General features: G+C 39.3%; 1 protein-coding gene across 6 annotated transcripts; it reads right to left on the bottom strand.

The window, feature by feature from the left end:
* Positions 1-163,359: 163,359 nt before the first annotated feature.
* Positions 163,360-282,242, bottom strand: LOC148029998 (uncharacterized). Of its 6 annotated transcripts, none has more exons than XR_015692121.1 (9): positions 281,455-282,242; positions 213,181-213,256; positions 188,545-188,624; positions 187,318-187,765; positions 186,961-187,150; positions 186,602-186,793; positions 186,332-186,422; positions 164,562-164,623; positions 164,129-164,147 (listed from the first exon to the last, which is right to left on the bottom strand). XR_015692121.1 is itself a non-coding variant. In XM_087686275.1 (7 exons), exons 1-7 carry the CDS (start codon positions 282,192-282,194, stop codon positions 163,606-163,608), a joined length of 1,155 nt encoding a protein of 384 aa, XP_087542401.1. In that variant the 5' UTR covers positions 282,195-282,242; the 3' UTR covers positions 163,360-163,605. The 6 variants fall into 6 exon arrangements, 2 of the variants coding, with proteins under 2 accessions (XP_087542401.1, XP_087542400.1); XR_015692119.1 differs by lacking the exon at positions 164,129-164,147 and adding an exon at positions 164,272-164,345; XR_015692120.1 differs by lacking the exon at positions 164,129-164,147 and adding an exon at positions 164,272-164,345 and having other exon boundaries at positions 186,961-187,141.
* Between the last annotated feature and the right edge of the window lie 6,116 nt (positions 282,243-288,358).

The following is a 288,358-nucleotide window of genomic DNA, read 5'->3' as shown; positions in this document are numbered from 1 at the left end:
GATGTGAAATAGTGGCCTCGCTAATTGCATTGCTACTACATGCATTGTAAATTTCAATTTGTGATGCATATAATGATGCCTATAGCGATACTTAGCGATGCTGATAGCGACACTTAGTGATGCTCATTACGATGCAAAAAACAATACTCTTTTGAGAAAAAAAAGTGCTGAAAACCCAAATGCGGCATTTGTCGGAAACATTTTCGACAGAGATTGAAAGAGAGAGTGAGAGAGATTGATGCTTTGAGAGGGAGAGGGAGAGGAAGAGGGAAAGAGAGAAAGGAGAGCTCCTCATTGCTGCCGTCACTGCTGCCAGTGTATATGAAGAAGAGGGAGAAGTGTGCAAGGGAGAAAGAAGGAAAGCTATGAAGAGGAGACACAAAGGAATTCATCTTCGGGCCTTTGACATAGATACATTGCCTCTTCTTGCCTTTGACATAGACACAAATTAAGGAAAACAATGAGAGAATTAGAGAGAATTAAAAGATAGAAAAATAAAGAGGGAGGGGAAAGATAAAGACAAAGAGAGGTGGGAAGAGAGGGTCTTTCAATATCCTCATTTTTTAGTTTTTTATTTACTATCTTTGATTTTGATTGTAAGAGATACATTGAGTGAGAGTGAGGAGGGAAGAAGAGAGAAATAGAGTGAAGAAGAGAGGGAAGAAGTGAGAGTGGGGGGGAAGATGGGGGAGAGAGAAAAAGAATAGGAGAGAGAGGGGCGAAGAGAGAAAAAAAGAGAGAGAAATAATAGAAAAGAGAAATACGCTTAACAATTTATAGGTTGTCAAATTTAGTGCAATGGATCTCACAAAATGAGATCAAGACATCCTCTATTGAATCCAAAAGGCAGGGAGTAGTGGAGATGGTCTCTCTCTTTGAGAAGTACCTGCCTACTAGCATGCTCACGATATAAACTCACCTCCTGGTACATCTCATAGATGAAGTGGAGATTGCAAGACTTGTCTATACGCAATGGATGTTCTGCTTTGAGCGCTTCATGAAAACCATAAAGGGCTTTGTGCAACAATGAGCTCGACTAGAAGATAGCATAGCTCAAGGTTTGGCTAGTGTCTGAGGCATGAGTGCATATTTTGAAGTGGCTATCGATGGTCCATTCAGATAATAGTATGTTATGGTCATCGAAGGATGATGATAAATTGATTGGAGATGTGATGGTTGGAAATGGGGTAGAAAAAAGGATGGATGGTGCCATGCAGGAGAAAGTGAATCATTTTTGTATGTTGCATCATGCATCCATGGAGAAGTGGTTTGCTGGGTATGAGTAGGCATAGAAGAGAGCGGAAGGAAGCGCAATCAAAATTTAAATGTAGTGCATGCCATCGATCGGTTCGATATCACGAGGGCATGGATGAGATGCCATAGTTTATGTCTATGTGGTGGTTGCATGAAGTTTGATCGTGGCTTCTCACAAAGGGGTAGAGATCTCTACCAAGAGGAGTTGGAATTCATGAGAGGATGTAGTCCGAAGGTGAACACATACTTTATTTGCTATCATATCTAGATTTTATACATACCAACTAATCTCGGGGAAGTTACCATATGCATATCCTCTACATCACATGCATTCAAGGCCTATTTATAAATGTCCTTATTTGTGAATTTTTCATGAATAAAACATAACCCTTTTCTATTCAAGCTGTAAATAACTCATTTATATTACACCCTTGTATATGTAAAACATGTATAAAAATGGTATTATAAAAATACCTTATTTCGAACCCACGTGATGCACACATCTATTTATGAGTAACTTACCCAAGCAACTAATCTAACAGTTTTGGTGTACATTAAAAAATCTACAGTGCGGCATGGTTACACCACGAGCAACATTTTTTAGTTCAAGTATGGGAGCCAATGGCGAGCCATGGATCCGAATACTGTAGTAGATGAGATGGAGTATTTCAGCAACTTGCAAAGTGATATCTCAATGGATTACTGTAGCTTCTCCAAAACCATATTTGATGTATAGTGGTTTAAAATGATATTGGAAGGAGCTGGGGCAACCATTCAGCAAGGTCCATTTGAATTTCTAAAGATATATTTCAAGAAAAGATGGATGGATCTGTGTAATATGTTTGCCATGCTATGTGAATAGGTGGATAACCTTGTTTATAAAATTTTCTACAACATGAAAAAGTCACAAAAAATGGCTCACTCAGACATGTGATATTGAACAAATAATCTTTTATCAAAATCCCCAACAATCTTGATGGTGGGATATTGTGCCATCACCACCTCAGAGTGCAGGAGTGTATGATGAAAGCAATGTCCCTAGTGTGGACGAGAAGAGTATGTAGTGAGAGGGGTCGATGTTGTGAAGATTAGAGGATGAAGAGAGCTTGGAGCATGCAAAGGAGACAGGCATGGGTAAGGTAGATGAAGAGATACGAGGCTAGGAATTTTTTCAAAATAAAGTGAACTCATCTTTCTGTGATGACCTATCTATAGACCTTCCAATGTACACTGAGCTATACCAAGAGCTTGACATGAAATAGGCCAGGTCACATTTGCATTCATTTTTTTAATTTGTTGATAATTCACTTTTAAGGGTACTTTACTATATGCATTTTAATTGGCATACTTTTTTGTAGAGTTATGTTATCGTGCTTTACTTGAATCCTTATATTGATTACTGTTAATATCATTTTCTATCTTTGTAAGTTATCTTTGACAATACCCAGAGAGTAGAATGAGTTGAGTGATGACAGATGAGGAGCTGCAAGACATATTCACATGTATGTCTCCGAATTAGATGGCCCGCTTTAGAGATATGGCAGACCACAAGTTTTCACAGACATCGTCAGGCCGTTTTGCGAGGTCTACTTCGACACACTCCAATGCTTTGATCTCTAGTAGGAGAGATCAACACTTTAGATTGGCCCTGGATGGAGGGAGTGATTCTAGAAGGTGTTGCAGAGATATAAATATTGTGAGCCCACTATCGATTCCAGAGAGGGTTGCTGCTCCTCCCTCTTGTCATGTAGGTATTATGGGGGGACCAATGTAGTGTCTCCCTCTCATTGGTTTGGTGGAAACTTGTCATTTCCAAGATTTGTCACACCTATAGGGACATCTTCTCCCATGACCTTGGGTTTCGCTCAACCATCCATAGGTGGTACCCCTATGGATGTTACTGTAAGAGATACTATCCCTGCAAGTATGCCAAATATACAATAGCCTCCTGATATGCTCAGGAGCATGGTGCTAGGTGGGAGAGTCCACACCTTAGACATATCCTGGTAGGATACAAATATCTTGTACATGATAAGATAGGTGATGTGATCATGAAAGATGAGGGGATAAGGGTGATGTCTTGTAGAAGAGAGTTTGTTAACAAGTGTTTAGGCACAATGTTCTAGACCATTGAAAGAATATATTGAAGGGGAGCAAGGGCTATGTAGCGGCATCTTTGCATGAGGAGTTTGCAATATCTATGGCAATAGAGAGGTTTTGTACTGGGTGGTTGATGGAGTGTATGTGTGCATACATGTCACATAGACGATCAGACCCTTACAAGGCAATCAAGAGTTGCACCTCAAAGACTGAGTAGCTGGACAAAGAGGATTGATAGAGACCCAAGGAGGAGGCCATAGACTCTTCAGGATGGTGGTGATAGCACAACAGGAGGCAGTGAGGGCACGATTGAAAGTAGGGGTCATACACCACACTCAAGAGTGATGGCCACATGATTTATTTGGAGGACTTTGTAAGTTTTCTTTTGTTTCTTCTTGCTTTCTTATTTGAAATATCTCTTCGTACTAACAACATTATTTCTAACAATGCTATTATGTTTTCTTTGTAGTACTCCATCACAAACCGTGATCCCACAGGTTTGGAGATTCGATATGCAGAGAGATATGATTTCATTGCACGTCAATAGATTGTATGTGCACTATGGCCTACTAGGTCAATCCTCTTTCTTGTCGATAGCTGTTAGTTTTTTTTGTGATGCGTTATGTATGGTAGACTAATGTCTAGTTGTTTATTTTGTAGAGTCTCTTCCACGCTTCTTTGTGTCGGGATGAGCTTTCAGGTGACAAGGATTCATAGCATGTACTTGGATTCATGGAGTGCACATCTTTTTTTTTTGGTCCTATGATGCATGCAAACCTCCTACACATAGCATTCCTTAGATATATTTATCATCCTTTGTATAAAATCACACTTTGCAATATTTATAAACATATTTCATCTTTATTTTGGACTCTCATCTCCATGGTTCCATGTAATTTTATGAGTTATTATCACTAGTCTTGTACTTATTTTATAAGTTATTAGTCTTGTGGATTTAAGTAGTTATTGTGCCTATCTTTATGATGATTATGTATTCAATATGTAATTGCTTTGTAGAATGTTATGCAACACATGGTGCTATGAGTGACATGGCACCAACTTTTATTTTCCTTTCTAACCATCACTATTTGTGTTGCTAGTTTACTACACATGTCACCATCTCAATCAGTATGTGCATATAGGGATGCAAATAGAGAGAAAAATAGAGAGAGAGAGAGAGAGAGAGAGATCAAGGGGGAAGAAAGAAAGAGAAGGAGAGAAACAAAGAAAGAGGGGTGATGAGAGAGAAAAATAAAGTGAGGGGGAGAGAGAGAGAGAGAGAGAGAGAGAGAGAGAGAGAGAGAGAGGCAAAGAGGGATGGAGGGAGAAATAGAGAGAGGGGGAACAAAAATAGAAATATATAAGAGAGAGAGAAATAGAGAAATAGAGGGAGGGAGGGAGGGAGGGAGGGAAGGAAAGAAAGAAACAAAAACAAAGAGATGGAGGGAGGGAGGGAGAGAAAAATAGAGAGATGGAGAGGTGGAGAAAACAAAGGGAGAGAGAGGGAAAAGAAAGAGAGTAGGAAATGAATATATATCCATCTAAGGAGGGAGAAGCTAAAAGATAACTAAACAAAAATATAGAGGGAGGGAGGAAGGGAGAAGGAGGAAGGGAGAAAGTGATGATTTGAGAGAGAGAAGTGTATTGTCCACTTGTGACATAAAGAAAATAGACAACGATGAGCCCCTTGATGTTCTAGATCAAGAAGCATATCTCAATTAGCATGTCCCATGTCCTTACACTCAATGCAAGCTTGCAAGTCAATAGAAACATTACTTGTCTATAGAGCACATGTGATGATTTATCAAGTTTCAATTAGAAATCATTGATCAAGCAGTCTTGCACTTTGAATTAACGGTGAGCAAAGTGTGTATTGATTATGCTTTACAATCAAACTCTAATTGAAATAAACTTCAATAATATAAAATATACCCTAGAAATATCCACATAGAGGTGTTAGTCTATCTCAAGCAATGCACCTTTTGTAGCCTATAAGAAGAGTTCGTAGCTATATAATGAAAGGAACACCCAAGCCCATAAACTTGCTAGAGAGCACTTTGGTAACTGCACTTTCAATACTAGAAGACATTGGGGACCTTCTAGACCTTCCTCAAATGTTGGAGCCTGAGATGGATACTACGATCAATGCATCACTACCCATGGATACTAGGTCGTCTAATGCATTAACAGAGAAGCCATTCATACCATTAGATATGGGTGTTAGATATTTCACTTAAAGATGTTTCTTATATGCCAAAGTATACAAGCAAAGTACAGTTGAAACGATGTAAGTGTAACCAAGTTGTTTAGATATATATTACACTCTTTTGTCTTTATGTATAACTAATAACATTTTTTTATTTCTTCAAATTTTTTTGGATTTTTTAAAGGCTACTAAAATGTCATATACTACCATGTGAAAACATGATGCTGTAACGTGTCCACTAGAATCCTCTAGGACACGTCTTGGCAATCCATCGGAAAGGCTGTCTAAAGAACTCCGCCCGGCACTCCCTTGGAATGTTACGGGTTTTGCAATCTAGGTCTTTCCGCGTCTGCCATGTAGCGGAAGTGTCCTGGCCGTTTCCCACTGAGGATCGACCGGAATTAAGGTTCCCTTGTTGGTCATTAGCTAGCAGCAACTAGCGTCAGACCCGAGCGAACTACTTTACGCAGAAGCGCCAGGTCCGAAGCGGATTCACGCTGCACTTGGTTCAAGGAGAATGGGAAACGAGAGGGATGCAGGGCTCAACCTCTCTGCCATAAGGCATAGTCCCATTCCGTTCCCCTAAAACAGTGTGAATCGGGTAACAGGTAAATCTAAGTCATCCTTCTCGTTATTTGCTCGGCGATGATGATCATCCCTCTGTTCGTTGAAGATTTTTGAGAAAAGTTCCCGGCTAACCGGGACCACCCATCCATAGGACGGACCCATGGTCCATCCTCCGCACTTTCCTCGGTTTGTATTAGTTATGTAATTACCTACCACATTAATTTAACATATAATAAATAGCTTCCTTGATTAACCCTGTTAAGCACTGGTTCCTTCATGTAATCTTATCACAGGACATAAAGAAAACAATGTCAAACAACTTCTTTATTATCATTTTATCCTTTTATCTTTGAAATACAAGGAGTTCTGCCCGTAGGCTTGTTCATAATCCGCCCGAAGGCTATCCAGTAATCCACCAGGGATCACTAATCCAAGCTTCTGCCTGTAGACTAGTATGCGGGCCTCGAGATCCAATCCCGAGTCACGTTAGCCTCTTGTGCAGGGCCCGGAAGGCGAGGGATTTACGGCCAGAGTCCCCTCTGGCACCCAAGCGTCCTCCTGCTCCAAGTAGAACTCAACGGAGAGACCTCTCACGGCGGGTTCGGTCCACGTCCCCGGCGCGGTTAACAACCCCCTTGGTTAGGGTCAGGCAGGCAGTCGGGGGTAACTGAAGCTGCCTCTCCCTTCAGGCCTTCAACCTGAAGTATTTAGATATCGTTTCATCCTTTAGTTCATTGAGCAAACAATGCAAACAGTGCTTTCTAAACTGTTACAAGCACAATCAATTCCAGTGGTCGTTTTAGCTGGCAAACTGTTAAGGAGTGACTCCTTTTCTCCGAATGCAACCCGCATTCGATCCGGAATCAATTGCAACTTGGCAAGATTCCTATCGTCCTTGGGCTAGGGTCATACCCTGTCAATACTTTAGGTTTGGTTTATGGTAAATTCCGGCGACCATGTCGCTTTAGTTTATTGATTAATCATTTTCGTCCAAGCAAATGCCTAGCTTCCCTTAACTTGACAAAGTTTCCCTAATGAGGATAGAGTAAAAGGACGACTACCCTTTTCCCCTTGCGAGTTTAAACTGGCGCAAGAACCTGCCAACCTTAATCCACGGAATGGCAAAACTTCTTACGATCAAACCGCAAAGCTAAGTGACGTTGCAATTTATTGCACAAGTGTCGCCTCCATTCTAAGAGATCATTTCCCCTAATGAATGGCGTATTCAGGTCACGGAATTAACTTCAGACGAGAAGGAGGGTTTAGGGTGTCTTTTTACCCACCCATCCTTAATTTCACTAAATCGACAGCGTTTAGTCCAACTCAAATCCAGTTTCATCATCTTGAACGCTTGGTCCTTAAGGTAGGAATCCTAGATTATTGTTTACATGAGCATCCAATTAGCTCAACATTTTGGGAATGTGGTTGGGATTATTGGCTTGAGGGTTTCGACTTAGCGACATTTGGAAAACTTGGCCGAATCCTTAACCTAGTTAGTGTTCGGGGTGTCTATCATACCATATGATTCCTTTGTGGCTAGGTGATTTGGGTAATTCATTATGCTTGTCTCGCGACAAGGATGAATCCTTCCTAGAGACAATAAACTAGATCTAAAAGAGGAAAAATAGTTGCAACTACCACAATACATGTAAACTTGTGATTCATCGCCTCTACGCATCACATGGTTCACAATGACTCTATCTTCCCTTGTATCGTAAAAAAATGCATGATAATCTGGGTACTAACTTTCCTAGGACCTACTAGGACTTACATCAAATAATCATGCCTACAACCTTGTTGTCTACACTTTAGAATCTCGTGCTTTGATAAACCATGCGACCTTTCCTAAATACGGCTCCTTATGAATGAAATTTCTGCATGATGACTATGCAACACGCAACTTTCCCCTAGCTACAATGTAGTTAATGAAGTTCATACCAACTAAAACTAGTGTTAACTTATTCCATGTTACATGCTACTTGCAAGTTCATAAGGTCATTTTCGTACTCTTATTTTTCTTTTCGGATAATATCTTATGGGTGTTAACTCCTCCTTATGAATCATTACAAGGAAGATGTTGCCTAAAATGCGGCACACACTTATTCCTACCATGTTTAGTAACCAAATGCACTTATCAATTTCACTTCTTTGCCCTATATGTTTAGACTCATTACTTTGATAATGTTCCAAAATATCAACATGCAGCTAGTCTTCTAAGGCGGACAACTCTGGACTTGCAACCGTTTCAATTTCATGATATGCATCAACCTTGTCTAATGTTTAAAGAGATAATTTATCAAATGTATTTTTAATGCTGCCACATGCATTAAAAATAAGCGTAAAATGCATTTTCCCTTATGGAATTAAGCATGCCTAAACATTTCTTTATGCGAGAATAAACTCGAAAAAACCTGGACTTGTGGGCTCGGGGAGATATCCACTTGTATGCTCGGGGAAGAGACCTCCACATGTGCGCCTTGTGACTTTGGCTTTGGAGCCATCGTAGATGTAGAGGATTTTTGGGCTCCGGGGTTTATCCTTACCCTTTATGGCTCTCTAAATTTCCTCCGAGTCTTGGCAAGTAGTCTCAAAATATGTTCACTTCTCCCTTATGTAGGAATACCCCTTTATAGGGTATGGATTTTAAGATCCCGAAAAGCTCGTGGAAACGGGGCTTATGGGACCTAGTGGGAAGGGGGGCTTAAGAAAGCCCCCTTAGAAGCTTCTTAAGAAGCTTCTAAGAAGCTTCTAAGCTTCTGCAGCAACGTCGGGGGGGGGGAAAAGGGGTCGTGATTCAAGCGGGCAGCGGACCGTGTCAGTCTGGCGGCCGTGGCGGCGGCTATGGCGGACTGGCGGACTGCAGCTGCAGCGCGGCGGCTTCCTCCAGCACGGCGACGGTGACCTCCTCCAGCACGGCAACCTCCTCCAGCACGTCCAGCACGTCCAGCACCTCCAGCACGTCCAGCACCTCCCTCTAGTTAGGGGGTGTTTATATAGGCATGGGGGGGAAGAAGGCCTCCACCACGTGGCCCCCTTGCATGGGTTCCTCCCCTCCCATGCAGGCCACGACTTCCATATCCCCATCCTCCCCACACTCCCTCTTCTCCAGCCATGCATCGGCTGGAGGAAAAGGGTTAAAAATAAAAAAATTTGCCTTGAATTATTTAAATTGCCCCTCCCAAGAGGGTGTTTTTGTGAGACTTGCGGTTTTGAACTCCCGGTTTTGATTTACCAATGCGGAGGACCCCATTTCACGCGTGCGGGTCACACATTACACTGCCAATAATTTCAATGCAAGAGATAACCTTTGCACAAGGTTTACATCGTGTGCGGGACGTCAATATTCACGGGTGGGGAATATTACATTCTCTCCCCCTTAGAAGAATCGAGATGTCCTCATCTCGTGATAAACTGGGGATATTGAAGATTGAGAGAGTTTTCATCCATCCAAGTAGCATCCTCTTCGGGATAATCTTTCCACTGGATGAGGCATTCTTTCAAGGTTCTAGATCTCAATTGTCTCTCCCTGACATCTAAAATCTTTTCCGATCTTAGTTCAAGGACTCCTTGACTAGGCATTACAACTTGTTGGTCATCAAGTACATGATTTGGGTTGGGTACATATTTTCTTAAGAGACTAATATGGAATACATTATGAACTTTTAGGTTATCCGGAAGTTGCAATTTATAAGCATTGAGTCCTAGACATTTGAGGATTTTATACGGACCACAATACCTTGGACTTAGCTTCTTGCATTCACCTAGAGATAAAGAGCTCCTCTTGGGGCGTACACGAATGAAAACCATGTCTCCTTCTCCGAAGACCCTCTCTTGGCATTTCAAATCCGCATATGCCTTTTGTCTATCTTTGGCTGCTTGTATGTCTTGTCTTATTGACTTTATTTGGTCATCCATATCCTCCAACATTTGTCTTGAAGCTTCCACCCTTAGGGTAGGATCAGAAAAGTTTAGGGGACTTCGACAATCATGACCATACAATGCCTGGAAAGGCGTCATTTGAATGCTCTGCTGGTAAGAAGCATTGTAAGCAAATTCTACTAACGGCAAGTATTGAATCCACCTCTTCGGCTCCCGACAGCAGTAAGCCCTAAGCATATCCTCAATGATTTGATTTACTCGCTCTGTTTGTCCATCCGTTTGGGGATGGTAGGCAGTGCTAAAACAGAATTGAGTCCCAATAGCTTCAAAGATAGCTCTCCAGAAGTGCGAAGTGAAAAGAGAGTCTCGATCGCTAATGATCCTTCTAGGTAACCCATGTAGCTTGAATATTTCTTTGATAAACACTCTAGCAATGTCGGAGGCTTTATAGTTTGTCTTTACTGGAATCAGGTGTGCAACCTTAGTAAGCATGTCAACTACAACCATAATGGAGTTGTATCCTCCTTGGACTTGGGGTAAGCCCACCACAAAATCCATACTGATGAATTCCCATTTCATTTGGGGAATGTCAAGTGGTTGCAATTTCCCTGGCATCATGACATGTTCAGCCTTGATACGTTGGCAAGACAAACATTCAGTGACATATTTGAGAACGTCACCCTTGAGCCTCTCCCAATGATAGCTCTTCCTAACTGCATTAAGAGTTTTTGCATAGCCAGGATGTCCTGCGAAAGGGAAATCATGAGCTTCCCATAATATCTTCTGCTTAAGTGACTGACTTGTTGGTATACATAGCCTTGTTCTATAGTAAATAAGTCCATTGTCAACAGAAAATTCATGATACTTGGCCTTATACTTCAGATTCTGATCCTTGGTAGATATTTCTTTTATCATTGCTTGGTAGGCTAAGTCATGGCTTGCTTCCTCTTTAGCTAGTTCGAGTATAGGGTTGCTTGGCATAGATACCTTTGTAGTTAGAGATCTGGCCGTTGATGGATTCTGCCAGATTAGGGAGTTTAGGAATGCCTTGCGACTAAGTGCATCGGCAACTACATTCTCTTTCCTTGGTCGATACTTGATTTCAAAATCATACTCCTCCAATACTTCGATCCATCGACGTTGCCTCATGTTGAGCTCGCTCTGGGTAAAAAATCCATTTGAGACTCTTATGATCTGTTACTAGAGTAAACTTGTTACCCAACAGGTAGTGTCTCCAAAGCTTTAGAGCATGGATGACAGCTAATAACTCCAGATCATGCATGGCATAATTCTTTTCATGACTCTTCAATTTCCTCGAAGAATATGCTACGGGATGACCTTCCTGCATGAGTACACACCCCAAGGCAAGAATGCTGGCATCAGTTACTACCTCAAACTCCTTATTGAGGTCAGGAAGTTTCAGAATGGGTGCTGATACCAAACATTGCTTCAATTGGTCGAAGCTATTTTGTTCGGGAGTTGACCATGTAATAGAAGCCTGCTTCTTTAGTAAGTCGGTAAGAGGTGCTGCAATCAAAGCATAGTTTTTGATAAAGACCCTATACCATCCTGTCAAGCCAAGAAAACTACGTATCTCTTTGACGGATACTGGTATTGGCCATTCAAGCACATCTCTGACTTTGGCTAGATCTACTGATATTTTTCTTCTGATGATACTATGAATCCTAGATATTCAATCTGACGTTTGAAGAATGCACACTTCTTCATTTTTGCATACAGCTTGTGAGACCTCATTGTCTCCAAAACAATCCGTAGTTGAGGTTCATGATCTTCTTCTTGTTTAGAATAGACTAAAGTGTCGTCAAAGAAGACAAGCACGAAATCATCAAGATATGGTCTAAAAATATCCTGCATTAATCTATTGAAGGTGGCAGGTGCATTTGTAAGCCCGAATGACATAACCAAGAATTCAAAGTGCCCATATCTTGTATTGAAGGCCGTTTTTGGAATATCTTCATCCTTGATCCTGATTTGATAATAACCTGACCTGAGATCAATTTTGGAGAAGATCTTTGCACCTTGAAGGCGGTCAAGAAGCTCATCTATTCTAGGTATAGGATACTTGTTCTTGACTGTTGATTGATTCAACCCACAATAATCAATACATAGTCGAAGTGTCCCATCTTTCTTCTTCTGGAATAGAACTGGAGCTCCCCATGGTGAGTTGCTAGGCCGGATGTAACCCTGATCTAACAGTTGCTTGAGTTGTTCCTTCAACTCAATAGCTTCCGGAATAGACATTCTATAAGGTCTCTTTGCAATTGGCACAGCTCCAGGTATTAGCCTTATTTCATGATCAACTTCTCTTGGAGGTGGAAGTTCAGTTAATTCCTCAGGGAATACGTCAGCGTATTCTTTTAGCCAAGAGGGTCCCTCATGAGACTCTTGCTTTTGATCTAACTTGTTGAGTTTGATCAAGTAAACAGGTAATCCTTTCCTAACCCCTTTTATGATCCGCGATACTTTGGCTAACTGGATCCTTGGCACTCCTGCCTCACCTTGAGTTGTAACAAACTCTCTTTCAGAGTTTCGAAAGGAAACTTGACCCTTTCCACAGTGGATGTGAGCGTCATTAGGCTTAAGCCAATCCATCCCGAGTAGGCACTCATGGATACCTAAGTTCATGACTCTGAATTTGACTGAGGTTTTCTTTCCTCCCAGATAGAACTCCTCCTTAGCAGTTTGCCTGGTACAAGTTACCTCACGACCGTTTGCCAATTCCACAAGTAGGGTAGGTGCTTCTACTGTGGCTATTCCTAATCTCTTAGCACACGCTGGTGAGATAAAGGAATGTGTACTGCCACAGTCAATCAAGGTTTTAAAACCTTTACCTCGATAGTCCGACGGTGTTTGAATCACCGAGAATTGGCAATTCGGTCCCTTCTTATGTAGAGCGGCATGGACTGTCGCTCTTTCGAATTCCGCTTCCATAGTCGGATCTTCCCCTTCTTCTGCTTCACATCTTTGCCTATTGGTAATGCAGGCAGCTCTTCCCCTTCCACGGGCGGCGGCTCCTTGACCACGGCCTGCACCTTGACGGAGTCCTTCGCTAAGCTTGGGACATTGCCTTTTGAAGTGACCGAGTTCATTACAGTGGAAACATCGGATGTTTTGGCCATTACCGTGAGTAGGAACAAAGTTGTTGACGTTATTTGTCCTTGGTTTCTTCCTTTGTCCCTGATTGTGGCCTTGAACTCTCTTAACCTGGGGTCTGAATGCCCCTCTGCTTGGGTCGCTATAAGACCAATTCTTAATACCCCTTGGTTTAGCTTGCACTTCCTGAATTATAGGTGCCGCTCGAATGAGTGCATCCTGAAGATCTGATGGACGCATAGATTCGAGACGGGTATTTACAGGTGGATTTAAGCCCACGCAAAATTTGGACACCTGCTGTGTCGTGTCCATTTGTGGCGCATACTTTAAGAGTGAGACAAATTTAGAGTAGTATGCGTCAAGAGTGAGTCCTAACTGTTTTAGCTCATAGAACTCATTCATTTTCTGTGTACGATATGCAGGCGGCAAATATCTCCCTTGCACGGCTTGCTTTAACTTCTCCCAGGTAACGGACCCCTCTGAAATCCCTTGATCCCTGCACCATTGTTTCCACCATAGTCTGGCTTCACCGGTGAGTTTTAATTTAGCGAGCATGGCCTGATTGGTAGGTGCAGTGCCAGCTGCTTCGAAGTAGTCCTCCATAGATTCAATCCAAATCTCAGCATCCGACTGGACGAATCTGCCTCTCCCATCAAACTCGGGTGGCTTTATCTGTTTGAGGAGGAACTTCTTCTCCTGGATCACAGTAGTACTTGATGTAGGGGGTGAATTTGGAACCTGTACCTGGGGTTGTGCCTGAGTAAAAGTTTTCTTAACATTATTGTATGATAATTGACATTAGCTTATCTTTAGTTCAGCTATCTCGTAAATCATGGAACTACTTAACTTTTTGCAACAACCCTGATGCAGAATCGGATAGTGATAAAAAGAAGTCCTTATTTATATTTATATGGCGTAGCCTTATACAACATCTCGTGTGATGATAATCCAATCATTACATTTAGTTTGGGGAGGACAACATTGTATTGGATTTGTCTACAGGAACTGTGTAATAGTAGGGTTTTGGGTCATGAATCTTTAGGAATCGATAATTCATCGGAAGCTCAGGATATCCTTTCCGCTGGAATCCATACTTCCCATGGCGGCCCAATACCTTAATCCTATCAGCTGGAATTACAGGGGTTACTTCCTCATATACATATGAGTTCAATTCAACTCTCCGACCTCGAATATGCAAAGTCGAATTTACGTGAGCTTCCACAAAAATGAACAGCTTCACGACTTTCAAATCTTCCAACCACTTGATCCTCTTCAGGTTGGTCTGTAGATAAGCGAACCGGTAGGCAGCTATATAGTAGATTCCTGAAGACCCCGTCCATCTTCGCTCTATATATAGCGGCGATGGATTATAAATCTGCTCCAGGATGTTCATCATTTCAATTCTCTGCCTATAATGCGGAGAATGCATTGCAGTCATAAACATGATCCGGAACACCAAAAACTTGTTCCACGCCTCGTAATTCTGCAAGACAGTATTGAAGATGAGGAAATGTTTGGACAGGAACAATTTCTTTACTTCATTTTTAATGAAATCTCATGAAAACAATTCCATTGTTGGTCGGCTCTGATACCAACTGTAACGTGTCCACTAGAATCCTCTAGGACACGTCTTGGCAGTCCATCGGAAAGGCTGTCTAAAGAACTCCGCCCGGCACTCCCTTGGAATGTTACGGGTTTTGCAATCTAGGTCTTTCCGCGTCTGCCACGTAGCGGAAGTGTCCTGGCCATTTCCCACTGAGGATCGACCGGAATTAAGGTTCCCTTGTTGGTCATTAGCTAGCAGCAACTAGCGTCAGACCCGAGTGAACTACTTTACGCAGAAGCGCCAGGTCCGAAGCGGATTCACGCTGCACTTGGTTCAAGGAGAATGGAAAACGAGAGGGATGCAGGGCTCAACCTCTCTGCCATAAGGCATAGTCCCATTCCGTTCCCCTAAAACAGTGTGAATCGGGTAACAGGTAAATCTAAGTCATCCTTCTCGTTATTTGCTCGGCGATGATGATCATCCCTCTGTTCGTTGAAGATTTTTGAGAAAAGTTCCCGGCTAACCGGGACCACCCATCCATAAGACGGACCCATGGTCCATCCTCCGCACTTTCCTCGGTTTGTATTAGTTATGTAATTACCTACCACATTAATTTGACATATAACAAACAGCTTCCTTGATTAACCCTGTTAAGCACTGGTTCCTTCACGTAATCTTATCACAGGACATAAAGAAAACAATGTCAAACAACTTCTTTATTATCATTTTATCCTTTTATCTTTGAAATACAAGGAGTTCTGCCCGTAGGCTTGTTCATAATCCGCCCGAAGGCTATCCAGTAATCCACCAGGGATCACTAATCCAAGCTTCTGCCCGTAGACTAGTATGCGGGCCTCGAGATCCAATCCCGAGTCACGTTAGTCTCTTGTGCAGGGCCCGGAAGGCGAGGGATTTACGGCCAGAGTCCCCTCTGGCACCCAAGCGTCCTCCTGCTCCAAGTAGAACTCAACGGAGAGACCTCTCACGGCGGGTTCGGTCCACGTCCCCGGCGCGGTTAACAACCCCCTTGGTTAGGGTCAGGCAGGCAGTCGGGGGTAACTGAAGCTGCCTCTCCCTTCAGGCCTTCAACCTGAAGTATTTAGATATCGTTTCATCCTTTAGTTCATTGAGCAAACAATGCAAACAGTGCTTTCTAAACTGTTACAAGCACAATCAATTCCAGTGGTCGTTTTAGCTGGCAAACTGTTAAGGAGTGACTCCTTTTCTCCGAATGCAACCCGCATTCGATCCGGAATCAATTGCAACTTGGCAAGATTCCTATCGTCCTTGGGCTAGGGTCATACCCTATCAATACTTTAGGTTTGGTTTATGGTAAATTCCGGCGACCATGTCGCTTTAGTTTATTGATTAATCATTTTCGTCCAAGCAAATGCCTAGCTTCCCTTAACTTGACAAAGTTTCCCTAATGAGGATAGAGTAAAAGGACGACTACCCTTTTCCCCTTGCGAGTTTAAACTGGCGCAAGAACCTGCCAACCTTAATCCACGGAATGGCAAAACTTCTTACGATCAAACCGCAAAGCTAAGTGACGTTGCAATTTATTGCACAAGTGTCACCTCCATTCTAATAGATCATTTCCCCTAATGAATGGTGTATTCAGGTCACGGAATTAACTTCAGACGAGAAGGAGGGTTTAGGGTGTCTTTTTATCCACCCATCCTTAATTTCACTAAATCGACAGCGTTTAGTCCAACTCAAATCGAGTTTCATCATCTTGAACGCTTGGTCCTTAAGGTAGGAATCCTAGATTATTGTTTACATGAGCATCCAATTAGCTCAACATTTTGGGAATGTGGTTGGGATTATTGGCTTGAGGGTTTCGACTTAGCGACATTTGGAAAACTTGGCCGAATCCTTAACCTAGTTAGTGTTCGGGGTGTCTATCGTACCATATGATTCCTTTGTGGCTAGGTGATTTGGGTAATTCATTATGCTTGTCTCGCGACAAGGATGAATCCTTCCTAGAGACAATAAACTAGATCTAAAAGAGGAAAAATAGTTGCAACTACCACAATACATGTAAACTTGTGATTCATCGCCTCTACGCATCACATGGTTCACAATGACTCTATCTTCCCTTGTATCGTAAAAAAATGCATGATAATCTGGGTACTAACTTTCCTAGGACCTACTAGGACTTACATCAAATAATCATGCCTACAACCTTGTTGTCTACACTTTAGAATCTCGTGCTTTGATAAACCATGCGACCTTTCCTAAATACGGCTCCTTATGAATGAAATTTCTGCATGATGACTATGCAACACGCAACTTTCCCCTAGCTACAATGTAGTTAATGAAGTTCATACCAACTAAAACTAGTGTTAACTTATTCCATGTTACATGCTACTTGCAAGTTCATAAGGTCATTTTCGTACTCTTATTTTTCTTTTCGGATAATATCTTATGGGTGTTAACTCCTCCTTATGAATCATTACAAGGAAGATGTTGCCTAAAATGCGGCACACGCTTATTCCTACCATGTTTAGTAACCAAATGCACTTATCAATTTCACTTCTTTGCCCTATATGTTTAGACTCATTACTTTGATAATGTTCCAAAATATCAACATGCAGCTAGTCTTCTAAGGCGGACAACTCTGGACTTGCAACCGTTTCAATTTCATGATATGCATCAACCTTGTCTAATGTTTAAAGAGATAATTTATCAAATGTATTTTTAATGCTGCCACATGCATTAAAAATAAGCGTAAAATGCATTTTCCCTTATGGAATTAAGCGTGCCTAAACATTTCTTTATCCGAGAATAAACTCAAAAAAAACTGGACTTGTGGGCTCGGGGAGATATCCACTTGTATGCTCGGGGAAGAGACCTCCACATGTGCGCCTTGTGACTTTGGCTTTGGAGCCATCGTAGATGTAGAGGATTTTTGGGCTCCGGGGTTTATCCTTACCCTTTATGGCTCTCTAAATTTCCTCCGAGTCTTGGCAAGTAGTCTCAAAATATGTTTACTTCTCCCTTATGTAGGAATACCCCTTTATAGGGTATGGATTTTAAGATCCCGAAAAGCTCGTGGAAACGGGGCTTATGGGACCTAGTGGGAAGGGGGGCTTAAGAAAGCCCCCTTCTGCAGCAACGTCGGGGGGGGGGGGGGAAAAGGGGTCGTGATCCAGGCGGGCGGCGGACCGTGTCAGTCTGGCGGCCGTGGCGGTGGCTATGGCGGACTGGCGGACTGCAGCTGCAGCGCGGCGGCTTCCTCCAGCACGGCGACGGCGACCTCCTTCAGCACGGCGACCTCCTCCAGCACGTCCAGCACCTCCAGCATGTCCAGCACCTCCCTCTAGTTAGGGGGTGTTTATATAGGCATGGGGGGGAAGAAGGCCTCCACCACGTGGCCCCCTTGCATGGGTTCCCCCCCTCCCATGCAGGCCACGACTTCCATATCCCCATCCTCCCCACACTCCCTCTTCTCCAGCCATGCATCGGCTGGAGGAAAAGGGTTAAAAATAAAAAAATTTGCCTTGAATTATTCAAATTGCCCCTCCTAAGAGGGTGTTTTTGTGAGACTTGCAGTTTTGAACTCCCGGTTTTTATTTACCAATGCGGAGGACCCCATTTCACGCGTGCGGGTCACACATTACACTGCCAATAATTTCAATGCAAGAGATAACCTTTGCACAAGGTTTACGTCGTGTGCGGGACGTCAATATTCACGGGTGGGAATATTACAGATGCCCAAGTCTCGTAATGATATACGACAAGTGTTACAAGGGATTGATAGATTATGATAGCATTTATGCACATATCAATGATTGTGTGCTCGTTTTAGGAGAAAATGAGTCCATGAAAACATGTCTAAAAGTGTTGTACTCGTAGGTATTGCCAAAACGATCTGTGGGAGTAAAATGTCTCTCATAAGATTCTCAAACACTTTTCACTTACACCATACATCCATAAGATAATTTGCACATTAGGCATGGCAAAATTTACAACATGGCATGCGCAAAACATGTCCATAGATGCAATCTAGTGAATACCAATAGACTTGTGAGCATCGGGTCATATTGACTCTACATTTCCAAGCTTTGTACAAGAGCTAAGGAATCTTTGTCTTGGTCTTGCTATGGATGCTATGGATAGAGTGAATTCATTTGGACTCTACTCGACTTCCTATAGTGTATGGCCAGTAGTCCTTGTGAACTACAATGTCCTACCATAGCTTCTATAAAGAAATCATGCATGATCCTTAGTTTACTCATTCTTGGGCACTACAAAGTCAAGAATATGGATGTCTATCTTTATCTACTAGTCAACGAGCTCAAGATTTTGTGGAAGGAGGGGATTACTATGGAAAACATGAGCAAGCATTTTAGGAGGCAATCTGTTAATATACATGCAATTCTTGTGTGGATTATGCATGACTTTTTGAGATTCAGAGAGTGATCAAGTAAATGAGATTTTGTACTCATTGTTGGTATTTAATATTACTCGTTTATATTTGTGTTGACTAGATATAGATATTGTGATAAGTTTTGGAAGAGCTCACACGTAACCACCAAGACCCATGGACTGCTTATTGTTCAAGCATATCAAGCTAAGCGCTAATGGCTACCTCTCACATAGTCGGCACGCTATCTCTCTCTACGAGTGCAGTGAACTTACCTCCATGCATGATCGAGTTTCCTTCTCTCTCGAGCACTCCGGTAGCTGCACAATCCAAGTGCAAGCTTCAAGAAAGCACAATCCTCAAGCTCCACACTCCAAGCTCCATTGCTGTGAGCAAGAGAAGAGAAGAGAAAAAGAGAGGAGAAGATGGAGATCTTCTCCACCACAGTCCTTCACCCTCACATACTCACTCCCTCACACTCTCACACTCCCTCTCTCAAGCACAAGCTCAAGCAAGCAAGAACAAGAAGAAAAAGAAGAAGAAGAGGAGAGCTAGTTTTGGCACACACAAGAATGAGCTTCTCATTCACATTTCAACTTTATATACAAAACCTTAAATCCCTTTTGGGCGGTCATTCCCTTATCTCCCTTTTTTATCTTCCTAGCTTCCTTTCTACTGCCCATCTACCTTTACAATTTGTACAGGAGGGAGCCTAGCACTCTTTTATAAAAAGTTTTAGGGGCGCCTTGCATTTAAAAATGCACCTTTTCCTTTGACTTAGCTTTTGAGGCCGCCCTTGCACTTTCGATAATTTCCCTTTTTACTTCTTCCCTTATGTTCGATTTCCTTGTGGGTCACCTCTTTTAGGTCTCGACTTGCGCTTTTCCACTTTTTTTTGCTTTTTTCTTTTGCTAATGTTAATAATAGGCTTGGTCACATCAAGTTATCATGCATGCCCATTATGTGGACTAAGGTTTAACTACTGAGAGTCATAGACCATGAAGAAGATGGTCTATCAGGGGCACACCGCATTCTTACCAAAGGGCCATTATTTGAGAGCATGATTCTTGAATGACCCCTTGTACAAATTAACATCTAAATCTTGTGTTAGTGAAAGATGGTCCATAAGGAGTCACTTCTAAAAGTAAAATATGATGATTTTTAGTTTTCTATGAGTTGCCATATTGGACCCATTTACAAATAAGTCATTTGTTGGATCCCATGCACATTTTTAAGAAGGTTGGTAACTTATTGTGGGACCATATCATAGGAAAGAGAGACATGTTAGGGGCATGAATGGATTTGAATGAGGTAGGAAAGATAAAGGTGCTTTGACCACAAACAACCTTTGATGGTTGTAGGCATGCTCTTGAAAACCATATTGAGGAATATGGGAATTTTCCATAAGTTTGGGACACATGGTCAAATCTTTAGATTTATCATAACTTGAATACTATATCCAAATCAAGTGCTCTATAGCTCAATAGATTCTATTTTTCAAGCGCTTTCCAATGATAGGTCAGATTATATCATTTTAAGAAACTTATGGGCATGTTATCCAGATGCCACCTTTTTAGTATTCAAAAAATGGGAACTGGGAGATTCCCAAACTCACTAATATTGTGTTTTTGGGTCCTATCCACTAAAGAGGAGCTTATGGTGAAGTAAATTATCAAATCTATCTAACATCAATGGACATGATATATTTTTGTAGGTCCGTATTTTCTAAAGATGGCCAACTCATATGACTAAAATCCCATGACTAGCACAAGATATGCTAAGTTAGTCCCAACCCCTTGATAGTAAGTACATCATCTTGTTTTTTCTTTTTTTGACCTATAGTTTATAATGCATTAAAATTCTTGCATTTTATGATACCAATCGCAATTGGTAATTAATGCTACCGATTGTGATTGCATGGTATCTCACTCAAGCGCAACGATGATTTACGAGTTATTGAATTTAGTGCAGTGAATCTCACAGAAGGAGATTAGGACATCCTCCATTGAATTTGCATAAACAAGAAGCAGTGAAAATAGTATGTCTCTTTGAGAAGTACTTTCCCATTAGCATGCTCATGATACATACTTACTTCCTAGTACATCTTGTCGAGGGTGGATTGAGATAACGGGATGTGCTAAATGTTAAAGGATGATGATAGACTAACTGAAGTTGTGGTGGTAAAAAATGGAATAGAAAATAGGAGAGATGGTGCCATAGAGGAGAAAGTGAATAGTTTTTATATATTGCACCATGCATTCATGGAGAAGTGGCTCAATAGATACGAGTAGGCGCTAGAGGAAAATTGAGGCAGCGTGATTAGAATTTTAGCATAGTACATGCCAACAACAAGTTCAATATCTCAAGGGCATGGAGAAGTCCTTGTTGTTCATATCTACGAGATGGTTGCTTGCATGATTCCTTGACTAGAGCTTCATGCCAAGGGGGATGGAAGTTTCTCATGATGAGGAGTGGGAATTCTTGAGGGGATGTAGTGCAAAGGTAACCACATGCTTTCTTTGTTGTCGTATTTAACAATTATATGCAATAACTAACCTAGGTGTTTAAATATGTAGTACAAAATCTATAGCATGGCATAGTCACATACATGACATTTTTGAGTTGAGCACATTGACAAAAATGTACTCCATGATGGACTATGGTGTCATGGTAAAGTTTGAGCAAGAGAGCCGACGATGGGTCACAGATCCAAACATTATAATGGATAAGATAAAGTATTCTGACAAATTGCAAAGTATTATTTTAGTACATTATTATAGCTTCTCCATGGCCATATTCGATGTACAATAGTTTAAAGTGGTATTGGAAGGAGTAGAAACAACCAATCGGCGAGGATCCTCTCGATTCTTAGAGGTAGACTTCGATAAAAGATGAAATGATTTGCATGATGTGCTTATCTTGCTGGATCACTATAAACATGTGCATGATCTTTTTTATTAACTTTTTCACAATATGAAATAGCCTCAATTTCTTTTTTTCTCTTTGTATAGACTCTTATTTGATATTATTAAATAGATAATATTCTGCCCAAGCTCATGAAAACCTCATTAGTGGTATGTTGTACCATTAACACCTTAGAGCACTCAAGTGTATGATGAAAGAAATGTCCCTATTGTACACAAGGAGAGTATGCACGTAAAGGAGTTGTTGTGCGGGCTAGAAGATTAAGAGGGCTTACAGTGTGTGGATGAGATAATTACTTGCAATCTAGGCAAAGAGACTAGAGTGCAAGAATAATTTGAGAATGAAATAAACTCCACTTTTTATGGGAACCTATGCAAAGATATTCTAATGTGTGCCAAGCTATACCAAGAGCTTAATTGTATTTACATCTTCTTGTCATATTCATCGACTATTTTCTTATATTGGTACTTTATTATATGTTTATAATCTAACATCATTCTTTGTAAATATATATTATAGTGCTTCATCTTTACCCTTACATTAAATGTGCTAACATTCTTCTTTAGATGCATAGGTTACTATAGACAATCCATAGAGCTAGATGAGCTGAGGGATGATAGATGAGGAGTTGTAGAATATCTTCACATGTATGTCTCCAAATCGGATGGCACACTTCAAAGATATGATAGATGAGGAGTTATCTCAACCTTCATCTTGGCATTGAATGCATTCTACCTGCACATGATTTGATGCATCAATCTCCAATAGGCAGATTCGATGCTCTAGGCTAGCAATGAAGGGAGGCTCAAGGATACCTTGCTCGACTAATGGAGGTTGTGGTTGTGGTGGATACCTCAGAGAGCCATACTTCTCTCCTCCTTATTCTAGCGGTGGTTCTAGGGATATTGTGGAGATACCAATGCTGTGATCCTACGGTTGATTGTTACTCCTTGGTTCTGAACAAGGTGGCTTGGGTGTATGTTGTGGAGACACATGTAGTGTTCCCATCCCTTGGTGTTTGGACACTTATCACCTTTAGGATTTTCCACACCTATAGGGACATCTACTCCCTTGACTCCAAGTTTCACACAATTGTCTGCCAAATGGCATCCCTATGGATGCTACTCTGAGATATACCATCCCTACTATAAATAGGCCAAAAAAATGGGGGTCTCCTTGTTATGTCCAGGAGCATGGTTCCATGTGGGAGAGGGCACATCTTAGATGCACGCCACCAAGGTATACTTAGTGGATGAGAAAACCAATTCTATGTTCATGAATGCTTAGGGGAGAATGGCGATGGTATGCATGAGGAAGTTATATCAAAAGGCATTTAGACACAACAGTCTAGACCACTAGAATAACATACCAGAATGAAGCAAGGACTATGTGATTGCATCCTTGCATGAAAAGTTATTGGTACCTATAGTGCTTGATCAATTTTCCATGGGATGGATGATAGATTGTATGCGTGCATGTATGTTACATAGATGGCCAAATGCATATAAGGCAACAAAAAGTGGCACTCCAAAGCTTGAGGGGCTCAACAAAGAGGATTTGTGGAGACTTGAGGAGGAGGCCGTAGACTCTCTAGGACGATGGCAACAACAATGAGAGATGGTGAGGGCATGGTTGGAGGCAAGGTCATGTACCATACTGGGAATAGGAAACATAGAGCTTATTTAGAGAATTTTGTAGGTTTTTTTTTTGTTATCTTAACTTTCTTATTTGGTATACTACTTGTATTAATAACCTTATTTCTAACAATGCTACTTTATTTTTCTTATAGCACTTGATCAAAAGTCATGACCATATTGTTGGAAGAGAGGGAGAGAGACAGAGTGGAGCGAAATATGAGTCTCATTTTATTGTTGTTCTTCTTCCATTATTCTTCCATCATACAAATTGAAAGAGACTTACACACATAGGAATGACTAACTGAGACTAACTATGGTTAAGTCACTAACTACACCAACTTATTGAATGCCACACACATGTACAACTATATCTAGGTCACACACATAAAGATAGACTGACTGAAGAGTAATAGGAGCTTGATATTCTAACACTCCCCCTCAAGCTCAAACCATCTAATAAACTCCAAGTAGTTGTCTGAAAGTATATGAACTTTTCTTTACCAAGAGACTTGATATATTTACCAAGAGACTTGGTAAATATATCTGCTACGTAGTCTTCAATCTTCACATGAATCAAGTCAATCTACCCTGTAAGAACCATTTCTCTGATAAAATGGTAGTGAACCTCAATATGTTTGAACCTAGTATGGTAGGCAGGACTGCTAGCCAACATAACACTACTGAGGTTATCACAATGCAATCTCACTCTGCCTTCCAACTGTATTCCCAAGTCTTTCAGCAAATTCATCAACCAAACTACTTTGCAAGCTACTAAGGTAGCTCCTCTGTACTCAACTTCTGTACAAGACAATGCAATAGTAAGCTATTTCTTACTCTTCCAACTAATCATACTATTGCCCAAGCGAAATGCATAACCACTGGTAGACCTCTTATCATAGGCACAACCAGCCCAATCAACATCAGTAAACCCTATCAAGTCAAGAGATTTTCCATATGCATAAAGCATCCCATAATCTGTAGTACCATTTACATATCTCATGATCCTCCTAACTACATCTAAATGTGGTTTGTGAGGCTTTTGCATGAACTAACTGATCAGCCCCACTGCATTACATAAGTCAGCATGGGTAATAGTCAAGTATATCAAGCTGTCTACCATCTGTTAATACATGGTCAAATTCTCTATATCATTCCCAACATCAATTTGCAGCTTAACATTGTGATCAAGAGGTGTCTCCATAGGCTTGCATTCAACCATACCATACTTTTGTAACATGTCATGAGCATACTACTTCTGTAGTAGCCATATATCTTGAGGCGTAGAGACTACCTCAATCCCAAGAAAATACTTTAGTTCACCAAGGTCTTTGAGTTTGAATTCAGCCTCTAATGATTTAATTTCAACAATGCCCTCTTCATCATCTCCAATGATGATAAGATCATCTACATAAACCACTAGAAACACATATCCATGATCTGTCTTCTTCATGAACAGACTGTGATTTGCGTCACCCAATCTAAATCCATGTTGCTGTAAATAACTGTTGATCTGAGCATTCCATGCTCCAGGTATCTGTTTCAGTCCATATAAAGCCTTTTCCAACTTACATACATGTGTAGGAAAGTCCGAGTAAACATAGCCTTCAGGCTGCTACATATATACTTCCTCAACCAAATCACCGTTCAAGAAAGCATTCTTGACATCCATTTATCATAATTTCTAGCCCTCGCATGCTGCGAAAGCAATGACAATTCTTACTATTTCCATTTTAGCCACCATATTGAAAATCTCCTCATAGTTAAGGCCATATTGCTGTGCATACCCTTTTTCAACTAGACTGGCCTTATAGCGTTCTAACAAACCATTTGACTTACACTTTACCTTGTGTACCCATTTGCACCCAATGGGGACTTTGCCTTTAAGAAACTCAACCAATTCCCATATCTCATTTTCAACCAGGGCTGCATACTCCTCATCCATGGCAGCACACCAGTTATCATGTGTAACTGCATCATCAAACTTTGTAGGTTCTTTGTAACCTATCACACTAGACATATATGCATAATGGCGGGCTGAATAACCAGTGTATGTAAACATGTCAACTGATTTTTTGACTCTCTCAGATCTCCATAATTGTGACTCACTCTAAACTCACTATCCAAGCTATCACTACTGGATGACTCATAACCTACTATAAGTAGACCCCTCACATCCTCTAGCATCTTTTCTTTTCCCTTATCCAATCTCCCCCTCACTGACATATTCGTGTCAGTGGACGTAGGAGTACGACTTCGCAAGCGTCCTGATGAAGGGTTTACTGTAAGTGAGCCATCACCTATAGGACCACTCACTATAGGTTTATTTTCAGCATTACTAGTCCCGGGGCTGATCCATCAGTAGCCACTGCAATAGGATTACCATACCACGATGCAAGCTCATAAAAAACAATATCTCTACTAATGAATGTCTCATGTGTAGATGGTACATAACACTTGTAAGCTTTCTGATCTTGTGCATAAACAAGGAATGCACTCTTGACAGCTCTAGGATCCAATTTCTTCCTCTTTTCATTAGGAACATGCACATATGCAATATTGCCAAATACCTTCAAGTGTGAAATGTCAGGCTTATGACCATACAATCTCTCATATGGAGTTACATCATGAATCCCTACGGTAGAGGTTCTATTCATCACATAGATAGCAGTAACTACTGCTGAAGCCCAATAAGCATTTGGCAAACCCTCTCATTCACCATAGCTCTTGCTGATTCCATCAGTACCCTGCTTTTCCTTTCTGCTACACCATTTTGTTGCGGTATATAGCTGTAAGTTAATTGTCTTCTAATCCCATGTTTAGCAAGGTACCTGTCAAAGTAATTAGAGACATATTCCTCACCTCCATCTAATCTAAGACATGAAATTTTACAGCTCAACTCATTTTCAGCATGCTTCTTGAAGTCCTTGAATGCATCAAACACATCATTGTACCATCTCATCAAACCATTCTCTATGGGGTGTTATATGATTTGAAGCCCCTGAATCAATGCACCATCTCTCATCTATGTTATGTCTACATTCATTCTTAGACACATGCTGCATGGCAAACAATCTATCAACCTACTCATCATGAGTACCGCTAGAAGATACATAGTGTCCATGATGTTTGCCCTTTGCCTTCATATCTCCCTACTTCTTGTAACAATCCTTTCCAATGTGTCTATATCTGCCGCAGTAATGACAATTATTATCTCTATTTGACTGATCATTTGACTGCCATAAACCAAATCCACCACCTCTACCATGGGGTGATCTCCCCCTACCTCAAAAGCCACCAAATCCACGCTGGCCCTATGTATTTGTGCCATGCCAGGCATTCTGCTAATGCTGTCCATAAGCATTTTGAGTGTCTCCTCGACCTCGAAAAGAGCCACGGCCTTTGCCACCTCTACCACACTGGCTAGAGTAAATAACAATGTCTATGCTTTGAGACCCACTAGAACCTGTATTCAACCCAAGCTTAACTTCCTCATATAGCAGCAAAGTAATCAGCTCATCCCAATCAGGGGATTCAGTTCTCAAAGAAATAGATGTATCAAATGCTTTATACTCTTTTTGCCAAGTCCATTCAATGTCACTGCAATCATATCATCCTCAAACACTAAAGATCCAATGGTGGCAAGCTAATCCACTATGTTCTTGATCTTTGTAGTGTAGGTATGAATGCTTTTATCATTCCTAGACATGTTATTGAACTATTGATTTAGGTGAATCTTTCTTGCATGTGTTACATTTCCATAATTCTTCATGAGTATGTCCCATGCATCCTTTGGGGAACTGCATCCAATAATCTATATAACCATAGCATTTGATATACATAAGGAAAACGAATGTAACACCTTGCATGCTCTCTCAGTCCATAGCTTATGACCCCTTTTCTAATCATTTTTCGGATTCCTTTCATGTATTTCAGGTTGAGCTTCATCACCTGTACATAAGTCCCAATAACGTCTGCCAACAAAAAAATTCTTCATACAGAGCTTCCATAAAGCAAAAATTTTGTTGTTCAGCTTTTCTCCCACAATTTGAATGATACTTTCAGTGCCTTGAGCATTTGCCATAGTTGTAGCTTAGGTATTCAGTGATGTATACAACCTTGAAGTATCTAACTCATTTTTCTACAATTCAAGACCAGTTTCTTGCAATTCATGACAATTTTCTTGACAACCTCCTTGCTGTAAATTGTATTCGGATAATGAAAAAAACACACTCACTGAGCATAAACCAAGCCCAAATTAGCTCAAAACATTCTAGGGTAGTGGCAAAAAATCCCAACAACAAACTGTGTCCATATAAGTATCAATGTTTTTATTGTATACAAATAGCAGTACCAAATACAGCCAGTCCACTACTATAACCAGCAATATTTTCTCTATTAAAACAAGAGTATTCAGACCTCAAAATAGCCCCAAAACATCTCATTCTATTGCCACTCTATATAAGAGTTGATACATGTCCAACCAGTCAAAATATATTGCATGTATGTCAAGTGAATATGATATTTATCCTTCCTGCAAATAATAACCAAAGACCACGTCGAAACGGTTAAGTAGCGCAGGCCGTTTCTCCAAAAACCATTTCTCTAGAAAGATATAGCTTCTGCAAAAAACGGACTGCAGGCACAGTCTCCTTTGATGACATTTTCTTTAGATCTGATATCTTGATGTCAAATGGCCATTGCCAAGCCTTCAGGCTTCAGGCGTTCAAGCTCTGATACCATGTTGGAAGAGAGGGAGAGAGATAGAGTGGAGTGAAAGATGAGCCTGATCTCATTGTTGTTCCTTTTCGATTATTCTTCCATCATACAAACTGAAAGAGACTTACACACATAGGTATGACTAACCAAGACTAACTGTGGTTAAGTCACTGACTACACCGACTTATTGAATGTCACACACATGTACAGATGTATCCATGTCAATCACACACATAAAGATAGGCTGAATGAAGAGTAATAGGAGCTTGATATTCTAACACATATAAGTTTGGAGACTCGATATGTAGAGAGGCATGGTCTCACTTCTCTCATAAATAGATTATATGCACATGATAATTTGGCAAGTCATGCTTCATTTCCTATCTTCAATTGTACGTTTTTTGTAATGTATTATATAATGTGGATTAGTCTTTGGTTGTTTTTTATTGTAGATTCTATTCAATGCTCCATTGCGTCGAGAGAAGCTCTCAAATGGTAAGGAGCTCTAGTAGTTGCTTGGATTCGTGGAGCATATATATCTTCTTTTTTTGGCCCTATGGTCCATGCAAACTCTTTCTATATGTAGGCTTCCTTATATATTTTTCATATCCTTTATATGGACTCACATACTATAATATTTATTAATATATTTATCTATTTTGGATTCCCTTCCCTATCAAAGATTAACAAAACCCTATCTTTTTAGCATCTCACAATGCATGTTTTGACAAAAATTGTATGCTCAATTTATAAATTATTTATAGAATATTGTTCATCAGATCTGGTCGGAAAGGTAGCAAGGTTATATGTTTACCATCCCTAAAAAAGTTTTCCTATGTAATACTTGCTATTAGCATCACAAATAACTCTACACATGACATATATAGCAACATAAATAGTGATATATATGGCAATGGTTTTTTAGATATGTGTATATCAATGGTTTAAGCAATGATGAGGATAATTTTTTAGATAAATAATTCGATCACTTTAAACATCAATGTATGGCCCATATCTTGTAGTGTTATTTCGAATACTCAAATAATTCATTCCCTGAATTATATTCAACTTTGGGTATCCAATCTAGTTGGCTAGATATGTTCAAGTGTACATGTGGTTATCCTTGTGGTTTGGTAGGAAATCTAAGGATTAGCAACTTGCCTCAATTAAGTCACTCTACGGTGGGTGCTAGTTCTATGTTCTCTTGCAAATGAGCCAAGTAGAGTGCTCAATCTCTAATCGTTGAGCTTGGAACTAGGAGGGTTTATAATATTCAAAAACATTCAAATGTAAGATTGAAATTTGAGATGGAGGACCTATATGCAAAGAAGAGGGATGTTCTTGAAAACTACTTTGTGTTTGAATAGGATCACCAGCCATATTGGGCCAACGAGATAAAATGGCTCAAAGATGATGAGCCTCCATATTAGAAGGATCTCCAAGAGCTTGATGAGGGATTTCTACAATCAAGGAGCACCAAGAACATGTGAAGGATCTATTGCAAGGTGTTAATGCTAAATCAAGTCGTGGGTTGAAAGGACTGCCCCAAAGTAGTCCATTTCAAGGAGATATACAAGTTTTTTTTACCACCCTGATGGAATTCCACTCTAATGAGATGCGAGTTCTTCAAGTGAAGATGAAGTATTGGGCCCATAAACCCCACAAGCCCTTGTAATCATGAACTAGTAGAGGTGCAGATTAGTCTAATCCAAGTCATGGCCAACCTTGACCTTGGTACCCCATTGTGCTACTATGTTTATGATATCTTGATAGAATACTATAGTGACAATGAGGCATGCTTGATTACTTGAAAGTGCAAGTGAATGGTCAGCTAGGATATTACAGGTGAATGGATGGAAAATATAGTCTACCATGGATAAGAGACTAGAGTATTTTTATTACTTTCAAGTAATCAACTCAAGCTCATCAAATAGCTAATCATTCAAGCTTTAAAGTGTATGAAAGCTTCGTTATCTCATGGAAGCTCAAATGTAGAGGAACTTATTGAGATGTAGGTAAGCTCAAATGGATTAGGTAGTCCTCGATAAAAGTTAGAGTTGCTTCTTGAAGTTTGTTATCACTTTGGACTCAAATATCCAAGGATCATAATTTGAAAATGATTCCTCACTTAAAGAAAAACCATTCATTAGTCTCTTACACCTACAACAAAAAAGTCTTTAAATTTCTTCCCTTAGTTTGAGGGATGCAATGTTTCAACTATAAGCTACATACAAGTTCACATAACCTTGAGCAAGGAACATCAAACTATGTTGACAAATGGATTTGAGTACTCTAGGAAGAGTAACAACTAAGTAGTAATCACTACATGTACCACTACAAATCCAAGATATGGCAAGCTTGAACAATTCAAGTTCTATCTAGCTCCTAAGATTTTGAGTGACTTGAATAATCCCAATGTTTGATCAAAGAACAAACCTTTATTTAGCTATTGGATCTACCCTAGTCCTCTTAGGATGGACAATAAGATTTCCTATAGCACAGAGCCTTGCTTGAGATTTCTAGTATATCCTGAAAGGAATGCTGCTAGTTTTTATTATAAAGCAATGACCCAAGTCTATGGGCCTTGGAAATTTGAGATTAAAGATGTCGTAATCATTGTAGGCATTCGTTTATAATTGTGGTTCCATTATTGCTAAAGATAAAGTATTTCAAACAATCTACTACTACTGTAGTGTAATTCTTGATGTTGGCACGTAGAACTAAAATTTTTTTTTAATTGAAAGTACTTTTTGTTATCCCAAATCTGTTGCTATCAAAAAATAACTTAGACGAATCACTATTGCATCTACAGTTAGTATGTAGTTATTAAATCCTCAAATACTAAAATCCTTATCTCTCTTGCTCATCCTAAATTGAAAGAAGTGCAATCTTAGGTAGGGAAGAGGGAGAGAGTCTTAGGCTGTCAAGCACATGATAGATAAGATTGGTTGACAATGTAGGATGGATGGCTTAGGATAGATAAGATTGAGTGACAAGGTAGCCTAACAAGGTATAATGAATAGCTTAGGGCAGTTTACTTGTCAATGTAGAGTAGACAACACATGTAGATTGTCAAGTCACATACAAGTCAACTCAATGATCCTTCATTGCAATGCCATGTGTTGATCAATGAATGGACAAAAGAAAATGGATTGGAAGAGTGAGAGGGGGAGTATGAGGGAAGAGGGAGAGAAAGAATAGTAAATAGACTAATTTTTTTGTTTACATAGGTTGCTACTACACTCATCAATATAAGCCCCTCATAATCCCTTACATGATAGATGAGGAGATACAATGTTTCACGGATCCCAAGAGCACACAATAATTCATCAACATAGCATAGGAGTCTTTGTTGCAATCAATATCACATGTAAAGTCAGAGAATGCACTCATAGTATATAGAGTTTGTGCACACACACTCATTGCTCCTCATATTCTCATATATAGTCATTGATGCTATCAATATTGCTTGTAAAGTTAGAGAATAAGCTCATAATATACAGTGTTTGTGCACACATCCTCATCACTCCTCACATTCTCACATATATGGTGACTACAATCCTCGTGAGGCAAAAAAACTATTTCACTGTCGTGGTAGCAATGATATTTCACCATTGTGAAGGCAAGGATGCTATATCACCATTTTGGTAGCAATGCTTAGCTCTAGGGAGTCCCTTCCTCTCATTAGCATTTGTAGTTAGGGAGGCCACTAGCATCCCATTCAAGCCCTCCATTCACTAGGTGATCAAAGCCATTTCACCCACTCTTGCACAATGAGAGTGATAGTAAACTTGCCTCCAAGGTTTTTCACCTACTAGTCCCCTAGATCAACTTGTTACTCCTCTCCCCCCTCCCTCCATTCAAACCTTAGCTCTCACACCCATCCACACCCAAGCTAGCCTAGATATGGCTAGTCTTGGTACTTGCAGTCACCGCTTATTGCAGGATGTTCTATGCTAGAAAGTCTCAAGATACTTCTAACTCGTCTACACTTCTCATACTTGATTGATGGCTATATAGATTAGCTCATCATCAATGACAACAAAGGAGAATTATCACTAGAGTGCATTAACCTATTTCGCAAGTGTACAAGCAAAGTATAATAGAGAGGTGGGGAGATCAAGACTCCAAAACAAATAATTATATCATGAGCACTTTGATGAGGATTTTTCATGGGCATCTATCACCACATAGGAAATTTTATTATTATATGCAATCACGTATCATGAGAAACCTCTCCCACCTTCATTCGGATGCATTTGATGCAAGTTTAACAATGAGCTAGGAATATCCTTGCTAGCTTGATTGAGGTAGTGGAGGAAGGGAAGGAAATAACAAAAAATCCTTGACAAGTGGAAGTAATAGAAAGAGGTAACATATGTGCAAGTTGCATCTGGCTCAATATTGCCTCTTGGGAGTGGTGGTTGTGCCACGCTCAAGACATGATTTATAAATATGTTATTATTCAATCTCTAATCTCTTTTAGCTAGAGTTTGGAGCTTATGTCAACTCTCTCCTTGAGATATCTTTGAGGTAGGACCATGTGCTCAAATTTATATTAACCATACCTTTGAGATCTTTTCTAGGTAGATCTTGGACATTTGCTCCAAGCTTATATCAATATTCACTTTCAAATCTATTTGAGGCACAACTTGGCCATGTTGTCAAGCTGATAGCAACTTTCTCTTTGAGTTAACTTTGAGGAGGCAAAGCTTGGTCATGTGCCCAAGCTTATATGAAGTCTCTCCCTAGTATCTCTTCAAGGAGGTAGAGCTTAGCAATGTGCTCGAGCTTATGGTAACCCTCCTATGAAGATCTTTTTGAGGTAAAGTTAAAGAATGTGCTTAATGCTCCGCTCAAGATCTTTTTGAGGGATAGCTTGGCCATGTGCTCAATGTCAAGCTCAACATGAGCTAACAATCATGTACTTGAATAACCATTTTTTGCATTCTATCATTGTTGTAATCCATATGTGCATTGATATATACTTCCAATGATACTTTATTAGTTGGAGTCCACCTACCCAAGTTATAGGAAATTTATTAGTTGGAGTCCACCTACCCAAGTTACAGGATATTTATGTAGTCCTCAAAGACATTATACATAGAATTTCAACAATACCACAAAGTATAACACTTTAGATGTTTTTTTGTTACCACTATGATTGTACACTATATCCTATGTCTTGAGAATAAAGAGATGATGGCACTCAAATAAAGAGATGATGATGCTTATTTCAATAGATTTCCAAGAGTTCATATAGCACCAAACCTATTGTGCAATCATCTTTTGATTTCCCATCCTAGACTTATTCAACCCTACCAATTCTCATCCTCAGGCCCTATCATCTACAAAGACGGCCTCATGTTGAAGAGATTGCAATTTTGTTCTTATGCATTTGTGTGCTAGTACTATCTTCAGCTCACATCATGTTGCCTAGCCCCTAGACTAATTCCATGAATAATTTCAATAAACTTCTTATACACACAATTTGCTTTGTTCACATGCTCACTACACAAAATTATGCAAAGCCCAACATTCATGAAAAACTAAGGGTTTAGTGTTGGATGAATTGCAAATATCAAAAAGGCGATAAGTTTTGAGGAAACATGTTTTAAAATTGACAAGTTTGATCCATTTTCATTGAACTTTGCTAAAATAACCTTCAAAATTTCAAGTTGGAGGAGCTTACAAAAATATTTTCTCAAAATACAAGTAGAATCTCTAAGATTGGCCTTGTCACTATATGGCATGAGCAAGCATTGCCCAACTGATGGGATCAATGGAAAGACATGTGAATATCAAAGCATGTTTCCATTGTTAAGGTGCTAAATACATTAACTCGTGTAAAAGCAATAACATGTGTAAAAGCATTAACCCAAAGGTTTTGATAAATATTTTTTGCTTTAAAAGGAGCTGAAACTTTACATTAAAAAATATAGCTTAGTAGATAGACACTGGGGATGTGAATGAGGTGGTTGAGGGTTCAAAGCATATGTGTGAGAGGGTCAACTGAGCTCCCACTCTTGCATAGGGCAATATGACAACACTTGTTATCGCTATTGCATAGGTTACTACATTGCCTTAAGACGCGCACATCACTCTAAGAGTTGTGTCACTCCAAGGGAGTAGGGTGAAGAAAAGTGAAGCTAAGGCTAACGACAATAGGTGAGAGGACTCGTGCATGGTTATAGTTGATAGGATGCTTAATGCGTGGTTGATATTTGATTCCATTCGCTAGGTGATCATAAGGTTACATAAAACCCCATCCCCTACCCATCACAAAGAACGACACGATGGTAGCAGCACTATCTCATCCGTCCGCCCCCGGCCCCCCACTGTGACGAAGTGCAACCCAGCTCTCAGCAGGCCAGGCAGCCTAGCAGGCGAAGGCCACGAGGACCCTACCTAATGAGAGTGAAAAGTTAAGTATTCTGTAAGCTGGCGGGACTTGTAGGGGTTCTAGTGGCTGAAGCCATGTGACGTTTTGTCCGTGAGCTGTCCGAAAGCCACGCACGTCAGAAGACCCCTATTTGCCAGTTTGCATTATTGATCGATTTGGTTTTTCGATACAAGTATTCGTGGCGCACACATCAAAGCAAGGAGCCGGTACGGGGCAGTTGCGAGCTTGCGATCGGACCCCACGGAAAAGCAGTTTCCTCTTTCAAGTTTCACTGTATCGCCGTAGTTATCTGCTCGGACTATTACTTCTGGTATGTAACCATAAGGGGAAACACCAACACCAATAATCAGAAGGTCTTGGAAGTTGGCCCCAGTGCAAAACAGCGTACACTGTACAGTCTTGGATAAATGACTTTTAGCTCGAGGCGTAATTCCTGGCAGAAATCTGAGAGGGGACTTTTCCCAATAAAAACACCTTTTAGATAGTAGACAAACCTTTAACTCAAAATTTTGGGAGGATTTTTCAATCAAATTATAAGTGTTTGTCATTTTTATAAATAATATTGTTTGAAATTCAAAGACTTGAACCTTGTTTTCAAAATCTGTGAGTTTTTTCTAAATAATTCATTTTATAGTAGACCTTGTATTTTGTTGAGCACGGATGGCTGGATTTTCATAGTCCCGGTAAGGTGAGCACCACTAGCACAACATGCCTAGTATGGGCATCTTCAAATGTTGTTCTTTTGGTAATGCATTTATATTAGAAAATTTCGATAAAGCATTTGCATGACCAATGGGAGGGCATGGCTTTTAATTATGAAGCTTATAATTTTCCATCCTTTATTTCACCTATGCATGCAAGCTAGATCCTCATGATCCTCATAAAGCTCATAATCTTCCATCCTTCATTGCACCTATGCATGCAAGTCTAGATTCTCATGAAGCTCATAATCTTTCATTGTTTATTGCAACTCTGCATACATGTCTAACGGAAGAAGTGCAGCGTGTTGCCTTCTACATTTCCCAAATACCAATTTATATGCAAGATGTGGTAGAACCAAATTTTGATCCTAGTAATGGAGGAGCTTATTCCTTTCTCCATGAGATACCTCAAATAGTAGACCATATTGTGATGTGTGTGCTATGTTATCATGACCCTAGATTGCATAGTCTTGTAAATATGAATAGGCTATGCTCTCATTGTAGTGCAAAGATTTGGTGTTCTGAGTTTAGAAGTCTTTGTGGTTCGACTATGAGGAAGCACTCTTGTAGGAATGGAAAGGTTTCATTGTCTCCCCACCTTCAAGAATTACCTAAACCCTTACTAGGTTTGTTGGTTAAGAATAAATATGAGAGTAGAGAGTTTAAGAAACAAATTCGTGCCTACAATGTTGCTCTTGGTTTTGTCATTGGGTACTGAGATCTAGCTCTAAGCACTAGTCGGGCCTATCTATACTCAAGAAACCACACCCCCTCGGCCTCGCGGCCAGGAGCCTATAAGGGACACACTGCCCTAACTACTACCATGAATCTTACAATTGTTTTGAGTTGTAGTCCAACAATTCAGCTCCACACTCCATAGAGGGAGCCTCTACACCTAGATTGGTGTAAAATACCTTGTAATCACAAACAAAAGGAGGCACCCCTCTGGCTGAATGTTGTGGCCCCAGTGCAACTCTCCTACATCAGAGGGATTGGTGCCTCGATGCGCCGCTAACAGAAATAACACAGATGTAAAACAAGCTCCACTATTATTTCAGAGTGATCCAAGAGATAACATATCTCTTACTTGACAATCTCCCAAGGAACCCAAATTCCTAAACCTATAGCTTAGGTATCTCACAACTCAACATGCGTCTTATGTATAAGAAACCAATTGCAATGCATCCAGGAGCTACCATGTGATATATGCAATGCAACTGTGAATGCCATTGTGCTCAAACAATTTATGATTTATAAATCAGTGTTGTGTAGTGCAACAAACATTTCTTTTAATGATTTCAGCCTAGACATCATGCTTTGTTATTTGCGAAGGGTCAGCCCCGCGAGCCTTCTCATGCAACTTAACCCCTTTTAACTTAATATATAAACATCTTATATGGTATGCACAAATAAATAGATCAGAATTTTATACATTATCAGTAACTAATCAGCATCAAAACTCCTCTTCCCCTCTACCATTTAGGTTGTGCATCATTGATTGGTATAAAGAGCGGGGTTTTCATGTATTTTTCTCATAAAAAAAGGTAAAAATAGACTTTAACATGAAGACATAGATGAACTGAGGCTTATCCCTCATGCTACAACCATGTCGTACTTTCATGGACATAAAACATATTTTTCCTTAATTATTTAGCGCAAAAAACTAAAATTTTCATTTTTCACTATTTTTTTTCAATTATTTAGATAAAATTTTTGATATTTTTTATTTATGGGTTGGGATTGATCAAAATTATTTAATATTGATTTTATATTAATTTTAATCAATATAAACCCCAAAATCAAAACAAAATTTTCAAAATTATCATATTCATAAAAATCACATAATTGTGAGTTTGGATGTAAATTATTAAACAACCAAATTTTATGGTTTTCTTCAAGTTTCTTGATAAAGTTTAGAATTTTCAATCAAGAGAACCCATTTACAAACAATTTCATCAAGCATCTTTCATAAAATGAATAAAATGAGTGCTTATGCATAGAAACCCTGCTTTGGAGGCATGTATTTAATGGTTGGGAGGCCGTTGACACTTCCTTGACGCTCTCTCCAACTCCAATCGAGGATCTCCTTGGATCCGATATCATTATTTCATCAACATCTCGCATCCACCTCCTTCCCTTTCTTGCATAGATCCATATGTGTGAACATCCCTCAAGAGGAGAGAGGAGGGAGGAGAGACAAAGAGTCGAATTCTAGCTTTCTATCAGGTAGTCATTTCTCTGTTGCTAATTGGCGTCGGAGAGTGAAGAATTGTTGAAGAACATTGTCAAGATCTGATCTATGGCTTACATCTTGTGACCTCCATTGTCATCTCTTGCCAAAATCATTGCTCTCCCCCACAAATCATGATTTTTTAATTCGGGGTCCATTGGCCCCCTAAAAGGCATGCCCAAAATTTTTAAATCTTGGCCATTCTTCCCTTTGGCACTTCCCAACTTTGCACCTCGACCGTCCGACGTCCAAATTGAGTGATTTCCGAAAAATCTTGCATGATCGACTTGACATCCCGAACGGTCAAGAAGCTGCATCTATTCAATCCCGTGATCAAAAGAATTATAAAAAATCCACAACATTGCAACGGTCAAAGCTTTATTTCCGTCTTCCTTTATCTCTAAAATTTTCAGATCTTTAGGTTTCACTTTTTTGGGCTTTGAATTCCCGTCTAAAATTTGCACATCTCCGCTCCTAATCCACACTTTATAGGGCTTTAAAAACTGCTCTCATTAGTGACCACGGGATAGGGTGACTCAGCCCATCGAATCCCACGTGCCGATCTGCATAAACAACAACCAAGGAAAGTATGAAGCTGCAACAAAAAATATACTCAACAAAGCATAACAACAGCTCTCATCATACCCCCTGACAAAATCAAGGCATGAAAATCCACAAGGGATATGCCCAACATAATCTGACAAAAATCTAAAGTGAGTAGCTAACCAAGTGCTCTAACACGGATGGGCTAAAAAACCCATCAAAGAGGCCATCCTAATGGTGGTATGAACTACCTGCCTAACTTAGGACGACTAGACCAGGACCTCCTACTAGGCGAGGACTCCTATAGCTTGGTCATCATATTATTTTTGTACCACATTTCCTTCCAAGGTTTCATTCTCAGGCATGTAAAAAGGAGGGAGCTGAGTGTAGAGTGACCCAAGGAGAATAGGGCATCGGCCTCAAGTCCTGACTTGGTACCCAAGAACCTACCAAGTTCTCACGAGGCGAAACTTAATCATTTTCTGTTTTGCTCACTTTTATTTTTGCTCCAACCTTCCTTAGTTCTTTATTTTGGCTAGCTACTACCCCTAGGAAGATAAGGCATCGGCCCTGGGTTGACTTGTCCCCAGGAACCTACCAGGCCTTTGCAAGGCGATAATCAACTTCTTGTAGGAATTTTCTTCCTTTCTCTTTTCCTTTTCTTATGGCGGGGTTAGAATCCCTTTTTACACATCTCTGTACTTTTTTATCTTTGGATATATTCAAAACTTACTTTTTCATTTCTTTAATATTTTGGCAAGCTTCTCTCACTGACTCACACTAACAGGGACTCCTAAGACAACTATCTAGCAAGCAGGAAGGACAGGGTCACAAGGATCACCCTCTAACACAGGTCTTTATTGTCTAACAATGTCATAACAAGAGGTAGACAACTACTCAAATCTTCCCAAATATATGTTGGCTATATTGCGTATGTTCATGTTTAAGATAAGTTGTAAACCATATGGAGCCTAATGTGTAAGATAAGCTATAAACCATGTAAGATAGGATCCACATGGTTTTTAAGGTTATCAACTCACCATTAGGCTTGTATGGTAAAGGCAGTTGAGGATGTTAAGGCCACTTGTTTTGACAATGTTATTGATCATGCTCATTGGGATGCAGTAATGGATGAGCAAATGGTTGCACTAGAGGCCAATAAGACTTTAGATATGGTATCATTACCTAATAAAGCTATTGGCTATAAGTGGGTCTACAAAATTAAGCATAATATAGAAGGTTCTATTAGTAGGTATAAGGCTAGGCTAGTTGCAAAAGGCTATGCTCAAACATATGGCACAGATTATGAAGAGGCATTCAGTCCACTTGCTAGGATGGCAACTATTAGATGTGTGATTGCTTTGGTAGTAGCCCAATGTTACACTTTGCAGAAAATGGAAATAAACAATGCCTTCTTACATGGTCAATTGCAAGAAGAGGTGTATATAGAGCAACTATTAAATTTTGAGTATTTAGAGCATCTAAAAAAAGAGAGGTTAAAGAAGGTGCTCTATGAGCTAAAGAAAGCACCTACAATATGATCTAACAAGATTGGAGAGCCAACTTTAGGAAGACCATATACCATTTGCATATCTGATCACCTCAACACTAAGAAAGTATCTTAGCTCACCCAAATCCTTTATCTTAGACTTTTGCTTCAAAAACCCTTGATATTAGCAATCCCACTGTCACTATCACTTGTAATAATCTAGTCATCCACATAGATAACTATGGTGGCCAAACATGCATCATCGTTCCTCACATAAAGTGAGTGATTAGCATTAGAATCATAAATGCCAATGTTGATAAGACACTCTTCAAACTTGTTAGACCATGCTCTAGGTTCTTGTTTCAACCCGTAGAGCACATTCTTTAAATTCCATGCACATGTGGGATGCTCTACATCCTCATCACTTGTTGGTTGCTCCATATACATCTCTTCTTGCAAATCACCATGCAAGAAGGCATTCTTCGCATCCATTTGCTGTAAGTTGCAATGCTATTGCTAAAGCAATCACACATTTGATAGTTGCCATCCTAGTAACTATACTGAATCTCTCTTTATGATTTATGAGCTTTGGCACACATCTGATAGTTGCCATCCTAGCAACTAGATTTGGTTATTATAGTCATCTATGTGGATGATTTGGTTATTATAGGTGAGTGTGATAGTAGGATTGTTGAAGTAAAGGACCTTTTGAAGAAGTTTGAGATGAAGGATTTGGGTGAGCTAAGGTAATTTCTTGGTATTAAGGTGATCAAATGTGATAATGGTATATGGCTATCCCAAAGGTGATATGTCTTGGATATGTTGTCCAAGTATGGCATGACAAGCCTGTTTCAGTGCCATTGGAGCAAAATGTGAAGTTGAGTGCTAATGTTAAGACCAAGAGTCGATATGCTCTAATTCTAATGAAAACCCTCTATGAGCCTCTATTCTTTTCTTCAATCCTATATTTTCTATTGATTACAATAGCCAAAACTCACTTTAAATATTCTTCAAAGTATTTAAGGAATGACCAAAGCATAGACCATGCATCTACTCCCTGTAGGCAAGAAAATATCCCAAAAGATTGACCATGTACAAGAGGTGGATTGAGGATAGCAGTGTACCTCTATTGTATAGAGCATGCAAACCCTTTTATTTCCTATTTATGAGATAGCACAAGAATACATTAAAACCCTCTTTAGATTACTAAGATTAATATCCTATAATAGACTATTGCTTACTCTATTTTTTTAAGTTAACCAAGCCAATCCACATTGATATTATTGCATGAAATCCCTTCCCTTTGTTGCTCCACTTTTTTTTTTTCAAAAGGTATCTCTTTTCCCCAACTTGCTCTTGGCCTTAGTCTCTATTTTGGACACCTTTTGAGTTTGTCCCACGAACACTAGACACTCCTCGTTTTCATGATCGTGGATAGCCCACAAACTCCTCTCCTCTCCTACTATAACTTGTCTTCAAGCACATTCTTCTTCTATTGATCCTACTAGATAGTTTTTGGATACTACCATTTATACCATCTTGAGTTATAATTGCACACATTGAGTCTTTTGGCATAATCTCTCAATAATAAGCACTACAAGAATGGAAGAATGGAAAAACAAAAGATTAATAGGACATTGAGTAAGAATATTGAGGTCCTACATAATAGTAACCCTCTCAAGGTTTGCACAAGTGGATACATAGCATCACAACAACCACCTTCTCTAAACTTGCACATCCACTACATGGGCCATAGCTACACATCATCATCCCCAAGCTTAAATATTTGCTCAAAGTCATCATCTTGTGCTTCAAGTTCTTCTTCTTCTTTTGCAATACCTTCTTTATCTACCTCGTCATCCTTCAGAACTTATGCTTCTATATCTCTCTCCTTGACTATCTTGGCCCTCTTCTATATCCTGGGTATCCATAAGTAATTCCTATCCACTTTATTAAATAATTTGTCACATATAGTACTTTAAATGCATTGAATTTAGTCTCTCTGTGCTCGAACAACTATCCTACATGACCATCCTTCAAAAAACTACCCATATCTTTTAATGCATAACTCGGATCAACGAGATTTCTTCTACAAAGTTGTAGCCCTAGTTCAATTTATAATTCCTATGAAGAACTCAATACCAAATTCTAAAGATTTTGGCCCCTAAAAATTAATGTGAAGCCTACAATTGTCTTTTACTATGCGTAGTCCTAGCCACACATCGACATTCTCGTCCCTATAACTTTCACATATCAACTCAAATGACAATCAAAATTGGTAGGATTTTTTTGAGGTATAAAATCCCATCTTGGAAGTTTCAACCCCCACAAATCCTTGTTAAAGTAGAAAAATTTTCAAGATCTTTAATTTTGTCCCAACCTACCTACTATAGTCATATTAAGCATACACAAGTTTGAAGCTCTTATCATCCATCTCCATGTCATTCTCTTCATTATCTTTTGCACTATCATGAGTATTATCTATCTTTAGCTCCTCTATCTTGAATGTATCAAACTCCCATCTCTTAATTAAAGATCTTGATCAATTTTCTTACTATAGAAACTCTCAACACTATCCCATCCAACTCACTAATGAGAGAATAGGTAGCATTATCATATACACATCCCGCCATATATAGAACAAACCAACATTTAGAGACCTTTGTAATAGAACTATGATAATTTTCTAAACTTGTATCATATATCAACACCCAATCGCCCTCCTATATTACCCTTGGTCTTAGTTTGTTCTTCTTGTCAAACCTTGTCTTGTTGTGAAGCCTTAGTGTATGCAAGCTTGAAACTAATACTTGAATATCCTCCACTCTTCTCTCCAACTATCTAATACATAGAGCAAGTAGTTCCTCTCTACTCAATTCGTTTTGCCAAGGAAACACACTACATGTAAGAGTCACCTTCTTAATTGGCATAAAAGAATTTTAACCATACACTTACTCGCCGGGCATAAAACTTGTCACTGCACTATATGTCATCCTATTAGCCCATAATGTATACATTAACATCCATGAAAATTCCTTAATTCTACCCCTACATGACTTTGCTAATGCCTTGATCATGGGTGCATATCCCGTCTCACTCTTCCCATTACATTTTTAATTATACGATGAAGTCAATGCCAATTTTATTCCCAACCATGAGAAGAACTCATGAGCCTCACTATATCTAGTTTCCCTTTGTTAGTAGTAATCTTACCAACACATACATATTGGAAAAAAACCCTCTTCCAAGAGAAATTTGCATATAGTCTAGTGCTTAGAGTTCTACCCTCCACTTGAGTTATCAAAGCCTCAAGAACAACGTAACTCATCTGCTAGAGTATTATAGGAATATGACCAAATCTACCACCCAAATGAAGAGACAAATGATAGGTTACTTGCAAACCATATCAATCCTTTACAAATGAGTGCATTTGGCATTTACTACATGTCTCCCCAAAGTGTGTAATATCCTTGTACATCCCCTACCATTGGTATATTTTCTTGATCTTTGCAAATGTACCCCAAGCATCTCTATGACGAGCCTGTAGACTCTAATGCAACTCCTGTAATCTACACACCTGAGTAGCTCTATCACCAATGACTCACAGTGGAGCCCCGTTCCTCTTCTTTTCATGCTTCTATATATATCCATCTTTCATGAAGAATCCATATGCCTTTCTTTTAATTCTTTTATACTCCTCTTTTGACCACTCATCAAACACCTCCATGGCTAAAACATAACACCTATAATGTTTTCTTTGTGCTATCCCAACTTAGTCAATTGCTTAATACACTTTATTTGTTGTTATATAGCATTACTCCAAGTTTCAGTCTACCTGTTGTACTTCTTATATTTAATGTTGTCGTTGCATTTTTTATAGTAAAACATGCATTTTCAATGTCAAAAAAACCCTTCTCTTAGTCTTCCATCATCCTCTCTTCATCCTCAAAGTTTACCCTTGAAAACATGTCAGCAACTAGATTACTACTCCGTATAATATGTTGCTACTCAAGATTATGTGCCTTTATGTTATAAATCCACCAAAGCATAGTAGTATCTGGAGTTTTACAATTAGAAATCATCCCTAAAAATGGTAAGCAATCTATTTAGGGCACCAATAAAATACTCTTGATCATAGCCAAGGGTTATTATAACCCCTCAAAACTCTATTTTCACTTCCGAGTACCTTCATTGCCTTTTATTCGGTATCTTTACATCAAACTTGATGGCATATCTATTATCCTCTTTATCATCTTATCTAATTGCCAACCCAATTCGGTCGTGATTATCTCAACTACAATGATAATAGGTTTCCTTTTGAATAGTCTACCTTCCTTAAAGTCATTACAAACTTCAACAATCTCTTCAACTTATTCATAACCTTAATTTATTTTTCTTCCCATTGAAACTCTTTTCCTTTCCTTAATAAATAATAAATATCATCAGTCATCACAAGTTAAAAGTGAGTAATCCATATGAGATAAGAAATGCCCCTCAAAATATCCTCACCTTTGATACATTGGAGCAAGTATTTTGCAGCCTATCAAATCCATCAATTTTTGCTGATGAAGGTTTCTTGCCATAGAGTCCACACATATGGCCTACAATCAACACCTCCTCAACACCAAATAGAAAATTTTGACCCGATCAAGTTAAATGCACTTTCTCTAACCAAGCCAAAATCTTTTCATAGTCTAGCAACAAAAAACCTATAGACATTTTCATCCAACTCGATATTTGTTTCCTCCATTACACAGCCCCTAGTTAACACATCATGAAGAAATGGAATGGTAATCTAGGATATGTATTCTCTCGAAACCTTATTCATCACATTCTTCATGTGGGCCACAAAGTTTGTAGCTTCTTGTGGAAGGGTATATATCCAAAATAATCCAAATGGCATCTTTATGATAGTGATAGCTCTACTTTTCACTACCAATTGAACTGATCAGAGCTTGACTAAAAATCCCCCAATGAATAAATAGTTCTTCCAACAAATGTCTCTACAAACTCATCTACTAAAGGCCCTACACCAACTCTCTGTATTGTCACTTTGTTGACTAGTTGCATAATATCCTAAATGAACCATGATGAGCCAATTTTGTTGGGTATGTTCAATCAAAGATTTGAATATGAAGCTGAGGATGGCTCAAAGATTTTCATCTTTATTTTATTATTAAATAACTCCATTAGCTTAGGCAAGTAAGCATGTGGCATATGAATCAACCTCAAACTCCATGGAGTTTGCAACATTATTAAAATCACAGTTGGGGTCGTGATACTTGGGTCAACAAAATGAATTTCAGCAAGCTAAAATGCAAAATCCTTCCCATGCTTTACTAACATCTACATAAAACAATCCCTTTCTACTAGAAAGAGAATTCCATCTTACCCAACCTTCAATTCTTTCAATGTCTTTGTACTAATATTATGCCCAACACCCCTTGGATCTCTCAAACTTTGTTGTTTTGACATTGTCTCATACATCCCATTACTACCAAAGTGCTAAACACATAGCAACTAGCTTGACCTTTTTATTCATTATTTTGTAAATTTTCTCCACAAGTGCTTTCACCCATTCTTATTGAAATTTACATTCTTGCTTAGCAAATCCTTTTATGACATAAAATATATCCATGGTGCATACTTGTAGGACATAATTTTCACCTTTTTTTTACATTAATTACACTTATGATTTTAGCCATAGTATCTGCAAATATAAGCCCATCAAATAGCCTAGCGATAAATTTATCTTCATCCAGAATAATATATTTTTAAGCTCTTTTTTAGCTTTCACTAGATACATTGTGTCAATGCTGCACATGGCTCAACCCTCTTATATCTTTGCAAACTATGTATTGACCATACATGAACTTCAATAAAAAAACACATTTTTTCCTTCATCAGGAGGGCAAAAGCATCCACTAGTAGGCAACACTACCATAGCCTCCCACTATAATAGTACCTTCTAAAGACCCTTAGATCCTTCTGCATTTGTCTACATTGGATAATCTATGGGAGTATCTCTATTTTGTACATGATTGAAACACATGGTCTAGAACTATAATGTTATTCTACCATCTCTACTCTTAACACATGCATATGTAACATCAAGCACCTTAGTCTCAACTCTCACTTATGTAATTCATGGATGTCCCAATATAACTTGATAACTACATATATCCTACACAAGAAAATGTTGGTAATCTTGTACATCCCTAATAGACACTTGAACATTTGGACATGCAACATAAAGCTCTCTAGTGCAGTTATTTGTGGCCCACATTCTCCACCCATGATCTACATCCACTAGCCAACCACCATTCTCAGTTTGATTCCTAACTTGAGGTGGAATTCCTAATCTAGCTGAAATAGAGACTACTAGAGTGGTGCAACTTCATTCATTTGTGGATTTATCCAACATTCATTTCATGAGAAGTTTAAAAGGACCAAGATGTGCTTCAAGGGCTCTTCCTCTCTATTAGTGTGCATTCTCTCTCAATATTTTCACCTAGTCATGTTCATCTTGCCAGTTCTAAGAGCATTGGATTGGATTTACTTTAGCCCCACTTCTTGGCATACCTATTGACTTCTTCATCCTACTAGTTCTAAAATCCATTGGACTAGATGTAGTCCATTAGCCTCACTTCTTGGCCTACCTATGCACTGCTCCTAGAAGATTCTAGCAACTTGTATTAGTAGAGATTTCCATAGTATCTTCTCCTCTTCCAAGTTTGCTAGCATTTATGTGCTCCATGCATATACTATCATTGTTTGTTGGTTGTATTGAGTGAGTACTTGCTCAATGTCTAATGGGAATTAAGTTAATTAAGTTTCCCAAGCTATGTCACTACAACATATACATGCTATAACGACGTTTTCTTTATATATGAAAAATATCCCCATCATCGCTATTAGCATCGCTACAAAACCATTGCTATTTGCCTCGCTATTTTCGTCACTAATTTTGTCAGTATTAGCGTCGCTATTTAGTGACGATTATAGAGGAATTTCCAACGCTAATACCGACGATTGCAGAATTATTTTGCGACGCTCACACCGACGGTTGCAGAAAAAAAAATTTATGGCAGAGTTGCAGATGCAGCCCTGCCACAATTAGAGCCACATAGGGCTAAGAGACGATTCCTTCTGTCAAAGAAGTTAGACAATCAATCCCAAATAATGACAAGACTTTGCAAACAAGTACTTTCATGACATTAATTAACACAAATGTGCACTCCATTGATAAAGAAAATAACACAACTTAAATTGAGAAGTGCTACTGCGACAAAGCAAATATGTATACACCTGTACATCAATATGTGGTGAATAACATGGAGATGTGTATATAGAGTCATGCTACAACATAGAAGTTCAAATCATATACACTTAGCTATTACACATGGAGGATAGAGGCCATAAGGCCTTACATAATACAAGATGGGGAGTAATCCTATGTAGTCTAATCTGCTCTCTACGACTCATCCACATTAGAACACTCCTCTCGCTGTAGTGGCATACCGAAGGGAGCCTGCAACAGCAAATACATATATAATTGTGAGTACCAAATACAAACTGACATATAATGACAGATTTCTCAAATTAGGGATGATATTTATTACTACTTACTGGTCCTCTGCGAGCATAGAGCTTCTCGATTAGGGCACTCAAGCCATGCTTCTCCCCATGTGTCACCTCTAGTGCAGTCGGGTCACGATTCGTAAAACCTTGCTGTGGCACACAAACATTGAAAAACAACGTACTTGAGATTCATGTTCGAAATACATACATCAATATGGATGTCATTAAATTAGAGTACTCTACCCTATTAATACTTACGAAATCTGCCAGGAATGTTGCGTGGCCGCCGCTACCAAGGTGATGCACCGATCCTGGTCCAAGCACGCCTTTGCTGCGTCCTTTTGCTGCTTCCACTTGTCTAGAGTGGATGTCGCCTCATCCTGGAGATTACTCCAGTCCTCTGTATCCAACCACTCCGGCTTCGATTTGCCCTGCTTGACTGCTTCGCGTGCATCAGACCACTTATGCGACTGATAGTCACGCATATGCGCCATCATCCACCCTCTCGAGAATCTATCGATGCTAGAGGGCTGAGGGAACTCTCGATACAAGGTATCAATTATGTACTCCTTGCTAGCATCTGGGATCTCCTTCCACTTGTCTGTAATGTTGTGCCGAAATACTTGTTGGCACAACTCATGCATCCTAGAGATGACAGCTTTTCCCTCATCATTCATGTATAAATGGCCAGTGGCCTTATCTATGAGATACGAGTAACCTACAAGATTTTGCAAATGGGTACTTTCATGACATTAATACAAATTTGTCAAACACAACTTGAATTGATAAGTGCTAGTGCGAAAAAGGATGCAAAAATACATACCTGAAGGAGTGGGTTTCGTGTACTTCTTGTCGGCCCTAGGAGTGATCGGTGGGGTGCGTGAAGGAGTGGGAGCAGTATAGACGTCTGCCCGCCACTGCCAGTGAAAGACGGTGTCGACTCCCTGGTGGCAGTGCGAGTGGGAGAGACTGCATCTGTACCCCCACAACAGGAGCTGCCTCCTCCTCAACTACGTGACTCTAAAGCAAAGCGAGACCTGCGACTGCATCTACTGGAGACCGAAGCATCGGACCGTCTAGAGTCTGCCAATTGTGCTGAGATGGAACGGGAAAGCTGTGCATTGGCTCTATCTCTGGCCCGTGCTAGCTGCTCCGGTGAGAAACGCGCTAGCATTGCGTCAATGTCCTCATCTGTAAAATCGCGACTCATCCTGCCGTCTGTGCCCAAATCCTAAACCTGTACATACAAGGAAAAATAATAATATTAGATAATGAATTGCAAGACATAATAAAACTAAGACTTAATTTGCAAGACTTTATTTTAAAATAATAATAATAATTAGATAATACAAAATACCATACTTCAAAAACATACAAACTGTCCTAACCGATTTGCAAAAAGTGGCATTGCTGTAGTGGGAGGAATGTTTTGATTGAGTCACTTTTGTTTAGGATTCCACAATCTCATCTTGACATAGCTTAGTATACACCGAGAGATCTATACAAAATTCTCCACAAAATAAGGACTCTACTTCATTTTCAAAAAACCCATCCTCTATCTCCTCTATCTCCATAGGTGAGATGTCTTGGTCCTCCAGGCGGTTCATCCTAGTTTCTTGTATGCCTTTCTGTCATTGCTGCTATTAAAGGTGTCTCTTCTACGATCGGTACGGGGGTTTTGGCAAACACGGGGATACTCCTAGATGTCATGGGAATGACATACCACCATTGAGGTTGTTGCGGATTAGGAAAAAAGACGACCTGATCCATATTACGATTAGTATAAAAGTCCACTTTGAGATTGCTAAAGCGCGTCAAGTATTAGGGACTCTTACCTACTCACAGTGATTTGGCAAAAAAAATATATCACTCAAATCGGTCCACTTCTTCATTGAGTCAATCTCAACAAAGCCACTTGGCCCTCGCCGAATAGTTGCACCTGCTCCTTCGAGAGTAACCTTGAACCATTGCACATCAAATATGGTCACGGAGAAACTTCGATAGTCCACTGCAAGGATACTCTGTAAACATCCAAAATACTCCATCTCTGCAACTACACGGTTTGGATCTGTGGCACGTCGTCGGCTTTCCTGCTCAAACATTGCCATGACTTCACAGTCCATTGTCGAGCGTAACTTGTCAATGTGCTCTACTCTGAAATGTTGTCCACGTGACCATGCTTCATATGGACCTTATACTGGGAGAAGAACAAGTATATTAGTTGTGATTTACAGTATAGATTGTAATTTATTGGGATTGCATACCTTGGGATTGCATCCACATGAGAAGTCCCACTCTTCTTCAGGTAATTGTTTCTCCATCTTGAGATGCTTTGGTTAGGGCTTCATGTAGCCATCTAGTGGACATGAGTAGAGGCATCTCCTCTAAGCCCTTTGGATATCGAATGGGCCATTGCTGCATACTCCGTCGAAAGTCAGATCTTGCAGACTCTCGCTCAGCTCGAGCATCCTCATACCGTTGCAGCCACTTCTCCATCGTAGCGCTATGTAGCATACAAAATCGGTTCACCTTGGACTCCATGGATGCATCCATCTTCTTCTCTATTCTGTTTCCCACTAGGACATCTCCATTCAGACGATCATCCTCCTTAAGTGACCATATCATGCCTTTGTCCCGGTCCACAGTGGATAACCACTCAGAAATGTACACCAAGGCCTCCGACACTAACCAACCTTCAGCCATGCTACCCTCAGGATGAGCCCGTTGTTGCACAAATCCCTTTAAGGTCTTCATGAACCGTTCAAGGAAAAACATCCATCGACTATGGACTGGACCTACAACCTGCAATTCATCTACAATATGCACTAGAAGATGGGTTTGTATCGTGAGCATGCTAGTGGAAAAATACTTCTCCAAAAGACAAGCAGTCTCTACTGCCATGCATTTCGCAGATTCAATCGATGATGTGTGAATCTCTTTTTGGGAGACAAACTGAACCAACTCCGACAATTTGTAAATGGCTGTCCGTACCTCCGATGCCAGAGACCCCGCGATTGCAATCAGCAATAGGAACTGTGAAAACCATGTAATTAATATTGTGTATAAACAAACGGAGATTCTGAAATCTAATATGCAGAATCATGCCATACGCAGCCTCATACCATACATACCTGACACATCTTATGCCAATCATGGGATTTGAGTCATGTTAGTTGGTGATCCTTTGTGAATGCTGTCTTGAGAGAACGCATTAAGCCAGTCGTGCAAAAGGACTTGATGTTTTCCTTTACTCGTCGCACTTCATTGCCAGACAAAACCAAGGAGCGCGCGGCAATTGCACTTGACCGTTGATGCCACTTACAGGCCAATATGGTTCCATCTTTCCCACTGCTTTCAAATCCATCCTCGCTCCTAGTGTGTCTCGCTGCCCAGTGAGATGGTCCCATAGCAAGATACCCACATTCTTAAAAATGTGCATGGGATCTAAAAGGTGGTTAATTTTCAGTTTTTTCCAATAAGTCAGCTCATAGAAAATTGAGAAGCGTCGCATTCCACTGGGAAGCGAGTCTTGGTCCACCATCCTGCGATCAAACGAGCTCAATGCGTTCATTCTTGCAGGAGGGCGACCAAGAAATCCTTCTCTCATGACATGACCCTCTGGCAAAAAAGCCCGATGTCCCTCAAATACCATCTTCTTCATAAATTTTGACATACGAGAATCCAACCTTGGTCCACACAGAGGACATGCATGGTAACATGACGTGACTAGCCCTACAGAACACACATGTACAATGAGGCATGTCCACATAGAGGACTTGCATGGTAACCTGACGTGACTAGCCCTACAGAACACACATGTACAATGAGGCATATCATAACACCAACATCGCTCAAAGAAAACTAGCAAAATAAGAAAACACGCTTTACCAGAGCATTCTCCATAACCTGGAAAGTCATGCATGGTCCACATAAGAATTGCCCTTATAGTTGCGGATCACCTACCAATATGTTTGCTCATGTCCTCCACTACAATTCCCTCCCACAACTCCTTTAGCTCATCAATCAGTGGAGAGAGGTAGACATCCATATTCTTGACTTTGTATCATCCAGGCACAAGCAAGCTGAGCAAAATGGGTCCTTTCTTGGTGGAAAGCCATGGCGGTATATTGTAGTTAACAAGGACCACGAGCCATACACTATAGGAGGTGGAACGTAAACCAAAAGGATTTACCCCATCCATGGAAAGACCGAATCGTAGATTCCTTGCCTCCTTTGCAAAGTCAGGGAAAGTCTCGTCAATGTGATGCCATGCTTCTGAGTCAGTTGGTGTACGCTGTACACCATCAGTGGATCGATTTTCCACATGCCATGTAGTTAACTTTGCAAAACTCTTGGTCTGAAAAATGTGACGAACACGCGGTATCAGCGAAAAGTGCCTCAAAACCTTCTGCGGAATAGTCTGTCCTTGCAAGTCATTTCGATACCTGTCCGCACCGCACTTGGGACATGTGGCCAACAATTCAAACTCTCCTCGGAAGAGAACACAATCATTGGGGCAAGCATGAATGCAATTATAATCCATGCCTAGCTTTCGCAGCACTTGTCTTGCATCATCATGAGACTCATGCATCATATTTTGGGTAGGAAAAATGTAAGATTTCAACATTGTATAAATTGCAATGAAGCACGTTATTAGAGTACTACATAGCACATTTTAATGGCTTTCAATAAAGAATCATACACATCATAATATACCTGAATAGCTCTGTCACACTCGCATCGCTCCATCCATACTTTGTTTGTATGCTCAACAATGCAAGAAGTGTCTTCAAATGGGATACTCAACTCCCATCATACAATGGAATGGCAGCCTCCGCAATTAAAGGATCTTGGGATTCCGAGTCCGTCGGAAGGAATACCCAACTCCCATCATACAATGGAATGGCAGCCTCCGCAATTAAAGGATCTTGGGATTCCAAGTCCGTCGAAAGGAATTATTCGATCATGTCCTCTAACTCGGGCTCCAAAAAAGCAAGAGGATCGTCCATGTCTCCAGCATTCTCACCCATAGAAGGGGGTTGAGAGTTATCACCTTCTATAAGACAGTTAGTTATCTCGGCGTGGATGAACCCGTCTTACTAGACACAAGAGATCTGCAGACTGCAATGTATCGAGATGGCCCTGACCTTGTGAAGGACGTTAAGGAGCTAACTTCTAAGATAACCCCAAACTGTTATACTTAAATCAATTACATGTCATATAGTAATGAGAGAGAACTTACCGCAATCTCGTCATTCAAGACTGCTTGGTCAATTATCTCAACTCGAAACTCTCCATACCGTTGCACATGCTCTATGGACAAACGACGTTTCCAACGAATGGCCAATTTACATTGTGTACATGGACAGGGGACACGTTGATTGAGCCAAGCCTCACGATCCCCACCATGTTGGTTGTGAGTGCTAGACATCTTGACTGCAATGTAATGGAATGATAATTTAATAACGATTCTATATTGTATATTGGGACCACTCCACTATATATATTTCAAGTCTTTTTTTTTAAATTTTCGTACCTATCTCTTTGAGTTCGGCTCTAAACTTATCTATCTTTGAGGTCGACTCTAAACTATGCTCACGCACATACATTTTTATAACAATTAATAGATCTTCCACTATGACTTGAAAGGCACAACTCCTTTTGAAGCCTTTATTGGTCAAACACTAGTAGTGAGTTGTTTGAAAGTTTTTGGAAGCATTACTTATGCTCATAGAAAGAAATTAGACTCTAAATCTCTTAAACGTATTCTCATGAGTAATAGTAACATCACCAAAGCATTTTACGTTTATGATATTACAAAAAGAAGTATTTCTACATCTAGAAATATCATTGTGGATGAATATGTAGTTTAGAAAGATCTTGCAAAAGATACAATCCAAACAAAATAAGCATCTCATTTCTCTTTCTCTATATCTCTATCTCTCTCACTCTCACTCTAAAATTATAATCAAGCAAAACAAGCATCCCCATTCACACTCCTTTCCATTTCTCTTTCTTTCAACACTTCCTACCCTATATACATTGCAAAGATTGAAGAGAACCAACACAAGAAAAAATATAAAAACACTTTCTTCCATTTCTCTCTTTCAACACTTCCTAACCTACATTGCAAATTAAAGCAACACAAAGATTGAAGAAAAACCAACACTTTCTAACCTACATTGCAAAGAATAAAAACCAACACAAGAAAATTTTTGAAAACACTCACTTCCATTTCTCTCTCTTTCAACACTTCCTAACCTACATTGCAAAGCAACACAAAGCAACACAAAGATTGAAGAGAAACCAACACTTTCTAACCTACATTGCAAAGCAAAACAAATATTGTAAAGAAACCAAAACAGGGCATACCGTCGTGCTCTCTTCTTCTTCCACGACCTCTTCGTGCGGGCGACGCTCCTCTCCTCGCGTGCGGCTCGTAGCTTGCTTCCTTGCTCACCTCCCTCTCTTGCTCACCTCCCTTTCTCTTTCTCTCCGCCTTTGCCTTGCTTCTGTAGTTCACACGTGCGTTTGAAAGAAACATTCGGGTTTTCGCGAAATGTTACCAGAGTAAGTCATCGCTATTAGCGTCGCTATTTACATTGCTAATAGTGACGTTTTTAGCGACGCTAATAGTGACGCTTTTAGCAACGCTGATAGCGACACTAATACGACATATTTTTTGACCTAAAATATTTCAAGGATTAGCGACGTAAATAGCGACACAAAAAAAAAACGTCGCTACTTAGCGTCCCTATATGTGTGTACCCTTGTAGTGTGTGCTCGTTGACTTTATATGCAATATGAAAAGCCCATAAAAAAGAATTCAATTTATGATCCCAATTCATCCTATTTTCTTCCACAAATTTCTTAAAGATCCTCATCAAAATTTTGTTTGAACTTTCAATCTCCCCATTTGCTTGTGGATGGTATGGAATAGACTTCTTATGTAACATCATATGCTTTTAGGTCAACTATGTAATGCACTTATTCAAGAAATGCTTATGCTAATCACCAAGAAGTCGATCAGGTATCCAAAGTGTGTCATTATAGTAGAATACAAATAACTAGCAACACTTGTGGCAGTACTATCTCTCAGGGCTTGGCCTCCACCCATTGGTTTTTGGTGCGCAGATCGGACGCAGGTAGCTCACGTAGTGAATTCCCAAAGGTCCCCAAGAACAAAGCACTCTACTTTTTAGCACAAAAATCAATGTAAAAACAAGCACGACATGAGACAAGAGACAAATTGGGTTGAATCTCCCCCATGCCTTGTGTGAGCGCTTCACAAAGCATGTATTTAATATATATTTCCAATCTTTTTGCTCAAAAATAGCCCAATTACAAAAATATGACAAGCTTTTAGCTTTTGAGTTTGCTTTCTACCAAAAATAGGAAAATAAAGCTAATGGACGGTGCCCAAAGAGTCTGGCACGCCCAATCTCAATGTCCAAATAAAAATAACATATCCAGGCGCATAAGCGCATACAAAATAATAATAAATAGTCGATGTCTCTATAGACATAATCAAAATATAGGCGTGGCGCCTATCAAAATATAGTCGAAAGATCGGAAACCCGCTAGACTCCAATGCTTTCCTCCGCCACTGCTGCTATCTCTACACATCAACTGAAGCATTCACAATCGTTAGTAAAATAACACAATTAAACCGACAAAAGTGAATACCTAGCAGTCTTCAGCTACATAAATAAATCAACTGGTTAGAAATAAATCCTAACCTTAATTTATTACGAGTGCGCACTCTAAACTCATAAACGTTTATTAATTTAATATGCATTTTGCGGAATCACCCGCTATGGAATCACCCATGTACACACTAAATTAATGAAACGCCCGAAAAGGACAGGCGTCCCCATCAACTTCTCGCACAAAGAATCCTCTTTGCGTATGAGCCCCGGTCATCTAAGTTTACGGAATCCACCGTAAAACCTCACGGAATCCACCGTGGAATATGCCTCCTGGCATCATACCCCCGGGGTGGGATAGCAATTGACCTCAATTGCTATTAGCTCAATGTGGAGCTAACAGAGTGGGGAAAGCATTTAGGTCTCTAGCGTGCATCCATTGTGCTCCACTTCTTGATCACGATGAGACGTTTTGAAGCTTATCAAGCTTCTCTTAAGTTCTTAAGCTTTGTACTTAAGCTTTGTTAATGAAGAAGATAAGAAATTTCTCACTGTTCTATCACGACTTGTTCATGGAGTTGAGGGAGTGGTCCTCCGCCGACAGAGAGTGGTCCTTCGCGATCTGAGAGTGGAAACAGGGGTTCTTGATCGCCAGAAGTCTGCCTGTATCGACGGTTCGCGACGAGATTGACTGTAGAGGCCGTTTGTTCCTGGAGCTCCGCCTTCGCCCGAGATTGGTAGCGATTGGAAGCCCTTGATCTCTGCTCCGCTCTGATACCACTGGTGCGCATATCGGACGCAGGTAGCTCACGTAGTGAATTCCCAAAGGTCCCCAAGAACAAAGCACTCTACTTTTTAGCACAAAAATCAATGTAAAAACAAGCACGACATGAGACAAGAGACAAATTGGGTTGAATCTCCCCCATGCCTTGTGTGAGCGCTTCACAAAGCATGTATTTAATATATATTTCCAATCTTTTTGCTCAAAAATAGCCCAATTATAAAAATATGACAAGCTTTTAGCTTTTGAGTTTGCTTTCTACCAAAAATAGGAAAATAAAGCTAATGGACGGTGCCCAAAGAGTCTGGCACGCCCAATCTCAATGTCCAAATAAAAATAACATATCCAGGCGCATAAGCGCATACAAAATAATAATAAATAGTCGATGTCTCTATAGACATAATCAAAATATAGGCGTGGCACCTATCAAAATATAGTCGAAAGATCGGAAACCCGCTAGACTCCAATGCTTTCCTCCGCCACTGCTGCTATCTCTACACATCAACTGAAGCATTCACAATCGTTAGTAAAATAACACAATTAAACCGACAAAAGTGAATACCTAGCAGTCTTCAGCTACATAAATAAATCAACTGGTTAGAAATAAATCCTAACCTTAATTTATTACGAGTGCGCACTCTAAACTCATAAACGTTTATTAATTTAATATGCATTTTGCGGAATCACCCGCTATGGAATCACCCATGTACACACTAAATTAATGAAACGCCCGAAAAGGACAGGCGTCCCCATCAACTTCTCGCACAAAGAATCCTCTTTGCGTATGAGCCCCGGTCATCTAAGTTTACGGAATCCACCGTAAAACCTCACGGAATCCACCGTGGAATATGCCTCCTGGCATCAGTTTTAGTAACCCATATGTACCAAAATATATTTTTTCATGGTATGCTTTGCTGGAAGTTTGATTGGGCCTACAAAATCTATCCCCCATTTTTGAGAGGGCTCTAATGGAAGCACCAGGTGATCCTTCATGTAATCCTAGGGTTGAGCAGACAAATAAGACAAGACTTAGAAAATTGATAAGCATCCTTGAAAATTGTAGGGCACCACAACCCAACCTAGAAAATATTTTGACTCATAAATTCACTAGAAAAATGACCTCTTGAAATCTTGGCATGAGTCTCTTCAAGAAGTGTCCAATATTATTCTTTTGGTATGCATCTTCTTAGAACATCATTACCTTCCATTCTATGCAATTGCTACTTGAAAAGATTTTCTTGACAATGTAATATTTTTCTACGGACCAAAGCTTAACAAATCATGCATGCTACATGAAAGTAGAAACTCCGCAAGATAATCATCATATGTATTAGGATTATACTCTTGTACTTCAAACAATTCAACATCAAGAAACTAGTCATCTATGCTAGTCTGTTGCTCATGGGCATCCAGCCTATTGAAAAAATCTACAATAGCATGCTTCTTACCAAGCGATGAACTACTATTGAATAATCAAACTCTTGCAAAAGTAACATATAGCAAGCTAAATGATAAACTAACTATGACTTGTTTAGCAAATAAAGTAAAGCATGATGATTTACATAAAAAACAACTTCATTAGCTAGCAAATAATACATATACTTTTGTAAAGAGAACATCATGAACAAAGCTTCTTACTCAATCACTAAATAGTTCTTCTCTACAACACTTAACCTTTGGGTTGCATGACTTATTGCTTGGAACCAACTTGGAACCTCATCCTACATTAAAACCACACCGAGTCCAACATTGGCTACATCCACAAAAACATGAAAGTGCAAGTCCACTTAGGAGACTATAAAATAGGTGCAACCACTAAAATATCCTTCAATGCCTCAAAAGACTTTTGCTAAGATTCTCTCCATACAAAATGCACCCCCTTCTAGTTCAACATGTTCAGAAAAGTACAAATATGAACTAGGTAGTGGAGGTACATGCTCTATCATTTAATCTAGTAGCTAACAAATCGCATGACTTTTGGAACTATTTTTGGAGGCTAAACTTTGCTTGCCACTTCAATATTCCATGGATCAATTGGCTTAATTTGGCCAAGATGAAACAAGGTCAAGGTTTAGAATTTGTGATTATTCCACATGGCAAAAAGGAAATTAAACTTTGTACTCAAGGCGTGATGCTAGTTGAATCTAGGTGTTGGCCCATTGTGGCCTAAAAGTTATTTTAGCTCCTAAAATCGAGGAAGATGAGGAAGATCTTGTTCTTTAAGCTAATCCTATAGTACTTTTTAAAAAAATCAATGTGAAAAAGATAATGCAAGAATATTCCGGTGTTAATGAAGTGCAAGACTTGTTTGTTGTAACAAATATTTCAAGAAATAATTTCTAAATTGCAAATTTTTGTACTACCATGATAGAATGCTTAGGATTAATAACCAAAATAGTCTCAAACTACTAAAGAATAGGAGAAAATGGCTCAGAAAGTGATCATTGAAGTAGAAAATTTGAGTATGGTGCAACATTTAGTGCACTTAACAAAAGATGAAGAAAAAGAAGTACATTTGGGTTTTATTAAAATTCCTAAACCTATTAAGGTTAGCATTTTTGTTGATCATGAATTTGATAAATAGCTTCTTGGATTGTGTAGGGACTCTTTATATATCTTCACCTAGGAGTATACCAACATGTATGGTTTTGACCCTTAGATTTGTTAGCATATGATCAGTTTGCAAAATGACGCTAAACGTATTGTTCAACATTGTTACAAAGTGAATCCTACTTATGAAAAAAAAGCTAAGGAGAAGCTTGATAAAATATTGTGGGTTGGATTGTCAATCATATTAGTTGTCTCTTACCCATTGTTGTAGTTCCCAAAAAGAATGCGAAGATTGAGGTATTTCTGGAGTACCAAAAGCTGAATGTAGCTACTATTGCAAATTTGTTCATGTTTTCCTTTATAGATTCCTTACATGATGATGTAGCTAGTCACTAGATGTATAGATTCATTGATGGATTTTTAGGCTATAATCAAATTGGCATGCATCTTGAGCATATCGATAAAACAATATTTACAAGTGAGTGGAGTGCTTTTGTAAGCGCTCTCATGAATTTTGGCCTAAAGAGTGGTCCTTCTAAGTTTAAGGGATTCAGATGGCACAAATTTTCACCCTTACTTGACTTCTTCTATGAGAGTCTTTTTAGATGATTTCTATGTATTTGGAAAGGAGGTCCATCTGCATAATCTTATGTTGTTTTTTGAAAGGCGTCATTTGTTCATGCTTTCCTTGTATCCCTTCAAATTAGTGTTTGTAGAGAAGTGTGGAGTTTTGCATGCATACATTAAAATGACATGAAAATATAGGATAATTGTTGGGAATCAATATTCACATTGACATTCATACAAAGCTTGAGAATGGCCTTTTGATCATTATGAGAATGCCTATGCATATATGCTAGGTACCAAGCAAAATGGGCTGTCAATCTCACTGAAGGATCAAGAGGTTGTGAATATTGTTAGAAAAATGGAGATATTTTTGGTACTCTTGACTAGCAATTGTCCAGTCCCCTAGAATTAATAGCCAATTAATATGTGGTCCCATGAGAGAATCAATTGAGATCCATCCTCTTCTTCTTGGAATCTGCTGATCAAATCCTTCATACCCACTAACCAACTAAGGGGGTTGAGAAATAGAAGTGGTAGGAGATGAAAGAGGAATAAGTAAAATAGGATGAAGAGATGGGTAGGAAAAATCATAAAATGAGGAATAAGCTAAAGAAGAATTAGCTGAAAATTTAGGTGAATCAGTTAGAAAAGGTGTTAATTGATAAGCATGAAAAGTAGAAGGTATATGGATAGATAGGGAAGGACAAGGCAGAGAAGGGAAAAAGACTCGATCTTCAATGAAAGAACAATAGGTAAAGATTGGAATTTGAGGAGAACTGTGAGGTTGGAAAAGGACAAGTAAGATGGCTACTGAGTTGGATTGATAAAGGGAAAAATAAGCATCATAGTGATGGGCCATTTGTTGATAATACAATAAGCTAGGAACAAAGGGACCTAAAATAGATCATCAATGGTAGGCATCAAAGAAGGATGAATCAAATGGATGGTTCTTGAAAAGATAAGCTAAAAGATCCACCCTCAGTTGGTTAGTGTTCTGAATATGAGTAGAGGCTGTATTCTGTGGTTGGTTCAAGACTATAGAATCAATCATTGAATGCCATAAAATGTCATAGCAAGTAGCTACTTTAGAAGAATAGCACTAGAACATTTCATCTATCCTCAACTCCAAATGGTTGACATTTAAGGCAGCTTGTAAGACCACATCCCCTACATACCAAGCCAGATCTACATCATCTGGAATTAACAAATCATCTCGTAGATACATATAAGACAGCAACATGGTATCCGTCGTCATAGAATCTTCAAAGGCCATACAGAAAACTTCTGTCAGCAAATCAGAAGACCAAGCTCCACTCCAACCATCCTCTGGAAGAGAGAGATCCATCGTTGAGAGCTTAATATAGAAGGCCAATTTTTGGAGTTGATAGTGGAAGAAAAAGGAATGGTTGAGAGGAACATACTCTTGAAAATTGCTCAAATGTAGACCATAATAAATCCATCATGGACTGCAATCTTTCCACTTTAGCTTGAAACAATGGACAGAATGTGACCTGTCTCCAGAGAATTGCCAAGTCTTGCTGAGATATAGAAGATCATAGGCACACTGGGACTTGGAGGGATGGACCGTGATAGCACCAGTTCGTCCTTCAACTGTTTAATCTCGGAAGCTTGGGATTCCACTATATTGTGAGCAATCTTCAAAGCTGAGAGTTTTGTATCCAGAATAGTCTTAAACTCTTAAGCTTCTTTGGACATTTTCTCTTTCTCTTCCGAAACTCTACTGACCTATGATTGAGCTTCTGCTAAAACTGAGTTTTCAAAGAAGACATTTCTTCTCTCTGGGTCGCAATCATTTGTGTATGTTGCTCCATCTGCTTAAACAGATCAAAAAGAGTGTCTTTAGCAGAGGCTAGCTCTATGGTTGTCTTATGCATCTGGTCTTTGGATTGCATCAATTCTTCATAGAAAGAAGCATATAACTGTTGAACATAAGCTGTCACTGAGAGTTCAATAGAACTCTGGATGTTGTTACAAAGGAAAGGAATGGCATCCCTTGTCACTAAGCTGTTCAGCGAAGGAACTGATATATCCAAAGAACCATCTCGATGTGCCCTGAATAGGTTGTTGCATGTGAGGTAGGTAGGGAGGTCACTTCTAGAGGTAGCAGGAATTGACACTGAAGGAATGACTGGTGGAATTGTCTCTGCTACACGCTTCAAGTGCTTCCGTTGAATGACCAACGGAGGAGGGGAGTCAGTATCCTCTATGTCAATGGGTTCTAAATCTTCTAAAGGTGGAGGGGGAGGGACTGGATCAGATGGAAGAGGTAAAATACCCTTCTTAAGGCCTGAATATGTCATGAAAGCATATAAATATGAACCATAGGTTACATTGGTAACATTCCCTGTAGTCACCTTGACAAAATGCTGGTCCATTTTTGTAAGAAGGCAAGTCCTCCAGTCAATGGAAACCCCTTTTAAAACCATATTGGAGGTTGTGAAGAGCTCCTTGGACAAATAGTGAGATGGTGTCTTGGCAGGCATGAATCTGTCCTATATAAATTGGCAGACTAGCTTTTAGAGAGGATCAGTGATGATCATTAAGAAAGACACTCTTGAAGTGTTAATCACCTTCTTGACATCGAGGACCTCTTTAGTCTATTTTTGTAGTAGCATGAGGATTTCTTCATTTGAGAATAGTTGTCTAGCAGTTACAAAGGGTTCTCCTTTGTAGGGAAGAGACAAAGACTTCCCTAACCATCTAGGTGTTAAGACCATGGAAGTACCATGAACCAAGCTCGATTTCTTACTGTATGACACGAGAAACTCATCACAAAGGGTTGGATCGTCTAGAATTAGAGGGAGTGGAGCATCCACAAAAGATGCAAGGGGAGCTTTTGCAATAGGCTCAAAAGTCAGTAGGGAAGAATAATCCCTACTGACTAATGGGACATACTGAACAGGAGGAGGAGCTTGAGGTGCCATTCAGATGGAATATACACACACATCACACACACAGACAATCACAATGAATGCCTGTTAAACAATGGAATATCTATCAAAAAGAAATTGACCAGAATAAACACACACAGACGTGACTAACTGACTGACCACCCCAAATAATCCACATCCTAGAAAAAATTCGACATTACTCCTACATATATGCGACCGAAAGCTTCATGCTATGTAACAAACATGCACTCAAAACCCCATATCAGGTAGAAAAAAAACTACAAACCGTACCCGCAATTCTATCATACAATCAAACCATAATACCTCAGTAACCCTCTCAGGACATAACTAGACCTTCTATAAGCAATGACAACTTGAAAGACTACACGTACCCATCCCACGAAACGTATTTATTGAAAAGGGAGAAAAAATGTAGTGACGGGAATGATTTTAATGAAGGGTTCATTTTAAAAAATTATTAACAATGGTTGAAATTTTATTAGGTTGTAAACCTTAATAAGAAAACGGTGGTTCATTTTTAAATTATTAGTTACAATTTATTAATGTAAAACGGTGCTTTTAACGAATCCCAAACTTCGACACCCAGACTCAAGTCTCTAAATGCATATTCATTGATTAAAAATTAAGTGTATGTTTAGCACTTTTTATGTAGTGTGTGCACTTGTGATGGCGGGTTTATTTCTATTAAACTTAGATGCGTCTGTAACGCACAAAGCACGTGCTAAGTGAACGGCGGGTTGATTTTAATTTATTAGAAAAATGTGTGTTTAGTGTGAGTGCGCGTGCAATGGTGGTGTTTAGGATTCATTTTAAGAATTTATCGTGAATTTCAAGGTAGCAAAAAATAAAAAATAGGAAGGAAAAAGGAAAAGAACTTGAAAGTGGGAATATATGTAATGAAATGGAATGTGCACGTCTCAATCCCAAGATGCAAATCAGTAATCCAAAAAGGAAAAAACCACGAACTGAAAATGATGTGACACATTAAGGCAAGGTTAGTGGAGGTATACTTGTTTGGTGTGTGCGATTTGTTTTGTTTTTTTTTTAATTGATTGTGTTATTAGGTTTTCTTTAAATTATGTATTTTAAAAGTGATATTTAATGTTTGTTTGTCTATTTGTTTTTTTTAAACAATATGATTAAAATGGGATAAATGGGACACATGAATATATTGTAAATTTTTATGGTGAGGTTTCAGTAGTCCACCATGACTGAAAACTGGACCATCAAGTTTCAACAATGTTTTTGGATTTATTTAGTATTTTTTGATTTATTATCAGGATTGAAAATGATTTTTTCATGAACTTAGGTATTGAATTTAACATTTTTGCCTTAAAATAATAGTTGGACCATTTGACAAAGCATTTTCAGTGTATGGAACATTCTAAAAATATTTAGACTAGTTTGTGGATTTTTTTAAAAGAAAAATTAAAATTATATTTTATTTTTATTGATTTTTGAAATGAAATTTGCTCAATTTTCAATGAATTTTGAAGGATTTTTAATATTTGTAATTTTTTTGCAATTGATTTTTTGAATTTCAAATATGAAAATAAACTTTAAAAATTTTTATTTGGTAAAGGAATTTTAACTATTTTTCTATTTTTTAATTGAATTTTTATGATGTTTAAAGAATTTTTTAGGATTTTAGGTGTTTTCTCGGGGTTTTAACCCGGTTTTGAAATTAAAAATGGGTACCCGTGGCTGCGTGTGAACAACTACGTGGAAATGGCTGAGCATGCACCACCGCATGTACAAGTGCGGGTGCGCATCCTCGTGCATGAACGCTCACTAGCAGCTCCGGGACGCACGATCACACCTCTACACGCGAATAACTGCCAACGCGAGAAACATGAGGTAGACACGTGCGGGCACAGGAGCACACACAAACAGAGGCGGAGGGGCCCGTGAATGGAGTGGGGTGGGAATGGAGGCGTGAGAGGGGAAGAGTGGGTGTGTGTTGTGTGTGTGCTTGTTTTTTTTTTCTGCGGGTTTTTTTTTTTGTTGGGGGGATGGGAATGGGGGCTATGGGGCGATTGGGGGAGAATGAAGGTTTGGGGGGCGGGGGGGGGCTTAGGAGGGGCATATGAAGGGGGGGTTGCAGAGGAGGAGAGAGGTGGAGGAGGCAGGTGGTGGAGACAAGGGTGAAAGGTGGAGACGGGGGGTGGAGAAGGGGATGAAGAGGGAGATGAAGAGGGAGGTGGAGAAGGAGGTGAAGAGGGAGGTGGCAGCGGAAGGAGGTGGTGGGGGAAGGCGACAGAGGACAAAGGAAGAGGAGGGCGAGTCGGGAGGAGGAGGGGGTGGTAGGGTAGGGAGGAGGTGAGGCGAAAGAAGGGTAGGCGCAGGGGCGGGGCGGCAGGGCAGGGAGGAGGCGAGGTGGAAGGAGAGAAGGTCGAGGTGCGGGAGGAGGTTGAGGCAGGGAGGGGAGAGGAAGGTGGAGGAAGTGTAGGAGGAGGGAGGTGGGGGAGGAGAAAGAAGAAGAAGAAGAAGAAGAAGAGGAGGCAGCTGGGCCGTGGGGGAAGGGCCAACCGTTTTTTTTTTTTTTTTAATGGGGGTTTGGTTGGTTCTTTTTTTTGTTGGTTGTACATGTGTGTTTTTTTGTGCTTTTTTAAATTGTTTTTTGTTTTTTTTTGTATATATTTTTTATGTGTATTCTTTATTATGTGCGGGTGGTTTTGTGTGTGTGGATTATTGTTATTATTATTATTAAATTTTTTATATTTTATTTTTTTATGAATTAAGTGTGGTTGGTTGTGATTTTGTTTTATTAGTATTATGTTGATTTGTTGTGTTTTTTTGTTTTTTGTTTGTGTGTTTTCTTTTTTTTGAAAATGAAAGAAAACATGTGATTTTGTTGCATTATTATTATTATGATTTGTGTTGTTTTTTTTTTTGAAAATGAAAGAAAAGAAAGGCCCGAAAAAAAAGAAATGCGCCCCCGTCCCATGCATATGCACGGGCGATTGGGGAGGGGGGAGGGGGATTCTTTTTTGCAGTGAGACGGGATTGAATACGACCGAGGCATCGAGACAAAAGGGCGTGAAGACAACGGGGCATCTCAAGGCACATGAATTCAAAAACGCGTGCGTTCACATACAAGGCAAATCACTCGAGAACACGGCAAAACAAAGAAAAATTAGTAACGCACAAACCATTCATCGAAACACAATTCCGTAAAAGGAAAACTGGGCCAGACGGCGAGGGGGGGACTCGGAAAAAGTACAACGGGGTGTGTTCGGGATCAAATCAGGGTGTTCCATAGGAAAAAGAAAAAAAATAGGCATGAAAACCGATACGACAATTAATATCAAAGAATCAATTCACTGAAATGAAACATGGGAAAAAGGAAAATTGTGAAAAAAGTTATATCAGACATTTCTATCATATCAAAACATAGTTTTGATGGAGATAAGACCCATTCACATGGAAAAAAACCAAAAAATCAACCCCGATATGGGATACATAAATGAATAGAAAGAGATCTGGTCACTGAAACGAAGGGCAATAAAAAGGAAAAATGTCTACAGGAAGGGGATTCACCGGGCTAGCATAATAAAATGCATATCCAAGGGAATAAGGAGAAGTTTGCTTGTGAAAAATGTGAAAATCGACCCCGAAAATGCATGCAGGAATTAATAGCGAAAAATCCATTAGCCGAAACGAAGTGAAGGAAGAAGAGAAAATGTGCAAAAAATTATGCCCGACAAGCCTATCACATCAAAACATAGTGTTGAGTAAAAGAAACCCCGTTCGCATGGAAAAAACCCAAAAATCGTATTCGAAACAAGATTTAGAAATTAATAGCAAATGATCCGTGCACCGGAAGGGAGGGCGGGAAAAAGAAAAAATGTCAGAACATATAGAATATCTAGGGTTGTAACATCAAATTGCAGTTTGGATGTGGGTAGGAGGCATTCACATGGAAAAAACAATAAAATGGAGCTCCATAACACCAATAAAAATTAATAACACAAAATCGAGAGGTCAAAACAGGGTGGAGGAAAAATGAGAATTGTGCAAAAAGGGTGGCCGGACAAGGAAATCCAGTCAGAATATAACTCTGAGGAGAATAGGGCAGATTCACATGGAAAAATGTCAAAAACATACACGAAAAAGACACGAAACCACACAAAAATTAATTACGGACAAACTGTATGTCAAAATGATAGGTAATTAAAAGAAAAAATATCCAAGGGAAAGCATAGGATAGGGTTGGTATGTTAGATCATTGTTCCAAAGCGATAACAGCACGTTCACATGAAAATACATCCAATTATGTAAGAAAAACTTTAAAAATGAATAACGCAAAAATGGTAAACCCGAACAAGGGGATGTAAAAAGGAAAAGTGTGCCATTCAAGGGATGAACTAGGCTATAAGGTTGGATCAGGAGTTTGGTGAACGTAGGGGATGTTCACATATAGAACAGGAAAAATTTGCGCAATAAAAACAACCACAAGGAAAATGGCCTCGACGACAAGGGGTACGAGGGTGGGTGGGTGAGGAAGGGACCCCATTAGAATAGAAGTAGTACGGAGTAGACACACATGATTGGGTAATGACATATGCAGGGGATATGCACATCAGACGCGAGGGACATGTCCCCACACTTAAGACCTAACCGGTTAGAGTAGATTGATCGACACGGCCACGGACGTGTCAACCGACTAGATGTTTGTCCCCACACTTAAGACATAACATACACTTGTAAACAGAAAAGTAGGGTAGGAACACTTGGCCCATTTTGTAGATAGTTGAAGGGAACCGTTGTTGTTGATGCAGAAAGATTGAAACCGTCGTTGGGCGGCAAGAGGGACCAGAGCACACCACAAAACACGTCCAACACGACATGGACCATGCAACAACACCCATGGAGGTAGTTTTGTCCATAAAGTCCGTCGATTCAAGTGTCGATGACGAAAAATAGAACTTTCAACTCATGGGCACTCAAGAGGATGATAGAACAGTAGCTCACCCCATGATGCACATCACTCAATGAATAAGCATGAAATCCCATAACTCATGTCCGGTTTAGAATTGAACAAGGGGAAAGTGATTGGGAGGGAGTATGCCAGTGTGCACAATTGATAGTGCATCCGTGCATTCTACCCATTTGGCATAGGTGCAAGAAGGAAGGTCAAGGAGCCTTATAGTGTAGTGTATAGAACAGGGTCACCTGTCCTGTGCTGATGGAAGAGACCCGTCACGTGTGTGCATAGGGAAACGAAGACGTACCTAACTCCAATTGTCGTAACGTCCCTCAATTTCACCTCTCGAAATTGATTAAGGAGAAACACCAATCATACTCAGTCCACCCTCTGTCTCACACTCTGTTGAAAGATATAGAGGGCAGTCTATTCCTGAAACCCATTGATGTAATCCTCACATTCACTTGTGTAGAGGTTATATGCGTTGTGTACATTTGATGGTGCAACAATGCATCCCACTCTATGCCGGCATACAATGCAAGAAGGAAGGCTAGGAAGCCTTATGGTGTAGTGCACAGGAACAGATCGTGCATTGTGCATTGAGAGGCCCAACTCGTGCGTGCAACACTCCATTCACACATCTTGCCTCTCATTTGATTTGAAGGGAAAGACTTGTCACTCATCCCACCCTCTATCTCACACTCTTTTCGTATATACAGAGCGCAGCCCATACTCACGTCCCCATCATGTTAGGATGAAAGCTGGCATCATTCAAGGGGTTGGTGATGAAGATCGTGTCAGCTGTTATTATCACTGGAGTGTTGAAGATGATGTGTACCCCAGGAGGTAGCTGACACGTCTGGTACTTCAATGATTTGTATGAAAGGTCATATGTTAAGGAGGGCATACAGACTGATATTGCAGAGACAGTGCACCAAGGAAGGTGGCTTCGAATTGCGTGCGGAAAGGTTTTGCTAATGAATCAGCTATCCAGAACTGTGGGGTGTTACCACCTTTTCCACAATCAGCTTCCAATCCAAGGGTGTTTCCATCTTTTCTTGGAATGAGGCCTGCTATGGCAGGGAATTTCTTCCTTTTCTCCCACAACAGTTTGTTTTTGTTTTTTTTGTTTTTTTTGCTTTTTATAAGGGAATGGTAGAAATACCATGCAGCAGAACCATCCACATTACCACTACTGGATCGGACGAGAGGAGAACAAAGTAAGGATGGGAGCTGTTTGGGAGGGGTTAGCAGAACAAGACCACCTCATGAGGAAGATCATAAGGGCTACCAGAAGCACAAGGAGAAGGACAGTGCGGCGCCCACAAGGAAAAGGGTGTGTTGACTGTGATTGTTAGGATCCCCAAGGAGGGAAGTACTTCTTCAGACGATAGCCATTGATCAGAAAGGGATCATGAGAGGCATCAACGGGCTGCACCACCTGAACAGAGCCATTAGGATTGACAGCAAGTACCTTGTATGGGCCCATCCACTGTTGTTGAAGCTTGCCACGAAACTTGCCAAATCTCAAATCATAGGCCAAGACAAAATCACCTTCTTTGAACTCCTTGTGCTTGATGAAACTATCATGATAGGCCTTATGTCTCGCTTGAGTGGTTTCCACATACTGTAGGGCCATCCACTGAATCTCGTCTAAACATTCCAAGTGCTGGAGGCAGCATTGCAGTGTCATCATCTCCCAAGCATTGTTTAACTACCATTCGCAAAGAGGGCAATTCTAGTTCAACCGAAAAAATAGCTTCTGTACCATATACCAGTTGGAAAGGAGTTTGTCATGTAGTAGCCTTACGGGAGGTTCTTTATGTCCAGAGGGCCTCTATAAGTTGATCATCCCAATCAAGACGATGTGCGGCAATCGTTCTTATCAAGATCGAAGTAGAGGATGCGGCTAGTGACTTCAACTTGGCCATTGGCTCTGGGGTAGTAAGAACTGGACTTGCGATGGCGGATCTTATATGGCTCTGTCAGCTCTTCCATGATTTTGTTAAGGAAATGAGTACCTCTTTCACTTACCAACTTGAGGAGACTGCCAAAATGGGTGATAATATTCTCGTATATGAATAGGCTACACTGTTACCATCGTCCTGCTTAAGAGCTTTATCTTCACACCACTTTGTGAATAATCCGTACATACTAGGATGTATATATTCTGCTTTCGTCTGGTAGGCGGATCAATGGGACCCATGAAATCAATCCCCCACTTCTCGAACGGCTTTAGGGAAAGAATAGGTTGCACTGGCATGACACTTGTTTTTGTGGGTTTCCCCATTCGTTGGCAAGCATCACATCTCTTGCAGTAGTCATATACATCCTTGTGGAGGGTCCGCCACCAATATCCTGCTAACAGATCCTTCCTGGCTATTGCTTCTGTTGCGAAGTGTCCACCACATGGTTCTCCACGGCATGCTTTCAATACCACGCCAATTTTGTCTCCTGCAACACATCGTCGCAATACTTGATCTTTGCCTTTCTTGTACAGTGCATCACCAAGCAAGGTGTAAGGGACTGATTCTAACAGAAGCTTCTTCTTCTCATAGCTTCAGATGCCAGGAGGATATTATTGAGTTTCCAAGAGGTTAGCTATGTCTGCATACCATGGAGTAATTGTGTCAACTAGAAACAAGGAAGCATCAGGAAGGTCTAGATCATCATATTCCTCTTTTGCAGTTTGAGGGATCTATGATAGATGATCGCCTAGGATATGGGAACGGCCAGGCTTAGTGACCACTTCAAAATTGAACTCCTAGAACAAGAGCAACCATCTCATCAGTTGTCCTTTGACATCTGCTTTGTTCATTAGGAAGGATAGGGCTTCATGATCCACGTAGAACTTGAAATGCGTTGACAATAGATAGTGTCGAAACTTCTCTAGTGCAAACACCATTGCTAAGCATTCAAGCTCTGCCACTATGTAGTTTCGCTCTCGGTTAGTTACTTTTTGACTTGCATAATAGATTGGTTGATCTAATTTAGAGGGGCCCTTTTAACATAGGGCAGCACCTAGCCCTTCAACTGATGCATTTGTGTGCACATGGAACTCCTTCATCCACTGAGGAGGTTCCAAGATAGATGCTTGGATAAGGCACTATTTTAGGGTATTAAAGCCTTCTTCACAATCATCAATCCAACGAAAATCCGTATCTTTCCTTAGGAGCTTGTGTAGAGGAGCTGCCTTGGTTGCAAAATGTGCAATCAATCTTCTATAGTAGCCCACATGCCCAAGAAACCCTCTCAATTGCTTGAGGTTTGTTGGTGCTGTCAAGTGTCTTGTCAATCTTCACCGGGTCTATCGAAATCCCTTGTGTAGAGACAATATGGCCCAGAAGGACTCCTAATGAGACGCCAAAGACACATTTGTCTGGGTTGAGAGAGATCCCATACTCTCGGCATCTGTGAAAGCATTGCTCTAGGTGTCCCACGGATTAAGCTATAGACACAGAAGTCATTGAGATACACCTCAATAAAATCATGCAGATGATTTTGGAAGGCAGCCATCATTACTCGTTGGAAGGTGGCAGGAGCATTACAGAGCCCAAACAGCATCACTCTATAGGTATAGGTTCCCCATTCTGTTGTGAAGGTTGTTTTGGATTGGTCCTCTTCTGCAATTTAGACTTGGTTATATCCCCTGAATCCATCCAAGCTAGTTCTTCTTCCTGAATATTGAGACCCACTTTCAGGTGACGTTCAGTACCATTAGTATCTAAGAATGTCACTTGCCTTTCACCTTCCACTTCGTGAATAAATGTCCCACGGATTACTTCTAGATAGAGTTCTGACTCCTTCAAGGGAGTAGTGTCATCGTCTAATGTTCCACCTGAACCAGTGTCCTTCTGAACAAATGACTCATTTGTTTGTTGAAATTGCTGGAAGGGTATTAGAACTTTGTTTGTTTCTGTGTGAGTGGTGATTTCTTCTGGATTTAGGGATTCATCTTCAGAGGATGCATCTAGGAATGTCACATAGCAGTACCTTCTATAAGCCATGGCCCTGATGGCTCTGGCTTCTGTTGACAAGGGGCATCATCATCCTCTTTTCTCCAGAATGTGTGGTCAGGGCGACAAGAGCCACTGGTGAACTTAATTTTTATACCTTTGATCCATTGCTTATGTAGATTGTGCATACTTTGTGGTCCATTGGCCAACCCAAATGGAACCATGGTCATTCCATTCAACACCCTGAGATCTTTGGCCTCCGAGGTCCCTATAGGGACATCAACAAGATTGTCCGCTATCAGAGAAATGTCTTCATCTGCACTTTCATAACCTGATTCTTTTTCTTCCTCATCATTTTCATCCTCTTCCTCTGGAGGCTCTGTCTCTGCTTCTGTAGAGGCTCTGTAGGAGAAGAACAGAACTTTCGCCTCTACGTCTCCTTCTACTTATGCTTCTGTCTCTGACTCTGTCTCTGCGACAGCCATGTAATAGGGAGAGCAGTACATCCATGCTTCTATCTTGCTGTTAGAGGTGATTTCAGTAGTCACTTCGAGTTGGAGGTATTCTCCCATGGACAAAGACTTTACTTCCTTCAGTAGTTGGCTTACAGTGCCCACTGTTAGGGATATTGCCTCTATTTTCTTGGGAAAGATCTATTTAATAGCCTTTTCAACTCCTGATGTACCATCTGCTATGAATTCATTGTAGGAGTCTATTATGACTTTGATGGATGTGGATCCATTGCCTTTTTGCGATCCATACAATTTCAACACCACTTTATGGGGTCCTCTGCCTAGGGTTAGGGTTATTTGAACCAATCCGTCCTAGCTCTTGCTTCAAAAAGCCAAGGTCTTCCCAACAGCAAAATGTAGGAGGTCCCATAAGAATTTGGTTTGACCACCAAATATGTCAGCCAATAGTATCTTCCTACAAGGGTTGTTTTTACGTATGGGAAGATGCCCAACGATTTAATTTGGTTTGCTAATCTGATTAGCCATTATGTAGGTTAAATTCCTTGCAAACCTAGATCCTTCATTGTCACATCTGGCATAATGTTTACTAATGAGCCTCCATCAATCGATGCATCTGAAATAAAGAATCCTTCTATCCATACACTAATCTCTGGGGTTACAAGATTTAGGAAGGCGCTAGCTACATCTACTTCCTTCACAGGTTTTGAGGCTTTTTTGGACTTTGTTGTTGTTGGGGAAGCAATCCTTAGTCCGCGTCTTCGTGTCAAGATGCTTTTGAATATTTTTCGGCAATTAGGAGATAGCATCAGTAAACAACTATCGAAAGGTTAGGTTTGGTTTAAAGGTGTCTAGGTCTTTAACCAAGTCATAATCTTTGATAGGATCCACAAGCTTTTCCAATCGACTGGGAAATGGGGCCACACCCACTTTTATTTTCCCGTTTTCTTCGAGGAGCAGCAATATATGCACTTCATCCTCATGAGGAGAGACTTCTGAATTCTCTATTTCCTCGACCTCTGGTCCTACTTCTGCAATTGTCTGTGTAGCTCTCTATGGATCTGTGGTACTCTGTAATCCTTATTTTGGATTGCATTGTTCTATTTTTTCCGAGGGAGGTTGAATTTCATCGTCTTTGCACAAAGAACGTTCTCTTTTGGAACTATTGGTTTTCCTTTCTTTGATTGCGTTATTACGGCCACTTCCAATTCAACCAAATTGGAAGCAAGTTTTTGGGTCTTTTGTTGGGTATTAGAAGTAGATTTCAGAGGGATTAGACTTGAAAAATCTTTTGCAATATGGCCTTCTCCTTTGTATCGGCTGTATAAGGGCTTGTAATCCACAGATCTTCTAGGGTTTGGACAATTCGGGGAGATATGACCCTTTTTTCTACATCTATAACATTCCACCTCTGATCTCTGACCACCGTCGAACTGTTGTCCTCTGTAACTTTGAGAGGGAAACCTCCGTTGACCAAAATTAGGACCAAAATCTCTAGGCTTTGGTCCAATGTCCTGTGTTGTCATTTTGGATTCTAGCAAGTTGAATCTTGCATTTTCATCTTTTTATCTTCGTTCGTGCATCTCTTTCTAAGAGAAAATATCCTTTGTATGGTTCTTTATCACATCTCTCCCACCTCCCGCAGAAGTGGATATATTGGTAGTATTCACCTTCAGCATCTGTAGCTACTCTATAATCACATCCATAAGCCCTTTCTTGATACTTGCAACTGAGTTGGATAAGTAGTCCTTTAGATTTACACTTTCTGGAATGCTTATAGTAGGGTTTTGGGAAGCTTCTGTAATTATTGCATATATAAGTTTGGTTGGTCCAGAGGGTCCTCTGTTCTGGTTCTGATTCAGAGGGACTTGGGGTTGTTGATTCCAGTTGGTAGGCTTCCACTATTGTTGAGTCGCCATTGGAGGAACTGTTTGAGACCACCGTTGTTGTGGTTGAACCATCATTTGAGGCACTATCGTCTACGGCGACCACTGTGGATTAGGTGCACTATACTGTGGCGATGTTTGCATCTGGGAATAGGAGTAGGGAACTATCCCTGAGACTGCATTTGATGGGTATACCATTCCTAGCATGGGAGGGGGTAAGACTCCTCTTCGTGGAGTCATTGATAGCCTTGCTTCAACTTCGTCATACAATCTTGCACCTTCCACTACAGCTTCCAGATTGATTGGTCTTCTCAATTCCACGAACTTCCAAACTTTTGGTTGTCGGCCTCTGAGGAACACTCCTTTCTAGATACCTTCATCCAAATGATGGTTAGTCCATCTCTTCAGGATGGATTCCATTCGTGAGACATAAGCTTCTACTCTTTCTCTAGAGGACTGACTTAGGTTCATGAACTCCTATCGCATCCGCTCTTCAAAACCTTCACGCCTAAATTTAGTGAGGAAGGCCAACTTCAGGTCCTCCCATGTGTGAAAAGTTCATGCTGCTTGTCTCTCATACTATTGAAATGCCGCACCTTTGAAAGTAGTGGGAAAGATTTCTAACCAATTCTCAAGGGTTCTGGCATTGTTAGCCACACATGCTACCATAAAACTCTGCTACATGAAGATCAAGGTCTTCATTGTACTCTCCCTTATTTTTTGGCCTATCATCAATATTTCCAGGAAGAATCTAACTAGGAAGGGGACCTTGAGTCGCCATGGGGACTTCTGTAAAGAGTGCTTTTAGGGTGTCAAAGGAGGCTTCTACTGCAAGCTCCTTCTCAGCCTTGATTCTTGCCTTCTCTCTTCTCACGTACCTCTGGACTTGTTCTAACGCTTGCCTCTTGATTGTGTCATTCATTAGGGGGTTGGCTTCAATTAGTTGGTATGTACTCAACAGAATAGAATCAGAGAGGGGCTTTAGTCTTTGGAGGATTCTCTGGCCAACATCTCTTCCACTTCCTTCTTTTCAACATCTCTGAATTCAGCTTTCAAACCTCTGATGGTTTCAATAGTGTATGCTATAAAGAACACTCTATCTACCAACTTCCAGTGGGTTGCTACTTGGACAAATAGAAGATTGTCAGAACACTAAGCATCCCACATATCTTGCTATTGAGCATCCACGAACAAATTTCAACTATTTTCTTTCTTGTTTTTGTGAACCTCCATAGACTATGACTCCTGAAACTTCTTCACGATCTCCCACTTAATGATGTCTGGAAACTTCTCAATGAATGAAAAATCTTCCATGGATGGTCATTCTCTCTATTTTTTCTCTTCAGTTTGTTTCCAAATAATTTCCACCAAGATGCATGTCTTTGTTGTCTCAACATGAAGAGGAAATAGTCCACCACATAGAGATTAAATCATGATGGTAATATGTTTCCACCATTGTGGGATGAAATTCTTGTAGAAAGTGGATTTGGCAATAAAAATCTCCAACTCTTTAGTGGAAGAATGAACTTTGCAAACATCCATTGAAATCTTCTCTTCTTGGAAATGCCATTTCCTTCATTTTCAACCTCTTCTGATGCTTGTTGATGGCAAGTTTCCCCGGCTGTGCACCAAAAACATGGAGCCCCAAGAGAGACACTAAGAAAAAGGGATTTCTACTGTTAGAAAATCTATCTTGTAACATCCACAAGCTTTTGTTTCATTCTTTAGAGAACCACAACTAGGAAAACAACAAATCTTCATGCAGCATCATATTAGATATCTCCCACGAATTTGATAGAATCAATCATAATCTTCAACATCCTCATAGAATCCATCATAAAAAATAATAACACAAAGGAATACACAAATTTTGAATGAAAATAAATCACATACTATTCATCTTCATTGTCTTCATAGCTTTCTCTCTCAATCTCTCATAAAAGATACATTGTTTTGATAGACTTGGCTATCTCTCTCTCTCTCTCTCTATCAATAGTACATCATCTCCTCACTACAATGCTCAAGAATGACACTTAATCATCCTTCTTAGGTCGTGGATGCACCTCCCAAGAGGTATGGGAGGTATGAAAGGGCACCAGATCCACTGCAGTGACTCTTCATAGCTCACTACTGTCACTGTCACTCCAGTCTTCTCTTCAGACTTCAGCAGAAGCTGTTTCTTCCATTTGTTTTAGCTCGTTTGAACTTAGATTTATCCTTTCCAAAAGCTAGAAAACTTTTCCAGTGTCACACATACATTCTACAGAACACTTATAGAAAATCTACATAACAGAACAGAACAGGAAAAGAGCAAGAGACAGAGTAGAGACAGAGGCTCTACAGAGGGTTACAGAAGGTCATTAGAGAACAAGAGATCCTCATAACTCAAACTAAAACCATTCCAAACTATTAAAAACTATTCAATAAGCTTTCAAAAGACCTCAAACTTCATCAATAATCAATCCATGCTTCATACAGAAGAAAATTAGAACAAAACGGATGCTAAATAGAAGGTATCAGAACCTCAACAGAACCTACCAAAACATCATAGAGCTTCATGTTTCCACTAAGAATCATCATGAGCTTCCAAAACATAATCAATATCATCCAAAACACTCTCAAACACTTCCAAAAACAACCAAATATCACTTCAGTCTCTAAAACAACATCTAATAAGAATCCTCAAAAATTCAGTCTTTTTCCACTCTCTCAGCACTTCCAACCAACATCTAATAAGAATCCTCAAGATCATCCCTACATAAAACAAAAAAACTAACCTTAAAATTCATCTTAATAACCCCTATTAGCTAATTCTTTAGGATGTCTAATCATTGCAATCTTCATTGTTCTACCATCTTAACCTAAAATCGAGCTAGAGCCAATTCTGAAAATTTAGTAGATAGATAAATTGCTTGAAGAAAGAATATTGCCTGATTATCCACTATCCAAAGGAACTTCATTTAACATCTTTTCCATATACTCAACTTGAATTTTGAGAGTTTATATTCCACTATCCGTTGCTAATGAGTAGGTAGTATAACACAACATACGATAGCTGTGAATTCTAAACATGGCTCTTTGTTACCAATACTCTTGCAATGTTCTTTCAACTTTTGCAGTAGGATTTCTTTAAAACCAAGAATCTAATTTAAAACATGTTGAAGTGTCAACTACAAAGATGAAGTAACTAAGGCTTGAAACAATGCTTCATATACCCCTATTTCAAGTACTACTAGTTTTGAAATAGTAGGTTTCCTCAACTCTAATTGTTCACGATTTTTCAAGAAATCCTCCTCTTGAACCTCAATTTTTGTTTCTCTATTTCTCCTACCTCTGTAGTTGTTGTATTTGACAGGTTGCTTTATTTTTGACATCTTTTTGAACTTTTCAATCTAGGTTCTTTTTCTTCTAAGCTATTCTCATCACTACCATTGCCTCGGCATCCTCTTCACATTCTTCAACCTCCATACAAATAGAACAATCACACCAAATAGGAACTTGTGGGACACTATCCACATGCTAAACTAGCACCATCCTGAATTGCTGAACTTCAGGTGTCACAATTATGTATCCTCATGTCCTTTAAATCCTAACATCTTTGCTTCTTCCTTAGGTAGGTTTGTGATAACTACAGTGACTCGAGCTAGTAGCTATAGACGAGGTTCTCCTAAAGAGTATCCTTTACTATGGTTCTTCACTATTAGCATTTCTCTCTTAGCTCTATGACTAATCCACAATTCACATTGGGGCCCCATAAAATGTCCTTAGACTATGTCCTTAGACTTTGCACTAGTGCCAAGCTCTTTAGACCCCTTGATTTGCCTTCAAGGTCTAGTGTGTTTCAAAAAATTTAGGGTCCCCTACCCTTTAGGTGCTATTTTCTATAACAACTTGATGACCTATTGTTGATTGTTAAACTCTAGCAGGTGCGGCTATGTATTTCTTACTTAGGATCATATAAAAAAATATTAGATTCATGGCCAGTTTTATTACAAATTTAGCAAACTTTCTTCTACATCCATCTTATAGACTCGTAGGGATTTTAATTGTTTGGCTATCATTCGTCAAACCAATTTATTGGTAGTTTTTTTTTGGAAGAGGATTTTGAGTTAGAGGTTTTATTGAAGGACTTCTTACCTTTTGATTCCTTGGTATGCTTCTTTTTCTTATTCTTTTTGTATTTATCATTAAAATGTGAATGAGATTTTGAATCTAAAGGTTCAATTTCATCTTCAAACTTCTCATCATCTTTCAAAACACTATCCATATCACATTTAAAATCAAATTCTACATCTTTCTTTTTATGGGAACATCCAAAAACAAGTTGATTTTTCACATCTACTACTGTATCAATCAAAGCATCCAAATTTATTGCTGTCCTAACTCCACATTTATGATTGCCCTTGAGAGCTTAGTACTCAACCCCTTCATGAAATAACTCAAGGGGATCATGTATGAGTATATGTATGTATCATGTGAGTTCAAAATAAGGGATTCTAATAAAACCAAATTTTTACATTTTTTACATACAAAAGATGTTATATAAAAGGTTTCTACATATGAATAAAAAAGGATCATGTTTTATTCAAGAATAATTCAAAGATAAGGATATTTATAAATAGGCCTTGAACACATGTGATATATAGGATATGTATATAGTGAACCCTCAGAGAGAAATAACAAGTTTTCATATCTAGTGATAGTTTGTTATTAACATCTATCCTATTTACTAGATTTTAAAGTGTTGCACATAATTTTTCACCAACATTGTATTATGCTTAATTGATTTAATTCTAATACATCAATTGTGTTTTATTCTTATAGAATCAAAATGAAAAGGCATTCTTTAAATCATCATAAGTGTTAAATATGGCTGCACTACTAGCCACGAGGACACTAAGCGAGGGAGTAAAATAATCGCGCGTCCGTTAAGCAATAATGGCTTTCGTTCGCTGACGCGACGTAACCGTCTTTTAAGTGAGAGCATGAAAATTTTTAAATTTGCGCGTTGTTTAGGCAATGACATTTGTCGCTTAGGAACTACCATTATGGACGTCCCTTAAGCAACTACAAAAAGTGATGTCTTTTGCGACGTGTGTACACTGTTCTCCATCACTTAAGAAACGCCCCACTCTAAAACAAAAAGCTGAATGTTTCTCTCATTTTTTATGATCAAAGTAAGGAGACCGAGAGCAAGGGTAATCAATGAGATTCGAACCATTGCCTGCTTGCATAGGAATGTAAGTTCTCTCTCTCTCTCTCTCTCTCTCTCTCTCTCTTTCTCTCTCCCCCCCATTGTCCATCATGCTCACTTGCTCAAAGATGATATTTTCCATTATGCTTTCTATGTTGCTATGGCATACTATTCTCACATCCTTTGGCTTAGACTTCAAAACTTTTCTTTCTAATAGGAAGTGATTGCAAAATGGTGGATTGAATGCAACTTGTATTATGTGACCAGGTTGAAGAGTACCTAAATGGGATTGGGACTATTCCCTATTCCCTTTCCAAATTGCTAAAGGTGACGATCATGTGCATATTTTAATTTCTAGAAGACCATAATGTGAGCTTGCATGCTATTACCAAGACATTGGATGGGCAAGCTTTCATGTATCTCAAGATCTCCTTGAACCCTACAAGTATCAAGTTGTCTTCTTACTTGAGCACCTATAGCTTTGCTCCATATGACAACTTGCATGGGTAGGCAAGCATGTTCTCATGTGGATGGGAGTGCCATTCAAATGATCTTGACAACAGGTAGCTTGAAGTGACTGTGAAGTTGTATGTGGCAAGGTATGAGGAGAACCTAATAATCTCCAAGCATTAGAACCTCCACAACTCTACAAGTGTTGCAGATTACAAGCAACTATATCATTGGCTCCATTTCAAGCTCGGTTGGGCATCTTACATGATCAATACTATCTTTGGTGAATGGACATGGGTTACATTTCAAAGCTTAGGTCAACCCCAAACATCCTTCTTGGATTTTCAAATCCCATGACATGTATTTCAAGCACATAGAAAGACCAACCTTTTTGCCTTACTCTATTTGAGCAGGCAGAGCAATGTGATATAGCATGTACAAAATATAGATAGAGACACCATAGATCCAAAAGATGAGTATAAAGATACTCTCTCCAAACTCAATTCAACATAAGTAGCTTTCTTAGTTCTACTCCATCCTTTTAAGATTAACTAGAACATCATCTTCTAAGAGATCATAAAATTTAGCAATCAGACTCTAGAAGAGAAAAACTTAAAGATCCCTCTTATATCAAACTTCAAGGAAAGCCTAATGGATTGCTTTATGGGCTCACATATACAGAGAATTTAGTCAAACAAGGTAAGGATCTCACATTACATCTAGATGAGATTATGATACCATGTGAATTCAAGTATTTAACGCGAGTTTCTTGGAATTGGAGCATCTTCATCAATTTTTTTTTGTATCTTTACTAATTCATAGCCAATTTCTAAGCACATCCTCCTTTGGCTACATACCAATACTGATTTAGGAGTAGAATATGTCCACCACCTCACTGTTGTAGTAGCTTTTGTAGGGCAAGCTTCACCAGCAATTGATTTTATTTTAAAAATGCCTTCTTCATTAATCCACAGAGAGACTTCAAAAGTACAACCACCAAGATCAAATATGAGCACGTTCTTCTCCTAGCAGAGTTTGCCTTGTTGTCAATACTGTAGGCAATAGGAGCTACAGTTAGCTCATTAATAATTCTCATTACATGGCAATAGGTGCTATAGTCAGCTCATTAATAATTCTCATTACATCGCAATAGGTGCTACAGACAGCTCATTAATAATTCTCATTACATTCAAGCCAAGCATCCAATTTATCCATCATTTTGCAAAACTCTAAATTTTGAGAAGTTCTCTTAGAATCCACTTGGTCCTATCCTTAAAGCTCAATTCAATGCATACATGATAGTATAGAATTATCCTAGGAAGTATTTCCCTACATGCTATCCATAATGACCTATAGCCACAAATTCACCTCACAACTTGAGAAGTAATTATACAAATGAGGTGTTTGTTGGCTCAACTAAAATAATATGAAGTCTTCTTTAACTTAAATGGATTAGTTTTATGTTAGACTGCAAATATCCAATTCCATAATAGATTTACCAAAACTTAACATAGTAAAGCATCACCTTGTTTAGCCTTGTTATGAGCTTGTTTAGACCTGTAAATCCCATCCCTTACCAATGGGAACTTAGGAAACACTTAGAATAAGTGCAAAAACTACTCAAGCACTTGTAGAACCTACAAGAACTCCACATTTCATCCAAATCCTCTAATGTGATATTTGTAAATGAGTCAATTGACTATGGTACATTGAGTATATTCCATTTCAACCTATGGAAGTCCAAGAAACAATGTAGACTCCATGATGACATTGCATCCTTCAAGGCTTATTGATAAAGTGCCCATACTCCATGTAGAAACTTGAATCTTCATAAACTTCAAATATTTGACCATTCCCTACTATGTGGACAAAAGAAAAGAGCCCAAGTGCTTGCCCCTTTTGAATAAACCTTCTAGAGACCAATATTTCCTTTGAACGAAATAGGAGTCTTTATTCTTGTTGAATAATTATTTGTGCTAGTCCAAGAAGTTATCCCAAGATTTAAAAAAGCTACAATGATGATGAAGAATCCAAAACCTTGATAGGCTTTAAGCTCTACTACTCTCCATACATTCACAAGACAGATGCTTGGAATGTTGAAGAAGTGATTCAATCTTGGTAAATAGGTTGATGTTGAGGTTAATTCTCATTTTCAAGATTCCAATAATGCCAAAAGCCCCTTGAATAGAGCCAACATTGACCAAAATTTCAAGAAATTTTGAAAGTACCCTTCTATCCCCAAGAGTTCAAGAAAAAAGAATGCCATGAATCTTGGCAAGAAGGTTCAATCTTCAACCAATATTTTTTGTTGAGGCTTCATATAAAATCCTTTAGGTAAGATTAGCCAAAATCCCCCTTGATTAAGTCAAGATTTGGCCAAAATTTTAAGAAAATACATTGCATCCCTATTTAGTCCATATCTAGGTTGAAATGAAACTTCAAGTGTAAAGACTGGCTAAGTGTAAGTTAAAATACTTGAGGTTTGAGGAAGATTCCTAGAGCTTAGTGGAGTAAAAGCCCCATGAAATTCTTTAAGAAATTTGTAAATTCTTACTATTGTCCATGACTGTGATCATGGGCCTAGGGTTTTGAAAGCTTATAAGCCCTTCAAGGAAGAAGAAACCTTTGATGGCAGACTGAAATAAAGAAATATCTCATGCCAAGAAATATAAGAAATTATTGTTGAAGCCATAGCGTTAACATGTTTAATATTACTAAGTAAAAGACACCATGAATACAAGACAAGAAACCATAGCCAAAGCTTGAGAATTAGTGAATGAGGGGCTATAGCATCAAAACATCCTCATATTAAGGATGGCAAGGTATCCACCCCTTGGTCATGTTGGGGCATGTAGCTCACCACCCCTTGATCAATGAGAGCTCAAATGGGTTTCATAGGTTTCATACAACTTTCTTCAAGTATGGAAAGAGGGATATCCGCCTAACTCATGTGATGCTTGGGCAGTGTTTGGTGAATGATTGTTGGCCCATTGGGATTCTTGATTTTTTTGTTTATTAGTTTCATAAGTTTATTTTTGTAATGAGGCTTCATGTAGAGCTTTTTCAGCAACCAAAGACCTATTTTCTACTTGGTTGTTAATTTTAACAAAAGAAAGCAATGTATTTTATATTTAACTAATGGTTGTTTTAATATGCAGGCATGATGAATGACCGTGGCTGTAGAGCAAGGCTGGTCACCAGAAAGTCTATGCTGCAAGCTACTAGACTGTCATGTGATGACCTGTGAGTGACCATGGCAGAGTATGAGGAGTTGTCAAATGGAGCACTGGAGACTACCATGGAGATATTGGGTAGCTCATTGCAGCCTATGCAGCTTGGAGAGGGTACGTTGACTTAACTGCCTCTAGGAGCAGGCACTTCTTCAACTGGAGATACCACCAAGGCACATCGGTAAGCATCTCAAATGATAAAATAGAAAGTATCTCAAATAATAAAATAGTCATCTAAAAATCATAATGTCTCTTTGATGTCTTTGTGTACATTAGGACTCATATACCTTTACCGGGATCATTGAGCTAGCTCGTACCATAGGGTAGTGGTCGTTTGACCTAGAGGTATATCCTTTACGATGACAATGCATCAAGTGAAGTGTGTTTTTCAATAATTAAGAATTCATTGTGTCTTATTTTTCTATTGCATGCAGGCATCATCGAGAGAGCAGCACAGTGCTTGGGTGATGACAGAACTCAGCAGTCTCAGGTCGCCGCCATCCATTGTTGGAGTACCACTATGCCCTTGTACCAGTAGTCTAGGTGTTACCTGTTATATTATGCCCAATGGTGCCATTGACTACTCAAAAAGTGGGTATCGCCTTTCGACGTTGGATGGGAGAGCTATGCTTCTCCTATATGCCACACGTTCACATCCTATATGGAGCTTACAGGTACAGGTATAGCAAGAAGGACTGCAGTTAACTTCAGCTTTTTGGAGCAAGCAGGAGCTATGGTGGCTAGAGACTCAGACATATCTGGAGGTAAAATGGTTAAAATAGTAGGTCGTCACTTCTTTTCATGCAAATTTTAAGGGTTCCAGGCCAATTTTAGAGTCCCAAGAGTTGGAGGAGGGCAAAACCTCAGTCACTTTTTGCCTCGGCCCTCTTTCTCTCTCTTCTCCTGCAAGCTGCCATGGCTACCAACCCCAAAGAAGCCCTAAGAAACTTGACCTGAAGGTGCTCCCTGACATCAACCAACCCCGTGACCTCTTCCCTGACCCCCCAAGCTCCTGATCAAGAGGTGGACTGGGGGGATTTGCTGTCCAGGAGGCCTACAGGACAGCCCCACAATTTGCAGCACATTTTGTGCTGGCTGTCCTACTCCCCTCAGCCCTCTTGCCACTTCTCCCCTTGTTGCCCTCCCCTCCCTGCTACTCCAGAGCACTGTTCCAGCTCCTTGGTCTTCCCCCTTTGGCATCCTTGCTTCCGGGAATCAGCTCCCATGGTGGACAACAGCTAGGACTATTTGAAACAATTTGCGACAGCCATGGATTCCCCTAAATGAAGCTTCCACTGACCTTGAGAGCTCAACCCCACAACCCCTTCAGCCTGTGAAGGATTCCTCTTGCCCGGAGTAAGCCACTGAGCTCAGCATGCATGGGAGCTTTGCGGGCAGCCATGAAAGCTTCACTTTAAGCTTCCCGTCCTTGAAGCTCAAGCTCGGGGATAGGCTTGGGAACCTTCTTCATTAGCAAGAGCACTCGAAGGCTGAAGGACTCTTCCATGGATGCCCAACAAACAACCGGACTTCATCAATGGAGCAAGAGGCATCATGACAATTTGGGCTTCAACAGTCATCACAAGCATTAAAGAGGTATGCCACTCTGATCTTAATCTCTCAATTTAGCCACTTGCTGAGCTTAATCCATTGCTGGAGAGATTCAAGATTGCATACAAACATCATACCTCTTCCCGGGATTTTATTGTAATGGCTGACATTAACCCCTACTTTGTCTTATGATCTTGGAAGAATATTAGCCAGTGAGTCACTGGACTGCCAAGGTAACCCCTACCCCAACCCTCATCATTCCTTGCATCTCATGAAAAGGCCCAACGTCTTTTTTCCAATGCATCTCACGCTGATTGCTAATTAAAAATGTCTTACATGTATACTCCGGCTGAGGAAAAAGACCGATGCCAAGCGAGGTGGTAAGACAAAAGAGAGGTGACCCTCCCTTACCACTTAAGACCCTAAAGGGGTGCACAACCCAGCCCGAGGGAGACTTTTCCCACCTCCTCGTGATCCGGAGCCCAATGCTTGTTTGCAGGTGTAGGTACTTCCATAAGCCACACTTCCCTACCTCAATGATCCCACTTGAATACCCCGCAATGATAATGGCACCCATGTATGCCACTTGAGGTACATGCAGTCAATGGAGATGTATGGCAGTGAATGTACTTATGCATGAATGGAAGAGTTGATGGTTATGCTATAATGCTCAGGATTATGCTTAGTATGCTCCAGATGCTATTGAGGTGTCAGATCAGGCCTCTTGATCTATGCTCTATCCATGTCAGACATTGGCACTAAGGGATAGACAGTGTTTTTGGTCACAGTCCTGTAGGACTGTCACAAAGATCCAATTGCAAAAGATTTTGTCCTAAAATTGGGGGTAAGCCCTATAGCTCATCTTGAAGAGGGCTTTGTCCCGTCCAGTTTGAATAAAAAATCTCCCCAATCGGAGTTACAGTGTGAAAGTTATGCTCATTTTTGTGCACTAGGGTCATTGTGGACAAGTTGCAGACCGCTCCAAGACAGCCATTGTAAAACCCCTATAGAAAATTCTGATCATTATCTCTCATAAAGCTTAATATCTTATCTTGAAGAGGCCATTGTTCCCTCCGACTTGAGCCCAAAACCTTGGCAATCGGAGTTTCCTACTAAGAGTTACACCCTTTTTACTGACAGAAGGTCCTATGGACTGTATCCAAATGGCTGGCCAAAAAGGCAAAAGCAAGGCCCAAGAGGAACTCTAGAGGAAGATTAGAGACTCTCAGACCTCCATGAATGAGGAACCAAGCTCAGTGCAAGTTTACCATGGTGATATACAGGAGGACATGCCTGAGACGGACCCGTATACCCTTCTTAATCACACCCTCTGTCAACATGAGCTCCGTCATATGGAATGCCACAATGATATAGTCACCAACCACCGCAAGATGATCTCTAAGTTTGATGAAGCGATTGAGCACATGGCCATCTCAAACTCAAAGACCCAACACACCTTGGAACACCTCACTGCTCTTGTTGCTCAATTAGCAACTGCTTCATCCCAAGAGAAGACCAATGACTCTAGACATGAGTCTAGATGCCCTCCACATCAGGAACCATCGCATGGACCACAGGGTATACTTGGCGCTAAGGGAATTTCCCCTTCTACTTATGATATCGGGGAACCATCTCACATGCATGATGATCCCCTATTAAATTCCCCTATCCACCATGCCGGCAACATTTACTTGAGGCCTTCCCCTACCTTGGGTCAAATTTCACATGCTCTACCTAGGAGCCCCCATGCACCACATATGAATCAGCCCCATCAAGGACAATATGGTACAAAGGTCTAGCCTGGCAATCGTGGATAGCATGGCTATAATGGACAACATGGGCTAAATGCACCACAAGGGATGTATGGACAGCAGGGCATGTATGGCCACCACGGGATGCACGGACAACAAGGATTTCATGGGCAGCATGGCCCCTATGATTTGTGTGACAAGGTCATTCTCACAAAGTACAATGGGCAATCCCCCTCACCATCTGACTTGGAAGAGTGGACGTCCAAGTTGGAGTCCTACTTCAACATCTACCCCTGCACTGATGAACATAAAATACTTTTTGCTTCTCTCCACTTGGAAGGTTTTGCCCACAGTTGGTGGTGCTATATCAATCGGGAGAATCAACACTTCATTGATTGGGAAGATTTCAAAATGCATATGGTCCATGTTTTTGTGTCCTCTGTGGAAAAAGAACGCTTGGCAAGAAGATGGTACACTCTTGACCAACGTAACCTCACTATACGTGACTACACCAATCAATTCATGAACTTGACCATGTATGTGGAAAGCATCAGTGATGAGTTTGGAAAGATCATCGTAAATGACCAAAGTGCTAAATTGCACAAGTACATCTATGGGTTGGAACCGAGTTTATCAGCTGATGTCATGGCCCAAAAACCCACTACACTGTTTGATGCAATCGAACTGGCTGAGAGATATGCAAGAAAGTACCTTAAGAATGAGCATTTTCAGCAAGGTGTTGGACCTCCCCGCATTCCTTCACGATCAGCTCCATATGGAGGTGGTTTTCGAGGCTCTTCTATGCCTAATAACAGCCCCAAAGTACCCACTTACCCCACCTTCCATGCTGAAAGAAAAATGGGCACTTTTAGGACAGCATCGGGCTCTATGGCTGAAAATCGGTATGCTGAAAATAAACAATCCACCGCATAACCTTCCCATGGATCAAGTAGTCAACCGTTCATCTCCCCAAATGTTGACAAGGAAAGGAAAGAAAAGGGCCTATACTTTAAATGTGGAGATAAGTACACTGTTGATCATGCCTCCAAATGCCCCTACAAGTCAGCTAAGGTCAAAGTTCATAGCATGTATGTCATGGAAGATTGGCACAATGAGGAGGATGACCTGGCCATCCGACCTGACTGAGCCCACGGAGGATGTTGATCACGAGGAGTTCTATGACCAAGAGGATGGGTTTTCCTTTGACCTAGGCGGTGCGCCCTCACAAATACTTGATTTAACATCCTAGCCACCTCCCATTTCCCTTTGCTCGATCTCCTTGGATGCTTGGATAGGTTCGCATAGCCCCAATACCCTTTGCATTCAAGGCAGTATCAATGGGAAGCATATTTTAATCCTTGTGGATAGCGGAAGCACGCACAATTTTGTCAATAAATCAGCCATTGATCAGTTGAAATGTATTCCTATGGCATTACACCACCCCTTGAAGGTCCAAGTAGCAAAGAGAGAAGAAGAAATCAGCACACATGTATGTCCTGCAGTTCCCTTATGCTTGGCTGAAAATTATGTGGCACTGGTTGATCTGATTGCCCTAGATATGGGCCCCATTTATGTTGTCTTGGGCTGTGATTGGCTGAAACAATTGGGGGAAAATTGCTTTGGACTTCTCTCAGCTTTACATGGAGTTATGATGCATGGACAACCTATCCACCTAGAGGGAGTTCGAGACCATGCTGATTTTCAGCTCATTACAGCAAAGCAACTCAAACGGGAGTTTAAGAAATGCTCATAGATCTTTGTTTTGTAATTAAATAAGGACAATTCTGATCAGGCCTCCACATTATCATATGACTCTCCCTTGTAGGCCTTACTTGAGGAATACAATGACTTATTTCAGATGCCTACCTCCCTCCCTCCTAAGAGACAAGTGGACCACCCACTTGATCTAGAGCCCCATTCCAAGCCAGTGAACAAACCCCCCTATAGACTCTCCAAGTGTGAGCGTGAAGAGGTTGCAAAGAAAATCAAGATGGGTTTCATCAAACCGAGTTCTTCCCCCTTTGCATCCCCTGCCCTCTTAGTCAAAAAGAAAGATGGCTCCTTTCGCATGTGTATTGACTACAGAGATTTGAATAAGATTACAGTGAAGAACCGCTACCATCCCACGGACTGATGATTTGTTGGACGAGTTAAAATGGGCATGCTTTTTCACTAAGATTGACTTGCGCTTTGGCTACCATCAGATTCGTATGCAGGCAGGAGATGAGGTCAAAACGGCCTTTCAAACTGATCGTGGACTTTACCATTTTCTTCTGATGCCTTTTCGGTTGACTAACGCCCCTGCCACCTTTCAAAGCCTCATGAACAAAATCCTACAGCCCTTTTTGTTCAAATTCGTGCTTGTTTTCTTTGATGACATCCTTATTTACAGCAAGCCATCTATGGAGCATTTGACACAGGTTCAGAGGGTGTTTGACATATTGAGAGAGCATTGACTCTTTGCTAAGGAGAGAAAATGTATATTCATGTAGACATCTGTGGAGTACTTGGGACACATTGTGAGAAAAAATGGTATATAGGCTAACCCCAAAAAGGTGCAATGTGTTAAGGATTGGCCCACTCCTTCCACCACCACCTCCTTGCGTAGCTTCCTTGGTCTCTCTTCATTCTACAGACGCTTCGTTAAGCACTATGCCACCATTACAGCACCTTTGACTGATCGCTTGAAAAAAGAGTCATTCTTTTGGGATGCCACTGCAGATCAGAGCTTCAAACAGTTAAAGGACACGCTTACTTCAGTCCCCATCCTTGTTTGCCCTGACTTCTCTAAGCTCTTTACCATTCATTGCGGTGCTAGTGGCCAAGGTATTGGTGCAGTATTCTTGCAAGAGCATGGTGTGATTGCATTTGAAAGCCGCAAGCTTGATGAGAAGGAGATGCAAATGAATGTATATGACCAAGAGATGTTGGCCATCCTCCATGCCATCAAGAAATGGCACCACTATTTGTATGGTAGCCACTTCCAAGTGAAAAGCAATCACCAAGTCCTCCAATACTTCTTGACTCAGTCTACTTTGACTCCTAAGCAAAGGCGATGGGTGGCAACCTTACAGAACTATGACTTTGACATTTCACACACGCGGGGCAAGGATAATATTGTGGGTGATTCTCTCTCTCGAATGTGGGCATGCAGAGTGTCATCCATCTCAAAATTGCACAGTGATTGGGTTGAAGAGCTCCAAGAGGCTTACTTAGATGACCATTTCAGCCACATATTTCAGAAATTACAGCATGGGGTTATGGCTGAAAACTCCCAATATCAGCTCAAGCATGGCCTTATTTGGTCCCATGGCAAGATTGTCATCCCACACACTTCCCCCTTCATGCAGAAGATCATGGAAGAAATGCATTCTTGCCCCACTGCAGGTCACTTGGGTGTTTTCAAAACATATGACAGGATTGCCAAGAGCTTTCATTGGAAAGGATTATGGAGGGACATCAAGGACTTTGTGACCAAATGTGTTCCATGCCAACAGAACAAGGATAGTACGCTCAGGCCCGCTGGCCTCTTGCAGCCTCTCCCCATCCCTGACAAGAAATGGACTCACATCACAATGGACTTTATCACTGGCCTTCCCATGACTAAGAAAGGATGGAACAGTATCTATGTGGTAGTTGATCACCTCACCAATGCTGCCCACTTTATCCCCACTAAGGTCCAATATACTGCCTCGTAGGCGGCCACTCAGTTCATGGAAAATGTCTTCAAGTTGCATGGTTTACCACAAGTCATAGTACATGATCGGGATGCAAAGTTTATGAGTAGCTTTTGGCAGTCAGTTTTCACCTCCATGGGGACCATCCACTACATACCACCCTCAAATTGATGGCCAAACTGAGAGAGTGAACAAATGGTTTGAGACATACTTGAGGCACTTTTTCCATGATGTGCAGCACAGTTGGGATACGTGGCTTTACTTAGCCGAGTTTGCATATAATAACTCCACACACTCTAGCATTGGAGTTTCATATAAGGTTCCCCTTCCTACAGTCTTGTTTATTGATAATATCAATCCTAAGAGTCAAGCTGAATTGGATCGCATGCAGACTTTACTTCAGCAATGCAAAATGAATCTTCAGAAGGCCCAAACACACATGAAACTCTATGCTAATGAAAGACACAAGCATTTGGAATTCCAAGAAGGGGAATTGGTCCTTTTGAAAGTGCCTAAGTCCCACTACTCCACTCTCAAAGAGGACAATAGTAACAAGCTAGCCCACCGCTTCTACGGCCCCTACCGCATCCTAAAGAGAGTTGGCGACTTGGCCTATCACTTAGAACTTCCCCCTACCACCAGAATCCACAATGTGTTTCATGTCAGTCAGCTGAAACCCTTTGTAGGCTCCTCAGTGGACTATGTGGAAGAACTTTCCCCCATCGATGAAGAGGGCATCGCTCAATATGTTCCTGAAGCAATCATTGGGCAACGAGATAAGCACTTATGATCCCGATCCATCAAAGAATACCTCATCAAATGGCAAGGCCTACCCTTGGAAGAAGCCTCTTGGTTCCCAGTAACCATCCTCAATGAATTTTCCTACCTCCGTGAACCCCAACGGCTGGAAGACTAGCCAGTCATGACCCAAATTGCCCAGTTCCCGCCCGCAGACTGCACACTATTTTAGAACAGTTTTGTACTTACTCAAATCCAATGCATGTGCACTCTACATTGGCTGAAAGTACTCGTCATAAGCTCCGTTTCGACATATAGTATGCCCCATTTGGAGCTACCTATTAAAAGTTATGACCAGTTTAATTTAGCCGACTGGTCCAGGACTGCATGTTGTCCCTAATTTCTCCACACCTATTCTTCATTGTCAAAGGGCTCTGAGTAGTACTCGGCAACCCTTCCTTAGCCCACCCATCACTCCCCTCTATTTCTCATTGTTTTTTAGGGCAAAAACCTTTCGAGTGGGGATGGATTGTTACAAGCGGGATACACACCGAATAGGGTTAGACTCCCCGTCACACTGACCGGGGTATTTAAGGTGTAAGAGCCCTAGATTAGGGCAACCAGTTATTATCAAGATCACACTCTTCACCTTCATCTCCAACTTCCATGGCTTCCTTCTCTTTTCTCTCCTCTTTTCTCTCTTTCTCTCTCCTCTTCTAGTCTTCTTCCTTCTTCTTCTTGTTCTCTTTCTCTCTCCTCAGCTCCCTTTCTCTCTCCCCTCAGCTTCTTTCATTACAAGAAGCTTTGATATGAATGTGTGTGTGTAATGGTAATTAACAATGGTTTCTTATTCCTTTCCTCGATTTCTTATTCATTTCCTAGAATTGTAGGCTAAATGTATGCTAGACAGGTTTAGATAATTCAAACAAGTTAGGAAATGGTTCTTGCAGCACCTACATCCATAGCCACTAGGGATGGAGGACGGGGGACCAAGATGGGGTTCTAAAAATCATATATTTTCTAGATATATTTAAGACATCTATAATGAAACTAAACAAACATGATACTTTAACTAAAATTCTTCTTAAAATGCCACACTAAAGAGTAAATTTTAAATTTCAAAGAAATTCATCAATCATGAAACTTCAAAGCTGAAACTTAAACAGTTCATTGAACAGTGAATTCTCAAATTGAAGAGTAGAAGTGTATTGCACTAAAGTTTGAAGACTCAAAACCTGAAACTCTCTATTACATTGGTGATAGGTCACTGAAGTCTGAAACAATGAACAATAACAATAGTCGATTGGCACAAAAACAGGTCAATTTAGCTTGCAAACAATAAACACGGATTGATGTAGCCAGAACACATATAAGTAAGGGTTAGAAACAAGTTCCTTGCCCTAAAATAGGCCCAAAAAACTGAAAAACGAAAATGGAAAACTGCAAAATACTGAAGAAAGATGTAGGAAACAGGCCGAAAGCTGTCAAAAGATTTTCGCCCAGGCTATAGATCAGTCGCAATAGTCATAATCAAGTCAGATCACCAATAGAAGATGAAAAATCAGACCTCAAACATGAGAAAAGAGTAGTAGAAAATCAGATCCTAAAATCTGAAACAATGTCAGAACTTGAAATCTAATACCATGTCAAAAGTGGATGTAACGATTGAAGCATGGGAAACTCTTAAAATGGACTACTGAACACAAGGAAGAGGGAAAAGAGAAGCATTGCAAGAGAGAGAAGAACACTGCACAAAGAACTCAGAAGAAATGAGATGCTTGGGAAATGGAATCCATATACCAAGACATGAGATAATACAGAAGCAAGATGAGTCATTGGCTATGGAGGCACTAGCACATCTGCTACCTCTCTCCAAGAACTCTCAGGTGACAAATGAATGACAGTGAGGTGGAAGCCTGAGAATATATAGGCCAAATAAATGCCATAAAATATGGTTGGTCGACTAGCATTAGATGTTGGCTGACTACTAGCTACATAAAATGCTAAATCACAATAAATGATGGCAAATAAAATACCTAAAATACCTATGGTTCCTAGCCTATTGTACCACATGCACAAACTCAGCCATGAACTAACTAATCTGCTAACATTGTCTGCCATCTACATATTCATAGATTGCATGGTATGACACACAGCCACCTAATTGCAGAGTTTACATGAAATATACAAGTCAAGAGACCTGAGGTTGAATGTTTATGATTACAGGCTCTATTCACATTTGAACTCAAAGGTGCTTAACTTATACCATCACGGTCCTTTTTTAGGCTAAATTGGCATTTTTAGAAAAGGGGTTTTGAATGAATATTGTAGCATGTACTTCCTTATCAATAAGGTAGTCTTTAAAATGCATTACAAGTGTGAAGAAGTTCTTGATAGGATGTATAGATGAAGTTTGGATGTACACGATGTGCGGTAATCGTTCTTATCAAGATCGAAGTAGAGGATGCGGCTAGTGACTTCAACTTGGCCGTTGGCTCTCGGGTAGTAAGAACTGGACTTGCGATGGCGGATCTTATATGGCTCTGTCAGCTCTTCCATGATTTTGTTAAGGAAATGAGTACCTCTTTCACTTACCAACTTGAGGAGACTTCCAAAACGGGTGATAATATTCTCGTACATGAACAGGCTACACTGTTACCATCGTCCTGCTTAAGAGCTTTATCTTCACACCACTTTGTGAATAATCCGTACATACTAGGATGTATCTATTCTGCTTTCGTCTGGTAGGCGGATCAATGGGACCTATGAAATCAATCCCCCACTTCTCGAATGGCTTTAGGGAAAGAATAGGTTGCACTGGGATGACACTTGTTTTTGTGGGTTTCCCCATTCGTTGGCAAGCATCACATCTCTTGCAGTAGTCATATACATCCTTGTGGAGGGTCCGCCACCAATATCCCGCTAACAGAGCCTTCTTGGCTGTTGCTTCTCCTGCAAAGTGTCCACCACATGGTTCTCCATGGCATGCTTTCAAAACTATGCCAATTTTGTCTCCTACCACACATCGTCGCAATACTTGATCTTTGCCTTTCTTGTACAGTGCATCACCAAGCAAGGTGTAAGGGACTGATTCTAACAGAAGCTTCTTCTTCTCATAGCTTCAGATGCCAGGAGGATATTATTGAGTTGCCAAGAGGTTAGCTATGTCTGCATACCATGGAGTAATTGTGTCAACTAGAAACAAGGAAGCATCAGGAAGGTCTAGATCATCCTATTCCTCTTTTGCAGTTTGAGGGATTTGTGATAGATGATCGCCTACGACATGGGAACGGACAGGCTTAGTGACCACTTCAAAATTGAACTCCTAGAACAAGAGCAACCATCTCATCAGTTGTCCTTTGACATCTGCTTTGTTCATTAGGAAGGATAGGGCTTCATGATCCACGTAGAACTTGAAATGCGTTGACAATAGATAGTGTCAAAACTTCTCCAATGCAAATACCATTGCTAAGCACTCAAGCTCTGCCACTATGTAGTTTCGCTCTCGGTTAGTTACTTTCTGACTTGCATAATAGATTGGTTGATCTAATTTAGAGGGGCCCTTTTGACATAGGGCAGCACCTAGCCCTTGAACTGATGTATTTGTGTGCACATGGAACTCCTTCATCCACTGAGGAGGTTTCAAGATAGATGCTTGGATAAGGAACTATTTTAGGGTATTAAAGCCTTCTTCACAATCATCAATCCAACGGAAATCCGTATCTTTCCTTAGGAGCTTGTGGAGAGGAGCTAGCTTGGTTGCAAAATGTGCAATCAATCTTCTATAGTAGCCCACATGCCCAAGAAACCCTCTCAATTGCTTGAGGTTTATTGGTGTTGTCAAGTGTCTTCTCAATCTTCACTGGGTCTATTGAAATCCCTTGTGTAGAGACAATATGGCCCAGAAGGACTCCTAATGAGACGCCAAAGACACATTTGTCTGGGTTGAGAGAGATCCCATACTCTTGGCATCTGTGAAAGCATTGCTCTAGGTGTCCCCAATGCTCATAGATTAAGCTATAGACACAGAAGTCATTGAGATACACCTCAATAAAATCATGCAGATGATTCTGGAAGGTAGCCATCATTACTCGTTGGAAGGTGGCAGGAGCATTACAGAGCCCAAACATCATCACTGTATAGGTATAGGTTCCCCATTCTGTTGTGAAGGTTGTTTTGGATTGGTCATCTTCTGCAATTTGGACTTGGTTATATCCCCTGAATCCATCCAAGAGGGAATAGAGCTCATGGCTTGTCACTGTGTCTAGGAGTTGGTCTGTGAAAGGGATAGGGAAATGATCATTCTTCATCTTCGAATTGAGCTTTCGAAAGTCCACACATATTCCAAGTTTCCCATTCTTCTTGGGTACAATCACAATGGGCAAAACCCATTCACTGTTAGCCATGGGATAAATGAACTCGACTTCAAGAAGCTTCAATAATTCAGAGCACAATAATTAGGATTCATACGCCATTATCTTTGCTTTATAAGTTTGGCATACTATGGGATCAAGCCCTTTAGATCTTTATATGACCAAGTAAACATGTCTAGGTTCTCCTTTAGTAAGTCTCGCAGGATCACTAGTTCTTCTTCCGGAATATTGAGACCCACTTTCAGGTGATGTTCAGTACCATTAGTATCTAAGAATGTCACTTGCCTTTCACCTTCCACTTCGTGAATAAATGTCTCACGAATTACTTCTAGATAGAGGTTTGACTCCTTCAAGGGAGTAGTGTCATCGTCTAATGTTCCACTTGAACCAGTGCCCTTCTGAACAAATGACTCATTTGTTTGTTGAAATTGCTGGAAAGGTATTAGAACTTTGTTTGTTTCTGTGTGAGTGGTGATTTCTTCTAGATTTAGGGATTCATCTTCAGAGAATGCATCTAGGAATGTCACATAGCACGTACCTTCTATAAGCCATGGCTCTAATGGCTCTGGCTTCTGTTGACAAGAGGCATCATCATCCTCTTTTCTCTAGAATGTCTGGTAAGGGCGACAAGAGCCACTGGTGAACCTAATTTTTATACCTTTGATGTATTGCTTATGCAGATTGTGCATACTTTGTGGTCCATTGGCCAACCCAAATGGAACCATGGTCATTCCATTCAACACCCTGAGATCTTTGGCCTCCGAGGTCCCTGTAGGGACATCAACAAGATTGTCCGCTATCAGAGAAACGTCTTCATCTGCACTTTCATAACCTGATTCATTTTGTTCCTCATCATTTTCATCCTCTTCCTCTTGAGGCTCTGTCTCTGCTTCTGTAGAGGCTCTGTAGGAGAAGAACAGAACTTTCGCCTCTACGTCTCCTTCTACTTATGCTTCTGTCTCTGGCTCTGTCTCTGCAACAGCCATGTAATAGGGAGAGCAGTACATCCATGCTTCTATCTTGCTGTCAGAGGTGATTTCAGTAGTCACTTCGAGTTGGAGGTATTCTCCCATGGACAAAGACTTTGCTTCCTTCGGTAGTTGGCTTACAGTGCCCACTATTAGGGATATTGCCTCTATTTTCTTGGGAAAGATCTATTTAACAGCCTTTTCGTCTCCTGATGTACCATCTGCTGTTACTTCATTGTAGGAGTCTGTTATGACTTTGATGGATGTGGATCCATTGCCTTTTTGTGATCCATACAATTTCAACACCACTTTATGGGGTCCTCTGCCTAGGGTTAGGGTTCTTTGAACCAATCCGTCCTAGCTCTTGCTTCAAAAAGCCAAGGTCTTCCCAACAGCAAAATGTAGAAGGTCCCATAAGAATTTGGTTTGACCACCAAATATGTCAGCCAATAGTATCTTCCTACAAGAGTTGTTTTTTCGTATGGGAAGATGCCCAACGATTTAATTTGGTTTGCTAATCTGATTAGCCATTATGTAGGTTAAATTCCTTGCAAACCTAGATCCTTCATTGTCACATCTGGCATAATGTTTACTAATGAGCCTCCATCAATTGATGCATCTGAAATAAAGAATCCTTCTATCCATACACTAATCTCTGGGGTTACAAGATCTAGGAAGGCGCTAGCTACATCTACTTCCTTCACAGGTTTTGAGGCTTTTTTGGACTTTGTTGTTGTTGGGGAAGCAATCCTTAGTCCGCGTCTTCGTGTCAAGATGCTTTTGAATATTTTTCGGCAATTAGGAGTTAGCATCAGCAAACAACTATCGAAAGGTTAGGTTTGGTTTAAAGGTGTCTAGGTCTTTAACCAAGTCATAATCTTTGATAGGATCCACAAGCTTTTCCAATCGACTGGGAAATGGGGCCACACCCACTTTTATTTTCCCGTTTTCTTCGAGGAGCAGCAATATATGCACTTCATCCTCATGAGGAGAGACTTTTGAATTCTCTATTTCCTCGACCTCTGGTCCTACTTCTGCAATTGTCTGTGTAGCTCTCTATGGCTCTGTGGTGCTCTGTAATCCTTATTTTGGATTGCATTGTTCTATTTTTTCCGAGGGAGGTTGAATTTCATCGTCTTTGCACAAAGAACGTTCTCTTTTGGAACTATTGGTTTTCCTTTCTTTGATTCCGTTATTACGGCCACTTCCAATTCAACCAAATTGGAAGCAAGTTTTTGGGTCTTCTGTTGGGTATTAGAAGTAGATTTCACAGGGATTAGACTTGGAAAATCTTTTGCAATATGGCCTTCTCCTTTGCATCGGCTGTATAAGGGCTTGTAATCCACAGATCTTCTAGGGTTTGGACAATTCAGGGAGATATGACCATTTTCTCTACATCTATAACATTTCACCTTTGATCTCTGACCACCGTCAAAGTGTTGTCCTCTGTAACTTTGAGAGGGAAACCTCCGTTGACCAAAATTAGGACCAAAATCCCTAGGCTTTGGTCCAATGTCCTGTGTTGTCATTTTGGATTCTAGCAAGTTGAATCTTGCATTTTCATCTTTTTATCTTCCTTCGTGCATCTCTTTCAGAGAGAAAATATCCTTTGTATGGTTCTTTATCACATCTCTCCCACCTCCTGCAGGAGTGGATATATTGGTGGTATTCACCTTCAGCATCTATAGCTACTCTATAATCACATCCATAAGCCCTTTCTTGATACTTGCAACTGAGTTGGATAAGTAGTCCTTTAGATTTACACTTTCTGGAATGCTTATAGTAGGGTTTTGGGAAGCTTCTGTAATTATTGCATATACAGGTTTGGTTGGTCCAGAGGGTCCTCTGTTCTAGTTCTGATTCAGAGGGACTTGGGGTTGTTGATTCCAGTTGGTAGGCTTCCACTATTGTTGAGTCGCCATTGGAGGAACTGTTTGAGACAATCGTTGTTGTGGTTGAACCATCATTTGAGGCACTATCGTCTACGACAACCACTGTGGATTAGGTGCACTATACTGTGGCGATGTTTGCATCTGGGAATAGGAGTAGGGAGCTATCCCTGAGATTGCATTTGATGGGTATACCATTCCTAGCATGGGAGGGGGTAAGACTCCTCTTCATGGAGTCATTGATAGCCTTGCTTCAACTTCGTCATACAATCTTGCACCTTCCACTACAACTTCTAGATTGATTAGTCTTCTCAATTCCACGAACTTCCAAACTTCTGGTTGTCGGCCTCTGAGGAACACTCCTTTCTAGATACCTTCATCCAAATGATGGTTAGTCCATCTCTTCAGGATGGATTCCATTCGTGAGACATAAGCTTCTACTCTTTCTCTAGAGGACTGACTTAGGTTCATGAACTCCTATCGCATCCGCTCTTCAAAACCTTCACGCCTGAATTTAGTGAGGAAGGCCAACTTCAGGTCCTCCCATGTGTGAAAAGTTCCTGCTGCTTGTCTCTCATACTATTGAAATGCCGCACCTTTGAAAGTAGTGGGGAAGATTTCTAATCAATTCTCAAGGGTTCAGGCATTGTTAGCCACACATGCTATCATAAAACTCTGCTACATCAAGATCAGGGTCTTCATTGTACTCTCCCTTTAAAATTGGCAATGGGACTATATTTTTTGGCCTATCATCAATATTTCCAGGATGAATCTGACTAGGAAGGGGACCTTGAGTGGCCATGGGGACTTCTATAAAGAGTGCTTTTAGGGTGTCAAAGGAGGCTTCTACTGCAAGCTCCTTCTCAGCCTTGATTCTTGCCTTCTCTCTTCTCACGTTGTCGTATTGCTGCGCATTCGAGGTGTGAAATCCACCCAAAAGTTGTGTGTGTGGGAGTTGATATTTTGTACATACTTAGTTGTTATGTTTGCATCTTTATTCTGCGTGGTGGGGTCTTTTACTACCTTTTCTTTCAGCTGGGGTTGCACCTGATAGGTCCTCCTTCAATAATGGTGGGCATGAAGGGATGCTTTCAGCCTATGTTGAGCACGGTCAAGGTGAGAAGGCATTATAATTATACAAACAAATGCAAGATGAGGGCATCTCACCAAATGCTATAACTTTGGCCTGGATTATTGAGAGCATGTGGAAACATTGGAAATACAACTAAGGGGTAAGAGATACATACTGAAGTTTTACGAAATGGGTTGTTAAAAAGAGATGTTTGTATAGGCCCTGAGCTGGTTGACATGTATGCAAAGTGTGACCTGCTCGATAAAGCACAAGAAGTCTCTGATGACCTTCAATCAAGAAAAGTAATGTCATGGACTGCACTTAACTTAAGGTATATGCAATATGGATACAGTCAAGAAGCAGTTAACTACTGCAACCAAGTGTGACTTGAGGGAATTTCTCCAAATACTGCGATGTACTTTTCTTGCTTGAAAGCTTGTGGTTCTTTAGGGGCCATAGGTAAAGGCCATGAATTACATAATGAGGTCGCTTTTAGAGGGCCTATTGAGGAAGGATTATTTTTGAAAGGGCCTTTTTGGGGGGAAAAAGGGGCTTAATGGAGAAGAGTGCAGAGAAAAAGCAGGGGATTTTTTTTTCCGTCAATCAGAGGAGAGGAGGGCAGCATCGTTTGGAAGGAAAATCCAATCTCAAGTTTGTGATTGCACTGCGGCAACTAGCTGCATTCATCGAGAGAACAGCTCCAATAAGTTTGTGATTAGCAAAGTTGTAGTTGAAGTAGGGGAGTAGCAGCAGAAGTTCAGGCTCTGTGCCCCTTGCCTCATACCTCCTTGCCTATGAGAATTGTCGGCATTCCCTCAGAATTATCATAGTACATATTGCTGTTTATGGATTGCAAGTTACCTCTCTCCTCCTCAGGGGCTTCACTTTCCTCTTCACAATCCCTATCACAGAGCATCGGATTAATCAGGATTGCCAATGTCAGGCTTCTGCATCGGCATGATGTGTGTACCTCACTGTGGGTATAAGCCACATTGCACGAAGAAGAAAGCAAAGGGGCAGAAGAAATTCAGAGAGGAAGAAGCGCGGGAGAACAGGAACACGAGAAGAGGAGGGAGAACAAACATTGATGCGATACAAGGAGACCAGAAGGCTGCAATCAAGCATCGAATGTGATGCTATTAGCCTGAAATGAACCTGAATTCCTTCTGACTGTGGCAGGAGCTAAGGGCACAGAGAAACCACTGTCGATTGTGGCAGAAGCTAAGGACTTGGAAGCACAGGTGTTAATTACTACACAGCAATCATGAATCAAAAGGATGCCAATCACACTTGAAGGAAGCCTGAATCTGGCTGCAATCTGGTAGCAAAGGTGGTGCTAATAGCTTGGAAGGAGCCTGATACTGTATGCACAAGATACTGGTCCTGCGGAGGAGTATGGGGTACACATACATGATGGGTGTGTTACATGATACATCACAGTAGTCAGTAAGGCATGTATAACCTTTAGCAAGGTCTCTCTGAAGAATTCTGCCTTCAACGTAGAAGTGCATGGATCCCTAGGCTTTGCAGTCGAGATCTAGATGTTAAATCCCCACAGCAGTTAGCTTGGATGGTTATATGAACATTGCCATGGAACAAATAGAGGAATATGTTAACGGACAACTAAAGAACAAATATGGTGATGCTTTCACAAGAGGCAATAATGTTCTTTATATCAGTACCTAAAAAAGAACAATGAGTGAAGGAGCTTGAGTTCAGAAGTGTTGTACAGTGGAGAAAAACTAACCAAAAGAAATCGTGTATGGATGACATATTTGTCTGTTCCTTGTGCCCTCAATGAACAAGGCTCTACTTGTATTATGCTACCTGCTGAATGTCAGTACTTGTGTCGTGTTAGATGTAACCTATAATCCATTTTGCCACTAAATATCAGTTTGTTGAAGAACTTATAGTTTTTTTGGTGTACTGAATTTTTTTTAAAAAATACAAGGTTTCTATGGCATGGCCAAGTTTTGTGAAGAAAAAGATCGTAGTATGTCACTCAGAATCGTGGTGAGTGTTGGTTATTCTGCTGACACTGGCAGTGATATGTCAGATTGGTTTTTCTCTGAACTTTTGTGGCAGTGAATTCATGTGAGGGCATTTCAGTCTTGAGCTAGTTTGATCTGATTAGTGAGTTTGGATCTGCTTATCTCCGGACAAGCACATCACGTATTCTTTACCGATTTCTCTTCTTGCAATATGTTTCTGTTGGGGTTGATTCTAACACATCTCTGAATCTGGACATGGCTTGGACGGTCTTCTCCAAATGGAAGGGATTGAAGCTACTGTGCTGGGAACAGATAATCTGCAGTGAACCCCAATATATATAGCCACTTACATGCAGCCATCTTGGTTGGCACAGGATCTGACTCAAGTGTAGCTATTTCCGTCTGTGCTGCATCTTTAAAGTTAAGGTATTGTGACTTCTTGGTAGAGAATAGTTATATTTACTTGAGCTGCAACTGGCACTTTTTGATATCGTCTTGAGTGGCAGCCATTGTGTTAGTCTCGTTGGAAGCTTGGCAGATCTATTATTGCTCACAAATCCACTCATCTTGTTTATTTGTATGATTGATCTTCTATCCTGAAATTAGTCAAGTTCCTCTATGGTCTGACTTTACATTCGACAACCCTTCGACAACGTACCTCTAGAGTTGTTCTAATGCTTGCCTCTTGATTGTGTCATTCATTAGGGGGTTGGCTTCAATTAGTTGGTCTGTACTCAACAGAATAGAATCAGAGAGGGGCTTTAGTCTCTGGAGGATTCTCTGGCCAACATCTCTTCCACTTCCTTCTTTTCAACATCTCTGAATTCAGCTTTCAAACCACTACAGAGGGGGATATATTTGGGAACTGAAAGTATCAAAACTCATTTTTCTTAGGATTGTTGTTGTGCCATCATTATAAAAATGCCAACTTTTGATGGTTTCAATAGTGTATGCTGTAAAGAACACTCTATCTACCAACTTCCAGTGGGTTGCTAATTGGACAAATAGAAGATTGTCAGAACACTAAGCATCCCACATATCTTACTGTTGAGCATCCACAAACAAATTCGAACTATTTTCTTTCTTGTTTTTGTGAACCTCCATAGACCACGACTCCTGAAACTTCTTCACGATCTCCCACTTAATGATGTCTGGAAACTTCTCAATGAATGAAAAATCTTCCATGGATGGTCATTCTCTCTATTTTTTCTCTTCAGTTTGTTTCCAAATAATTTCCACCAAGATGCATGTCTTTGTTGTCTCAACATGAAGAGGAAATAGTCCACCACATAGAGATTAAATCATGATGGTAATATGTTTCCACCATTGTGGGATGAAATTCTTGTAGAAAGTGGATTTGGCAATAAGAATCTCCAACTCTTTAGTGGAAGAAGGAACTTTGCAAACATCCATTGAAATCTTCTCTTCTTGGAAATGCCATTTCCTTCATTTTAACCTCTTCTGATGCTTGTTGATGGCAAGTTTCCCCGGCTGTGCACAAAAAACATGGAGCCCCAAGAGAGACACCAAGGAAAAGGGATTTCTACTGTTAGAAAATCTATCTTGTAACATCCACAAGCTTTTGTTTCATTCTTTAGAGAACCACAACTAGGAAAACAACAAATCTTCATGCAGCATCATATTAGATATCTCCCACGGATTTGATAGAATCAATAATAATCTTCAACATCCTCATAGAATCCATCATAAAAAATAATAACACAAAGGAATACACAAATTTTGAATGAAAATAAATCACATACTATTCATCTTCATTGTCTTCATAGCTGTCTCTCTCAATCTCTCATAAAAGATACATTGTTTTGATAGAATTGGCTATCTCTCTCTCTCTATCAATAGTACATCATCTCCTCACTACAATGCTCAAGAATGACACTTAATCATCCTTCTTAGGTCGTGGATGCACCTCCCAAGAGGTATGGGAGGTATGAAAGGGCACCAGATCCACTACAGTGACTCTTCATAGCTCACTACTGTCACTGTCACTCCAGTCTTCTCTTCAGACTTCAGCAAGCTGCTTCTTCCATTTGTTTTAGCTCGTTTGAACTTAGATTTATCCTTTCCAAAAGCTAGAAAACTTTTCCAGTGTCACACATACATTCTACATAACACTTATAGAAAATCTACATAACAGAACAGAACATGAAAAGAGCAGAGACAGAGTAGAGACAGAGACTCTACAGAGGGTTAGACAAGGTCATTAGAGAACAAGAGATCCTCATAACTCAAACTAAAACCATTCCAAACTATTAAAAATTATTCAATAAGCTTTCAAAAGACCTCAAACTTCATCAATAATAAATCCATGCTTCATACAGAAGAAAATTAGAACAAAACGCATGCTAAATAGAAGGTATCAGAACCAATCAGAACCTCAACAGAACCTACCAAAACATCATAGAGCTTCATGTTTCCACTAAGAATCATCATGAGCTTCCAAAACATAATCAATATCATCCAAAACACTCTCAAACACTTCCAAAAACAACCAAACAGTCTCTAAAACAACATCTAATAAGAATCCTCAAAAATTCAGTCTTTTTCCACTCTCTTAGCACTTCCAACCAACATCTAATAAGAATCCTCAAGATCATCCCTACATAAAACAAAAAAACTCACCTTAAAATTCATCTTAGTAACCCCCTATTAGCTAATTCTTTAGGATGTCTAATCATTGCAATCTTCATTGTTTTACCATCTTAACCTAAAATAGAGCTAGAGTCAATTCTGAAAATTTAGTAGATAGATAAATTGCTTGAAGAAAGAATATTGCCTGATTATCCACTATCCAAAGGAACTTCATTTAACATCTTTTCCATATACTCAACTTGAATTTTGAGATTTTATATTCCAATATCTGTTGCTAATGAGTAGGTAGTATAACACAACATACGATAGCTGTGAATTCTAAACATGGCTCTTTGTTACCAATACTCTTGCAATGTTCTTTCAGCTTTTGCAGTAGGATTTCTTTAAAACCAAGAATCTAATTTAAAACATGTTGAAGTGTCAACTACAAAGATGAAGTAACTAAGGCTTGAAACAATGCTTCATATACCCCTATTTCAAGTACTACTAGTTTTGAAATAGTAGGTTTCCTCAACTCTAATTGTTCACGATTTTTCAAGAAATCCTCCTCTTGAACCTCAATTTTTGTTTCTCTATTTCTCCTACCTCTGTAGTTGTTGTATTTGACACGTTGCTTGATTTTTGACATCTTTTTGAACTTTTCAATCTAAGTTCTTTTTCTTCTAAGCTATTCTCATCACTACCATTGCCTCGACATCCTCTTCACATTCTTCAACCTCCATACAAATAGAACAATCACACCAAATAGGAAGTTGTGGGACACTATCCACATGCTAAACTGGCACCATCCTGAATTGCTGAACTTCAGGTGTCACAATTATGTATCCTCATGTCCTTTAAATCCTAACATCTTTGCTTCTTCCTTAGGTAGGTTTGTGATAACTACAGTGACTCGAGCTAGTAGCTATAGATGAGGTTCTCCTAAAGAGTATCCTTTACTATGGTTCTTCACTATTAGCATTTCTCTCTTAGCTCTATGACTAATCCACAATTCACATTGGGGCCCCATAAAATGTCCTTAGACTATGTCCTTAGACTTTGCACTAGTGCCAAGCTCTTTAGACCCCTTGATTTGCCTTCAAGGTCTAGTGTGTTTCAAAAAATTTAGGGTCCCCTACCCTTTAGGTGCTATTTTCTATAACAACTTGATGACCTATTGTTGATTGTTAAACTCTAGCAGGCGCGGCTATGTATTTCTTACTTAGGATCATATAAACAAATATTAGATTCATGGCCAGTTTTATTACAAATTTAGCAAACTTTCTTCTACGTCCATCTTATAGACTCATAGGGATTTTAATTGTTTGGCTATCATTCATCAAACCAATTTATTGGTAGTTTTTTTTTTGGAAGAGGATTTTGAGTTAGAGGTTTTATTGAAGGAATTCTTACCTTTTGATTCCTTGGTATGCTTCTTTTTCTTATTATTTTTGTATTTATCATTAAAATGTGAATGAGATTTTGAATCTAAAGGTTCAATTTCATCTTCAAACTTCTCATCATCTTTCAAAACACTATCCATATCACATTTAAAATCAAATTCTACATCTTTCTTTTTATGGGAACATCCAAAAACAAGTTGATTTTTCACATGTACTACTGTATCAATCAAAGCATCCAATTTTATTGTTGTCCTAACTCCACATTTATGATTGCCCTTGAGAGCTTAGTACTCAACCCCTTCATGAAATAACTCAAGGGGATCATGTATGAGTATATGTATGTATCATGTGAGTTCAAAATAAGGGATTCTAAGAAAACCAAATTTTTACATTTTTTACATACAAAAGATGTTATATAAAAGGTTTCTACATATGAATAAAAAAGGATAATGTTTTATTCAAGAAAAATTCAAAGATAAGGATATTTATAAATAGGCCTTGAACACATGTGATATATAGGATATGTATATAGTGAACCCTCAGAGAGAAATAACAAGTTTTCATATCTAGTGATAGTTTGTTATTAACATCTATCCTATTTAATAGATTTTAAAGTGTTGCACATAATTTTTCACCAACATTCTATTATGCTTAATTGATTTAATTCTAATACATCAATTGTGTTTTATTCTTATAGAATCAAAATGAAAAGGCATTCTTTAAATCATCATAAGTGTTAAATATGGCTGCACCACTAGCCACGGGGACACTAAGCGAGGGAGTAAAATAATCGCACGTCCCTTAAGCAATAACGGATTTTGTTCGCTGACGCGACGTAACCGTCTTTTAAGTGGTAGCATGAAAATTTTTAAATTTGCGCGTTGTTTAGGCAATGACATTTGTCGCTTAGGAACTACCATTATGGACGTCCCTTAAGCAGCTACAAAAAGTGATGTCTTTTGCGACGTGTGTACACTGTTCTCCATCACTTAAGAAATGCCCCACTCTAAAACAAAAAGCTGAATGTTTCTCTCATTTTTTATGATCAAAGTAAGGAGATCGAGAGCAAGGGTAATCAATGAGATTGAAACCATTGCCTGCTTGCATAGGAATGTAAGTTCTATCTCTCTCTCTCTCTCTCTCTCTCTCTCTCTCTCTCTCTCTCGCTCTCTCTCTCTCTCTTTCTCTTTCTCTCTCTCTCTCTCTCTCTCTCTCTCTCTCCCCCCCCCCATTGTCCATCATGCTCACTTTCTCAAAGATGATATTTTCCATTACACTTTCTATGTTGCTATGGCATACTATTCTCACATCCTTTGGCCTAGACTTCAAAACTTTTCTTTCTAATAGGAAGTGATTGCAAAATGGTGGATTGAATGCAACTTGTATTATGTGACCAGGTTGAAGAGTACCTAAATGGGATTGGGACTATTCCCTATTCCCTTTCCAAATTGCTAAAGGTGACGATCATGTGCATATTTTAATTTCTAGAAGACCATAATGTGAGCTTGCATGCTATTACCAAGACATTGGATGGGCAAGCTTTCATGTATCTCAAGATCTCCTTGAACCCTACAAGTATCAAGTTGTCTTCTTGTTTGAGCACCTATAGCTTTGCTCCATATGACAACTTGCATGGGTAGGCAAGCATGTTCTCATGTGGATGGGAGTGCCATTCAAATGATCTTGACAACAGATAGCTTGAAGTGAGTGTGAAGTTGTCTGTGGCAAGGTATGAGGAGAACCTAATAATCTCCAAGCATTAGAACCTCCACAACTCTACAAGTGTTGCAGATTACAAGCAACTATATCATTGGCTCCATTTCAAGCTTGGTTGGGCATCTTACATGATCAATGCTATCTTTGGTGAATGGACATGGGTTACATTTAAAAGCTTAGGTCAACCCCAAACATCCTTCTTGGATTTTCAAATCCCATGACATGTATTTCAAGCACATAGAAAGACCAACCTTTTTGCCTTACTCTATTTGAGCAGGCAGAGCAATGTGATATAGCATGTACAAAATATAGATAGAGACACCATAGATCCAAAAGATGAGTATAAAGATACTCTCTCCAAACTCAATTCAACATAAGTAGCTTTCTTAGTTCTACTCCATCCTTTTAAGATTAACTAGAACATCATCTTCTAAGAGATCATAAAATCTAGCAATCAGACTCTAGAAGAGAAAAACTTAAAGATCCCTCTTATATCAAACTTCAAGGAAAGCCTAATGGATTGCTTTATGGGCTCACATATATAGAGAATTTAGTCAAACAAGGTAAGGATCTCACGTTACATCTGGATGAGATTATGATACCATGTGAATTCAAGTATTTGACGCGAGTTTCTTGGAATTGGAGCATCTTCATCAACTTTTTTTTGTATCTTTACTAATTCATAGCCAATTTCTAAGCACATCTTCCTTTGGCTACATACCAATGCTGATTTAGGAGTAGAATATGTCCACCACCTCACTGTTGTAGTAGCTTTTGTAGGGCAAGCTTCACCAGCAATTGATTTTATTTTAAAAATGCCTTCTTCATTAATCCACAGAGAGACTTCAAAAGTACAACCACCAAGATCAAAGATGAGCACGTTGTCGTATTGCTGCGCATTCGAGGTGTGAAAACCACCCAAAAGTTGTGCATGAGATTTGTTACTTTGTACATACTTTGACGTAGACGTTGTGCTTTGCTTTGCTTGAACATTTTTCTTTCAGTTGGTTCATGTTCAATTTTACAGAAGAAACAAGCATAAGTTCGTTAAGAGGTGAACTGTTCTTCCTCACAACTGAGAATGGAACGGTGGATATCTTGTTTATCCATCTCTTTTTACATTACACACACTTGATGCTCACACAGCAGGTTGTTATTGATTTGCCATTGATCCGACTGGGAGGTACTTTGCAATGGGGAGTGCAGATGCTCTTGTGAGTCTTTGGGGACTTTCTGAGATGCTTTGTGTTCATACTTTTACCAAGCTTGAAGCAAAGCAAGAGACCTAGAGTTGAAGGGACATGCAATGTGAAGAGGAAAAGATACTGCTTTTCTGTGTGTGTAAGAGAGGAAAGTGTGGCTAAATAAGTGGGCTTTTTCTGGTTCATAAAAAGAAAACAAAAGGGGAAAAGAAAACACTAATGAAGAAAGCTAAAGAGGGATTTTCAAAAGAGCTAAAGAGGGAGGGAAAAAAGAGGCGTATGTGACAGAAAAAGAAGAGGAATTACGCTAATCTGGGAAGGGAGGAGGAACAGAGCATGGAAGAGGAGAGGAAAAAGTTGTCCACTGGGTGTTCTTCGGAAGGTTTTTGAGTCTTGATCGAATGCCTGAAGAAGAAGGAATGCAATGCTAGAACAAAATGGCGGATTTTTCCATGATTATGGATCTTGCATACGATTTTTGAAGGGGAATCAGAAGGCGAAAGAAGGGGAATCAGAAAGCGGAAGGAGAGGCAGGAGGGCTCAGTATGAAGAAGAAGACGAGAACATTCCTATGAAATCTAACAAAGGGTGGAGGAATCGGCAGTTTCATCGGACTGTGGTGGCTGCTGACAGAGAATCCAAGGTCCTGAAGAATGCAAAGCCATTTGTCGATTGGATGCGGAGTGCTGAGGCTGAGATTTGCAAAAGCTATTCAAAATTGAAAATTCCCAAAAGCTTTTACTTAGAGCTGTAGCAGAATTTTGTGCTTCTGGTACTCCGAATGTTTGCAAGGAAATTGCACTTGTTCTGAAAGTTTTGTATGATTGGGATTCCTGGTGGAAGGGACCGATCAATCAGGAGATGTTTTTGGAGCTTGAATGGGGGAAAAAGGGCGCATGTTTGCTTTGATCGCCGAATCGTTGCCAGTTTCAAATTTCACGATTGCTGTCCTCCACCAAATCCATTCAGGATAGTTAAACCGGCTACCCAGCATTGATTCCGAACCAACAATCGCAATGAGGATTTTATGCTTTGTCTTTCGCACACACGCATATGTCTATATATCAGAGTCGAGACTGCTCTGGAAGACACCGATACATTCTTCTTCAACCTGTACTCCTCTTCATAATCAAGGTCGACTGATACCTTCAAAAAGATGCGAATAGGAACATCAAGATGAGGTCGCATTAAAGAGAACGGCATATCCTGACTGGAAAAGAAGGAAACAGGGCACCTTTATTCTCTTACAGAATAGGCATTTACTTCATTTCAGAGGAACTCTACGCAGATTTTTTATGGTCATCCGAGCATCCTTATGAACATTTGGGCACTGCTGTGTTCTTGGGCTTCAGTCTCAATTGAGCTTTGGAATTCCTATCTTCCATACAGGCCGTCACTTAGATCTTCTTTTGTGCCTGCAATAAGGCATCTGGGCACACCAGAAAAAAAAAACTCTGCCTATGGGAATTGTGAGCTTGGGGATGAAAGATCACATGCACTCCTGGTGTTTTAGCAACTGTGGCAGGGATGCCTAAAGTTACGCATGTTGAAGAGAATTGCTGAATCATCAAGTGTCCAATGACAAGTCGTGGTTGAGCATATATTACATTCACAGGTTATGGATGTATGAAGGATTATTGACTGCAGTCTGCCACCAGGGAATAGTTACATTCTCACACTTAGACCTGCTTCAGGAAACCAATTATTTCTGAAAGCTGCTAGTTCTTGAGATGAGAACTTGTGCTTTTACAAGTCCTGCTTTTCAGTTTATAGAGGTGTAAATAATGGGTCCATCCTGAGGTTTCTCAGATGTAATAATCCTCTAATTTTCTGGTAAAAAGGATCGATCGTGATGTTGGCCATTCAGATAGTTATGATGTGTATGAGTTATTTTTATATGTTTAACAGCTAAACCTACCATGGAATCCAACATGAAATAGAGGAAAACCTAGCCTTCAGCAGAGACATGGAACCCAGCAATAAAGAAATACCATAGAGCATGTTAAACTCGTGCAGAGTTTAATAGCTTATGATCAGAAACTGGCCTTTGATTACTGGAACTAGTGATGCTTGGATTCAATAGCTCTTCAAGCTGTAAACAGCAAGTTTATTGAACAGATGCATGTTAAAACAACAATCTTTACATTCAATATGAAGAGTCTGGAGTTTAGTGTTGCATAGCCTGATCTCACTTGTTTAATCTTCTGTCTTGGAATTTCTCAAGGACCTCTGTGGTTGCGACTTTGCTTTCGAAAACCCTTCGACATCTTTGGTGAACCCGACGTGAAAGCGTCGCAGAAATTTCAGGATGGGAGATACTTCAGCCTCTATTTCAGCTTCTTCTACAACTCCAGCTGCATCTACTTCAGCTCCATCAATGACTACTGTGTCAAGTACTTCAACGGAGGATCTAAAACAGATTTTGCAGAATATGTCCATGTATATGCAGCTCCAAAATCAGCAAACACAATTGTATATGCAGCAGCAACAACAATTGCATCAACAGCAGTTGTCTCAGCAAAGGCAACTCTATTCGGAGTAGGAGAATGCAAACAGCGCGACTAAGGCTATTGAAGCAGTTGAGAGTGAGAAGAAGCTATTTGATGGGCGTAATGTTTCAGCATATTTGAAGACATATGAGATCAAGATGGGGTTTTTTGGAGTTCCTGCTGGACTTATGAGTAAGTACTTCCTTCGTCTTGTCACACCTGCTTTGAGGACGAAAGTGACTGATCTTTTTATTCAAAATACACATTGGCAAGATTTTAAGAAGGCCTTGAAAGAAGAATACTTCCTTGAGGACTTTGGTATGGCTACTCGGCGGTCATTCCAAGAGTGGGTCTACATGCCAAACAAAGGTCTTGCTGCTTCGGAGTTGATTCGAGAATTCGAAGAGAGGTATAGTCAGCTTGATGCTATTGAACAAAGAGCATTGGATGTTGAAAAAGTTGAGCTTTTCTTGCAAGCTGCAGATCCTGCTCTTCAAGAAGAATTGGGTGAGCTTCTTGAAGATCGCACGAAGCCTATGGGTCTTAAAACTGATTGGCAGGATGCTCAGGATGCAGTCTCAACTTTGACCAAGAGGAGGATATGGAAGACTCGCCTACAGAATGGTTCCATGATACCTACACCATCATCTGCTCCTATGCCTACTTCTATCCCTGTTATTTCTTCTCCTCCTCAGCCAGTTTCTTGGCCTATGCCAGTGCCTACTGTTTCCACTCCACCTATTCCTCCTGTTACACGACCGATGCCTACACCTTCTGCTCCAAAACCATCCGCTCCATCGATACCTACTTCTCTTGATGACATAATCAAAGGCATCACAGATTTGACACTTGAGTCAGTCAAAGCGGAGTTAGTGGGAAAGTTGAAGGAGCAGTTTGCTTCAACTGTGCCTACTACTTCTTCTAGTGCTCCTACTGCACCTAGGAGTGCTCCTAGTGCACCTAAGAGAGATCGGAGATGTATTTGGTGTGATAGTACGGAGCATCAGCATTGCAGGGATTATGACTCTTTCCAGGATGCAAGGAGGCAAAATTTGGTATATTGGGGGCAAGATGGTAAGATTTGGTTGACTGAGACAGGAGCTCCACTTGCTACCAACTTTGGTAAAGGTGGAATGAAGAAGTTAGTGGAGGACATGGCTGCACGTACTTCTTATGTGATAGCTAGAGGTGATGCTTCTGCATATGGAGTACAGATTGAGAAGGGATCGGAGACTCAGTCCACACTATGGACTTATGCTATGGAGATTGCAAACAAGGGGAAAATTCAGCAAACTGTTTTGACTAGTGCAGGCTCTAGCATCAGATCAGAGACAGGTTGAGACTCGCCTATTGACAAGTACTCTATTTATGCTTATTTGGCTAAATCTCATGGTGCACATGTATTTGTTGAGGAGAAGCATAAGAGGGATGAAGAAAATCCAAGTGCAGCTAAGAAGACTAGAGGGGGTGAGTTTGTTACTCCACCTACTGCAAGACCATCTTCAAGACCAGGGCCAGATCGACAGATGGAGGATGCTCAAAAGAGAGAAAAGAGGCAAGAGCCTAGAGAGAGAAAGCAGCCAGGATTCAGATTGATGTCCGATATTGAGACATCTACAGACATGAAGAAAATCTTTAATGATAAGATACTTGGCAGTGAGGTGACTTTCACTATTTCTGAGATTTTGGGCATCTCAAAAAGAGAGTTTCAGGATCAGTTTCAGGAGGTCATGAAGAGGAAAAGACATGCATTGGCTACCACTGATACACAGGGAGTTTTGATTGGAGAATTGGATGAGGATGATGATGAGGTTATGGTTGATAATGCTTCTGTTTTGCCGCAGGTAGAGAAGAGGGTTCAGCCTATGCATTATGCTGAAATTGATGAGCCTGTTTTGATACCGCGTAGTCACTTTTCACGGAGCCATTGGGCTAGGGCAACTACAGAGACGATGGTAAAGGTTGGAGAGAAACAGGTGCCTTATGTTGCATTGGTTGATCATGGTTCAGAGATTAATCTCATAGTTTGTGGAGTTTATGAGAGTAACAGATGGCCTATGGATGTAGAGCATGGGTGGCGTATGAGAGCCGCCAATAACACTGCAGGTGATTCATATGCTGCTTGTCCTAGTGTCAGGGTTTCTATTGGTGATGTAGAGAAGGATTTTCATTTCTTTGTGCAGGATTCATGCTCTTATCCCATAATTCTTGGACAACCATTCATTACAGAGATGCGCATGGAAACAAAGGTTATGGATGATGGATCTGCTTATGCACGGATTCGCAGTAAAGACGGTATGAGAGCAGTTCAGTTTATGACTGTATGTGTGAACCATGTTAGAAATAGGGATACTCTCAGAGATGCACCCTTACCCACTGTGAGGGATTCGGGTTTTCATTAGGTACCGCTGTTTCGCGAGACGACGGTGGTACAGAGCAGAGGAGATTGGAGTTCTCGCCTCTGGTAGCAAACAGTTCGATGAGCTATCAGCAAACAGTTCGATGAGCTATCAGAAGACTTCTAGGTTGCCTAGAGCTGCTAGGCAGTATATATGCAGGAAGGAGAAAATTTTGAAAAATGCAGGAATTTTGGAGGATGATGAGCACATAGATGGTATGTATGATAGTGTGATTTGTGCAGATACGATGGCAGAGATGGGAGATATGCTGAAAACTGATATGCTGAATTGTCATGGTAATGTATTAGTGCAATCCCTGGACATGTTTCATGAAATTGCAGATTTTGTGTCACAGATTGAGTCAGAGGCTGAGGAAACTCAGCAAAGAGTGTTGAGTGCTGAAGAAATTCAGCAAACAGAGTTTCCAGCTGGTTATGATCAGCTTTCAGAGAGACAGAGGGCTGAAAAATTTCAGCCAACAGAGTTTACTGCTGAAATATTTCAGCATCCAGAGTTTGGGGCTGTTCCTATGCAGTCCATAGAGCAGATGGCTGAGAATATTCAGCCATTGGAGTGCAGAATTGCTGATTTACAACAAGGTTTATGTAATGCAGAAGAGCATAATGAAGCCAGGGTTGACACGAAATACAAAACTGTGGATAAGAAGGTGAAGCCGGTTGCTGTACCGCTTCCATCTGACAGTGATCAACAAATAGAGAGGGCTGCTAAACAGCAAATTTTGAGGAATCCGGAGCATATTGGGCATAAATTTTCAGCAGAGACACTTGCTGAATTAAAAATTGGAAATTGTGATTTCTTGTTACCCATAGAGAAGCAATGCTTTTAGGATATGCTTGAGCATCATGGAAGGGGATTTGCTTTTGTCCCACATGAGATTGGATGTATGAATCCTGATATTGTTGCTCCTATGGTCATTTTTACTATTCCTCATGTCCCATGGAATCTTCGACCTATTCCAGTGCCTAAAGCACACTTGCCAAAGCTGATTGATTTATTGAATGAGAAAATCAGGATGGAAATCCTTGAGCCTTCATCTGCACCATACTCAAATAGGTGGTTTACAGTTCCAAAGAAGAATGGTACTCTTCGATTTAATCAGGATATGCAGCCAGTGAACAGAGTTACTATCAGGAATGTTGGTATAGGTCCAGTTGTGGATGAGTTTGCAGAGGCATTTGCTGGACGTGCCATCTATTCTTTGGGTGATTTGTATTCAGGATATGATCAGTTTCAGCTGGCTTTGGAAAGCAAGGATATAACCACCATGAGAACTCCTATTGGGCTTGTCAGAATGTGTACCTTGCCTCAAGGTGCCACTAATTCTGTTGCGCATATGATGAATGCCATGCATAAGGTCCTTCGTGATTACATACCTCAGCTTACTATGCCTTTCTTGGATGATGTGCCCATTAAGGGGTGTGCAGAAGAAGAGAAGAATGAGAGCCTAAATGAGCAGGGATGCAGATACTTTGTGGCTGATCATATTTCAGCATGTGAGAAGATTTTGGCCAGGTTAGAAGAAGTGAACTTGACACTTTCAGGGAAAAAATTTGTTTTTGGAGTGAATGAGGTTGTTATTGTTGGGCATATATGTGGATATTATGGCAGGAAACCCTCACCTGATAAGGTGAATGCTATAGGCAAGATTGCAGAGTATTGTTCTACTACTTGAGAGGTACGGAGATTCATTGGTGCTTGTGTGTTTTATATGATTTGGATACCTCATTTTGCACACATAGCAGATTGTTTGTATCAGCTGCTTCGAAAGGGGCAGAAATTCTATTGGGATGAGAGCCACACTAGAGCCATGCGGAAATTGAAGAAGTTATTGCAGAATGCTCCTACTCTCAGGAAAGCGGATTATAATTGTGGTAGGCCTATTGTATTGACAGTTGACACTAGTCCAATTGGCATAGGTTGGGCTGTGGGTCAAGATGATGCAGATGGAAATAGGTATGCTATTCGGTTTGGGGCGAAAGTCCTAAACGAGAGACAGAGGAGATATTCGCAAATCAAGAGGGAGTTATTGGGGATTGTCACGGCTCTCAAATGTGACAAGGAGTACTTTATTGGAGCTTCAGTTGTGGTTGAGACAGATTGCTTGCCATTGATTGGTATGATCAGGAGTTGCTCTACTCCGGATATAGCCATGTTGAGATGGATTGCATACATCAAGTCATTAAATCCGGAATTTAAACACATAGCAGGGAAGGATAATCCAGTGGCAGATATGTTGTCTAGAGCCAGATATAATGATGAGGAGACTCTACTTGCAGAAGAGGATGATGCAGGAATTTCAACCACTATGGTTGATCATGTTTGTCATGTCTATGATATTGTGGCTTTCACAGAAGAACTCTATGTTGGAGATTGGTTGCAGATTGGCAGGTACCTTAGTACACTAAGCAAAAGAGATGAATGGACAGATGAAGAGTTCAAGAAGATCAGAAGGAAAGCCTATGGTTATTTTCTCAAGGACGGATTTCTTTGGAAGCATCCGAAGAAAAGAGGCGGATTACCTTTGCGGGTTGTTTGCGATAGAGAGACACAGTTACAGGTGATGAGGGAGTTTCATGAGAGTCCTTGGGCTGGTCATAGAGGAGTATGGGCTACTTATGAGAAAATCAAGGAGAAATATTGGTGGAAAGGCATGTACAGAGATGTTTCTCACTTTGTTGAGACTTGCAGAGACTGCCAGATGTATTCAGTAGTGCGTCATAGAGATGAGCTTCATCCGACCTATCCGCTATGCATTCATTATAAGTGGGTAGTTGATTTGGTTACCATGCCTATGGGACTATGGCAGATGAGATACATTGTTTTGGCTAGAGAGGATCTTACCAATCATGTTGAGGGCAGATCTTTGAGAACGAAGACCACTAGTGCAGTGTGTAAGTTCTTATTGGAGGAAATTTTCTACAAGTATGGTTGTGTGGGTAAGATCACTGTGGATCGTAGTGAATTGGATGCAGATGAAGCTAGGGAGTTTTTCTCTCAGCTGGGAATCAAATTGGCTCAAACCACAGCATACAATCCAGAGGGAAATGGAAAGAGTGAAAGAGGGCATCCGCCGATAGTGAAAGCATTAGCCAAAGCATGCAGAGGATGGATTGGAGAATGGCCAAGACTTCTACCATTTGCTTTATGGGCTGATCGTACGACTCATAGTGTTACCACAGGATATATGCCTGCAGAGTTGATGTATGGTCAGAAACCTGTTATGCCGATTGAGACTTGTGCTTTGACTTGGTCAGTTTTACCTTGGCAGGAGGATTTGACGAGAGAGGAGCTCTTAGCTCTTCGGATTCGACAGTTGGAGAGGAGACCTGAGGATATTCAGCTAGCTATTGACAGGTTGAAGGTTGCTAGACTAAGGAATAAGGACAGGTTTGACAGTAGGCATCGCTTACGGCCAAGAGCAATAGAAGAGGGAGATTGGGTATTGGTGTTTGATAGCAGTCTTGAAAATCAGCATACTGCACTTCGGAAGATGGTGAAAAGATGGTTTGGGCCGTACATAGTCAGACATGTCTTTGATAATGCAACATATGAGTTGACAGAATTGGATGGGACAGTGCTTAGAGTACCTATTGCTGGAAAAAGAATCAAGATTTTCAAGAAAAGAGATGATGAGGATTATGCATTGGAAAAATTTTCAAGAGAAGAGCAACGACAAGAAACTTCAATGGAAGAGACAGATGATATGACAGATAATCTTGTTGATCTACCAGAAATGCATAACGAAGAGATTGATCTGTTTGTGGATCTTGATGATAATGATCATGGGTAGTTGGCCCATCCGGAGGATGCGCAGGATTAGAGGGGGTGCATGTCGTATTGCTGCGCATTCGAGGTGTGAAAACCACCCAAAAGTTGTGCATGAGATTTGTTACTTTGTACATACTTTGACGTAGACGTTGTGCTTTGCTTTGCTTGAACATTTTTCTTTCAGTTGGTTCATGTTCAATTTTACAGAAGAAACAAGCGTAAGTTCGTTAAGAGGTGAACTGTTCTTCCTCACAACTGAGAATGGAACGGTGGATATCTTGTTTATCCATCTCTTTTTACATTACACACACTTGATGCTCACACAGCAGGTTGTTATTGATTTGCCATTGATCCGACTGGGAGGTACTTTGCAATGGGGAGTGCAGATGCTCTTGTGAGTCTTTGGGGACTTTCTGAGATGCTTTGTGTTCGTACTTTTACCAAGCTTGAAGCAAAGCAAGAGACCTAGAGTTGAAGGGACATGCAATGTGAAGAGGAAAAGATGCTGCTTTTCTGTGTGTGTAAGAGAGGAAAGTGTGGCTAAATAAGTAGGCTTTTTCTGGTTCATAAAAAGAAAACGAAAGGGGAAAAGAAAACACTAATGAAGAAAGCTAAAGAGGGATTTTCAAAAGAGCTAAAGAGGGAGGGAAAAAAGAGGCGTATGTGACAGAAAAAGAAGAGGAATTACACTAATCTGGGAAGGGAGGAGGAACAGAGCATGGAAGAGGAGAGGAAAAAGTTGTCCACTAGGTGTTCTTCGGAAGGTTTTTGAGTCTCGATCGAATGCCTGAAGAAGAAGGAATGCAATGCTGGAACAAAATGGCGGATTTTTACATGATTATGGATCTTGCATACGATTTTTGAAGGGGAATCAGAAGGCGAAAGAAGGGGAATCAGAAAGCGGAAGGAGAGGCAGGAGGGCTCAGTATGAAGAAGAAGACGAGAATGTTCCTATGAAATCTAACAAAGGGTGGAGGAATCGGCAGTTTCATCGGACTGTGGTGGCTGCTGACAGAGAATCCAAGGTCCTGAAGAATGCAAAGCCATTTGTCGATTGGATGCGGAGTGCTGAGGCTGAGATTTGCAAAAGCTGTTCAAAATTGAAAATTCCCAGAAGCTTTTACTTAGAGCTGTAGCAGAATTTTGTGCTTCTGGTACTCCGAATGTTTGCAAGGAAATTGCACTTGTTCTGAAAGTTTTGTATGATTGGGATTCCTGGTGGAAGGGACCGATCAATCAGGAGATGTTTTTGGATCTTGAATGGGGGAAAAAGGGCGCATGTTTGCTTTGATCGCCGAATCGTTGCCAGTTTCGAATTTCGCGATTGCTGTCCTCCACCAAATCCATTCAGGATAGTTAAACTGGCTACCCAGCATTGATTCCGAACCAACAATCGCAATGAGGATTTTATGCTTTGTCTTTCGCACACACGCATATGTCTATATATCAGAGTCGAGACTGCTCTGGAAGACACCGATACATTCCTCTTCAACCTGTACTCCTCTTCATAATCAAGGTCGACTGATACCTTCAAAAAGATGCGAATAGGAACATCAAGATGAGTTCGCATTAAAGAGAACGGCATATCCTGACTGGAAAAGAAGGAAACAGGGCACCTTTATTCTCTTACAGAATAGGCATTTACTTCATTTCGGAGGAACTCTACGCAGATTTTTTATGGTCATCCGAGCATCCTTATGAACATTTGGGCACTGCTGTGTTCTTGGGCTTCAGTCTCAATTGAGCTTTGGAATTCCTATCTTCCATACAGGCCGTCACTTAGATCTTCTTTTGTGCCTGCAATAAGGCATCTGGGCAGACCAGAAAAAAAAAACTCTGCCTATGGGAATTGTGAGCTTGGGGATGAAAGATCACCTGCATAATGTGCTTTACAATTTGCTCATACTACTCCTGGTGTTTTAGCAACTGTGGCAGGGATGCCTAAAGTTACGCATGTGGAAGAGAATTGCTGAATCATCAAGTGTCCAACGACAAGTCGTGGTTGATCATATATTACATTCACAGGTTATGGATGTATGAAGGATTATTGACTGCAGTCTGCCACCAGGGAATAGTTACATTCTCACACTTAGACCTGCTTCAGGAAACCAATTATTTCTGAAAGCTGCTAGTTCTTGAGATGAGAACTTGTGCTTTTACAAGTCCTACTTTTCAGTTTATAGAGGTGTAAATAATGGGTCCATCCTGAGGTTTCTCAGATGTAATAATCCTCTAATTTTCTAGTAAAAAGGATCGATCGTGATGTTGGCCATTCAGATAGTTATGATGTGTATGAGTTATTTTTATATGTTTAACAGCTAAACCTACCATGGAATCCAACATGAAATAGAGGCAAACCTAGCCTTCAGCAGAGACATGGAACCCAGCAATAAAGCAATACCATAGAGCATGTTAAACTCGTGCAGAGTTTAATAGCTTATGATCAGAAACTGGCCTTTGATTACTGGAACTAGTGATGCTTGGATTCAATAGCTCTTCAAGCTGTAAACAGCAAGTTTATTGAACAGATGCATGTTAAAACAACAATCTTTACATTCAATATGAAGAGTCTGGAGTTTAGTGTTGCATAGCCTGATCTCACTTGTTTAATCTTTTGTCTTGGAATTTCTCAAGGACCTCTGTGGTTGCGACTTTGCTTTCGAAAACCCTTCGACAACGTTCTTCTCCTAGCAGAGTTTGCCTTGTTGTCAAGATTGTAGGCAATAGGAGCTGCAGTTAGCTCTTTAATAATTCTCATTACATGGCAATAGGTGCTATAGTCAGCTCATTAATAATTCTCATTACATCGCAATAGGTGCTACAGTCAGCTCATTAATAATTCTCATTACATTCAAGCCAAGCATCCAATTTATCCATCATTTTGCAAAACTCTAAATTTTGAGAAGTTCTCCTAGAATCCACTTGGTCCTATCCTTAAAGCTCAATTCAATGCATACATGATAGTATAGAATTATCCTAGGAAGTATTTCCCTACGTGCTATCCATAATGACCTATAGCCACAAATTCACCTCACAACTTGAGAAGTAATTATACAAATGAGGTGTTTGTTGGCTCAACTGAAATAATATGAAGTCTTCTTTAACTTAAATGCATTAGTTTTATGTTAGACTGCAAATATCCAATTCCATAATAGATTTACCAAAACTTAACACAGTAAAACATCACCTTGTTTTGCCTTGTTATGAGCTTGTTTAGACCTGTAAATCCCATCCCTTACCAATGGGAACTTAGGAAACACTTAGAATAAGTGAAAAAACTACTCAAGCACTTGTAGAACCTACAAGAACTCCACATTTCATCCAAATCCTCTAATGTGATATTTGTAAATGAGTCAATTGACTGTGATACATCGAGTATATTCCATCTCAACCTATGGAAGTCCAAGAAACAATGTAGACTCCATGATGACATTGCATCCTTCAAGGCTTATTGATAAAGTGCCCATACTCCATGTAGAAACTTGAATCTTCATAAACTTCAAATATTTGACCATTCCCTACTATGTGGACAAAAAAAAAGAGCCCAAGTGCTTGCCCCTTTTGAATAAACCTTCTAGAGACCAATATTTCCTTTGAATGAAATAGGAGTCTTTATTCTTGTTGAATAATTATTTATGCTAGTCTAAGAAGTTATCCCAAGATTTAAAAAAGCTACAATGATGATGAAGAATTCAAAACCTTGATAGGCTTTAAGCTCTACTACTCTCCATACATTCACAAGACGGATGCTTGGAATGTTGAAGAAGTGATTCAATCTTGGTAAATAGGTTGATGTTGAGGTTAATTCTCATTTTCAAGATTCCAATAATGCCAAAAGCCCCTTGAATAGAGCCAACATTGATCAAAATTTCAAGAAAATTTGAAAGTACCCTTCTATCCCCAAGAGTTCAAGAAAAAAGAATGCCATGAATCTTGGCAAGAAGGTTCAATCTTCAACCAATATTTTTTGTTGAGGCTTCATATAAAATCCTTTAGGTAAGATTAGCCAAAATCCCCCTTGATTAAGTCAAGATTTGGCCAAAATTTTAAGAAAATAAATTGCATCCCTATTTAGTCCATATCTAGGTTGAAATGAAACTTCAAGTGTAAAGACTGGCTAAGTGTAAGTTAAAATACTTGAGGTTTGAGGAAGATTCCTAGAGCTTAGTGGAGTAAAAGCCCCATGAAATTCTTTAAGAAATTTGTAAATTCTTACTATTGTCCATGACTATGATCATGGGCCTAGGGTTTTGAAAGCTTATAAGCCCTTCAAGGAAGAAGAAACCTTTGATGGCAGACTGAAATAAAGAAATATCTCATGCCAAGAAATATAAGAAATTATTGTTGAAGCCATAGCGTTAACATGTTTAATATTACTAAGTAAAAGACACCATGAATACAAGACAAGAAACCATAGCCAAAGCTTGAGAATTAGTGAATGAGGGGCTATAGCATCAAAACATCCTCATATTAAGGATGGCAAGGTATCCACCCCTTGGTCATGTTGGGGCCTGTAGCTCACCACCCCTTGATCAATGAGAGCTCAAATGGGTTTCATAGGTTTCATACAACTTTCTTCAAGTATGGAAAGAGGGATATCCGCCTAACTCATGTGATGCTTGGGCAGTGTTTGGTGAATGATTGTTGGCCCATTGGGATTCTCTATTTTTTTGTTTATTAGTTTCATAAGTTTATTTTTGTAATGAGGCTTCATGTAGAGCTTTTTCAGCAACCAAAGACCTATTTTCTACTTGGTTGTTAATTTTAACAAAAGAAAGCAATGTATTTTATATTTAACTAATGGTTGTTTTAATATGCAGGCATGATGAATGACCGTGGCTGTAGAGCAAGGCTGGTCACCAGAAAGTCTATGCTACAAGCTACTAGACTGTCATGTGATGACCTGTGAGTGACCATGGTAGAGTATGAGGAGTTGTCAAATGGAGCACTGGAGACTACCATGGAGATATTGGGTAGGTCATTGCAGCCTATGCAGCTTGGAGAGGGTACGTTGACTTAGCTGCCTCTAGGAGCAGGCACTTCTTCAACTGGAGATACCACCAGAGCACATCGGTAAGCATCTCAAATGATAAAATAGAAAGTATCTCAAATAATAAAATAGTAATCTAAAAATCATAATGTCTCTTTGATGTCTTTGTATACATTAGGACTCATATACCTTTACCGGGATCATTGAGCTAGCTCGTACCATAGGGTAGTGGTCGTTTGACCTAGAGGTATATCCTTTACGATGACAATGCATCAAGTGAAGTGTGTTTTTCAATAATTAAGAATTCATTGTGTCTTATTTTTCTATTGCATGCAGGCATCGTCGAGAGAGCAGCACAGTGCTTGGGTGATGACAGAACTCAGCAGTCTCAGGTCGCCGCCATCCATTGTTGGAGTACCACTATGCCCTTGTACCAGTAGTCTAGGTGTTACCTGTTATATTATGCCCAATGGTGCCATTGACTACTCAGAAAGCGGGTATCTCCTTTCGACGTTGGATGGGAGAGCTATGCTTCTCCTATATGCCACACGTTCACATTCTATGGGGGTGAGTATTAATTAACATAAAAATGACAAAGTGTGTTTGTTTTCAACTTCTAATGGGCCTTAGTTTTCAATGAAGAGATTAGCACAAGGATGACACGAAATATGTCATCAAGGTGCTGGAGATGAAGTATGGGACATGATGGAGCCATAAGTGGCTCACTGGGGTGATGTTCGAGCTTATGAGCCATCAACACGACTGTGCACGATAAGAAGTGTAACAAGCGGGATACACACCGACTAGGGTTAGACACCCCGTGACACTGACCGGGTTATTTGAGGTGTAAGAGCCCCTGATTAGGGCAACCAGTTATTATCAATATCATACTCTTCACCTTTATCTCTAGCTTCCATAGCTTCCCTCTCCTTTCTCTCCTGTTTTCTCTCTTTCTCTCTCCTCTTCTAGTCTTCTTCCTTCTTCTTCTTGTTCTCTTTCTCTCTCCTGAGCTCCCTTTCTCTCTCCCCTCAACTTCTTTCATTACAGGTGGTATCAGAGCTTCAGGATTTGGTCCTTTTCCCCTTTCCCTTTTCTTCCTTTTCAAATCCCAAAAACCCTAGTTACCCAGCTTACAGGTATAGGTACAGCAAGAAGGACTGCAGTTAACTTCAGCTTTTTGGAGCAAGCAGGAGCTATGGCTGGAGACTCAGACATATCTAGAGGTAAAATGGTTAAAATAGCAGGTCGTCACTTCTTTTTATGAAAATTTTAAGGGTTTCAGGCCAAGTTTAGAGTCCCAAGAGTTGGAGGGGGGCAAAACCTCAGTCACTTTTTGCCTCGGCCCTCTTTCTCTCTCTTCTCCTGCAAGCTGCCATGGCTGCCAGCCCCAAAAAAGCCCCAAGAAACTTGACCTGAAGGTGCTCCCCGACATCAACTAGTCCTGTGACCTCTTTCCTGACCCCCCAAGCTCCTGATCAAGAGATAGACTGGGGGGATTTGCTGTCCAGGAGGCCTATAGGACAGCCCCGCAATTTGCAGCACATTTTGTGCTGGCTGTCCTGCTTCCCCCAGCCCTCTTACCACTTCCCCCCTTGTTGCCCTCCCCTCCCTGCTACTCCAGAGCACTGTTCCAGCTCCTTGGTCTTCCCCCTTTGGCATCCTTGCTTCCGGGAATCAGCTCCCATGGTGGACAACAGCTAGGATTGTTTGAAACAATTTGGGACAGCCATGGATTCCCCTAAATGAAGCTTCCTCTGACCTTGAGAGCTCAACCCCACAACCCCTTCAGCCCGTGAAGGATTCCTCTTGCCCGGAGTAAGCCACTGAGCTCAGCATGCATGGGAGCTTTGCGGGCAGCCATGAAAGCTTCACTTGAAGCTTCCCGTCCTTGAAGCTCAAGCTCGGGGATAAGCTTGGGAACCTTCTTCATCAGCAAGAGCACTCGAAGGCTGAAGCACTCTTCCACGGATGCCGAACAAACAACCGGACTTCATCAATGGAGCAAGAGGCATCATGACGATTTGGGCTTCAACAGTCATCACAAGCGTTAAAGAGGTATGCCACTCTGATCTTAATCTCTCAATTTAGCCACTTGCTGAGCTTAATCCATTGTTGGAGAGATTCAAGATTGCATACAAGCATCATACCTCTTCCCGGGATTTTATTGTAATGGCTGACATTAACCCCTACTTTGTCTTATGATCTTGGAAGAATATTAGCAATTGTAAATTAGCCAGTGAGTCACTGGACTGCCAAGGTAACCCCTACCCCAACCCTCATCATTCCTTGCATCTCATGAAAAGGCCCAACGTCTTTTTTCCAATGCATCTCATGCTGATTGCTAATTAAAAATGTCTTACATGTATACTCCGGCTGAGGAAAAAGACCGATGCCAAGCGAGGTGGTAAGACAAAAGAGAGGTGACCCTCCCTTACCACTTAAGACCCTAAAGGGGTGCACAACCCAGCCCGGGGGAGACTTTTCCCACCTCCTCATGATCGGGAGCCCAATGCTTGTTTGCAGGTGTAGGTACTTCCATAAGCCACACTTCCCTACCTCAATGATCCCTCTTGAATACCCCACAATGATAATGGCACCCATGTATGCCACTTGAGGTACATGCAGTCAATGGAGATGTATGGCAGTGAATGTACTTATGCATGAATGGAAGAGCTGATGGTTATGCTATAATGCTCAGGATTATGCTTAGTATGCTTAAGATGCTATTGAGGTGTCAGATCAGACCTCTTGATCTATGCTCTATCCATGTCAGACATTGGCACTAAGGGATAGATAGTGTTTTTGGTCACAGTCCTATAGGACTATCATAAAGATCCAATTGCAAAAGATTTTGTCCTAAAACTGGGGGTAAGCCCTATAGCTCATCTTGAAGAGGGCTTTGTCCCCTCCAATTTGAATAAAAAATCTCCCCAATCGGAGTTATAGTGTGAAAGTTATGCCCATTTTTGTGCACTAGGGTCACTGTGGACAAGTTGCAGACCGCTCCAAGACAGCCACTGTAAAACCCCTATAGAAAATTCTGATCATTTTCTCTCATAAAGGGTAATATATTATCTTGAAGAGGCCATTGTTCCCTCCGACTTGAGCCCAAAACCTTGGCAATCGGAGTTTCCTACTAAGAGTTATGCCCTTTTTAGTGACAGAAGGTCCTATGGACTGCATCCAGATGGCTGGCCAAAAAGGCAAAAGCAAGGCCCAAGAGGAACTCCAGAGGAAGATTAGAGACTCTCGGACCTCCATGAATGAGGAACCAAGCTCATGCAAGATTACCATGGTGATATATAGGAGGACATGCCTGAGACGGACCTGTATACCCTTCTTAATCACACCCTCTGTCAACATGAGCTCCGTCATATGGAACGCCACAATGATATAGTCACCAACCACCGCAAGATGATCTCTAAGTTTGATGAAACGATTGAGCACATGGCCATCTCAAACTCAAAGACCCAACAGACCTTGGAACACTTCACTGCTCTTGTTGCTCAATTAGCGACCGCTTCATCCCAAGAGAAGACCAATGACTCTAGACATGAGTCTAGACGCCCTCCACATCAGGAACCATCGCATGGACCACAGGGTATACTTGGCGCTAAGGGAATTTCCCCTTCTACTTATGAGATCGGGGAACCCTCTCACATGCATGATGATCCCCTATTGAATTCCCCTATCCACCATGCTGGCAACATTTACTTGAGGCCTTCCCCTACCTTGGGTCAAATTTCACCTGCTTTACCTAGGAGCCCCCATGCACCACATATGAATCAGCCCCATCAAGGACAATATGGTACAAAGGGCTAGCCTGGCAATCGTGGATAGCATGGCTATAATGGACAACATGGGCTAAATGCACCACAAGGGATGTATGGAAAGCAGGGCATGTATGGCCACCACGGGATGCACAGACAACAAGGATTTCATGGGCAGCATGGCCCCTATGATTTGTGTGACAAGGTCATTCTCACAAAGTACAATGGGCAATCCCCCTCACCATCTGACTTGGAAGAATGGATGTCCAAGTTGGAGTCCTACTTCAACATCTACCCCCGCACTGATGAACAGAAAATACTTTTTGCTTCTCTCCACTTGGAAGGTTTTGCCCATAGTTGTTGGTGGCGCTATATCAATCGGGAGAATCAACACTTCATTGATTGGGAAGATTTCAAAATGCATATGGTCCATGTTTTTGTGTCCTCTGTGGAAAAAGAACGGTTGGCAAGAAGATGGTACACTCTTGACCAGTGTAACCTCGTTATACGTGACTACACCAATCAATTCATGAACTTGACCATGTATGTGAAAGCATCAGTGATGAGTTTGGAAAGATCGTCGTAAATTACCAAAGTGCTAAATTGCACAAGTACATCTATGGGTTGGAACCGAGTGTATCAGCTGATGTCATGGCCCAAAAACCCACTACACTGTTTGATGCAATCGAACTGGCTGAGAAGTATGCAAGGAAGTACCATAAGAATGAGCATTTTCAGCAAGGTGTTGGACCTCCCCGCATTCCTTCACGATGAGCTCCATATGGAGGTGGTTTTCGAGGCTCTTCTATGCCTAATAACAGCCCCAATGTACCCACTTACCCCACCTTCCATGCTGAAAGAAAAATGGGCACTTTTGGGACAACATCGAGCTCTATGGCTGAAAATCGGTATGTTGAAAATAAACAATCCACCGCCTCACCTTCCCATGGTAGTCAACCATTCATCTCCCCAGATGTTGACAAGGAAAGGAAAGAAAAGGGCCTATGCTTTAAATGTGGAGATAAGTACACTGTTGATCATGCCTCCAAATGCCCCTACAAGTCAGCTAAGGTCAAAGTTCATAGCATGTATGTCATGGAAGATTGGCACAATGAGGAGGATGACCTGGCCATCGACCAGACTGAGCCCACAGAGGATGTTGATCACAAGGAGTTCTATGACCAGGAGGATGGGTTTTCCTTTGACCCAGGCGGTGCGCCCTCACAGATACTTGATTTAACATCCGACCCACCTCCCACTTCCCTTTGCTCAATCTCCTTGGATGCTTGGATAGGTTTGCGTAGCCCCAATACCCTTTGCATTCAAGGCAGTATCATTGGGAAGCATGTTTTAATCCTTGTGGATAGCGGAAGCACGCACAGTTTTGTCAATAAATCAGCCATTGATCTGTTGAAATGTATTTCTATGGCATTACACCACCCCTTGAAGGTCCAAGTAGCAAAGAGAGAAGAAGAAATCAGCACACATGTATGTCTTGCAGTTCCCTTATGCTTGGCTGAAAATTATGTGGCACTGGTTGATCTGATTGCCCTAGATATGGGCCCCATTGATGTTGACTTGGACTGTGATTGGCTGAAACAATTGGGGGAAAATTGCTTTGGACTTCTCTCAGCTTTACATGGAGTTATGATGCATGGACAACCTATCCACCTAGAGGGAGTTCGAGACCATGCTGATTTTCAGCTCATTACAGCAAAGCAACTCAAACGGGAGTTTAAGAAATGCTCATAGATCTTTGTTTTGTAATTAAATAAGGACAATTCTGATCAGCCCTCCACAGTATCATATGACTCTACCTTGTAGGCCTTACTTGAGGAATACAATGACTTATTTTAGATGCCTACCTCCCTCCCTCCCAAGAGACAAGTGGACCACCAACTTGACCTAGAGCCCCATTCCAAGCCAGTGAACAAACCCCCCTATAGACTCTCCAAGTGTGAGCGTGAAGAGGTTACAAAGAAAATCAAGATGGGTTTCATCGAACCGAGTTCTTCCCCCTATGCATCCCCTGTCCTCTTAGTCAAAAAGAAAGATGGCTCCTTTCGCATGTGTATTGACTACAGAGATTTGAATAAGATTACAGTGAAGAACCGCTACCATCCCACGGACTGATGATTTGTTGGACGAGTTAAAAAGGGCATGCTTTTTCACTAAGATTGACTTGCGCTTTGGCTACCATCAGATTCATATGCAGGCAGGAGATGAGGTCAAAACGGCCTTTCGAACTGATCGTGGACTTTACCATTTTCTTCTGATGCCTTTTCGGTTGACTAACGCCCCTGCCACCTTTCAAAGCCTCATGAACAAAATCCTACAGCCCTTTTTGTTCAAGTTCATGCTTGTTTTCTTTGATGACATCCTCATTTACAGCAAGTCATCTATGGAGCACTTGACACACGTTCGGAGGGTGTTTGACATATTGAGAGAGCATTGACTCTTTGCTAAGGAGAGCAAATGTATATTCATGTAGACATCTGTGGAGTACTTGGGACACATTGTGAGCAAAAATGGTATATAGGCTAACCCCAAAAAGGTGCAATGTGTTAAGGATTGGCCCACTCCTTCCACCACCACCTCCTTGCGTAGCTTCCCTGGTCTCTCTTCATTCTACAGAATCTTCGTTAAGCACTATGCCACCATTACAGCACCTTTGACTGATCGCTTGAAAAAAGAGTCATTCTTTTGGGATGCCACTGCATATCATAGCTTCAAACAGTTAAAGGACATGCTTACTTCAGCCCCCATCCTTGTTTGCCCTGACTTTTCTAAGCTCTTTACCATTCATTGCGGTGCTAGTGGCCAAGGTATTGGTGCAGTATTGTTGCAAGAGCATGGTGTGATTGCATTTGAAAGCCGCAAGCTTGATGAGAAGGAGATGCAAATGAATGTATATGACCAAGAGATGTTGGCCATCCTCCATGCCATCAAGAAATGGCACCACTATTTGTATGGCAGCCGCTTCCAAGTGAAAAGCAATCACCGAGTCCTCCAATACTTCTTGACTCAGTCTACTTTGACTCCTAAGCAAAGGCGATGGGTGGCAACCTTACAGAACTATGACTTTGACATTTCACACATGCGGGGCAAGGATAATATTGTGGGTGATTCTCTCTCTCGAATGTGGGCATGCAGAGTGTCATCCATCTCAGAATTGCACAGTGATTGGGTTGAAGAGCTCCAAGAGGCTTACTTAGATGACCATTTCAGCCACATATTTCAGAAATTACAGCATGGGGTTATGGCTGAAAACTCCCAATATCAGCTCAAGCATGGGCTTATTTGGTCCCATGGCAAGATTGTCATCCCACACACTTCCCCCTTCATGCAGAAGATCATGGAAGAAATGCATTCTTGCCCCACTGCAGGTCACTTGGGAGTTTTCAAAACATATGACAGGATTGCCAAGAGCTTTCATTGGAAAGGATTATGGAGGGACGTCAAGGGCTTTGTGACCAAATGTGTTCCATGCCAACAGAACAAGGATAGTACGCTCAGGCCCGCTGGCCTCTTGCAGCCTCTCCCCATCCCTGATAGGAAATGGACTCACATCACAATGGACTTTATCACCGGCCTTCCCATGAATAAGAAAGGGTGGAACAGTATCTATGTGGTAGTCGATCACCTCACCAAAGCTGCCCACTTTATCCCCACTAAGGACCAATATACTGCCTCGTAGGTGGCCATTCAGTTCATGGAAAATGTCTTCAAGTTGCATGGTTTACCACAAGTCATAGTACATGATCGGGATGCAAAGTTTATGAGCAGCTTTTGGAAGTTAGTTTTCACCTCCATGGGGACCAAGCTTGCTCCATCCACTACATACCACCCTCAAACTGATGGCCAAACTGAGAGAGTGAACAAATGGTTTGAGACATACTTGAGGCACTTTTGCCATGATGTGCAGCACAATTGGGATAAGTGGATTTACTTAGCTGAGTTTGCATATAAGAACTCCACACACTCTAGCATTGAAGTTTCGTATAAGGTTCCCCTTCCTACAGTCTTGTTTATTGATAAGATCAATCCTCAGAGTCAAGCTGAATTGGATCGCATGCAGGCTTTACTTCAGCAATGCAAAATGAATCTTCAGAAGGCCCAAACACACATGAAACTCTATGCTGATGAAAGACACAAGCATTTAGAATTCCAAGAAGGGGAATTGGTCCTTTTGAAAGTGCCTAAGTCCCACTACTCCACTCTCAAAGAGGACAACAGTAACAAGCTAGCCCACCGCTTCTATGGCCCATACCGCATCCTGAAGAGAGTTGGCGACTTGGCCTATCACTTAGAACTTTCCCCTACCACCAAAATCCACAATGTGTTTCATGTCAGTCAGCTGAAACCCTTTGTAGGCTCCTCAGTGGACTATGTGGAAGAAGTTCCCCCCATCGATGAAGAGGGCATCACTCAATATGTTCCTGAAGCAATCATTGGGCAGCGAGATAAGCACTTACGATCTCGATCCATCAAAGAATACCTCATCAAATGGCAAGGCCTACCCTTGGAAGAAGCCTCTTGGCACCCAGTAACCATCCTTGATGAATTTTCCTACCTCCGTGAACCCCAACGGCTGGAAGACTAGCCAGTCATGACCCAAATTGCCCAGTTCCCGCCCGCAGACTGCACACTATTTTAGAACAGTTTTGTACTTACTCAAATCCAATGCATGTGCATTCTACATTGGCTGAAAGTACTCGTCATAAGCTCCGTTTCGACATATAGTATGCCCCATTTGGAGCTACCTATTAAAAGTTATGACCAGTTTAATTCAGCCGACTGGTCCAGGACTGCATGTTGTCCCTAATTTCTCCACACCTATTCTTCATTGTCAAAGGGCTCTGAGTAGTACTCGGCAACCCTTCCTTAGCCCACCCATCACTCCCCTCTATTTCTCATTGTTTTTTAGGGCAAAAACCTTTCGAGTGGGGATGGATTGTTACAAGCGGGATACACACCGAATAGGGTTAGACTCCCCGTCACACTGACCGGGGTATTTAAGGTGTAAGAGCCCTAGATTAGGGCAACCAGTTATTATCAAGATCACACTCTTCACCTTCATCTCCAACTTCCATGGCTTCCTTCTCTTTTCTCTCCTCTTTTCTCTCTTTCTCTCTCCTCTTCTAGTCTTCTTCCTTCTTCTTCTTGTTCTCTTTCTCTCTCCTCAGCTCCCTTTCTCTCTCCCCTGAGCTTCTTTCATTACAAGAAGCTTTGATATGAATGTGTGTGTGTAATGGTAATTAGCAATGGTTTCTTATTCCTTTCTTTGATTTCTTATTCATTTCCTAGAATTGTAGGCTAAATGTATGCTAGACAGGTTCAGATAATTCAAAAAAGTTAGGAAATGGTTCTCGCAGCACCTACATCCATAGCCACTAGGGATGGAGGACGGGGGACCAAGATGGGGTTCTAAAAATCATATATTTTCTAGATATATTTAAGACATCTATAATGAACCTAAACAAACATGATACTTTAACTAAAATTCTTCTTAAAATGTCACACTAAAGAGTAAATTTTAAATTTCAAAGAAATTCATCAATCATGAAACTTCAAAGCTGAAACTTAAACAGATCATTGAACGGTGAATTCTCAAATTGAAGAGTAGAAGTGTATTGCACTAAAGTTTGAAGACTCAAAACCTGAAACACTCTATTACATTGGTGATAGGTCACTGAAGTCTGAAACAATGAACAATAACAATAGTCGATTGGCACAAAAACAGGTCAATTTAGCTTGCAAACAATAAACACAGATTGTTGTAGCCAAAACACATATAACTAAGGGTTAGAAACAAGTTCCTTGCCCTGAAATAGGCCCAAAAAACTGAAAAACGAAAATGGAAAACTGCAAAACACTGAAGAAAGATGTAGGAAACATGCCAAAAGCTGTCAAAAGATTTTCGCCCAGGCTATAGATCAGTCACAATAGTCATAATCAAGTCAGATCACCAATAGAAGATAAAAAATCAGACCTGAAACATGAGAAAAGAGTAGTAGAAAATCAGATCCTGAAATCTGAAACAATGTCAGAACTTGAAATTTGATACCATGTCAAAAGTGGATGTAACGATTGAAGCGTGGGAAACTCTTAAAATGGACTACTGAACACAAGGAAGAGAGAAAAGAGAAGCACTGCAAGAGAGAGAAGAACACTGCACAAAGAACTTAGAAGAAATGAGATGCTTGGGAAATGGAATCCATATACCAAGACATGAGATAATATAGAAGCAAGGTGAGTCACTAGCTATGGAGGCACTAGCACATTTGCTCCCTCTCTCCAAGAACTCTCAGGTGACAAATGAATGACGGTGAGGTGGAAGCCTGAGAATATATAGGCCAAATAAATGCCATAAAATATGGCTGGTCGACTAGCATTAGATGTTGGCTGACTACTAGCTACATAAAATGCTAAATCACAATAAATAATGGCAAATAAAATACCTAAAATACCTATGGTTCCTAGCCTATTGTACCACATGCACAAACTCAGCCATGAACTAACTAATCTGCTAACATTGTCTACCATCTACATATTCATAGATTGCATGGTATGACACGCAGCCACCTAATTGCAGAGTTTACATGAAATATACAAGTCAGGAGACCTGAGGTTGAATGTTTATGATTACAGGCTCTATTCACATTTAAACTCAAAGGTGCTTAACTTATACCATCACGGTCCTTTTTTAGGCTAAATTGGCATTTTTAGAAAAGGGGTTTTGAATGAATATTGTAGCATGTACTTCCTTATCAATAAGGTAGTCTTTAAAATGCATTACAAGTGTGAAGAAGTTCTTGATAGGATGTATAGATGAAGTTTGGATGTACCTTCATGTGGAAAGGCACATGTAAATAATTTTTTAAATGATACATATCTTCTTTTAGGTTTGTCACAAGAAACATGTGTGGACTTGATTATAGTAGCAATAGTTGGTCTAAACATATAAGTGAATATAGAGATTTCGGTACTTGAGTTTATGTTGAATGAAAGGATAATCACAATTTTCTTTGTTGCTTTAAGGGCACACAATTGTTTGGACTCTATGGCTCTTGAAAATATATATGATGTAATCGATCGAAGGGGTGTCTTTGGAGGGTAACCAAATGGTAGCCAAATGTCAAGTGATCGGTTTCCTCCTCTTTTGTGTCTATAATATTGTGGTGTGGATCTTTGTTGTTTTGAACGTCAACAAGGTCATCGTGATCGAAAGGAAGAACTCTATGACTGTGTGATGTTGATGCACCTACATAGGAAGGCAAGGCCATTTCACCTTGATCATCAGCCACTATGTTTGTGCCATCAAACAACCAGTGACCTCTAGGCTGGACATGCACAACTTGCCACCATGGATGATCATATGCATTCTTGTAGAGAAATGCTTATTTAACATGAGCTGGCAAAATATATGGCTCCTTTGAAGCCTCTATTAACTTGGAGAAATCGATGGTGGACCAAAATCCAGATGGCTCTTGTCTCATCGTGGCATTACTACCTTTGTACTCTGTTCGAAACCAATCCACCTTCAAAACCACCTATCCAAATGCATGAATTGAAACTTTAGAATTATGTATAAATTCAAGAAGTCTAGATGTCACATATATAAGCCATTATTTATTTAAAAAATAATGAAAGTAAGAAAGATTAGTCACATACCATAGGTTCATATCGCTCCTCAAGTGTTGGCGCTCAATCATAAATACCATACTACATTTGATGTGAATGGCATCTAATTAGCCATCACTGGTCAAATGTGGTGGTGTACGCTCTAATCTGTCCAAATCTACTTATTAAGTACCACAAAAATGTGAGACATTTATTGAACGAAAAAATCAAACCCTAAAACCAAAAAATTAGTAAAATAAAAAAATGTAATAGATTATTTGATATCTTAAAATTTTTATTCCACGAGAAATAAAAAAATTATATATATTTATATATATATGCTCCTTTTATTTGTCTCCACCATAAAGTAGCACCTATTTTTTCCACACTAAGATAAGCATCAACAACTGATATGATGGAATCAATGCTTACTTAAGTGTGGAAAAAAGCAGGCGCTACTGTATGGTGGAGACAAACAAAAGGAAGACTGATATGTGCATAGAGATGTCACAAGACTTTCGTAGGGAGAGATGCCTACGGACCAACTTTCCTCAGCATAGGGTATGTGCAATAAATAACTTAAATTTAAATTATTGTGATCTTTGTTAGATGTATGATAACTACTCTCTAAACTATGCAATTCTAATTTGTGAAATTTATGTAGGAGGCTGCATGGAGATGAGTAGCAGTAGGTCACACATCCAGACTAGGCTGGAGACTAGGCCAGATGGGACGGATTAGATTTGTGGCAACATTTGTAAGTTAAGGCTAGTTAAATTTGGACTTTTATAGAAAATATTGACAAGTTAATAAATCAATGTGTCTTTGGTTTTGTTTAATGCATACCAAAAACTATAGTTGTGCGTCTACAAAGTAAGAGATAGAGTATGCGACATACCACAGATACCGAGCCTTGTGCACGACTCTTCAGGACACAGCAGACCCACTTGTGAGTATCAATATTATATTTTTTTATTTTTTTCAAGTTAGATGTAATATATTTTTAACACATTTCACTAACTACATGTTCATGTTTGATTTCACTAATTAATACAGGAGCAGCATGGAGAGAGTGATATGGCAGAGGTGGCGACACAAGAGGACAAGTGGCAATGTCAAGAGACAAAGAGGGGCAGCGGTGGTGATGGTGGTGGTGGTGGAGATGGCAGTAGTGGTGGCAGCAGTGAGACATAGAGGGCTCATGTGGGTCTATGTAGTGTAGCGGCTCCGGCTAGGGTTTTTTGGGTTAGTGATATTAGTCATTTTTCCATAGATTTATTCATACATTTTATAGATGCGATGGTTGGCATGACCTATATTTTTTGTATGCACACACTTGTACAAGTTTATTGATGATATACATTGACATTTGTTCGTCTATTTTGTATATAGGAGGGATGATGTTACTACACTTAGACATGCATGCTTTGCATGTACACATTTGGAGATACTTCTTGATGATATACATTGACCTTTGTTGGTTTCATATTTGGATTTGTTTATTATTGAGTACTTAATTTTTTATTGGCAGGCTAACAAGTATATATTTGAATTTGTTTATTGTTGAGTAGTATATATCCAAAAGTATCAAGTTCTGTTCCAAAGTACCAACCTAATAAAGTTAAACATTTAGCTAATAAAGTTTCAAAGTACGTGGTTCCCTAAGAGTATTTGGTCCGAAAGTATCAAGTTTCGAAGTACATTATCCCCAAGCGGAAAGCTTATAGAGTTATACATGTTAACAAGTTTGTGGGTTTCCATGTTAGGATCTAACATTAAAAAGTTTGTGGTGGTTTCCATGTTTTTCTATTTATCAGCTCCAAAGTATGTGATTCCATAAGAGTACCTAGTTTCAAAGTATCAAGTTTCGAAGCACCTCTTTTATTGGCACCAAGATAATGACATTAGATACTTGGGGTGAGACATCACAAAATCTCTCTCTTGAATTGAAGTTTCTACTTGTCCTATTTTCATGTTATGCTCTAATGTTAATAACTTTTTGGTAACAAGTTTATGGTTTCTATGTTTTTTACTGAGATACCAAATTCAACGCTATGCGTCAACTTGTCGTCAAGTACCAAGATCTATTGTACCGAGTATAAAAGTACATGGTTCCATAAGAGTACCTGCTTTTACGGTACCAATTTTGAAGTACCTATTTCGTTGGTACCAAGCGAATGAAGTTGGATATTTGGGTCAAGATCTCACATAATCCCTCTCTTGGGTTGAAGTTTCTACTCATCTTATTTCCATGTTGTTCTCTAACGTTAACAACTTTTTGGTTTTCCATGTTGACGTGAACAATTTCGTGGTTTTCATGTTTTCATTGAGCTACCAAATTCAACACTATATGTTAACTCGTCCCCAAGTACCAAGATCTATTCTATCGAGTATCAAAGTATGTGATTGATTCCATAAGAGTACCTGGTTTTACAGTTTCAAGTTTCGAAGTACCTCTTTCATTGGCACCAAGCTAATGAAGTTAGAAATATGGGTCGAGACCTCGCAAAATCCCTCTCTTGCATTTTTCTAGTCATCTTATTTCCATGTTATACTCTAACATTAATAACTTTCTGGTTTTCCATGTTAGGCTCTAACGTCAACAAGTTTGTGATTTCCATGTTTTTCACCTAGGTGCCAAATTCAACACTATGTGTCAACTCATTCATAAGTACAAAGATCTATTCTACCAAATATCAAAGTATGTGGTTTTATAAGAGTACATGGTTTTTAAGTATCAAGTTCTGAAGTACTTGTTTCTTTGGTTCCAAGCTAATGAAGTTAGACATTTGGGGTCGAGACCTGCCAAAATTTCTCTCCTGGGTTGAAGTCCCTATTTGTTTTGTTTCCATGTTAGGCTCTAGTATTGACAGGTTGGTAGTTTCCATGTTATTCACCGAGGTACTGAATTTAGTGCTACATGTCAACTCATTCCCAAGTATTAAGGTCAAATGCATGAAGTTCAAAAGTTCGTGGCTTTATAAGAGTACAAATATTTGTATCATTGGTAATATAACTAATTATACCCAGTTATAAGTAATGGCCCAGATCAAAAATACAGGATTGATTGGGACTTCAGCCTCGATGTACATGCTAGGTGTAGTTTTTAGATTGGTTGCTTATGTGTAACAAGAAAATAGCCTATCAACAACTTCACAATCCTAGTTGTTGGTGACTGACAGTCCTAGCCTAAAATTGACATGTTGCTCTCTTTGTATAATATCACACCTGAGTATTGGTACACATGATGTTGTTGGTGTTGGTTTTTCCAACATGACTTCTTTACTTATAAAAGACATTATATTCATAATTGTAGATGTGGATTTGGTAGTGGAAGAGATCCCTTCCTTCTATGAGAGGCATTCTATTTTTTATTTTGAAAATTGGGTTCTATGATTGCGCAAGTTTGGGCACATCATGATCATTGCAAGCTTGTCTAGGTGGGAGTTGGGCTAATCTTCCAATAGAAACACTTCCCTCTAGTCTTTAAGGGCTTGTGGTTGGATGTCATTTGGATTACTATGCCATAGCTTTAGTCCACAAAACCTTACTCTAGAGTCAATGCCTTTGCTTCTAGGCAAAGCATGACTTCGAACAGTCTCATTTAACAACAATTTGGGCATTTATCAAAGTAGTTCTTAGAAAAGTAAAATCCTTTCAAGCTAATTCAAGACTTCATGGTAAGTCTCCTTTCTCTCTCTATGTACATGTATGTGTATTAAGACTTATGATCATTAAAACAAGTACAAAAAATTATTTTTCATCTAATTCAATGATAGTATTCTTAAAATTATCAATACAATAAGTACAAAAACTCATTTAGCATCCCATTTAATGGTTCTATTTTAAAAATTATCAACAAGATAGAGATAGATGTTTACCATAATCTATCCCTAAAAAATTTGGAGCGAATCACCTATGCAAAAACTGGACCAAAGTACACAATGTCTAGAGTGACCGCAAGGAAAGGATTTATGTCCAAAAATAAAGAGAGAGAGAGAGAGAGAGAGAGAGAGAGAGAGAGAGAGAGAGAGAGAGAGAGAGAGAGAGAGAGAGAGAGAGAGGAAAGACAACCAAGAGTGCACATGACAGAGAGAGATGAGAGAGAGAGAGAGAGAGAGAGAGAGATTGTGTGTGCAAGGGGGAGAGATGCACCAGATCAGATCTAAAGAGAGAGAGAGTGTGTGTGTGTGTGTTTGAGAGGGCGCATAGCAAATGGCAAGAAACAAAGAGAAACATAGAGGAAAGGAGTGTTCGGGTTTGTTCACAGGATGGCTTCGTTTAAGCAAGGATAGGAACTTGTCGCTTAAGTGACGTTAAAAATTTTCCCAGAGTCTTACCGCTTATGCGATGCAAAAACGATGCACTTTTGTTTCTTATAGCCTCAAATTTCTCATCACATAAAAGATGTACATTTGCGAGGCTATTTGCAATGTGCTTGTGTATCGCCTATGTGATGATGATTCCTTGCTTTTTGCCATTGTAATAGTGCTAGCCCATATGTACTACACCAATCCATTAAGTTGCAAGATTGAGTCTTCGTAACCTGATCATTTACTAATACATCACAACATGGGTTTCAAATTGTGCCATATGCCAATCTAGATCCTCCTTATCACCATAAAACTTGGTCTACTTAACTACAGGGTTACACTGAGCCATGATGGAAGGGATTGGTTTCTTAGGTGGTTTTTGGTGCAATAGATTAAATTGTAACTACCTCCTTAAATTAACAATCTGATTAAGAATGAAACCCCCTAAAATAAGTTGTTGTAGGTACAATATATTAGGAGGTTTTCTCATGAAACTAATCACATATAGACCCAAACTTGAAGCCTATCTTGATGCACATGCATTCTAAGCTTGCACCTTAGATTGCTTATGACAATTTCTTCTTCTTATCAAATATCCTCAAATATGTTGCAACTATTCCCATCTACAACCCACCTAAGCATGGACTCGTCTTGCTTTGAAGCATGTAAGAATGATATTTGAGGTGAAAGAAAACCAGTTTATCTTGTAGACTAGGCATACACCTTTACATGTGCTACAACTGCCATAACTGCCACCACTACCCAACCACAACAAGGTGTTGCATGAAAATCCATCACTATATCATGATTGAATTGATATCTTCCATGATTGTTTAGTAAAAATAGAATGAGACAATATCACCAAGTGTTTTTGACCCTAATATACAACTAGAACTAGCACACACATCTCCTGAAAGATAATCCAACATAGGAAACATCGAAACATCACAACTGATAGAACCTACACAAAAAAAGAACAAAATCATTAGTTAAAATAGCAAAATAACAAGAACATTGTTCAAAATAGATCAATAACTTCCTTCATCAGATCGATACATAATGAGATATTTCCAAAATAGCAAGAACATTGTTCAAAATAGATCAATAACTTCCTTCATCATCAGATTGATATATAATGAGATATTTCCAAAATAACAAGACCATTGTTCAAAATAGATCAATAACTTCCTTCATCATTAGATTGATACATAATGAGATATTTCCAAAATAATTGCTATTATACAGATATTAACAAATGTCCACTTCACCTATCTAAAGTGCATTCACACTAGAAAGAACTAACTTACAGATCATAAGTGTCTAGCCTAACAAAACCAATAAAATCAATAGGAGGTCCTATGGTTGGACCATCTAGTGGCATACCTTGATAATACTATTACTACTACACTACATTTGGAATCTATAAGTGCTATTTAGGTTGCTAAGAATTGAATTTTCCATGATGCGAAGACAAAGCACTTTCAGATCTGGTACCATTTCATGAGGGAACTAGTAGAGGACAAGTCTATTGAGCATGTCAAGATCTTGACTAACAATAATCCTAGAGATTTTCTCATTAAAGTCTCTTAGTGGGATGTTTTATCTTCCTTAGGAAGATGATGGACATAGGATGTCATTGAGATGACTACTCTTCCTCATCCAGTTTTACTTTGCATAAATTTATACTTGGTTGCTTTTTTCTTGTTCTCTCCTCACTAGAGAAACATTCACATTTAGGTCAAAGGTTGTTGGGGTTAAAGGCACATGTGCCTATGCAAGTCTCTATTTACTTTACACACCATGACCGCACACTTGTAGACTACAAGTGGCAAGTGCCCATCACTATTACTTTATTCTTCATTCTTTCAATGACTACTAAATAAGGGAAGGTTGGTCACACATTGTGACTGTTAGAGTTCTCACATCATGTGCCTCTCTCTCTCTTGCTCTGTTACTCCATAGCTCAATCTATATTTCTTCTACTTCTTTGTACTTCTACTCGAGCTTGTCCCTTTAGTTTAAGGAACTTGGGGAAGATACTTAAATATGAAGTCTAGTGAAGCATAGCCACGTTGACCAAAATAGAGCTATTCCATTCTAAAAAGCAATAAGAGGGCTTGAAAATCCTTCATCTGGCCGCTACTTTCAAGACGATGGACCACTTTGGCCTCACCGCCTTGCGCTGCTATCTCCAACGTCCTGGAGAATCTATAGCCTCCTCCCTAAGTTGACACTAGTCATCTGCGTCTAGCTACTTGGGCTTTGAAGCCCCACTCTTGAGTGCCTTGCGTGTGTTCGATCATCTGTGTGACATGTATGCATGCATGCACTCCATCATCCAGCCCCTAGAAAACCTATCTGCTGCGGCTGGTACCAGAAACTACTCATGCAAGGATGCTACTATGTAGTTCTTGCTCCCCTTTGGTATGTTCTTCTAATGATCCAAGACATTGTGCTGAAAAACTTGGCGGCACAACTCTCTCATGCGAGCCATCACCCTTCTCCCCTCATCATTCATCATGATGGCTCTTGACCTATCATCCACAAGGTAGGAATACCCCTCTGGGGTATGCCTAAGATGGGTCCTCTCCCACCTGCGACCATGCTCCTAGGCATATTCAGGAGACCCATGTACATCTGATGTACCTGCCAGGGTAGTATCTGTCAAAGTAGCACCCATAAGGGTGCCACCTGCGGACGGCTGAGCAAAATCCGCAGTGAGTGGAGTAGATGTCCCCATGGGTGTGACAAATCCCGAAGGTGACGCAACTGTAGTAGAACAACAAGATAGAGATACCACGTCTGTACCTCCACAGCAACCACCGGAGCCACGCTCTCTCGAAATGTCACGAGAGTGAGGAGTAGCACCTGTATCCGGAGCCGACCGTAGGCTCACTGCATCTGGATCTTTGCAGCATCCCCCTGCACCACTCCCTCCATCTGGCCCAAGTCTGGAGCGTCGACCTCGTCTGCTAGAAACTGAAGCCTCAAAGCGCGCCGAAGTATATTTAATAGAGCGGCCTGATGTTGTCTGAGATAGCTCCTGGTCTACCATATCTTTGAATCTCCATCTGATTTGGAGAGATGCGTGAAGTTCAAAAGTTCGTGGCTTTATAAGAGTACGAATCTTTGTATCGTTGATAATATAACTAATTATACTTAGTTATAGGTCATGTCCCAGATTAGAAAGCTGGGATTGATTGGGACTTCAGCCTCAATGTATATGCTAGGTGTAGTTTTTAGATTGGTTGCTTATATATAATAAGAAAATAGCCTATCAACAACTTCACAATCCTAGTTGTTGGCGAGCCAATAGCCCTAGCCTAAAATGGACATGTTGCTCTCTTTGTATAATATCACACTTGAGTATTGTTACACATTATGTTGTTGGTGTTGGATTTTTCTAACATGACTTCTTTACTTAGAAAAGTCATTATATTCATAATTCTAGATGTGGATTTGGTAGTGGAAGAGATCCCTTCCTTCTATGAGAGGCATTCTATTTTTTATTTTGAAAATTGGGTTCTATGATTGCACAAGTACGGGCACATCATGATCATTGGCAAGCTTGTCCAGGTGGGAGTTGGGCTAATCTTCCAATAGAAACACTTCCCTCCAATCTTTAAGGGCTTGTGGTTGGATGTCATTTGGATTACTATGCCATAGCTCTAGTCCACAAAACCTTACTCTGAAGTCAATAGCTTTGCTTCTAGGCAAAGCATGACTTCGAATAGTCTCATTTAACAATGGTTCGGGCATTTATCAAAGTAGTTCTTAGAAAAGTAAAATCCTTTCAAGCTAATTCAAGACTTCATGGTAAGTCTCCTTTCTCTCTCTATATACATATATATGTATTAAGACTTATGATCATTAAAACAAGTACAAAAAATTATTTTTCATCTAATTCAATGATAGTATTCTTAAAATTATCAATAAAATAAGTATAAAAACTCATTTATCATCCCATTTAATGATTCTATTTTAAAAATTATCAACAAGATAGAGATAGATGTTAACCATAATCCATCCATAAAAATTTTGGAGCGAATCACCTATGCATAAACTGGACGAAAGTATGTCTTCACGTGTATGTCTCCAGATCAAATGGAGAAATTCAGAGATATGGCAGACTAGGACACCGTCAGGCCGCTCTATTAGATCTACTTCGGCGCACTCTATTGCTTCAGTTTCTAGCAGATGAGGTTGATGCTCCAGACTTGGGCCAGATGAAGGGAGTGGTTTACGGGGATGTTGAAGAGATTCAGATGCAGTTAGCCTGCGGTGGGCTCAGGATGCAGGTGCTACTCCTCGCTCTCGTGGCAGTTCGAGAGAGCATGGCTCAAGTGTGGTTGCTGTGGAGATACAGATGCGGTGTCTCCATCTCGTCCTTTTGTTGGAGTTGTGTCACCTCTGGGATTTGTCACACCTATGGTGGAGATGTCTACTCCACTCACTCCAGCTTTTGCTCAGTCATCCGTAGGTGGCGCCCCTATGGGTGCTACTCCGATAGATACTATCCCGGTAGGTACATCAGATGTACAAGGGTCTCCTAGATATGCCCAAGAGCATGGTTGCAGGTGGGAGATGACCCATCTTAGGCATACCCCATAGGGCTATGCCTACCTTCTTGTAGATGATAGGTCAGGAGCCATCATCATGAATGATGAGGGGAGGAGGGTGATGACTCGCATGAGAGAGTTGTGCCAATAAGTTTCTCTGCACAACATCTTGGATCATTGGAAGAACATACTAGAGGGGAGCAAGGACTACATAGTAGCATCCTTGCATGAGGAGTTTCTGGTACGAGCCGCAGCAGATAGGTTTTCTACGGGCTGGATGATGGAGTGCTTGGGTGCATATATGTCACACAGACAATCGGACGCACGCAAGGCACTCAAGAGTGGGGGCTTCAAAGCCTGAGTGGCTAGACGAGGACGACTGGCACCGACTCAGGGAGGAGGCTACAGATTCTCTGGGACGTTGGAGACAGCAGCGCGAGGCAGTGAGGGAACAACTAGAGGCCGGAGTGGTCCATCATCTTGGGAGTGGCAGCCATAGGACATATCTGGAGGACTTTGTATGTTTTTCTTTTGTTTTGCTTACTTATTTTTTTGCAATATTCTTTGTACTGACAATCGTGTTTCTAATAGTTGTATTTTGTTTTCTTTGCAGTACTCCATTACAAATCGCGATCCCACTGGCCTTGAGACTCGATATGCAGAGAGGCATGGTCTCACTGCATTGATCGACCAATTCTATGAACATGATGGCCCTATAAGTCACTCATCTTTCTTGTCCGTAGTTACCATGTTTAATTAGAATGCATTATTGTATGGTGGACTGATGTGTAGTTGTTTCTTTTTTTGCAAAGTCTGTTCAATGCTCCTTTGTGGCAGGACGAGGTTTCGGATGGCGATGATCTATAGCTAGCCCTTGGATCCCTAGAGCTCACATACCCTTCTTTTTTGGTCACGTGATTTGTGTAGACATTTTCTATGTAGTAGTAGTATCTTGCCATGATTGTATCGATCACTTTCATTATGCGATCATGTATTTATTTAATGTATCAGTGTTAATGATTTAAGTATACTTTGCCTTTATTTACACGAGCATTGTACACATTACTGAAACTATTTTGTATGGCCCAAATAAAGCACATAGTGCTATATGTGGCAGGGCAGCTTGCTGCCTTGCTACAAAAATTTTTCCCTGTTACCGTCGCTATTAGCATCGCAAATTTATTACACGCATCACTATTAGCATCGCAAAGTGTCGTTATCATCGTCCCTATTTGCGTCGGTATTAGCATCGCATTTGCAACATCGATACCGATGCAAATAGTGACACTGATAATATCAGCGCCGCTATTATTATCAGCGTCGCTATTTGCGTCGGTATCAGTGTCGCAAATAGCGACGCAAATAATGACGCTGATACGGACTGTTCTATGGCATTGCCAATAACGACGCTTTTTGTGATGACAAGGGCAAATTTCTTTATGCACATTTTCGTCGCTTTTAATGTCGGTATAAGGCTTATATCTTGTAGTGCTTGATATGTCCATGTGCATAAATTGATTTGCTTTTGTATTTATCTCTTTAATCCCATTTTGTATTCTTTTGTATATCTTTTTTTGATGAAAATTTCATTTTTTTAAAGACAAAATAAATAATTATTTAAGAAAAAAACATATTAAATTTTAAATTTCTTTAGTAATGAATACCCCCAAAAATTTAAAGCTTTAATATGAATCCTTCATTTGGATAATTTATTTTTTAAAACCTTAATTTTTAAAATTTTTATCTTGACAACAAGAAACCCATCTCTATATTACTTTCATTACATTTAAAAGGAAAAAATTAAAAATAGAGAGCAAAGAGAAAAGCATTGATCAAATGTCATTTATCGTCTAAATTTTTCACAAGGTTAGATAAGAAATGTATATATACTTACAAGCATATACACATACATACTCATATACTTATGTAATGTTAAATAGCATATACAATGTACATTTTATGAGAAATTTATATACAAAAGTTAATATGTTTTTGATTTAGTATACCTCTTTACATTGCTATCTAGGCAACTTAATTTGTCAAAAATCTTAGTTTATAACAATATTTGATAACAAGGGGTCAATTTTTGTGTGTATTATAGCTAAAAATTTACGTTTTGAACCTCTTTTATAACCAAATTTACTAAATTTCACCCGAAAAAATCCCTCCCAAAGTCCAAAACCCCTCTTTCTAAACCCCCATTCCATATAACCAATTCATCTCCTTCGGAACAAAAAAATAACTATAATTGGATAAGGGCATATATTTTTGAAGATCTTTTGATAACATATATTTAATCAAATAGATTCAACATTTTAAAAAAATCAAAAAAACTTCTTCTAAGTCCCCCATTTTCATACTTTTCTTTAACTTTGCTTTCTTACCAACTAATTTGACAAATATTACCTCTCTATTCACATGTACTATAATGTACATTTAATTCCTAATAACATTAAGTTATCATTGCACCACTAACCTTAATTAAAAACACTGAATCTTTGACAAAATAAACTCATAGTTTATATAAATAAGATGAGCCAAGAAGTTATATGTGCACATTGTACCATTTAACCCACATTAAAATTTTAATAAATCCAATGCCCTTATTACTCTTAAAGCCTCACGAACAATCTTAAGAGGACTTATCTTCCAGTTTTTCTTTGCATTGTTTAATGATATTCTCACATATTGTAACCTTCCCAATTCTAGAACACGGATTCTTTATATGAATCTCTTCTTAGGAGGCCAAAAGGATAAAATTTAGGAATAAATGGCAAATTTTTAAATTATTCCCCTTTTTCCCCCAGCCGACTATCGGGCTGGAGGAGAGGGGAATAGCAAGAGTGAATAAGCTCCTTGCTGGAGCTTGCAGGAGGGTTAATCCCATGCAAAATGGCGTGTGGAGGGAGGGAGGTACCTCTCCCTCTCCCATATAAACCCGCTGTGGGGAAGGGAAATATTGATGGTGGCCGTGTGAAGAGGAGAAAGGAGGGGGTAATTATCATCACGCTGTTGATTGGAAAGCATAACGCTAGCCGTAGAGTAAGCTAGGGAGAACGGCGGGACACTCCCAGGCCGTGAGGGAGCCGTCACATTGCTGACGCTGCGGTCGAGAGGAGGGGCGACGTTGGGAGGAAGAGGAGAGGAAGTGGGAGACGAGCAGAGGGGAAGGGTCGAGGGAGGAGTTTCCCAACTGTTGGTGCTGTTGGTGATAGTGAGTGAAGTGTCGGCGACGTCCCGCGGTCGAGAGAAGGAGCAAGCCGCCAGGTGCCGCAACAATGCCATCGCCACAGGGGAACATGCTGCTGTTATCTGCCGCCTTTCCCTTCCTCCACGTGGGCCTCCATTTACCCTAGAAGCTTTAGAAGCTTCTTGGGGAAGCTTCTAAAGCCTCCTAGGAAGCCCCCCTTCATGTGGCTTTCTTAAAGCCTTCCTTTAGAAGGTCTTGTACACCCCTTGCTTCCCCCTTTTTCCAATCCATTAAAGACCATTTAGTATCCCCTTTTTCTTTCCCTCCCTGTGGTGTCCCACCTGATCTTGTAAAAGGAAAATTAAGCTTTTTTTTTCCCCCCTTTTTCATACCACAAAGCTATTTTCTTTTCCCCCTTTTCACGAAGACAATTTAAAACGAACAAAAATAAAGTGAGCATAAGATTTCTATGCATTTCTAGCAAGTCATTTTTATGCATTGCAAAGTAATGAAATTAGATTAATTAATTTTTATAAAACGGAATTATGATAGTACACTTCGATTAAGCATGGAAGGAATAAACCGCATATCGCATTATTGAACATCTTTTTCGAAATGATTCTTAAAGAAAGTTATTAGCAACTGTGGGAAATTGCTAGGGCTGCATGAAGAAGATTTAACTCTAGGCAAGTGGCCTAAAAACTTAAATCAACGAAAGGGTGTGTAAGTTCAGCATACGACAAATTCATTCGAAAAGAAAGTAGAAAAAGGCTGCATGTTAGAACATAAAATCCTAAAGCTTAGTAGCATGAATCTTGTTTGCATGTTATAGGATGATCAATTGGAATTATGCTATAACTTAACCTATGCTTTGATCTTAACCCGAAAAGTTAGGGTTTGTAAATCAAATTATACGTAGACAATGAATCATGTGGTTACGGAAATGGTAGTGTAATTATCTTCAAGAATAGACAAGTTAAATTGGTTTAAACCGAAACACCTAAAATCGCAAGGTACTCGTTTAGGAAAGGTTAATTCAATGCAACATATCCCAAAGAGCTAACTAGGGTTAGCACGCTGAGGACATTACCTAATCGCTCTTATTGCTAAAGCTGAAACTCTTAAACCTAAAGACTTGGCCACCTTCACAGAATGTAGGGACAATAGGATGTACTTGTGAGAGACGATCTAGGGCTTCTACCCTAAGAATCTCTCGCTAAAAAGATGAAACTCGGTTTGAACTTGGAACCCTAGGACCGTCAATGTCGGCCTAATGTTATCAAGAACGGATCGTTATATCTAATCATGATTTTTTTCCCCCCATCAACATCAAATTGTATGCTTAAGAAAAACAGAGAAAGATTATTTCGAAGATTTTTGTACTGAAAACAAAACAATGTATGTAGAACACGAAATTTCATATATATAGATGAAACATTTTTACATGATGAGTTCTAGTGCTTGTGACCTCAAGCATGGTCATGGTCATAAGCACTAGTAGGTGAAAGTAATACATATCAAAAATGAAAACTACAAGCCAAGGGGAGGCATGCATGCATGGGACTCCTCTACATCTCCTCAGAATAGGCATCATCATGGCTACCACCACCGCTGCCTGTGCTGCTGCCGTTGCCGCCACCGCTACTGCTAGTCCCCCCTTCGCTATCCTCAACTGCATCAGGGTTCGCCTACACAAAGGATTAAGGTATATAAATACCATTACAAACAATAAATTAGAGTTACCTATACTTTTCATGTAAAAAATAAAACATACCTCTTCTGGTTGTGGAATCCTCATGGCACGATTATATTGCTCCTTCGTGATAAGTCCCTCCTCTTACAAATGCTGCCAAGTGGATGCCCGGTTATGACCTCGATGGTAGCCTACCTCTCTAGGAGTAGGAATCCTACCAATGATATGATACTACAAAACAATTTGAATATACATTGCATTAGAACACACTACATAATGAAGTGAAATAAATTACAAAAGTTAATGTAAAAAAAGAAATCAAATAATACTTACAAACTCAGCCTCCCATGACTCCCTGCCACCCTATCCATAATGTGACGATCCCATGGTTGCCATCTGGACACGTTGCGCCTCTGCATGCTGGCGACTTGTCATTTTCTCTGCCGCTCTCTTCTTGGCCTTTTTCCACTCCCTGCAGTGGCAATTGGGTGGTTGGCCATATCCAGGGCGCCCTTGCTCTTGTCTCCGTAGTGACTCCTTGGCACGCATCATAAGGTGAGACCTCTTGTTATGAAGCACGTATCTCACCTTTGACTGTCCCCAATCATCTGAGAATCGTGAATTCTTGGGATTAGGGTACCTTCTATGTACTGCCCGCAGCACCTCTTGCCACAAACCATTTTTTTGGTGCTTGAAGGGAATCATGCAATCTTTGTATGTGGCATGCACGACACTCCTTAAGTAGGCTATCACTTCCCTCCTCTCAGAGTCATGTAAGATACCACTAACATCAGTGAGTAGAGTAGTACATTTGTGGAGACTCACCTCTCTCATTTTCGGATGAGGGTGATCGAGAGCCATCTCCTAGGCAACCCCCACAAAGCCCTCGACCTCCTTGTCCTCCCGCACGACTCTCCCTCCTCCCTCGATGGCCACTACCCTCTACCTCACTCGATGTACGTACTTCTGCAGATGCACGTGCTTCGGCCGATCCATGTACTTCAGCTGATCCTTGTGCATTAGTTGATCTATGTGTATGCATATGCGTGGAGTACCTATTAGTAGAGGTGTGCCAAGGTTTTGGTGTTTGTGCGGCAGTGCTAGGCAAAGATGTGATAGGTGTTCCAAACATCACACTGAAAACCTCCTCTGCAGTGGGAGGGCGACCAAGATAATTGGTCATCTCCCCCATAAATTTCTCCTGGTTTGGAAAACCTCCAAAAAAGCTACTAACACCTCTAGAAAACTCCTCTAAGGTGTTGTTCATGCGTTCCAACTCAAGATCAGTGCTGGAAGATCCAGGATTCCACATCTACATAAGAAAAATCATATTACCCTGTTCAGATAAAACATAATACATGCTGCATCTATATCTGCGTCTCTGTGTGTGTCTGTCAGCGCGTCTATTTTCGCGTCTATACCTGCGTCTACACTGTCATCTCGACACGCTGACAGATGCGTATAGTCGGACCATTTTTTTCAAACTTGGTTAAAAAACACACAAAAAAACCTCCATAGATCATAGTCTATAGCATGTAAAGAGAGAGAGAGAGAGAGAGAAACAGACAGAGAAAGCAAACAAGATTGAGAGAGAGAAGAAGAACTCACATTCTTTGCTTGTTCCGACGGGTGGCTGCTAGGTTGCAAGCTCCTTGTCCTCCTTCTTCCTTCCCTTAGTAAGTTGCTTGAATCTTCTTCTCTTCCTTGCTGTTTGGCTCTTGTTCTTTACTCTTTGGCTCTTCCTTCCTCAGTCCTCTTTTTACTCTTATTTCCTTCCCTCGTTGTCTTCATGAAGTGATAGATAGACATGATTAGTGATGTCGAGCTCGAACTGCAAAAAATGCGCAAAAAACGCAGGAAAGCATTGGTTTGAAAAGAAAGGCATAACTTTTTAAAAAAAATTTAATATTTGCATAGCGCGTCTGTAAGCGCGTGTATATGTGTAGATAATACTTATTACACACGCTGACAGACGCGCAGTAACAATTAAACTGATTAGATGCTAGCTTTTGGTTGTTTTTGGATCAACATGACATGACTTTCCTAGTCTTTCAATATCAAAATTTTTGCCTCCATATTGTTAGTATCAATGCATGCATTTAGGGAATATGACATATATACCAAATGAAATCACATTTGTCCTTATGATCCAAGTGTAATTATGTCGTCATCTTCTACTAGTATGGGACTAATTAACAATGTATGAAATTCAACTAAGAATTTTCATAGCCATAAATATATCAATTAGTGGAGTAACTATGTAGACTAATTAACAATATATGAATATTTACATACAGTTCTTCCTTCCTACTAGCATATCCCATTGTGTTTCGAAAGATGTGCATGATATCATTTACAAGATGGGTGAGCTCGCAAGGTATGTATACTTTATACTTATTTTTTAGTTTACATATTACGTACATCACATAGTAAACCCGCTTGAATTTATGGACAAAACTAATCATCGTTCTCAATTGCATATTGGTAGATTTGTAAGTTTGAAGGAAATCGATCCAAATACATTGCAAGAGCCTCGAGTATTGTCCATTGAGGTGGTTTGTTTGGTGGAGGAAACTTTTCCTCACTCCATTTTGACTACTCAAGTACACTTACTCGTACATCTGATTGATGAGATCACAAATTGTGGGGTAGTTCATGCAAGGTCGATGTTTTTTCTAGAGCACTTTATGAAAACCCTAAAAGATTTTGTAAGACCAAGTTATCCATGACTATGGAAAGATGATGAAGATTTGAGGATGACCTCTATAATACCTCAAGGAAAAAGATCCTCAAGGAAAAGGAATGAGAAAAGTGCTAATGAAAGAGGAACTTCGTAAGTTAAACGTATTTTGTGTGCTTAACAGCGAAGTAATGAGCAAATGGGTGACACTATATAAAGAAGCAAGGGCAAGAAGAGTAAGCAAAAGGCAAGCATTTTGTGCTAGACATGGATGTAATGTCCCATATCCAAAACATTTAAGTGCGCTTCCATGTCATATTGATATAGATTGGCTACATGAAGAAATGGAGAATATGGAAAAAGAGAAGGTGATGGATATATCGCAAGAGGAGTGCGAATATGCACGAGGTTGCTTATCAAAGATGAGACATACTTATAATTAGATTATCTTTAGTTATATATGATATAATAATTTCACATGTTTCATCTTTAACTAAATCATTAATATGATCTCAACAATGTACTACTAGTACACATTGTTCAATGCTATTTGGTATGAAGGCAAACATTTTCGAACTCAACATATAGATGATAAGAGAAATACCCAAGATTGTGGTATCCTTGCAAACTTCCAGGATATTAATGGCACCATGAAAGGTTATTGTGGCTTGATCCAAGATATTTTGAAGCTTGAATTTAGGCGATTTTTTATATATGTGCTAGATGTGAAGTGGTTTAAAGAAGTAACAACATGTGAGCATTGCACAATTAGACGTCATCCAAGTGGTTTTGTAGTGATTGACTCTACAAAATTTCACCAAGGCAAGAATGACACATTCGTACTACCTCAATAATGCGAGCAGGTATATTAGAAGCTATTTATTTTTATATATATTACTTCTTGATACATTCTCAAAATACAATAAATATCTAAGCTGCTTACTTTTTGTTTTTTAAATGCAGGTTGTGTATCACCCAACGGTAAACAATAACCGATTGTGGCACGTCATCCCCATATCTAATCGTTCAAAACCAATATATGGAAATGCTACCATAATAGAGATAGTTGATGACAATCCAACAATCAATGATGATACAATGAATGATGATGCACATGATGATGCCATGATCGATTATATACATGATGCAGTGCAAGATGATCCCCACGAGGATGTTCAAGGAAGCACATAAGAGGATAACAATATGGTTGCAGATGATAATGAAGAAATTGAGCATAACAATACTTCTGATAGTGGGATAGACTTATTTGTTTCATCGCCTATTGGTAACATAGACCTAGAGGTAGATAGTCTAGCAAGGGCCGATCTCATTGAAGATGAGATTGATCATTCATTGTAGCATATATAATTAGCTTTGAATGATTGGATGTATATTTGTAATACTCAGAAAGAAGTAAAGTTGGTAATGTATTCAAACAAATACTAGCTGTTAAGAGGTTTGGTCATATTTCGAGACTTTATGAGAAATGAAAAATATGTGCGTTTATTTTCGCATCTATAGGCACGTTTATAAACGCGGATATATAGACGCGTTCTGTATACTAGCGTAAATAGACGTGCTGATACACACGCTTATAAACGTGCCCGCTTTTTCGTCTGTAGGGCCTTTCTCTTGTAGTGCGGCCCTAACCCAGGATATAGGGTCAACAAGTAAACCCTTGGGGATCTTGCCAAGTCGCAATTGATCCCGGATCGAGTGCTGGATGCATTCGGAAAGAAGGATTCACTCCTTAGTAGTTGGCAAAAAATTAACGACCAATGGAAATGATTGTGCTTGTAATAGTTTTAGAGCACTATTTTGCTTTGTTTGCTCAAAGAATTAAAGGATGGAAATATATCTAATGCTTCAGGTTGAAGGCCTAAAGGGAGAGGCAGCTTCAGTTACCCCCGACTGCCTGCCCGACCCTAACCAAGGGGGTTGTTAACCGTGCCGGAAAGGTGGACCGAACCCGCTGTGAGAGGTCTCTCCGTTGAGCGCTACTTGGAGGAGGAGGACGCTTGGGTGCCCGAGGGGGCTCTGGCCGTAAATGCCTCGCCTTTCAGGCCCTACACATGAGGCCAACGTGACTCGGGATTGGATCTCGAGGCCCGCATACTAGTCTACGGGCGGAATCTTGGATTAGTAATCCCTGTGGATTGCTCAATAGCCTTCGGGCGGATTATGGATAAGCCTACGGGTTGGACTTTATGTATTTCAAAGATAAATATGATAACCTATTGAAAATGAACTTGTTTGACATTGCTTTTCTATGTCAAGTGCTATGATTACGTGAAGAAATCGATGCCTAATGGACTAATTAAGGAAGCTGTTTGATGCTTGTCCAAATAAATGTGGTAGGTAATTAGACAACTAAAACAACCTGAGGAAAGTGCGGTGGATGTGGCCATGGGTCCGTCCTACGGATGGGTGGTCCCGGTTGGCCGGGAACTTTTCTCAATCATGATGGACAGCAAGAAGATCATTCAAAGGACACGAACAACAAGGGCGCTAACCTAGAAGTCTAAGTTATAATAATCCCGATTTACGTTGTTTTAGGAAAATGGAATGGGACTATGCCTTATGGCAGAGAGGTCCAGCTTTGCATCCCTCTCGTTTCCCATTCTCCTTGAACCAAGTGCAGCGTGAATCCGCTTCGGACCTGGCATTTTTGCATAAAGTAGTTCGCTTGGGGTTCGATGCTAGCTGCCGTTTAGGAAATGACCAATAGGGAAAACCCTGATTCAGGTCGGTCCTAAGTGGGAACGGCCAGAATACTTCCGCTAAGTGGCAGACGTGGAAAGTCCTAGATCGCAAACCCCGTGACATTCCATGGGAGTGGCGGGCGGAGCTTTCTAGACATATTTTCCGATGGACTGCTAAGACGTGACTTGATGATAACAGCTGGACACATTACAGTTGGTATCAGAGCAAACCAACGAAGGATTTGTTTTTAAGAAATCTTAATAAGATGAAGTAAAGCAAATGTTGATGTTCTGAACATTTCCTTACTTTCGATGCTGTCTTACAGAATTACGAAGCATGGAACAAGTTCTTAGTCTTTCGAGTCATGTTTATGATTGCGATGCATTCTAGGATTATTGACAAAGGGTTGAGATGATGAACATCCTAGAGCATATCTATAATCCATCGCCTTTGTACATGGAACGAAGATGGATGGGCGCCTCAGGAATTCATTTTTGTGGAGGCTCACGTAAACTCAACTTTACATATTCGAGGTCGGAGGGTTGAGTTGAGCTCATATGTATATGAGGAAGTGACCCACGTAATCCCCGCCGACAGGATCAAAGTGTTGGGGCGCTATGAAAAGAATGGGTTCCAAAGGAAAGGATACCTTGATATTCTAATGACTTACCCATTCCTGAAGATCCATGACCCAAAACCATACTATTATCCAGTTCCTCTAGATAAATGTAATACAAAATTATTCTCCCCAAACTAAATGTAAACAGTTGCCCTATCATCCTAAGAAATGTTGTATTCCGAAAGGGCTATGCCCATATAAATACAATAAGACTTCTTTTTATTAATGTCTCTTTGTGCATGAGAATTGATAAGAAGTTAAGTGGTTGGATTGCTTGGTCGATAGCTGAAATAGAGATGAAATATAAATCGTAACGATTAACGAGTAATAACGTTAAGAAACCTTTATCTAGGCACAATCCCAGGTACAGAATTCTAGTTCGCCTCCTACATCAAGTACTACTGTAATCCAGGAGAAGAAGTTTCTTCTCAAGCAGATTAAAACGCCCGAATTTGACGGGAGAGGCAGGTCCGTCCAAGCAGATGCTGAAATTTGGATTGAATCCATGGAGGGTTACTTTGAAGCCGCCGGTACTACACCCACCAACCAGGCTATGCTCGCCAAGCTAAAGCTCACTGGCGAAGCCAGGGTTTGGTGGAAGCAATGGTGCAGAGATCAAGGGATCGCGGAAGGATCCATTACCTGGGAGAAGCTGAAGAAAGCCGTGCAGGGAAGATACTTACCACCTGCGTATCGCACGCAGAAAATGAATGAGTTCTACGAGCTAAAAAAGCTGGGACTCACTCTTGATGCATACTATTCTAAATTCGTCTCACTTCTTAAGTATGCGCCACCATAGATGGACATGACACAACAAGTGTCAAAATTTTGTGATGGTTTAAACCCACCAGTGAATACCTGTATCGAATCTATGCGCCCATCAGATCTACAAGACACACTCATTCAAGCTGCGCCTATAATTCAGGAGCTGCAGGTTAGGCCAAGGGGTAATAAGACTTGGCCTTATAATGACACGAACAGAGGAGCATTTAGGCCTCAAATGAAGAGAGTTCAAGGTCAGAATCAGGGACCAAAAAAGAAAGCAATGACTAATAATGTCAACAAGTTTGTTCCTACTCAAAGCAATGGCCAAAATCTCCATTGTTTCCACTACAACGAGCCCGTCCATTTCAAAAGGCAATGTCCCAAGCTTGGAGGAGGACATCGCCAAGCATCTTTCCAAGGAACTGGTCGTGGTCAGGGAGCCGCTACCCGAGGCAGAGGAAGAACCGCCTGTGTTGCTAACAGGGAAATGTGTGAAGAAGAAGAAGATCCGGCCATGGAAGCAGAGTTTGAAAGGGTGACAGTCCATGCCGCTCTTCACAAGAAAGGCCCGAATTACTAATTCTCGGTGATTGAGACACCGTCGGACTATCAAGGTAAAGATTTCAAGACCTTGATTGATTGTGGCAGTACACATTCCTTTATCTCACCAGTTTGCGCAAAAAGACTAGGAATAGCCATAGTAGAAGCACCTATCTTGCTTGTGGAATTGGCAAATGGTCGTGAGGTTACTTGTACCAGGCAAATTGCTAAGGTGGAATTATTTCTAGGAGGAAAGACGACTTCGGTCAAATTCAGAGTCATGAGTCTAGGTATCCATGAGTGTCTACTCGGAATGGATTGGCTCAAACCTAATGATGCCCACATTCATTGTGGAAAGGGCCAAATTTCCTTTCGAAACTCTGAAGGGGATTTAGTCTCAACTCAAGGTGAGGCTGAAGTGCCAAAAATTCAATTGGCGACCAAGGCATCTCGGATTATAAAGGGAGTCAGAAAGGGACTACCTATCTACTTGATTAAGCTCAACAAGTTAGATTAGAAGCAGGAGTCTAGTGAAGGACCTTCATGGCTAAAGGAATACGCGGATGTATTTCCTAAAGAGTTAACAAAACTCTCGCCTCAAAGAGAAGTGGATCATGAGATCAAGCTAGTACTAGGAGCTGTGCCAATTGCAAAGAGACCTTATAGAATGTCCATACCGGAAGTGATTGAGCTGAAGGAACAGATCAAGTAGCTGCTAGATCAGGGCTACATCCGTCCTAGCAGTTCACCATGGGGAGCTCCAGTACTGTTCCAGAAAAAGAAAGATGGAATACTTCCATTGTGTATTGATTACAGAGGGTTGAATCAATCAACTATTAAGAACAAGTACCATATTCCTAGAATAGATGAGCTTCTTGATCATCTTCAGGGTGTGAAGATCTTCTCCAAGATCGATCTCAGGTCTGGTTACTATTAGATAAGAATCAAGGACGAAGATATCCCAAAGATGGCCTTCAACACCAGATATGGGCACTTTGAGTTCCTAGTTATGTCATTCGGTCTTATGAATGCGCCTGCTACCTTTAACAGGTTAATGCAGGATATCTTTAGGCCATATCTTGATGCTCGTCTTCTTCGACGACACTTTAGTCTATTCCAAATAGGAGGAAGGTCATGAGACTCAACTTCGGATTACCCTTGAGACAATGAGGTCACATAAGTTGTACGCTAAGATGACGAAATGTGCATTCTTCAAGCGTCAGATTGAATATCTGGGATTCATCGTATCAACGGAAGGAATCTCAATGGACCCAACCAGAGATGTGCTAGAATGGCCAATACCAACAACTGTCAAAGAAATATGTAGTTTTCTTAGATTGACAGGATGGTATAGGGTCTTCATAAAAAACTAAGCTTTGATTGCAGCACCTCTGATGGACTTACTGAAGAAGCAAACATCCATTGCATGATCAACTCCCGAACAAACCAGCTTTGATAGATTGAAGCAAAGTTTGGTATCAGCACCTATCCTAAAACTTCCTGACCTCAATAAGGAGTTCTAGTAACTGAAGAGTCATGAGAAGAATTATACTACCCATGATCTGGAATTGTTAGCTGCCATCCATGCTCTAAAGCTTTGGAGACACTACCTGTTGGATAACAAGTTTACTCTAGTAACTGATCATAAGAGTCTCAAGTGGATCTTTACCCAGAACGAACTCAACATGAGGCAACGTCAGTGGATTAAAGTGCTAGAGGAGTATGACTTTGAAATCAAGTACCGACCGAGGAAGGAGAATGTAGTTGCTGATGCACTCAGTCACAAGGCATTCCTTAATTCTCTAATCTTGCAAAATCCATCAACAGCTAGATCTCTAGCCACAAAGGTGTCCATGCCAAACAACCCAATACTTGAGTTAGCTAGAGAGGAAGCATGCCATGATCCAGCCTATCAAAAGATGCTAAGGGAGATCTCTATCAAGGATCAGGACCAAAAGCTACAGGCTAAGTATCATGGATTCTCTATCAATAGTGGACTTATCTACTATAGAACGAGGCTATGTATACCGGCAAGCCAGTCATTTAAGCAGAAGATATTGTGGGAAGCTCATGATTCCCCTTTCTCAGGACATCCTGGATATGCCAAGTCCCTCAATGCAGTTAGGAAGAGCTACTATTGGGAGAGGCTTAAAGGTGACGTTCTTAAATATGTCACTGAATGTTTGTCTTGTCAACGTATCAAAGCCGAACATGTCAAGATGCCATGGAAGTTACAACCACTTGACATTCCCCAAATGAAATGGGAATTCATCAGTATGGACTTTGTTGTTGGCCTACCCCAAGTTCAGGGAGGATACAACTCCATCATGGTTGTGGTTGACATGCTTACTAAGGTTGCACACCTTATTCGAGTAAAGACAAACTATAAAGCCTCAGACATTGCAAGGCTGTTTATCAAGGAGATATTCAAGCTACATGGACTACCCAGAAGAATCATTAGTGATCGTGATTCTCTCTTCACATCACATTTCTAGATATCTATCTTTGAAGCCATTGGGACTCAACTCTGTTTTAGCACAGCTTACCACCCCCAAAATGATGGCCAAACAGAGCGAGTCAATCAAGTTATCGAGGATATACTTAGGGCACACTGCTGTCGTGAACCAAAAAGGTGGATTCAATACTTGCCTTTGGTTGAATTTGCCTACAATGCTTCTTACCAACAAAGCATTCAAATGACCCCTTTTCAAGCATTGTATGGTCATGACTGTCGAAGTCCCCTAAACTTCTCAGATCCAAACTTGAGGGTTGAAGCTTCAAGGCAGATGTTGGAAGAGATGGATGACCAAATAAAGTCAATAAGGCAGGACACCCAAGCCACCAAGGATAGACAGAAGGCATACGCGGATTTGAAGCGTCAAGATAGAATCTTTGAGGAAGGAGATATGGTCTTCATTTGCGTACGTCCAAAGAAGAGTTCTCTATCCTTAGGGAATTGCAAAAAGCTAAGTCCAAGGTATTGTGGACCATAAAAGATCCTTAAGTACCTAGGACCTAATGCTTATAGACTGCAACTCCCTGAGAACCTAAAGGTTCATAATGTATTCCATATCAGTCTATTGAAGAAGTATGTACCTAATCCTAACCATGTACTTGATGACCAACAAGTTGTAATGCCTAGTCAAGGAGTCCTTGAACTATGGCCTGACAGGATCTTAGATGTTAGGGAGAGACAACTGAGGTCCAAAACATTGAGAGAATGCCTCATCCAGTGGAAAGATTATCCCGAGGGGGATGCCACTTGGATAGATGAAAGCACTCTCAACCATCAATATCCCCAGTTTATCTTGAGATGAGGACATCTCGATTCCTCCAAGGGGGAGAGAATGTAACCTTCCCGATTTCTAGAACACACATTCTTTATATGAACCTCCTCTTAAGAGGCCAAAAGGATAAAATTTAGGAATAAATGGGAAAAAAAATTATTATTCCCCTTTTTTCCCCAGCCGACTATCGGGCTGGAGGAGAGGGGAATAGCAAGAGTGAATAAGCTCCTTGCTGGAGCTTGTAGGAGGGTTAATGCCATGCAAAATGACGCGTGGAGGGAGAGAGGTACCTCTCCCTCTCCCATACAAACCCCCTGTGGGGAAGGGAAGTATTGATGGTGGTCGTGTGAAGAGGAGAAAGGAGGCTGTATTTATCATCACACTACTGATTGGAAAGCTAGCCGTGGAATAAGCTGGGGAGAACGGGACGCTGCCAGGCCGTGAGGGAGCCCTCACACTGCTGACGCTATGGTCGAGAGGAGGGGGGACGTCGAGAGGAAGAGGAGAGAAAGTGGGAGAGGAGCAAAGGGGAAGGGTTGAGGGAGGAGTGGCCCGACTGTTGGTGCTGTTGGTGATAGTGAGTGAAGTGTCGACGACGTCCCGCGATCGAGAGAAGGAGCAAGCCACCAGCTGCCGCAACAGTGCCACCGCCATAGGGGAACATGCTGCTGTTGATCTACCACCTTTCCCTTCCTCCACGTGGGCCTCCATTTACCCCAGAAGCTTTAGAAGCTTCTTGGGGAAGCTTCTAAAGCCTCCTAGGAAGCCCTCCTTCATGTGGCTTCCTTAAGGCCTTCCTTTAGAAGGTCTTGTATACCCCTTACTTTCCCCTTTTTCCAATCCATTAAAGACCGGGAACTTTTCTCAAATCACGATGGAGAGCAAGAAGATCGTTCAAAGGACACGAACAGCAAGGGCGCTGACCTAGAGTTTAGATTATAAATGATCCCGATTTACACTATTTTAGGGGAACGGAATGGGACTATGCCTTATGGCAGAGAGGTTGAGCTTTGCATCCCTCTCATTTTCCATTCTCCTTGAACCAAGTGCAGTGTGAATCTGCTTCGGACCTGCTGTTTCTGCGTAAAGTAGTTCGCTTGGGTTCGACGCTAGTTGCCGTTTGGAAATGACCAATAGGAAAAACCCTAATTCAGGTCGGTCCTAAGTGGGAATGGCCGGAATACTTCTGCTACGTGGCAGACGCGGAGAGTCCTAGATCGCAAACCCCGTAACATTCCATGGGAGTGCTAGGCGGAGCTTTCTAGACATCCTTTCCGATGGACTACTAAGACATGTCTTGAAGATAACAGGTGGACATGTTACAGAAGGGATTTATTCTCTTGTAACTCAACAAAATTAATGTATGTAAAGTCTCCATCCAGGCCTACAGTATGTAAAGTCTAATATGCTATGCATGGGGATGAGGGAGTAGCTACCCTATGCTGGAGTGTTTCCCATCCCGTGATATTGCACCAGACCTCACCACCTTTTTTCCTTTGTGTGCACCTTTAACAAAACCTCTCTCTCTCTCTCTCTACTACTACTACTACTACTCACCTTCTCGAGGCGTTGAACACACCCAAGATGCACCCTAAAGAAAAAATCTCTCTCTCTCTCTCTCTCTCTCTCTCTCTCTCTCTCTCTGTGCACCACCACTGCTATTACCACCACTACTACTACCACCACCATTACTACTAGTACCACTACTACCACCACCACCATTACTACTAGTACCACTACAAACAAGAAAATAAGAAATTAAAGAACTACTACTACTACAACTACTATTATTACTACTACAAACAAGAAAAGAAGAAATTAAAGAACAAGATCTTACTCTCTCTTTGTTTTTTATCCATTCATTCTCCTCTCTCTCTCCCTCCCTCTCTCTTTCTCTCTTTCTTTATTATGTTTCATATTTTTCCCCTCTCTGTCTCTTGTTCCTTATTTCTTTTTCTCTCTTCCTCTCCCTCTCTCATTTCCTCTTTTTCTCTCTCGGTACACATCGTTTTTAACAAAAACAAGCAAAAGAAAAGGAAAAAAAACAAAAACAAACCAAGAAACACAATATTAGTGAGTCTGGGAATCTCCCAATTTTCATTTTTCGAATACTAAAAAGGTGGCACCCAGATAACATGCCCATAAGTTTCTCAAAACCATGTGGTGTGACCTATCATTGGAAAGCGCTTGAAAAATGGGATCTATTGAGCTATACACCACTCGATTTGGAGTTGTAGTGTTCAAGTTATGACAAATCCAAAGATTTGACCATGTATCCCAAACTCGTGGGAAATTCGGCGGCTCCTCTTCGTGATGGCGGCTCCTCTTCGCCCTCAATGCACTTCCTCCTCTTCTTCGCAAACAGCGGCGGTGGCGGTGAGAAGCTCTCCTTCTCCCTCTTTCTCTCTTTCTCTCCCTCTCCCTCTCAAACACAAGATGCAATTTACTCTCCCTTTCGCTCCCTCTTTCGTTGTTTTGCGCAAAATGCGGCGCTCGGGTTTTGGCCCGCTTTTTTTCACCTGAGTGCTATCGCTATTTGCATTGCAAATGCGAGGCAAATAGTGACACCGCTAATTTGCATTGGAAATGGCCATCCCTATAATCCTATATCCTTGTAGTGCGGGGCTTAAAGTTGGCCAATTATCAACACATGAATGGTTGGTTGTAAAGAACACATGAAGTAAATTGCCATGCCATAATTGGAGGGGCCATAACCCTTGAATTTCCAATTTAAAAAACATACCTACATGCAAAGAAGTTAGTACAAAGACCAATCAACATATCCCATTGCATGCTTAACCATCTCATCATGGAATGCAAGTATCAATGCAAGGCAATGATTTGGTTGTAAACCCATGTTAGATAGTTCTTAGAATGAAAAGAACTACCTAGGGAGCTTAAGGATTATAGGAGACACGTTTCTCATACCATATGTACTTAAATTTGACTTTTGTAAATTACCCATAATCAATATGGGTGGCCTAGCTATCCTTCCTCAAACCTGTATCTTCCAAGAAAACATTTATCCTTTTAATGGCACTAGACATATTGTATCCATCTCATTCTTTCCCCTATCAGGTTTTCATAACCCAAAATGCTTTTCATGGACCAAACGTATACATCATTTCCCCCTTTTTGGTGCTCCTTAATCTAAGCTATGATTTGTGAGCTATTAGTAGTAACCAAACGTTTTGTTCTTTTAGTTGCATGTAATCTTCGAGTCTACATAATTTGTGCTTACACATGGTTCTTGTTTGCCATTTTTCCTTGACACATTCATGTGCATGCATTGATTTTCTTTTGCATTCATCTCTTTAATCCCCTTTTGTATTCTTGTGAATTGTTGAAGCATGTAGGATTGAAGGTCTACCATAGGGGTAAGAGACAAAAGGGTGTAGGGAGATTGAGAGATGAAAGAAGATGAAAGAAAGAGAATTTAAAATTTGGAATATTTACTAGAAATAGATAGAGGTGAAACCAAGTGACTTCATTTTACATGGCCAAGTATAGAAATCAATCTACAATACATCTAATAGATGTGATAGATGTGATAGATGTGCCCAAGACAAAGGCACATGCACACACTTGGGATAATAGCCCAACATAAACTAAGACTATGGCTCAATATATGCACAAATACATAAATGATATTTCCTAAACATTATCTAAAAGCTATAGGTAACACCTCAAAATCTCATGCATACATCAATCTAACAATAAAAGATGGTAGTTGGCACCATTGTAGACTACATATGAATAGGAATGCATAAATCCCAAAAAATACCCTCTATGGGCCTTGAAAAGCACATCAACCCTATACTTACAGTTTTATGATAATACCAAAATATGGCATATATATAGCCCCAAATTCAAGAAAAAATCTTATCTTTGTTATCTATACTATATCTACCAAAGGTAGAGATTAAGAATCAAGTAGCAAAACTCAAGAGAAGCCCTATTTGAGTGTAAAATCTCTTTTTTCAGCTTACTACCTTATTCTTTAATGTGATTCACTACCGAAAATAGCCCATATGAAGAGCAATGCTAAGCCTCTAGCCCACTTACTGTCTTTGGCTCCTCCCTCCACCTTTACCTTGTCTCCTCTCCAAGTTATCATGCCATATTACAAGTCGAACTACTCCCACTCAGATCGTAAGATATCAAGAATGTAGACATCCCATTCTGAATGTATCCCTTAGTATCCATCCTTGGAAATGATAGCTCCTGTAACATTTCAATCCTTTTAAATCCACCGAGCATCTCGAGTTTAGATGTCAACTCATCTTTAGTTGCATCTTCCATATCTGCCACTAATTCCTCTTCCTCATTTATGTCAATCTACTCTTCTTTAACTAGGTTCACCAGTGGTGGATAGACCTCTTTTGCATTTCTCTTTTTGCATATCTTGATCATGTTTCCTTTTTCAGGTACCCACATATCAAGCTTATGTAGCTTTGGCAAAGCATATGTCACATATAGTAGATTACATCCATCATACTCAGTCTCTTTACAAGAAAATTGTTGTATAAGACCACCCTTTAAAAAATTACTTGTATATTCCAAACCATAACTCAAATTGCCAATCTTTAAAAAGAAAAAATGTATCTCCACTCACAATCTTCAACTTTGTTGAGGTCACTAGGACCAAATTTTGAAGATATTAGCCCTTAAGATTTTTTTCACAACTTGCATCTATTCTTTACATCATGTAGCCCCAGCTAGTAAACATCACCCTTTTTGGCCCTCTAGCCTTTGCATATGAGCCCAGATGTCAACAAAACTTTATAGGGGACTTCCTAGCAAAGCCCATTCTTGATGCATCGGTCACCATTAATTTGCTTCTTATTAAAATAGTTTTCAACATCTTTAAAATTTCCATGCTTATCCATTGCAGTCTTAGCATACAATAATATTTGATGACAAGGGGCCAATTTTTTAATGAGTTACAGCTAAATTTTTACGTTTTGAACCTATTTTATAATCAACTTAACGAAATTTTGTCCAAGAAAATCCTTTCGAAGGTGCAAAAACCCCTCTTTCCAACTACCCATTCAAGACAACTTATTCATCCTTTCCCCTCCTAGTAAGAAAATAGATAATTATAATTAATTGAGCTTTAAAATCAATTGATTTTTGAAAATCTTGATAGCATCCCTTTCAAATTACCTCCCATTTTTTGCTCCTATCAGCCTCAAACACAAAAATGAAAAATTCAATAGCTAATTTAAATCAATACAAGCACTAAATTCAAATGGGAAAAAAACCACAAGAAGAAAAACTAATCAAATAGATTCAAGGTTAATAGGAAATATAGGAATCCCTCAAAGCCCCAATTTCTATGCTCCTCTTTCACTTTGCTTTTCTACAAACTATAATGACAAATTTTAGCTCTCTATTCACATGTATAGTAACACATATTTAATTTCCAATAATATTAACCTGTCATTGGACCATTAAAATTAGTAAGAGACATTGAATCATTGGAAAAATAAATTATAGTTAATAGAAATAAAGTGATATGAAAGTTGCATGTGCACATCATACCATTTAACCCCATTGAAATTTGAATAAAACCAATGCCCTTGCCACATTTTAAAGCTTGATGAACAATGTCTTACAAGGGCTTCTCTTCAAGTTTTTCTTGGAAGTGTTTGATGATATCCTCACTAATTAGAAAGAAAGGAGGAGCATTTGACACATGTAAGAGGATTGTTTTTGAATCATTTGAAAGCACCAACTGTTTGCCAAGAAAAGCAAGGCGTTCTTTCATACAAAGTACAGTACTTTGGTACACCTTGTGAGTGAAAGAGAGATTAAGAATAACTTAATGAAGGTTAAATGATAGAAGAGTATGTATGTGGTGGTGAAAAGCCCCACAAAAGCAACCCACTTCATTCCAACAAAAACTCAATACATAGTGTCCTAAGTTGTAAGTGAAGTTATGGTTCATCTATTCAAGTGTGATTACTTACCTCAAGTCATCATTCAAGATAGGGACTCCAAGTTAGTGAGAAAATTTTCACAAGGATTACTTAACCCTATGGTGGATACCAAGATTCCCTCTTTAACCACATATCATAATCAAATTTATGGTTTATTTATTAGAGTCACGAAGTTGTTGTAAACATATTTGTAACACATTGTTCTGGTATTTAGAATTCATGGATTTATGGCTTCACTTGGTTAATTTTGTGTATCTTAGTACTAATTATGCTAGTATTGGAGTTTTCCCTTTTAGTTAAATTTATAGCTGTAAAGTTTCCCTTTCCATCACTATGTTTCATGAAAAAATCAACCCTTATGTTCTAATCACTATATTTCATGAGAAGATCAACCCTCGTGGAAAGGATGAGAAGATAAACCCTTGTGCAAAATCAACTTTAAGAATGATTAAGACCAAATGAAATTGTATGCGAATGAGAGGAAAAGACCTCTAGAATTCAAGGATGGAGATTTAATACTTATCTAACTACCAAAATCTAGGTATGCATGAATACCTTTAATGTGCCCTTTTATTTGAAGAGCACTCGAATTAGAAGGTTTGTTTTACTAGATTATACTATTTGTCAGTTCTCTAGTTTTAGTTGCTTTGAATTTTTAATTCATGATAGACTTGAGAAACTTACATGGGCCAAAAGTACATGAATATAGATTTATTTTGAGGTATTATCCTCCTCATTTGATTCACCTATTCAAACTTTATATCAACCATCCTCATTCAAGAGTTTCATCCTTTTAGTATGACCTCTCAAGTTAGAGGTTTTATTTTACTACATCTATTCTTTGTCGATTTTTTATTTTGAGTTTCTCTAAATTCTAAATTCATGAAAGAGTTTAGCAACTTACATGGGGTACAAAGTCATGAAAAGATGTTTATTTAAAGCTATCAAGCTTCTCATTAGATTCATCCAATCACAAAGAATACTAATTTTTTGCATAGCAAGGTCTATAGTGGGCTTCATGTACCCAATTTTACATGAGGTGATACTTGAACAAGATCTATCAAGATAGCACATTCATACTTCCACATAAAAGGATGTATGGTACTTGTTTTCACTTAGCACATGAATACATTGAGGCCTCTTCATCTATTTTTCCCATCTTTTACTTCTTTTTGAGTTTCTACAATTTTCACATCTAGTTCTCTATTCTCTTTTTCTATACAAGTCTATGCTAATAAAGTAACAATAATTTATTGGTACTAGGAAATACTTACAATAGAATTATAAAAAAAAGGTTTTTTGTCTCACATGATAAGTATGGGACTCTCATGCTAATCATATTGTGAAAATACTGGATGAAACTCTCATGCTAATCATATTATGAGAATCTAGAATGAGTTGGTCGTTACATAGTAGTTAATGATAATTAAAATCTTGTGAAATGACCCAAATGAAGGGTTGTTTCAGGTACGGTGGAGCTTGATTCATTTTGTGCTAGAGAGCTTGAATTTTACCCTGATGCAATCTTGTTGGGGCTTGAGCAATCTTGTATATTTGAATAGCTCAAGGCCATCACGCTGTGTGATTTCATGGAAAAATTTGCAAGCTATCAAAAGTCACAAATCACATTAAAGTATATTCCCCATGGCTATTACCATCACAAAATCAAATAATGATGGACTGAATTCACACAAAGGAAGGTTTTCCATTGTCTTACCATGCATCTAAGAAGCTCATTTTCTTGAGAAAGAACACGATCCTGCATGAGGAAAGATACTAAATAATCATCAAGTGTAGGTGACCCACCCCTTTTAATTTTTTTGTGGCCAATAATACACAAGAGTTATCATCAACCTACATTTTTCTTTCTTGCTTTCTAATTCTAATATAGATTAAAGATGCTCCAAGTAAGCATAATAATACCTCATTATTATAATTATTTACTCTCTCATTAAGTGACTAATAAGAAAAGATCAAAACTTACCTTTTCATAGAATTGATGAAAATGTTCAACAAGCATTTCTATCTGTTGCAATAATGATACAAAAATTATATCCAAATCTTAGGGGCACAATTGGCTTTGCAATTAAAAAACAATGGTCATAGAAGCAAGCTTTGACTCACCTTCCTTGATTTTATTCTATTAAGGCTACTTTCAAGCTGACCTTCGAGTGTTTGCAAATCCATGATTTGCATGCATCCCAAGTTTTCTCCAAGCATGTGTCTTTATATGTTTTAATAGAAGACAAGTTTTAAATAATTATCACACATACCCCTACTAGAAAACACTACTTCTAGGAAATATATTTGATAACATATTATACATGAGCACTAATTCCAAAAATATATTTCTATAATATATTATGCATGTTTATCATCATGAAATTATTTTCAATATTAAATTAGAATGTGGAAGTATCACAACCACCACAACTCTAACCTGTTCCTCTGTTCCAGTAATGTTGCTTCAACTTTTAGTCGAGAAACTTCACGCCTCCAATACTGCAGATTAGATCATACATTAAGAACTTGATTGAGAAATTTTAAGCATTAAGGGAGTCTTTTTAAGTGTGTATCAAAAGACTTCACTTCATCAGTAACTTAACTTGATAGTCATCTAAAGTTTTTTTGAAAATGCATCTTCTACATGATAGACACATATACATTTTAAATATTTCGGGAAACTTCTCATTTACAATTATCTTATAAAGGATAGTACCATGACGGTTTACCTTCAAAATTTTGCAACTCATTAATGTTCATTTTACAATGGAAAATAGGATAATATTCTTAATGTGAATGAAATTGTAACATGCAACAACCCTTGGAGCTATTTTAAAATATCTTAACTTTGTATTTGTACTAGAAGCTACAATTCAAGTAATCTATTCATTTTAGTTGTGAATTTTCATTGTATTTTTTTTCATCTTAAGCTTTTTTAAGATTTCTCTTTTTTCTTGCAGAAATCACGAATGATCATTAAGCCATCCCTATCTTTTATGAGGTTAGTATGCATCAATTTGGTTAAGGTCATGATTTATTATACCTCTATGCACTTTAGCCATGTACAATATAATGCATTTGGGTTTTTCGACCTCATGTAGTATTTTAGATCTAAAGGCATAGTTCTATCATTGAGCATCAAACCTAAGATCATGTAAATGCTATGTTGATAAACTCAGACCCCTTGTAGTAAGAGCGGTATTTCACTAAAGACTTCGATGTGTTTCTAGTGTCTCATACTAATCAAGCTAGCATTGATGCCCATTAAGTAAACAAGGTTGCTAGCACAAGACGTGTTAGGAAAATTTATCATAGAACATGAAAATTACTAAATCATGTTTTAAGTTGGTATTTCTATGTAATAAGTCTTTCATCCAATATGTTAGACATCAGTTGTTAGTTTCAAGGACCTTTTATGCCCTTATCATCAAAATAGTTTTGGTTCCATGCAAAATGATGGTGCATGAAACATTTTTGATCATGTGGCAATCTACCTCTTCTAGAGGTAAGTTGTAGTTAACCATTGCCTAATATCATGCTTAATGTAGTCTCAATTATTTATTCTTCCATGAACCCAACATATTGATAGAGCATATGTTAATGATATCAAGCTGGATCAAAAGTGAGAGCCATCAATCCCATGGGAACTCTTCTCATGAATCCATTGGAACCAATTTTCCAAATCTATAGAACACAAACAATCAACAAAAATAATGAATCCATTTTATCGAACCCATATGACATAAACAAAAGAAAGTAATTTGACCCAAAACAAGGATATTTTGACCAACAAGAATAAGTGGACGTGGCTTTAGTAGTAGTCTTGTAATTTGTGGCAAAAGTTTCTGCAAGCCACTTTAGTGGCTCGGATTATGGAAGCCACTTTAGTGGTTGAGGTAATGGTTTCATCAGCTTACTCTTCTATTTGTGCTTGTGTTTGTAGTGGCGGGACTTGGTTTACGTGACTTGTAATATTTCCGTTTGAAATATTACTAGACCAACCTCCCGCACATTGTAAATTCGTGAAAAGATTATCTCCATTTTTGGTAGTTGATTTATGATCGTACGCGAGAAAAGGAGTACTCCGCATTGGTAAATCGGGACCGAGGAATCATGACCTCTCCACTGGCAAAATGGGACCGAGGTTTAAATAACCCGCATAACCATAGGTAAACTCCCTCTTGGGAGGAGGTCAAGAGGATAATGTTGGGATAAAATTGTTGCATCTCTTTTTTTTTTTAGCCTCCCTCCTTACCCCCTGGGGAGGGGGTTTTATAGGCCAAGGGGGGGGGAGAGGAGAGCTCCACCACGTGGCCACTGCATGGCTTCCCCCCTCCTCATGCAGCCCACGACTCCACCAAGCCCATCCTCCCACACTCCCTCTCCTCCAGCCGTGCATCGGCTGGGGGAAAGGGAAAAATAAAAAAAAATTCTTTAATAATATCCATTTTGCCCCTCCCAAGAGGGTGTTTACGTGTGAATTGCGGATTTGAACCCTCGGGCTTGCTTTGCCAATAGAGAGGTCATGATTCCTCGGTCCCGATTTACCAATGCGGAGTACTCCTTTTCTCGCGTATGATCATAAATCAACTACCGGAAATGGAGATAATCTTTTCACGAATTTACGATGTGCGGGAGGTTGGTCTAGTAATATTTCAAACGGAAATATTACATGACTCTTCCTCCTCATCATAGTCTTGCTCAAAGTCCGGCCCCTCTTTATGTATTGGCTCTCTTGGCTCCTTAAGGGGAGGATTTTCTTACTGCTGTTGCTCCCCAAACCCTAGCAATTCAAGTTCCTACATGGATAATCCAACCATGATGAAATGAGCTCTTTGTTCCCCTACACCTAAGTTGGTGCTAGGTTTGGATGCCTTAGCATGGAGTCCATGTTTAAGTGCTCTCCTTGCCAACTCTAATTTCCTTTTGAGTTCATTAATCATCTCTTCGTCTCTTGTTTGGGTGACATTTAGTACTATGTTCAAGAAGGAATTTTGCTACAAAAGCATCCTTTTCCACAACTTCAGCTTTGCTTTCTGCCATAATGTGTTCATTCTCTAAATGTACCAGGTGGTAAGCTAAATCTTTAATCCTATCATCATGGTATTGTGCAAGGGTAGTGATTACTTACTCTTGCTCTTGCCATAATGTACTCATTTATTTGTTCTCTCAGTTTTGGCACACTTTCTATTGTTTCAGCCACTCTTGATTGGAGAGTGTCTCCTGCAACTTGTTTTGAAGCTTCACCATCTTTTTCCTTGCTTGTTGCTCACCTTGTGCCTTTGTCTCTTGTAGTTCTTTGGATAGCTGTTCTCTTTGTTTCTTTAAGCCATTGACCTCTTCCTCAAAGTGTCTCCTATCCTTGAGATGTGAGAGTGCATTGTTTCTCTAAAGCAATGCAACTCTCCCTTTATTCATCATACAAGTCTCATTGACTTTATTCACCATGCCTTGCCTTTAAGGCCTCTTTTAATGCAATTACTTCCTTGGTTATTATGGTCGTCTACCTTTTTTTTTCTAGTCGATAGTTTGTAAAGGTGAGGTAAAGGCATTTCTTTCTTTGTCTAGCTCGGCAAGTGTGGCCTTTCTTTCGTCATTCATCTTGTCATGTTGGCTGTGAAGTTCTTTCACTAGCTCATTATACTCTTCTATGTTGCGCATTCCTGAGGGTAACAAAGTAGTGGATACTTCAAGGTGGGGTATCTTTGACCCTTGGTGTGATTCCACATAAGCTATTCCTAGCCTTTTGATTCCTACAAGTGGAGCTCCTTCACTCGGTGTAGGTACAAGTTGTTGCACTTTGCTTATGAGATACCACACCCAAGCCATGATGTTACTTTCATTGACTGTCCTTTTGTGGTTCCTTGCATTGAAGTGACCGTGCTGACCATGACTATTGGAGGTGGGTGTAGGGGATCCTTTCCCTTGCCAATTACCACAAGCCTTTGTTCCGTCCCTTTTGGTGGTAGCACTTTTTCTAGGTAATGTCTCCATGATTTGGGATTTGCATGGCTAGCTCTTCAAATCAAGAAAATTGCTATATAGATCTTTTAATAGCAAGAGCCAGCTACTCATCCTCCTGTCTTCTCAACCTTTCTTGCTCTTTCTCTTGTTTCTTTTTACATTCTCCTTCAAATCTTTTTGACTCCTCTTCCAGTCTCCGCAAGCGCTCATCTTCTTCCTCCCGTTCTTTTTGTATTTTTCTTATAGTCTTCTTGATTCTTCTTGGGCAGCTTTTGGGTCTTTGCCCCCTTCTACTATGGCTTCGATCTTTTGCTTGGTATTCTCGACATGATTCTTCTTTCTCCATAGCTTGATGGTAGAGGGCCCCACTCCCCTCGTTCACTAACTATCCTCTCGCTTGAAGTTTCTTTTTGTTGAGTTTGGCAGTTGGCTTTTCTCTTCTTAACAACTTGTTCTGTCTTCTCCTAGTGAACTCTATTGAGTTTTTCTTCCTACAAATTTCCTATTTAGAATAAAGCAAGAGGGATCATTGGAGTGGGAGAGGGATGCTCTTCTTAGATTGGTGATTATTTAGGGATATCCTCCACTACTTCTCTTTCCACCTCCCCTATGGCTTCTTGTATAATGGTAGTCATCACCCCTCCAAACCATATGGTCGATTCCTTGGATGCAAGTTTTTTTCTCTCCGATTACATTGTTTATCTGCAGACTCTCCTCTTCTTGTCCTTGGAGTTGTCGCTAGCATCTTTACCGATGCTTGAATTGTTTTTTGGACATAAGCATTCTAGTTTACCTCATCCAATATATTTGCTGCAACCCTTTCAAGTAAGGGAACTCTTATTTTGTTCATAAGGATGTTATATCTTTGATTTGAGAAGAGAGTGTAGACCATCTTCACTTGTAGTCTGATAGTGGGCTTGGGAATATCAGACAAGTTGATTTTGTCATTTGTGTAAAATTTCTTCTTATCCATTCCTAACATCCCATAGACATCTCTCTTCGGCCTCTTTTTTGGCTTCTCCACTAACCAAAAGGCCTTCTCCATGGCCTCCAGGCTAAGTTTGACTTCCACCCTCCTAGTGGCATCTCTTTCTCTATTTGTCATTGTGCCACTATTCTTTTGGACATCAAAAGTTTTCAAAAATTTGGTGCATTTGCTATGATCTATGTCTTGGCCCAACTTCTCTAGGTACTTAGCAAGATTGCATTGTTCTATTATTTTTCTGACTGATTCTTCCAATGTCACCATCTCCTCCAAGTTATAGATACTGCGATATTTCTGTTGGTTGAAGATGCCTATTTGACTAGCTAAGCCATATTTTTTGTGTTCTTCCTTGAGAATGGGAGCTTGTTAGTCTTATCTTATTACCCTAGCTTTTGGGTTTTGTCATTACACAACATCATACAATGAGTTCACTTTGAAGTTCAACTCCTATTTCAATTTTGCATTCACCTTCCACTTTGCCCTTTCCCTCTTGGAAATGATGAAAATCCTTCCTATAGGATTGTGGAAGTAAGCATGTAAGGACCTTCAGTGTCCTTGGTGTGCCTCACTATTTCAAGAGCTAGTCGTAAAAGGTTGGGTTATACTCTAATGTTGCATGATAGTCCAAATCCTATGGAGGAATGCTCACATATGTGATATAAGTTAATATGTTAGTCAAGAGGTCACTTGAGTTGATTTGGCTTACAATGTTGATTTTCTCTATTGATATCCTATTCAAGTATGGATGTAGTATAATGTTGTCTTCTAATGGTCAATTTCTTATCACTCTTAAAACTCTAAATGAAGTTGGCACCGCATATATTTGGTCATACTTGGAAGTCTTGATGGCACACTATCGTGCCACTATATGGACAGAGTGTGAAAAAACATTGAATGCATCATCATTTGGCTTTCTTATTAATATAGAGAGTCAATGTCATCTTAGTCATTAGTGCTACTGTTCTTAGTATGGATGGTTCAAAAATACTAGGCCTCTGACAAAGCATCCGAAACAATTTTCACCTATAAAGAATTACATCTAATATCCTATAAAGGCATATCCTCAAGCTCATGAACTATCTTAGAAATGATAACTATATCCTACAAATCATGTGCATCCAACACTTCACTAATCTCCGTTTCAGTCCTTGCATTAGGTAAAATATAAGCTTCATAAACCTCTTAAGATGCATCAAGAAAATATACATGTGCAATGGTTGACTCTTCCACTATAGGATCTTCCAAGGTATCTGTAGCTGTCTCAATATCAGATTATAACTTATATCCTAGTTGTTTGTCCTCTTGCTTGCTATCTTGTTTTTGCTCTTGCCCAACCTCTTCCATAACATGCTGGGGAGGTGGTTGATTTGTAGCTTTAGGCTGATCCACACTTCTTCTTGTCACTCTCTTAGATATCATGGTATTCTCTTCATCTCTCTTTTGTTTCTCTTCCACAAGTACATCCATATTTTGTACTTTTGCTAAATATACATCCACTGAATAATATGCATTTACCGGTGATTCCGAGCTAGTTATGTCACAAATGTCTTGCCCTACATGAGATATTTTACTATTAATAACTTTTCTCTTTTCAACTGCATACAAAGCATGTGTCCATATTGTAGCCTTCGCACCAATCGTCACTTGGCCAAGCATTCTATCCAACTATAGACCAAAAGTAGAAGCATGCACAATCGCATAATAATTTTGGACAGTCATATCTTCTAACAACTTTTACATACCTGAAGCAAGAGGCAATCCTGTTTCTTGTGCATGGATATTGCCATCTTTCCAAAAGATGAGCTGTCGTACCAAGGCTGTTGATAACCAGCACAATCCTTCCTTTCATGCTGCAAACTATCACACCACATAAATCTTTTCCTTGGTTTAGGGGCTGCTACCCATTCACTTTCCTCTTGTCCTTTTTCATCCAATTTTGCAACCTTCAACTATAGATTCTTCATGCCTTTGACTAATTCATCTAATATATCTTCCTCCCTAACATTGGGAAGAGTAGATGCAGTCATAGGGTTAGCCACGATGTGGCTAGCTTAATAGATATATAAACTTTTTTGCTTGTAATAGTGGGCAAGCTAGATACATGCAATCCTTCTCTTCTTCTATGATTTTCACTAGTGCAGTAACAGCTTCCTTAACATGTCTTCACTCTATTTTAAGCCCTATCTCTGTAGTTTGATCCTCTAACAAATCATCAAGCTTCTCTCCAAACTCAGGATTTGCTACTTGTAGAAACAATTCAAATTTTTGACTTGCAAGAGCTTGCTATTCTGCAAGATCTAACTGCTCAAACCAACTTTTAAATTCTGTTAATAAATTTGTAGAGCCATAAAACCCTTATTAGCTTGTAGAACCCACTCTTTGAAAGTTTTTCAAGTAATCAAATTGGTGTCTTCAATGTAAAATTCTTCCCTAAGTGTCTTCCTAAAAGCTACCCAGTCAGCACAATCAGCATCCTGCATGTATAATTCAATAACTCTGGCTTTTAATTCATATACATTGACTCATACAAAATACTGGCTTTAGCAAGTTGAGCCACCCCAAAGAACTCCATCTTTCAAGCATAGGTATGAAAATATGCAAATACATTTCCACTACAAGGATATGGGGTAATTTGGTTTGAGAAAAAAAATATACTCTGAGAAAAAAAAGTGCACGAAACCTCAGTGTGGCATTTTTCCGCAAAGAGTTTGAGAGATAGCGAAAGAGAGAGCAAAAGAGATCGTGGCTTTGGGAGGTAGAGGGAGAGGAAGAGAGAAAGAGAGAGAAGGAGAGCTTCTCACCGCCATTGCCATCATTTGCGAAGAAGAGGAGGAAGTGCACAAAGGAAGAAGAGGGGCCGTCGGCGAAGAGGAGACAAAGAATCCATCCTTGGGCCTTTGTGGTGAGTACATTGCGCTTCCTCTTGGCTTGTTCTTGTTCTTTATTCTTTTCTTTTGTTTGTTTTTCTTGAGAATGAGGTGTATTGAGGGAGAAAGAGAGGAAATGAGAGAGAGAGAGAGAGAGAGAGAGAAGAAGAAGAAAGGAAAGGGAAGAGAGAGAGAGAGAGAGAGAGAGAGAGAGAGAGAGAGAGAGAAAGAAAGAGAGAATAAACATGAAAGATAACAAAGAAAGAGAGTGAGAGGGGGGAGGGTGAGAGGAGAATGAGAGAAAACACGAGGGGGTGGAGAGAAATAAAGAGAGGGGCAACAAAGAAAGAGAGAGAGACAAAGAAAGAGAAGAGGGAGACAACATAAAAGGAAGAGCACAAAGAGAGGTGGATAAATTGTATTAGGTTAGTTAGAAAACTAAAGCTACTCTTCGAGGGAAGGGAGTGTTTAAATTGCCCATGGATTTTTTATACAGCAAAGTGGTCTTGGCTAGCCAAGAGAATTCAATTAAAAATTTGAAATGCTAGATTAGATCAAGTTAGGAATGATCGAATGTCAACTATCCTAGTGTGTCATCCTAGATCCACCAATCAATGTTATTTTAGGGAGACCTAAGTTGAGACTACACCTTATTAAAGTGGTTGATGCATATTACTTCCCTCATTTCTCACTCTCTTTAAACCAATGCAATGTTCTAGTCAAGTTTGAGAGATGATAGCAAAGTCCATTAAAAATCTAAAATGCTAGATTAGGTCAAATTAGGAATGATCGAATGTCAACTTTCCTAGTGTGTCATCCTAGATCCACAAATAAATGTTATCTTAGGGGGACTTGAATTGAGATTATACCTTATTAATAAAGTGGTTGATGCATATTACTCCCCTCATTTCTCATCTCTTTAAACCAATGCAATGTTTTACTTAAGTTTGAGAGATGATAGCAAAGTAGCTATCTTAAGCTAATATTAGATAACCATGAAAGGAGACTATAGTAACGATTAAGGCTTGCTTTAGATTGATCCTTGTGGGTTTGAGGTGGAACTTTCCCTACAAGGTAGACTTAAGTAGTTTGAGATAATGTAGTTTGATTATTACAAGGGAGTTTTGAGCAGAACTTATATTGATTACCTCTCGATAAATTTGTGCCATTAGCATTTGGTGGATAGACATGTTACAAATATAGATATGCACCTAGATATGACTATAGTCTCTAGATTTGCAAGGCCATGCACTCTCTAGAATTTGGATGAAAAGGAATCAATTTGTGTACATCTTAGATTGACTTTATGATCTTTCTACATTATGAAAGGTGTTGGATATAGAATAGCATATATTGCTTTATCAATGCCGATCATCTTCCCTATATTAGAACCAACCTTAAGTAGATATAGTGGATAGAAAATTTAAAAGTTTTTTAATGTTTATTTTGAAGAAATCTATGGTTAACCATCTATTAATGTATCTAATTTCCATGTATCTAAAGTTGTTATGTGTTGTAAACTAAGACGTTTTAGTTTGACGTTAATTTTATTGAGTTATAATAGAAGAAATCCCTTCTCAAACTTATTAAAAAAGAAAAAGAGAATGAGAAAAAAAACAAGTTGGTTGTTGTAACATAAACAAAATGGAAAACGATGATAGTCGTGATGTTCAAGATCGCAAGGCGTATCTTAATCAGTGTGTCTAGTGTCGCTTGTCTATAGAACACGTATGATGCTTCAGTGAGTTCCAATTGGAGATAATTGATTAGGTGATCTCAGGCTTTGAGCAAATGCTAAGAAAAATGTGTATCAATCATGCCTTATATTCACAAACTAATTGAATATCATATACAAAAATATTAGACGTGGTCATAAAATTTATTCAGGGAGGTGACGTCTCATCCCAAGGAGGAATGCACCTATTGTGGCCTGTTAGAAGAGTTCGTGGGCATGGGATGGATGGAGTGCCTAAGCCAATCCACCACTTGGAAGGCATAACCCAGTCTATACTGTCAATACCAGAGGAGACAAGTAGCCTTTTGGATTTTTCTCCAATCTTTGAGTCTGAGATGGAGGCAATGATCAATGCATTGAGGCCCATGGATGCTGAGACATTTGTTCCACTAAGAGAAAAAGTATCCATACCATTATAGGATGGGTGCGTGCCGAGTATCTTACCTGTAGATGTGCTTGCACTCCTAAGTGTGCAAGCAACATACGGGTGGAGCAATGTGATAGTGACCGAGTTGTTCAGGTACATTCTAGGTACGCTTTATTGATTTCTTTTACATACCATTATTTTAAAAAAATGTGTTTTTTCAAGGAGTTTTATGATTTACTTTTAGGTTGCTAAAGTATCATATATTACCACTTCGAAATACCATGCCTGAGTCTCGTGATGATGCATGATATATTTTATGAAAGCTTGGCATGGACTACAACAACATCCATACATTTGTCAACAATTGCGTGCTATTTTGAGGAGAGTACAGGACCATGGAGACATGTTCAAAGTGTGGTGCTCATAGGTATCGACAAGACTTGCAAGGGAAAACCATACCTTAGAAAGTTCTTAGACACTTTCCATGTATCACCCATATACGCCACATGTTTTGTACGTCGGGCATGGCGAGCTTGACAACATGGCATGTGTAGAATAGATCCACAGATGGAGTCCAACGAATATCAATGGATTCATGAGCATAGAGCCACATTGACTCTACCTTTCTAGGCTTTGCACGAGAGCCAATGAATCTTTGGCTCAGTCTTGCTATGGAGGGCGTGAACCCATTCGGTCTCTGCTGAACTTCTTATGGTGTGTGGCATGTAGTCCTTGTTAACTACAATATCCCATCAAAGAAAGGACACCAAATCCTTAGCTTACTTATTCTTGGTCGCTACAAAGTCAAGAATATAAACGTCTATTTCCTCTATCCATTAGTCGATGAGCTTAATATTTTGTGGGAAGAGGGGGTTATCATGGAAGATATGAGCAATCACAATGGTCGACAGTTGCAAATATATGAGCCATTCTCATGTGAACCATGCATGAGAAGGGTTGTGTTCTCATTGGTTATATCTATCATACCTCATTCAAGTTTGTGTTCACTAAATAGGGGTGTTGGGACAGATTTGCTTACCTCAGGTTATCATGCATGTCCATTGTGTGAGCCACAGTTAGACTCTCGAAGGTCACGAACCATGAAGAAGATGGTATATCAAGGAAATGCCTCTTTCTTGCGCCAAAGGGTCATGAACTGAGGGAAGGTTTTCTTGGATAACCTCCAACACGAATGAACGCCCAAAGTTGGTATGAGTTAAAAATGGTCGACATGGAGTCACATCCAAATAGAATGATTGTTGTTGCAACAACAACTTGAAGCCTACTAGAGGTGGCTTTTGTCTAATTGGACTGGACAGGTTGGTACTAGGTGGTGTTTCTACTTTCAGATTCTCATCACGTTTGGTAAGCATGGTTTGAGAAGTTGATTGGCTTTGAATCTCAATTGATGCTTTGTCATCGGATTGTATAGTGGTGATCACATTAGAGTAATTAGGTGGGAGATCATGGATGATTGATTAAGCTTTGTTCAATAGACCATTGGACTACTCATGGACTAAGCACCCTTCCTCTTGACTTTTCTCTTACCCTATTTTAATTTATATGTTTAGGCATTATTTTTTAGAGCCTAGGACTTGTGAGTTTAGACAACCACACCAAGTTGTTACTTCATAATAATCTTGGTCATGCAAGGGCTTTTGGGATCTAATGTGGCCTAGTCATATGTGTATCATAGGGGTGCTAACTTCTCCGTTTAGGCCTATAGTGTAAGGCATGAAAACTATGAGTTCCTAATTGACTTTTGTGGGGTTGTAGTCTATGCTTATTGATCCTTTTGATTCTTTAATCCATAGCTCTCGGTGTGGTTTCTAGATGCTGGTGAGACTTCACAATAGGTGTATGTTGTGGTGTAGTCTCCCCCTCCTTAGGGTTGGCAGTAGGATTAACTACCTGTGGCACTATAGTCTTTTGGGTGGCTATGGTATCCTTGTTAAAAGTTGTTACTAATCTAAAATTGCCTATAATAAGGTGGATACACTATGAGTCATAGTCAACATTATGGTAGACTTTGTTTGTTAGTAGGTAGTATATAAAAGATTATGGGTAGGCTCTGAGTCTCTTGATAGAAACCATTATTTGCACTTCCCTAAGAAGGGATAGGTCTAACTCCCAAATGGGCTAAGTTTTGCATTGGTTGGTTGCAATTGCGGTTGACTAATAATGGTCTAGTGGTCATATGTTAAGATATTATAGTTAGCTCCCTCATCAATTAGTGTGTCAAAGGTGTATATCTTTTGAGTGGTCATTGTTATATGCAAGTAGGCTTGTGCTACTACTTTCTCATCCTCATCCTCTATTTTAGTGATAGTTACAACTCTCACATTCATTGGTGGTTCTATCATTGGAGTCTCATGGAGTAGATGTGATGGAGGTTAACACTTTTGATGCAACTTCCATTGAGAAATCCTATGCTCTCTCCCCTCTAAGGTTTCGAGTTCTACATTGTCTATTCTATTGATGTTATAAATCTTGAAATGTCTCAATCCACTGAATTTCATCTTCTGCTTGTGTCCCTTAATAGAGTACAGCAAGACTAGGTCTCCTTACTTGAAGTCCCATTATTTGATGTGCTTGTTAAACCAACTCTTGTGTCGCACCTTCTTAGAGATTAGGGTATGGGTTGTAATGAGATAAGTCTCGAATAGGCATTCTAACTCTACCAAATGATTTGTCCTTGCTTCTTTGCTCTCCCATCTCTCTTGGACTACTATTCTCAAGATTGGAATAATATACTCCACTGCTAGAATTGTTTTGTCCATAGGTCAATTTGAATGGGGTATATCCTATAGCCAGTTTATAGGCTGTCCTATATGCCCATAAAGCTACCATGAGCTTGTTGTCCCAATCATTGCATGAAGTAGAGACAACTTTTGTTAATAGAACATTGACTAAGATCTTGTTCGTGGATTTTGCTTGACCGTTAGCTTGAGGATAATACAGTGAGGATTTTCTATGGATTATGAAGAAGGTGGATAATAAGCAAGCAATCACTTCATTGATGAAGTGTGTGCCTTGGTCACTAACCAACTCTTTGGGGGAACAGCCAAACTGTAATATTATTTGCTCCCAAAGGAACGATCATGGTCCTAGTATCATTTTTGGGAGGTACTTAAGCTTTTGCCTACTTGATGAGATATTTGGTGGCAACAATGATGTACTTGGCTTGTGAGTACTATGCCAGAAAATTGATTGGACTAATGAAGTCAAATTTCCATTTCTCAAATGGTTGGTGTGCGATCATTGGGGTCCACTCCATTTTTCCCATATGAATAGGGACTTTGGTCTATTGGCTCTCATCATAGTGCTTCACAAACCTAACTCCATCTCATAGAATAGTGTAGTCCACCATAGTTGAGACTAGAGCACCTTGGATGTTATGGTGTCTCCACTGAAATGTTCTCTAGCAATTTTATATTTCATGTTCATAGACACATCTCCTTAAAAGTCCATCTTCTTCTAACCAATATAATTTATCGACAATCAATTGATAGGGTTGGAACTTCAAAATTACTCTCTTTAACCTAGCTCTTTCTATGGGTCATTTAGACAATCCATTCTCTAGGTTGTGGAATATATCATCCACCCATTATGGTGTGAGGTTTGCTCTAAACAAGTCACATTCACTGGACATTCTAAAAACATGTGCCTCTAATAGGTCATCAATGATGCCCTATGTAGCCATTTCACTTGTGGGTATGTGACATATATGATCTACCATAGAATGATGTTTGCCTTTGCGTACTACCACAATGAAGTCAAATTCCAAGAGCAGAAGAAACCATCAAGCAATGCGTCCTATTACGCAGGATTTGTTCACAAGATAAAGTAATGCTTGATGATCCACAAAGAAGATAAAGGGTGTTGCTAGAAGATAATGTCTAAACTTCTTTAGAGAAAATACCATGGCTTATCCTTTGCTCTCTGTTGTTTCCGTATTAGTGAGTTGTTTGCTAGTAAAGCTCATTGGATAATCAAGCCAGGTTTGCACAATACTACCCCCATGGAAAACATTGATGCATCAATGTGCACAAGGAAGGTAAGAGACCAACTTGGGACTCTTAAGATAGGAGATAAAGTTAGAGACTCTTTAAGCCTTTCATAGGCTTTCTCATATTCTTTGGTTCACTCGAATACTATCAATAGCTTGTAGAAAGATTTCGAAAATCAATGCATAGTTTAACACAAATCGTAGGTAGTACCTTGTGTGGACTAAGAAGCATCAAACTCCCTTAAACTTAGTTAGAGGAGGAAGGTCTATATTTACCTTGACTTTTGAGGAGTCTGTGGTGGGTATCTTATTCCTTGACATTTTTTGAGAATGTCCTTGAAGATGGCACAATGAGATGCTAGAAGGTAGCAGGGGTATTAGTCACCCCAAATGGCATGACTATATAGGCAAACATCCCCATTCGGTGGTGAATGCCATCTTGTGCCAATCATCTAGATGAACTTGCACTTGTTCATAGCCTGAGAAGACATCTAGGAAATTGTAGGATTCCTTTCTTAAAAGTCTCTCTAGCATGTGCTCAGTATATGGTAATGGGTAGTTGTCTCTCTTTGTAGTTGCGTTGACCTTTTTATAGTTTTCACACTCTTGAATCTTTCCATTATTTCTCATGGCTATCACTATGGGTGATACCCAATCCATGTGCTCTATCTCGCATAAGAATCTTGCATTTAGTAGCTTATCAATCTCTTTTTTCACTACATATGCATGCTTAGGATTCATTGTGTATATGGTCCCTGCTTAACTAGTACTGTATTGGGGGTCATGGGAATACTCTAAGTCATCATACTGGATCTATTCCTTTTAGCTTGTTGTCTAAGGGCCATGCAAACACATCAAAGAATTTCCTTAAGAGATTTATGAGATTAGTCTCTTTCTCCTTGGTTAGGTTGTGTGCTATGTACATGGGTTTATCCCCTTCTCTTAGCCAAGTTGACTTCCTTAACTTTGGCTAGGTCCTTCAATAGGCTTACTTGCCTGCCCTTTTTGTTTGGCTCCTAGTAACATCATTATTCGATCACCTTTCTTAAACTTTGTGAAGCACTTGGGAAAATCCTAGGGTTTCTTTTGTCGGTCAGCTTTTGAAGACTTCGATTGTCTTCTTCTCTCTCCCTTAGCCTCTTGTAGTAGTATACGTGGACTAGGAGATCCCCCTTGGTGCATCTGGTCCTACGTGGTCGAAGTATTTTGGGGTCGCAATCAGAGCTTACCTCTTACTTGGATTTGTACTCACAATTCTCATTGGAAGAGGCTATCTTCCCTGGTGATCATAGCTCCGAGGCTCACTCCCCTCCAAATAATGATGTTACAAATTGTTACTGTAATATTTCGGCCCGTGAACATTGACTTTCCACACACTGCGTAAACTTTGTAAAAAGGTTATCCCACATATTGGATTTACCGGCAGTATAATGTGTAGCCTGCACGTGAGAAATCGAGACCATTCGCATTGGCAAAAGCGAGCCGAGGGTTCAAAACCAAAATTCCCGCGTAAACACCCTCTTGGGAGGGGCAAAATAGTTATTATTAAAGCAAATTTTTTTACTTTAATCCCTTTTCCCCAGCCGATGCATGGCTGGAGAAGAGGGAGTGTGGGGGGATGGGCCATGGAGGAGTCGTGGCCTGCATGGGAGGGGGGGAACCCATGCAAGGGGCCACGTGTGTGGAGGCCTTCTCTTTCCCCCCCTAGGCCTATAAAAACCCCCTCCCTAGTAAGTCTGAGGGACGAGGAGTAGCGTGAGAGGAGGAAGCGACGGTGCTGTGAGAGGGAAGAAGGGACGCTGCTGTTCCGCCGTTTGGGGAACGGAGGGAGACCAGGGCTGCCATCGCCGCCGAGCAGGAAGCCGCCTGGCCGCCACAGTCCGCCAGCCGCCACAGTCCGCCGCCATCCTCGCCTTCTTCACGACCCCTTCCCAATCATTGGTACCCCCCCCCCCCTCGACGTTGCTGCAGGTCCCAGAAGCTTCTTAGAAGCTTCTTAAGAAGCTTCTAAGGATTAAGGCCATAGGCCTTGATCCTATGCGACTTCTCGGTTTTTGAGTCCGGTTAGGGAAATTCCTATTCCCAAGCGAGGAGAAGATATCGATCTCCTAGCCGTCTCGAAAAGCGAGAGTAAAGGAGTCCGTAACCACGACTACTATGGCTCCCAAGAAGTTGCAAGGCGCGGCTGCGGGAGGTTCATCTCCAAGCATTCAAGTGGATATCTCCCCGAGCCCACAGACCCAGGTTTTTATGATTTTTGATTCTACGCAAAAGTAATGCATTAGGAATGATAACTCTCACGGAATAGAAGGTACCTATGCATGTTTAAATTTACCAAGCCGAATTAAAAAGGAAATTGAGGAAAAATCTTTATTGTAATGGTTCATGGGGAAAAGCTATTAACACCCGTAGGAGGTTATCCGAAAAGTAATAATGGCATATCAAAAATTGAATCTAGGGATTGGCATGTGGCATGTGCTTGCAAGAAAGAATATACCAACACTACCTCTACAATAATCTCATTTAACTACGTTGTAGTTATGTAAGGGTTGCATGTTGCACTTCCATCGTGCATAAAAATTCATTCATCAAGTGTTGCCGTAGGAAAGGCTGCAGGATTTAAACAAAGCCTGAGATTCTAAGGTGTAGATAACAAGGTAGTAGACATGATTATTTGAAGTAAGGCCTAGTAGGTCTTAAGAAAGTTGGTATCCAACTTATCATGTGTTTTTTTTCTTATCAATAATAGAGTGAGTCGCATGTTTACATGTATTGTGGTAGTCGAGGCCATTTTTCTTCTTTAGATCTAGTTTATTATCTCTAGGAAGGATTCATCCTTGTCACGAGACAAGCATAGTGAATTACCCAAATCACCTAGCCACAAAGGATTTCGTATCCGCATGAATCAGTCAATACGATAGATACCCCAAACACTAGCTAGGGATTAGCAAGTTAAGGATTCGGCCAAGTTTTCCAATTGTCGCTAAGTCGAAACCTTCAAGCCCAATAGTCCTAATCACATTCCCAAAATGTTGAGTTAATTGGATGCTCATGTAAACAATAATCTAGGATTCCTACCTTAAGGACCAAGCGTTCAAAATGATGAAACTCGAATTGAGTTGGAACCCTAGGACTAATTGTTGTCGATTTAGTAAAATTAGGGATGGGTTGGGTAAAAAGACACCCTAAACCCTGCTTCTCGTCTGAAGTTAATTCCGTGACCTGAATACGCCATTCATTAGGCGAAATGATCTCTTGGAATGGAGGCAACACTTGTGCAATAAGTTGCAACGTCACTTAGCCTTGCGGGTTGATCGTAAGAAGTTTTGCCATTCCTTGGAATAAGGTTGGCAAGTTCTTGCGCAAGTTTAACTTGCAAGGGGAAAGGGTAGTCATCCTCTTGCTCTATCCTCATTAGGAAAAATTTGCCAAGTTAAGGGGAAGCTAGGTATTTGCTTGGACGCAAATGATTAGTCAATAAACTAAAGCGACATGGTCGCCGGAATCTACCATTAACAAAACCTAAAAGTATTGACAGGGTATGACCCTAACCCAAAGACGATAGGAATCTTGCCATGTTGCAATTGATTCCGGATCGAATGCGGGATGCATTCGGAGAGAAGGAGTCACTCCTTAACAGTTTGCCAACTAAACGTCCACTGGAATTGATTGTGCTTGTAACAGTTTAGAAAGCACTGTTTGCATTGTTTGTTCAAGGAATTAAAGGATGAAAGATATATAAATGCTTCAGGTTGAAGGCCTGAAGGGAGAGGCAGCTTTAGTTACCCCCGACTGCCTGCCTGACCCTAACCAAGGGGGTTGTTGACCGCGCCGGGAACGTGGACCGAACCCGCCGCGAGAGGTCTTTCCGTTGAGCTCTACTTGGAGCAGGAGGACGCTTGGGTGCCAGGGGGGGCTCCGGCCGTAAATCCCTCGCCTTCCGGGTCCTGCACAAGAGGCTAACGTGACTCGGGATTGGATCTCGGGGCCCGCATACTAGTCTACGGGCAGAAGCTTGGAATAGTGATCCCTGGTGGATTACTGGATAGCCTTCGGGCGGATTATAGACAAGCCTACGGGCGGAACTCCTTGTATTTCAAAGATAAAAGGATAAAATGATAATAAAGAAGTTGTTTGACATTGTTTTCTCTATGTCCTGTGATAAGATTACGTGAAGGAACCAGTGCTTAACAAGGTTAATCAAAGAAGCTGTTTGTTATATGTCAAATTAATGTGGTAGGTAATTACATAACTAAAACAAACCGAGGAAAGTGCGGAGGATGGACCATGGGTCTGTCCTATGGATGGGTGGTCCCGGTTAGCCGGGAACTTTTCTCAAAAATATTCAACGAACAGAGGGATGATCATCATCGCCGGAACAAATAACGAGAACGATGACTTAGAATTACCTATTACCCGATTCACGCTGTCTTAGGGGAACGGAATGGGACTATGCCTTATGGCAGAGAGGTCGAGCCTTGCATCCCTCTCGTTTCCCATTCTCCTTGAACCAAGTGCAGCGTGATTTTGCTTCGGACCTGGCGTTTCTGCGTAAAGTAGTTCGCTCGGGTCTGACGCTAGTTGCTGCTAGCTAATGACCAAACCCAAATTCAGGTCGATCCTAAGTGGGAACGGCCAGGATACTTCCGCTACGTGGCAGACGCGGGAAGACCTAGATCGCAAGTCCCGTAACATTCCATGGGAGTGCCGGGCGGAGCTTTCTAGACATCCTTTCCGATGGACTGCTAAGACGTGTCCGGGATGACTCTAGGGGACACGTTACAGTTACACATGTGAATTAGGTTTCAAGATTGAGACTTGGACTCATAAACACAATCTTGTGTATTGACAGTGACATGATACTTTACTGGAAAGAAAAGAGTACTATCATTGCATTAGAAAAAGAGTGCAAGTACAATGCTTCATAGGAATTGAGTGGTGGTACTTTCTCCTACTGTGCATATGGGACTCTGGTCCTAAGCCCTCACTGCTTCTCACAGAGGGACTAAAGTAGGTGTGATTGCAAATATCTCAACACCCCTCCTCAATCACAACTAGAAGTACAAAATGTATAGAGGCTTTAGTGAAGGTAACACCTGCAAAGTGTGGGCACACCATAAACATGGCAAAACACTAGAGGTTGTCGCAGAAAAAGGCTAAATGTGGGTACCATAAACATGATGGACATCCAGAGGCTGTAGCAAGGACCTCACAAAGTGTACAAAGGCTGTAGTACAAGGATAACTGAGGAGTTTACAAGTTTATGTTTGAGGCATTAGGGCTAGGAAATACAAAACTAAAAAAGTCTATTTGAATACAAGGACTGATGAGGTTTGTCCTTCTCCTGGTGGTCTTCTTCTTCCTTTGCTCCATTTTCTTTTTCTTCTTTGACTGCAAATAGATAGGCCTTTTGGGACCTCTTTCTGGCGTGGCAGAACTTCTCGATGTGTTTGGTCCTTTTGCAAAAGTCACAGAAGAGCTGATCCTTCTTGCCTTTGTACCTATTGCCAACATATAATGCATGCTCATCTCTAGAGTTACTTGGTTCTTCCTTAGTTTTTAGCTTCTTTTCCTCCTCTAACAAAGATGCCTGGATATCAACAAGTTCAGGATTTGGCATGTTGAGTAAAGTTGTTGATACATTATTATATTCAGGAGGCAAACTCTTAAGTAGAACACCAATGCAAGCATCTTCTTCCATTTTAATGTTGATTCCTGCAATTTGGGCTAGAAGTCCTTCCATGTAATTTAGATGTGTGGCAAGTGATGTGTTGGACTTCATTTCAAGCCTGAAAAACTCAATCAGGAGACCATACTTTGATGATTTAGACTGTGCACCGAACAAGGTGTCAAGTCTCTTCCATGTAACTTGTGAGGTCTCACAGTTATCCACATGGTGGATATAGCTGTCGTTTAGCTCCAGTTTGATAATGGCCTGAGCCTTATCATCGTTCTTTTGCCAAATGACAGCAAAATCCGCATCACGTGGCTTCTTTTCTTTTCTAGTGGTAATGGCCCAGAGGCCCTTCTTCATCAAGATGAGTTTGATGCATGTCTGCCAGGTGTGAAACCCAACTCCTTTAAAGGGAGCAGTTAGAGAGCCTTTGCCCATGTTAAATTTACAGGAACAGTAGCAAATCAACTTCAGAATTATTAGATTTGAGCAGAGAAGAGTTGGTTGAGAGACACAAGTGCTAAAAAGCACTAAATGAGTGTCAATGAACACTATGTTTGAGTCTTTCCAAATCTGCAAAATCCTTTACTCTTTTTAAATCCAAATCTAATCTTCCCCTTCTTTATTTGATGTTGATACCTTCAAATCTGAGTGACAGGACTTTCAGTGTGTTGGAATGAGTGAGTAGATGAAGTAGAAAAGAATATTACACTACAACATATAGACCCAATAGCGACGTTTAAAGCGACGAAATTAGTCACGGAAAAAATTATCCCCGTCATCGCTATTCGCGTCGCTATTAGCGACGCGATCGATTCGTCGCTATTTGCGTCGCTATTTGCGTCGCTAGATGCGTCGCTATTTGCGTCGCTATTAGCGTCGCTATTTGCGTCGCTAATTGCGTCACTAACCCAATTAGCGACGCAAATAGCGACGCATATAGCGACGCAAATAGCGACGCAAATAGCGACGCATATAGCGACGGTTGCAGAGTAAATTTGCGACGCAAATAGCGACGATTACAGAGGGGGAAAAAAATAGGTGGCAAGGCTGTATGCCCTGCCACCCTTCTAGCTATATGCACTAAATATTCTTGCATAATTCATTTGCCAATGTCAGCTACGTCTAATGTCTAAAAATTGTGTATCAGATTATTAAAAAAAAACTGAATCCTTTGATTGCAAAAGCAAGATATAATTAATTCGAAAAGGTATTTCGCAAGGAGCTTTTTCATCACTTGCTTAGGCCTGAGAAGAAAAAGAGATTGTGATTACAAAAGCTAGATATAATCAATTCAAAAAAGTATTAATTAAGGAGCTTTTTTATCACTCGTTAGGCCCAAGAAAAAGAGCTTCACTTCAAGCTTTCATTATAGTCAGAACCCTGAGGTATGAATAAGTCCCATTGATCTTCTGCTTACTCCAGCTTATTCTCCCCCTTCTCAAACTCCATTTCTTGAGCTCAGATTAGTTACTGTACTCCAAGTAGATCCATGAAACAAACAAATTTCTCTTTACCAAGTGATTTGGTGAAGATATCGGCTACCTGGTCTTGTGTCTTCACATGAAGTAGATCAATCTGTCCTACAAGTATCATTTCTCTGATGAAATCGTAATGAATCTCTATGTGTTTGGATCTAGCATGATAGACGGGGTTGCTAGTTAGTATCCATATACACCTCAGGTTGTGTACATAACCCTCATGCTACTCCATATATACCTCTTTAAGCAAGTCACCATTCATGAATGCATTTTTGACATCCACTTTTCATAATTTTCAGCCCTTAGAAGCCACTAATGCAATGACTATTCTCACCATTTCCATCTTAGCAACCGAGCTGAAAGTCTCCTCATAATCTAGGCTGTATTGATGTGCATATCCGTTTGTAACGAGCCGGGCTTTATACATTTCCAACGAACCATCTGACTTGCATTTCTCTTTATAAACCCATTTGCTTAAAGACATCGAGTACCTCATCCTTGTACTTCCGAATGTACAGCCATGTGTATCAGTTGAAATCATCTATCCAACCGACACTAGATTCTTGCAAATTTTGTTCTGCCATCTATCCAATCGACAATAGATTCTTGGTAATAGAAGGTACACGTAGTACATCATGTAGGCTCTTCTTTCTATCGTCATAGCTGTAGCAGTCTACCTTCCTACTGGTGGGCTGTCTCACACTTGTGCCTGCTTGGTTTCCATCTCCTCTTCTTCTCTAGTGGTCATTGTGCTCTATGGGGAGTACCTGTTGCTGCACTAGAGGAGGCTCCACCTTGTACTCCAGGTGGCGGGCTTTGGCATGAGGCCTCTCCATGGCCAAGAAACGGGGACATGCTTGCTTGGTGCCTGCCATGCAAGCTCGAGGAGGGCAAGATGGAGAAGAGACAGAGGTTGGCTTCTCCTTTGTAGTTGTCCCCTCTCTTTTAGTGGATGTGCTGGCAATGGTAGTGGCAATGGCAGCTTCTCTCTCTCTCTCCCTCTCTCTCAATCTCCCTTGTGTTGATTTGTCTCCCTTCTTCTCTCTATACATCTATTCAGCAACAAAAATAAAAAGAGAAGTAAATAAAAGAGAAAAACAAAGAGAGAATATATAATACATTTACCTCAAAGCTTGAAGAAGAATCCTTTCGCGCTTCTCTCCTTCTTCTTCTTCTCCTTCACGGGTTCCCTCATTCTTCTTTGCAGTTGTCCCCTCTATTTTTGTGGTGGATTGGCGGTGGCAGTACTTCTCTCTCTCTCTCTCTCTCTCTCTCAATCTCCCTTGCGTACGTTGATCTCTCTCACTTTTTCTCTCTATACACTCTTCATCAACAAAAAGAAAGAGAGAAGTAAAGAAAAGAGAAAAACTAAGAGAGAATAGATAATGCACTTACCTCAAAGCTTGAAGAAGAATCCCTTCGCGCTACTCTCCTTCTTCTTCTTCTCCTTCACGGGTTCCCTCCTTCTTCTTTGCAGTTGTCCCCTCTCTTTTTGTGGTGGATTGGTGGTGGCAGCAACCTCTCTCTCTCTCTCTCTCAATCTCCCTTGCGCATGTTGATCTCTCTCACTTCTTCTCTCTATACACTCTTCATCAACAAAAAGAAAGAGAGAAGTAAAGAAAAGAGAAAAACAAAGAGAGAAGAGATAATGCACTTATCTCAAAGCTTGAAGAACAAAGAGAAAAACAAGGAGAGAATAGATAATGCACTTATCTAAAAGAGAAAAACAAGGAGAGAATAGATAATGCACTTACCTCAAAGCTTGAAGAAGAATCCCTTCGCGCTACTCTCCTTCGTCTTCTTCTCCTTCACGGGTTCCCTCCTTCTTCTTTGCAGTTGTCCCCTCTCTTTTTGTGGTGGATTGGTGGTGGCAGCGACCTCTCTCTCTCTCTCTCAATCTCCCTTGCGCATGTTGATCTCTCTCACTTCTTCTCTCTATATACTCTTCATCAACAAAAAGAAAGAGAGACGTAAAGAAAAGAGAAAAACAAAGAGAGAAGAGATAATGCACTTACCTCAAAGCTTGAAGTACAAAGAGAAAAACAAAGAGAGAATAGATAATGCACTTATCTCAAAGAGAAAAACAAAGAGAGAATAGATAATGCACTTACCTCAAAGCTTGAAGAAGAATCCCTTCGCGCTTCTCTCCTTCTTCTTCTTCTCCTTCACGGGCTCCCTCCTTCTTCTTTGCAGTTGTCCCCTCTCTTTTTGTGGTGGATTGGCGGTGGCAGCGACCTCTCTCTCTCTCTCTCTCTCTCTCTCTCTCTCAATCTCCCTTGTACATGTTGATCTATCTCACTTCTTCTCTCAATACACTCATCAACAAAAAGAAAGAGACAAGTAAAGAAAAGAGAAAAACAAAGAGAGAATAGATAATGCACTTACCTCAAAGCTTGAAGAAGAATCCCTTCGTACTTCTCTCATTTTTTTCTTATTCGGGAGTTCCTTCCTTCTCCTTTACACTTGTCTCCTCCCTCTTCATGGATGGTGGCAGTGGGAACGGCCTCTCTCTCTCTCTCTCTCTCTCTCTCTCTCTCTCTCTCTTGCTTGTTTACAAACCTGTAAAATGCCATGCTCGGGTTTTGACAAATTTTTATGAAGGCCCTCTCTCTCCTGTTTTTTATTTCTCTCCATCTCTCTCTTCCTTCCCCTTCCTTCTTCTCTCTATTTCTCTCCCTCCTTCCCTCCCCACTCTCACTCAACTCATCTCATTGCAAAGACAATCAAAGATAGAAAATAAAAATCTTAAGAAACAAAGATATTGAAAGAAATGTCACCCCACCTCTCTTTATCTCTCTCTCCCCCCTCTCCCTTTACTTTTCTTTATTAACCTTCTCTCTCATTCTCTCATTGTTTTCCTATTTCTCTCTCCCTCTCTCTCGCTCTCTATTTTTTCTCTCTATCTCTCTTTCTCCCTCTCTCTCTTTCTTCTTTTCACTCTCCTTCCTCTCTTTACCTCACCCTTCTTTTCTACGTCCTCCTCCTCTCTTCCTTCCCTCTCCCTCTCTCTATTTCTCTCCCCCTCCCCTCTCCCTCTCCCTCTCTCTATTTATCTCCCCCTCTCTCTATTTCCCTTTCTTTGTTTCCTCTCTCTTTGTTTTTTCCCCCTCTCTCTCTCGTTGTTTCTCTCACTCATCCTCTATCCCTCCCTTCATCTCTCATTTATCTCTTCCTCTTTCTCTTTATTTCATTTCTCTACCTTTTTCTCTCTTTCTCTCCCTTCATTCTTCTCCCTTCTTTCCTCCCTCCCTCTCTTTCCATGTATCTCTTTGCAAAGAAAAACAAAAAAAGAAAACAAGATAATACAAAAATAAAACAAGAAGAGGCAATGTACCTACCTCAAAGGCTTGAAGATGAAACCCTTTGTACCTTCTCTTTGCACCTTCCCTCCCTTCTCCATTGCACACTTCTCTTTCTTCTTCATATATAGCGGCGGCGGCATGGTGATGAGCTCCCTTTCTCTCTCTCTCTCTCTCCCTCGCAAAGCTTTAAGCTCTCTCGCTCTCTCTTTCATTCTTTCTCGCAAATGTTCTCTCGACGAATGTTACGCTCGGGTTTTCGAAAATTTTTCCCCAGAACGGCGTCGCTATTTGCGTCGCTATTAGCGTCACTATTTGCGTCTCTATATGCGTCGCTATAGGCGTCGCTATTTGCGTCTCTATATGCGTCGCTATTTGCGTCGCTATTTGCGTCTCTATATGCGTCGCTATTTGCGTCGCTATTTGCGTCTCTATATAGCGACGCATATAGAGACGCAAATAGCGACGCAAATAGCGACGCATATAGAGACGCAAATAGCGACGCCTATAGCGACGCTTTTAGCGACTCCGCCTTTTTGCGTCGCAAATGGCCGTCGCTATTGCCCCATTCCCTTGTAGTGTTAGTGTCAAATGACACTTGATAGATATTGATCTGCTCTCTCTCACGAGTTTTGTGAATAACTTTTGAGTGTCCTCGGGCACTTCCAAAAATGTAATGAACTTCAGAGAGTATTGCTCAGTGATTAAAATAAATGTTGATAACTTCAGTGAGAGAAACACTGAAAAATGTCAAAATTTTGAAGCTTTGGCTATGGCTTTTGCATTAGGGTTTTTGGGGATAGCCTAATTTTTTGCTGATTGTGGGAGCTATAGTGGATCATTTTCAAAAGTTTTTTTATAAAAATGTAGCTCTATTCAAGACCTATTAAATCCCTATGCTAATCGATCAGATCACTGGCGAATTCAGGCGCACAGAGCGGACGATGGCAACAGACACAGTTTTTGACAGATTTTCACGATTTCGTCAATGCCGGAGCAGAGAGTGACCAATGTCGTGGTTTTTGGTGCTACGATGAAGCGCCTTGACCAAAGGAATGATCCTCTAGAAGAGAGCAAGAGGAGATATGCTTTGTATTGGGAGATCTAGGGACTCCAATCAAGGTATGTCTTGCAGGTCACAGAAATAGGCTATGGCAGTGACTAAGAGTTTGAGAAATGCTGGAGCTATTGCCTACCGATGTTAGGCACTAAGGTACCATAGAGAAGAGAAGCTTTATGAGTAGGGGAATAAGTTCATAGAAGGAATTGCAGTGAGATATGACATGTGGAGAGAGATCTAGGAGTTAAAAGTAGAGAGGGTGCAGTCTAGCTATGGCTGCCAAGGAAGGTCAAGTAGAGATGGAGGTGAGAAATGGAACCATGAGCTGACCTGAGGTTAAGAGAGACTGAGAGAGTAGAGAAGGGAGTTATGCCATGCCTGACTAGGCTCTGATACCATGTATAAATGTGTGGGATCTAGAGCATGGCAGATGCGGAAGCTATGGAGGTTGAAAGAGAAAAAAGGAACTCATGAAGACATTGAACTTGACAAGGACAAATTGTTACACAAGTAAATTAGGTTCCAAGATTGAGACTTGGACTCATAAACACAATCTTGTGTATTGACAGTGACATGACACTTTACTGGAAAGAAAAGAGTACTATCATTGCATTAGAAAAAGAGTGCAAGTACGATGCTTTATAGGAATTGAGCGCTGGCACTTTCTCCTACTGTGCATATGGGATTTTGATCCTGAACCCTCACTGCTTCTCACAAAGGGACTAAAGTAGGTGTGATTGCAAATATCTCAACAGTTTTGCTAGTTTAGTCTATAACTTGCCTATATTCATCCTCATTATTTGAGAATGGTGGATCAATGGTTGCCAACACATGCATTTAGTTGCGCTCATTCTCAGGATAAGGAATGTACTTAGTTAGAGGTTCATAATCGCTTATGGCCTTTGATTCACCCTTCAACATGGCTGAGTTGGTATCTAGGTCCACTGGTGATATTTTCCAAGTGTCCATATCTACTCAGATTTCTTTTGATCTATTGCCTAAGAATATCAAGCCATTATCCCAATCCTCTATCACTCAAATATTTCTCATCCAAGGTCTGTCTAGGAGGATATCATAATTCACTCCCTTCATGACTATGAAGTTCATGGAGAATTGAATTCTTGCTATCTTTAAAGGCCAATCCTTCAAGACTCCAAAGGGTCTAACCTTCATCCCATTCGCTAGAGTGACATTGAATTGTGCAGTTTCTATAGGTCGATTTTTCCAAGCTTGTAGGAGTGCATGGCTAAGCACTAACTCCTACTCTTGTCTCTACTACCCCCTTTCATGTTGTATCTCCTGGCGCAAGGACATGTAACATTATGTATGTCTCAATGCCTTTCTGAAAGGCATTCACTTTTGGGGACTTAAAAATTAGGCTTAGTATAAGGGTTGGTATTTGCATCATAGCATCATGGTCAGGGAAAAGTTTTGCAGTTCATGTCTATTGGTTCATTCTACCCATTGCTTCAACACTTGCCATAGTGTAGAGTTTTTCCTGAGAAATTCTTGTAGTGGCAATGTTACAAGAGTTGATATAAGTGTGGTGAGAGAATTTCCAATTGTCTTTCCCTCCTCTACTTTAGGGGCTCGCTACCAATGCTCTTGAGCAGTTCATCTATTCATGGCATTCATGTTCTACCTATATAGCTATGCATGTGGTGATATTTCCTCTCCTACTCTCAAGTAGGTAGGAGAGACTACTGGGCTCATGGTTGAGAGTTCATTGATCTTGTCTTCAATAGGATTAGCATCTTGTAAGTGAGCTTGTGTTTAGTTTATCCATTCATTGACCTTATCCACAGCCTTTAGTTGCTAGTTGGGGTCAGGGTACTCTCCAACCTTAGCACTTCCCTTCTCCCTCCTCTTAGGAGTAGATGTTTCTGCTTTTGCATTAGCAAACTGCTCTCCCTTTGTGATAGTGATCACGCTCTCTATTTTGAGTGCTATTTTTACATTAGTCATGTGTCTTCTCGTTTGCCAACTCTTCTTTCCTAAAGAGGCTACATCTAGGTCGCTAGGTCGAAGTAATAAAATATTGGCCTACTTTGGTTGGGCTCATGTTATGACACTTATGGAGATGGATATGGCATTATTATTAGGTGATTGGATACAAAATATTTTGAGCAGCTCTAATGGCATGATTGCCAAACTAATGAAGGGTTTTAGCCTAGGGCAATTAGTGAATAGGTGTGTGACTTTGCATTCAAGACACCTCAAGTTAGCATTCTCTCTATTTACTTGCTTCTTATGAGGGCAATGGGATGAGATATGGCCTAGATGGCCACACATCCAACATGCTATGGGCTCATGGTTGTGATCTCCTCCTAGGTCTCTACCTCTCCCTTTTCCTAAAGCCCTGACTAGAAAAAGCCGTAAGGCCATTAGTATGGGATTACCTTCCTCATAATAAGAGACATAAGGGTTTACACATGAGTCTTCCTCTAGTGGTTCCTCTACAAAGTGCATTGGAGCATCCCTTGGTGGATGGGTCACTATAGGTCATGGTGGTCTAAGGATTCCTGTTAGCTTGAGCTTGATCCTTGAAGCAGCTGGCTTTGAATCCCAAGTGTAGGTAAAGTCAAAGGGCTCCTCTTTCAAAGTTAGACTACCTAACTTTTGGAGAGTATGACTGAGCATAGGGTTGTTAGTATGTCAATCATCTTGGCAATAGGGAATGCATAGGGTTGTTAGTATGTCAATCATCTTGGCAAGGGAATGCATAGCATCATGCCCAAATCTTCATCAACAATCGTTGGCACAAGGAATGGGACCTAGAATTGGGACACTTAGATGGTAGGTGGTTTCCACCATAATGCACACACTGCATGTGAGGTTGCATTGACCTTCACAATGACTCTTATAGTCTAGTCATCTCTAACTTTAGATTAGCTATCGCTTGGGTCTACTCGACAATCTTTCCTGATTCTTACTTGCTAGGGATTGATCGTTCCCTAAGTATTACGATTCTCTTGGAATTTCTAAATGTTTTGTTCTCTTGCTACATAGTCCAAGAGCCTCTCTCTCTCTCTCTCTTTGAGTAAGCCATCCACTTGTATAGTCTCCTCAAAGACTCTTGCAAGCATATCCCTCTGTAGGTTTGAGTTGCTCGATAAGGCTTGATAGAGTTCTTTGTTGCAAATCCTGTTGATGAATATGGTGGAGACCACTTTCTCATTGGGTCACTTAGCTACAAGTATCCTCTTGTAGAGACTCCTCACATGAGTGATATAGTCTCATATGTCTTCTTTATCTTTTTTACTAGCATTTATTAGCTTAATGATGAGGTTGTCAGAGTATCTTGCCTCTGAGAATCTCTTGATGAAGAGATCCTTTAGATCATTGAAATTATTGCATTCAACATTATCTACTCTAGTAAACCAAGTCCGTCCCTTGTCTCCTATGCAAAGACCAAATTCTTGTGCCTGTTGAGCAAGGTCCATGAGATTGTTAGCCTTATACACCTACTAAAACTGCTTGACAAAGATATAGGAATCATTATCTGCTTCATATTTATCAAGTTGCTTGGCAACTATAGGTATCTTTGTTTGGCTCTTTGTATTTGGGGTGATTCTTAGTCTAGCTAGCAATGATGCTATCAAAGCTACTCCACTTTGCTCAATACTGATGTTGTCTAGAAATCGCTTAGTGAGCAACTTGCTCAATATAAGATCTACTTATAAGGCTTTCTCTCTATTGGTATTTCCTTCCACTCTATTTCTACCTGACATGGCTAGGATTTTGTGAATCTCATTGAGTTTTCTCTCCTAATATGACCTCTGAGCCTATTGCTCCTAGTTATAGCTCGCTATGCATTGCAATGTGATCCTTCCTAGCCTCGTCTCCTCCTCAACATTGGCTATGATATCGCTTGTGGGTCTTCAATGAAGTGTTATCCTTGTCTATTGGTTATACTCTCTGATAAGTCACTTGATGCATTCAGATATCCTACTACGTTAAGATCAAGGTTAAGGTCGAGGTCGTTCTTGCTCGAATCGGTACATGCCATGGTGATTGTCTCTTGATCCACTAGTATTTCTATGAGGTTTACTAGGTTGGCTAAAGATGCGTCTCTAATCTTGGTTAGTCCTTTGTTCCCTCAATGGTCTGATGGTTCTCTCTTCCCTAGATATTTGTCTCTAGTGTCTTGGGTCACTCATGTTTGATTTCCAGGATTACACTTCTATTGGTGGGTTTGTTTCTTAGCTTAATCCCCTTTAGTGTGTTTCAAGAGAGATGAATCTGGAAGTGTACACACAATTACAGCTTGAATGGTGCGACTCAATGTGAGCTATGTGAAATCATGCTTTCCACTTTTTACATGCACTTAAGTGTCTATGATGCCGGGTGCAACCTTCAATGAAATCAATCACATCCACACGTTCACCTATCAATTTCATGCAATTGCAGCTCTTTCACATGACTTAAGATTACTCCTAATAGTTGATTTGGAGTCCCTCATGGGTTTTGATAGGTGGTTTGATGGGTGATAAGCCAAGGCAATCAAATTAAGTCTCTACTATGGGGTAAGAAGTTGGTGGTTGGTAATTTCAGTCACTTATGGAATGTTAGGTTAAAGTTTTGATGACAATCAACTCTATGGTCTCATGTACATGTCTGAGTTCCAACCTCGATTCTTGGGCATCTAGATGTTGGCCTTAAGAGGTCCTAGAGTGGTCAAAATTTAAAAAAATTGTGTTTTGGACAACTCGTGTTTGAGTAATAGCTTTGTCTATCTGAGTCCTGGAGTCACAAATTCGAGTGGTTAGACTCAAAGTCAGATAAGGAGTGCCCATCCAAGTGTTTGAATCTACCATCCGAGGCATGTGGTCCACCATCCATGGCCCAAAAGTTGGTTCCAGTTCGAGTGAGACTGGTTTGAATGTCCTAGTGGGACACTCGAGTGGGTTGTTTGAGCCCCAGGACTTGAGACACCTGAGAGGACTAAAGTGACTCGGCCATACAAGTGACTGTTGGAGACTCCATCATCTGTGACCTGCGACACTGTTTGAGCAACAAAAAAACATATTGAATGACAAAAATTTCATTGAAACAATTCAACTCATTACTTATTACTTCACCTAGAGTTTTGACATCATTTAGTAAGTATTAGGGAAGACTCAAAGTATACCTAAAATACACAAATGCAATGACACCATGCATTGATGTTGCTGCTACCCTCTTAACTTGTGGCTCTCTCTCTCCTCTCAATAGCTTTATCTCTCTTTCTCTAGTGTCAAAATGAGCTCTCTCTTCCCCCTTTCTCACATTTTCTTTCTCTCTATTTCTTCTCTATCCCTATTTTTTCCTTCCTATATGGTAGCTTCTTTTCTCCCCTTTCCCTATTATCACAGAAATATTTGTTTTTCTTATTTTCTCCTTTATTCTCCAACCTCAATGTCTTAAACCTAACCAAAATACACTTCTCCTACTCTAACCAAAGCACACAGAACTTCCTATACCCAAACTAATCCACAAGAGAGATCAAATTTCTTCTTGCTCCCTTGCTTCCTACTTAAAGTGAGTACCATTTCAGAGACAAACCCCTCCTCTATTGCCCGATTTGGAGAAGCCTGAATCCATCGGTCCCAGCAAAATGGAACCAAAATGTTGGCACTCTTATGAGCGTACTACCAAGACCTAGGGACCATTTATTACTTCAAGCATTTCAAGACAAGAGCTAATGCTCCCTCTCACATAGAAGTGTGGACTCTCTCACACACAAGTGTAGTGAGCTTAACTTTGAATCTAATTGAGTTGCATCCTCCCATGAATCTCTTGGTAACTCCATGATCCAAGATGTGCTTTCAAGAAAGCTCCACCTCCAAGATCCAAGCTTCAAGCTCCATAGCCATGCACACGAGAAAAGAGAAGAGAAGAAAGAGAAGATGGAGAGAGGAGAAGAACTTCTTTACGATCCCTCACTCTCTCACACACACTCTCTCCCTCTCTTGTACAAGAATGAAGCAAGAAGCAAGAAACAACAAGAGAGCAAGTTTGGCCACAAACCAAGAATGAGCTTCTTCATTCACTTTTGGACTTTTATACATGTCATACCTCCTCCTTGGGTGGCCAACCCCTTTTTGGTTTGGCCTTTGTCCTGGCCTTTGTCCATTTCTCCACTTTTTTTCCTCCTTTCCTATTAGCATGGCCTTAACACGTGTCTCTTATTCTTTATAACTTGCATAAGAGAGAGCCCAATGCTCTTTTATAAAACAAACTACAATGTGCCTTGCGCTCTTTTTCCAAAAATATTAAGGTGTGATTATTCTTGTGCGCCTCCCTCTTATATTTAGAATTTTTTTCATGTGCTTTGTGTCTTCAAATTTTTCTTAGTGCGTCTTTGTCCTTCGTCTTTTTCTTGCCTTTGAATTGTCTTCCGCTTTTGATTTTCCCAATTTTCCATCTTGTTCTTCTGAGGGTTAACAATTGTTTTTAAGGTGAGAGAGAGATTGTCAACATAGGCCACAAAAGAAGCATAGTCTATACGCAATGAGGCCTGCTCTTGGTCCGGATCCCTGAAATCTAATAACGTCCTAAAGGCTCACTATGAAGCTAATAACTACTGCGCACAAAAGCTATTGTTAGTAAGTATGGTTAGAAGTTAGCATTTTTATGCACGTTGCCATTAATGTGTTTTATGGCATTTTCACGGCTACAATTTTCATCCTAGCACATAGCTCTACACATGAGTGTGAGTGCTAGATAGTTGCAACGGGATGAGAGAATGACAAGGGGTAGCTGATTATGAAGGATCAATGATGCATAATGAGCATGAGAGGCAATGCTATCTATATATTGGCAAAAAATGGAAAAACCCTAAAAATGACCAAATGTACCTTAAAAAAGAAATGCATAAATGTACCCTCCACATAATAAGGTATCCAAACCATATAAAATAACAAATAAACACAATGTAAAATCTCATAATGTACTTTTCTCACTTAGATTGAGGCTCACACACAGGAGATGACCACATAGGATACATATGAGTACTAATAACAATAATTCAAGCAACAATGTAATGATGCCACGAGGCATATTCCATGGTGGATTCTGTGAGACCACGGTGGATTCCGTAAATTATATTTATTTACTGAGGATCCTACACAAGGTGGATTTGTTGTGCGAGGAGTTAACGGGGATACCTATCCTTTTCGGATATCATGTTAATTTAATGTGCACGTGGGTGACTCCACAATGGGTGATTCCGCAAAATACATATTTAAATTAATGGATGTTTATGAGTTGAGAGTGCACTCGTATTAAATTAAGGTTAGGACGGAGTTTCAACCTATTTATTTATTTTGTAGCTAAAGACTGCTAGGTATTCACTTTTTTCGATTTAATTTTATTATTTTCTAACAATTGTGAATGCTTCAGTTGATGTGTAAAGTAGGCGACGATGGCATTGGGAAGCACTGGGTGATAGCGTGTATTCAAATTATCTAGAAGAAATTAACATTTTTTATGGGCACACATCTTATTATTAAAGATGAGGCGCTAATATTTATTTAGGTGCGCTTAGTTATTGAAGTGCTTGATAAATATTTATTATTTTTAATGCACATGGACGCACGGTTTAAATATTTTAATATTGGACATTGTATTCAGCCCGACTCTTGGGCCGCCCAACTGCTTTATTCATTATTTGGACAAAAAAAATACAAAAGCTAAAGAATGCTTATTGTAAAATTGGGCTATTTTTTAGCTTTGATATGAATAAATTTATAAATACATGCCTTGTGAAATGCTCACACAAGGCATGGGGGGAGATTGTATCCAATTTGTCTTTTTGCTTCATGTCAGGCAAGTCTATTCTCTTGATTTTTGAGCTTAAAGTAGAGTTCTTTTTTCTTGGAGACCTTTCGGCACTCGTTACGTATGCATCCAGTATCCAATTTGCACACTAGTGGTATCAGAGCGAAGCTGTGATCAAGGGCTTCCAATTGCTTACCATCTCGCGCGAAGGCAAAGCTCTTGGAACGAATGGGCTCTACAGTCAGTCTCGCGACAATCCGTCAATATCAATGTGTTCCTGGCAATGAAGAATCCCCTGCTGTGTTGTTGGATTGCAAGGACCACTCTCAGGAAGCGGAGGACCACCCAAGAAGTCTCTTTAAAAGTCATTTTTCTTCTCAGAGACAAAAACTTAAAATTTCATTAAAAATAAGCTTAAGAGCTTAACAAAAGCTTAAGCTTCACTTTTTCCTATCTAAATTTAATCGTTGATGGCGGGAGAATGAATTCATTGCAGTCGACGCCGACAAGAAGATGTCGCCGTCCTGCCATGTTGATTTCAGAGAAGTCAAGTTTTTTTTTATAAAGTTTAAACTTTTTAAGCTTACTAAAGCTTAAAGCTTAAAGACTACTACCTTTAAATTTCCCTCCTAGCGGGCATTCGCACTGAGCTCTTCTCCAAATCAATCCTGAACTTGTTTTCAACCTCCCTACAAGCCTTTGTTCACACCCATGCTGTAACAAAGATAATTTCCAGCAACAAGCACATTGCTATAAGCAGTCTACACGGGCAAAGTATTTGTTGAAGAAGGATTTCATCAATTTTCGTACTCACAAAAAGAAGAAAGATCACAAAAATCCATATATTTTTTTTAAAAAACCAAGCCTTGTAAACTTGACTTTGAGCTACACTCATCTGGTTAAGAAGATTTCGAGTGTGTGAGATTGTTTGAAATTTTGCAGGATGACTGATCATAATATGGAAGATTTTATGGCCGAAGGTGATTTACCAGAACCAATGGTGGAGCAAATATTGGACCTAATTATAATGCAACTTCAAGAGGAACGAAGAGCACATCAAACTTTGCAAGCTTAACTCGATACTCTTCAATGATCTATTGTCGATAAGAGGAACCGCAACCCGAAGATGTTATACGACGTACGATCGATGCAACACTCAAGCATAATCTGTCACGAAAGAAGCTAAGATAAGTAACAAAAATTTTGAATTCCGTATTTTTAATGGCCTATGTGATGGAAAGACTATTCTTGCTTTTATCAATCAGTTTGATTATTATTTCCATGAAGAACAGTATGCCGAAAAAGACAAACTCAAGTGTGTCACTAACCATTTAGTGGACAGAGCATTGTTATGGTGGACTGTTTTCCACAAAAGTATTGATTGTCCTACTACTTAGGAGGTTTTTCAAAATAATTTTTTGCGGAATTTTCTTCCACCTTAATTCACGAAAAAGCAATCAAACAATGGGATCTTGATGCCAGGAGGCATATTTCATGGTGGATTCTGTGCTAAGGTGGATTCCGTGAGGTTTTACGGTGGATTCCATAAACTTTGTTGACCGGGGCTCATACACAAAGTGGATTCTTTGTGTGAGAAGTTGATGGGGACGCCTATCCTTTTCGAGCGTTTCATTAATTTAGTGTGTACATGGGTGATTCCATAGCGGGTGATTCCGCAAAATACATATTAAATTACTAAACGTTTATGAGTTTAGAGTGTGCACTCGTGATAAATTAAGGTTAGGATTGATTTCTAACCAGTTGATTTATTTATGTAGCTGAAGACTGCTAGGTATTCACTTTTGTCGTTTCAATTGTATTATTTTACTAACGATTGTGAATGCTTCAGTTGATGTGTAGAGATAGCAGCAGTAGCAGAGGAAAGCATTGGAGGATAGCGTGTATTCGAGTTATCACTTATATTTTGACGGGCACATACCTTAGGCACGGCGCCTATATTTTGTCGCGCCTATTTATTGAGGCGTTGGATATTTATTTATTATTTTGTATGCACATGGGCGCACGATTATGATATTTGTATTTGGACATTGTATTGGGTATGCTTGACTCTTTGGGTGCCCGCTCATTAGCTTTAATTCTATCTTGTGGTAAAGCAAACTTAAAAGCCAAAAGCGTGCTATTTTGTAATTTGGGCTATTATTTAAGCTTGAAGATGATTAATATATAAAATACATGCTTTGTGGAGCGCTCATACAAGGCATGGGGGGAGATTGCACCCAATTGGTCTCTTGTTCATATCATGCATGCTTTCTACCTTGAGTTTTGTGCAAAAAGTAGAGTTATTTTGTTCTTGGGGACTTTTTGGCATTCACTACGCGAGCATATAGCATCCGATCTGTGCACCAGTGGTACCAGAGTGAAGCTGAGATCGAGAGCTTCCAATCGATACCCATCTTGTGCGAAGGCGGAGCTCCTGGAACGATCGAGCTCTACGATCAGTGTCATCGCGAACTGTCGATACGGGTGGATTCCTGGCAGTCAAGAACCTCTGTTTATAGCCCTCTAATCACGAAGGACCGGCCTGCAACGGTGGAGGACCACTCCAACATCTTCTTCTCCAAGTCGTCTTCTCACAGTCAATAGAGATAAGCCCATATCTTTCATAAAGCTTAAAAGCTTAAGTTTAAAGCTTAGAAAGCTTAATAAGAAGCTTAGAAAGCTGCAATTTTTTAAGACGGCGGCAGGGCAACAGCATCCGTAAAATTCGACGCAAAAAACGGCCCCCCTCCCTAAAATTCGTTGTTTACAGTAAGACTAAGCTTAAGCTTAGTCAAGCAAGTTCAAAGTCACACAAAGCTCCAAAGTTTCTCAAGTTTCATAAGTTTTGGTACTCTGCAAGTCCAGCAAGTCACCAGAAGTCAGAACTGACTTATGCCTAAAACTCCCATAAGGATTGTTCCTGCACAGAAGCACTGAACTGCAAAGCTGTTCCCTGGAAGACTCTGTTCACATACGCAGACTTGCTGAACTAGTTTCAGCACACGCAGAAGGACATACGCAGAATTTACAAAGATTTCAAACCCCGCAATTGCCAAAGTTGAAGATTGGGAAAGCCAAACAAAAATCTATAAGCCTTGTACACCCGACTTTGAGCTATGCTCATCCCGCTCATTGGATTTCGAGAGTGTGAGGTCTTTTGAAGTTTTGGAGGATGACGGAACAAAATATTGATGATTTAATGGCTGAAGGCGATCTTCCTGAACCTACGGTGGAACAAAAGTTGGATTTAATTATGATGCAGTTGGACGAAGAACGAAGAGCTCGGCAAGCATTGCAAGTTCAATTGGCCAATTTACAAAGATCGACTACCGACAAAGAGGAACCATAATCCGAAGATCTTATCCGACGAACCATCGATGTGACTCTCAAAGCTCAATCTATCCGCAAAGAAACAAAGATAAGTAAAAGAAATTTCAAATTTCATACTTTCAATGGCACTCGGGATGGAAAGACTGTTTTTGCATTCATCAGTCAGTTTGACGATTATTTTCATGAGGAAACATACGTTGAAAAAGATAAAATCAAGTGTGTCACTAATCATTTAGTGGATAGAGCATCTCTTTGGTGGACCGTGGTTCGTAAGAGCATAGATTGTCCCACTACCTGGGAGAGTTTCAAGAAGAAGTTTACGCATAATTTCCTTCCTCCACAATTCCATGAAAAAGCCATAAAGCAATGGGACCTTCTTCAGCAAAGAGATCGTGAGCCTATTTCTCAGTATACCGAACGCTTTTGGAATGCTTTACTCCAACTACGAATGCTTGAAGATGTACCTGAAGTGACTCACAAGCGCAAGTATATGTCTGGATTACTTGGGCATTACTACGCTGAAGTCAATATGTTCAAGACTGAAACTCTTGAAGATGCAATTTCTTTAGCTCATGACACGGAAGACAAGCTTCGAGGAAGAGACAAGCGTCCACAACAATTTCAAGCAAATGGTAACTATGGTTCTAAGCAATTCAATTCAAATTTTAGAAGATTCAATCAAAGTCGATTTCCTTCATCATCTTTCCATAAGTCTTGGACAAAACCACCTGCTTTGCCATCGAATACCAATCAAAACCCTAAGCCATCTTCACAGCCAAATTCTAATATTCCTAGACTTCCTGCCATTGCAAACAATGTATCTAAAGCCAAACCTATAGTGTGTTACAAATGCCATCAACCTGGACATCTAGCAGCCAATTGCCAATCGAAGAAGCCACCTGTCCATATCAACTATCTTGGACCAATGGAAGATGAAGAACATGAAGAAATGCCTGACTTTACGGAAGATGAGGATGACGTTACTACTCCTTCGAATACTTTACCAGGTATGCCAACTCCACATTCTTTGTTCACAATGAAATGTTTAGTGCATGGAAAAGAAAAGATTATTTTGCATGATGATGGTAGTACACATGATTTTATTTCTACAAAGTTAATGAAAAAATTGAAATTACAAAATGTTCCTACGCATTATCGCATTAATGCAGCATTCTTAGGCACAAGGTATAATGGAACATAAGAGGTGCATGCTTTAGAAATTCAAATTGGTGAATATACTGAAAGAAGTAATTTTCTAGTTGTACCATTACAATCCAGCAGTGATATTATCTTAGGTATGCCTTGGCGTCATCAGCATAATCCTAACATAGATTATTCCACGCATTCAATTAATATTCATTTTCAAGGAAAACACATTACATTGTATGGTATGCATGCATCTAATGTTTTTCCATTGCTTACTCATACTCAAGCTAAATGTGCATTACGCAAAAGTAGTAAATCTTATCTAATTTGGATGAATGAACTGCAAGCTAAAGAAAAATCTGACATATTCAAGACTGCATTTAGAACACAATTTGGTCATTATGAATTTTTAGTGATGCCTTTTGGATTGACTAACGCACCTGCTACATTTAGTAGAATGATGAATCACATATTTTTGAAATACCAGCATTGTGTTATAGTATTCTTTGATGATATCTTGGTATTCAGTAAAAATGAGAAAGAACATTATGAACATCTGTCTTTGGTTTTCAAGTTGTTGAAAGATAATCAATTGTATGCTAATCCGGAAAAAAGTGAGTTCTTTCAAACAGAAATTGAATATTTAGGTCATATTGTGTCATCAAAAGGTATTAAGGTTGACCCTAAGAAGATAGAAGCAATATTAAACTGGCCAATACCTAAAAATGTGCATCAGTTACGTTCTTTTCTAAGTCTTGCTAGTTTTTACAGAAAGTTTGTGCGAAATTTTTCATTACTTGCTTTGCCTTTGACTAAACTTTTAAAGAAAGGTATTGTTTATCATTGGTCTGATAATCAATAGAAATCTTTTGATTTATTGAAACATGCATTAACCCATGCTCCTGTATTACAACTATCTGATTTCAATAGACCATTCTTTTTAGTAGTTACTGATACTAGCGGATCTGGAATACGAGCCGTACTTATGCAAGATAATCATCCCATAGCCTATTCTAGTTGTAAACTGAAACCCTCCGAACTTAAATATTCCACATATGATAAAGAATTATTAGCTGTTGTAGAAGCTTTAAGACAATGGAAACATTACTTAATGGGTTCTGAGTTTATGATTCAGACTGATCAACAAAGTATTAGACATTTACTTAGTCTACCTCAAATATCTGACCGACATATCAAATGGGCAGCTTTTATTTAGAGTTTTCATCCCCTTATTTAATATCAACCAGGTAAAGAAAATGTAGTAGCTGATGCATTAAGTAGAAGACCGACCATTCATAATATTTCTGTCATATCATTTGATTCTCTAACTCCTATGAAAGATACTTATCATTAAGACATTACTTTTCATGCTGATTGGAATAAATTAGTTGGAAATAACTGGATTTCTATTGATTCACTGTCTTACAATGATGGATTCATGTTTTATGAAAAGAGATTATGTGTTACAGTTCCATTTAGATCTTGTTTTGAATGAGATTCATTGTCCTCCATATCAAGGTCATAGAGGTATCATATCTACTTTACGTACATTAACTGAAGATTTTTATTGGCCACATATGGACACTGATGTATCTAACTTTGTTTCTGAATGTTTGGTTTATCGAAGAGTTAAGAGACATCATGGTAAACAGTATGGTTTACTTATGCCTTTATCTATTCCATCAAGACTATGGGAATACATCTCTATGGATTTTATTACTGGTTTACCTAATACTAAAGCTAACCATGATATGATTTGGACTGTAGTAGACAGGTTTAGTAAACAAACATATTTCATTCCATACAAGAAAACTTTAACAGCATCTCAGGCAGCACAATTGTTTTTGAAAACTGTTTTCACTAATCATGGATTACCAAAAGTTATTATTTTTGACCGTGATTCTAGATTTTGTAACAACTTTTGGATTACTTTGTTTCCTAACCTAGGAACAAAGATTGATTTTTCATCTGCATTTCATCCTGAAACTAATGGACAAACAGAAGCCACTAACAGTAAGCACCGTTTGAAGTGATTTATGGTTATAGATTGCCGACACCTGTTGCATCTTTATCAAATAGAATTCAGAGTACTGATGATATTGCTAGTATGTAAGTTACTATTTTTTTTGAGATATTTGGTCAAGTTTAAAAACCATCGTGTTGAAGAGGCCCAATGGATGCACACTAGAGACTTAAATGCTTTCCCCACTCTGTTAGCTCCGCATTGAGCTAATAGCAATTGAGGACAATTGCTATCCCATCCCGGGGTATGATGCGAGGAGGCATATTTCACGGCAGATTCTGTGCCACGGTGGATTCCATGAGGTTTTACAGTGGATTCCATAAACTTTGTTGACCGGGGCTCATACACAAAGTGGATTCTTTGTGTGAGAAGTTGATGGCGAAGACGCCTATCTTTTTCGGACGTTTCATTAATTTAGTGTATACATGGGTGATTCCATAGCGGGTGATGCTGCAAAATACATATTAAATTAATAAACGTTTATGAGTTTAAAGTGCGCACTCGTGATAAATTAAGGTTAGGATTGATTTCTAACCAGTTGATTTATTTATGTAGCTGAAGACTGCTAGGTATTCACTTTTATCGGTTTAATTGTATTATTTTACTAACAATTGTGAATGCTTCAGTTGATGTGTAGAGATAGCAGCAGTGGCGGAGGAAAGCATTGGAGGACAGCGTGTATTCGAGTTATCACTTATATTTTGATGGGCGCATACCTTAGGCATGGCGCCTATATTTTGTCGCGCATATTTATTGAGGCGTTGGATATTTATTTATTATTTTGTATGCGCATGGACGCACGATTATGATATTTGTATTTGGACATTGTATTGGGTATGCCTGACTCTTTGGGTGCCCGCTCATTAGCTTTATTTCTATCTTGTGCTAAAGCAAACTCAAAAGCCAAAAGCGTGCTATTTTGTAATTTGGGCTATTATTTGAGCTTGAAGATGATTAATACATAAAATACATGGTTTGTGGAGCGCTCACACAATGCATGGGGAGAGATTGTACCCAATTGGTCTCTTGTTCATGTCGTGCATGCTTTCTACCTTGAGTTTTGTGCAAAAAGTAGAGTTCTTTTGTTCTTGGGGACCTTCCGGTGTCCACTACGCGAGCATACATCATCCGATCTGTGCTTCTTCGAATGCCTTATTGCAACTTCGAATGCTTGAAGACATACCTGAGGCGATCCACAAGGGCAAGTTTATGTCTGGTTTTCTTGGTCACTTCTATGCGGAGGTGAACATGTTCAAGCCAACAACTATTGAGGATGCAATTTCTTTGGCCCATAATGCTGAAGACAAAATTCAAGGACAAGAGAAGCAACCACAACAATTCCCAATTAACAGTAACTTCGGTATAAAGCAATTCAATTCTAACTTTCAAAGATTCAATCAAAATCGCTTTATTCAATTTTCTCTCCGTAAATCTTAGACCACAAACCCCTATTTTACCATCGAACACAAATCCAAATCCTGAGCCATCTTTCCAACTAGATCCCAACATCTCTAAACTACCAGCTATTACTAATAATGTTTCCAAAGCCAAACCCATAGTCTACTACAAGTGCCACCAACCTCGACATCTAGCGGTGAATTGTCAATCCAAAAAGCCAATTGTTCATATCAACTACTTGGGAGTGACTGAAGATGCAGACTATGAAGAAATGCTTGATTTCACGAAAGACGATGAGGATATGGGTACTACTTCAGATACTTTACCAGGTATGCCAAATCCTCATTCTTTATTAATGATGAAATGTCTTGTGCATGGTAAAGAAAAGATTGTTTTACATGACGATGGGAGCACACACGATTTTATTTCTACAAAATTGGTTAACAAATTAAATTTACATATTATTTCAACTCATTATCACATCAAGGCTGCATTCTTAGGTACTAGATACGATGGTACACAAGAAGTTCATGACTTGGAAATTAAGATTGGTGATTATGTTGAGTGTAAATATTTCTTAGTTGTACCTTTGGAATCTAGTGGCATTATCTTAGGAATGCCTTGGCGTCATAAATATAATCTTGATATAGATTATTTTATGTATTCAATGAAGATTCATTCTAATGGAAAACAAATCACATTACATGATACGTACACCTTAGATAAATTTCCATTGCTTAGTCACACACAGACTAAACGTGCATTAAGAAAAGGTAGCAAATCATACTTAATATGGGTGAATGAAATTAAAGCTAAGGAAAATCTGATGCATCCTAGGCATTCACAATTCCTTTCACAATTTAAAGATTTTTTTGCTACTAACTTACCACCTAGCTTACCATCTACACATCTTAAAGATCATAAAATAGACTTAATTTCATGTTCTCAACCACCATGTAAAGCACCTTATCGACATAATCAAATTGAGGAGAAAGGAATTGAAATCCAAGTTGAAGAACCCGAGGACTCATTAGGCCCACTAGTTCTCATTTTGGTGCACTTGTCCTATTACTTAAAAAGAAAAATAACACCTATAGGATGTGCATTGATTATCGTGCCCTAAACAAGATCATTGTCAAGAATAGATATCCAATCCCTAGGGTATACGATCTCATGGATAAGCCATAGGGGGCCACAATATTTAACAAAATAGATCTTAAATTTGGATACCATCAAGTACGATTGGATACACCTGATATTTTTAAAATTGCATTTAGAACACAATTTGGACATTATGAAATCTTTCTTATACCATTTGGTTTAACTAATGCACCAGCCAAATTTAGTCGTATGATGAATCGCATATTTTTGAAGCATCAGCATTGTGTAATTGTTTTCTTTGATGACATATTGGCTTTCAATAAGAACGAGAATGAGCATTATGAACATTTATCCTTAGTTTTCAAATTATTGAAAGAGAATCAATTATACGCTAATCCTAAAAAGAGTGAATTATTCCAAACTCAAATTGAATTTCTTAGGGCATATTATTTCATCTGATGGTATTGAAGCTGATCCTAAAAGGATAGAAGCAATTTTGAATTGACCGATACCTGAAAATGTGCATGAACTATATTCTTTCTTAGGTCTTGCTAGCTTTTACAGAAATTTTGTGACAAATTTTTCATTGCTTGTATTGCCTTTGACAAAATTATTAAAGAAATGTATTATATATCATTGGTCTGAAAATCAGCAAAAGTCTTTTGATTTACTGAAACACGCCTTAACACATGCCCCTGTATTGCAATTACTTGACTTTAATAGACCATTCTTCCTAGTAGTCACTGACACTAGTGGATCTAGAATAGGAGCTGTCCTTATGCAAAATTCATATCCCATACCCTACTCTAGCTGCAAACTTAAACCATTTGAACTCAAGTATTCTACCTATGATAAGGAATTACTAGTTGTAGTACAAGCTTTACGTCAATGGAAACACTATTTAATGGGATCTAAATTCATGACTTAGCTCCTTTAAGTTTATTAAGCAATTCATATAGAAATTAGCTCTATTGATTTTTAAGAGTCACTTTGTTTAAGGCTCGATAATCAATACATCTTCTATATGTTTTTTTGTTTCAATCAACAAAACAAGTGTAACAAAAGGAGAAACACTAGGATTAATCAAACTATTATCTAACAATTCAATCAGTTGTCTTTGAATTTCTTTTTGATAGAAAGGACTGTGTATCTATAGAGTTTTGTGCAATGGAAAAAGTTTGATTTTTTAATTTGATTATCCTTGTAATGATGGTAACTTAAGTGGATAATTATCTATAAAACGAGGTCTGTATGAGTCTAAAAACGTTTTCTATGGGGATGACAATGGACAAGACTTAGATTTTTTAACTTCAATTATAAAAATCATGTATACCTTGTATGGCTTTCTTAGTGCTCGGGTAGCTTATGTGTGATTGATTATTGAATACACTTCAAATTTAAGGTAGCTAATCATAGAGATTGTCTGTCCTTAGAATTCAAAAGTTATTATGCTAGTATAATAATCAATGGTAGAGTTAATTTGATGTCTAAAAAGCATATCAAGGATAATCTCTCATGATCGAAAGAGGTGCAACTAAGGAATCACTTTTTCCTTTATACTTACCCATAGAAATTTCTAAATCTTTAATTTTCCTTGTTTCATTATATCTAATGCCTTGAAATGTAGATTTAACCTTGTGTAATGGAATAATTTTTAATTATAACCTCCTAATCCATTTTTTTGAAATATAAAATCATGATATCTATCATCATCATGCAAAATAGTCGCATTTGAGTCATGCCTAGAATCTTTCATCTTCAATAGAGCATGCAAAGAAATAGGTATACATTATTTCATACTATAATGTGTTCATAGTTCAATCAAAGGTGCATTTAAGTAACTTCACGATATTGTGAAATTGGGTCGTGCTTTGATTATTATTGGATGGTAAGAAAACACAACAATCAGATCAATAATAACAAGGTTTTCCATAATGCTAGCAAGTAATTTTGGATTTTTTATTTTAAAAATTAAGATTTACACTTCGAGGCTTTACCTGGTGCGCAAATCGGATGTTGGATGCATATGTAACAAGCATCGGAAGGTCTCCAAGAACAAAGAACTCTACTTTAAGCTCAAAAATCAAGAGAATAGACTTGCACGACATGAAGCAAAAAGACCAATTGGGTACAATCTCCCCCCATACCTTGTGTGAGCGCTTCACAAGGCATGTACTTAAAATTGTATTCGTATCAAAGCTAAAAATAAGCTCACTTTTACAATAAGCATGCTTTAGCTTTTGTATTTGCTTTTTTTCAAATAAAGAATAAAGCAGTTGGGTGGCCCAAGAGTCGAGTTGTGCCCAAATACAATGTCCAATAGTGAAATATTTAAACCGTGCACCCATGCGCATACAAAATAATAAATATTTATCGAGTGCTTCAATAAATAAGCACGTCTAAATAGATATTAGTGCCTTATCCTTAATAATAAGACGCGCGCCCATAAAAAATGATAATTTATTCTAGATAATTTGAATACATGCTATTGCCTAGTGCTTTCCAATGCCACTGCTGCCTACTCTACACATCAACTGAAGTATTCACAATTGTTGGAAAATAATAAAATTAAACCGACAAAAGTGAATACCTAGCAGTCTTTAGCTATAAAATAAATAAATAGGTTGAAACTCTGTCCTAACCTTAATTTAATACGAGTGCACTCTAAACTCATAAACGTCCATTAATTTAAATATGTATTTTGTGGAATCACCCACTGTGGAGTCACCCACATGTACATGAAATTAACATGACGCCCGAAAAGAACACGCATCCCCGTCAAATCCACACATAAGGAATTCACCTTGTGTAGAAGCCTCAGCAAATAAATATAGTTTTATGGAATCCATCGCAAAACCCCACAGAATCCACCGTGGAATATGCCTCCTGGCATCATATCCTCGGGGTGGGATAGCAATTGTCCTCAATTGCTATTAGCTCAATGTGGAGTGAGTAGTGAGGGGTAAGCATTTAGATCACGGGCGTGCATCCATTGACCCTCTTCAGCAGGATGATTTCTAAACTTAACCAAATATCTAGAATATCTACGGCCAGTTCTAGTAGTCAGAAAGTTAATATATAGAATAGTTTCAGGTTCAAGGATTTCAATTTCTTCTTCTAACAAAGGAGGGTTTTCATAGACAGGGTGAACATGTAATTGGCCTCTACAAGGTCGTAACAAACTGATATGAAAAGTATTGTGGATTTTTCAGTGTTGGGGTAATTCTAATTTAAATGCATTGTCATTGATTTTGTGAATGATCTTGAAAGGTCCATAAAATCTAGGGGCTAACTTAGCAATAGGATGTTTCTCAATACTTTGTAATCGTCTCTTTTCAATGCGTAACCAAACATAATCATCAATTTTGAAACTCATAGCTTTTCCTTTCTTGTTAGCTTGTTTAGTGTATGATTGCTTCGCTTTCGTAATCATATCTTTGACTTCAGCAAAAAATAGTAGCATGCATATTGGCAATATCATCAGCAGCTTTAACTTTGTTTGACAATGATGTAACAGGTGTAGGCAGTTTATATCCATAAATGATTTCAAAATGTACTTTCTGTGTAGCTGTATGTGGTGTATTATTGTATGCAAACGGAAGTAAATGTAAGTGTATATCCCATGTTTGTGGTTTTGAAATTGTGTATGCACGCAAAAGATCTAAAATTATATTGTTAGTAGCTTTTGTTTATCCATTTGTTTCAGAATGAAATGCAAATGAGAAATCAATCTTTATACCTAAATTAGCAAAAAAATAGTCCAAAATTTATTGCGAAATCTAGATTCATGGTCAGAAATAATAACTTTTGGCAAACAATTGTTAATGAAAACAATTTTCAAAAATAATTGAGCAGCTTGAGATGCAGTTAATGTTTTCTTGCATGCAATGAAATATGCTTGTTTGCTAAATCAATCTACAATAGTCTAAATCATGTCATGATTAGCTTGGTTGTTAGGCAAACCAATAATAAAATCCATTGAAATATGTTCACATGGTCGTTCAGGAATTAGTAAAGGCATTAATAAACCATATTGCTTACAATGGTATCGCTTAACTCTTTGACAAATTAAACATTCAGATACAAAGTTAGAAATATCAGATTTCATCTGTGGCCAGTAAAAATCTTCAACCAATATATGTAAAGTAAAAATAATATCTCTATAGCCTTGGTATGGGGGACAATGAATTTCATACAACACAAATGATCGAAATGGAACAGTTATACACAACATTTTCTCATAAAACATAAATCCATCAAAATAAGACAATGAATCTATTGGAATCCAGTTATTTGCAATTATTTTATTCAAATCAACTTGAAAATTGGGGTCTTGATCATAGGTATCTTTCATAGGGTTAAGGGAATCAAAAGATATTACAGAGATATTATGGATAGTTTGTATTCTACTCAAAGCATCGACAATAACATTCTTTTTTTCGGGTTGATATTGGATAAGTGGATAAATTTTTTGAATAAAAGTAACCCATTTAATATGACAATCAGAAATTTGTGACAATAAATCAAAAGAGGAATATAAGAAATTTCTTCACATTGTTTTTGTACTATTGCACAAAAATCCTTTGTATTTGAATCTTGATAAGAGTTCATTCTTCTAAAATCAAATTGAAAATTTGGGTCATATAGTTTTTACTAAAGTTATCATAGTTGATCGTTTAAAAAAAGTAAACTATAAAATATTTACCTAATCCCAAGAGTTCGCATGAAGCTCGAACTTTTCTAGGATTAGCTAGATTTTACAAAAAAAATATTAGAAATGTTTCTCTGATTTCTTTGCATTTGACTATATTGTTGCGAGAAAATATTCTTTTTTCATAGGGACCCTAGTCAACAAAAATCTTTTATTATTTTGAAATCCCATGCACCCATTCTCTAGTTGCTTGATTTCTCCCAACCTTTCTTTCTTGTTGCCACCACTAATGCTAGTGGTTCATATATAATCATTATTTTAATATAGAATGATCATACAATCACCTATAAAAGTCATAAATTAAATATCACAGATATGCCATGATCAAGTATATGGATGAATTCTTGCTCATGCCATATGAATCCACACTCCATGCAAATGCTTAGTCATTTAGATATGTTGGACCGGGATCCGGGGGAGTGGTTGTGGCCAGCTTTAATAGTCGCCCAAAAGCTAGTTAGCTCCATTGCTAATAGAAGCTAGGTTGGTAGACACATCTTGATGTAAGTTGACATTGGATTGGGCCCATCACATAACCAAGGAAAAGCATAGCATAGTGGATGCTTTCTCCAATATCTTTTAGCGATTCTTCTTGTTTCTTATGGCTTGTATAAGCTCATGGGTGCCTAGCAATCGGTATTTGTTTCTTATGGAAATCCAATGGTCAAGTCTATGTAGGCAATCTAGGAACCCTTTGGTCTTGAAGATTAGACCCCTTCCATTAGGAACCTACCAATGCAGAGGGTCTATCATAGTTTCTCCTCATTTGTGGACCTTAGAATATTTGGCACTTGGAGTATAGATATATGACTTGAGAGATATATATTTGAGTGAATTCCAACAATCTACCATCTCGAGCCTATATGTTTGAGAATATGGTGACATGATGAAACTCAAGGAATATAATCTCATTCAATGGGTTGGCTAGGAGGTTGATCTTGTTTGCTCCATTAGGGTATGGAGAGACATTTACAAGGGTGTATATCTAGAGTTACTATAGTAGGAATTAGGATATTGAAATGGGGCGAATCCTAGAGGGCCAAAGATTGATATAAGGATCCCCTAGGACTCACTAGCCCCACCTCACTAAGAGCCTATGAAAGCTAGGACATGTGTGGGGCAATACAAATTTTAACTATATTGGATATTTGAGTGCAAGTGGCAGATAGAGTTAGAGGTCTAGAAGGGTAGCCATTTACTTTTAGATAGAGGGTAACAAAGTCTTGCCTTCCTCAACAACCCTTGGAGGAGGATTAGACTCATAGGCCTCCAAGGAAAGACATGAAAATTCGATCAATACATAGCTTGGTCAAGCATCTAGCAGGGGCATCTTTGGATCCAACAAGATAGTCATTTAGATATGTTGGACCGGGATCCGGGGGAGTGGTTGTGGCCAGCTTTAATAGTCGCCCAAAAGCTAGTTAGCTCCATTGCTAATAGAAGCTAGGTTGGTAGACACATCTCGATGTAAGTTGACATTGGATTGGGCCCATCACATAACTAAGGAAAAGCATAGCATAATGGATGCTTTCTCCAATATCTTTTAGCGATTCTTCTTGTTTCTTATGGCTTGTATAAGCTCATGGGTGCCTAGCAATCGGTAGTTGGGTAGCACAACTGTAACAGGATGGAGTCGACAAGTTCTTCTCGCTTGGAGTGCCTGGAGACTCTGAACAAAAACGTATGGTTATGTACCACAATTAGAGGGCATCAATGTATAGCACCTCGGGGGAGCTCTAATCCAGTCACTCTGTGACAGTTGGAAGCAGCTATAGGAAGACTCTTGACACAGGCGAGAGCTTTGGGCAGCAGTTTGTTCACACTTGGAGTGGCCATGGCGTGTTCTTAACCTTACAGGATGGCCACCCTTGGCCGTGCTATAATCCTCCTCGGCTATGCTATACTCCTCGTCCATGGCGTCTATCCTCTATCCTTCGCATACTGCCATGAGCGGCTTGTAGATACAGGTCTTTTAAGTGAAATTGTCTCTCTCTCTTTCTCTCTCTCTCTCTCTCTCTCTCTCTCTCTGCACATACACAGAAGTACGGGAGAATCTCATATCCTTCATTATTTAGATATTCGCCATTTTGTGGGCTTTTACTTATATCGTGAATGAAATACTAAGAGAGATGCAACATCAGTTACCTCTGGACCTTGAGCTTGTGCTGCATTTCTTGCAAAGCCGGTGTATTTCCGGTACCTGTCAAGGATCTTCCGTGCACTGCAACAGAAGAGATCCAACCTTAGAGACCTTCGATGCAGACAGTGACATGCTGTTTCATAGACATCGTCGACCTTGTATCTTGTCATATCAATGCATGTACACAAAACTCACGTGTCTCCTTCGCTATCTCAGGCTAAATCGACATTAATCCCTTCACGATTGTGCACCAGAAAAAATCAAGACCGCGCTATCAAAGTCTCTTTCGAAAACGTTTATGAGCGACGTTGGGTCTCAACTTTGGGCTCCATATTTTTATACCTTAGCTGTTTTTGTAAGATTTCATGGAATGCAAGACTTAAATGCTATTTTTTAGATGTTATGAACTCTTTCCTATCCAAATATTTGAGCCATATCAAAATAGCATCAATGTTTCAAAAGGACCTTTCAAATTCTAATTAGTTCAATATCGAAATATGCTTAAAAATACACTCTATTTTATGATTACTTTAATATCTGAATATGATTATTTTACTATGTATGATTACTTCAACACTAAAATGTTCTACAACATTTTTGCAATCTGGTGGCTTGACAAATGAATGATAGACAGAAGACAAGTAGAAAGTATTTGATTTAGCAATCTCATAGATATTTTATGTGATTGGATTTACTCATATCACATGTGACTATTGTTACATAGAATGACATGATTAGATTTGTTTATATCAAATGTGACTATTGTTATATAAAGCGATACCAAACATTAAGCATGTATACAAAGCACCAATGCATATTTTTGAAAGTACAAACATTCATAGCTCAACTGAATTACACACTAGCCATGATAACAAATTAATGCCAATGTCACAGAAACAAAAGAAGATGTGCACACAAAGAAAAGCTACAAGCACATTCATAGAGAGAGAGAGAGAGAGAGAGAGAGAGAGAAGCTCTCAAAGCTAGACTTCACTACATATCAAGGAACACTCATAGGAGAAGAAAAAGCAATTTTCTTCCACCTCAAAGGTATGCTTTTTTTTTTCGCTTTCTACCATATTGTTTTGTACTTCATGAAACATATATTGAGTTGTTGATATAGATACGAAGCTTTGCATTAGCTTTTTAGGCTTAATACGGGGTTACATATGTAGTTAAATTTTTTGAATCACAATGGACAATATAAGATTACACGTGCAATTTAACATTAGATTATAGGTGTTATGCCTACAATTTATATATGGTTTGAAATGTGTTACGATTATGATTCTTTATTTTGATTTATGATTTTTGCAAATGCCTTATCTCTAGTATCTAGGTCAAATCATTTTCCTCCTTGTGTTTTAATTTGCATGCTTATCTAAAGGTGAAAGAATAAGTGGGGCATCTCCATTGAACTATATATTTCATTTCTATATTAGGTTGCTCTCAAATATTTGGTGCTTGAGGCACAGAAAGGTTGATGCTTTGTGACTTAATAGTGGTTTGGAATTCAAAAATTCATGTTGTAATCAATCCATGCATGTCCTTGAGGTACTTGAATATTTTAAAGCTCTTTGTCTACACATTTCCCTACGAGTTTAAACGTGATGTGTTATTTGATAATGGGTTTCTAATTTCTTTTTTCTTTTTTTGGTTTGCTATGGGCTTGTGAATTTAGGATTTAGAGTCAGATTAGATTTTTTATCATTGCTAGTTAGAGAAGAGACAAAAGAAGAAGGTGAAGAAGAACATTCAAAGGAATGCCTTATGTTTCCTTTGATGTTTAGTTGTATTTCTTGTACTCTGATTATTAATTGTTATTGCAATGGCTAAGTGTATGAGAATGTCATAACTATTGTTTTACATCGTTAGGTTATTTTTGGAACTCATATGAGGATGTATATATTGTATGTACATGACACTATATGTATTTAGATGGAGAGGGTTGGATATCTAACCTTATTAAAGCCATCATTAATACCTATTTTAGAGGCCATGATAATTTAGCTATCAAGAGGAGTTCGTTATTGTGATATGGTAATAGGTATTTGGGGAAAATCCTATACATTGGATTCAAGGTTGATACTTATTAGCCTAACTCTGAAACAAAAACTTGTCATATCCTCCTTATTTCATTAATCCCATTTTAGAGGCCCTGGTATTTGAGCTATCAAGACAAGTCTATTATTGTGATCTGGTAATATGCTAATTGGGAAAAATCCTATACATTGGATTCAAGATTGGTAGTTACTAGCCAAAGTATGAAATAAAATATTATCATATCCTCCTTATTTCATAGAGATTGATTTAGGTTCAAGGGGCTCATGTATGGTCAAGACTTTGAGAGAGCTTATGTATATGCATACACATTGACCTTTGCATACATATTTTCCTAGTCTATGCATACACATATACTATGCATAGACTACACTAACATATGTATATGTGTAAGCATGTGTGTTTGTATACACACACACACACACACACACACACACACACATATCATGTGTAGTCATATGTATATGTTCATGTGTCTACATAGTCTATATGTATGTGTGTGTACAATCTCTATGTATAGGTAGCTTGTCTATGTATTATGTATATGCAAGTATATACATAACTAATAGAGTTATGGGTATGCATAGCATATGTATAGGTTATTATACATGGTATAAGTTTACATATGTGTATTCGTAGCCAATTATGTGAATGTGTACACTATGACTTGTACATATATGCAATCTATCTATGTTAGCCTTGTGTGTACTCATGTTGTATCATGCCAATAATCTTGATATGTTATATTTCTATAGATGCATTTGATCATATTATTGCAAATGTTGATGTGAGTGGGGTTGTAATGAACCTTAGTAAAAAATCTTAATTAAAACCCTAAAATAATTTTGTTTTAGTCATCCCGTCAACCAACACCAATGTTATTCTCAAGATCACCTTGCATCATCATCATATTTGTTGTGTACTAGTTTTGAAAGCAACACTAGGGATAAGATCATTTGATTGAGGCAAAAAGAACAAGCATGAGCAAAGCAAGGCACATCCTTGTAGACCATGCCTAATATGAAGTGAGACTAAAGGCTAGATAAAACCTCATGCGATAAGGCTTGGCCTATTGGTTATTTATTATTTGATGTGTGGCTAGTCCATGAGAGTGAGAGAGATCAAGAGAGGGAGAGGGAGAGAGATATATATATAGAGAAGAGAGTGAGATATCAAGGGAGATATTAAAAGAAAGAGAGAGAGAGAAGGGGGGTAAGATACCAAGAGAGACATAGGGAGGTGGAGTGAGAGAGAATAGAGATAAGAGTATATGGTAAGAGAGACTAATATTGATGAAATAACAATAGAAAAGTGAATAAATAATATTGAGAATCTAGACCACAATAACTAAGCATTCTAGGATCCTTGTGAGTACCTAAGATGCAAAGTTAATAGAAAAGAAATTATAGATACTTAGGAGGAAATTTATATAGAATTACCCTCCCATGGTAATATCTAGTCCATGCTTTAGAATTTTCAAACTATGAATGTTTAGAATTGTGACGATGAAATCATTGATTCATTATATATCACAATTAACTTTTTTTTTGAATGAAAATATTTAAGGAAGTTATAATACTTATGAATCTGGATTGAGAAACTACGATAATTATCCTTTAAAAATCTGTTAGTAAGAAAACATTAACCTCGTGAGCTAGTAAAGGTTAGGAAATATAAACTCTTTTTGCTAGGAAACTATCTCAAAAGGTATTTGGATGAGCATTTTATTTTCGGGTGTGGAACCTTGATGAAGTTGATACAAAAAGATAACTTTGACCTTTCTAAAAAGAAAAACCTTCGATACTCAAAATAAAAGTATCTTCTTATTACTTAAATCGGTAATGAGATAGCTCAATGAAAAGTGTCATCAGGAAAATCCAAGACCCAAGATTAAGAATCATGACAAAAAGGTCAAGGGAAACCTATGCTTATAAGCTTATGGCTTACATAAATATTCATGCATAAGCATATTTTATCATATTACTTGCCATATTAAAAGAAATACTTTCAGTATTTATAGATGCTGCTAAGATTTAATTTATCTAAAATTGAATAATCATAGGATGTGCATACTAAACAAAATTTTAGCTAAATCGAGAATCTTTCAAGTCCCATTCTTCATTATTTACAATATTGGGACTCCAAAAAGACATATTTAAGTCTCCCAAAGCTACCATATGACACATCATTAGAAATCTTATGAAAAATGGAATCTATTGAGCTATTGAACAATGAATTTGGAGCAACTTTGTGAGAGTTATAGCAAAGAGAAAGTTTTAACCATGAGTCCTAAAATTGTGAAAATTTTCCATTGTCACTAATAACGTGTTACTAGACTTTCCCCAAGAGTAGATGCACTATCTCTTTATCAAGGAAGCTAGGTTACTACTTTAGATTGCTAGGATTGGCATTGGATATGAGAGGTCTGTTCATAGAGACTTGTTGAAAATGCTAGGAGGCGTCAAGGAGCCACAGGGCTCTTGTCATAATTCCTTGGGCATGCTACGACAAGCTTACCCCCTAGGAGCCCAAGTGGCATCCAAGAAAGCCCTCATAATAGTTGAGGGTAGACCTGATGGATTTATTTTGGCCTTCAGGTGGAGTTTTGATAAAGACTAGAATAATTATATTTTTAAAAAAAAGATAATAAATTCAAACATATATTTTCTTTTTGAAACTATTTACTTTCCTTTGTATTCGAGTGCTCAGTGTATGCCTAACTTTTGTGAATGAACATTATTTAACAGTTTAACTAACAAAACTATTTTTATATGTCAAACGAAATTGTATTAGCATATTTGAAAACTATAATACTCCTCCAAGGAAGAAGGTGATTAGATCGCATCTTTCCTATGGCAACATGGACTTCGTTAGTTGAGAGGATTTTATGAAAACTCAAGTGCTAGATAAGAAGGGGATGAGGATAAGCTAAGAAGCCTAGAATGTTGACTATCCCAGTATGTTGTCTTAGAACCCAACTATTATTGTTTTTGTAGCTAGAGTTGAAACACACCTCAAACCCATAAGGATTAACTTGAAAATGGAAATCTAAGTTATATGCTATGGTCCTCTCTCAACCATCTATCATTAGCTTGTAAGGTCACTACTTTGTTATCATCTTGCAAGTCAAAGCAAACCATTACCCCAGTTGGTTCAAAGAGAGTGAGAAACCAGGGGAAATTATGTGCATGGACCCTTAGACCGACCGGGTAAAGTCTAATTTGGCCTCCTAAAAAGGCATTCATTTGGTTTTAATGATGACACACTAGGTCCTTTCTAAGCTTACCTAATCTAACAATCCCGAGGAGTCCACCTTATAGAACTTGTAGGATACTGCATGAGTTCAAAAGAAAGGGTGTTATATTTAGTAAAATTTATAGGATTATATTTACGAAAGGGATTTTGAATTAGAATTTGCAAAAAAACTGTAAGTTTAGTAAAGTAAAAGGGGCCATTTTAAAGCCTTACACTATGGAAAGAAAGGGTATTTATTCATATCCTTTGAATGCACGCTACATAGATGATTTCTTATAGGTAGACTCCCCTAGCTAACAGTTCAATTATAATGGAAGCCTCTAAGTATAAACAAGACCACTTTGTTGTTGTTGGCAAGGCCCATCAAGGATCTAACCACCAAGTTTCCTTAAGGATTTTATTTAGTTTGCTAATTAGTCCTAGCACACTTTAATTTAATATATAGAACTTGACTTCATTAATTAGCTCTTTTAAACATGTTCATTCACATAAATTAAGCATAGATAGAAATATAATTTCAAATAATTTTTGAAAATAGTTGCATATAATATATTTATGTGCACTCTCAAAGTGCAATATTGTGCCAGCATTTTGTCCCTTACAATGTACCCCATATCCAAAGTACATGGATACCCATGTATACATACAATCTACCAATCCACCCCTATTTAGCATCAGGGTCTTCTAGGAAGATCATGATAGACCCATAGGGGTTAAAACACACTTTGACATGTAAGGAGTTTACAGCCAAAGCCCCCCTTGGCACTGCCCTTGTCACCTCCTAGCCTAACATTGTCCTATGGAGAGACCTTTAATTGTCAAGAAACCAAAACAATTTCCTTTAATATCTCAAAAGAGAAGATATAATCCACAACTTATTTCTCCTTAGAATGCAACCACATAACGCAACACATGACAGTCTCCCCTAGTGTTTAGGACGTGATACTTCTCAAACCCTCTTCATACTTTTGAAAGGTCATATGCTTTCCTCTAAATGATACATCACTTTAGCATACATTACATTTTGCAAGCATGAGCAAGGCATCTATCTTTACTCCTAGTGGTTATGTCCTCTAAGGAATAATCATGATTAGTTCATAATGAATAATTTATTTTTGTATTCTACAAATATTGTAACTCGTAATTTCCTCCTAAATGCACAATCACTTAAGGATATTCATGGATCTTGATTACATGAAGATGACACCTTCAGTGTTGCAAGTTATAACAATAGTGGACTAGTTATAAGCTAATCAATCAACTGCTCAATCATTTGACTTAGTAAAACTTTCTTTAAATCTACCCAAAGGTACTTGAATAGATGTTGGTATGGATGGGACTTGGTTCATATGTGCAACCTCTTGTCATGCTCCCTTTTCACCACTTCGGGGCCATCATAATAACAAGCAATATTCTTCTAACTCATTCTTTGATCTATGCCTTCTTGAACCCCTAGAGCACCTCCAAACCTACATGTCTTTGAAATAGAGCTTGGCAAGGAAAACCAAATATGTAGATTCTTAGCAGAGCAGGGTAGTATCTAGGTCGCGAGGAATGAATAATCTAAGTGTTATCTCTCTTTCTATTATCCTCTCTTGTTACTATCTCTCTTCTGTCTAACTCTCTCTCTCATTCAATTATCCTTCATCTCATCTTACTATCTCTCTCTCATTTTCTCTCTTGTAATTATCCTCCCCTCTTATCTCTTTAACCTCCTCTCTCTCACTACCTCTCCCTTTAACTACTATCTCCTACTACCTTCTCTCTCTCTCTCTCTCTCTCTCTCTCTCTATGGTTTGTGTTCAATAGTCCAATACTAAAATAATTGATGGTATAACACCTTAGTTGTAATAGGCTTTTGTATAGCCTTTGACTAACCCATCACCAAAAAGAGTGCTTTGCTAACCATGTACTAGCTTTGAGGGGATGAATGTCCTACAAGGTTACCACTTTTGACATCATGCTATGAGGTTTGTGGATGCTATCAGGATGCTCGTGATGATGTAGACAATGAGCATGAGAATGATGATGTATATGATGATGATGGTTTTTTTTCCGCACATGATGATAGTTCTTCACATTTTATTAATGATGTTATATCCTCTCTCCCTTGAAGGAATCAAGATATCCTCATCTCTAGAGAAACTAGGGCTATCACTTTTCCTATGGTGGTTTGATCCTATGATCCATAGGTTAGGATCTACCACGCTTTCATTCTGCTACTCTAGTACAAGCATTCAACTTCAAAGGGATATTATGAATCCAAAGATAGGTTTCTCGCAACATATTGGCTAAATTAATTAGAGAAGTAGGGTCCATTACAAGTATAAGACATATTGCATCTTTCTAGGCTTCTACCCATCTTGAAAGGGTATAATATGCTTTAAGTTTTTATCATTATCTTACTCCTAAAGTATACTGAATGATCAACTTGTATGGCTTTTCTTTGTTTGGATTCTTGATTCAAATCAAGGCAACTAGCTTGGATATGCCCTAGCTCATTGCAATGGAAACATCAATGAGTGAGGCATCTCCTCAAAATATGTCATCACTATTTGAAGTCGCCAAAGCTTTAGATCTAAAAAGAGCATCTTCAAGATCTTTGGGTCACAAGGATTCTTATTGAGTGTCTAATGGAAAACTTAACCCTCAACAAAACTTGGCCACTTTTTGAGTAATATCCATACCCAAAGCATACTTTTTGAGAGTTATGAATCAAGAGTAATATGCTTCTAGGATCAATTCTAGTTAGCAAAGCTTGAAGAACTCCTTCATCTTTAAGATAGGACGTTAGAGGATTTTTTGTCTATATTGTGAAAACATCTAACAAGTCATATATTAAATTCTTCCATGGTTTACATGTAGAATAGTAAAAGGTAAGATCTGCCACTTATTTCCTCATTGTAGTTATTTCACAATGCATGAAAAGATAGGTGGTGAGGATGCCAAGATTGTGATAAGGTAGAATATCCATGTCAAGTCACACAAGTCAAAAAGAGGAAGTTTGCATACATATGGCCTAAATTAATGAAGTGACTTATTTTAACGCTTCACATACAAAAACTTTAGAGAGGGAAACATGAGAATTAAAAAAGAGAAAAAAGTGGAGAGAGAAAACAAGAACACTATATTAGAGAACTTGGGAATCTCCCAAGTCCCACTTTCAAATAAGGGGTAAAGATTTGGCCATGTGGCTACATCTTAACCCATGCTTCAAAGTGGAACTTGGAAAGACAACTTATATAGTAATTATGGTAAAGTCCACTTTCAAAAGTAAGGGGACAAGATTTAATCATGCAGCCAAATCTTAACTAAATTAGGAATTCCCAAACTATATGAGAAGTCTTGTTTATGTATATGATGCTCTACTACTACTAGATCATTTCTAGACTAAGAATCCATGGTATTTTAAAGGATTGGAGGAGCAAAGGCTTGCATTTTCATTCTTGTAATAATAGTAACTAGTAGGGTATCTACTGTAATAAAGGTTTCTTAGGGGGTTCTAGAGCCTTTAGAGGCATCTCCTTCATGCATATGGTGCTTTGGGGATGAAAGAACACTGTTAGAATAAGAGTACATAGTTTTATGAAGATTTGGGATAGCATTGGGAGTATTTTTATTTTCTATAATTAAACTATTATAATAGAGCCAAAGCACTAATTCAGTCCCCATACAAATTTTTAGCAAGATCTAATGTATGGTGAAGCTTGAAAGTATGGCTCCGGATTGATAGGGACTACCATATATGATATTGTTTGAAAGTTTATGTATAGTTTCATAGCTAAAATAATTTAAGTAAGCTTATGTAATGTAGGGTTATGCTAGTGACAAGGTGCACTTTTTAGTCAAAATGTTAGAGCTTGGGTTATGTACTTGTACTTGAGCACATGTAGTGATTGTATTTGACAAACTCTATCATAAAAAGATTGAATCAAAGGATTTTCTAAGGGTTCCTATCTTGATGTTTTGTGTTTAAAATTGATTCTATTCCTCTCTTTTCTTATTCTTTTTATGCTTAAATATCTATATCCTTCTCGTCATGACCCTTTTGGTTAAGGCCTTTGATCGTCTATGATCTAACATTGGTAAGCATGTTTTGAAGGCCGTCAAAAGGTTGTAGAATGGGAGGCCATGCATATTGCTGAGAAATAGACAAATGATGTATGCTCCAGGAAGAGATGTCTTAAATCCCATACGTGTAGTGAGGAGAGTGGAACAACCCAACTTATATAAAGCATTGTACTTGACTATCACTTTCATAATGATGAATACAATATCATGATGCTTTCCTCCTTCAATTAGTGTTAGTGTCAGTCCAATACACAAGATTGTCTTTATAAGTCCAAGCTTCCATCTTGGAACCTAACTCACTTGTGTAACAATTGTCTACTCATTGTCCATGTCAACATGAATTTAGTCTTCATCTTCTGACCTCCATAGCTTCTTCCATGTATGTCATTACTGTGGCAAGATTGCCTATATAGCCAATGAATGTTTCCACCACAAGAAAAGAGAATGACAGATGCATAATCATTACTACCAAGCCAATTCATGAATGAACAAGAAGAAGAAGATGATGATGATTCTTCCACTTCTTCCGCTACCATCAACAACTCCGACAGATTGTTTTAAAGAATTTTCATTGTATCTTTCATATGTTTTTTCCATAGCGGATCTCTATTTTTTCCTTAGTGTATTTTCTTGGTAAAAACCCTTGCCAAAGATGTAAAGTTTCAAGCTTTAACTTGACTAGGTTGCTTATGAGCTAGTCTCCCAGGCTATGCCATCATGTAAGGGGGCAAAAGCTAGCAAGTGTAGGGATTCATCATTTAAGGGGGGATGTTGAGAAATAGACAAACGATATATGCTCCAAGAAGAGATGTCCCAAGTCCCATATGCATAGTGAAAGGATAGTGGAACAACCCAACTTTTATAAACCATTGTACTTGACTATCACTTTCATAATGATGAATACAATATCATGATGCTTTCCTCTTTCGGTTAGTGTCAGTGTAAGTCCAATACACAAGATTGCCTTTATAAGTCCAAGCTTTCCATTGGGGTTCACTCATAGTAAAGAAGACATGTCACCTGCATGCAAGGACTTAAAAAAAAAACCCTATTTATGAAGCTTGTAAAACTCATACATCCCCCTATTTAAGGTTATCAGATATATGCATGTATGACTTTTTATGTATTCCCTTTCTTAAATGTAAGTCTTCATAGAACATATACTAATTTTCTTTTTAAAAGTTGGAATTATCCTAAGCAATTAAAAGTATCAAAATGGTCATATCACAAAGTGATTTATGTAGTGGCACTTAGATACCATCGAAGTATGTGTTGCAATGTTTTTGAGTGCATGTGTCCCCTTACCTAATGAGCAGAGTGATTAGGGGAATTGAACCCCTTTATACTTAAAGTGACTACACCAAGTAGACACCAAGCTCTCTTTGGAAGAAGGGGAGTTGAATCTCTCTATTAAAACCATGGGAGAGTGCCAACTCTCCCCCTCCCACACTATGATTAATTCATTAACCCTAATATGTGAGGGTTTAGGGTTTTAACCTTACTTGTCAAGGTCTCTTGTATGCCATGGAGAAACCAATCTATGGAGAGAGGTGATCAAATGCATCCCCCCATCGTTTTTCCCTCTATCCCTTCCTTAAATTTAAGTTCAATATAGGAAATTAAGAGGGGTCTACCTCTCATAGATTTTATGCCTTGGTTTTGTCAAGAGGTAGGGTGAGAACTGTGATGTGTTTTGTTGCCTATTTTTTGTACTAGCTTGATGCTCTTTATGGTTGTGTTTATTTGCAGATCTATTCGTGGGATTTGACGGGCTGAGTCGCGCTATCCCGTGGTTGCCAATGACAGATGATTTTTTATGCCAAGAAGTGCCTAAAAATAGCAAAAAAAATTGAATTTCAGGGGAAAAATAGACTTCGTCGAAGACAGCGATTGCAATCAGTACGATTTTAAGCGGCAATGCCCGAAAGTGCTTAAAAGACCTACTAGACGACAATTGGAGAATTTTCATAATTTTTTGGTGTGTCAGATGAGACACTGGTAGATGCTCGACAGTGGAGGACTTCAAGACAGATGCCCATGATTTTTTGGACTGCGAATCGGGTACCGGATGAAGAAACGGGAGTGCCTGGGAGACCAAGACCCAAAAGGGCAAGTGGGAAAGGACTTAAGAGAGCCCAAAATATGTGCCTTTTGGGGGCTCCCTTTAAAAGCCCCTAAAAAAAAGAAAATCATGGGGGGAGGGAGGTGCGTCAGTTTTTTTTGGCGTAGGCAAAAGAAGGCCCTATTATTCTATTTGGTGGAGGAGGGGGACTATCGTACTTACAAACAACCCCCCCTTCTGATTACATGGCTGATTCTCCTGCTGTCTTCACTCTCCATCGCTGCCTTCGGCTTTAGAGATGGCTGTCCAGTTGTGGAGATGCAGATCTAGTCTTTCTCTCTCTTCTTTCCCTGTCCTGCATAGAGGTACTTCATGTGGCAAGAATCAAGAAGAGAATCGGAAGATGGATGCTTGTCCGGGGAGGCACCGGATTGTTCCAAGAGGTTGAGGAGGCTGAAGGCTGAAGATTTAAGCTGAAATCCATGACTAGTTGGTCGATATTTAGTCCTAATTAAATATTCAAAAAACTTGAAACACGCAAAAAGGCGGTATGCTCTATTTTATGAAAGAATTTTGCTTGTTTCTTATCGTTCATGGTCTAAATGGTATGCACATGGGATGAAATTTTATTTGAATGTTCCTTGTATTAATTTTTAGGGTTGCAATCACTCTTATGCAGAACCTGTATTGATGTACAGCAATTATAAATATTCAAAACCTGAAAAAACACTAATTTTGATGGATATTGATAGTTTCTTTGATTTTGAGTGAAATAAAATAAGAGAAAATGCTAAGTTTCAGTTCCAATGATTAGTCATCAGAAAAAACCAAAAAATACCTATTTTCTATTCAAAATAAATAGGAAAAATAGAGAAAAATAAAAAAATGGGTTTCTTGCATTTTAAAAAAATAAAAAAATGAAATCTATATATGTGAATATTTGACGGGGCTGAAGCATGAGGTTAAGCCTCAGTTTGGCCCTTGTCCTTTGTGTTATAGTGCTTATTGATTGATTTTACATATAAAAAATGACATAAAAGAACCTCTACACCTATGCATCGCAGTAAAATTTAAACGGTGAGGGGAAGGATGATGTTATACCATAGTTTAAGCGCTGAAATAATACAAAGTCTGATTGTTCTCTTTATGCATAACATTTAGGATGCGATTTATTTGGAAATAATGGATCTAGCAGTATGAGGTTTGCCTTGATGCTAGGTTCTTGCAACGAAGCACTGCGTATGAGCGGAAAATTCATTAAAAGGGTTTGTTTTTGCACGACACATAGGCTGATTTTAAACCATAAGTGTTTGTGCACAATAAGGCATCCATCATTGCATGAACCATACACATGGTATCTATTCTTGGCATGCATAGCAATTGGTTGAAGTATAAATGACCCACGTTGGAGAGAGTGAGGCACCCAAGCTGTAGGTCTAGATGGTGGGTTCAAGAGGACAAGTAAGTGAGGACTGATACATTCTTGGAACGATATAATATTGGTACCAAGAGTAGATTCTGTTTTGTATGTATTATATGTGTTAGCGACGCATTGAGGGGCCAATCCCCAAGGTGTAGGAGGATCACAGTGGGGCCACCGAAATCAACCGAGGGGTGCCTTCTATGTTGTTCTACATGGTGAATTACACCAAAACGTGTAGGGTCTCCCTTTGAGGAGTCTGAGTGTAACGGGCCCACCCTCAAATTGCAGGACACATCTTAGCAGCCCATCGAGAGATCAATCTAGAATATGCCGACCGACACTCCCAAGGAATGACACAGGGTTTGCCAACTAGGGTCTCTCGAGTCTACCCTGCAACTGAGCTTATTCGGCCGTTCCCACTAGTATTGCCCTGAGTCCAGGTTCCTAGCAGTCGAGTCTTCCTAACAGCCTTCTAGCGTTGGTCTTCAGCCGCTCCACTTTGCGTAGATACAACTGGAACCAAGCAGACTCATACCGCACTTGGTTCAAAGAGAATGGAAAATGAGAGGGATACATCGCTCGACCTCTCTGCCGTAGGGCATAGTTCCATTCCAGTCCCCTAAAACGGTATGAATCAGGGTTCTAAATAGAGGGAGAGAAAACACTAGAGGCAGACCTCACACTAAGTGAGCTTGTGAGCAAGTGTCTCATCGACAATACAACTGCTGATTAGAGTGCGGCAACACTAGGCTCGCGAGCCCCTCTCAATGTCCCCTTTGGCTGAAGAAAGAGTTTGCAATAAATTCTTCATCTCATCGGTCGAAAAAGAAGAAGCATTCGATGATGAAGTGGGTGGAGTATCTAAAGAGTCTCCCATCTCGACAATCAGAAGTGACGCTTTCATGTCAGTCTCACTAGGTGTCGCACGAAATAATACGTGTGGGAATTTGTGAAAGTCGCTCGCCACATGAATGCTTGGCAAGGTGGAAGCAAAAGATAAGAAGAGTACTAAAATCAAGACAAATACATGGAGTAAAAGAATGGTTAAGATTCTCATTCCATCGATTAGATATGTCCTCATTATAAGGAGAAGTAGGAACAAAAATTTTAATCTTCTTGATATGTTCTCATAGATTTCTTGATTGTTACACATAAGGAATAGAATAGATGAAGTTTAATGAATTAATGCACAAGATAACTTCAAATTTTGAGAGCATAATTTGTCATGAATATGTGAGTTGAAAGTGTTTTCAATATTGTAGATAGGACACTTCCAAGAAATAAGATTCCATCACATAAACCATTAACGGTTTGATTACTATAGCAGGTTTGTCACCCCATTGCATTCATCATAACTAGACAAAATGCTCCTCATCAAATGCTCCTTCATATCTTGTTCGATAGTTACCATGTTTGAGTTTCTAAGGTTCCGCAGGAATATGGTTTTGTGATGAGTAATGAGTATTTTGAGATAAAACCAATGAGTAGGGAAGAGAAATCAGTTAAGCTTCACAGCTTTGTATAAACTCCACTTTCACATGTATCATTCCAACTTAGCAATAAGATGTTGTGGTCTTTGAAAGAGATGGTGGAAGCTCCTCATCAGCAGGCCGGAAGGTTCCTTCAATATGAAGCAGCAATCGTATTCATTTGTAGAGCTTGTCGATGCCTAACTTGGTGAATAAGCTATGATCTTGCAGCAACTAGAAACCCCATGGTGAATCGTTAATCGTCATGAAAGAATTCCAATTCTTCATATGAGCTCAAAGTCCCCCACTTTAAACAAAATGGTATCAATCAACTCTTGATGAGAATGCAAGGATGAAAAGCAACCAACTTCCAAAACACGTTCACCAGCTATGACGCAATTATGCCGCTCTACCTTTGAATCTCGGTATTGCAGTTGGCTGAAGGAGAGGTGGAAGCATACTACTATAGTGGGAGTGGTGGTGGGAGGAGAGGCCATGAGTGTGATGAAAGATTGCACTCTCTTTGGCTATCTTGTCTTGCCTTCTCCTCTGTTGTTGCAGTGCCCTCTTCGATTTGCAGTCAACCCCTTCAATATGTTCATCAATGCTTGAGTCGTCCTCCTCGTTCTTCTTCTTTCTACCTCCCCCATCCTCTAAGATGATCTCCTCATTACCTTTTATAACTGTCCATCACCTCGAAAAATCTTTAGAAAACTTTTAAAGAAGCATTATGCAACTTTAATTACTTCCTCTATTTGAGGCGTCAAAAGAAAGCATCTCCTATTGACGCCAGAGATTACGTCTTTACAACTTGTACTATTCCAGATTTGACCTTGCTCAACGCAAGGTTAAAAATATGCTTGTGAAGTTCACCCTTGTGACGAAAAAGTAATCATGTATTTCTAGAATATTGAATCTTTCATCATCTTCATAAAGTATCATCCTTTCTACCAAGCCATCCCTTCTTATAAAATCCCCATAGAAAGAGTATACCTCATGTGTGAACCGATTATAATGCGTTCTATTTACCCCACCTAGACACTTCGAGATTAGAAGAAGACAATGGAAAATAAGGAGGAAACATCTTTGCCAAATATGAGGCACATGATTCCCATGTAAACAAAAAAATATAGTCCAAGTGTAAATGACGGATTGTTGTGCAAATGCATATAAACTGAATCAATATGTATTGAAAGAACCAGGAATCTTTGCACTACTAGAAGCAATATCCAGGCATTAGATCTCCTAGAGCTTCTTTGTAGAACAAAACATGCATCAAAATTGTAGCTTCTTCTGTGCTGCTCAGAACCTAAATCCGATGGCTCCGTTGACTCCGAAAGGGGGATAAAACTTTAGGACACCTACTCACCGATCTCCCAGATCAGTCCTTCTTCTTCTTTCAGTTCAAAGTGCAGCTTTCAACCTATTTACAACAATCGTGACCCGCGTGATTTCATCAATCTGTCCTTTTTATGAAAATCCCATAACTGACTGAAAAAGCAACTTGCTTTTTGCATGCCATCCTAATCTAGAGGCTTTTCTAACTTTTTTGGATTTTTACAATAAATAATATAAAAAATAGACCTGAAATTATCCAAAAATCTAGTATTTTTGGATAATCCATGCAACTCACACTAATACTAATGACCTAGATTACATTGACTCTCTTGATCAATAAGAAGTCGGACGATGATGCATTCCAGAGTTTTTCACACCGTGTCTGCATAGTGGCATGACAACGTATGCACCAACCATGATCCACATCAACTGGCCATCTACTAGTATCATATAAACCTCGCATTATAACATTAATCTTGGAGCCATGATTCAAAAGAGCAACACAAGGAGTCCCTATTTCACCAAGCTTGACTAGAGTCTCTATAGTTGCACGAGCTGAGTGACTATGAGAAAAATGTTCATGAGGCACCAATCTAGGTGCATCTTCGCTCTCATCATATTGTACGGGCTGAAGTAAAGGATGAAGAGACTTCTTGGACTGCATACATAGAGCTCCATCTATAGATTCCTCAATAGTCTCCTCATCAGAATCAACCTTCTCAATTTGCAATCGATAGAGAATAGCCTTTGCAATAGCTAAAGCCTCTCGATGGAACATATCTTGCATTGGCTCTTCAATAACTTGTCATTTTCTTTTTATGATGTCAATGATAACATCATGAAATTCCCTTTTGGCAATCCCCAAGACTTCTCCAAGTGTAGATTCAATTTTACAATTAAGAATCCGATCCTCAAGTATCGTTTTCAAGTGCGTGGTTGTCTCGATTTCCGATAGTAGCTTGAATCCATATTACTTTTCTGGCTTCGGATCCTTTGTCTTTGGGACCGTTTGATCTTCTTGCACTTTTGGCTTCTGTACATCATCCATACTTTGCTTTGGTCCTGAAAAGAAGCCTAAAGAACTGGATCACTCCTCCTAGTCGGCCTCTTTGATACTTCAGGCTGATCATTATCTCTTTTTCGCTTTTCTTCAACGAGTACTTCAAATCCTTGAGACTTCGCGATGTGAGCACAGATAGAAAAGACAACTACACGATCATTCCATTCAGTCCCTTTTCTGATTGCATCTCCTATGGTTGAAAGTTTGGATGATGAAGCTTTACCTTTCTTTTCTGCACGCAGTGCATACGACCATAAAGGAGACTTGTCTTTCGGCAAATGCTCCAATTGAAGACCATAGGTAGCAACTTCTCTTGCCACCTCTTGCATCACATAAGAAGAGCGCAAAGGAGACTCCTCCAATAATTTCCTCATACCTCCCTTGCTAAAATTTGGTTTAATTAGTTGCTCTGTATCTAGAAACATATTATCTTGTCCTTCCACCAACTTCAACCTTTTCGCCTCTTCAAAATCTTGATAGTCCTTTTCATCATGGTTTGGACTATCACACCACATGCAACGACGGACACGATTATTTCTAGAAGAATTTATAGGAGTAGAAGAGGTTGGGGCAGAAACTGGGGCTAGGTTAAGTGGTTTTTGTTCTGTTCTGGTCATCTTAATTTGAACATCTTTCAAGTTCTTTGAAATTTCCTCCACCATGTCTTCGACAGTCGGTTTGGCAGATGGTCTGACAACCACAGCAGGAATAGGCATAAGCATAGGCATAGAAGTAGGCATAGACACAAGATGAGAAATAGGAGAAGAAGTGGAAGGAGCAACAAGAGAAGTAGGAGAAGTCGAGGAAGGACAAGACATCGCTAGAGGTGTTGGCATGCCGTTCTACAAGCGAGCCTTCCATCTCCGCCTCTTCGTCAATGTGGAAACCGCATCAACATCATCCTGCCAATCCGTCTTTAATTCCATAGTCTGCATACGGTCTTCAAGAAGCTCTCCCAACTCGTCCTAAAGTGCAGGATCAATCGCTTGCAAGCAAAACTCCACTTTCTTTGGGTTTAGAGCTCTTTGCTCTAATGCATCCAACTGGTTGTATCACTCTTCAAACTCCCGTAAAAACTCAGAAGCAACAAGTCCTTTGTTGGGCTGATAGACCCTCTCTCTGAATGTCTTCTACATAGCAATACCATAATCCTCCAGAAAATATTCATCTTTGAGCGCTTTCTTGAAATTTGAGCCTTGCACAAACAAATCTGTCACTCTAACCTGCAAAGGAAGAGTGACAAGCCATAGGAAATAGTTGCTCCAGTCGATAGGAACTTTGAAGAAGCACATCTGGCTTTAAAGACATCAAGATAAGCTGAAACATTCCAGCCATCAATAGTTTGCATTCACTAACCATAGTTTCGATTGCTTTGGTTGCACCATCCGTATGTTCTTGATGCAACATTCATTGTTGATCCAATTGTTACTGATGTAACTATTGCTGATGCTGCATCGATAACTATATCTGTTGATTCTACATCATAATGGCTGAAGAAAGAGTTTGCAAAAAATTCTTCATTTCATCGGTCGAAAGGAAAGAAGCACTAGATGATGAAGTGGTTGGAGTATTTGAAGAGTCTCCCATCTCAACAATTAGAAGCGACCTTTTCACGTCGGATTCACTAGGTGTCACACGGAATAATATGCATGGGAGTTTGTGAAAGTCACTCACCATAGGGATACTTGGCAAGATGGGAGCAAAAGATAAGAAGAGTACTCAAATCAAGATAAATACAAGGAGTAAAAGAATGGTTAAGATTCTCATTCTATCGATTAGATATGTATGCATGCTAAGGAGAAGTAGAAACATAAATTTTAATCTTCTTGATATGTTCTCATAGATTTCTTGATTGTTACACACAAGGAATAGAATAGATGAAGTTCAATGAATCAATTCACAAGATAACTTCAAAGTTTGAGAGCATTGTTTGTCATGAATATGCGAGTTGAAAGTGTTTTTGATAGTGTAGATAGGACACTTCCAAGTAATAAGGTTTTGTCACCCAAACCATTAACGCTTTGATTATTGTAGCAGATTTGTCACCCCATTCCATTCATCATAACTAGATAGAATGCTCCTCATCAACTGCTCCTTCATATCTTGTTGGATAGTTACCATGTATGAGTTTTTGAGGTTCCATAAGAAAATGGTTTTGTGACCAATGATGAGGATTTTGAGATAAAACTAGTGAGCAAGGAAGAGAAATTAGTTAAGCTTCACAGTTTTGTATGAACTCCACTTTCACATGTATCGTTCCAACTTGGCAATAAGATGTTTTAGCCACTGAAAGAGATGGTGGAAGCTCCTCATCAGTAGGTTGGAAGGTTCCTTCAATATGAAGCAGCAATTGTATTCATTTGTAGAGCTCGTCGATGCCTAACTTGGAGAACAAGCTATGATTTTGCAACAACTAGAAAACCCCATGGTGAACCGTTCATCATCATGAAAGAATTCCGATTCCTCATACAAGCTCAAAGGCCCCCACTTTTAAAAAAATGGTATTGATCAACTCTTGATGAGAACGCAGCGATGAAAAGCAAGTGACATCCAAAACACATTCACTAGCTATGAAGCAATTATGCCACTCTACCCTTGAGTCTCGGCATTGTAGTTAGCTGAAGGAGAGGTGGAAGTAGGTGTACTGTGGTGGGAGTGGTGGTGGGAGGAGAGGACACGAGTGTCATGAAAGATTGCGCCAGGGACAGGGAGACAAAGCACAGATGCAAGAGCTCTTGTATGGGCCATGTCTTCCAAGATTTTCTTCATCACCTTCTTTGTCCAGTCATCTCCTTCAGCTCTCTCATCATCGTTAGCTTTCGTCATCACCTTTCCTTCTTCAGCTTCTACGTCAGAGCTTTAGCTCTTTCTTGAATGTTGTTATCCCCCCCCCCCTTGTCACATTTTCTTCAACTACGTCATCTCGACTTCTCCTCTGTCATTGCAGTGCCCTCTTCGATTACAGGTTGGCCCCCTCAGCATGTTTGTTGATGCTTCAGTCGTCCTCCTCATTCTTCTTCTTTCTGCCTTCCCTGACCTCTGAGATGAGCTCCTCCTCACCTTTTATAATTGTTCATCACCTTGAAAAAGCTTAGAAAGCTTTAAAAAAATCCTTATGGAAACGTAAATTGCTTCCTCTGTTTGAGGCGTCAAAGGAAAGCATCCTCTATTGACGTCAAAGATTACGTCTTTACAACTTGTAGGACCTTGTTCAATATAGGGTTAAAAATATGCTTGTGAAGTCCACCCTTGTGACGCAAAAGTAATCATGTATTTCTAGAATAGTGAATCTTTCATCATCTTCATAAAGCATAATCCTTTTTACCAAGCCATCCCTTCTTACAAAATTGCCATAGAAAGAGTATACTTCATGTGTGCACCAAGTATAATGCATTCTATTTACTCCACTTGGACACTTGAGATTAGAATAAGGTAATGGAAAATAAAGAGGAAACATGTTTGCCAAATATGAGGCACACGATTCCCATGTAAAAAAAACTTCAATATAGTCTGAGTGTAAAGGACAGATTGGTGTGCAAATGCACTTTTGTATATTGCATTCATTGTATTCCATGAACATAAAAGGTCTCCTATGTAGTTCTTGACATACTCTAGAAGATGATGCTTATTTTCTGACATCACTGGGAATGACTTGGGCAACTAAAATATCTTTTTTTGTTTTGTAAATTGAATTCTAGCAGACTTGCTATTCATGGGCCTTTCAGTTTGAATGTCATGTACCTTCTACTACAACATATCACAACTAGCTTCTAAATAGTAGTCCCAAGAAAATCCTTCAATATTTGAACTATCTTCATTATATGTTGGAGATGCCTCCACAGTCTCTTTTCCTTCTTGAAGAATGAAAATCTTGTCATTATAGTGGCAATATATTGGTAATGCATGGGAGAATTTCACTTTCCAATTAAATCTATACATTATTTCGAACTGGATTCGTGAATTCCTTTCATGAAAGCCTGAACTCATGAGATTTGTGCTCATCTTTACATAATTCTTGATTTCATTCCCCAAGAATCCATTCTATGCAATCAATCAAGCGATGCTTACAAAAACTATGAATGTATTGAAGAAATTGTGTCTAGTCTAACTACATGTACTCGTGCATCATGCAAATGCAAACAAGAGACACCATGGAAAATAATTTCCTAATGACACTAACTAATGTGATGAATTTCTTGGTCAAAAACTCCACTCTTAGGATTGCAGTGGTGGACATGCAGTGTCACAACAGCGGTTGTATGGTTAGGGATGACATGGCAAGCCACCTAGCATTAGAAAGAAATGTGAAACCTGAAAGAGCAACTCAGTGCCAAAGAAAAGGAGGCATAAGAGAACAAAGATCACCTAAGGCAAAGGCTAGAGGATGAAGCCCAAGACCTAGTAGCAGAGCAGCGGGATCATAAGTTGCTCATCCAACAATAGAGTGAGCTCTAGCAAGGAATGACACGGGTGGAAGCTATGCATGTAGAACTATGGGAGAGCTCACAAGAAGGAGACTAGGCATCTGAAGAACGATGCCAAGAATAGGAGGATGCCCTGGTATTCTAGCTATGTTCGGCAATGAAGGAGCAAGGAAGGCTAGAGAGAGAAATAGGAGTCATGTTAATAATGAAGGAAGAGGTCATAGATAGAGCCACAAGAAGCTTACAAGATAACCTAGAGAACGCCCGGGAGAAGGTTGAGGCACTAATGACCATGGCCATGACCGAAAGAAAGTTGCACCTGGCAGAGCTAGAAAGCTGCGTGCAAACTACTGAAGATCTATAAGAAATGATCGTGGAAGCCTACCAGCAGTGCTTCATGGCTGAGCAAGGTAGGAGGATAGCAAAAGAGTAGTTGAACTATCGAGATAAAGAGAAGACCCAAATTATGGAAGTGTGGAATGAGCAGCAATAGGTGATAATGATGTTGTCTCAAGAGATGGAGAGGGGTAAGGAAAATCTGAAAGAGAAGGCACAGTAGTGGGAGAGGCACAACTTTCAAAGAGTGCGAGGATTGAGAGAGCGCTTGGTAGTATCAGAAGTGCGAGAGGGTGCTTGCAGAATCCAAAGCTGAGGATGCTAAAGCATGCTCCAACACGTAGAGACAAATCTTTTTGAGCATTGTGTTTCATGTCACACAAGTTGAAGGCCAAGATTTGGTGGAGAGAATAAAAAGGAAGTTAGAATTGACAACTAGAGCTTTAAGGTATGGCCTGCAAGAGCACACACTCCCAACCAGCACATGCATAACCAAGGAGCAGCAATGTAGCTACTTGCAACAAGTCAGCCTCTCCACCAATGAGCTTAGAGAACTTGGATTCGAGGAACAAGAGTAGCCCCATCCACCCCCAATCCAACTCACTATGGAACACGAGGAAGGGCCAGACTTCAAGCAGGTATTTTAAGAAGAACGGCAAATTAGAGAGCCCAGTCTACCCTTGCCTGATCTACCCCGAGAAGAGCCAAAGGGGTTCTCGAGAAGGTTATTGCTGGAAGAAGAAAAAGGCGGGAACTTGTGGAGCAAGCCTAGAAAAGAGCGTGAGCACGGCCACATCAGCTGCCTAATGAGCCCATGCCACTACGCCAGGATCATCATCCCATCAACTGGCCATAGGAGTTGACTATCTGGCAACATCGAGAGATCCAACCCTGACCCTTCGAGTTCTCCTTCCTCTACCTATGAGCTTTGAACCGAGTCTTACCCCTTGAGGTAGTGGAAAGGATCATTCATTTGGGGAATACTCTAGCAAACGGATGGATTGAGGAGTGGAGCATTATAATCACACAATGGATCAGGCAGGAGCCCATAGACTACTGGCAAGACAAGGTGCATCAGGTTCCCAAAACCATCTGAGGTGACAAGGCATAGCCAAAGTGGTGGAGGAGGATTTGGGACACCAATTTTGATGCATGTATGGCCTTCTACGACACACTACAGGAAGAGCGGAATGATCCTATCTGCATGCCCTATCCTTGCAGACATGAAGTGGATTACGATAGGGGATGCATGGCAGGTATGACTTTTCGAAGATCTACAATGTTAACGCAACAACTCCCAAGGAATGCATGACCTTTAGAGTAGGGGATTTGTGCCCTTCCATCAACTGCATCCTTGAGGATTTCTCTTCCTACCTAGATGACCCAGCTTTCGTAACTACTTGTAATTACCTTAGGACCATTAGGTTTTTGTTTAAACAAAAGCCAGCAGCTGAGGAATCCCATCTTCCCCCACTCTTTTTTGACATGAACCTAGGAATAGATAGTTGCGCTATGACTAGGCTCATGATGAGGGCAACCCTACTTCCCTTGTTCTGTATGAGGATCCTTGAAGACATGATCGATAGCCACTTTACAAGGTGCAATTATCCTTTCTTGTCAACCACATCTCTTAATGTAAAGGCTAGCATCAAGGAATACTTGTAGAGCCACACCTTTTTGAATAAATCCCTAAAGCCAGCTCACGACTTGTCCGAGGAAGATCAGGGTAGAGCGTGAGAGCACCCCTTGCATCCAAATGCTTGCTATAATCATCTACATCCAAATAATAATAAATTTTTTGAACCCTTCAAAGAAGAACTTTGCGTGCCACAATCATTGCACCTAGGGTTTCCATACCTAGCCCCATCCCTTGCAACACATGCTTAGGGTACATCAAGGGTAGGACATACCTAGCAAAGTAATTCTTACTAATGGTTTGACATGTCACCCTAAGTCCCTTGCATCGCACCTTCCTTATGGAAAAACTGGGTCCTCAAGTGTGGGACACACCGAGGGGTTGGACCCATCTCCTAGTCCTACAAGCACTAATTCTTGCTAATGGTTTGACCTATCACCTTGAGTCCCTTGCACCGCACCTCCCTTATGGACAAATTGGGTCCTCAAGTGTGGGACAGACCGAGGACTTGCTCAAGGTTGTGGACCCATCTCCCAGTCCATGGTAAAGCACCACGCACTCCATGGTAAAGCACACACACCCCCACGTAGTGCACCTTCTTCTCTTTCCAGGTACAAACCAACGCTGTGACCATTGGCCCCATAGACCCCATCATCCATGCAATACACTCCCCATCTTATGCGATATGCCACCATGCAGGCACGACTAACCAAGGGGCGGATGTGATAGCCTTAGTCAAAAAGTGAATAAAGAAGCTCATTTGGAATAGCGCAAGAGAAGGAAACCACAAAAGGCCAGGCGGTGAATCCATCCAACACACTATTCAATTTCAAAGACGGACCTAGCCCATCAGCCTCTCTTAACACCAGGGATCATATCCAATCAAGGGCCTTCTAGTTCCATAAATCCCTCCAACACACCTCCCAACACGGCTTGTATACAAACTCAAAAAGCCACCTGGCTACCCCTATAATGCCCTTCGACTCACCACCCAGTAAGTGCCATGGGACTGTCACTCAACTAGGATGGGGGTAATGTTAACCCTCAGACGATTAAGGTGGAAAAGTGGAAAATCTAGAAAATCTAAAGCAGAAGAAAATGCCAAGGAAAAAGTGGAATAGAAGACAAAGGGGCGTCAGGAAAAAGTGCAAGTCAATACTTTTGCAAAGGAGCACAATGCACACCATGATTTATCTTAAGAGCGTCGGTCGTGCAAATTGTAAAGGTAGATGGGTGGTAGGAAAGAAGCTAAGAAGATAGGAGAACAATGGAAAAAAGGGCCGGGGCTATGACCGGCCATATAAAAAGGGGATGACCACCTAAGGGAAAGAGGGTTTTGTATATAAAGTTCAAAAAGTGAATGAGAGCTCATTCTTTGGAGTGTGGCAACAAGAGATTCGCCTTCTTCTCTTCTTCTCATCTCTTTGCTTTCTTGTGTGTGCTTGAGGGAGAGAGTGTGAGAGTGTGAGGGAGTGAGTGTATGAGGGTGAGGCATCAAGGAGGTGAAGCTCTCCACCATCTTCTCTCTTCTTCTTCTTTTCTCTTCTCTTGTCTTCTCTTGCATGTGGCTATGAACGATGGAGCTTGGAGGTGCAGGTTTGAGGATGCTTAAGCTTGCATCAAGAATCATGGAGCTATTGGAGTGCTTGAGAGAGGAAGCAACTCAATCCGGCATCAAGGTAAGCTCACTATACTCGTAGAGAGGGATGGCATGTTGGATATGTGATAGGAGGTAGCCATTAGTGCTCGCTTAAAATGCTTGAACAATAAGCGGTCCTTGGGTCTTGGCGGTTGAGCTTCAGCTTGCCTCTACAATTAAGGTCCTTCCTAATCGAGTTAGCCTCAACTAGGCAACAATGATGCCTTCTTTTGAGTATCAAGGTCTAAGTCCTAAGGATCATTCCATATATCTTTATCCCTAACAATATGCTTATCTATTCGATTAATGCCGATTTCAATATCTCTTCATAGCTATATATTGCATAGCCCATCACTACTAGGAAAGAAGTTGAATTTTCTAAACTCATATTTCCTTTCTACTAGAAAATATCTAATATATTTAAGACTAGGTATGAGGACTAAAGTGCCATCATGGGAGGACAATTCAAGATGAATTTGGTCTCCGGAAGCTCTCTATTTAGGAGCCATTTTTGTTAGCACTTCCTCAAATTCCTTCTTTTCTGGTCTTTGTTGGACTTGAACTTCAAACAAATTTCAGAGAAGCTGGAGAATGCATATATGGGAAGTGTGAATGGGGTTTAAGGGATCTACAAATTTAGTATAGAGGGGTGGGTTAAGTGATGGGATTATGGCAAAATCTCTGAAGGGTTTGAGACATAAAACCTCCTCTATTTATCTTCCTTCTCTATCTCACCCTCTCCTTCTCTTATCTATCTTTTTCTCTCTCTCCCTTTCTCTCTCTCTCTCACTATCTCTCACACCCTCTTTCTCCTCCTCCGCCTGCTCCTCTCATATTTATTATTATTATTATTATTATTATTATTCTTCTTCTTCTTCTTCTTCTTCTCTCTCTCTCTCTCTCTCTCTCTCTCTCCACATATATCCCACCTTCTCTTTTACCTCTTTTACTTCCTTTCTCTTTCTCTCCTATTTCCTCAATGCGTCCTAATTCCTTAGTCTTGCCCTTCTCTTTATATAGGCTTCTTACTAGCTTCCCCCTTCAATGAGCTTTACGACTGCCATGTACAGTATCTGATCATAATCAGTCCCTCCCTTCCTTTAGTCCAATTTAATGTAGTATTCAACTCTATTTTTAGATCACAATGTTGTAGTTCTTGAGCAATGCACTTTAAAGTGATGATGGCCATGTAGTGATAATGATGATGACACTTATCTTGAGGATGACAACATTTTCTTTTACAAAATTTTCTATAAGATTACATTCTTTCCCCCATAGAGGAGTTGAGTTGTCCATATCTCAAAAGAAACTAGAGATATTGTTTAGTTAGGGCTTTCTCATCAAACCAAGTGGCATCCTCTTTAGGATAGTCTTGGCACTAGACAAGTTGTGCTCCCAAGGATTCTCTCATTTACATAAAGGATTTTCTTACCTTGAAGCTCAAGGACTCCTTGGCTTGGCATTACAATTTGTTGATCATTCAATACATGATCAGAATTGGGTACATTAGCCTTTAGTAGATTAACATGAAAAATAATATGGATTTCCATTGGTCCCTAGACACTTGAGAATCTTATAGGGTCCACCGTATGGGCTTAGCTTTTTGAATTTACCCAATGATAGTGATCTCTTCTTTGGAAAATAGAAACAAAGAAACACCGTGCCTCCCTCTTTGAAGATTTGTTCTTGTCTTCTAAGGTTAGCATAGGCTTCTTGGGGATCCTTGGTAGCTTGGATATCCTATCTTATGGCTTTCACTTGCTCAGCCATTTCTTCTTTTCTTCTAGGATTTTCTTTGGGGCTTCTATCCTTAGTGTTGGGTCAAAAAATTTAAGCAAAGTTAGACAATCTACTCCATACAAGGCTTGGAATGGAGTGATCCTAATGCTTTGGTGATAACAGGTACTGTGGGTAAATTCCACTAAGGGTAAATATTACATCCACAACTTAGGTTCTCTATAGTAATACATCCTTTGAATATCCTCTATGACATGATTGCCACCTGTATTTATCCATCAATTTGTGGATGATATGCTTACTAAAACATAGTTGTATGCCAATAGCTTCAAACAAGCTTATCCAAAACGGAGAAGTAAAGAGAGAATCTTGATAGCTAATAATTATTTTTGGTAGATCATGAATTCTAAAGACTTCCTTGATAAAAAAACCTTGTGATTTAAGAATCCTTATAGCTTGTCTTGACAGGAATAAGGTGGGAAACCTTTATGAGCATGCCTACAATTACCATGATAGAGTTGTATCCTCCTTGAACTAAAGGAAACCCTACTATGAAACCCATGCTAATAAATTTCCACATCATCTTAGGGATGTCAAGAGGTTAAAGTTAGCATGGAATTTTAATATGCTCTGCTTTTACTTTTTACTAGCTCATGCATTCACTGTCATACCTTAGTATACTAGTTCTTAATTTCCCCCACTGATAACTCTTTCTTACTGCATTGAGGGTCTTACCTTAGCAAGAATGTCTTCAAAATGGAGAATCATGCACCTCCCAAAATAATTTCTTCTTTAGGTCATAACTAGAAGGAATGCATAATCTTTTCTTGAAGCACACAAGCTCTTCCTCAATAGAGAAATCTTGATAGTTCAGTTGTCATTTACAAACTTGATCTTTCACTTGCATGTCTTTTCCTTAGCTATTGATACTTAGGGTCCCTTCTAGTTTCTTTCTTTACCATTTGAATGATGGAGTCACTTGGCATTGATACTGTAGTAGGTAATGACTTTGCTCTTGAGTGTTCTTCTATAATGAGGATATTAAGGAATGCCTTATGACTTTAAGAATCTACAAATAAATTCTCATTGCATGGCCTATATTTAACTTTAAAGTCAAATTCCTATAATACTTCAATTTATCTTTGTTTTCTCATGTTTAGATCCTATTGGGTAAAGATCCATTTGAGAATTTTATGATCTATTACTAGGGTAAATTTCTTGCCAAGTAAATAATGACACCATAGCTTTAGGGCGTGGATGATGACTAATAACTCTAAGTCATGAGTAGCATAGTTCCTTTCATGACTTTTCAACTTTGTTGATGAATAGGTGGTGGGATGCCCCTCTTACATAAGTACACAACCCCATACATCAGTACAGAAGCCAATGCGAGAGAACTTGCATCAGTTCATGACTTCAATCTTTTGTTGTAAGTCTAAAAGCTTCAAGATAGGAGCTATTACAAGGCTCTGTTGAGTTTCTAATTGAATTGTGTAATTGGAGTCCACATAATAGAAAATTGCTCCTTGGTATATCAGTAAGAGGTGTGGCTCAATGCATAGTTCTTGATAAACAATTTTTACTATCTAGTTAAGACTAGGAAGCTCTGTACTTTCTTAACCAAATTTGGAGTTGGCCACTCGTGCAAATCCTTGACTTTGGCAAGATCCATTGTGATCCCATTCTCGGATACTATAAATCCAGGGTATTCTATTTGTATTTTAAAGCATGCATACTTGCTCTTTTTGCACAAAGCTTGTGCATTCTTAAGGTGTTTATCATAATTTTGAGCTAAGACTCATGGTCTTCTTCTTCTTTGGACTAAGTTAAGATATCATTCAAAAAGCCTAAAATAAACTCATCAAGGTAGGGTCTAAAGATATCTTACACAAACCTATTAAAAGTGGTTAGGCTATTAGTCACCCGAAAGACATTACAATCAACTCATAATATCCATACTTTGTATTGAAGCTAATCATTGAAATATCTCTCTCTTTAATCTTAATTTGATAGTATCCCTTGCCTAATAAGGAGCCTTGTGTATTTATAAAGAGAGTGTAAGGGTAGCTACAATTTGATGAAAAGAAGAAGGTAAAAGTCAATACAACTGGTATCTTTATTCTCACAAATCAAAACAACAATGTCTAAATGTGTTTCCATTGCAATGAAGTGGGCCACCACAAAAGATGTTGTCCTAAACTAAACCAGCCAACTCAACAATGATAGTTCTATGGTCAAAATAGAGGGGCAAGAGGAATGGGAAGAGGAGTCATAGTAACTACCATAGGAGAGGAAGAGAAAGAGCCCTCAATGGAGAGACCAAATGGCAAGAGGAATGACTCATGCTACTCTTGACAAGAAGCAGCCCAATTATTAGTTCTTCATGATTCAAACACTAGAAAATTATCAAGATAAACCCTTCCAAGTCTTGATAGATTGTGCAAGTACTTATTCTTTTATTTCTTGGAAGTGTATACAAAAACTAGGGATAAAAATTACTCAAGAACCTAAACTTCTAGTGGAACTAGCTAATGGAAAAGAGGTTGTCTCATCATATCAAAGGAGAAATGTAGAGTTTGATCCTAGGAGGTTAGGTATCACGTGCATTCAATATAAGGGATTTTTAAAATATCATTTTTACACATTTTTTACATACAGTAGGGTCCCATATAAAGGAGTTACTTATAGATTGAATGGAAAAGGGTTATGTTTTATTAAGGGAGAATTCATAACTAAGGATATTTATAAATAGGTATTGAGCACAACTAATATAGAGGATATACATATGGTGAATTACCCGAGAGTTTGATCTACATAATGAGACTACAGACATAAGGTTTCATGTCATGAATCTTGGTGCCTATGAGTGCCTTCCTGGAACGACTTGCTAATTCCAAATGATACCCACATTCATTTGTGGAAAAGGCCAAGTGACATTCCAAAATACAAAAGAAATTCAATCAACTATACAAGAAAAAGTCCGAAAGCCTACGATCCAATTAGTAAAAGCCTCGTATATTATCAAGGGTTTAAGATAGGATTTACTAGTCTACTTGATCAAGCTTAATAAGGTTGATCAAATTAAAGAAGTTGAGTAGTAACCTTCCTAGATGGCGAAATTTACCAATGTCTTTCCAGCTAAGTGGCCGCATTGCTCTCATCCCTTAAGTCGAAGAAAACCATTGCTACACTTAGTTCAAGGAGTGAGAAATGAGAGGGAGTAGTGTGCATCAACCACTCTCCCTATAGGCTAAAGTCTTAACTCTGACCCCCTAAAATGACACTTATTATGTTCTAATAACAACACACTATGATAGTCAACGTTTCTTTCTTCCTAGACTTGCCTAATCTAATACTTCAAGTGTGATGGAAGCCTCTCAATGAATCAAGACCACCCTACCTTTGGCAAGACCCATTAGGAACCTAGCCAGTAGCTTTCCTCTAGGGTTTTCTTTAGCTTGCTACTCATTTCTAGCACAATTTAATTTGATATATAACAATCAAATTTCTTAACTTTCCTTTTAAATGATATTCCATCATATAAATTAGCCACAAATAAGAATATAATATTTTTAAATTTTTATTTTTATCATAACAATCTTTTTAGACTTATCCTAGATCACCTAAGGATTTATAGTCAAAGCTCCCCTTCTCCTTGGCACCTCCTAGTCCATAAGGGGTTCCTATGGAGAGACCTTTCATGTTCAATACTACCGAAACTAGCAACACGGAGTAGAAAATCCAACTTACTTGGTCCAAAGCCCGCACAACTATCCTTGGGAGCCGCATAGTGTGCTCAATCATAGGTTTAACCTAACGTGTATTTAGGTACTCTCCTCTTTAAAAAATTACAAAATATTCCTTCAGTCTTTCAATGCAATAAGCAATTTATGTTCTTGTGCATAAGTGCCTATATAGGTCCTGAGATTATAAACATAGGTTCCATAGTCTCGAGTCATGAGTTTAGGGTCTTTCTTAATCGAGCTAGCCCCATCTACACAATAGCGATGCCTTGTTTTGAGTATCAAAGTCTGATTCCTAAGGATCAATCCCTATGTCTTTAAGCCTAATAAGATGCTTATCTATCCTAGTGACGTCCATCTACATATCTCTTCATAACTAAATATCCCATAGCTCGTCGCTACTTAGAAAGAAATTGAATTGCCTAGACTCATAACTCCTTTCGAGAAGAAAATATCACACTTATTTAAGACTCGACATGAAGACTAAGGTGTCATCATAGGAAGATAATTCCAAACAAATTTTCTCCTAAGCACCTAGTGCTAGTCCTTTTACTCTTAACATCGTGGGTATGCACAAGAATCCCAAACTTCCTAGTGGCTTACATTACTGAACACGGTTTCTTTTCTAGCCGCATTTTTATTAATACGATTGCTGTAAAGATGAAAATATAAGCTGAGCTTGGGGTTGTGAACTGCGGGACAAACTCTGTGAAATATGCTATGCTGCATTCCAGTTCTTGAACTTTTGCATTTCGGAGCCATCTTCTCTCTCGGTGAGCTTAGCTGTGTGCAGTCCCTCTCTTCCTTTACGTTGATTCAGTGTGTCATCGAATTGGCTTTTCGAGATCACAATGCCGCAGTTATCGAGCAGTGCGTTGTCAGGTGATGACGCACGTGCCGTGACAACCATGGTGATGCTTATGTCGAACATGACGGCAGTTTCTTTTTTTTTAAAATATAATCATTCTTTAAAAGAATATTGTATGAAGTCGTTACAAAATGCTTGGGTATTTTGGAGCAGCTAGAAGTAAGGGTCTTTGATGCGAGTATTGGAGTAGATTATCATGTGATTAGAGGTGGGTTGGGTGCTTTTCCACTTGATCATAGTAGACCTTGATTGAGGGAGATAAAAGTTGTGCAAGACCGAGGTAGGGGAGCAATTACCCTCGTGGTGGATAGGAATGCAGTGTTACAAAAGTTTAACATGATTATAAGAAGTCTTTTAGTGGAAGTGAGAGAATAACAGGAATAAGAAGAAACAACTAGTGGAGAAGTGGAGAGCAATAAAGAAGATAATAATGGGTTTAACAATGGCAATGTGAAATACATGGCTCGATTCATACCGATGGTGTTTGAGGTATTCTATTGTCTTCAATAAGTAGCCAAAAGTATGATATTGAAATGTTCTATGTTTGTTTCATGCAAACATGAGAGTGGAATAAGCCATTTATGCTAATCCATCAATGGAAATGAAAGCTCTAGAACTTGGGAGCAACATTGCTAGAACAAGGAAGCTTCAATTTGTATAGATGACCTATTTACTATCTCGGAGAGGTCACTTAAAAATATACAAGCATATCATCTGGCTTCAAAAGAAGGGATTGTTTAGATACTATTTTTATACATTTTTTATATACATAAGGGTGCTACATAGAGAGGTTATTCACAGATTGAATACAAAAGGAGTGCATTTTATTTAGGGAAAATTTATAGATGAGGGTGTTTTTCAATAGGACTTGAATGCATGTGATATAAAGGTTTTATGCATAGAGAGCCCCTAAGTGTATTATATTGAGAGAGTTAAGTCTCCTTTAAATACATCATATGAAGAAGCAGATCAAGTCATGGCAATTCAAATACTATCTTTTACTAAATCTATTTGACGTCCTTACACGTAATGACCTCTTATCACAATTGTTGAATAATACCAATCTATCTAAGAGGATGATGAACTGCATGATTGAGTTACAAGAATTCCAATTTTCTTTGTTGATTGAAGCTTCAACAAAAGAAAGTTTGGCTGATCTACTTACTTATAATGATGGTCTAATATACGTAAAGTAGGTAAAGTCACAAAAGGAAGTACAAGAATAAGCAAAACATGACAAGGGTGTGTTTATATATTTTTTTCTTTACGGGTCTTATCAAAGAACTCATAACAAGTCTTTAGGGAGTATTATTATTTATGATCCTATTAAGAAAAAAGTTACCCAATGGTATGTCTCTTTAGGGTGATGATTTGTATACCAAGGGTGCACATTTGGTATTGAGGTAAGTATCCTAGAGAGTAGAATTGAAGTGGATCTTAGAGGAAAACTATGAAAGTGCATATGGTAGTTATTTTGCTTTCAAAGCCACTACTCAAAAGATCTTAATGGAAGGCTATGTGTGGCCATCCTTACAAAGAGATGTTGCACGTTGGTATAGGACATATATGTAGTGACAACATTTGGAAAATAAAGTTCTTGAAGCTTGAACTAAGAAAAATATTTCTATCATTTGAAATCTTTGAGAAACGGAATAATTATGCAATTGGTCCATTACCAATTATTGCCAAGTATAAAAGCTATGTTCCAAGTATAGTGGATTGCTTATGCGAATGGGACAAAGCTCATATCATTAACAAGTTAATAAGAAAGACATTTCTAAGTTCATCTATGAAGCCATATGCTGTATATAAGTATGGTGTACCTTTAGAGATCTTATCTAACAATGAGTCATGTTTGAGAGGAAAGCTAATTGAATACCTATGTAAAAGATTTGGTATAAAGCATAGGTATACTACGCCATCCTAACCTCAAAGTAATAGTATGAATAGGCAGTTCAATAATGAGTTTATGTTAATAATAATATTTTAAAGAAAAAAAGCTTTTGGTGCCACTTAAGATATAGAGATTCCAAATTTTTTGCAGGCCTAGTGCAATGTTACTATTAAACAAGAGACTCAGTTCTTTTGTTATAATTTGCTCTATGGAAAGGACTCCTTACTTCCTCTAAAAGTCCAAATATCGACAATTAAAGTGCTGATGATACAATTAAGACATGATGGAAATAGGCTGTAGGAAATATTTCTTTTTACAAGAGATGCAACTTGATTGTTTACAAGTACAAGAGGATTATTCGAATCTCCTTGAGAAGAACTAACAATTAGAAGGTCAAATAAAAGGGTATTTAAAGAAGGTGATCTAATTCAAAGGTGCAAAGTGCTTTAAATAGTACTTTCCAAATTAAGTTTCAATTGAAGTGGCAAGGAGCATTCAAAGCAAATCAAAAGTTTGCCAATGGGGCATATCAATTAATAGATCTCGATGGAACATATTACTGGGTTGTTGGCTGCAGTAAATATGATAGGCTCTTTTGGTCAAACTGAAAAACGCACTTGTATATATTTATACTAGTTTTTTAACTAATAGTAGTTATATAGGTAGCTAGGAGCCACAATGATAAACACCATTTGAAGCACTTAAAAAGTATTGCAGCACTTCATGTTGACCTTAGATTGTAACTATCTTTGTCATTGATCCAGAACATTATGTGAGCTTCGATTGTTGGAAATGATGACATATGAGCAATTGGGGTAAATTGGTACACTTCAGACTCCTAAGAAAAGAAATTGAGAAGAACAATGCCCAGGCATGGAGTATATAGAGGAGGTTGTTATCATTAAATTCTAGGGCAGTGATGAGATAGTAGCAACGCACATCAAATTTTGGATAGTGCCATCATGAAAACATGCCTCTATGCCTGTATGGGCATGTGAATGGGAGCAACAAAAGAGATAAAATAAAATAATTTTAAAAGCCTTTGTAAAGGCTAACGAGTCTAAGGCAACTAGGTTTTCACGTGATCATGGGGGCTGATTTAGCATCTCTCAGGTGGCATTGATTTTGGCAGTTTGATCCATTCGAATGGCTCAAGTGGTAATGGAAGAGAGTGGAGGGGGCCAAGAGGGAGCTCATATATGCAACAGCACATGCAACAAACAAACTTGATGAACCATTTCTGGACACGACGTGCAGCAGGCCTGTAATTCCTGGACATGCTAATGCAGCTTCCCAACGGCTAGTAGAGACTGAGAGAGAAGAGAAGTAGAGCATGAAGAGGGGGCTGGTAGAGACAATCAGGCTGCCATCTTCTTCATTCATTTCTTCAAACTTCAAATATGCAGGGTCATCTCAGTTATATGGGTCAGATCCATCAAGCACTTCGTGAGCGGAATGAAAATTTGAGAGATGGGGGGAGAGACTCACTAGAAGATTGCCTATCTACTATCCTTTCATCGCTCAAACTGAGGGGGGTTGTTCTAGTCCGACCGAAGATAAATATCAGTATGGGCCCCAAATTTTTGCAGACGTATCGGTTCTCTCCCAGTCACTTGTCAGTCGCTTAATTTTTTAACTTTATTTGAATAATTAATTTGGATGATGTAGGCCTGTCATCATCTTCTCACATGGGCGCATGGTTCCGAGCGTTTGCCTCTGACAGACAAGGTGCAGGGTTCGAAACCTAGGGAGTAAGTCGAGGAGAGACCAAACCTCATTTTAGGGGCCTTTTTAATCTATGGGACCCATAATTACCTGGTACGGGCTGAACACATCAAAATCTTTGGGGCCCATGCTGATATATATCCACAGCCTTCTAGTCCTAAGCACATATGCATGTAAAGAGTTCATGAGTTGGAAAAGAGTTTTGGGGCTGATTTCATGGAGCTTCCACTACAGGCCACTATTGCAAGATTCAACGGGAGGAAGGGCTTGACATTCGGATCCATGTTCATTCATTTCAGCTAGTACTAAAGTTTATGCTGAAAATTATCAAATGTTTCATGAAGTATGAGGGGTACTAATAGGAAATGTTCAAAGTGGAGATGTGATACGAAATTGGGAAGGTAATTATTTCTTGATTCATTCATTCTGTGTAAAGAATGCCCTTGGTGTTGCCAAGGTATTGGGCTATTGGCTTCCATCTTTGATGTGTAAGGGGTTTCTATTGGATGTTTTATACAAGCTTTAGCTTGTGTTTTTACCAAGTACCTTCTCTCTTTTGAATTCTCTATCCATTTCCCAATAATGGGGAGACTTGGAAACCATTTTTCTCAACTCGACTTGAGCAAGAGATGATGGTTCAATGTCTAATCTATGCACTTGATTAGCAATCCTTGGCAATAGAGCTTGGGCTTAATTGTATATGCAAGAGGTTGTTTACCTCTTCTAATTGACCATTAGAGGGATATATTCTTGGGGATCTAAGTGGGCCTTTGGGGGGTGAACCTTTGTCAATACTCTGAAGATTTGTTGGTAGTATAGATATAAGCCTCATGTTAAGAGGGTTTATCTTTTGAAATCATACCTAAAATTTGTACCTTACATGAGCATTTTATTGCCGTCCAAATATTGCGTCCAAACATTTGCATCTTGATTCTTGAAACTTTGCTAAGTGGAATTATTGATATAATAGTGTTTCAGGGATGGGTACATGTTTGAAATATTGAATCATTTTTGTACAAATATAGCATGTGATCATGGAGATTCTCAAAATACAAGTTGCAAGAGATATATCTCTTTATCTAGTTCTGAGATTGCCTTCAACCTTATCCACAATTATGTTGTTTGGATGCCCGTGTGTTGAAGTACTCTCTTGGGAATTCCCCTACAAGTAGACTCTTGTTTGAGAGTTACCATCTTAGATGAGAGAGGTTATAACATCCAAGACTTACTGAAATACACCATTGACATCATTGTGGTTCCTGAAGAAGACTTTGCTTTGTAAAAAGGCTACACCATGTTCATATTCCATTGCCAATAAGGCTCCTACATGCTCTCTAGAAAGCTACTTAAAACTTGAAGATTTTATAACAAGAAACACTAAAGCTTTTCAAGAAAAATGCTGTTGTTGCTTGAAAACATGTGTGCTTTCAATTATTGCTTGGGTTTCATCTTTCAAGAAAAAAAAGTACAATAGAGCAAAACTAGCTATTTAGGGGTTAATTGAAGTGCTCTAGTGATCCCATCAACAAGGAGAAGAAGAAAGTGGTGGAGATGTGAGAGAATGATACACTTGTGATCATATCAAAGGCACAGTAACTTTGAGAGTTTGTATGTGGAGAGGTGGATGGAATTTATGGATTGGGAGTTATCCTTACAAATTCACAAGATTTTGAAGTTAAACTCCCTCCAAGGGATGGTTTGGTAGTCTCTACTACTTGCCCACTGCTTCGGGAGATTGGAAGGGATTGTGATGTTGAGGCTATTGCTATGTGAGCATTGGATAGAGAGTTTGATATTTCTACATGAAGACTATGAAGATGAAGGAGAGATCATATTAGAGAATATACTTTTGTCGACTATATTTGAGAAGTTGTGTTGTCTACATACTTCCTTCCCAAAGTTGTTGATATCAATTTCATATCTTAGTGAATTGTATTGTGGATATACCTTTGTAGACCTTATTCCATCGATTGTGGCCTAAAGACTATGAAACTTTATCCAATTTTAAGCTTTTTAAGCTACAAAGAGATTGTTTATTTAATTTACATGAGCATTAACCCTTGTTCATTTACCTTTGAGTTATAGCTAGTTTTGGTTTTGGATGTTCTTGCATATCCTAGTGCTTTGGTTCTTCTTTCCTTTCAATATCATATATTTTGGTGCCCCTATTACGGATCTTTCTACAAGCAAAAAATATGGCCAAAGATTTCAATACATTACGCAACAAGTAGATTTTGAATTAGTACATTTTATGGATAAATTAGACAAGAAAAAATTGGTGAAGATCTTTTGCAACAAGATCTATCGAGCAATTGATCAAGAGAAAAGCTGGAGAATGGCTAGCTACATATATGGCCCAACAAGTTGCCTAATAAGAAGAAATGGAGATGAATTATGATGATGCTAAGATGTCTTTGATTCAAAGATCTAGTAAGATACAAGATGTAAGAGTCATATGATAGGAGCTCTAGTTTTATGTTTAGGACAAAGATCATAATGTGGAGCAATTTACTTAAAGGTTTGAGGCTTTTTTGAAATGATAGAAGAATGCATTGGAAGAAGCAAGACCACCCTTGATGTTGAAGAAGGAAGACGCTAAAGACTTATGAGAAAGTTGTAAAGATCACTAATGAGAAGAAATGGGAGATACTCATGTTGGAGTTATTATGTGTAGAGAACCCCCCCCAAAATCTATTCTATAGTACAATTCTTTGTACCTACTAGAGAGACTTTAATGCGAAACCCCCAAAAAGAGGAGGCTTTGATGATGGAGTGAATACAGACTATCTCTAGGCAACAATAATATCTAAGGATTTATGTAATGAAGTAACCAAGGAGGAGATTAGGACATAGATTGTGGGAGCATAATGGATATGGGGAGGACTTGATAATCAAGGAGAAATAGGAGTGCCAAGACCACACTGTAATGACAATGAAATGGATCATTTAAGTAACGATTGTTCCTATTTATCATAAAGATGATAAGATATGCATACAATAACCTAGAATGTTCTAAATTGAAAAGATAATTATGTTGTAAAAATAAGGACGAAACAAGTCCTAATGGACTTTTTTAAAAAATGAAACCATATGGTAAATCTAATAGACATGAAGATATAGTGGCCCTAGTGAAGAGAGCCATCATAAAGAGAAACAAAGGAGATGAAAATTCTCAAAGTCATAGGAATAAGCAAGCTATAGAGGAAGAAAGAAGTGTGACAATAAAGAAGAGGAGACCTAGAAGGATATTAAACATAAGAGATTTATCTTCAATAGAAGATCAAGAAAACTATGACTTAAAGAAGGACTTGCTCAACAAGAAGGTGAAAAGGTGAATATCACATATGACTAGTTGTGCCCAAAGTTGCAAATTTTATGAAAGAGGTTAGTAAACCTACCAAGATAGAACCAATGAAGATGATTGTATATGCATATTGCTTAAAGGATCTTCTATATGTATGCCATTTTGTAGAAGCTTGGTATAATAGAGACAACATTAGAGAGGTTATTAATTGTGGTGTTCAAGTTTGTGTGACAATATAGGCTTGTTTATAGAAATTACATTTTGATCTTGTTTTAGGATTTCAAAATAGACTCCCAACAATTTTACTATTGGCTACTAGGTATCATTCAATGTTTGAATGTCAAATGTTTTAATGTCTCTACAAGACTAAGCTATTATGTGATGCTTACAAGTTTAGGAGATTTTCCATTGATGTGTTTGATGATGGAGAAAATAGAAATTGTCTATAAGTAATGGCCATATATAAGGGTCTATATAAAGGAGAAACCAATAAACACCATGATGCTATTCCTAGAGACATAATCAATATGGTGAGGATGTGTGACCAAAAGGTATAAGAGAAGAGCCAAGATCATTTTATAACTCCAACAAATTGGATCGTTCATATGATAGTTGCTCCTATTTTCCATGAAGAGGAGCATATATGAATCCAATGCCCGTGTCCCAAATAGGAGAGATGATATGCTATAGAAACCATGGATGAAGTAGGGCCTAGTGGAGTGAAAGTGAGATTAAGGAAACATGGATAAGTCTATAATAAAGAGAAAAGGAGGAAACTTGTTACAGACACAAGAGTAATCAAGGTATAGAGAAAGAATTAGCGGGATAGGAAAGAAGGGGAGATCTAGAAGGAAATTCAATACCAAATATTTTTCTTTAAGAGAAGGACAAAAAAACAATCACTTAAAGAAAGTGTTACTCAGAGAAGGTGGATGAAACATATGATTAGTTGATTAAATTATATTGAAAGTTGCACATTTTGTGAAAGATGTTAGTAAACGTTATTCAAGCTATTAATAGAATAGAGACTACATAGAAATGGAGAGAGAGAGAGAGAGAGAGAGAGAGAGAATACGTATTTGTGGTGCCCCTAATAGCTCTCCTATAAGCAACACCTTATTGTCTTGTCACTCAAAGAATAAAGAACAAGTGTGTATATATATAGTTTAAGCTACTAAGTTAGATGGGAAGCTAACCACATTGACCTTTATCCCAACAACCTTCCACTTAAAGGCCAACATGACTTTAAGATAGATAAAAGAATAAGAGAATGTGTGAGGTAAATACATGAGACATTCCCTCACCTAATATCCATCAACTCCCCGCAATGTAAAAACTTTTTGGAGGGTATACTCTTGGTGAGAAAGTCTATAGGGTTATCATTAGCATGAACTTTAACAATCCTAACTCGCTTGTTCTTAAGCACCTGTGAACAATTGAAGTAATATCATACTTCTATATGCTTGGTCTTCAAATGAAACACAAGATTCTTTGCCAACATGATGGCACTCTAACTATCACTATGAAACAATGGCATATTTTCATTGAGGTCAAAGTATCTCACTAGACAAATAAGTCATTTTCACCTATGTGGCTACAATGTACCTAGCTTCATTGGTAGATAATGCCATGTATTTCTGTAAACGAGACAACCATGAGATTCTACCACCATACAAAGCAAAACATATTCTACTCTTAAAGCATATGCATACATCTCTTATATTACTCAAGTACCTCAAGTTGCCTGTAGCCGTTCACTACTTCCCAATGTTTTTTGCTAGGATTTAATATGTACCTACTCATTAACCCTAGTATAAAATAAATATTCAAGAAAGTGACAATCATAGTAAACATGAGACTACCTACACATGATGAATATGAAACCTTGGTAATCTCAACCCTCTCATTTGGGCCAATCATTAGCACTAAGTTTCACATAATATAGCGGTAATGGAGTATTAAATTCCTATTTCCATTTATATTGAAATGCTACAATACTTTATTGATCTCATCTTTTGGAACATACAGTGCAATCTCTTTATCTTATTTTGGATTATGTATATGGTGGAAATATGATTTGTATGTCCCTAATCCTTCGTTTCAAAGGTTCCCATTAACTTTTCTTCAAGACATCAATCTCATAATTTTTTCCTAGCTTTCAACATATCATCCACATATAGCATCAACACTGTCAAGCTACCATCTTTAGCCTTTTTAGTATATAAGCAATGGTTTGTCTCACTTCTCTTGTAGCCATGAGATGGCATATATGATTAAACTTATGTAATATTCTCATCAGGTCTACTTTAATTCATACATACTCTATTTTGGCTTGTAGACAAGTGTTCAGCAAAACCCAATGGCTGATGCATATAGATCTCATCATGAAGGCCACCATAAATAGATATTATCCAAGCATCTAATTATATAAGATCCATGTCATCCTTAGCCACCAAGGCAAGCACAATGCAAAGAGTAGTCAATTTTACCACAACTACAAGGATCTCGTCAAAGTCCACACCTTTTATTTTCTTAAATCATTTGGCTACTAACCTTGCCTTATACTTTGATATATTATCACCTCTAACATTCAACTTATAGATCCACTTGAATGGCAAAGAATTTTTTCTCTTTGGCAAAGGAACCAACTCCTAAGTCTTCTTCTTCAAAATGGAATCCATTTCAGACTTCATAGTTAGCTTCCACTTAAGCTTATCATCATGAGTCATGGCCTCTTTGTAATAAGGTGGCTCCCTACAATTTGTTAGTAACACATAGTCAACCCCAAGCTAAAGTATCTCAAGTAGTGGACAAGAGATACCCGTAGATCTATGTAGTACAATGGGCTGACATAGAGTGGGAATTCCAACCTCTATTCTTTCTTTTTGAGGCACCATAGGGCTTTCAACCTGGCACTTGACAAATGTCCTTGCTTTCCATTCACTAGTTGTTAAGTATTAGTTGTGCCCTCTATTTGCACACTTGGTGCCGTAGCACTTACTCTACATGGCAAAATAATAAGTGACACTCCATCCTAGAAAGTAATCTTTCTTGTTTCTAGTTTCCTAAGAGGCTACTTCTGCATTTTCTTCTCAATGACATTCAAGATCACATCATTACTACATATAGTTGTTCTACCTTCTAGATCTCAAAGGTGATAAGCTATCTTGTCACTCTATCCACACCCCAAAAGGATATACTTAGAGGATTTTGATTTTAGCTTCTTGCAATGCTTTTTCTTTAGCACATTCCCATAAGCTTCATAGTAAAGTACTCGTAAGTAATCATAAGATGGCTTCTTGCCTTACCATGCCTATTTAAAATGCCACCATCCAAAGAGTATTACAGGATCTATTTATCAAATATATAACAATTTCCGTAGCCTCCATCCAAAATCCTTAGTAAGTCCAGCATTAGATTGATACGGAGTATTCTTTTGTTTATCATCCTATTTATATACTTTGTAATATCATTTTGTTCAATATTACCAAGTGTAATGAGTTTCTTTTTACTCCCACATGCTTCCCAAAAGGTTCTGAACTCATGAGAGATATACTCTTCATCATTATCAATTCTAAGACATTGAAACTCTTACCAAACTCATTTTTTGCACAAGTGCCATAAATTTCTAAAAAAAAGATAAAGCCTCATCTTCCCTATCTAAAGTGAAAGCTCACACTTTTCTAGTTTCATCTCAATGAGTATGGCAAAATTTGATGTCCGCCCATAGAATTTTAGGCATAGCCTCACATATATCACTATAAAGTAAGTCAAGCAACTCATTTCTTTTTACATTTAAGTTTTTCTAATACATTGAATATGTATGCTTTTAGAAAATACAATGCTCACAAATAGAAAGATTTAAAAAATCAAGAGAATACAAGTAACCTAAATGAGATAGCATTTCCATTTTTTTTCTAGATATATGTCCCAACTAGTAATGCCACAAAGATACATTTGCTACTTGATTATTGTAATTACAGTGTCTTGACAGGAGCTACATGAATGGAATACAATGTACCACATTTGGCATCTTTAGTAATAATGAGTTATTTCTTTTGGACTTTCCATGACTAACTCCCAAAACAGTAGAGTATCCCAAGTCATCTAGCTAACCAATCCCTTTGAAGCTCTTAGTAAGCTTGGGTATATGCATCCATTCCAAAGAGTAAAGGTGAATCCATTTTAAAAAGCAAAATCCTTATGCAAACTTTATCACGTACATAGTCATTATCAAGATTGACTGATCCATAAATGTTGTTGTCATATGAATATAAACTCTTCTTATGAGGAGTCATATGAAAAGATGCACCAAAATCAAGAATCCAATCTTGAGCTAATTGACCATTTGCTATAACAACTAGCATATGTACGTGAAGAGTGTAAACACTTTACCAACATCATTATGCATAGTCACTTCATTAAATTTTTTAACCTTTAACTTTTGTTTATCTTCTTTCCAAACAATATATGTATCCTCCTACTTTACAGAATAGCTACCAGCAGGGTTCTCAACTCTTCTTCTCTTGCAAATACTAAGGCTTCATCCTAGTGATCTTCCTATTCTGTCCTCTTCCAAGGATTAACAATAGATTTTGATAGGAATCAAAAGACAGTACTAAAGGATTGGTTCATTTTTTGTTTCAAGCCCATTTGTCAAGCCTGTTCCTATAGATTACTACTCCTCCCACTGCTTGTCTAGCTATATGTATATAATTTTTCCTAATAATAAATCTACTTTTGGGGATATTTCAAAAAATCACCACGGTTAGGAATATTTTGAACCAATCATTTTATCTGTTCGAACTACCCCAACCAACCAACAACTTATTAGAAAATCAAGACAGCCAATTGAAGGGGGAACAAAATCCTCGGCTCTTTGCAGGTGTCCTCAGTGAGACGAGGGGTAGAGAGATCAGTCTGGTAGGGTTGTCCTCTAGCCCTATATTTGTTTGTTTTCTTTGTAGAGCTGATGTCTTACTTCCTCGGGTCACAGGTGAGTGGGCTACGTGGCCTTCGACTTCCGGTGAGAGAGGAGACAGAGCTCTTAGATTCATAGTATGCAGATGATACCTCACTTTATATAGAGGACGATGAGCTGTTGCTGGAGAGAGTGAGACTAGCTTTGGAGGCGTTTTGCATTGCAACTAGAGAAAAAATCAACCGAAAAAAGCCATTTGGTTTCCTTACGGACCCAGACTCTAGCACGGAGTGGGGCATCCACTTGGGATTCAAATGAGTGTGCAGAGGGTAGTCTTTACAATTACCCAAGGTTCCAAGTGGGACTCAACATCACTCATGCCCAGTAATTTCCTCCAGTCCTAGACTCTATCAAATGCGGAAGCTGACCTACTGGAGTATTGCCAGCCTTTCCTCAGTGGGCCAAGCCCTGGTGGTCAACCAGGTCCTCTTAGTGATGATGGTACATCACCTCATCTGGTGCGTTTCCTCGTCTCGTGTAGTTCAGCATTGTCATGGGAAAGTTTGCCGATGAATGAAAAATAACACTTTCTATTGATTCTCCACCACTCTAGAACTTTCTAGAGAGTTCACAAAACAAGTTGTTCTTCGTACTTGAATCACTTTGTCCTTCACTTCCATTTTCATTCCAAACCAGGAGAAAGCAGAAAGAGCCATCAGCACCCAAGATTGAAGAGGTTACCCATTTCTATCCTACAAGGGTTGCAAGTGAGCAGGATGTCTTCTTGGAGGAGAAAATGAAAGAGGTAATAGAAAATGAGGATCTGATTTGGCAAAGAAAGATTATATCTCAAAGTGAACTACAAGAGGATGGGCAAAGTGTACAGCCAAATGGTCGTGAATCTTTCTGTTAATCCTAAGAAAGAAGACTACCTCATCATTTCTTCAGAGGATAAGATTCTATTTGAGAAAAATGATACTCAACTAACGGATTCAGTAGTTTATTTTTGTTTGAGGTAAGGCCTTTTTCTTCTCTTTATTTATAATGAATTTTTCCAAGAGTCCTTCTATTGCACTCATTCTCTTATTCATTCTTTACTTTGTATACAGGGCATATGTTGCTTCTCTTAGCATTGATATTGCTAAGGGTATATTTGTTATTCATCCACTTCTCTCTGTGGATTTGTTTTTAAAATCTGATTCAAATATTGCAACGTTTTTTAAGGACTTCGATAGTGTCACAAACCATCATATATTTTTTCCATGTATTGAAATGTACTTTCTTCAACATTCTATCTCTTGTTGATTTGTCTTTAAGGTTATTTCTCACTTGTATTTTGGTTTGTAGAGGACACTGGAGCCTAATTTATATCGACATTCCTGTAAGAATGGACATTTTTATGAATTCTCTTTCAAAAATCCATGGCCAATCAAAGATGTATTGTCAATAAACACTCTTTATTTTATCTTTTATTGGATAAAGTTTATAGTATTCGCTAATAAGTTAATATGTGTAGTGCTGTTAGACTTGTTACTACTCACTTGGACACTAGCTTTCAAAGCATTATTGATCCCTAGACCTTTCAAGTTTCTGATTCAAGAGGTCCCATTGCAAAATGACGTACATAGTTGTGGCTAGAGAGTGGTTTCAAATGCTTTGAGATAATAGATTCAAAGTTACTAAATGTAGAGGGGGTGAATGTAAGTTTCATATGCTTTATCCTTTTTATGGTGAAAGTCTCTTGCTATTTCAAATAACTTGTGTACTTTGTTACAGTGCAAAGACTACCCTGAGTCATACATGTGGTGGATATGTGAGAGGTGTATTGAACTAGTTTTAGATAGGGCAATTACACCGGTGGACTTAGATTCCCCTCTCCAGCTAAAAAATCCAAAGGACAAGCAACAACGAAGGGCAAAGGCAAGAAAATGGCAACCACCAAGAAAAAGAAGTCTCCAAGGTCCAAATAAAAGGGGCTCAAAATGAAGGGCATGCCTAAGCTTTCTCCATTGAAATTTAGTCCATCTCCTCTAAAGCCCAAGGATAAAAGAGTGCTTGAGGTAATTAAGTTCTTCGAGCGACCAAGGAAAACACCTACTAAGAGGAAACTAGTGATGACGGATGAAAGTATGGAAGATGAAGCAACTTTTCCAAAGAAAGAGAGAAGTCTTAAGAATGGAGAAGCTATAGATCAAGGAGAAGCTAAAGAACAGCCCGAGGATGGAAAAGCCAAAGATCAAAGAGAAGCTAAAGAATAGCCTTATACTTACGAGTTTGTCTATTTGTACTGAAGTAACATTCCCCTTGTGTATAATCTCTAGTGCAATATTCTAACCCAAAATGTAATGATATGTCATTTTAATCTTACCCATGAAAGAAGATTTTTGTTCATCGAATCATAGAGAATTATAAAGCTTGTAGCAAGTCTTTTCTATTCATTTGTAATGCAATTTTGTAACTCATGATATAATGAAATCATTTTGGTCCATAAATGACGATTTGTTATTCACAGAATCACTGCAAAGCTTATACCAAGATTTTTTTAAATAGTAATTATCAATGTGTATAATTCCATGTTTTTGGCAGCAATATTTGTGAGCAAAATAAAGATTCAAAATTATTCATACATGCATATTTATGGTCCAAAAATCACAACACTAGGAGGCAAACAACTCATACATGATACAGAGCTCTTAGCTATTTTCCCAATTACAGCACCATTTACCTTGAAATTATATCCAAGAGTAACATTCTCTAGAAACTCCAAGGTGTCTCTTACATTGTTAAGACTCCACTTTGAAGTAATGTTCACCTCTTTTACTTCTTGTGCGATAACTTGTACTATAAGTTTCAATGTCTTATAATCAATATTTGAATCTAAAGGAACCCAAGCACCCAATCTAAGTTTGTATCTTTTGTAATTAAAACCTATGATAAGAGATTGTCAAGACATATTATAGGATAAACCCAATGATTGAGGGCACACATTGCACCTTATAAAGTCACCTTTGTGGTTAGATTCCTCGACTTTCCAACATAGACCTAAAATTTTATCCAAATCTTCCTCTAAAATATTTCTGTTTAGCCATGAAACCTTCGTCCGTTGTAAACATGTTGTTTTAAAGCAGGCTAAAAAAACATGCAAGGGTAAAAACCACGATATGTGTACTCTTCTCAAGATCCTTCTAGGAGTCATAGCCTTTTCAAAATCTTGAGCAATCTTGAGTTTAAAACTCTTCATTGTTGCTTCATCAGGCATCTCCCAATCCAAAGATGAGAGGCTTGGTAATTGTAGATCTTCAAGGTATCCATACACACTTGCTCTTGAAGGAACCACATATTGTGCATAATACACAAAAATTCCACTTTCATGAAAAAAACTCGTGGTTTGATCAGCATAAATAATGTTTGCAAATTCTTTATGAATAGCATGGAATGTTTCGATGAGGCTCTCCACAGCTTGCCACTCGAAACTTGTTGATGGAAAGATATCTAAAACCAACAATCCATTATTTAACATATGCTTCAAAGAAAACCATATACTCACGTAAACCTGACAACTCAAACTTATAGTGTGCTTGCTAGGGAAAACATTCCCGTGGAGCCAAGTGCATATCTCTAGCCATGTAAACATGTTGAACCAAAGCAAACTAGCCTTGAGGCGTGGTTTTGAAGGCAAAGATATGTCCGTTCCAATGATATTTGATATCCCCTTGTTTTGTTTTTTTCACTTAGTGAGAGCCCCTGTAAGACGGTAGCATTATAACCCAATCATTTATAGTAAATGTTTTGGGCTCCCATTCTCCATTTGCGCTCTTGCTATACATGATGCAAGAGTTTATGGAATGAGAAGGACGCCTTGCAGACACCATGTAAAAGACAATGAGTATGCAAACAATGTGAGAGAAAGAAACCTAAAGAGAGAGGTCAAGGAGACAAATTAAAAATACTACGAGCGCCAAGAACTTTGAAAATTCTCCCAATTTTCAAAATGGTCTTAATTAACTTAACTTTGTCATGTCTTCGTCAGAGGTTTTGATAGCTTTTATTAGTTAATAGGGGCCATTGGAACTATCAAAACTTGTCAAGGTTTGAAGATTTCGGCTAGTAGGAGGGGAGAACCACTCAATGAACTCTACTATCTTAAAAGCAAAGGAGATAAGAATACCATATTTTTGTCCACGTGGCAAAATCTCTTTGGCCCTTTCCTTAATCCACAGATATCATTCAACCAACAGATCTCACCAGGATTAGATTCTTTGCTTGGTTGTATGGTTTAACAGAGAGTAGGCCCTGAGCAATTCTATCATTGTTACATCAAGAGGAGCTCTTCTCTAGATAGATTAAATTTTTGGCAAAGGTAATTTGAGTCCTTTCAATCCCCTCTATTGAAGTCCCAAAGGTCTTTTTATTTGTTGATGCCTTTCCTTGAAATTTAAAAAGCTAAGGAGAACTTGTCTAATGTAATATGCTGATGAAAAATAATGAATTAGATGGAGTTTGAGGCACATCCAGGGAGTGTGATGTTCTTAATTTGAGAAATCCCTATGTATTCTTTATATAGGATCCAAGCCCTCCATACGCTTTTGATGAGATTTGAGCATCCTTGATAATCACTTTAACTTGGCTAAAGGCTATTGTTAATGCCTCAAACCCTTTCCATCCAAGGAATTTCTTAAGTTGAAATTCGGCACAACTGTAAAGGATAAGGATGGCCTAGTCTCCTACTAATGGAAGAAGGCCTTGGCTATCCATTTTGCTACCATTTTGTTTAACAACTTGAGTAGGTTTGGTAGACCTAGAGCACCCTCTTCTTTTAGCTAGGTATGGTCTTCTCACGCAACCTTGGGAAGTTTAAATATCTCACTATTCCTTGACCACAAGAAATTTATTGCCAAGCATTCTAGATTTCTCAATCCAATTTTGGTTGCCTTTCAACATGATATGAAATAGATGGTGGAGGGATGATGACATGTGTTAAGACCACAATTCTTCTTGCAAAGGCGAACTGTAGTCCCAATAAATACTCAATTTTCAAAACCTTATTTAATACCCATTCCCTCCTTTGTTTGAGTGTTACCCTCAAACCCATTGGGATACCTACCAATTTGAACGCTTTCCCTTCTTCAATCACCTAAACAACCTTCATCAAGTAGTCATTTGGGTGGAGATTCTGTTAATGGGCTAGATTTCTTGCTAAGCCCAAGGCTAAAAAAAAGATTTTAATGCATCTCGAGAAGGATCTGACTGATAAGAGATCATTATTCACTACTCCATTTGTATCATAAACAAATAGGTTTAGAACCATGTTCTTGTTATTAGGAAGTTGGAGTCCTCTCAATATACCTTCTTTCACTTCTTCATCCATTAGCCATCCCTTTAGCTACTGCTGAAATTGCAAAAAGTAGCGGACTCAAGGACAACCCTACCTAAATTACCTGAATAATGGGAATGGGGCAAATAACTCACCATTGAGAACTCCTTAGGCACGTCAAGTGTTACTAAACATAGTATTTGAATTAGTTTGAGATTTTTACTCAGATTCTCATCACAAACTTTGACCTCCTGAAGTCAAATTACATCAAGTACTATTTGGAGATCCTCGTCTAGTCCTTCATAACTCTTCCACCACTAGGGTTTGTAAACCCATTATAATTTAGGGTTCATAAACCCTTTGCAATTCAGGGATACTATTCTAAGCAAATTAATCATGAATATTACTTTTTAGCTTTTCCTTTTCTAACTTCTTGCTTATTCTTTGAGGAAGGGTTGCTTTCACTTTCTCCTACTTTGGAGAACCTTCTTTTGGAAGTTGTGTTGGAGTGGTCAGCCAAATTCTCACTCAAATTGAGTGAAAGCTCACAACTTTGGAATTGGTCAGACTCATCTTCATCGTCTTCTTCATCTTCTATTAGAACATTATCACACTTTTCATTTAAATCTAGGTCATCATTTTCAATCTCAAAGAGGAAATTTCCCTCTTTGCAGATTCCTTCATCTAGCTTTGAGCCAGAGGCTTCTTATCAAGGAGGACCTCTATGAGGAGGGGTGAGTACCTATTATTATTGTTTTTTTAATTGGCTATAGCTTGATTGTTATTTTGGTTTTTGATTATTGGTCTTCTTTCCCTTTTTTCCGGACTATCTCAAAATCATCATCACACGTTTTTCTCTCTTCTTTGTTGTCTGTCAACTCCTTTGGCTTCAACTTTGGGTAGTCCCTTAGAAAATGCCCAATTTTCATGCATTCAAAGCACTTGTTGAGCAATTTTTTGCAGATCAAAGGCTGCTTAGTAACTATATTATCTTTTGTGTCAATGATGAAAAGCTAGTTAGGTAATTCCCACTAAGATCCATCTCAATCAAAATTAATGGAAACCAACATGGGTTGATCGGGTTTATTAGTCTTTGTCCTAGGAGTTTCCCCAAAGGAGCTATTAGAGATCTAACAAATGGACAAAGATTTCTTAGCAGATCTAGAAGCTCTACCTAGATAAGAACCTTTGCAAGTTTGTCTATAATTGGGTTGAATTCCAAGGTCCACTTAAAAGAGACTAAAGGGAGAGCCACCTTTAATCATCCGGCATGTGCCAAGAATGTTATCCGGAAAGAAAAAGAAATTATTTGGCATATAGTTTGTCCACAATCCTATAGCCTAGTGGCTCCCAAATATTTTTAATCCGTGAGTGCATGTACTCTGATGACGGCAACCGTGACAGAAACCAACGAGAGGCTTTTTGTCATATTTTGCATTCCATAATCTCAGGCGATTAGTATAACCGGTTCCGGTTTTTGGCTTGCAGTCGGCGGAGATCCACCCGCGTTCTCTTGTGGGCCTCGTTTGCCATGGCTTGACTTATTCCCAGAGGTCTCTGGGTCTGGACCGGTTTCATGATATAGATGTTGTTTCGACGGCCCATGCCACCTTGGGACTGTGACCATCCTATCCAGAAGCCTAACCATCTCTATGTAAAATTTCTTGGGGTCGACATGCGCACTGCACCCAGTCGTCGTCGCCCCCAATTTGGAGGACAGAGTACCGCCACACATTTTGCTTTAGACAGTTAAACGTTGTCGACGATAGCTCAATCACGCTGGCACTGTAGCCGCGGGTCTAGTAAAGACCAGACGTGAGTTTATTCACTTAATACATCCAGCAGCTGCAGTGGGAGGCGTGTCATGAGGGCCAGGCACACTAGTGTTCATAAGCTCCTTGTGACTTGCGCTACAGGTCCAAGATCTCCAAAGATTGAAGAGGTCTAAGATACTTAACCTTTGCCTATAATCTTGGGTATCAGGTATCATACTTACCCCTTGCATGCAAGCTTGGTGCTTGGTGCTTGATGAATTAAACGCTAACCCTGAAGGCTAACTAGTTTGCTGATGGTCTTCAGTGAGCTCCAGATCATAAATGTTTTGATGAAGAAACTCTGAAACTGCGAATAGAGGGTTATTTTAAGGTTCTTGGACATGCAGAACATTGCGTCGTCGGAGTACCGATTCCGTATGCAATATAGAGATAAGCCCCAGAGGCCCACCAAGTGAGAGTCTTTCGTGGACCTGGGCGTTACCCTCTAATCTCGCGCTGCGTTCACCTCCCCGAGCAATGCCCTTTATAACGCCACAATAGATTACACCAATAGTCCAGGTGATCCCACCTAGTGGATCTTTTTATCTGCAATTGAACTCCACCGTAACATCTCTCTCTCTCTCTCTCTCCTTGTCAAACCTGATAATCAAGGAACTTTAGACACTATACTAGATGGTAAATAGGTTTATATCTTGTAAATGCACAATTTTTTCTGGTTTGTAACTAGGGTTTTTTAAATTGGAACTAGGTTCTTAATTTTACTAGATAGATGTGAAGCTATAACTAGTAAAATAAGTGTCTACATGGTAAAGCAAGGCGAATTTCTATATACCACCTAATATAGCCATGTTTATTGGATAAAATTATGAAGCTATGGATCATAGGATATTGTGCATGCACAATAAATCAAAACAAATTTGTATATAACATCTAACATAGTCATGTTAAGTAATATACATCACAATTGATATGCCTAACCATCCGCCATGTGTAGTAATAAGACAATGTTGATACACACTTGTAATGGATATGTTTCACTACAAGAGAAAGGCCCTATAGATGCGCACTGTACACGCGAAAAAGTGGGTGCGTTTATAAGCGCGTGTATCAGCGCATCTATTCACGCTAGTATAAAAAATGCGTCTATATATCCGCGCTGATAAACACGCTTATAGATGCGAAAATAAATGCACATATTTTTCATTTCTCATAAAGTCCCTGAATATGACCAAACCTCTTAATAGCTAGTATTTGTTTGAATAGGGCATGATTGGATGTATATACGACATAATTACACCTGGATCATACGCTAGGACATGATATACATGTATAGGATCATACGGACATGATATACATGTATAGGGCATATACATGCATAGGACATGATATACATTACCAACTTTATTTCTTTCTAAGTATTACAAATATAAATCCAATCATTCAAAGCTAATTATATATATGTGATTTCATACCCTATATACATCCAATCATGCCCTATACAAATGTGATTGGATAGGGCATGATGATTGGATGCATATATAAATCAAAGGTTGACTTGTGCATTTGCAATATATATATATATATATATATATATATATATATATATATATATATATATATATATATATATATATATAGAGAGAGAGAGAGAGAGAGAGAGAGAGAACTGATCAATACACTCACATGTCTCATTTGTTGTGCACTTAACCTAGCCATGCATGGCAATTCATAGCATGAGTAGATTGATGTAAATCAATTGGCTTGTGCATGTGCAAGCTATTCCAATCATGTCAAGGTGCACTTATAGCTCACATATAATTTTAGATAAGGTGGACCACATGTAGCCAATGTACACATGTCCTCTTTTCATCATCTTTAGCCAGTGTGTCCACTTGTTGATGACTAATACCAACAAGCCAACTACAAATCTCTTATCTATGAAATGTATAAGTAAATTAACTTGGTTAATTTGATGAGGCTAAGTTTTCCTTCCATGGATAGTGTGGTTGGCTATATTCTACTTTGAGGTTATAGGAACTTACAGAAGTCAATGGAGCATCCTAAAAATGACGATACTTTAATTACTATATCAAGTCACTTCATGTATATATCTTTGATTGATTGATGGATAATATGCCTTTCTCTATCTCTTTCGTATACACCTTCATTGCATTATCTCTCTCTAGCTAAAAACCATTCGTGCTTTATCCACCTATTGATACTTGCATGCAATTGTAAGTGGGATGGTCTAGAAAGTCACTACATATGTGCCAATTGACTTGCCAATGTGTTATCTCTTATCCTCAAGCTTTGTTATATATGTCACCACATAGGTCAATTGATTCCCTAAATGCATGCATTGATTTCCTAAATTGTTCCTGCGCGTCTGTAAGCGCGTGTAATAGGCATTATCTGCGCATATACACGCGCTTACAGACGCGCCATGTAGGTATAGAAAAATTTAAAAAAAGTTGTGGTTTTCTTTTCAAACTTGTGCTTTCCTACGTTTTTTGCGCATTTTCTGCAGTTCAAGCTCAACATCACTACTCGTGTTTATCTATCACTTCATGAAGACAATGAGGCAAGGAAATAAGAGTAAAAAGAGGACAGGAGGAAAGAAGAGCCAAAGAGTAAAGAACAAGAGCCAAACAGCAAGGAAGAGAAGAAGATTCAAAAAACTTACCAAGGGAAGGGAGAAGGAGGACAAGGAGCTTGCAACCTAGCCGCCACCCATTGGAACAAGCAAAGAAGGTGAGTTCTTCTTCTCTCTCTCAATCTTGTTTGCTTTCTCTGTTTGTTTGTCTCTCTCTTCTCTCTCTTCACATGCTGGATCTTGTCATCTATGGAGGTTTTTTTGCACATTTTTTAAGCAAGTTTGAAAAGAAATGGTCCGACTATGCGCGTCTGTCAGCGCGCCCAGATGACAATGTAGACACAGGTATAGACGCAGAAATAGAGGCGCTGACAGACGCCCACAGAGATGCAGATATAGACGCGCACAGAGACACAGGTATAGACGCTGCATGTAATATGTTTTATCTGCACAGGGTAATATGATTTTTCTTGTGTAGATGTGGAATCCTGGATCCTCCAGCACCCCATTCAACAAGGAGCAATTCATGGGGGAGATGACCAATAATCTTGGTCGCCCTCCCACTGCAGAGGAGGTTTTCAGTGTGATGTCTGGGACACCTATCACATCTTTGCCTACACAGGGATCAGCTGAGGTACATGGATCGGCCGAAGCACATGCATCTGCAGAAGCACGTGTATCGAGTGAGGTAGAGGGTAGTGCACGTCGAGGGAGGAGGGAGAGTCGTGCGGGAGGACGAGGAGGTCGAGGGCTTTGTGGGGGTTGCCTAGGTGGTGGCTCTCGATCATCCTCACTGGAAAATGAGAGAGGTGAGCCTCCACAAATGTACTACTCTGTCACTGATGTTGGTGGTATCTTGCATGACTTTGAGGGGAGGGAAGTGATAGCCTACTTGAGGAGTGTCGTGCATGCCACATACAAAGATTGCATGATTCCCTTCAAGCACAAAAAAAAATGGTTTGTGGCAAGAGATGCTGCGGCGGACAGTACATAGAAGGTACCCTAATCCCGAGAATTCACGATTCTCAGATGATTGGGGACGGTCAAAGGTGAGAGACGCGCTTCATAAAAAGAGGTCTCACCTTATGACGCGCGTCAAGGGGTCATTGCGGAGACAAGAGTAGGGGCGCCCTGGATATGGCCAACCACCCAATTGCCACCGCAAGGAGTGGAAAGAGGCCAAGAAGAGAGCAGCGGAGAAAATGGCAGGTCGCCAGCATGCAGAGGCGCGATGTATCCAGATGCCAACCATGGGATCATTGCATTATGGATCGGGTGGCAGGGAGTCATGGGAGGCTGAGTTTGTAAGTATTATTTGATTTCTTTTTTTAAATTAAATTTTGTAATTTGTTTCACTTCATTATGTAGTGTGTTTTAATATGTTGTATGTTCAAATTATTTTGTAGTATCATATCGTTGGTAGGATGCCTACTCCTAGAGAGGTAGGCTACCATCGAGGTCATAACTGGGCGTCCACTTTGCAGCATTTCTACGAGGAGGGACTCATCACGGAGGAGCAATATAATCGCACCATGAGGATTCCACCACAAGAAGAGGTATGTTTTATTTTTTACATGAAAAGTATAGATAACTCTAATTTATTGTTTGTAATGGTATTTATATACCTTAATCCTTTGTGTAGACGAACCCTGATGCAGTTGAGGATAGCGAAGGGGGGACTAGCAGTAGTGGTGGCGGCAACGGCAACGGCACAGGCAGCGGTGGTGGTAGCGATGATGATGCCTCTTCTGAGGAGATATAGAGAAGCCCCATGCATGCATGCCTCCCCTTGGCTTGTAATTTTCATTTTTGATATGTATTACTTTCAGCTAGTGCTTGCGACCATGACGTCACAAGCACTAGAACTCATAATGTAAAAACGTTTTATCTATATATATGAAATTTCGTGTTCTACATACAATGTTTTGTTTTCAGTATCCAATCTTCGAAATAATCTTTCTTTGTTTTTCCTAAGCATACAATTTGATGTTGATGGGGGGAAAAAACCAGAGAGCATGTGGCTTGCAAAGCCACATGCTCTCTGGTTTTTTTTCATACCTCTGTTTTGGCATCTATCAGCACGTCTAAATTGCAGGATAAATGCGTGTCTATTCTCGTAAAAAACTTGCAGAGTAAACGCATTGTTAGACGCGTAGATACACGCGTATATAGATGCACAATATGAATATATCCACTTTTTTATAAATATGATTATATATTTATGTAGCGCGTCAATACGCGTATCTATATGCATGTCTACATGGGCGTGTAACTCTGACTATAAGCGTACTTTTAGACGCGACACGGTAGACGCAGAAATAGACGTGGTTATAAACACGTCGGACATTTTTTTTCACAATTCAAATATTTCGTCTACAAGCGCGTCTATGGAGCCTTTTTATTGTAGTGTTTGTATACATCCAAAATGTACATGTGATATAAGATACATTTGTGCATTTTGATAACTTTTAATTCTTACTCACATAGCACAAATAGTTTACACATCCGCAAATAAAATATCTATTTTAACAATATAAATATCTCCTTGTCACATTAAAACAAAGAAGAATCCCATTCAATTCAACTCAATGCCATGGCTCTAAATCTTGAAATTCCCCTCCGATTCCCCCTGAAGTGTGGGATATACTTAGCATCCATACAAGTGCAAATAGTTATCAAAAGTTATTTGAGCCCCTTACAATTAAGGAGCATATCCATCCATTAGGAAAATAGAAACAGTTCAAATTGTAATAACCTTTTCCTTGAATGAAAGACATAGAACCTCTTGAGTATGTGGAAACTTGAAGAGGGGAGCTCTCAATAGACAGTCATGGCACATAGTCTATTGATTAGGGTAGCTGTATTAAGTTTATTAAAAAAGCAATATTTCCTACCAACATGTGGCATATGCTCCCCCTTTCATGCGTGTAGCATATTCACGGGGGTGAACAAGGAGTAAGAGATGATGGAACACATAGCAGAAACATTAAGCAATAGAAGCAAGGCAATGGGATGGAGATGGATTATGCTAACATTGTCATTGCTAGCATGAATATGGAAGAGTTAGAGAAGAAGATGTGGGGTGACCAAAAATATTTCAATGAGAATTAAAAGAGAGTCACAATAGAATTTGGGGAACAACTGCTATGTGTATGAGTGGTATCCTTGTTGCCATGCATTCAGCAAAGCAATGCTAAGTATTCTCTTTGCAACATGTACATGCATTTTAAGGGAAGGTCCACCTTGGGGATGAGTTTGATAGATTGTTTCGGCTCACCTCTGGATCAAAGTGATGACCACATTGTTTTGCTTGCTATGGGGTTTCTTTAAGGTCTTGATTTTTATCTAAAGCAAAAAGAGATTGGGTTTTGGGTTCAGTTGTTTGGATTAAAGTTATCCTTGTTTACATGCTTCCATAGCATGCTGATTTTATTCTTGAGAAGGTCTTGCAAATTGAATGCCCAATATGGGCTAGTTTTCACGGACTTCCTACTTTGCTAGATGGAGAAGTTAATGTGCTAGTAGAAGTGTTAGTAGAGCGCTCTATGTTTTTACAATAATATCAACTAATGGAGCAAGTGGCCTCTCGTACTTTGGGATAAGAGGAAGAAGATCCTTGAGATGCTCTAGATTTTTGATCCTAATGGAATTGAATTGTTGGTTGATATCAAGAAGATGGGTGCTTTGCAAAGGAATGCCCAAAAAGGAATTGAGGTAAGAAGAACCCAAGGAGAAAATAGTGGAGATAAGGAAGAACTTCAAAAGAATCAAAAAGAAAAAGGCATAGGTTGAGAAGGGTAAATTCAAGGAAGAAAACAAGCCTCAGAAGGAGGGACCTATTTATCAGTCCTAGAGATGTCGAAGCTAAAGCAGGATGGAAACAAATAAATTCAACCACCAAACTCTTTGAAGTCTAATGAAGGTAAGAAATAAAAACCTTCCCTTTAAAAGCTTCTTGCAAATGTTTTGTTGACAAGGCTATTTTGCTATTTTGGATTATGGAGGTTAGAACAAAGATATAATGTTAATTAGCTGGCTCACTATGATCTCTTGGAATGTGAGGTGCCTAGGAAGTCCATCCAAGAAGGATGTGTTTAGTAGGAGAAAGAAATGGAAGCCCCTCTCTTTCAATAGCTCCTTTCCGGAAAGGGAAGGATTCAACCTAATATAGTTGAAGGATGCTTGGAAACAAACCAACAATCCAATGGCTAATCCAATGTGTAGAACTAGATGAAATCCATAGCTTTCATCATTGAGATTACCAACATGTATGGCAAAGATCAGGATAGACTTCAAAGAGGGTTGCATGTTAGTAGTTACCAATGTAGGGAGTATATTATTATGACTCTTGCTAAGTGTTCTAGTAATGGGATGTTTTATCAATTTCTCAAAGAAGTGGAGCATTACATGGAGGATTTGCAAAAACATAAAGGTGAAGTTGCCAAAATTTAGTCTATGGGAAATGGTATCTTATGGGGTTGGTGCTTCGAGCAATTAATTTTATAAATTGATGAAGCAAAAGATAGATTATGGAGGAGGAATCGTGGAATTTCTATAGGGATGTTTCAATCTCTTTAGAATGTATTTGTAAATGGTCTTTGCTTAGGTCCATTTAAGGTAAAGAGGTCGATGTGAAAGGGTGTCCCATTGCCCCATTACTCTTTGCCACCATAATCACCAATCCTTTGCTTAGGAATTTGGATTTGAAGGTGCAACATGGAGTAAGCAAGGGGCTACCTATACCATGAAGAAAACACTTGGTCTCCCAATTATTGACCAACAATAACTAACCAATATTGTGTAAGTAGAGAAGCAACTAGTAGATGTATTTAGTGAAAGTGTATGAAAGTTTCTAGAGCTATCTACGATTGTGACTAATGTGAGAAAAATCAAGTTTATTTACCTAGGACTGAATGAAACACCAAGTTGCTAAGGGAGCTAGACTTCTAAGTAGCAAAATTGGGGCAAGGGATTAGGTACTTAGGATGCCCATTGGGCATAGGTAGTAAGACACATGTAAAAGGTCAATAAACCTTGGGCAATGTAAGAGAAGAAAAAGAAAGATGCAAATAAAATTAGCGGTTTTCTTAAATGGGAGCTAAAAATTCCTCCAAGATTCAAGAAAATAGATTCAAGAAAGGTCCATTCTCCCATGCATGACTAGGTCCTAGCTTCTCACATTCACACAATCTCATCATCCATTCTCCCGCGCATGACCAAGTCTATCCTCTCGCATGCACACAATCTCATCTTTGTTCACCAGACCCCACAATTGCGTGGGATGCATGCTTGTGTTGTAGTCATCAGTTGCTCAATACAAGTTTTGTTATCAAGCTTTGAAGGACACTTTTGGTGGCAATACTCCGATTATCAACAAGTAATCAATCATTCGTATTGCATCAAAGAATTGTAAGACACAACATGAGAGCAATTATGAAACATTTGTTTCTCTGAAAGCTATAGCATGAGGGCAATTCGGAAACATTGGTTTCAAGTTTTTGTAGCACTCCTAAAAGATCAAGTGTATTTCATTAGAGATTGTAAGTGATGTTTGATTCTATGCTTTGGATTTCTACATCAAAGTTATATCTTTTACCTTTCCCTATTATCTAGATTTGTAGTTGCTTCATTCTAAAGAGTTTTGGTGATTTCAAGATTTCTAGAATTAGACCTTCTTTATTTGATTATCTTGTACATTCTGTATGTTGTGAGTCAAGTAACATGCAACAATGACCAATTGCATGCGCAGGAAAGGCCTAATTTTGGCATCATGAATCCAATGAGATTAATGAAGTCTGAAGATCCATAGCCTAGATTATCATATAAGACACTAGAAGTGAAGTAGGACTCTTGTTTCCCACATTGGGTAATGGCCAACAATGAGAGAGGGATGGTCAATGCCACCTTGAGTTGATCCAGACCACCTATAGGCGAACACACCTAAAATTGTGTGTTACCTTAAAGATAACAACCAAAAAATTTAATGGCACCCTTAATGAAGTGATTATGCTTGCAAATCTAAAGCCTAACATGCAATTATATGTATCTTTGACTATCAAAATAGTTTGAAGAAATTCTAGTAAATGACTAAAGCATGTGTACAATTCTAGATCACTAGGAGGAGACTTACCCCCATTGCATAAATTCATGTAATGCATTGTTCACCACATAGTCCTTTGAACATAGTCCCCTGGCGTAGTCCTCTAAGCTTGGTTCATGAAGGCTATCTAGTACACTCCTCAACATATCCTCTTTAAAAGCTTGGTACAAGTAGGTTGTGTGGTAATCCTCTTGAGTAGCTTAGTACAAGTAAGTTGTTTTAGGTTTCAATAGCCATCCATCTTAAGTAGTAGTTATGCCCTAGAATCTCATGTTAAGAAGCATATTAGACTCAACTTGGGAGTGTATTGAGGTGGTGATCATGTACCTAAATACCAACCAATTATTTGAAGTCATTCCAATGCATATATTCTATCTTACCAATTTGAGAAACACTCTGATTGACAATGTTCCAAAGCGGCTAGATGTTTTACACAAAATCTAGGGCCTAAACAAAGCTTTCAATTGGCTTGAAGGCAAAAAAACAAACTACTAAAATGTACTAAAACAAGAGAAATATTGAATGGCATTGATCAACCTATCTATAACTTACTAGATGCGGACCTAGGTATCATAGTAGTTCAAAGTAGGCAGCTTGCCTAGTGTTTTCAGAGTAGGTAGTTTGAAATTGATTTGGGTTCTTATCTTGAAGTAGTGCTACTTACTACAGAGGTGCTTTCTAGACTACTACTTATCAAAGGCAACTGGTGCAAGTGCACATGACTTCCATTGATTTTCATCTTCAAGCTCATTGATTTTAGTTGGAAATTCTTTTAGACATAAAAAACTATGAACAAAAATGATGACCATAATCTTCGTCATGCAAGGACATAATCCTAGTCATACATGATATCTTCCTTGCATAAGATGACCATTATCAAGCCATGTGGTTTTGGGATATTATCCTTGTTATGCTATTAGAGCCTTTCCTACATAAGACAATCATGATCAAGCTATGTGTGGTACATATAATGTCTTGATTTTTGAGCTCCATCTTATCACAAGAATCATACTCCTTATTTGTGATCCAACAAGCCTCACTTGTGAATCTGCTAAAACTTAGTTGGTAGGTATGAAATCTTAAGATGTGGCATTCTCATGGGTTGCTACACCAATGGGTTTCTAATTCATATTTTTTCCCATAGTGATTGGATTAGGAGAAGATACTTCAACTTGAATCATGCAACAGTGGAGACAATAGAGCTCCAATTGGCACTAGAGCAAGTATCTTAACAATAGGAGGAGGTGTAGCCCAGTACTTATGTTTAAGATAGATTTGAATGAGTAGAGCATAAAAAGAAAAGAAATCCTCAGAGTAGTTCAGAGCAGATAGCCTTTCTACTATTTTCAAAGTAGGTGTAGTAGGACAACATACAAGTATTTTTAGAAGAGGCAGCCTGGGTGTGATGATGAGTAGATGTTCAGAGCAGAAAACCTCAAAGTAGGAAACTTGCCTACTATTTTTAGAGAAAGTGTAGTAGGAGGAGAGAAATTTGTTTTTAGAGTAGGCAGCCTAAGTGTATATTCTGGAAAATCTTTTATTTTTCACATTCTTGACAATTCTAAACTTGGTGAGCCCCAATGTAGGATTGCTTTCTAATTGAGCAGATAATAATGATCCACAGGTGCTCATATCAATTGTGGCCACATTGACATTAGAAGAATAATCAGTATCACTAGTATAGTTGGTGATGGGAACCACTCTTCCATAACTAGGTTTTGGGATGGAACAAAGTGTCACGAGCATCAAGATTTTAATGGAATCCTGATGCTGAGTATGAGATGGTTGTTGTATGCAACAACCCTACATGTGGGGAAGCATATACAACTTTTCCAAGGTCTTGTTTTTCAATAGTTCTAGAGCAAGGTTTTTATCATGAGACACAAGAGTACCTTTTTGTTTGTAAGCAATGTCGATATTTCAACAAATGCAAAAAGAAAATCTATAGAGATGATCCTCAAAACTTGGCACTTCAATTATATTGGGATGGCTTTCAAGTCTCTCGCACCACACAAAAGGATTGTGGTGTGGTCGAAATCAAGGTCCTTAATGGTGGAAAGTGCTTTATGTTAGGCATTCTTCCTGTTTTCTTCATACCTTTTAGTTGCTCTAAGCTTATTATGTTAGGCATTCTTCCTGTTTTGTTCATACCTTTTAGTTGCTCTGTTTCAAACTTTTTTAAAACCTCTTATTAGCAAGCTGCAAGATCTTTACATAAGCGGTATACAAGTATCATATAACTACCCTGTAGGGAAGATTTTTGATAATCCAATAGGACAATCAAGCTTTTCTATTGTTAGATTGATATTGATGATGGTCACGTGTGATCATCCCACACAATGTAAAATAGGAGCCTTCAAAGATGGCGGCCAATTCTTTTGTCGTAGAGACAAAGCCCAAGCAACTCTAGATACTAGTAGTCCCTCATTCCAAGGATGCTATCTATATGATGGTAGTCGATATCAAGTAAGATATCCTCCACCCTAATGGTCCATAGGTGAAATGATTGATGCCTTAAAATTTTCAAAGAGGGCTTTGAAAAGGAAGGAAAACTAAAGGTCATAGGGTTATTTAGAGAGTCTATTCTATGGAAACTATATGATTTGTATGATTTCAACTTGTCAATAGACTTGGTGTATAATGTGACACATATGTTATCTCTAAATATATTTCAAAAATATATACGAGCGCTCATGAGAGCCATGTCCAATGAAAAGAAAAAGGTAATAGATTTTTGTTGTGAGAAGTCTGCTAAGCTTCCTTCTCCCTCGATTCGTCATGGACGATAGCCTCGCAATCCAAGTTCTACGAAAGCTTTAAGGCTGAAGAGAACCAAAAGTTCATCCAATAGTGCTTACTATATGTTTTAACTATAGTTGATGAGATACCAAATACAATCACTAATTTAGGTTTGTTGCTTATTGATATTGCACATGCCTTCTATAATTATAGTCGTAGTATTGGTTGGTCAAAAGAAAGTTTAGGTGTTGTACATAGTTTGTTTTCTGCTTGGAGAGTTCAAAAGGAAGAAGCCTTTGGTGCTACTTCTTCTCCCTTAGAACATGTTGCAGGAAATGGAGAACTATTAGATGGCATATTAAGACATGGCTCACATAATGTCTACTGGTGTTGTGACTTTGAGCAAATGGTAGTATTATATATAGGAGTGAAGACCAATAATTGTTTTAACGAAATCTCTTATGTAAATTATTATAAGAGGAAATTTTTTACTTTAATATTTAAGTTATTAAAAATGGAAGTAGATGGGCTTTTACCAGATGAAAGAATACTTATCCACGTACACTCTTCGCTTGTCTTACCTGATGGTTAGGCTTTCACTAATTACCAGACACCTTGCTCTTATTCATTTCATGAGAATGAATTTGTAGAGGTTTCATCAATCAAGAAGGCAAAGAAGATATGGAAATTTTTTGAAAGAGATAATTTGAAATATCCTTGTCACACAATGATACGTGAAGTGTGCATTTTAATCACACAAAAAAAAAACGTAGGCCTCTTTCAGAAGAAGAACAAAAATATATTATGCAATTTCTTCGTATTGAAGAGAGTTCACTAGTAAGACATTTAGTTACCATATATAGAATAATTCTTTATAGCGGAGAGACATACAAAATCGGAGATGACGTAGTGGTAAAAACAAACACTTTTCATAGCACATTAGAAAGTGTAGGTCATTGGAAAGTAAGGCTCACAACTTTTTTTTCCATTCAATGGGATAGAGAGTATCATAGCTTTTTTAGTGGGGAGTATTACAAGAAATGCATAAATGTAAAAGAAAATGGAGTGCTTACTTGCAGATCCCATCATGGGAATGAGTGTGCTACAAACTCAACGACTCCCATTTACTTGGGATTGCATAAGACCATTGAGTTCATTATTGCATAAGTTTATTTCTCTACATTTAGATAATAGACTTATTGCATATGAGGTAAAATATCTAATTCAAAAAACAAGATTATTACAAATAAGAGCAATCGGTTGCATAACTCCTTGGTTAGAAAAACATAATATTGTGTTGGCAAGAAAACATAATGATGAAATGGATGGAGAGTACATGCATACAATGATAAGAAAGGTAAATTATGAAAAGAAAAGTTGCAAATTGTTAGTGTTGAAGTGTGATCGTAGTAGATGTATATGGAGGATTAATATTGATGAAGATATATGGAGGGATTTAAACTTGTGTACCATGGTACTGTCAAACATTTGAAGTTACAAAGAGAAGGATAGTAATATCATCGATTGGAGATTCTTTAGATGTTCCTGTAGTATGGAGATCACATAAAGTATCTTGATTGTTTTAGAGAGTCTGTGCATCTTACATTCTTTGACATCCAAATGGGTGCCGATAGCATTGGTCATTGTGAATATAATTGTTTGATCACCACTCTATTGTACATATTATTATGTTTTATCTATGCTTGTTTGTACACTAGGATAGTATTTTGTAGTTATAGCTCATATTGTGCCTCATCATGTGTAGGTTGTGGACATGAGAGAGAGAGAGAGAGATAGAGAGAGAGAGTTGTTGTATCCTTTTATAAAAGATGAGGTGATTTCTTATTTTATGAATCATAACATATAGATATCATTTCTTGTTTGATTAATACTGACGTATAAAATTTTAACTTTTATTTTAGATCGTCTCATAGCCTTCCCAAGTTATGGTTTGTACAATTGTATTTTATATTACTACATGTTATTTTTCTTTAAAACTTAAAAACTCATTGATTAAAAGAAAACAAGAGAGAGAGAGAGAGAGAGAGAGAGAGAGAGAGATTTTGTTGTATCCTTTTATAAAGAATGAAATGATTTTTTATTGGTTGAATATTGACACAAATTTTTTCAATTTAATTTTAGCTTGTCTCATGGTCTCCCTAAGTCAACAAACTCTAGATTAAATTATGCATACCATTATCACTTTGCAAAAAAAATCAAGAAATTTAAATCAAAGAATGATAGTTCTGAGAAAATACTGAGCATGGGTAAATCAATTTCAATACAAAGTAAAAGAGTCCAATTAGCACCTCAGAAGAAAATAAATAATATACAATTAAGAGATGTGTCTTTGATGAAGACTCCTACGTATGACCAAATTTTTAGACCACCTAAAAAGATTAGTCAAGAAGACAAAGATGAGTTTGGGAAACCATTTTTACTGAAGTGCTATAGAGATACGCAAAATGTTAGATATTGTGCCAATCACAGAAAAGTATACAATTGAGTCAAGAACCATGAGTTTGGCAAGGATCTGCGGCTTTATGATAATAGAGATGACAAACAAAGAATTCTAGAGATCATAGATCAAAACTATGATCAAAGTTTACCCCTTGAGTTTCCTTGTGCTACTTACCTTTGGAAGAAGGATGATGGATATCTGTACAATCTTTATGTTGCTCAAAATCTTAGAAAGCAACTCAATAGGAAAAGATAATCTTCTATGGATATATCTTTGGTAAGTTATTAATTATCAAAAAATTTCTCAGTGTAGATTATATATAGATGGAATTAGCACTAATGGACATAATTATGTTTTTTTTAAAAGAGGAGAATCATAGCTTTGAGCAAGAAGATATGCAAGGAAAATTGGTAAGATTTATAAATTTTCATCTCATCATGTTATCTTTTAATGTAATCATCATTATTATTATTTATTATAACCATTTATGTTTAAGTTGCTTAAATATATTTACCTTTCATTATGTACACTTTAACTAAAATTTTAGGATACAAATGGTGAAGTATACTATCCACAACTTATGGTGGAAGATTAATGTATATTTTCAGAGAATAGCACAGTGCATGTATGTACACCATTTACATATTAATATAGTTTGATATTTGAAATTATAAATTTTGAATACAAACTTTAATTTTCTTACTTGTATTCGTTGGAATCACAAAATGATGGCCCACCCCTTGATTTAGTCTCTACTTCCAACAAACATAAAAAAGATGATGAAATGGTTGGCATAATTTGATTTACAGTATGTATGCTTAGCCATCCCTCAGTCATTTGTTTTAATAGTGCAATTAATGAATTATATCTAATTACAAACTTTTTATGACAAGATGAGCGAGAAAATGAAGTAAAGTAAGCAACACTAAAAGGATAGTAAGGGGAAAAAGAAGAAACAATCTAAGGTACTTCTTTGCATTTTTTTAAAGTAATATGATATGATTTCATTTTTTTAAGTTTAATTATTTGTTTGCACTATAAACTCTCAACCATATTGATCCATAAAAAAAAGTGGATTCTCCTAATGTAAAATTATCTTCAGGAACTTCATCGGTAACTCTATGTTATTATATATTAAAATTATGAAGTAGCTAATTAACTTATGATGTAGTAGCATACTAATTTATATTGTCTTCTTTTAATGCAGGTTGTTAATACCTTCAAAGAGGAAGACCAAGAAACAATCCTCTTGAAATATTTGGACATACAAGCCATTAATGAGCTATATACATCATTAAAGTCTACATATAATCTTATCAAGAGGGACCCTAGATTTTTAAGAGCTTGCAATGAACAAACATTGCCAGCCATGAGAAAGTCTACTGCGGATTGGTTACTTTGTAGAGATAAAATTATTTTCACAAAAAGTCACAATAGACCTTTGAGTATTAAGGATATTTGTATCCTAGATTGATCTCTTTATTAATAAAGACAATATCCTTTAATTCTTTCAATTATTTTGATTTGAACTTTTTACTATATAGGAATAAATTTTCACTATATGCATGATTGTAACTAGTTTTTCTATATAGATAAATTATACTATATCACTCGTTCTCACTAGTTTTCTTGTATAGTAAAATTTTACTATATCAACAACTAAACATTTTTGAAATTCCTATGTAGGAATATTTTACTATATCACTATCTTGTAAAATATTCCACTTTTACTAGTTGAAACTTTTTCTAGATATTTTGATAAGTATCTAGAAAATTTCTCTTTGTTTGCTATATGGGAAGGTGTCTAAAGTTTCTTGTGTTCCTATTAAACTATCATTTAATTGACATGTTGGTTACATGGTTAATATTAGAAGAGCTAATTTTTACCAAGAAACAACAAGCAAAGAAAAAGTTCCACAAGATCAATCTTCATGTGCACTCGTGCACCTTCGAGACAATCCAAAATGATTCACTGGAAGTAGGAGGTAGTTTTTGGCTTTTCTTATCTATAGAAGGTGAAAAACATTAGATCTTTTAAATAAAGGTATGCCTAGCTTTAAAAGACAAAAGTGAGTATTATCCCCTACCAAAGTATATTTGGGCTGTAACATGAGTACTCTTGATGGAAACCCAGGCTAGGGTTGTGATTTCTTATATATATCAAGCAAGAAAATTTCCCTCGATATATCAAACTCAACTTCCTTAATGCCAACGCTGACATTATGATCTTGGCTGACACCCCTAGATAAGCACTAAGAAAACTATAATCAATGGCCATACACGTGCAGCTATTTATTGGTACTTAAATTCAAAGCAGCATTCGTTTCTTGAAACCTTCGTATTACCAAACGTTGAGCTGTGAACGTAGAGTTACACGTTTCCCCAGTCTTATGAGGTAGATTATAAACTCTAAGTAGTTGCCAACTTGCCAGATTTGTTGTTTTTGCACGGTCCTTTCCGGTCCAGGTCTTACACATATGGCTAGGACCTGTTTCACCTCACATCATCAAGCAGGCGCTACTTTATTTTTGGCCTTGTGTTGACAATTGCCTTTGCATGTCACTCCATGCAGGCCAAGCTTCTCTTCATTCCGATATTTCTCTTTTTGCGCACGGCTAGAGATGCACCTACCGATGCAACTAATGTATGGCTTTAATCACAACTTATGACATATCTACCGATGCAACTAATGTGTGGCTTTAATCACAACTTATGACATAATATCTGTGTGCGCACGCACAATTGCGACTGCTGGCCAGGAGCCAACTACGGCCGCATTCAAGCTAGGTTTCGCCAATGCATTTCACTTGCATGAACCATGTCCTCCTCCTTCCTTCATACCTACTCGATATCAACTCAATTCATCAAATCGGAATCATAGTTATGATTCATGGTTATGTGCTACGCTTTGAGAAAGAGAAGAGGAATGAACTAAGAAGAGAGTTGTGTGAGTAGTAGAAAGAATACCAAGACCCCTAGTTTAGGGGTATCCCACATTCCAGTACAGGGGAAGCAGTCATTCATGATTTGATATCAAATTGAAAATGCTTTAAGCAGTGAGCATCGAGAGAAAGAGAGAGAGAGAGAGACGGGAGCAATCGAGAGAAATATAGATGGTTGTCTGATCTAGATTCGAAACCACCACATGAGAGAGAGAGAGAGAGAGGGAAGGAGGGGGAAGTACATGAACAATATTGCACCCTTCCAAAGTATTACTGGTGTTGAATCGAGGGCATACCTTGTAAGATCACGTTGGTGAAGGAGCTTCAGTACAATGTTGGTGAATCGTGATACACAGTAAGAGTAGCTTCAGGCGCAGTTAATAGACTAAACCTCTTGGTAGGCGCAGTTAATTTCTGTCCAACAGAACTGAGTAGCTCTCTCTCTCTCTCTCTCTCTCTCTCTCTGTGCCCTCCAGATTTCTAAAAATTCATTTTCCAATCACCATGCTCTACAATTGTTCTTCGTAGCCATCGCCTTTGCTACTCCATAAGTGCCATTTCAAGCATCCAAGGTTGTACCTTGCGCACAGGTATTTGTGAACAGCTAAAGACTGAGACTGACACGAACGACAAACACCTCCTCCTGCAGTTGGCTGATCCAGAAAGCAGCGAACACCAACTTGATCGCCATGTCTCCACATGGGGTCAAGTTGGGAGAGTTTTAGACCTACTCCAGTTTACCCAGCCGACGAGTCGTGGGATCAACGGCCGTAAGTGCCAGTTACACGACCACACAGAGGATGACTTGACCACGCCGACTGAGGCCAGTCAGATTCACCTTCGTGTGGCCTGGCTGGCTCGAAATGTGCCTGTAATTGTACGATTACAAGCCACAGGAAAGTCCCACCGATCGTGATATCTTTTGAAGCAATATTATATCTTAATTATGCTATGATGACAGTGGACGGGTGACTTCTCCGGAATCACCAACCAGTTGTGGCACTCGAATCTGACCTAATCCTAGTGAGCTACGCCAGTGTTCAAGATTTTGAAGCTAGAGACAAGCGGTATACATCCTTATTGTACGCATTTCTGTGTCAATGAGAGCAGGGAGAAACGTCGTTTTTAATGAAACCATAGAGCTCGAGCATTTCTGTTGCGATAGCCGTAGTTCACAGGACAAATTTCCATATATTTCAGTGATGCAGCTTGCAATGAAAGAAATGCATTTTTTGCAAGAAAACAGCAGCCAGATCACGGAAATGCAGGAGAGAGAGAGAGAGAGAGAGAGAGAGAGAGAGAGAGAGAGAGAGAGAGAGAGAGAGAGAGAGAGAGATTGTGCTGTGTGTGTGTGTGTGTGAGAGAGAGAGAGAGAGCGAGAGGTCCAACCTGGAGCTCGCAAATTCAACGAGCTTTCCGGTGCTGGAGAAGACAGTGAGCAGGATGTCCGCATCGCACAGGACTGACAGCTCGTGTGCTTTCTTCAGCAGCCCGTTCCGTCTCTTGGAAAACGTCACCTGCCGGTTGCTCGTGCTCTCGATCCTCCTGATCTGTATCTTGCGTCGATGTGCCTTCATTGCCGCCCTTTCTGTAGCTTCAAGCGCCGCATTCTCGCCCTCCATATCATGACACTGTTCTTTCCCCTTCCCCTTAACTGCTTCCGGCGCCACTGCTTGCACGGCAGCCATATCCATATCTACAGCTTCCAGCTTCATATTGTTGGCCCTGATAGGGCATCCGTGCTCTACGGCATCGTCTTCTGTTGCAGCAGTATCTGATTCTGTATCGTCCTCCTTGTCATCTAACTTGTTGTCGGCCTCGGCCGTAGCGTCAAAGGGCTCCACCGTGTCTGTAATCTTGACAGGCCGCTCCTGACGCTGTTCCTCTGCATTCCCAGGTAGGGCCAGGGCTGGTGATGGAGGATTACGATTCTTGCGTAGCGTGGCCATGGCCTTTTGAGACACCCTACCAGTGACTACCAGATGGGGGCAATTGATGAACCTGCCGGCAGCAGGCAAAATCCTCGATAGCCGGAAGCAAAGGCTGGTTTTCTTTTCTTTTTCTCTCCCGAAAGGAAGGAGAGAGAGGAGAAATGGGAAGGAAAGAGGATGAGAGGCCGGCCTGTACATGCGATGATATGAAGTGCTGTGCAGGATGCAATGGGAAAGAGCTGGAGGAGAAACACGTGATGGGTGGCAATAATGGGAAAGAGACAGGAGGAATAACGAGACTGTTCCCACGGGTCACCAGGGCTCGATGAAACTGGTTTTTGAATTCGCACGTCCCCATGGCATCTTCACGTGCAACTGATTGCAGGTTTACTACCAGTCTACCACTTTGGACTATGCGGATTCCGGAAAAGCACACCTCCAGATCTTTTTCTGATTTTCGAGACCTTTCTTCCTTCGGTAGCACGGCTTTGGATGCTTCAAAATATATATGTTTGTATACCCAAGGCAAGGTAATTCCCAATTTCCCACATTCATCAAACCAAGAAGGCCAAGGTCATGCTTGAAACTTGGAAAAAACTAGACTTGGCTTGTGAAGGCTTGCTTTTCATAACCATATTGGATAAAGATTGCACCATAAGCCTCACCTCATTCATACCATGTTTACTTACATGAGGCTATATGCTTGTGTAACGTGTTCTTAGAATGCTAAAGAGCCTTATGGAAGACTTAGTGCTAGGAATTTGAATTATCTATGCAATTGATGTGGCGCACAAGGCCATTCTGAGAGTAAAGCAGGTGATGATGAATGATCTAGATATTAAATTTACAATTGTAGATGCCAAGGGGTCAATGTCTAATTGTGGTACTACTTTATCTAAGGTCATTCAAATGGCCTTGGAGAGGATCCAATGCTCCATCACTCATCAGAGCACATCTGAAAAATCAATTTAACCATCAAATAAAATCTATCATGATTCAAAAGTTTATATAAAGTAGACTTTTGTCTATAAAGCAATCGTCATTTAAAAGGGTTAAGGAAAGAGGATGTCATTAATAAGCTGGTGAAAAACTATGGAGGATTTGCAAATTAAAATTGGCTAAGTAGAAAGTTTTTGGAAAAACTAGTCATTTACAAGCTTCGCCTAAGAATAATTTTGTACGTAGATACATATGGTGTGATAGCCCTAAGTACGAGCACAAAGATTGTGAATCATTTAAGAATGTTATGTAAAAAAATTTGTGCTTGTGGGGCGAAGGAGGACTCCTTTTCCCAGCAAGCCTAAACAAGAACCCTAGCCCACCAAAAGCAAGCACTCAACTAAAAAGTCTAGCTCTAATGAAAGTATCCTGACAACCTTTGAAGGTAAAGAAGAAAATATACATGGAAGAAAGGGCAATCATAAGTCCTGTCTAAGAAAGGACGCAAGGAAAGAAAAAAAGCAAGAAAACAAAAGAAGAGAAGAGAAGAAGAAAAAAGGTAGGCCATGGAAAGCAAAAGGAAATATAGAAAAAATAAGTAGGTGAAGAAGGGTAACATGATCAAAAGATCAAAGACTAACACACATGCATCATTGGGAGTCAGGAGAGATGGACAACTTAAACCTCCATAGCTACTTACCAATATAAAAGAACAAACAACCATGGAAATCAAAGCTCATAACTTATTAAAACTTGAAATTTATATAGATGGCTATCCAAACCTCTATAAAACCCTCTTTCGAGGGGTTTTTGAGCCTTTTTTTACAAACCTTTTATTCCTTCCTCGATAGATATATACCCACTGGAATGTGCGACCTTTTACACTTTTATAATCTTGTAGATGAGCCACTTAGAGAGCAAAATCCTCTTTGGGAATAACAAACACAAACTACAAGGGAATGGGATGATAGGGACGGCAATTTGCGATGTGAAATAGTGGCCTCGCTATTTGCATTGCTACTATACGCATTGTAAATTTCAATTTGTGATGCATATAATAATGCCTATAGCAATACTTAGCGATGCTGATAGCGACACTTAGTGATGCTCATTACGATACAAAAAGCAACACTCTTTTGAGAAGAAAAAGTGCTGAAAACCCAAATGCGGCATTTGTCCGAAACATTTTCGACAGAGATTGAAAGAGAGAGTGAGAGAGATTGATGCTTTGAGAGGGAGAGGGAGAGGAAGAGGGAAAGAGAGAAAGGAGAGCTCCTCATTGCTGCCGTCACTGCCGCCAGTGTATATGAAGAAGAGGGAGAAGTGTGCAAGGGAGAAAGAAGGAAAGCTATGAAGAGGAGACACAAAGGAATTCATCTTCGAGCCTTTGACATAGATACATTGCCTCTTCTTGCCTTTGACATAGACACAAAGGAAAACAATGAGAGAATTAGAGAGAATTAAAAGATAGAAAAATAAAGAGGGAGGGGAAAGATAAAGACAAAGAGAGGTGGGAAGAGAGGATCTTTCAATATCCTCATTTTTTAGTTTTTTATTTACTATCTTTGATTTTGATTGTAAGAGATACATTGAGTGAGAGTGAGGAGGGAAGAAGAGAGAAATAGAGTGAAGAAGAGAGGGAAGAAGTGAGAGTGGGGGGGAAGATGGGGGAGAGAGAAAAAGAATAGGAGAGAGAGGGGCGAAGAGAGAAACAAAGAGAGAGAAATAATAGAAAAGAGAAATACGCTTGACAATTTATAGGTTTTCAAATTTAGTGCAATGGATCTCACAAAATGAGATCAAGACATCCTCTATTGAATCCACAAGGCAGAGAGTAGTGGAGATGATCTCTCTCTTTGAGAAGTACCTGCCTACTAGCATGCTCACGATATAAACTCGCCTCCTGGTACATCTCGTAGATGAAGTGGAGATTGCAAGACTTGTCTATACGCAATGGATGTTCTGCTTTGAGTGCTTCATGAAAACCATAAAGGGCTTTGTGCAACAATGAGCTCGACTAGAAGATAGCATGGCTCAAGGTTTGGCTAGTGTCTGAGGCATGAGTGCATATTTTGAAGTGGCTATCGATGGTCCATTCAGATAATAGTATGTTATGGTCATCGAAGGATGATGATAAATTGATTGGAGATGTGATGGTTGGAAATGGGGTAGAAAAAAGGATGGATGGTGCCATGCAGGAGAAAGTGAATCATTTTTGTATGTTGCATCATGCATCCATGGAGAAGTGGTTTGCTGGGTATGAGTAGGTATAGAAGAGAGCGGGAGGAAGCGCAATCAAAATTTAAATGTAGTGCATGCCATCGACCGGTTCGATATCACTAGGGCATGGATGAGATGCCATAGTTTATGTCTATGTGGTGGTTGCATGAAGTTTGATTGTGGCTTCTCGTGAAGGGGTAGAGATCTCTACCAAGAGGAGTTGGAATTCATGAGAGGATGTAGTCCGAAGGTGAACACATACTTTATTTGCTATCATATCTAGATTTTATACAGACCAACTGATCTCGGGGAAGTTACCATATGTATATCCTCTACATCACATGCATTCAAGGCCTATTTATAAATATCCTTATTTGTGAATTTTTTATGAATAAAGCATAACCCTTTTCTATTCAAGCTGTAAATAACTCATTTATATTACACCCTTGTATATGTAAAACATGTATAAAAATGGTATTATAAAAATACCTTATTTCGAACCCACGTGATGCACACATCTATTCATGAGTAACTTACTCAAGAAACTAATCTAACAGTTTTGGTGTACATTAAAAAATCGACAGTGCGGCATGATTACACCACGGGCAACATTTTTTAGTTCAAGTATGGGAGCCAATGGCGAGCCATGGATCCGAATACTGTAGTAGATGAGATGGAGTATTTCAGCAACTTGCAAAGTGATATCTCAGTGGATTACTGTAGCTTCTCCAAAACCATATTTGATGTATAGTGGTTTAAAATGATATTCGAAGGAGCTGGGGCAACCATTCAGCAAGGTCCATTTGAATTTCTAAAGATAGATTTCAAGAAAAGATGGATGGATCTGTGTAATATGTTTGCCATGCTATGTGAATAGGTGGATAACCTTGTTTATACAATTTTCTACAACATGAAAAAGTCACAAAAAATGGCTCACTCAGACATGTGATATTGAACAAATAATCTTCTATCAAAATCCCCAACAAGCTCGATGGTGGGATATTGTGCCGTCACCACCTCAGAGTGTAGGAGTGTATGATGAAAGCAATGTCCCTACTGTGGACGAGAAGAGTATGTAGTGAGAGGGGTCGATGTTGTGAAGATTAGAGGATGAAGAGAGCTTGGAGCATGCAAAGGAGACAGGCATGGGTAAGGTAGATAAAGAGATACGAGGCTAGGAATTTTTTGAAAATAAAGTGAACTCATCTTTCTGTGATGACCTATCTATAAACCTGCCAATGTACACTGAGCTATACCAAGAGCTTGACATGAAATAGGCCACGTCACATTTGCATTCATTTTTTTAATTTGTTGATATGCGTTTTAATTGGCATACTTTTTTGTAGAGTTATGTTATCGTGCTTTACTTGAATCCTTATATTGATTACTGCTAATATCATTTTCTATCTTTGTAAGTTATATTTGACAATACCCAGAGAGTAGAATGAGTTGAGTGATGACAGATGAGGAGCTGCAAGACATATTCACATGTATGTCTCCGAATTAGATGGCCCGCTTTAGAGATATGGCAGACCATAAGTTTTCATAGACATCGTCAGGCCGTTTTGCGAGGTCTACTTCAACACACTCCAATGCTTTGATCTCTAGTAGAAGAGATCAACACTTTAGATTGGCCCTGGATGGAGGGAGTGATTCTGGAAGGTGTTGCAAAGATGTAAATATTGTGAGCCCACTATCGGTTCCAGAGAGGGTTGCTGCTCCTCCCTCTTGTCATGTAGGTATTATGGGGGGACCGATGTAGTGTCTCCCTCTCATTGGTTTGGTGGACACTTGTCCTTTCCAAGATTTGTTACAGTTATAGGGACATCTACTCCCATGACTTTGGGTTTCGCTCAACCATCCATAGGTGGTACCCCTATGGATGTTACTCTAAGAGATACTATCCCTGCAAGTATGCCAAATATACAATGGCCTCCTGGTTATGCTCAGGAGCATGGTCCTAGGTGGGAGAGTCTACACCTTAGACATATCCTGGTAGGATACAAATATCTTGTACATGATAAGATAGGTGATGTGATCATGAAAGATGAGGGGATAAGGGTGATGTCTCGTAGAAGAGAATTGTGTTAACAAGTGTTTAGGCACAATGTTCTAGACCATTGAAAGAATATATTGAAGGGGAGCAAGGGCTATGTAGCGGCATCTTTGCATGAGGAGTTTGCAATATCTATGGCAATAGAGAGGTTTTGTACTGGGTGGTTGATGGAGTGTATGTGTGCATACATGTCACATAGATGATCAAACCCTTACAAGGCAATCAAGAGTTGCACCTCAAAGACTGAGTAGCTGGACAAAGAGGAGTGATAGAGACCCAAGGAGGAGGCCATAGACTCTCTAGGATGATGGCAATAGCACAACCGGAGGCAGTGAGGGCACGATTGAAAGTAGGGGTCATACATCACACTCAAGAGTGATGGCCACATGATTTATTTGGAGGACTTTGTAAGTTTTCTTTTGTTTCTTCTTGCTTTCTTATTTGAAATATCTCTTCGTACTAATAGTATTATTTCTAACAATGCTATTATGTTTTCTTTGTAGTACTCCATCACAAACCGTGATCCCACAGGTTTGGAGATTCGATATGCAGAGAGATATGATTTCATTGCACGTCAATAGATTGTATGTGCACTATGGCCTACTAGGTGAATCCTCTTTCTTGTTGATAGCCGTTAGTTTTTTTTGTGATGCGTTATGTATGGTAGACTAATGTCTAGTTGTTTATTTTGTAGAGTCTCTTCCACGCTTCTTTGTGTCGAGATGAGCTTTCAAGTGACAAGGATTCATAGCATGTACTTGGATTCATGGAGTGCACATCTTCTTTTTTTTGGTCCTATGATGCATGCAAACCTCCTACACATAGCATTCCTTAGATATATTTATCATCCTTTGTATAAAATCACACTTTGCAATATTTATAAACATATTTCATCTTCATTTTGGACTCTGATCTCCATGGTTCCATGTAATTTTATGAGTTATTATCACTAGTCTTGTACTTATTTTATAAGTTATTAGTCTTGTGGATTTAAGTAGTTATTGTGCCTATCATTATGATGATTATGTATTCAATATATAATTGCTTTGTAGAATGTTATGCAACACATGGTGCTATGAGTGACATGGCACCAACTTTTCTTTTCCTTTCTAACCATCACTATTTGTGTTGCTAGTTTACTACACAT

The sequence above is a fragment of the Lygodium microphyllum genome, chromosome 10, assembly GCF_053477565.2.
Source record: "Lygodium microphyllum isolate KBCC chromosome 10, Lygodium_microphyllum_v1.1.10, whole genome shotgun sequence".
NCBI lineage: Eukaryota > Viridiplantae > Streptophyta > Polypodiopsida > Schizaeales > Lygodiaceae > Lygodium > Lygodium microphyllum.
The sequence above is the reverse complement of the archived record's forward strand: the minus strand, read 5'-3'. Positions and strand labels throughout refer to the sequence as shown.

Coding starts and splice junctions, on each gene's coding strand:
- LOC148029998 (XM_087686274.1), bottom strand. CDS start 282,194: ATGTACAGGCCGGCCTCTCATCCTCTTTCCTTCCCATTTCTCCTCTCT. Junction 164,624..213,180: donor CACAAGCTCAAGGTCCAGAG/GTAACTGATGTT, acceptor TCTAATCTGCAG/TATTGGAGGCGTGAAGTTTC. Junction 163,728..163,838: donor ATGAGCTTCTTAGATGCATG/GTAAGACAATGG, acceptor GACTTTTGATAG/CTTGCAAATTTTTCCATGAA.